The 243,793-nt window shown below is 39.1% G+C and overlaps 2 protein-coding genes across 4 annotated transcripts in view; both read right to left on the bottom strand.

The window, feature by feature from the left end:
* Positions 1 to 529: 529 nt before the first annotated feature.
* On the bottom strand, positions 530 to 133,341 carry RNF217 (ring finger protein 217). The gene is made up of 7 exons (XM_049097122.1): positions 133,199 to 133,341; positions 132,466 to 133,126; positions 52,568 to 52,801; positions 38,754 to 38,918; positions 17,956 to 18,157; positions 11,627 to 11,698; positions 530 to 10,235 (listed from the first exon to the last, which is right to left on the bottom strand). The coding sequence occupies exons 1-7, from the start codon at positions 133,339 to 133,341 to the stop codon at positions 10,162 to 10,164; spliced, it is 1,551 nt and encodes a 516-aa protein (XP_048953079.1). The 3' UTR covers positions 530 to 10,161.
* Positions 133,342 to 236,678: 103,337 nt separating this feature from the next.
* Positions 236,679 to 243,793, bottom strand: part of NKAIN2 (sodium/potassium transporting ATPase interacting 2) — a 957,142-nt gene continuing 950,027 nt past the window's right edge. For 2 of the 3 annotated variants that reach the window (XM_025422928.3, XM_049115184.1), the window contains exons 6-8: positions 243,442 to 243,523; positions 242,655 to 242,743; positions 236,679 to 239,148 (exon numbers count right to left, since the gene is read on the bottom strand). In XM_025422928.3, coding sequence (XP_025278713.1) covers positions 242,719 to 242,743; positions 243,442 to 243,523 — 107 coding nt within the window. In that variant the 3' untranslated portion in view covers positions 236,679 to 239,148; positions 242,655 to 242,718. The remainder of the gene's footprint in view (positions 239,149 to 242,654; positions 242,744 to 243,441; positions 243,524 to 243,793) is intronic. The other variant, XM_025422929.3, reaches the window with a different exon arrangement.

The following is a 243,793-nucleotide window of genomic DNA, read 5'->3' as shown; positions in this document are numbered from 1 at the left end:
GGGAGAGGATGCTGGGCCTGAGGAGCATGGAGGAGAAGATGTTCAGTGGAGCAGGAGAAGATAGGGAACCAGCCTGTAGAAAGACACAGGCACTTGACATGGTCTTTCCGGGTTGGAGAAAGGCTAGAATTGGATCATTTGAACTAACTTTAAAAATCAGTTACACAGATCCAAATTGAACTGCTGAAAGAGACCTTAGAGATCGCCATTGCACTCCTTATTTTAGGTATGTGGCTAACCTAGTATCACCAACCAAATTAGTCAAAGAATTCAAGATAGAAATCCATTGTCGAAACCCTTGCCTGGCACCAGTGTTGGAACCTGGCCTTCTCCTAAATGCATGTGCGGTGATTTTTATAGCACAGCAGGAGCTCAGTACATGTTTACTGAAAAAAAAATTAACTGAATAAATAATATTGAATGGATTTTCAATGAATGAATAAGTCAGAGAGAAAATAATCTTGCCGCTGTCAAATTTTACCTTTTCATTTCTTTAAATTCCAAATGTACTGAAAAAAGGACAAGAGTCTTCTCTTTTAAAAACGTTTATTAAGCATTGCTAGATGACGTTGCATGATGTATCACACACATCATGCGAGTAAACAGCACTCCACAGGAATCCATACAACAGCTCATACAGTGACAATAAAAATAGTTGATTCCCATTACAGTTTTCATCCAAGTAGAGTGTCATTATATCCTTCCATGAGATCTGATCTCATAATTAAGATTACCCTTCCATTCTAAACCAACCAACCAAAAACAATAAAAAAAAAAAAAAAAAAAGCCCAACCACAACAAAAGGCCATAGGGACATGACCAAAAGTCCAAAATTTGACTCCAGAATATTACAAAGTATCCACCTTTTGAAAGATTTGCCCCTAAAATTTGTGTGATCTGACACTTGGGTTGTTTTTACTGCCAGCAGCAAGTGAGACTGTATTTGCTAACAAGGAGCAGTACACTGACACGTATCCACTGAAAATTCTTGAGGTAATAGATTTTTAAATTTTACTGCTTAAAAAAAAAATCTGTTAATTTCCAAGTCCTGTCCAGCAGGACATATCTGTTGGCAGGAAGATTCTTTTCCTCTTTTTATCTTTGTCAAATATGTACACATATTTTCATATACAACCTGTGTCTTTGTCTTTTCTAAGCACATGATTTATTTTAATTATTCACCATACATTCATCAGGAAAAGTTCAATTATATACTATGATACATGAAGAATACAACAAAACCGGCTTTTTATATAAAGCTAACATAAAAGCAAAGACCAAGAAGAGCAAAATAACATTATACAAAATATCTTGGTATTGATAAAGCCCACTGTGAATGATTACATGTATATAGCCAAACACCATGTGGTTCCACATCTGTGTAGACGTAGATTACAAATAACATATTGCCAAAGACAAGCTGTAGGAAACAGATCAAATTCCTGAAGCTCCATATATTTACTTTTATTTTTAATGCTTTTCTGTAAAGTAGTTTTGTCCTAATTGGAGCTATAAAGGCTGACAGCCATTCCAACCTACGTTTCAAATTTTAATAATCAGCATTCCTTTTTTTTTTTTTTGCAGTTTAAAAGTACATTTCAATAATAATGTCTTCAAATTATGATGTTTAATACCCTTTTAAAAAATTCTTTAGCTTAAAAATAAACACTGAATTTAAGAAAAATATATTGGCTAACCTGCTGTTCCAGAGATAATACAGTGGGTTAAGGTAGCAAATGCAGCCTATATACAAGACTAAAGATACACTGTCTCATCAGCACTTTAAATACAGGGGCCAAGGAACACTCACAAAAAATATATGGCTCTTTAGGTAAGAAATAAAGTCAAGTGAAAAAAATAAGGCACTAATAACATATATAAATGTTATATACTCTCATCACACAAAGCACCATATGGAAGGTTAAGGAAGTATACATTAGTGCTATTGGAAAAGGGAATTTATTCCCCATTCCTTACTTTCTTTTCAGTAATTAATGCATAAACATTGAAACGGTAGGGGGGGGAATTATATATTATACAAAAATCACAACTCATGGAGCCAACAGCAGGAAATATTCATTTGGAAATAAGCTGATTACTCTAACAATGTAAGAAGTTAAAGTCTTCGAATACTCCCTATTTTCCAACATTTTCACCTCAATGGGATCTGTTACTTCCTATTCCAATTCTCTTTCAGGGATCTCTACATAATATTACCATCTAGTTTCTCATTTTATTTCTCCTGCCTCTTTTAAAAAATATACTCAAAATAGTTTCCTCCACATAGTTTTATGAATACCAAAGTTAATAGTATGACAAATGAAATGTAGAAAAAGTTAAAAAATAAAACCACATACACATTTTCCAATATCATTGAAAGAGAAAATCTCTTTTCAGCTAGGCTCATTTTAAACATGAGAAATATTGTAATTTATATTACCTGGAAATTGGTTACAAATTTTACAGAAAACAAAAAATACACAATTTAATGAAATGATGGACAAGATCGTTAGAAACCACTAGTGAGAGTCGTTCATTTTAAAATTCAGAAATTTCTTCTCCTTTGCTATTGTTCATGAGAATATAATTAAAATGGGACATATTATGATAATTCAAATGGGAAATGGCTATATCTAGAGCTGTAATTTCTGAATATATAGCAATAACAGATTAAACACTGAAATTTATTTTTTAGCATTTTACACTCTTTTGAAAAAAGAGAATATGAATAATTTAATTGCCCCATAGTTTTGCAATAGATATACACATATAAATATATTTGTTTCATGAATATATCTCATGCCCAATTTTATTTAAAATAAAAACAAAACCAACTTGTAGTTTCTTAATAATGTATTAACATTTTAATGCCACTGTTGTGTTCCTTCTACACATTATTTCTGTGATCTTTCAGAATTTACTACTTATTAATAATTGATTTCAAATAAGCAACAAGTTTGCCAATTAATTTTTACATTAAAAATCTATAAGACGTTGTTCTTGTCAAGGTACATGGTAATGTGCATATATAAACCAATTACTGTTCTGGGTCATAAGAAATATGATTGGTCTATTCTTTTCAATGCCATATACAGAATTTTAATTATGATGAAAATGTTCTAATAACAAAATTAAAGCATTGCCATATGAAACTTAAAAAAGGGGCCTGAGGGAAAATGTTTGTAGTCAGCTGATAAAAACTCATGATACTTTGTCTAGAATTTTCTTTATAAAGCACACCTATTTTTTAAAAACTAAAAAATTCAAATATATAAAACATTTAGATAGTTTTTACTTGAAAGAAGCAGTTAAAGTATATTTGGACATAGAGGAAGTAATATGTTAATGAAAAAATATTATTTTTAAGAATTTGACTGGACTATTGAGACGATTTCATTAGGTGAATACCTAACAACTTCCCAGGGAACTGATGATCAACAGCACAGGATCTCAGCTAGAAGGAGAAATCGGAAATAACATTATTTCAACAATTACGGGGGCCCTTAACACCCAAGTTTGACTTTCCCTTGGACTCTTCCATAACATATACCCAAACTATGCTAAATATACCTGAATGTTACTTATACCTAAATCGTATCACTGAAGATGTTGAACATTTGCAAATGACAAATGGTTTCTCTAGAATAAGGCTAATGTCACGTACATTCAATGTTACTACTTTATATTATCAAAATGTCTAATAATGTTCACGGAGTATGAACCCGTGCTCAAATCTTATATACAAATGCTATACTACTTAAAGCCAGTCCCAAGTCCAAGCTGTAGGACTTTTTGCTGACACAAAGACCCAAAACCAGACACGTGGCCATTTTGGATGAATCATAAAGGACTTGGGATCAGGTCTGATGAATATCCACATGCGCTCTCTGTCCAATTAATAAGCAAACACAACACTGACTTTACAACATTCATGAAGCAATTTCTGAAGCTTGGTCTTAGAGTATTATAGGCTCTCAGATCCAACTGACATCTGTTCATTTTATTTCTTGTCAGAGGGGCTAGGCAGGGGTCTCCAAATCCCATCAAGAAGAGGGGTGCTCCTCACATATTTCAATTTACAAAGTACGCCAAGGTGAATTTACTACCAGAGCCAAACTATGGAGTCCTTTCAGAATTTGAATTTCATTTCACTAGTCAACAGAGTTAGTGAGATGGAATTTAATCCACAGTTGGCCAAGACGGGAAGGGGACAGAAGAGGGAAAAACCTAGATTACTAGGAAATCTAAAGAAAACGGGAACTTCATGTTGAAGTATATGAGCATTACTTCAAAAACAGGGAAGAAAGTCACTTAATAATGACAGTGACAAAAATAAAACAGTGACAAAAATGTGGGATAAACTTGAAAAACAAAAATATTTTCTATGCCAGTAAGTCTGTATGACTTAAGTGCTGCAGAGTTAAATATACCTAATTAAATTTCTTTTATAAGCTGAAAGGAAGTGACAAAGAGGCAGTGGTAATATTTTGTGTATTTAAAAAATAATTTTTTTGCCTTTAAAGTAATATTATTCTCAAAAAAGTCACTTTTTTAGCCAAAACATAAATAAAAATTAAAAAGAATATAGATCGTGATACACATAATTACATCCTTCTATAATTGGCAATCAGTACCAGGATCTAAGAGCTGTGTGATTTATGACGGCTTCAGCTAATGCTCCAAACAGACAATTACAAGTCTCACACTATGTGACTCTCTACTTCTTGGATTTTGATAAAGTCGGCTAAAGTACTACTCTCGTAACAGGGATCTACAGTAGCAGTCCCACATTCACAATTGGCTATAAAATGTGTATTAGCCCCATCCTCAAACCCAGAGTTATAAAGGAGCTCTACTGCATTTCTCCTTTGAGGATTTGCATCATCGGGTTGCATTTGAAAAGGTCACATTTCACAATCCTGAATAAATCCCAAAGTTTAGAACTCTGGTTCAGACCACGTGTTAATGCTTCTCTAAAGTTATTTCAGTTTTATTATATAATTTAGATGTATGTATTAAAAATGGGATTTTGCAACTTATTTTCCAGAAGAAGGAGATCATAATTAAATTACAGAAATTTTAAAAAATAATGCTCAAGGTGGCTGTTGGTGATAGTTTTGATTTACTACTAGTTTCTAGCCAGTGGAATTTTTATAGTTTTCATGAAAAATGAAAATGAAGTTAAAATGCCGTAGAAGTGAACTTAAGATTTTAACAAACATTACAGCTAGGTTATTAGGTAACATTTATTAATTACCTGTTATGTTTGAGCTCCTGATATCAATTTTTAGAATTAGTGTAATTTCAGGAACTTAGCTATGTTTTTTTTTCTGAGGATATCTTACTTGTTTTAAATTTTTGGCTCTGATTTCTACCCTCCTCCTCACCCCAAATTTAAAGAGGTGACTTATATTTACTAATACTGTCATTCTACTGTCTCCATCAAAATATATGTAACCCCTTCTTTAATTCTGTCAAATTACTTAAATGGCACAAGTATTTTAAAGTGCATTATTGAATTTTAAGGCTATATTTATAATAGACATTAACACAAAACAATAAAGCTGACAACAAGAAAAATTACTTTCAATAACTCGGATAGATTTCAGCAGCAGGTAAAAAAAGATATGCATGTAATCCATTGTAAAGACTCACATTAAGGCATATGGGCAGTTTGCTATAAAATTAAAAAATAAAATGGCTTTTGGCATGATTTAAAAAAACGTACTTAATGAAGGATGTCAATCTCATTTAGGCCACTAGCTTTTTCTATAATTATAAATTTAACAGGCAGCATAAAGTCAAATGTTAAACACAACTGCGATGTTTGACAAGGGAGAAGCTGGATCAATGTCTTGGCAGATGGACTTAATTTGACGAAGCTCAAGAAGGTATATTGATGGTTTGCACGTGCCAGAGCGAGCTTCTCACCTGTCTCATTTTTCCTCCTCTTTTGCAGTGAAGAGGAGCTAATTAGAGTCAGCAGAGGAATGGAGAAAAGCCAGACTGACTGGACAAGATTACAGTGGTTTGATGATATTTTAGGGGAGCCAAGGGCCATATATTTGGGTGGTAGGACTGAATGATAAAGGCTCAGCTAGGGGCTTGGGGCTCAAGAGATGGTGGGTGGCAGAGGACAGGCCATTTCCAGATAGGCACCGCTGAATCCTGATACCACAGTCCAGAAAGCACAGTGAGAGATAACAAGGTTGTGATCTTGTTGTGTTTAATTATCTTTGATTGCTTTCCTGTCTGTTCTATCTTTAGGATCAATAGCACCTATCAGAAAATCAAAGTGGTGGCAACAAGCGGTTGCTTGTACCAAAAGGTTTGACCCTTCTTCTCTTCTTAACTCCACATGCAGAACGTCTTAGGAAGCTTCTGGGATTCTTCAAAAAATGAGTGTTTCATGTTCTTCCAGACTTATAAGCATCCCAACAAACTACCAAACCTTACAAATAATCAGATTTATTTTTTGTAGATAACTGCGATCATTCATGATTTCCAATATATTGCTTCCTATTTCTCACAATGGCATAATTAAGTTCCTTTGTGGTGCAACATGCATGAACATGGATAGTATTTTATTTTAAAAATGTGCCAAACATTATCAGTTTAGGTATTTCCTTTAAATCCCTCAAATTTTAAAAAGGGGCAATCCAAATATCAATGGATCTTATAGGCATCCCACATTATCTTATAGACATCTCATTGCATTTTCTTTATTGGAATAAGATGGACTTTCCTTTATGAGTTTTGGCCACATATTTATTTGGCTAATCAAGCAGGAGGGAAATTATCCTGCAAAAGATGCTTTTCTTTAAAAACTCCTACATAATCTTTCTTTTTCTCCAAGAAAAGGGTCTCAAATATATGGTTTCATTCACTGAAAACACAGTAAAATTTTATTACAAATATCTTATAAAAAACAAATTTCAAAAGTTATGGAAATGTGTACATAAAGTGATAAAAATATATGTAAAAGTTCTTCGCTGATGCTTTGTACTAGAGAAGTAAAAACAATCTCGATGTCCATTCAATAGGGACTAATTAAGTAAAGGATAGCCCCACAATGGAATATGTAGTAATTTACAAAAGAATGAGGTAACTCTATTTAAACACTTATGGAAAGGTGTCTACTAATGTATAATAAATGAAAAATAGTCATAGAACATTAAGACTATTATTCTATTTGTATAAAACTAATACACATGGACATATACAAACACACACATATTTGCAGAAAGTTTCTGGAAGGATGCATATCAAAACATTAACAGTGGTTACCCCTAGAAAATAAGGGGTGGGGCAGAGAAGATGAATTTGTATTTTATAATTTTATAGGGTTTGATTTTTTTAAAGGAGTATATATTACATTTACAATAAAAAGTGACAAGCTTTGGATAGAATGCTATTTATTTTATGTGTACGCTTCTTCTTCTAAAGTAGCTTTTAGAATTTATCCCAAAAGTTACTACTGTTTTACGTTCAATGTTGGCACCAACATATAAATAATCCTTCTTATTTTCTTCTTTCTTTTTAAAGATCTTGACAATACTTAGTAAAAACGTTTACAAATTACTATTTTAAGTCACTATCAGGGAAAAGCCCAATATATACCAACTTTGAAAGAGAAAAATGCATACATTAATTTTAAAAAAATCTATGAAATAGAAAAATGAAAACCCTGTGCAACACTGTGTACAGTATCTCAAGCATTGGTGAAAGAGCCTTCATTGATAACAGACACCAGTTTGTAGCTGGGAAATTGGAACGTTTCTAAATAATATAAAAGTATCTCCAAAAGATAAGTTATTCAAAGGAAGGAATAAAAATCCCTGAGTAGGTCAAAGACAAGAGATACAGTAACCTAAGAAAATAGATTATCTAAGACCAGAGAGTATATTATTTAGCCAGTTGGTATATATGTATGTGGCATTTGTATTTATATGCAGCTAAGGAAATATTATATATGTGTGTATGTAGGATTACATATATATACACACACACACATGATACATACACATATCCACTAGATTTAGAATTCATAACATTCACATATTGTCAAGCTAACACGTAAGTCCAGAAAAAATGAATTTACAAAAATTAAGCACTTTTATGACAGAATGACAAGGATTTAGGATAGGAATTTTCATTCTCTTGTTTTAATACTGGAGCAGATACAATAGGCACTCAAAATTATTTCTTTGATGGATGGATGGATGGATGGATGGATGGATGAATGGTAAGATGAATTCGTGAAATTAGAGCATCACTTTTTCTTGCAGTGTGTCATGCTTTAGAAATATGCCATTGTAGAGTCATAAATGGCACCCTCTCCTCTACCTGAACATAGACTAGTCCAGAAATCGCAGGATAGCTATTCTGAGTGTTACTCAGAAGGAGTGGAATTGTGCTAGCTCATTATCCATGCAAGCAAACTTCACTATCATGGACTTTTTAGGCCTAATAAAAATGATAAGTACTTTTCTATTTCAGAGCCCAAGACAAACTATCCATGTTAATGCATGTTTTATCACAGAATTTATTATGATTCAGATAAGGCTGCTGACAAATAATGCTACATTGATGCAGACGGGTAATTCTAAGGATTTGGAGATAAGCACAAACTTCAGACTTCTTAGGGGTCTTTACCCATTATTCTGATGAACTTTCATGATGAAAACAAAGGAATAACATAGTTCAGTTGCTCATCCTTGTCTACTTTTTAAAGACATCTCAGTTTGGTAAAACTTCCTGAAGATATTTCCTTCATTTTTCCAAAACTGTTTCTATTTCAGAAAAACCCATGAACACAAAAAGTTGTGTTTTCAAATGACTCCATCCATAAAGATATCAACACATTTGATAGTATTTGAGCAGTAAGCATAAGAAAAACTCTTCAAAACTGTATTTTTTTAAATGAAAATCTTGGAGACTGTTAAAAAGATAAAAAAGAGAAAGAGAGAGAGAGAAAGAGAGCTGAGGGTAGTAAGTGGGTTTACCAATACTATCACAACTTGACCTAAAGCAGAATTATCTGTAATTACAAGCTGATTAAAAAATTAGAACAGTGATTTGTTTAAAGGCTTAAGCAGTTTTTGCTACAGCGAATTTGTTTTTTAAACTAAATAATCCCATCTGAAGGATTTGTTCATTTAGTAAAACATGTATGCCAAAATATAAGATCTGAAAAGACTGAACATTCTGGCCTTGAGAATTTCCTAAAAGCAGCCTATCAGTTTCATCAGTTAATAAAGTTTGATGATCTTTGAGGTGACCTTGCACAAATTTCTGGTGTATGTGTGTGTGTGTGTGTGTGTATGTGAGAGAGAGAGAGAGAGAGCAAGGAATAGAAAGGGTCAACATCAAAATAGACTGTTGTCTACATTGACTTTAATTCAGCATATTACCAAAATATGCCCAGAAAGGAACTGTCCTCTTTAAATACGTCTATGAAAAAATGGAAAAATAGTGTAGAGGCATAGAAGTTGACAAATACAAGGTTATTGGACCTAGTTTTAATACATATACTTATATTCACACACATTCACACCCCTGCACATATATACTCCAGTAACTCATGATTCTTCTCAGTAATTTTGTTTCATTAGTTCCCTTTTGGGCATTGAGATTTCTAACAATTACAGCATCCAAAGGATGGAGGAATTATACTGCTTGGGCCCCAGGTAAAGACAGGTGCATATGGTGAGCCTTCATCTTCTGAAAAGTGGCCTCGCTTGTTTGTACAGGTGGGATGATTTCAGCTATTCACACCAAGTCTCAGAAGAGGGCCTGCAAGGAGGTTTAGGTACAAAGAGGGTCCAAACAACGCTTAAGAGAGGCATGCTCAGACAATTCTGAGGATAACTGGTTCTTAATTAAAATATTTTCTTCCAAGAACCAGTAAGAAGGTCAGAGCTATGATACAGATATTTATAGTCTATGAAAGTGACCATTTTTCAAAAGCAGCAAACTGTATAAGGAAAGGACAGGATACCATGTAGGGAGTGCACCGGCACGAGAGGCATTGTGGCTTGCAGAGAACCACAGGGAGATGGGACAGGACGCAGTGTTTCTCAAGATGTGACTCTCAGATGAGTGTGCCATTCTGTGTGGCTCCTACCCGGCCTGGCCTAGTTACATGAAATCATCCGCATTTTACCAGTGCATTCCTGTCCGTGATCTCTTTCTCTGTTTTTTACAAAGGCAATAGATAGGAAATACAAATAAACCTGAGGGGGGAAAAGACAAAAACAAATTAGGAGGAGAGGCATTTAGGTTTACATAGTTGAACAGTTCCCACTTTCCATTTTTTGTCTTGCAGTCTTTTACAAATAATCGCCATTTAGCAATGCATACAGATGAACAGGGGGGAGATACCTATGTCATGAAGTGTTCTTTACTTCTGTAACATTTCATTCCGTGTTAGCTCTCTGTGGTTCTCTCCTCCTTCTAAGAGCCTCTATGACACCAGTTTGAACACGGAATTGTGTTTTTTGTCAAAATATCTAATCCTAGGTTTGACTTCTTTACTATCTCTAGTTGCATCATTTTCAGCCTGATAGGACACTTTGGTTTCAGGCAGGATAGCATATGGGCCATAGAGCCAAATGCCAGGTTCAATTCCTGGTTCTTCTTCAATTCCACATATGAAGTCCTAGTAAGCCTGGTTTCCTCAACCATTAAATGTAAATAGTAAGATTATCCACCTCCTAAAGTCCTTCCTAGATTGTAAGGACGTGAATACCAGTTACTGTATAATTCTATGTGTCCTGTACATGTAAATTGCTTGCTAAATAGAACTTCACATATGAATATTTGTTTTATTTAGAATAGAAAAAAGAAATCCCGACTACTATGTGGGGAACAGTCATAAAAACAATCTCTATCTATAGCGCTGAATTTAAAATTCTCTAAAGCAATGGTTCTCAAAGTGTGGTCCCTGGACTGGCAGCATCAGCGTCACCCGTTATCTTCTCAGAACTAGAAATCCATGGGCCCTGCCCTGGTACGGAATCAGAAACTGAGGGTAGAAACCAGCAACCTGTGTTTTAACCAGTCCTCAAGGTTATTCTACAGCATGCACTGCTCTAAAACACGTATGTCAATATACTTGTATGAATAAAATTATACAAATCACTCATCCATTTTCCATTTGCCAGTGCTGTGGTCTATGTTGGGTATCAGTTCCCATCCACATTGAAGGTATCTTTTTTGGCCAAGGGACCCTTTTACTAGAACAGCCCAATTACCCAAGGGTATACCAGAGTCCTTTTCCTTCATGCTCCAACCTAAACTCAGAATCGGAAAATCTAGGTTCTAGTCCACTACACTCTTTTATTAAAATACTAGTTGTATTAACTTTGGTATTGAAAGGGGATCAACAATGCTTTATAAAATACACGAATCAAGGTCTTTATAGACCACAGAAGTGTCACGCAAATACACCCTACATGAAACACACTCTTCTGAATCTATAAACCTTACAATGATTGTTTATCTAAGGCAGGCATGGGACAGTTACATCCACTTAGTAACTGACTCATATTATTACATTTACACTCATATTCTCTCTATGCCACTTAGGAAATTATAATTTCAGGATATGTTAAGTGTTTCTTACCGATTACAACTGCTATGGCCCCTAGTGCTAATCCCAAGACCAGGATTAGAGGTGCAACGAATAATTTTCCAGCTGGAAAACAAAAGACAAAACCATTTAGAGTCTCAAAACTAATTTATCCAACAATTTCAGCAATGCTTTTCAATACCATGGAGTATATTGTTTTTTTGAGAAGTCTGATTATAATTAAGGCAAATATTTCTCTTAGGAAATGTATCGGGTGTAGAACAAACATACTTATGTAAATTCAGTAACTCCACAGAAGTCCTGGGCACATTAGTCAAACATTTCATAAAGCACTGAAACTTTATAACCAAAAAAAAAAAAAAAAAATCCAAAGTTCTGGCTCACTTTCTCCTACCAGGACCAGTCATCTTTGTGCTTTTCCTTTAGATCTCTTTCATTTTCATTTTTCAAGATTCTGAAAGATCAACAAAGGAATGACACATTCTGGGTTGGCAGGAGAAAATCTAATTAGTTCACAAAATGGAAAGCTAACAGGTGCTACAGAGGGCCTACCTCCAAGCCCATATCTGAAAAAGTGACTGACTTACTTCCTGGGTCCAAAGAAAAGTAATAATACAAATACCTAGCCAACTGAACTATAACTGGGATGCTTGAATATTGTTAGAGGGGCACCTGGATGACTCGGGTGGTTAAGTGTCTGACTCTTGGTTTCAGCTCAGGTCATGATCTCAGGGTCCTGGGATGGAGCCCCGTATTCCCTTCTGCACTCAGTGGAGAATCTGCATGAGGATTCTCTCTCTCCCCCCAACCCCCTGCTCTCTCTCTCTCAAATACATAAATATCTCTAAAAATATAAATAAATAAATGAATATCGTTAGAGAAAATTACTAATAAACATACAGTACCTTGAAGGTTATTCAAGTGAATCATTTTAATAAGTTCAGAGAGCAAACTGATGTGCCAGAGGGGATGGGGGAGGTGGGGGGTGGGATGGGCAAAATGGGTGAACGGGAGAGGGTTATATAGGCTTCCAGTTATGGGATGAATTAAGCCATAGGAATAAAAGGCATAGCAACGGGGCATAAGTCAGTGATACCTGTCAGAGCGTTGTATGGTGGCAGGTGGCAGCTACGCATGTGGTGAGCACAGCATAAGGTACAGAGAGACTGAATCACTATGTCATACACATGAAACTGATGTGACGTTGTGTGTCAACTGTAGCCAAAAGGCATTTAAAAAATAAATTGGAAGGTCTGCATTGGTCCCAGGGAAAAAGTAAAATAAAATGTGAGGGAGAGGAAAAAAAGGAAGCAGTGATAAGAAAGCTAAACGCTTCACGATGCCAAAGGATGGCATCAACCGGCACTTTCTTCCTAAATAAATACCTGAGCAGTGATCAAGTACTAGTTCCGCATAAACGGGGCGCAGAGCTCACGGTCAGCATTACACTAACTTTGAAAGGCGCTAGCACAGAAAAAGAGAGGATCGTAGTTAACATCTTGTGTAGTGATCTTGATCCGAAGGCACGTGACCCGGTGGTACGGGGGCACAGGCCAAAACAGCAGGAGACGACAAGGAACAGAGGGGCTTGGCCTTGTGGGGATGAACCAGCAACACTACTCGACAAAGTAAGGGCAGTAATTTGGAATAAGCAATTCCATAAAAGAGAAAACACAAGGCTGCCATTTGTTGGAAGTTCGTCAAAATATCAACTTTTAAAATTTTTTTATGCTGAAGGAATGGTCTTTGGAACCATGACCAGACAGAGAGAAAATTCCATCTTTGATATCTAATTTTAAAAAATCACTTTTTAATTGACACAATGTCGAATCATGGGTTTTATTTATTTATTTATTTATTTATTTATTTATTTATTTATTTATTTTTTGCCAATGACAGGATCCAATGAAGTAATACGAAATCCTATCGAACAATGACATTTTCTACATTCTGAAAGCTATGCTTAAGAGTTTAGAATGCACTGGCTTGCATATTTTATTTTTTTAAAGATTAATTTATTTGCAAGGAAAAGAGAAAGAGAAAGAGAGCAGGGGGAGGGGCAGAGGGAAAGGGAGAAGCAGACTCCTCCCCGAGCAGGACACACTGCAGGGCTTCAGCCCAGGACCCTGAGGTCATGACCTGAGCTGAAACCAAGAGTCGGACATGTAACCAACTGAACCCCTCAGACACCTCCAGCCTGCATATTTTATTTTTTTTTAAATTTTATTTATTTATTTATTTATTTATTTATTTATTTATTTTTAAAGATTTTATTTATTTATTCATGAGAGACACAGGGAGAGAGAGAGGCAGAGGGAGAAGCAGGCTCCATACAGGGATCCCGACGTGGGACTCGGTCCCGGGTCCCCAGGATCACACCCTGGGCTGAAGGCAGGCACCAAACCGCTGAGCCACCCAGGGATCCCAAGTCTGCATATTTTAAAGGAATCTGTTTTTTCCTATATTCATCACTCAGTGCATTCATTCATGTTTCCTTTTTAAAATAATATATTTTCATAATAACAATGAAGCATGATTGCGAAGTAACAGCACTGATTTTTTTCCCCCCAAACATCACAGAACTCAAAGAACCAATGTGCTCTTTCTTTGGGAAGTAATGAATTTATTTCAACCATGTAATCAATGTTTAATACATGTTTAATTTTACTTTTGAATCTTTTTTGAGGAATTAAGCACATACTCTCTTATTCTTAGATTATTAACAATTCATTGAAATACTATTCTCAAGAACTGAAACAAGTCTATTATATCCATATATATCTTGTTTAAATAGTCATGTAATTTTCTGTTCCTTTTTCTGTCATTTTAGAATATACCTGTGAATAAACCATTGTCAGTCTAGATTTCTCATATTTTAAAATGTCTTTCACATTACCATCCAATTTCTTTGCAAAAGAATTGTATGAAATTTCTAATTCACTCAGTAGGATTAAAGTCCAGTGTTGAGTATTCAAACTTTAATTTACATCTCTCTGACCACAAATAGCATTGACTATTTTAAAAAATGTTTATCGGGGGATCTCTGGGTGGCTCAGCAGTTTAGTGCCTGTCTTTGGCCCAGAGCGTGATCCTGGAGACCCGGGATCGAGTCCCACGTCAGGCTCCCTGCATGGAGCCTGCTTCTCCCTCTGCCTGTGTCTCTGCCTCTCTCTCTGAATCTCTCATGAATAAATAAATAAAATGTTTAAAAAAATGTTTATCGGCTACTTGTATTTCTTCAATTCTGGTTCCAGACTTCATGTTGTTGTTTTTTTCTTTTAAACTGGATACTTACTTTTGGAGAAGGGTCTATTGCTTTTGTTCATATAAATTACTTGCCATCTAGAAATCAGTTAAAGACCTACATTTTCTTTACAACTTTATGTTTTAATTTAATGCCTTGAACATTTGTATGTAATGTTATGAGAATTAAGTATTTTTTCTCAGTCACTTTTATTCCCAGCACCATTTTTTGAAGAATCTGCAAACTCCCACCTGGGCTAAACTCATCCTCAAATCTCTGTTCTCCCTCATTCTTCAGGAGCAGAACCTCTGATCCATAGCTGGGCACATGGTCACATGGAATGCAAACCATGTTTCCCATCCTCCAGATTAGGAGAGAAGATCAGGCCCTTTCTCTGCCTCTGCCCCTGCCCAAGGACATCTGGAGGCTGAGGGAGCAGACTGGATTACATCACACAGGCAGGGCTTTGCTATGATCCCTCTTCCCTCTTATGTGGGAGGGAGAAGCTAGGGTTGTGACTCATAGAGTAATTCCTTTTCTACCCTTTTGTGTGGATGTGAGAGGTGTGGACCACCCCATTTGGAGTTCTGGTCCAAGAGCAGTTAGAGGCAGCTGTCCTGGAGGTGGGAAAACATGCGGGAGGAAGAGCTTATCTGAAAGCCAGCTGCTGCCCACGTTGTCAGGTTCGTCTTGCACACACGGAGTAGGAAATAGGCCCCAAAGAAAACCATTTACAGAAAGCGCCCTGTAAAATTTTTAAATAAAAACAGAAGAGACTGCGCAGAGAAGTTGTTTCTCTGCTGACAATGTTCATTGGCTGTGCATTTTACAGGCTGTTAAATAACTCAACTCTATTTTATGACCCGAGAAGAGGATTCTAGTGGCATCCCGAGGATCCAAGGAGACTGTGTTCCAATTATCACTGGACAAATAGGGCAGGAAATAACTTCCCTTACTTAAGAATGATTAAACCAAATAACAAAAAGGAAAAAAAAATTATGGCCAAATAAAAGATTATCTAAAATAAAACATGGAAGGAAAAAGCTTGCCACAAAATGTCACTGAAGTAGGGAAAAAAAGGAAGTAGTAGTGCAAAAAAATTAGGATTTTGTGCTTTTTGGTTGCTCTCTGTATATACAGACTTACAAATGGGTTACAGCTCAAAACTTAATTTACAGCTTATTTTTTTATTTTTTAATTTTTATTTATTTATGATAGTCACAGAGAGAGAGAGAGAGAGAGGCAGAGATACAGGCGGAGGGAGAAGCAGGCTCCATGCACCGGGAGCCCTATGTGGGATTTGATCCCGGGTCTCCAGGATGGCGCCCTGGGCCAAAGGCAGGCGCCAAACCGCTGCGCCACCCAGGGATCCCAATTTACAGCTTAATATCTTCATGGTAGTAATGTTATAAATAGGGGTTAGATTCCCTAGTTATCCCTCCAAAGTCTACTTAACTAAGAAGTAAATACTGGGTATACAATTACAATATATACAAGCAAATATATATTACATATATTACATATATTACGTCCCATATATATATAGCCTTAAAAACGAATCCTGACTATATTGCATGCTATTGGTTGTGAAGAATTACATTTAATTAAAAGCTGAAAAATATTAAGGACATTTTTATAGCGGTCATACAAGATTTTAGAAAATGATGGTTTCCATAAGTTAAAATGAACTTTAAAACATATGTCCCTCTCCCTAATAGAAACGCCCCATTGGCGCCAGCTTTGTTCTGATTAGCCATCATATGAGTCTAGTAAGATGAGTGGTTTACAATAGTAATAAAGTAAATGAAGGTTAAAGAGAGATAAAAAAGATTTTCATGAAGTAACTAGGCAAAGGTAGGTAGAAAAGGGGAAATGTGGACGATGTTAGAAAGTACTGCACATACGTGAGGAAGACTCTCAAAGGGGGGAAATAGTGGAGTTGTAATGAAAAGGAGAGCAAGAGACCCCACAGCGGATCTCTTCCAAGGAAGTGAGGAGCTACTGGAAGAAGCAGGATGAGGTCGGAAGAACATCACATCACACAAAGGGGGCAGCATGAGGCCAGAGCAGGAGCCTGTGTTCATGTTGGTGTGTTTGTGTCTAAGACCCTGTACTGCTGAGGAGAGGGAAGGGCGTAAAAACTCAATTCAAAAAGGCATTGCATTTGGATATTTGAACTTGGGTTTGTATACAACGAGAGCATCTGGTACTCATTTCATTAACTGTTCGTTATTAATATTAACTAAGGATACAATAAAAAATACATACAATGGCAGCAACTATATAGATACAGTAAGACTCAGTACAGGGCTCTGAAACAGGGATATTTATTTATTTATCTATTTGAGAGAGAGAGAGAGAGAGAGAAAGAGAGAAAGAATCCTAAGCAGCTTCACGCACAGCAAGAGCTGGAGGTGGAGCTCGAACTCACCACCCCGAGATCACGACCTGAGCCAAAATCAAGAGTTCGAGGCTTAACTGACTGAGACACCCAGGTGTCTCATAGGGATTTTCAAAAACTGTTACTACATGGCCTCCATGGATGAAGAGAGGCTATGTGTAAGACCTGCTGTTAGGTATTGTCAATAGAAAAATGGAACCTTGTCCCTCTCTCATCAAGTGGCTTTTACAGTGAGGCTTCAAAAATTTAAAAGACTAATTTACATTTCTGCAGTATAAGGAATTTGTTTTTCCAACAAAATCTGCTTGCTCATAGAAGTTGTGTCTTGCTAACAAATTTATTTATTTATTTTAAAGATTTTATGTATTCATTCACGAGAGACACAGAGAGAGAGAGGCAGAGACACAGAGGGAGAAGCAGGCTCCCTGCAGGGAGCCCAGTGAGGGACTCGGTCCCAGGATCCTGGGATCATGACCTGAGCCAAAGGCAGACACTCAACTACTGAGCCCCCCCATGTGCCCCTTGCTTACAAACTTAAATTTCCATTTTAAACTCAGAAGTAGAGAAAATATCTTCCTCCTGTTTTTGGGTAAAGCTCCCCCCCCCCCCCCAGGATACCTGACAGGTGCTCGAAATTACCAGGGCTATTATATTTGAGTTCTCTTATCACTGCTTCCCTCCCAGAAAGCACTCCTATGGATCAGGTCAGATACTCACCGCAGACCGACCCTCGCACTAATCTCCTTAGATGAGGTCTCTCTGGGAGGTAGCGATATTTGCAGCCAAATATACTGAGGTTTGATGTGTGGTCTCCAAAGAAACGAAGCTGGCGGTATCTTTCCCCACATCGATAACAAAAATTAGTGTTACACTGTGAGCAGGTCATATGGTCACATCCTTCGGTTCTCTGGATGTGGATCTGGATCAGCGACAGAGGGAAGGACAAGGAAAAGTTATTACAATTCTTTTTAAAAGTGAAATCCAGCAAATGGCATTGAACAAACCAGTTTCACCAGCACAAAAGCCTCCTAGGGCGCTCCTGAGGTTATCGGTTCACTTACGATCACACTGCTGCCAAGGCAGTGTTTGAATCAAACACTGTAACCCCTGTGTCAATCTCAGTGACTTTTTTTTTTTTTTTTTAACCTCAGTGATATTTCATGTACTAAAGCTTATTGGCTCATTTGGACCAACATATAAGCAGACACGTCCCAAAGGAAACCCACTTCTCTCGCTAGACCTATGCCTAACTCAATGGTTAGCAGGCAATTTAAAACGCTGCAAAAGTATATTTTGCTTACACTTTGATTGGCAAGAATGAGGTAACTGAGGAATGAGAAGAGATGATGAAGAACATTCCTTAAAAGAAAGGATTATGTAAAGCTTTGTGTGCATAGAAACAGGAAAGCACAGAAATCTTTTTTTTTTTAAGATTTTATTTTTAAGTAACCTGTACACCCGGCACGGGGCTCAAGCTCACAACCTGAGATCAAGAGTCACAGCTCCACGAACTTGACCCAGCCAGGCACCGGGAGCAGAAGTCTTTCTTTGAGGAAGGAAATGATAGCAGCTGTAAGTGTATTCACAATACCATTTCAGTTGCCAACTCTAATATCATTTGCAAGCTCGTTTCCAGGACTGTTTATACAATGCCATCTGTTAAACTCAGCATCTCCCTCTATTGTTGCCGTCAAGTTACACGTAAATACAGCTTCACCCACAATGTCACACGGATTGTACTCAGATAGTCTACTAGGTACCCAGCGTGGGGGCCAGCCTCAAGCACTGAGGCCGCGTTATAATAAAGACATTATTCCTTGAGATATAATTGGATATATGGCTCAGAATCCTTATGGACCCCGATATAAATTGGAGCCACCTTTCATCCAAGTATGTGCACCCTTTGTTGGGTGGATAACCATGAAAGAGACCCTAACGTCGCTTCATAAAGAAGAAGAATATTCAGTTACATTGTCCAACCTCTATGTGATTAAAACATGATCACCAGACACAGTCTTCCCATTTCTCTATAGAGAAATGTCCCATTTGAGACATTGAAGTCCCATCCCGTTCTTGTTTATTTATATATTTATTTTTATATATAAGTTCCTTGCTTAGAAAATGTATTTAAAGTGTCCCCAATACCATTCTGACTATTATTAAGTTTCTATCCATGACTTGGCTTTGGGATGGGTGGGTCAGGGAGCGTTTTAATGTAATTGGGAGCTTCACAATTAACATGTGAGCCAAACTCACACCACTGGTTGCTTCTTTTCAGTGAATATGTGGCTGCAGTCCACAACTTTACACATTTTTTTTTTTGAAGTAAATTCTACACTCAACATGGGGCTTAAGCTCACAACTCCAAGATCAAGAGTCGCATGCTCTACTGCCTGAGGCGGCCAGGTGTGCCAACTTTACACATTTCATTTGGAATCTGACTCTCCTTCCCCTGATCCACAAGGTAGAACTTCCCCTGAACTTCTGCAGTAGTACAGTTATATATTTATATTTCTCAAAAACCCCCTCAATGATTATGGAAATGAGATAAAAATCATCCAAGAAAAAGAGAAGTTGTTTAATGTGAAAAAAGAAACTAAAAAGTTAAGAGATCAAGCTGTCCACAACAAAATATAACATTATTTCATAGTTTTTGAAAATAAAAATTTTGAAATTCCTAACTCCAAAGCATATGCAGTATTTCAGTTTTAGTGGTTAAATAGCCAAAAATTTGAACTTCAATTTAAAAGAACAATATGAATTTTTAGAAGGACTTCTGAGGGTGTTTTAAAATAACAATACATAGTAATCATAGTAATGGTGAAAGTCTCACTTGATAATACATATATTTGTGAATCCATCCTCTATCCATCTATTCATCTATCCATCCATCTACCTACCCACTCTCCATCTAACCATGTATCTACTTACCTACCATCCATCCATCCATCCATCCATCCATCCATCTACCTATCTACTGGAAAGTTTCTAGGCAATGATGACAGTTTTGAAGAAGTAATAACTAAATAAAGGGCAGCACATTACAGGCAGCACAATGACCGGCACACAGCAGGCACTTAATAAATGATAACTGAATGAACTGAGAAAGAAAAGTGTACTAAGTGGTTGGCAGGATATTCGGTATTGAAAATCATTAGGCTAATTATAGGTTAAATGTCCATTCCCTTCCAGTGGTTGATTCTTGGCAGGTAAGCCTCAGCTCATAGGGAGGTCGAAAAAAATCTGGGCTTTGACTTCACGGAGCCCTGTGTTTTAATTCTGTCTCCAAGCTGTAGAAAAAGAGGTTACTTCTTGCTTCAATTTAGATAATGTTACTTACATGAGAATAAAAATGTGATTATATATACGGTGCCTAACCCACTGTTGGGCACATACTGAGTCAGGTCAATAGTATATCGATTCCATATATCCCTTTTCCCACCTAAAAATGTGAAAATCAAATTATGTGATCAATGTAACTGCACAGCCCTTGATTGCCGGGTGGTCCCCTTTCTTATGTTTTCATATGGGTGATTCTTAGGTTGATGCTAAACTAGAGAGTATCTTCCTAGATAGGCAAGGACTAGTTTGTGGTCAGGTGCGTATGAGCATCTCTAGTCCAGGGTTACTAATAAGTCCTTTTATTAGTTGATAAAAGCAAAACTTGCTTTCCTGCTATTGGCCACTTCATCTTTTTAAATTAATTTTTAAATTTAATATTTAAATTTATCTTTAAATGAATCTTATTAAATTTAATTTTTTTTCTTTTACCTGACAATCCAGTCAGAACAAATCCAGATTTTGTGGGACCCGAAGATTACCTAATTGGAGGGGCCGTCCCGAAGGAGAAGAATGTAAATCACAAATACACTTGACCCTTGAACAACACCAGGGTCAGGGGCACTGATCCCCTCTCTGGTAAAAAAGCCTGCCTGTGACTTCGACTCCTCCCCCAAAATGTACCAATAGCCTACTGTTGACCTTTAAAACCTTACTGATAACATAAATCGTCAGTTAACACATATTTTGTTATTGTATGTATTACATACTGTTTTCTTCTGATAAAATAAGCTACAGAAAAGAAGATGCTATTAAGAAAATCATAAGGCAGAGAAAATGTATTTACAGTGAATCTTCACAGTTCAAATCTGTGTTTTTCAAGAGCCAACTGCACGAATTAGATACAAGGCCTAGGAAGGGACTTGTATGGGTGAGGTCTCTACAGCTTGAGCTCTCTCTAGCTTCTGGATCATTTCTCCCCCAGTCCAGCACTTCCTCTCTCTTGTGCCTGTTTCTGTGAATGATTCCTGGGACCACAGCCATTTAGTAGTAATGGCATTCCACAATACCAGAGGCCAAGGGGTCTCGTGGGCCCTTGAACCATTGCTCATCCTTCTTTAAACCCCCGAGCACTAGGAGCAACCATGTTCAAAGACAGCTGCTGGGCACCCAAAATAAAGCTTACTTCATTGTCAACTCAACTTCTTGACAGTATATTGTATTTGATCTTTAAGTGGAAATAAGAACCCTTATCAAATTTCCTGGTCACATAACAGAGTGTTGAATGTGAACCATAAAGGGGAAAGGACTAATATTTGTTTAGAGCCCATTACGTGCCAAGTATTGTACATAGATTAGCACCTTTAAGCCTCGTAACGGCACCATGAGACTGGTACCCTTATTCATAACCTGAGCTCGGAAAAGTAATCTGCTTGAGTGAACAGAGAAGGATTTTGCTTCACATCTGTTTCTTTATTACGCTCAGCAGCCTCTTAGTATAAACTTAAGGCTAAAACCAGAGGGCCAACAGTATCTTTTGCTAATTGACAGCATAATCTTTGTACTGGTCAAACGTACATGTCTGCTCTCACACACCAGGCCTATCTTGAGTCTTTCTGCTTGTTTTAGCTGCTCTCTGGACCAAATTACATTCTTCCTGTAACACAATATCACAACTTTTTCTGACAGGAAACATGTACTAATAAGCAAAGCTTGTCATTGACATTCACTTGCCTCAAAAGTTCACGTACAATTGTCACTGCCATCTTGTCTGCTTGTAACATGGCTTCATTGGGCTCTAAAATCTTTATGTGGCATGTTCATTATTTCAGTTAAATAGCAAAGACTGTAATTTCTAGTCGCTTGGAACAGTCTTTCTTTCTTGCTCCCTCTCTCTCTCTTTTTAAGATCTTATTTATTTATTTATTTATTTATTTATTTTTAAATTTTTTACTTATTTATTTATTCATAGAGACAGAGAGAGAGAGAGAGAGAGGCAGAGACACAGGCAGAGGGAGAAGCAGGCTCCATGCGGGGAGCCCGATGCGGGACTCGATCCCGGGTTCCCAGAATCACACTCCGGGCTGAAGGCGGCGCTAAACCACTGGGCCACCGGGGCTGCCCTAAGATTTTATTTTTTAAGTAATCTCTACACCCTACATCACGCTTGAACTCTACAACCCCAAGATCAAGACTTGCATGTTCTGCTGACTGAGCCAGTTCAGGCACCACTTTCCTTATTGTTAAAATAATATTCTGAACACAGCAGGCAACTAAAATATCGTTAGCCCGATAATCTTTCTGCACAGGAAGTTGATAAAATTCTAAACCTTGTACGTTGGAGGATTATATGGTTCTAGAGATTAACACAAATATCTTACACAAGACAGGCAAATATTTATTTATGAAAAAGTGGTTTCATAATTTATCAGCCTTTAAGTATGCAACACTTCTTTTCATAGTATTATAACTATCTCTTGATTATATATATTTTACAATTTGATAATTACAGAGAAATGAACTGACACAATGTGAATGAATGTGCAACAGGAGACATTACTTTTCACATGTGCTAAGCAAGTCAAAACACCCAGGGGATAATAAATTTCATGTGCTAAATGAGTGCCCTAAGTATATCGTTAAAGGTCATACTTTGACAATGCCATCTTTGTTTTTATAATTTTTTGAAGATTTAAAAAAAAAATTATTCATGAGAGACAAAGAGAGAGAGAGGCAGAGACACAGGCAGAGGGAGAAGCAGGCTCCATGCCAGGAGCCTGATGTGGGACTTGATCCCAGGATCCCGGGGTCATGACCTGAGCCGAAGGCAGACACTCAACTACTGAGCCATCCAGGCGTCCCGCCCTCTTTAGTTTTAGAACCTAAAGCCTGAAAATATAGCTTTAAATTATATTAACATATAGTGCATTTTATTTCTCAGTGAAGCTACTTTTACTTGGTATTATGGCTTTAAAACATTCATCATTTTATCTGTTAACAAAACATTAATTTGGCATCAAAATTCTGGTTTTACTTAAGAGATAGAGTATGACAGACAAGAAACTCCTAATCCATTGGATCAAACTGATGACTCATAAACCAAAACTGTCATTTGATTTGTTATTACTCACAGGATTTCTTCTCTGCATCTATAATAAATAAGAGCGGCTGATACTTAGAAAGCTGAATATTTAAACACTACACTTATAAATCATATATTGAAATGTTCAGAATATACCAGATAATTCTTTAAAAAGAGCTTGAGGGGCACCTGGGTGGCTCACTTGGTTAAGCGTCTGCCTTTGGCTTAGATCATGATCTCAGGGTCCTGGGATGGAGCCCTGCATAGAAGCAGAGTGAGTTTGCTTCTCCCTTTTCCTCTGCCCCTCCCTCCACCACCCCAACACCCGCTCATGCTCTCTCTCTCTCAAATAAATAAATAAATAATCTTAAAAAAATAAAAGGAGTTTGATATTAAGTCCACTTATCGTTGGTTAGATACGACAACATGGACCCTTTTTGAGTCTATGGCCTTCCTCATAAGGCATATTAGCACCTGTAATAAGATATTCATTAAAAAAATCGTATGTATATATTCAAGCATCTGCCATCCTCGGGTTGTTTACATTTTGTTTAGTAAAATGCCCACAAAGTATCTAAAAAACAGAAGAAGAATTCAGCCATTAATTTTCACACAGATTCCACTTATCATCAGGTGGGAGATTAACAATAAACGAACTGCTGGATATCTAACCTGTTTTATAATTAAATCAGTACAGATCCCTGGGGTGCCTGGGTGCCTCAATCTGTTGAGTGTCTGACTCTTGGTTTCTGCTCAGGTTGTGATCTCATGGGTCCTGGGATGGAGCCCGGAGTTGGGCTCCGTGCTCAGTGGGGAGTCTGCTTGGGGTTTTCTCCCTCGCCTCTCCCCTACCACTCATGTGTATGCTCTCGGTCTCTCTCTAAAATCAAATAATAAAATAAAATTAAATGAATAAAAATCAGTATACATCTGCCCATAAGTATTTTTCTCTATCTTCACTAAGAAATGAAGGCTTATTTTATTCCTTAAGCAGGAAATAATAACTAAATTAACTTACATATTATTGTCACCAAAACATAATTCATTGATGTTTAAAAGTAGTTTTATATATGTATTTGCCTTAATGTTTTTTTTTTTTTAATCTGGAAGAATTCATTAGAAGCAACAAATATGAGAAGTTTTTTTTTAAAAATCCCATAAATAATGCTCAGTTCTTTACTTAGCTGACTGCACCAGTTCTCCATAAAATAGGAAATTTTAAAAAAGCAAACATAAACACAAAGTCTTCCAATATTTGATAAAAATCTTATGAACCTAGAATTCTTGTCCAACTACAAAATAAATAATATATGAGGGCAGAAATAAAACATTTCCAGAGATGCTAAGACTCCTCTGAGGCCACCACTTAGAAGCACTTTAGTAAATGAATGCATGTGAAATTCAAGAAAAGGCCATTGAGGAACATACAAAAAAATGTAAGAAATCTCAGAGAAAAAGCTGGAAAGCAATTAGTCCAATTTAGAATAGGAAGTCAGTTGATTTCAAGAACATCTCTGAAAAATAACAATGGAATACACACCAAGCACTGAAATTCCTGAGGAGCTAAATATTAAATAACATGATAAATAAAGTGGGCATTTCTACTCTCAGTAGAGGAAAAAGAAAAGCAATGAGGACTTTCAGGAAAAACAGAACAAAAGACAAAATAAGTGCCACATATGAGGTGTAAAAAAATATGGCCCAAGTGAGTAATTGATAGTGAGCAAGGATGCTAGAGGCATTTTTCCTAGAAGCTCTGCACTCACAGAAAAGACAAATGTAATCCTAATTCCATAATTACATGTTCTTGATTGCGGAAACATGCCATTGGTTTTTAAATGTTAGAATCATCCTTTAGAAAAAAACCCAAAGTATTAAATACTATGTTAGACTAGAATGTGAATGCTATTACATTTAAAAATATAAAAACAAAGTAACAGCTTATAGAGAATGGGAAATAAAGAAGAAGCAGAAAGAACTACAGGAAAAAAAAAAGAACTACAGGAGAGCTAGGTCCTCATATATCATCTAAAGTTGTCAGAATATCAAACACATGTTTGAATACATTATTTAAAGGTAAAAGGTCACCAAAAGAAAAATTAAAGTGGTAACTTATCAAAAATTGGAAGAAGAGAGAAAGGGGATCCGTAAGTGAAATAAATCCTCATTTCTGGTATTAAACCAAGAGTGGTCACCTCAGTGATGGTGGACTACGGTGAAAAAACAAACAAGAAGCTGACTGCAGAATTACTTGGCGTCTCCTGCTCTGTTAGCTTCTTAAAGCCAATACTCTGACAACTTTAGTTGCCTTCCGATGCACTGATGTTCTTGGTATAGAGAATGTCACACATATTTCAAGTTGAATCTTAGGACTGATTCATGATGACAAAGCTGTTTTTTTTTTTTTTTTAAGATTTTATTTATTTATTGGAGACAGAGAAAGAGAGAGAGAGCACGAGTGTGGAGGCCAGAGGGAGAGAGAGAAGCAGACTCTCCGCTGAGCAAGGAGCCAAAAAGGGCTTGATCCAAGGCCTCAGGAATCATGACCTGAGCTGAAGGCGGACACTTAACCAACTGAGTCACCCAGGTGTGTGACCACGTCTTTGAGGAATGCAGAGTACCGGCCACTGCTGATTCCCAGGGGGAGACCTGTACTATAAATTAGCCTCTAATTTTCTTCCTTCTTCTTCCCCATACTTCCCTTGATCCCATGCCCCATGTGCTCAAAAATCTTCAGATGCCAGTTCTTCCCCTTTTCTCCTTCGCATTCCTCTTCAACCCTTCCTCTTTAAGGCAGTATTCCCCTTAGCCTGCTGATAGCTCTGGTGTCTTCCCATCCTGAAAAATCCTTCCTGTAATTCTACACAACCTTCTGACCGGTGATTATTGCCCCCATCCTTCCAAGGATTCTTAAAAGAATATACTCCCTCTTTTTTTTATTCACCTCTTAATCCTTCTTCGGTTGACTGCAAACCCCATGTTACTGAAACATCCAGGTCAGTTGTCTTTCTCCAGAAAATATTCATTCATTCATTTGCTCAATAAGTATTTCTTTGCTCATTGATAAAATCTGACATGGCTCTTGTGCTTAAGGACTTTGTTGTCTGAGGTGTAGACAGATATTAATCAATAATACAGATAAACAGTCACTCATAAGCTATGACAAATGCTACGAAGGAAAAGGGTAAGGTGTGAAGAGAATACTTAATAGGAGGAGCTTGGTCTGGTTTAAGGGTCAGGAGAGGCTTCTCCAAGAAAGTGACATGGAGCTGAAAGATTAAGGACAAGTAGGAGTTCAGCAGTTAAGAGGCTTCAGAGGTAGGAAATACATCCCCAGCACAGCATCTTCATGGCATCATATCCATGAAACGAGAAACAACCTGTCCAGAGTCTTCACAGCATTTCTCATTCTGTATTTTAAAACTCTCATTTATCTGTATTCCTCTGGTCAAATGCTCTACTCTCCCAGTTAATAAGATCTAAAAGGGCCCAAGATCATGTATCTCTTGTTTGTTCTTCTATTAATGGATCCTGTACCATAGCATGTTCACAATGAATATTTACTAAAAAAATAAATATTGCCCATGACCTTTTAACTGACAAATCCATTTGTTTGTTTAAGATTTATATATTTATTTGAGAGCGAGGGAACGTGTGTTGGTGGGGGAGGCAGAAGGAGAGAGAATCCTCAAGCAGACTCCCCACTGGGTGTGGAGCCCAACTTCGTGGGGGCTCCATCCCAGGACCCCCAGATCATGACCTGAGCCAAAATCAAGAGTCTGCCGCCTAATGGACTGAGCCACCCAGGGGCCCCAATCAACATTTTAAATTCTTTTATTTTTTTAACGTTTTAAATTCTTATCTCATGGTACCGCTTATGGCATTTACCTGGTTGATCACTACTTCCTTCTGACCTTTGATATGCTCTTCCTCCAATGCCACCTTTCTTCCAGGTTCTCTTTTCTCCCTCAAGTTCCCATTTCTTCACTCATCCCTTACTTCTATCCATGACCCACCATGTTGCACATACCATTTGGGGGATCTCTCCCCTATTCAAATGGTTCCAATTCCCTCCGCCGGATCTCATTTCTTCACTTACACTGTGGACCTGGCTCCTGGGCTATAGACTCATGTAACACCTGTCTGTGGTCACCCGTACCTCTGTGACTTCCAGCCATTTCAAAGTCAAATGAGCCAAACCAAACTCATCATCACTTCATGGCCCCCTGTCTCAACAACAACAAAATAAAACCAGGCTGAGCTTCATTATTTTACCTCAGTTTATGGTATCACCATCCATTTAGACACCCAAACTCAGTATTTGGTGGTTATTCTCTTGTTACACTGCACAGCCGCATATAATCACTGCGGTCAGCTTTAGCTGTTTATTTAATCTTTTTCTTCTCCAGCCTCTTGACCACTAGCTCAGCTCTTACTGTCAACATTCTAGACTTCTACAACTACCTTCATAGAATCAATAGCAATCAACCTAAAATGTAAATCTGATACTATTATCCCTTGCCTACAGCTTTTCTGCCTGGAGGCTAAAATCCAGGTTTCTTTACTTTGCATACAAAGCTCAGACTTCTGCTTGCTTCTACAGCTTCACCTTTCACCACTTCCTTCTGTGAACTTTACTGTCAGGGAACCACAAAGTGCTTGTGGCTCCTGCACACAGCACACATTTCCTGGCTCTGTGCCCTTGTACTTTTATTTATTTATTTATTTTAAGATTTTATTTATTTATTTGAGAGAGAGCAAGCAAGCAGCAGAGAGGGAGAAAATGAGCGGGATGAGGGGAAGAGGCTGAGGGAGAAGCAGACTCCTCACTGAGCAGGGAGCCCTACATGGGGCTTGATCCCAGGACCCTCAGATCCTGACTTGAGTCGAAAGCAGATGCTTAACCAACTGAGCTACCCAGGTGCCTCGCCTCTGTACTTTCATAATCTCACTTTTTTTTTTTTTAAGATTTTATTCATGAGAGACACAGGCAGAGGGAGAAGCAGGCTCCATGCAGGGAGCCCGATGTGGGACTCGATCCTGGGTCTCCAGGATCAGGCCCTGGGCTGAAGGCAGGCGCTAAACCGCTGAGCCACCCGGGCTGCCCAATATAATCTCACTCTTGGATACCTTTATCACGCCACAATCCATCCAACAATCCTCAACAACCTAGCTCCCCCTGGATTCTTCAAGAGGAATGAGCTATCCCTTTAACCACGAGCCTTCTTATAATACTCTCTACAAAGCCCCACTGGTTGATCATTGTCAGTGTAACAGCTGCGTCTCCCTTCTGTGAGTTTCATCAGAAAAAGGCCCACGTTTTGCAGAGCATGTCATGGACTTTCACTAAAAGTCTCTATGAGGAGGAAAGAAAAATGACATTTATTCATTTGACAATTTTCTATTTCAGCTGCAAAATATATACCCAGTTTTATTTCTTAAAATTTTTATTTAAATTCAATTTTATTTTATTTTATTTTATTTTTTTTATTGGTGTTCAATTTACTAACATACAGAATAACCCCCAGTGCCCGTCACCCATTCACTCCCACCCTAAATTCAATTTTATTAACATATAGTGTGTTATTAGTTTCAAAGGTAGAATTAGTGATTCATCAGTTGCGTACAACACCCAGTGCTCATCACATCATGTGCCCTCCTTACTGCCCATCACCCAGTTACCCCATCTCTCCACCCACCTCCCCTCCAGCAACCCTTAGTTTGTTTCCTAGAGTTGAGAGTCTTTTATGATTTGCCTCCGTTTTCATCTTTTTAAACATTTTTCCTTCTTTTCTCATATGTTCATCTGTTTTGTTTCTTAAATTCCAGAATCCTCAGATATGATACTAAGCTGATACATTTTGGTGTGCCCATCCAGATATTACTTATTCAATGCTTTTTGATAAAACTTTAAGGTATTACACAATAAAAATAACATGATAGGCTCAGTAGTACGTAAGTTACATCTGTTGTCTCATTTAAATCTCCAAAGAAAGTAGTGAGGAGGAGGTAATTACCACACTCCAAAACGTAAAAACTGTTTCAGCAAGGTGAAGCGACTGGGCCAAAAAAAAGAGGCAGGGGAAAGTGAATTATGCTCATTCATAATTTATTGTGAATTTGGAATTAAGGGAATTTACCTGTCATGATATTTCCCTTCAAATATTTTATTCTCTTAAATCCTCTAATAGGATGCTACAGGCAAGAATGTATTGATTCAGAGAAAATGACTAATTTGTTCCTGTTCACATAAAATTAACTCAAAAGCTATGTCTGCGGGCTCTAATATCCAAACCGTAGCTATGTGGTCCTGTGGTTGCTGAAGAAAGAATTTGGAGTATTGATAATGACTTTCATAGATAATCCTGCAGTTCTCCAAGCATTTCTCACATCCCCCGCCCCCCCCACACACACACGTGGGGGCTTTCAAATTGTGCTCCCTTCCAAAAATAAAGTATCTTCTCCATGGCTCCCACCTCACACAGAGTAAAAGCTTACAGTGACCATATGACTTGTCACATTCTGAACACACTTCCACCCCATGATTCCTCTGACCTCACCTCGACTTCATTCATGCCCCTCTAGCCACAGTGCCCTCCTTGCTCTCCTTCAGAAGCATCAAGCATGTTCCTCTTTCCAGGTCCCCATATTTATTTTTCCCTTTGTCTGGAATATTCTTGCCCAGCTATCTGCACGACCTCTTCTCTCCCTTCATGTCTTCCAGCAAAATTCAGCTTCTTGGTAATTAATTACGTTCTCCTATCTCAACAGGTAATATGCCCCTTAAGTGCTTTATCTCCATAGCACCACAGTACTTGTCACTGTGTAAAATAGGGGATACAGATCCTTTTACCATTTTTTTTCTTTTACCATTTTAGTTAGGATAATTCCTAAGCAACTTATGGTTTTTGGTTTTTGTAAATGGGATCGATTCTTTTTTTTTCTTCTGCCTCATTGTTAGTGTATAAAAATGCAACTGACTTCTGTGCATTGATTTCATACCCTGCAAGTTAGCTGAATTCCTGTATCAGTTCTAGCAATTTTTTGGTGGAGTCTTTTGGAAACCCGAAAGACTGTCTGTGAAGAGTGAAAGTCTGATTTTTCCTTTGCGGATGTGGATGCCTTTTATTTCTTTTTGTTCTTTGATAAGATAATGTATGTATAAAACTACAATGGAGACTGAGATATAGTAAGTATCAGGATGATGATGATGATTATTATTATGGTTATTATTATAGTTATTATATAAAATAGTTATTATATATTATATATAACAGTTATTATAACTATTATTATTATTATAACTGGTATACTGCTGATACCAAGGCATTTTTATGAATAAAATACAGATGGCATATCAGAATTCAGCATACCCTATTAATAGTTTGACATTTCTTTTTAAAAAGAAAAGTGACTGGGGACCCTGGGTGGCTCAGTCCATGAAATGTCTGTCTTGGGCTCCAGTCATGATCCTGCCAGGGTCCTGGGATCGAGCCCTGTGTCGGGCTCAGCAGGGCATCTGCTTCTCCCTCTCCCTCTGCCCTTTCCCTCTCTCACTTCACTGGTGCTCTCTCTCAAGTAAGTAAAAAAGAAAAGAAAAGTGACTATCCTATCACCCAGAAATAGGGAATAATTTGACCCTGGAATAAAATAAATGATTTATTTACCCATTAATCATAAATCATAATATATATTACTTTATGAAAGTATGTAATTTCCCAGTTAATTATCTTTATTCAATGTCTTGCAAAGTGTCCTAAACAGAGATGTGAGAGTATTGACACAAGAGGAAAATTAAGGGGTCAGCTGCATGTAATCTAGTCACCTGTGACTAGATTTGTACCATATCATACAAATGTTTATTTAAATATTTCTCTTATCGGACACTAAGTGAGATGGTAATTTGGGGGAGAGATATTTGAGTAATTCCCCTTCAATTTTCCTAATAAAAAAACCCAAAAAACCTGATCCATGCACCTGGGTTGCTCAGCGGGTTAAGTGATCTTGGAGACCCGGAATCGAGTCCCACGTCGGGCTCCCTGCAGGGAGCCTGCTTCTCCCTCTGCCTGTGTCTCTGCCTCTCTCTGTCTCTCATGAATAAATAAAATCTTAAAAAAAAAAATCCTTAGAGGTTGTGTAGGCAAACAGCGATGGTTGAATGTCTCCAAAACGCTACGATGTTATTATCCTTCAGGTCCCTTGTTAGATTTTACTTATTTTTCATCACGAACTATTTCAAATATTTAAAAAATTAAAGTTAATAATGTAACAGGCATACATGGATTCACCATCCACATGTAATAATGTTAACATATTATAACATTTGCTTCAGAAATATTTTTGAAGAGATAACACTTCCTTTATATATGTTGCTTTCTTTATACAATTGTTTGACTTCCTGCTTGCTTTAAACTGGCCTGCTACAAATTATCGGGTAAAAGGGTCTGAAGGTGTGTCTACCTCTCTTCTGAAAGTACCTTTGTTAAAAAATATATATACTCAGAAGATGGAAACCTGGCCTTTGGATAAATGGAGTTTTAACAAGTCAAAACTTTACAAAGGAAAAACATGATATGGCTAACAGTCAAAATTTGGTTAAGACAAGTAATACTAACTGACAAATATTAAACCTTTTGGGAACAACCAGGAAACTGGATCATTAATCATTTTTGCAAAGTGTTTACCCACATTCTTGATAAGATTTATTTATTTATGATAGACAGAGAGAGAGAGAGGAGGAGGAGGGAGAAGCAGGCTCCATGCAGGGAGCCCGACGTGGGAATCGATCCCGGGACTCCAGGATCACATTCTGGGCCAAAGGGCTAAACCGCTGAGCCATCCAGGGATCCCCTATAACTGTTTTTATCTATAATGAAGCTTATTAAAATATTAATGTTAGAGAGTTCCAATTCCTTTAAAACCTACCAATTATTCATGCCTTTAGAAATATCCAGCTGAGGTTTTGCTATCACCTGACAACACATTTACGAATAAATTAAATATTTATTTTGAAATTTCCTAAAATAAACAGACTTTTCAAAAAGTATGTGTTCATCAATAAAATTGTATGGCATAGCCACTTTCTGGGAAAAAAGTAAACAATAAAACAGATTGCTTTGGTTTCCGCTTTTTTATTTATTTGTTTATTTATTTATTTATGATAGTCACACACACACACACACAGAGAGAGAGAGAGAGAGAGAGAGGCAGAGACATAGGCAGAGGGAGAAGCAGGCTCCATGCATCAGGAGCCCGATGTGGGACTCTACCCCGGGTCTCCAGGATCGCGCCCTGGGCCAAAGGCAGGCGCCAAACTGCTGCGCCACCCAGGGATCCCTGGTTTTTGCTTTTAATGTAGTTAGTGATATATTACTCTACCATTAAAGAACCATAATGACATACACTTTAGAATAGTTTAAATATTTGAACTTTTATTTTTTAATTTTTTATTTTATTATTATTTTTTATTTTGAACTTTTAAATGAAAACATAAATACCATTTGCACTTGAAAATGGCTGAGATGGCAAATTTTGGGTTTCACCACAGTATAAAACAGCACCATTTGACTCAATATAGTTTCCAAAAAAACTTCATTACAATGTAAATCTAAAGTATGTATGTGAAATTGTCTACAAAATGTGTTTACTCATTTGTTCTGTATTGTATAATCTTATGTTTGTTAATTTTTAGGTGTGCATCTCACTTTTCATTTTCTTTGGATTTGAAATTCTTTTCCTCATTAACTCAGAGTTTAATATCTAATCTGTGCTGTAAGATACAGCCTCAAAATGAATTTTTACATGAAATTGAACAAATATTCTAATACTTCCATCAAAACTGAAATCCCCTACTTGCTTTAAGTTTAAACTAAAAATGATCATAAACCAGACTTAGTTATGTCATAACTATGCTCAAGAAAGACATTTTAAAATTAGTTTATATTTTCTGTAGGCTAAGAATTTATATTAGACAGAAAACACCTTTTTAAGATAAAAAATAGTGTTTACTTCAGCAGCACATTTACTAAAATTTAAGATAAAAAATAATGTTGGGGTGCCTGGGTGGCTAAGTCAGTTAAGCAACTGACTCTTGATTTTGTCTCAGGTCATGGTCTCAGGGTTTTGAGATCCAGCCCTGCATTGGGCTCCCCACTCTGTGGAGAATCTGCTTGAACTTCCCTCTCCCTCTACCCCTCTCCCACTCTGGGGCACACAGGCTATGAACTAAGAAGTAGTAGATTGAAATAAAGATGGCTAAGTAAAGTTAATCTTACTATGCTGCTATTAATTTTTTATAAGAATGTCTTACACATAAACAACTTCCAGAAATGTTTATATACTTTTACCTTGCTATAAAAAAAAATCCCACTAAGAATAAATATCTTAATCACATATGGAAGAAAAATATTTCAATAATAATTCTGGTCATCTGCCAAAATTCAATTATAAGTAATAATTTTGACTTCTCAGCATAGGTCAAATCTCTTCATGATATCATTCCATATATTAAACTGGTCTTTCCACTTGAGCAAATGGCAAAATCTCATTCGGGAAGACATTACAAGCATAGTCGTTTTATTTGGAATGCTACTAAAATAATGAATTAATAGATTATCAAACCATGTTGGGACGGGTGCCTTTTACAAAAGCATAATCATTTAATACCAATATGAGCACAGAGTTTTCTTGAAAAATTAGCAGCAGCAAGATTAAGAAGTTCTTTTCCTCTGTTTCATTTTTTTTTTTTTTTAAGATTCTATTTATTCATGAGAGACACAGAGACACAGGCTTCAGGAGAGACACAGGCAGAAGGAGAAGCAGGCTCCATGCAGGGAGCCCGACGTGGAACTCGATCCCGGGACTCCAGGATCACGACCTGGGCCAAAGGCAGGTGCTAAACTGCTAAGCCACCCAGGGATCCCCTGTTTCAAGTTTTTATTTAAATTCTAGTTAGCTAACATATACTGTAATATTAGTTTCAGGAGTAGGATTTAGTGATTCATCACTTACGTGTAACATCAGTGCTCATCACAACAAGGGCCCTCCTTAATACCCATTCCCCATTTAGCCCATCCCCCCACCTGTCCTCCATCACCCCTCAGTTTGTTCTCTATAGTGAAGAGTCTGTTTTATGGTTTGCCTTCTTCTCTTTTTCTCTCCCCTCTGTTCATCTGTTTTGTTTCCTAAATTCCACTTACAAGTGAAATCATGTGGTATTTGTCTCAGAAGAGAGACTTTTATATATATTAATTTAACATGTGGCTAGAGAAAAATTGCAAATCAATGTGTGGGGGCAGAATTATTTAATAAACAAGTAGGTTGGATGGTCTTAATTTGGAAAACATTAGTATAGGTATCTAACACATAGTAAACATCAAAATTAGTTATGATTAGGTTAAAGAGTTAAAATATTTAGAGATTAAATAGTTAAAAGAAAAGGAAGAAAATAAACTGTTTATTAGATTTCTGGCTGATATATAATTTTCTAAGCTTAGGAGCAAAATATTTACAAAAGGTATGTAAATATATAAAATATGTGTATAAATATGGTGTGTTTGTGTATCCACCCAAAAAGAATGATATATTTGGTCAAACTAAAATTTTTAAAAATACACGCACATAAAAAAATTAAATTAAATTAAATTTAAAAATAAACCTCACCCAAACTATCATTGATATAAGAAGATAGGAGAGAAAAATGTCAGAACGGAAGTTAATACTTTCAAACAAAGACCTCATATAATCTGATACAAAAAATATGACCTGACCTGATCCATACAAATGAGCAAAGAATATGCAGAGGAAACTCAAAAGACACATTACAAACTAAAAAGTACATGCATTTATTTTATATTCAGTCTAAAAGCAAACAAGGAGATTCAAAATGTAAGAACAAAATATTTTTAAACTCCTAAAATAGCATTTTAAAAATACTTGAAATGGTAATAAGAAATGCCTATATAGAAACAGGTCTTCAAATGTTTCTGGTGGAATTACAAATGGTTTTATCTTTTTAGGAAGCAAATTGGCAATATGTACCAAATGTTAAAAATACTGATATCCTTTAACCCGGTAATTGACTCTATCTTTAGAAATATAAGTTTTAAATACCTAAAATAGGGGGAAAAAGGTATATTCAAGCTGAACATCAACTCATTCTTTAGAAAATAAAAAAATATATGTATATAAGTAAACAAAGTCAGCACTGGTATCTAGTAGTAGAAGGATATTTATGCCAATATTACATAGTTAATAAAATAACTGTTATGGAAACTAGTAACATGAGAAAGGTTTGGCATAATAAGTGACAAAACAAAGAATATCAAATTATCCGACTAGTACAATTAAAACTTCAAAAAGTTTCTAGATGGAGGAGATACCAGTATGTTAATAGTGAGTGTACTGGTGTGGCAAGATTTTCAATAAATCTTTTCTCTTTCTTTTCCCAATTTCTATTATGTTATATGACCTTTATAAACAAAACATTTAATAATCAAAATAATAATTAAAATTATGCATCAATCTAAGCAAATATACCTATGCAGGGTACAAAAAAATTTAAACACATTTAAGTATCATTATTGAAAACATATTCATATGAAAATATATTTAGTTCACTTGCAAGCATTATATGAAAATTTTCTTTTTCACAAACTCCTAGCATCTTCCTTTTTTATATTTATAAATTTTATTTTAATTTTTTGAAGTTAAAAGAAATGGTTTTAATATACCTGTTTTCACTTGTTAATTCAACAGTGATTTCTATTATGCATGCTTCATATATATTTATTTTCCAACATGCTGTATTTATAAATTTTAAAGGATTATTTATGAAAGCAAAGCCTTGGAGTATAAGATAAACATTAAGTCATTAAGGAATATCTCCTCATGGATTTCTGCTATAGGAGTAGAAATGTTTCATGGGGGAAAAATAATTTTAAGGTCCAACAACAACAACAAAATCACAGTTAAGAAAATGCAAAGATACAAAGTTTTATGCCTAAAAGAAATGAAAAACTGAACCATCTATATTCAAAACAAGCCCTAAAATGTGACTTAAATTGATATAAATTGTATGGAACCTGAATCCCACCAGAAAGTAGATTCTCTGCTATACACCAGTCATGTCAACTAATTCCATGGTTCCTTGGCTCCTTTCTTTTCAGCTATTTAAAAGCAAATTCCTTCTCAAGCCTCAACATTTCAGCAATTGCTTCAAAGAGCAACCAGCACGTATGCTTTCTCTCAACTGTTTATCTATATTTTTTAAAACTGTGGGAAGTTGTTAGTGCAGTCAGAAAACTTCCCGTGGGCTGCTTTTTTCTTTCTATATATCAGAGCTCATTTAATGTTAGACTGAAGGATTACAGTAACCACTGTATGTTTTTATGTATTACCTCCATTCATTCAGATTTTCCCCAACGTATAACGCTGCATTGCTCATTCAGCATATAGTCTTGGAGCCAGGCTAACTGGTAATTGTTTTCACAGCTTTCCAGAGAAATATAAAGTATACTTTTGGATAGAGTGTTAAATAGAGTGACTTAACAGCACTCCTAAATTCCTACTGGTCTTTATTTAGTTGAAACTGAGTAGTAGCAGCTTTGAATAAACTGGAAAGGCAAGAGCTAGGGGGAAGGCCTCATTTTTTTCATCATTCTTCAATAGATGAAAAATAAAAGTGTACTGAGCAATTGATGCAGTGATCTGGAACAACCCTAAAATCAAAAGGATAATTGTGGATGAATTTGCCTTCCACAGGGAAAACAAAGAAAGCTTTAGCTCAAAGTGCCTTAGACAACGCTTCTAAGAAAGCCAGGTCATCAAAACTATTTCAAAAATTTTTTCAGTTGCCAAGAATGCAACATGTTATTTCAGGCAATACTTCTACTTACTATACGGACAAACTTGAACATGAAACTAATATAGTGAATCTGTGCATAATATTTATGTTCATTAACAGGCTTCAGAATATACTTCACTACTTCAAGTTTGATTTTAATTAATTTTTAACTATTTTCTGAGAACTCAAATTTTATGTATCTGGTGCTAAGTCTTCCGGAAGGAACTGCAGAATTGTTCTTAGGCCCAATCTAGACTGATCTCTAAAGATTAATTTGGCAAAAAGTGGAAAACATTTATGGTAGAGTGTATATATATACATATATATACACACACACACACGTAATTTTCTAAAATGAGCTTTGAGGACCAAAAACTCCAAACTTCAACAGATTCCCTATCCTGTTAAGTATCAAATCCACAGTTTTCTGGCTGGCTTTACTTGCTGATTTCTCTATAGGTGAGATTTCCCTGGCGGTTTGCATGGTTGGCTTTCAACATCTAAATCTCAGCTTAAATACCTGTTAACTCTTGATTATTTATCTGCATGATAATCAGGAGAAAAATGAAAAATGAGATTCATAAAATCCCCAAGTCCTGACTTCCATTATTAGCTTCTATGATTTACAAAAAGCAGGTGATGAGCTTAATGTAATCCTAACATGATAAGCAATGCAAGAGGGAAAGAAAAGCAAAGGATTGTAAGGATTCAGCGCCTAATTGCGAAGTGATTATAATGCATGTGACAAACTAGAAATAATACTTTTAAATCAGTTCCATACTGACTTTTCCCTGTACACACTTCTCCATTTTTAAATGGAAAATAAAAACTGAAGTTTAAAGTCAGTAATTATATGGAGCCTCCTTAAATTTTGAAGTATAATGCAACTAAGAAGAATGTACATTATTTATATATAAAATCTTCCATTTAGTCATATAATTACTCTTCTAAAATGAATCAGCCTATATTCTTTTTCTCCACATCTGCATTAAGAAAGTTATGCACGTTGGGGCTCCTGGCTGGCTCAATTGGTTAAGCAACCGACTCTTAATTTCGGCTCAGGTCATGATCTCAGGGTCATGAGACTGAGCCCCAAGACCGGCTCCAAGCCCAGCAGGAAGTCTGCTTGAGATTCTTTCTCCCTCTCCCTTTGCCCCTCCCCCTGTTCACACACACATGCCGTCTCTCAAACAAATAAATTAATTAAAAAGAAAGTTATGCATGTGATTCACTTCAGTATTGTAAATAATACTGCTCAGCGATATCCAGATGCACACGTTTCTTTTCTTTTGTAGAGGTTTGTTATCTCACCTTGCACTTTGGACACTTCTGAGCGTTCCTCTGTCCATGCTCAATTTCGCTGGCCCAGTGACGCAACAATTTGTCCCCTTTTTTGTACTCCTTGCAGTTAACACCTTCATGCCAAGGAGAGTGGCACTTAAAACACCAGACGAATTGGCAAGTGGGGCACTGGATCTGTATGAGAAAAAGAAATATCAAGCACTGGTAGACCTACTGAAAGTGTTTAAAGGAATAAGAATGGTGGTGCTTGAGGAAATTAGCTAAAAAGGTTACCATTTGTCTAGATTTAAAATACTGCTCCGTCTACCAGATTGAACTATAATAAGATGTGAAGATTATATTATTAAAAGAGGAAATAATTGCTTTGGTATGGATGATAAGGCTGTTTGTACACTCTACTGGAATTAAACACTGGGCCATTCTGGAAATAATTTTGGCCTTATGAAAATCTTATATCAAAGCACAAAGTAAAACCTGAAGGCTCACAATGCCCCTAATCTACACACTCAGGCTGCTGCCTGTGATTCACCTTTCCCTTGAAACAATTTCCCAGGCATTTCCAATGCTCTTCTTACCAATGGCTTCATTCACTTTTATAAAACCAAAGCCTCATAGATACTCCATCAAATGAAAACCACACTGGGAAATAAACTACTCTTCTGGCATTTGCTAGTAAGTACCATTTCAAGTCAAGGGTATGCTTCATTTGCTATTAGTCTAAGGGAAGTCAATTATAAAATTAATACAAAGAATCCTATTAGAAGTATATCCGTATGGTGATATGGCCTGTACTTAGGAAACCATCAAAAAGACGTCTTTGTACTTTCACCACGTGAGAGCGTGTGTTTATGTTCACTGAAAATATTTGTCTTCCACTTGACATGGAAGACATGTTATCTGGCTTCCTTTATTCCGAATGATAGTGAAGTATCCCATTCTCATCTAATGTTTCTGGTCTTCGTTCTCTAAGAGCATAGGGGCATAGTTTGACTTTCTCAGCCCTGTTTGACTAATGTGAATGAATATAATGTCTCACTATGACCAAGACTGATTACAATTCTTCTCTGTGATCCTATTATTTGATGCAGCGTTGCTGAGTTCACCGACTACACTTTGAAGATTAGTTAGAATCTCTTTTGGTAGACTGTTGACAACATCACTACTTGCTTTTTGGGAAACCACTTTTTTGGACAATAATGGTTCCAAATATAGATTAACCAAGGAGCAACTATAATCCCAGCTCTTATGGTTATAACTCAAAGCACTGCAGTTTTCACTAACATCAAGAATACCCAATGTTCTTCCTATGTAAATATGAACTAACAAAAGTACTTTTGCTTTTAATTTCTATCAAAACAAAACAGAATTTTGTCATAACATTTTAAACATTCTATTTATTTATTGAAATTCTGTTATGTGTAATGTTTATACTGCTGCATGACATCAGTATTTATTTTTACCCACAAAATAATGCTAAAAAGTAGGTGCAGTCACAAGTTTACAGATAAGAAAACTGACTCACACAGATTAAATAACATGCCCAAATTAACATAGCAAGCTTGTGTTAAGAAGAAACTTAAACATAAGTTTGTCTGGCTCCGAAGCCAGCATTCTCTTCACTGTGCCAAACACTCCTTCACACTAAACAGTATTCTTTCTTTGGCAGTTGAAAATCAAAATGTAGAAGTCAAAGGTCATATGGTTAAGCTATTCAGTAAGTCAGAATTCTATACGACTACCAACATATGGTGAATTTTGAAAATCCTTTTCAAAATTTTACTTACATACATCAGAAGACCCCCCTTGGTTAAAAAAAAGAGGCATGTTACTACGTGGTCATTTAAAATAAACATTTTTGCCTTCTCTCATCATTAAAGTTAAAAATAAGTCATCCTAAAGTAAGAACAATGAGAAGAAGTGGGTAAACTCCAGATAAAACGATATAAATTGATCATTCCCCCATGTCCTTGAACAATGAGGAATAAATGCAAATTTCCCACAGGGCCTCTGTGAATACAATTTTCAGATGTCATGAATGAAATGGGGAAGAAGTCAGAGAGACTTGCTTTTCCTCACGTACCTGCCATTATCTCAGAAGGGCCTGAGTATTTAACTAAGTTGTCTTCTGTTCAACATTATTAGTAATTCTAAGTCACTGACCTCTAGCCCTGTCGGAAAAAAACAAAAACAAAACAACAACAAAAAAAACACCTCTTTGGTTTTTAATCAGTCAGACTGCATTTATGAAAAGAACAGAAGAGTGAATGAAACAGCACTTTGACACTGGGATTACCTCTGTGGATGTCAGACATCACAATGGCTCGAGGATCTCTGTGACCAAATGCTGAACTATCACCCCTGTGGTTCCCAAAGAAGACAGAAATGTGTGATTCTCCTAAGGCACCAGAATGATAAGGGGTCTTGATACTGGGGTGTCTATACCAGGGACTCTGGCTCTCAGCTTTGTGCAATAAACATCTAAGTCCCACAGCAGATCCTACTGCCAATCCTCACCAACAACACGGACTCCGCGGCAAACTGTGAACAAAGTTTTGCAGCAAGCTCTCAAGTGAAGATGAATAATTTAAATACAGACCCAACTGCTTACTGTCTCTCACTGAAAACATTAAAATAACTATTGCTTGGCTCTGGATTAAGACCATAAAAGGACTAAGAGGCAAGCCCAACCATCTTGTTCTGCATTGTCTAAATTCGAACTTTCTGATCTGAAGATGCCTTATTCCATGGTGGCCTTAACCATACTCAAAAGTGGCCTTATATAAAACACGTATCGGCATCAATGCTGCATCTTCCTCCACTCCTTTTTTCACACGTACTCCTCCCCATGAGATGCCATCTCACAACCACAGACCTCCCACACAGATTGCCTGCCTTCTGAGTAATTCTATTCACACAGAGGTCGCTATGTTCTATCCTTGCTACTCAAGGTGTGGTTGGAGGAACAGCAACATCGGCATGACCCAGGAGTTAGCTGGAAACAAAAAATTCGTGTCACAGCCCACACCTACTGAATCAGTCTGCGTTTTCCCAAGGTCTCCTGGTGATTCACATGCATGCTAAAGTCAGAGGAGCTCTGCTCTGTACCATCTGATTCCATCAGGGATGAGTCCCTAAGCAAAAGCATGTGTCTTCTGGCGGGTAGGCAGCCACCCATGAGGTGGCTGGCCTGAGCTTTATGCAGGAGGGTGCTCATTGCTGAACAGAGATGAGGCAAGGCGGATTTTTTTCTCCTGAGTGAAATGGGGAAACACATCCACTTTACCTTTGTTGTGGAGATAAAGCTAAGAAAAGCTGAGTGTCTACAGCACTGATCACAGGAGAAGGGGACAACAGAGAGTCACATTTAATGACACAACAGAGGGGCTCTCGTGCTACTAGAGTGTCCAAGTCTCTGTGAGGCCTGCCTCAGTGGCTGCTGAGGCTGCTTTCCTGCCCTTCCTCTGGAGCCTTGCAGTAAAACCTCATGAACTCAGGTAGCTTAAAAGAAAGCACATCTCTGCCTCTTGTAATTGGAGAAAGTCTAATTACCAAAATCTGTCTATTGAAATCTTATCCAGATCAAATGCTATTTGCTTTGAGATGTCTTCCTTATTCCTCCCAAACAGATTCAGCATCTTCTCGGACTCATATTAGACGTGTAGATGTCTCTAACAGACTACAAATTCACTGAGGACAAAGGCTGTCTCGGGCAACCTGTATTTCCTGAGATAAGTAACATAGAACTTTGCAATTTGTAAAATTACTTATTTTGCACACAGCACGTACTACATATTGGCTAACATGAAGTGAATTCACAGAAAAACCAACATATCCAATTTATGACGAACGGCTGAGATGGTATCCTTACTTCTTAGATTACCAGATGATGTTTACTAAATATTTTATACATGTGACATTTTACTGGGCATTAGGATCATGATCAAACTCTTCTGCAAGACATAGGGCTACAAGTGTTTCAAAAATAAAGTTATCAGAGTTAAGAATCTTGATTAACTTGTCCCCAAATCCATGAAAGATAAAAAAAAAAAAACAAAAAAAATCTTTATATTTTAAACTTCTGAATTCCTTTAGTTTTTCCAGAAATCTGGGCTACTATGACACTCAGATGACAAGTTAAACCCACCAACTTTCCCTAAGCAAATGGTATTTTCTCTTGAGAATTCATACCAAATTAAAAAAAAAAAATCACCCACAAAGTAAAAACAGAGTTCAAAACCAAAGAGCACCCCAGAAATGTCTATTTGGGGGGGCCTAAATTCTATACACTCCTATATACATAATAATTTCAAACAAATCACAGAATACTTACTTAATATTAAAATATTAGACAGTATCTATTTATAAATGGAACATTGCAAATATGAACTAAGAAAAGAATTTGCTTTATTAGAATTACAGATGCTCAATAATGAAACATATTCATCAATTCTTTTGCCTGTTTGGCAAATATTTATTGAGCACCTTTGAGTAGCACATACTGAATGTACTGATTTTAGCCACATAAAGAATAAAATACTTATCCTCAAGGAATTTACTGAAGACCAACAGATACAAACTCACAGAACTATCAAACCATGTGATAACCACTAAAATAGAAGCTCAGACAAGTGAGTTCCTGGGAAAGGTGCTACAGGAAGACTGGAAGGCTAATGTTTAGACAGAATGTGGCCTTGAAGTTCAAGGGGGACTGTCACTGGGGCCAGTGATGGGGTCGTACTTCTGGCCCAGCCTCGGCTGCCACGGAGAGCCTGAAAGCATCCTAGTGCAGCAGGGATGGAACAAGTGTTCTAGTGGGGCCCAAACAGAGATGTCACTTCAGCTGGTTCAGTCCTGAGCCTTGATGAGGTGTCCAATATACAGGGTTTAATTAGTCTTATGTTGATGTTCCAATACTCTTTTAAAAAATTTTTTTAAATAATAAATTTATTTTTTAATGGTGTTCAATTTGCCAACATACAGAATAACACCCAGTGCTCATCCCATCAAGTGCCCCCCTCAGTGCCTGTCACCCATTCACCTCCACCTCCTGCCCTCCTCCCCTTCCACCACCCCTAGTTCGTTTCCCAGAGTTAGGAGTCTTTATGTTCTGTCTCCCTTTCTGACATTTCCTACCCATTTCTTCTCCCTTCCCTTCTATTCCCTTTCACTATTATTTATATTCCCCAAATGAATGAGAACATATAATGTTTGTCCTTCTCCAATTGACTTATTTCACTCAGCATAATACCCTCCAGTTCCATCCATGTTGAAGGATGTTCCTATACTCTTGATGTGGCTTTCAAAATACAGTGGTCCAGAAACTTCTTTCATTTAACACAGAAACTATGGCTGTCAGACTACACTGTGTCCTAAAGAAACTGATCGATATATAAATAACAGGGAAATCTTGTGGTTATAAAAAGCTTTGTGATAACTTAAGATGACTTTCTTGAAGACAAGATGATTGTGAAGAAGTACAGGGCATCATCAAGAGGAGAGAAGTAGTCTTTGATGCATGGCCTCAAAGCAGCACTATCTGCTCCCTTAATAAGATCAAATCCTAAAGCAAGAGTGGCGTGGAGGGAGGTTCTCCACATGGAAAAACATGGGCTTGACTTCTTGTCTCGAATCTTAATCCCTAAGATTAGTCTCTGAGTCCCCTCCTACTTGGGGATATCTCCCCAAACACCATGCCAGTAACACGCAGGCCTCATAAGGCACCGTTCCCTGAACACAGTCCAAATGTGGCCTAGTGACCCTTGCCTTAATTTCTCACAGCATAGCTGAAACCAAGCCGGAAAATGAAAGGGAAACTTTCCTAAAGGTCAGGGATCAAATGAGGACAACAAACAAACAAACCCCCCCGCCCCAAACAGTTAACACATGACAAGATAACCTACATGGAGTTAGACAGTGGTTATTCATAAAAATGGCCTTACCAACATCCCTCATATTGGTTTCTAGGCTCCGTTGACATATGTAGCACACTATTTATTGCACAATACATCCACTTTAGTACTGGCTTTCATTTTAAAGTGGGAGGCATGTTATTCTAGGGGTTTTGTCCTTTGAAAAGAGTCCTCTCTCCCTAATTTGAGGATCATTGTTTCATACCAATCTATTTTGTCTCTGCCGCCTGGAAACACCGTTAAGCATTTACAGACTCTTCCTTTAAACCTAGAAAACAGGGTTCAGAGAGTTATCTGTCTGAATTTATGTCTTGTCTGAGGACCTACCGCTTCATAGATGAATATAAATGGTACTGGAAGAGTCTGCCCTCATCTGTGTAGTCCCAACTCACTAGCCAGAGCAGTATGGCATCATCCCATTCTCAACAAGATGTCGGTTCTGAACACGACACAGTAAGGCTAACATCGTGTGGAGACAACCCACCAAAAGTAGCAGGAGGGCCATCTAATTATATAGCGTACCTGAGGAAATTGGAGTATTGTCTGTGACCAAGAGGTGAAAGCAAGAGATAGATCTCAGCCTGAAGGTAACAATGAATTCTTTGGAATGATTTTAGAAGTAGAAAGTTCCTTAAAAATGGAAGTGTTTAACCAGCATCTGAATGGCCACCTGTAGGTATTTTGTAGAGAGGACTTATGCTCATGTAGACTGTTGCATTAGGTTCCCATACAGATCCAAGAGGGTAAATACGGCAAGGGAGGAATGCACAGTATTTAAGTGAGAAATGCAGGCCCTTCACGTCTTCCAGACCATTTTATAATGAGCACCAGATCTGGCTTACTTTTACTCACTCTTTAGCATGTCATCAGAGAGAAATGATTCTTCAACTTGTCTCTTGGGTTGAAGACCCAAGAGATGATGTGATGAAGCAAAAAACCTCAAAAGCTTTCAATCTCATTGTGGGTCAATTTGTGGTAGCTATGAGCCTTGATTATTACAATTATTGTATTTTTTTTAAATGTCAGATGTAGGTTAAGACAGTAAATGAATTCTAATATTTGGCCTTTGTTGTTAGAAGTTCAAGTAAAGATTCCATAAAATATTATGGCTAATTTATGCATCAATGAAGGAAACAAAGAACAACTTTAGCAAAGCACCTCATTAGTAACTAGAGGGGAAAAAATGCATCCTAATAAAACGTAGTAGCTCTGCATCATAGCTGAGTATTACACATTTTTTCAAAGTTAGCATATATAACACACCCTTTGTTTAAGCTGGCTTCTTTAAACCAGACTAGACACCTTTGTCATTATCTCCCTCACAAATCTATGCTAGCAATGATCATTTAGGAAGCTACACTTGTTTTCTACAACCCTGAACATCAATGATGCATTAATGCCAGGAGAAACTGGCTCATGCACCACCTGATTCTCAATTTGTAACACTGTCAACTTAAAGTGATGGTGAGGGGGCGGGGAGGGGATGAGAGCAAAGTAGCATGCTAGCCACACTGTCACAGGGAAACTTCAAACATTTTTATACATGGGAAACAATTCTCAAATTATCTTTATCAAATGAAACTTTAAATTTATTTATTTATTTATTTATTTATTTATTTATTTATTTATTTAAATGACAATTGTTCATTGGAGGCACAACTGAAGATGTGAAGCTGGGATCTGAACAAAGGATTGGCAAGGCCCCAGAAGCCTAAATAGTGGGAAGCCGCTGTGCCTCTTAGGGCCATAGAGACAAAGGAGGAAAAAGGTTTCTGCAGCCCAGTGAGAATTAGCAATATGGGGGAGGGACCATCTAGGGGGGGAGGTACAGTCCTAGAGGGACACAGCTACTGCCAGACCTTTGTACTGAATCAGGAAGGGAGTGAGGAAGTAATGCATCTACTGTTCTCTCCTTCCACCCTCTTGTCTCCTGCCAATGCCAACACTTGGCTGAATCCAAATAGGAATTGAGATGTAAGGGAGTCTGGAAAAGCAGTTCAAAAAGGCAGTTTTCTGGAGTACAGGACAGGTCAGAGAGGGCTGAGTAATAGACACAGGAAGAGGGTAAATGGAGTATTACCAGAATTCCAGCCTTCCACTTAAGCACATTTTAAAGTACATTAATTAGGAACAATAAACCCATTGACTTGATTATAAAGACCTTAGAAAGGTTCTTTTACTACACAAGGAAATAATGTATTTGCACAGTTTTATAAAACGCGATTTCTACCCAGAGGGTTTAATAATTACAAGAGAGGGGGAAAAGACTGTTAACTATATAAGGTAAGAACACAGAGGGAGTTTCCCCCATGACATTTTACTGGCTTTTTCTTCCACCTTACAATGAATCAAAGTACCATTCTGTGAATTTTCAAGGTTCTGTTTATTATTTGTGGGAAAAAGAGTGGAGTTATTGCCTCAAGGAAACCATAAAGAAAACGACCTTTCACACATTCCCTGCATTGATTTATGCATGCCCTTCAACTTAGTCCAAATCAGTATGAAAAGAGGGACCATTTCTTGGTCTACACTTGGAAATGGGAGAGAAACCTAGAACTACCCCTACCTCAGTAAAACTCCCAGGCATAAAATGACTACATTTAATCATTTGTAATTTTCTCCTCTTTTTCATAAAAAAAATGATAACTTTCTTTACCTCTGAACATGTTTTATCCATTTATGTGAATGTAGTCACCTGCCCCTGCTTCAACCTCGTCAAATATTAATGCTTGCCAATCAGATCCCTCCTCAGAAGGTCCATGTTTCTTGGATATCTCCCTGAAGCCCCAAAGGATCTTCAAACTTAACATCATCAATACATTTCAAACCGAATTTGCTTTTCACTCCCCAAACCTGCTCTTTTCCAAGATATGGTCAATATCATCCCTCCTTAAAATATATATATATATTTACTCCTTTACTACCACCTCCTCCTTTACTACCACCATCCATCAGGCATCCAATCTTTTATTCCACCTATCTTATTCTTGAATCTTCTATCTCCTTCCTAGAAGCCCAGGGTTGCTCATTCTGTGGCCCCTGCCTAATAATGATAGCAAACATAAGAATTTCCAGCAAGTGTTAAGCACTCAGGATATATCAAACATGGTGCTAAGCACTTTACATGTGTGACCCAGTTTAATTCTTACTCTGCCCTCCTGACAGGTACTGTTACTAACCCCAGTAAGATGTGAAAACTGTACTCACGGGTGCAGAGCTCATATGGGGCAGACTGAATTTAAATACAGTTGGAAGCCAGTGCTCTGACCCACCTTTTCCAGCTTGGCAAATTCAACATTTCAAAGCTCAGTTTACTCTAACTGAAGCCTTTTCAATCCCTCCTGTCCTTTCTTCTCCAAGTGTTCTCAGCATTTTCTACCCATGTTTACTATAGACACATTATTATGTATGCATTGGCCCATTTCTTAGTTCCTCCAACAAATCTATTTTGAGAGCACAGTTTTTCAGATGCAGGGCTTGACACAACTTATCAGCAGTCAGCAAGCCTGGACCTGGCCTCTTAGAGACCAGTGGGAGAAACTCTAAGCAAATAATCACACACATAACACTATAAAAGCCCAGATGATAGTTGCTATGGATAAAAACTTCTGGTGCTGGGGATATGTCTGTCACCAGGCATCACATGAGCACCATTAAAGCCATAACTTCAGCATTTTTATTTTCCCCTCGCTAATGTGTTCACTGTATTGATAATGCAGTTACATTAATAAATTCTAAGAATGGCTTAGCTTAGAAATTAGATATTTTTATTGGATTTGAAATTAACTTTGAAGAAATGGAATGGTATAATATTTTGGCCTCATGACAAGAGTTGCAGGAACAAGAAGACAAATGTTATGAAGGAGAAAGACTGGATTTGCACAAAGGCAAGGTCATCTCAATGTCAATCTCTCCATTCAGGAACATACTTCTCTTTGATACAACAGTAGTTTAATGGAGTTCAGAACATAATGCAAAGCTCCATGTACTCAAACTTCAGTCAGAGGGGATATGCTGAGAGAGGGCTTGGAAGGATGTACTCTTCTTACTGCTTGGTGATATATTCTGCTTACCCCTTTCTCATTTGCAAAATACAAAGAAATTTAACAAGTAGTATTTATAAGTCTATTCAAATGAAATCCCCACATGTGACATTTTAGATTTCAAATATCACACGAGATGTACCCAAAGGTATTTCCTGCTATAAAATAGCCATGATATTTCCAAGCAATTTTAACCTTTTTATTTAAGCGCTTCTAAATTGACAGAAATCATAATAAATGTTCAAGGTGTGACATCCTGGATCACAGTATTATAATTCAATAACACAAAAAAATAATATTGAAATATATATTACAAAGAGTTTCATCAAAAGATACAAAACCCACTTTAGGGGGCATCTGGGGGGCTTAGTGGTTGAGTGTCTGCCTTTGGCTCAGGTTGTGGACCGGAGTCCTGGGATCAAGTCCTGCTCCAGGCTCCCTGCTTCTCCCTCTGCCTATGTCTCTGCCTCTCTTTCTGTGTCTCTCATAAATAAATAAATAAATAATCTTTAAAAAACACTTTAGCTTTACATATTTAAAATATAATGTTTATTATATATAATATTTTTATAATATATTATAAAAAGAGATTTTCAATTGCTCAGACATGTTAGACATTAGCAATAATCTTTTTGTTTATTTCTGTTGTGTTATGATCCAATTCATTACATTCAAGTACATTCAAGTACTTGAATTCAATACTCTGAAAGTTATAATGAACTACATGGATTTGGAAGTGGGTTCTGTTATTGGGGAAACAGAATTTTTAAAAATAGACAAACCTAAAAATATAGTCACTGATTTGCCGCAAAGAACAAAGATCGTAGTCTCAGCATAGGGTGCTATACTATAATCATGAACGTCACAGTTGGTTTGTTGAAGAAGCATCCATGTCTGACCTCTCCTTACTCATAATATCCAGACAGGCATGGGCACATAAGCCAAGAATTTATGTTAACATATAGAGTTTAATGATGAAAAATGCTATGTAAATGTTAGATTAAATAGTAAAAATCATTGCTTCAGGAACTATGTGAATTATCCCTAGAACTTTGTACAGTGTAGAATGAGGGGATTATTTACCTTTTCTGTTAGGGATCTTCTCTCCAACCAGAGTAAAGTGAGTAATAACAGTAATCATCCCCAAATTCTGCGGTAGCTTTATTTTTCTTGAAAGTTGTTTAATAGTTTTACTTTATATTGGGATTTTCATCCCTCACAGAAGCAAATTTCCTCTCTCCTTTGCTCATCAGAAGTAAAAAACTGAGCTTACTAGGTCTGAGGTCTTGATCCATTGGCCCCCTACATCTCTTCTTACCTACAACCCAATTGATGGACATTGGAGGAAGCCTGTTATTGGGAAATATTATCAGTGTGCCCTCAGTTCACTCAAAATTATACAAATATAGGATCTTATATTTTTAAATTTTTACATATTTCCCTCTCAATACAAGTGCATTCTGATAAATAATGCTCACCACCAAATGATTTGGTGACTTGGGATAAAATGAGATCTATAAAATTTTACCATAGCTATACTTGCAACTTAAGCCTTTCATCCATTTCATAAGAACAATATATTTTTAAATGATTTCTATTTTGACTCAATTATGCATATATGTTTTTAATTATTCTAAATTCCAAAATACTGCAGTCTGAGTGTGTGTGTGTGTGTATATATATATATATATATATATATATATATATTTAAATATTTTATTTATCTATTCTTGAGAGAGAGAGAGACACAGAGAGAGGCAGAGACACAGGCAGAGGGAGAAGCAGGCTCCATGCAGGGAGCCCAACGTGGGACTCGATCCCGGGACTCCAGGATCACACCCCGGGCCGAAGGCAGGTACTAAACTGCTGAGCCACCCGGGCTGCCCCTATATACATATCTTTATAAATATGTATTAATTGTATCAATATATGTACTTTATAAACAAATAAATTATATAAAAATGTATATTACATATGATTCCAAATATAAGTGAGAAAAAAATATGCTAAGTTATGGCATAAGAAGTCCTCCTAAAACTGGTAATTTCTGATCACATCAGTAACATAAAATTGAAATAAAAATAACTACCTAAGAATATACAGAGTCAAATAAAAGTATATTATTGCTATTAAGTCAGTATTCAAAATCACTGTACATGTATTATTTTAGTTATACAGTTTTGCAACCTCAAAAATGTACTTTTTAGGGGCACCTGGGAGGCTCAGTGGTTGAGTGTCTGCCTTTGGCTCGGGTCGTGATCCCTGGGTCCTGGGATCGAGTCCCGCATCGGGCTCCCCGCAGGGAGCCTGCTTCTCCTTCTGCCTCTGTTTGTGTGTCTCTCATGAATAAATAAAATCTTTTTAAAAATGTACTTTTTAGACAAGAAAACAAAAGGAGTTTCCTGCTAGCTATCAGTCTAGACTGCACAAAGATAGTAAATAAAAGAACTAACTATGAGAGCTAAGCAGTTTCAAAGCCCAGTTACTCCTGAAGAGGCTAGACTAGCCCACTGTAGCTCATCATCGTAACCAGTGGGGGAAGGACTTGCTAAACCACACTCCCTCAAAGTTACAGAATGAATACCATAGTGACCACTGCTTCCAAGGCCGGAACATGGGCAAAGACTTACCTCAAATGGAGAGGACATCAAACAGCCCTTGAAACCACTTCAATCCTGCCATTCTGCTGTAATGACAAGGATGGAAAAACTACTGCCATGGGCCTCATCATCTTCTCGTTTCATTTACTGCAAGGGTTCCCAGTTGTGCTGCACACTAGCATCACTCGGTGAGCTAAAAAATGTGCCAGGCAGTCACTGAGGGGTGGGCCCGGGGCCCTGGTTGTCTAAGAGACCCCCCAGGGGGTGGTAATGGACAGTCGGTGCTGTGAACCAGGGATTAGCTCCCACACTTTCTGCTCTCAGTGCCCGGCCTCCATTCTTGTCCTCTTGTGACATGCCCTACTAATGCTGCAAGAATGATCTTTCTGTAATGCCTACAGAATTAAACTCCAACTTCTGAGCACAGTGTGAGACTCAACACCATCTGCTTTTAAATACCTGGCCAGCTGCTCTCCCTGGCTCTCTCCCCACTCACCCTACCGAGCATTGGTTTCCAGGGTGCCTGCCTCAGCCTCGGGGCCAGACTTACTCATTCCTTGCTCCGACATGTTCTCCAATGTTTGTCTGTTTACCTGCCTGGAGAACTGCATCTTCTCCAAGAACTTTTTCCTCATATCCTAGCCTCCACTCCTCCATCAGTGTTCTCAAACTATGAGTGTATTGGGGTTCTTGTTTTTGTTTGTTTTGTTCCCTTGGCTAGTCATATTGAACGACCGTTCAATTTTAGACCTGTGTTTTAAACACAGGTCTCTCTTACCTTCATGAGACAATTTTAGAGCAAGGACTATGCCACATTTACCTCTGCAGCCCCTAAACTTAGCATACTGTCTAGCCTATACTGGCAGTTTGTACCTGCTGAATGCATGAATGCATTTTATACCATTCTCACTTATTACAGACAGAGCCAGAGGAGATCCACCTTGGGTTCACCAAAAAAGTTAAACTCACACACACAAAAAAGGTTAGTATTTACTTAATATTTAGTGACAATTATTTTAAAAGATTAGTCATTTAATTAGGCTACTAAGTGAATTTTAAGCATGGTTAAAGTCAAAGAAAAACTTTCATTAAATCCTCAAGAGTGCACGTTTATCATCAGCCTCCCCAAACTACATATTTTCAGAATCACAGTCAATAAATACTCACCTTAGACTTCGGTAAGGGAAGGAAGCCCACTTAATGCCCACCACAAGTTGGCCTAATTTGGCATCATGTGACATCTAACCCACAACTCTGGTGAACATGCTTACTTTGTATTTGCTTTCTGATCTGGAAGGGGTGGGGATATGTCCTTTTTTCTTGAAGGTTGTAAAGTGCTTGCACTGAGGACACGGCTTGGTGCTGGAATCGATACGGCCAAGTTCCAAGAAGTACTTATATTTGATGGAATCTTCATGTGTTAAGTTAAAGACAATCGTTCTTTCTTCCAGGAATTCAAAACATTCTGTGATAGGGCATTTGATTTCTACTTGGCCAAGTTGTACCTGCGTAAAAGAGCACATGGGAGACAAAAAAAAAAAAAAAAAAAAAAAAAAAAAGGCACGGTTAACTTTCTTTTCTCTTTTTGCCCAAATATTATTGCTTATTTCATGATTACAGTAAAGGATTTTCCATCACTTTTCATGATTTCTAACATAATAAATGGTAATCACGTTGGTACCTACATTAGGCAGTACCAAAAGAATCACTATTTAAGGTTTTCAGAATGATTTACAGCATATTTAAGCATTCTCTATCATCATATTTGTAACCTTGCATGGATCTAAGCCACTGGCTCACCAAAGAAGCAAATTATCATCTCATCCTTCGGAAAATCTCAGGGTAAAACAGCATTCAGACAACGTGCCAGCTAAAGGAACAGCTAGGATGAAAAGGTGATTCAGATTTTTCAACCTTACGACAGAGTACCTCAGCACTAAATTTAGGGAAGCTGAAACCACTTTAAAGAAAAAAAAGGATTTGAAAGTATACGGATACACATCACCTTGTAGTTTAAAAATATTCTAATAATAACTTCATTTTCCCCGACTCTTCCATGTAACGAACATATAATAGTTTCTATGTCATCAGAATCACAGGAACAAGTAAGAAAATGACATCAATCACATTTTTTTAAAATTTGTATGAGATTTGGCAACAACTGAGGTCGTTTATAAAATGAATTTCTTCCCAGGAGCACGGCATTAGTTTAGGGGAGGGGAAGAGGATGTACTATACTAGTATATGCTAGCTACACTTAGCATTTGGTATGGGATTCTAAGTAAGGTTAGCATTAAGGATGATAGCATAAGATTAAAGCGTGGTTAAAGTCAAAGAAAAACTTTAATTAAATCCTCAAAAAGTCCACAAAAGCATGGACACAACTAAATTTTGGAAGATGAAGAAAATAAACCAATTTGAACCGAGTTCCACGAATGTTTTCTGTAAGTAGTGAACCAGAGGTGTTTATTATATTTATATATTATGGCATCGTGAGCTCCTTTTGCATGGCCTACATGGCAAAGGGAGGCAGTGAACATTCCCAGTGGCAAAGCATCTCGTTCTTTTTCACCAAGGTGAACCTGACGTTCCGAGAAGGCAAAATACGTTGACCGTAATGAGAAAAAGCCCTCTGTGAAAACTGAGGGAGGAACGGGGGAAAAAAACATCCTCACAAGGAGCAATTTGAAAACACACAACTAACATCACAGTAACTTTTCTCTTAACTTTGCTGTTTATCTGGCACAGACTTGAAGATGGGTAGTTGAGAAGCCACAGGCTGAAGGATACATGGGATGACACATTTAATACAAGTAAAGGACATGAACCAGACTGAAATGAAATTCAGGACATGAAATCTGACTTTAGATCAATATCCTTAGGATCCACCTGCTGAAAGTGTCCATTGCTACATAATTTTATACTACTCTTACACAAAACACAGTCTAGAGAGGTTTTTCAAACATCAGCCCAAAACTATTTTTCTACTTATGATGTCTGCTTATAACTCCAATCGGATTTTATTATTAGACTTGTTACAGTTACGAAATGTCATTATAAACCCAATTAAGTCTTATAATACATTGTTCTCAGATATAGCTCAAGACATAAATCCTCCAAAGATTTTAAACAGACAAAAAAAAACATGCATGACATTATTAGAAGCTGAATTAAAGAAGTGTATAAGAACTTTTTAAAAAATTAATAAAAGTTTCCTCTTTCAATAGTCTATCAACATTCATGAAGCCTGCTTCCGAGCCAGTACTGGGCGAGGCACTGGAGCTTTGCAGGTGCCCATCAGTAGAGGAGTCATGACACAGAGCGGGGAGTCGGTCTGAAAGGCGACAACAGGGTGCCAGGAGAGGATACAGGGGAGGCGCAGTAACCTCACCCAGAGATTATGGGTGAGATTATAATTAAGATTATGAAACCTTAAGTACCCTCGGGAGGTTCAGGGGAGGCTTTTTGGGAGAAGTGAGGGTTTCAAGTGAGATCTTACAATGAGTAGGACTGAGTCAAACAGGGTGAAGGTGTTTCAAGCAGATAGAAGATAAGGACATGGCCAAAGGCCTGGAAGTCAGAGGACATGGCACGCTACAGCAGGGGTACTCCGTATTTTCCCCACATTGACTGGATCAAGTGGATATTGCCCTAAGGGGCCTGTATCCTAACTTAAAGAGGACACCCTTAGAGGGACTGAATGATGACCAGTAAGACTGGACCACAAAGTGAGAGCATAGAAAGAGAAGGGCGTACAGACGAACTGGGATCAGAGCACGAGGGCAGAGCATGGAGCCATCCTAAAAGTCTGCATGTTTTCATATGAAAATTAAAGAACTCCACAGTTTTCAGTAAGTGAAAAACAATTTCTTTTCAATCCACATTGAAAGAGCTCCCTTGGGCCATTTCAAGTGACTCTTGCTTATTGGGGAGCAGGGTAGGAGCCAGTTATTTTGCTCCCAGGTCAATGTTTTAGCCTGGCCTCCCTCCCCTACCGATTTATTTTAACTACGCAAATGATAACAACGGAAGTAGTAGGTTCAGAACCACCCAGGAAGAGTCAGGTCTTATACAAATGGGATGTAGTTTGGGGAACAAAACAAGGCAGCTCAAGGGAGCAGGTTATCTTGTTACCCCTACAGCTACCCTGCAGGAGTGTGTGTTCATTACCACACCACACTGGGCATTACCCTCCCATCCAACATCCAACCAGAGGACCTTATCTTCACTTTTTCAAATCTGCCTGCATATCAATCCCTTTCCATAGAACACACAGTTTCTTCATGCTCTCAAGCTCTCTGCATTTTGCCTTTTCTATGACTCTCTTCTTTCTGGAAGCTCCCAAATCCCTACCCCACTGCGCTGAACCAAATGCTCCCTATTTTATTAAGCAGATAGAAGCAATATTTCCTCGTCTTCCCACTACCAACTCTCTCAGAATCTATGTCTGCTCCCCATCTTTTCTGTCCTCCTTCCTTTTAAAGTATAGGGCCTATCTCTACTTCTAGGACAGCTGCTTGAGTTTCTTAAAGTGTTTGCTGAGAACTCAAGTTTTATGGCCCACCCAGGACCTACAAAATTTGAATCATCGCTGGTAATCAAGCTAGTAATGGGAAGTTTGGAAAAATTACTCATGCAGTTCTTTGAATTACTCATAGTTCTTCATGCTAACAATATCACCCTTTTCATAATAAAATGCTATTCATGACCAATGCAATCTCTTGGCCTCTACATAACTATCTTTTTCAGAATAATTTCCTCAAAAAATCACTACCGAAAAAGTAATCATGATTAAGCAAAGTACATCCACTTATTTATTCAACAAGGTATATATTTTATCAGTTTGAGGACACATTTTTTTCAGCATTTTAGTATCTCGAAAGTCAGGACTGTCTTATCATCAATAGGCTTTAGCATTGTCCCATAGTTTAATTTGCAGTTTTTATTTTCTTGGTGGCACATAACATAATACTGCATCCTAGAATTTGATCATGTCTTAGATTTCAGTGAAATGTGGTTTTTACAGGTTGGGCATCATGGACTCTGGAGAAATGAGAAGAGAGACACACAGAGCTTCTTTGCAGGAAATCTGTGATAATTAAATAAGCCACGCAGATTATGGTCAGTGCTAGAGGGAACTGACTGACCACCAGGGAAGGGATCTCTGAGGAGGTGAGAACCTGAATGGGGAACTAAAGTGCCCATAATGCAGAAAAACTGGGGAAGAGACTACGACGGGCAATAGAAGCAAGGACATGGACCAGGGCACAAGGTGCCTAATGAGCTTGTGTTCACAGAACATTAATGAGTGACCGAGACACATACCAAATGAGCCAGAACACACAGGTCTTGTTGGCTGTGATAGGAAATCATGGATTGTATTCTAAACAACAAGAATCATCGACTAGCTTTATGAGGAGGAGTGATACACCTTGATTTACATTAAAAACATCACCCAGGCTCTTCCTGGAGAATGCGCTGGAGAAAGATGAAAGTGAAGAATGGGAAAATAATAGGCCTCAGGATTGTAGCTTTCTTCTTACCAGTGGTCTCTGACTGTTTCAGCCCCCTAGCCAGTCGATGATGGATGACTGAACTAGGTTGACGGGAGCAGTGAGTTATGGGGCACACTGTGGAAGTGGAATCAATGGGGTTTGGTGATGGACCAGATATTGAAAATGGAGTAAAGGAAGGAAGCAAAGACAACTCTAGGATTTTGGCTTGAATAATCTGATAATGGGCCGATGATACTAAGGAGTGTCTAGTAAAATATGGTCTACATGGATATGTGATATTTGCTGGAAAGGAGTCACTGCAAATTTAGTGTGGTAACAAGAATAAAGATCATTAATTCAGGGCAGCCTGGGTGGCTCAGCGGTTTAGCGCCTCCTTCAGCCCAAGGCCTGATCCTGGAGACCCGGGATCAAGTCCCGGGTCTCCCCACATCAACCTGCTTCTTCCTCTGCCTGTGTCTCTGCCTCTCTCTGTGTGTGTGTCTCTCATGAATAAATAAATAAAATCTTTTTAAAAAATCATTCATTCATCCAAAAAACCTATCTTTAGCTCCTATGATATTACAAATAAAAGATATAGGTCCAAGATATAAAGTAGCTTAAGCTGTGAATCTTGCCCTTGTGGAACTCGAGAATACAGCAATCAAATTTGTGTTGATACTGATGATTTGATGATGCTGATTCACTTAATATTTTACCCTCTGTTTAAAACATTTTTTAATTAGGGTAATCATAAACATATGCAAAAGTAAACAGATTGAGATTATGAAACCTTAAGTACCCATTCTCCAGCATCAACAGTTATCAACTCTTGGCCAATCTTGTTTCTTTTGTTCACTGACCCAGAAGGTCTTCCCATATTATTTTGAAGCAAATAGCAAACATCATGTCATTTCATTCATGAAAATTTCAGTATGGAGCTAAAGAAAATTAGTCCTTTAAAATGCATAACCACAGGGCGCTTGGGTGGCTCAGGCAGTTAAGCATCTGCCTTTGGCTCAGGTCATGATCTTGGGGTCCTGGGATCAAGCCCTGCAGCAGGCTCCCTGCTGAGCTGGAGGTCTGCCTCTCTCTCTCCATCTGCCTCTCCTCCAGCTCATGCTCTCCCTCTCTCTCTCTCAAATAATTAAAATCTTTAAATAAATAAATAAAATATATAACCATAATACCAAATATCTCCTCAAATGATAATAATTATTTAATATCAATTTAACAGTCAAATAACATGTCATCTAACTATTTCAAGGATTCAATGTATTTGATATATTTAAAACAAAGATATTTTACTTTTTAAAGACTGTATTTATTTACTTGAGAGAGAGAGAAAGAGAGAGTAGGGGAGGACAAGAAGGGGAGGGCAAGAAAGCAGAAAGAATCTCAAGCAGATCTTCACTGAGTGCAGGAGCCCAACTTGAGGCTCAATCTCATGACCCTGTGATCATGACCTGAGCTGAAGTCAAGAGTCAAATGCTTCACTGACTGTGCCATCCAGGTGCCCCCAAACAAAGATATTTTAAATTTACATTGTGTTCAATCTAATTCCAGTATTCTTATCACTGAAAAATACACTTCCCAATTCTTCTGGACAAAAACATGTCCATTCTCGTGAGACAAAATTACTTAATGTTAAAACAATCTCCAAGTGTATACAAGAGATACTATTATCCACTTGACATTCAAGCTAAAAGGCTAATTTGCCACTTGGGACAACTCAAAAGTTTTTTAATGGCGCAGGTGAGGGGGAGCCTCTGGAAAAGTGTCAGATTAAATCATCCAAAGAAAAGGACAGAGAAAGTTTAAAACTTGGACTTCAAAGCTCGATTTATCAAAGGTATGGTTGACGATTATGATCTTGGTTTTAAGTGTTGGTCATAATAGTTTGCAGGGTGCCTAGGACTTTTGTTCACTTTATATCAATTTCCTCTTTCCTTAAAAATGGAATGTGTTAATATGACAGAGGAGAAGAGACTACCACAACCAAAGCAACAACAATGATGAAATGTACACAGCTCCTCCTACATGCCAAACACTGTTCTTTTTTCTTTCTCTATTTTTTTTTAAAGATTTTACTTTCTTAAGTAATCTCTACATCCAGCATGAAACTCGAACTTACAACCCTGAGATCAAGAGTCACATGCTCTACTTACTGAGCCAGCCAGGCACCCCTGCCAAGCACTGTTCTAAACTTTGTCTGTGTATTAATTACTTTGGGGAGCATCATAGGAGCAGATTCATTTTCAGATTAATTTTCAGATTAATGGATGACTTTTAGATTCCCCATGACTTTATCATCAGTGGTTATAGGAAAGTGGTTGCTTTACTGACAAATATGCTTTTCTGTTTACTTAATAGCTATATCAGAGCATTGTGGCTATTGAGTTAAAAACAAAAAAAAAAACAAAACTAATGAAAAACATCAAGCCAAATATCCCAGAAGTTCTCTCAACCCCAAGCAAGATAAATCCAAAGAAAATCACATTTAAACCCACCAAGTAAAAGTACCAGGTACCAAACACAAAAAAGTATCTTAAAAGCAAGAGGAGATGGGCGCCCAGGTGGCTCACTCTGTTAATGTCTGCCTTCAGCTCAGGTTATGATCCCAGAGTCCTGGGATGGAGCCCACATCAGGCTCCCTCCTCAGTGGGGAGTCTGCTTCTCTCTACCCTTCTTCCCTTCTCCTTCTGTCCCTCTCCCTGCTCATACTTGCTCTCTCTCACTCTCTCATAAATAAATAAAATCTTTTAAAAAAGAAAGTAACAGAGGAGAGAGATACTCCCACGTAGAAAACTTCAGCCCCCAAGTGCCTTGCTGGTAAATTCTGCTGAGAATTTAAGGATGAAATAATACCAATATTGCACAACTACTCTTAGACAATAGGGAAATGGGTGTGTGGGGGGAAGGGTTACTGCTCAAGTTGTTTTATTAAGTCAGCATAATCCTGATACCAAAATCTGATAAAGACATTGCAAGAAAGGAAAATTACTGACCAACCTCTTCATAAACAAAGATGCAAAAATCCTAAAACAAAATATGAGTAAGCCAAACTGAACAATACAAGAAAAAGGTAATATATCCTGATCAGCCATCTGAGTGGCTCATTGGCTGAGCTTCTACCTTTGGCTCAGGTTGTGATCCTGGGGTCCTGGGATCGAGTCCCACATCAGGCTTCCTGCAGGGAGCCTGCTTCTCCCTCTACCTATGTCTCTGACCCTCTCTGTGTCTCTCATGAATAAATATAAATAAATAAATTTAATAAATAAATAAATAAATATAAATAAATAAATAAATAAATAAATAAATAAATAAAATCATTAAAAAAATATCCTGGTCAAAGAAGGCTTATTGTAAGAATACAAGTTTGGTTTAACATTCAAAGATCAAATTAGTGTAACTCACATTAGTAAGGGAGAAAATAATATGATTATCTCCACAGAAAGAGGAAAAGTATTTGACAAATTCAGCATTCATTCATGTTAAAATCTTAGCAAACTAAAAAGAGATGAAAACTCTTCATTAATCTGATAAAGAGTATTTATTTAAAAACCTGCAATAAACATCACACTCAGTGAAATACTGAAAGCTTTCTTCTTGAGATTCGAAATGGATCAAGTATGCACTGCCACCATTATTCAGCATTGACTAGTGCTCATAGCCAATGTGAGAAGAGAAATGATAATAAAACAATCAGAAATGAAGATAAAAAAGAAATGAAGATATAAAATCTTCCATTTCTTACAGATTGCATAATTACATATGCAGAAAACTCAAAACAATCTACAAACTATTAGGATTTATAATAGTTTGTGAATTTAGTAAGTTTACTGAATAGGTCAACTACACAAAAAACAAATGTTCTTCTATAACTGGTAACCAGGGATGTGAAAATAGTATTTAAGAAATCTTATTTATAGCAATATAAAAAACATGAAGTAATAATAAATCCAACAAAAGATGAATAATACTACCCCACAGAAATATGTGAACTATTTTTGAGAAAATAAAAAGAAGCAAATGAATGGAGGGATATATCAGGTTCTTGAATTGAAAGTTTCAACATGATAGAAATGCAAATGCAGTCATGTTTATCGATAAAATTTCCTGCAGTTTTCTATCTCCTTTCGTTGAGGAGAAAGTGAGTTCAGAATGACAAGCTGAACATAAAATACTTATGGATGGTCAGGATACTCCTTTTTTTTCTTAAGATTTTATTTATCTATTTAAGAGAGAAAAAGACAAAGAGAATGTGAGCAGGGGAGGGACAGAGGGAGAAGCAGACTCCCCCCTGAGCAGGGAGTCCAACTTGGGGCTTAATCCCAGAGTCTTGGGATCATGACCTGAGCCAAAGGCAGGCGTTTAACCGACTGAGCCACCTAGGCGCCAGGTCATGATATTCCTGATCAAGAAAAACAAAGTAGTAGAAACTTGTTTTACCCGCTATACGATGAATCATAAAGCTACAGTAATTGCATCAGTATGACACTAACACAAGAGACAGAGAAGATGGACAATGACAGCTGATAGCACAGAAAAGAGTACTGAACAGAACCACTTGCATATGGACACTAGAGACCTAGAGACACTGACACTACAGAGCAGCATGGAGGATAATTATTTTCAAGAAATTGTTCTGGGTCACTTAAATATCCTTTAAAAAATATGTCTTGACTTCTACCTCAAACTAAGTGGACTTGCAGCTATAATTATAAAGGAGTAAACAATAAAACTTTTAAAGATGATCTAGAAAAATATCTTCATGATCTCAGGGAAGGGAGATATTTCTTACACATGACACTAAACATACTCCCTACAAAAAAATGGATAAATTGGATGAAGTAAACTGTAAACCTCTGTTCACCAACAGGATACTGTGCAGAGAGTGAGACTGTAAATTAGAATGGGAGAAGATACTTGCAATGTGCAAAGACAAAGTTCTGTTCATCCAGAATATATAAAGAACCTCTCCAAGTCAATACGAAAAAGGAAGACAACCAACTGAACAGAAAAATAGTCAATGCACTTCACAAAAGAGAATCACCAACAAACATGAAAGTGTGTTCAACTTCATGAGTTATTAGGGAAATGTATCAGGGAAATGAACATTAACACCACAATGTAATTTTAAAGAATTGAGAACTGAGTTTTCATAGCACTTAGAGAGTCAGCAAAATAATATTTAAATAGCTAAAATAATAACTATATAATTAATGCAGTATTTATTTTCTATTCAATCATGCAGCTTTTTTTCTATACACAATCATTTGCTTATGTAAAAATTCTTTCTTCTTTCTTCTCACCCAAATTTCCATGCTCCCTTATTCATTTAAGAAAAAAAATTAAATTTTAATTCAGCTCTTTGATCAAGGTCAGAAATTCTCATAATTCAAAAATCAAAAAGTATGAGGTAGATAAAAATTAGCAAGTCTCTCTCTTAAAATCATCTTCATTTTCTATCCATCCTACCAAATGGTTGCTGTTTCCTTCAAGAAATGTTTTAGCACATATAAGAAATGCAAGTATATGTATTTTGTCCCTTTTCTACCCAAATGTTAGCAAATGATAATCACTGTTTTCTTCACTTGACAATTAAATTGTGGAGATGTTTTCATATCACATAGGAAGGACTTCCTTTGTTTTTTTTTTTTAATTTATTTTTTATTGGTGTTCAATTTACTAACATACAGAATAACCCCCAGTGCCCGTCACCCATTCACTCCCACCCCCCGCCCTCCTCCCCTTCTACCACCCCTAGTTCGTTTCCCAGAGTTAGCAGTCTTTACGTTCTGTCTCCCTTTCTGATATTGCCCACACATTTCTTCTCCCTTCCCTTATATTCCCTTTCACTATTATTTATATTCCCCAAATGAATGTAAACATATAATGTTTGTCCTTCTCCGACTGACTTACTTCACTCAGCATAATACCCTCCAGTTCCATCCACGTTGAAGCAAATGGTGGGTATTTGTCACTGTTTCTTTTTTTAATAACTGAGTAGATTTCCACTGTAGTATGCAGCCTTATTTCTAATACTGTAGAACATTTAGATTATTTCTAGGATATATTTTGTTATGGCAAATAATGCCATAATGAATGCCCTTATATGTAAATTATTCACATGTGGGCAAGTATATCAGTAAGATAAAAATGCTAGATTCTTTAAGAGGGTAACTTTCAAATTTTAATCAGTCTTTAAGAATACTGGTATAAAGGGATTTTTCAAAATGAAGCACTGATTACTATCTAGACTGAAAGAAAAATGTATATGTAATACGTGCTCAGATAGACAGAATGAGTACATATTCATTTAACTGTTAAAATTTACTTTTTGAAAGGCAGAAGTTTTAGAACAGACTAGATATTTGGTCACACATTAGAGAGGGAAATACTTCTAAAAGAAAAATTTTGAGCTTTTTTGTTTACATCTTACCCACTCTTATTTCCCCATCATTATGTTAATCTAAATAAGATATTCCAATTTCTTACAATCAGAATATAAAGACACTACACACACAATATACTGAAGGAAACTCAAAATAGAAATCATATGTAAGACTCTGCTGCTATTTATGTGAGTGTCCTTGAGTTTCAGGGGTACGCACAATCAACTGTCTTAGAAACGACGAATTCACCTTTAGGATTCACTGCTGTCTCCAAAACTGTGTAATTATAAAGTGTGCTCTCACTTACAAAAAGATCGACAGTGCACTTAAGCTTTCCAGCTTAAGCTTCTTTAGCTCGAGCTAAAAAAAACATCAGTAGAGTGTAGTAGTTAGAAGAGCAGAGTCCAGACTCAGATTGGCTCTGCCTCTCACTATTAGCTCCTTACTCTCTTCCTCAGCTGGCATCTGCATCTGTAAAACCAGGATGGCAATATACCAACCGAACTGGGTGGTGTAGAGGACTGGATGGGCTAATTTGTTTAAAATTCCTACAGTACCTGACAGGGAAAACTCAATAAAATATTTGCTGATATCTCTCTTCCTTGATATTTAGAAAACAATATTTCACAAAATTAATTTTAGAAATAAAAAACTCTTATGATGCTTATGTCTTATTTGAGAACATTTTAAATCCTCAATCATTCCTAATTCATAATTCAGTATTCTCTTTTTTTTAAATAGATATTGAGTACATTTTTTAAAATTTTTATTTATTTATGATAGTCACAGAGAGAGAGAGAGAGAGAGAGAGAGAGAGAGGCAGAGACATAGGCAGAGGGAGAAGCAGGCTCCATGCACCGGGAGCCCGACGTGGGATTCGATCTTGGGTCTCCAGGATCGCGCCCTGGGCCAAAGGCAGGCGCTAAACCACTGCGTCACCCAGGGATCCCATATAATTCAGCATTTTCATTCATAATTCAGCGTTCTTCCTCCAGAAGCATACATTTAAAGGAGGATAAATGAAGCACAAATCACATGAATATATTGTATTCCAATAAGGAGGATTAAAATGCTGAGGTACATAAGGAAAACAGATATTATATATTTACACCAAAAGTACCCAAAAATTTTCTTAAAAATTTAACCAAGAATGGAAATACAGACACATAGATATGGAAATATAGATAGTTCATAGTAATAAATAGGAAATGGTATTTTTAGTTGATCTAGTACCAGAGTAATAATTAGCACTTAGGAGGGAAGGCTTAGTTATTTATTTTCTACCCCGAGGTTTAATTTCAGTAAAAAGAAACAAGTGAAAATTGTTCGAGACGAGAAATGAGAGAAAGAGACGAGAAACAACTTTAAGCTTTAAAACACTTACAAAACCCAGAAGAAACCTTTTATAACTTCATTCTCTCTCTCTTCATTGGTTTCTTTCTCTTGGCCTTCAAAATATGCTTCAATATCCTAAAATGCCAAGAGCAAGTGGTGGTCTAGTTATGGAAAACTATTTTGCCCTTCCACAAATCATGGTATAGTCTCTTAACAACTCTGAAAAGTGAAACAAGAAAGCAAAACTGCAAATGCAGGTGATTTTGAGGATCTAGGAGTAGGGAGATTAATACCATGGACTCAAATCTTGGGCATATTTAAGCTAATAGATTCAGGGACAATTACTGCAAAACAGACCTGTTGGCCTAGAAGAGCAACGGAGCAGTTCTCCAATTTGTTCCCTGAACACAAGATATTTTTAATTTTCTCCTAGGTCTTAAAGAAAGCATTTGCTCATTCTTCTTAGTGAGGGATCTTCAAACACTTGAAGATAGTTGTCAACGTCCCCTCAGTTGTTTCTCCCAGGGAATTATCCCCACTTCTCTAACTGTTCCTCATATATTGTTTGGAATTTTTTCTTCTTCCTAGCTTTCCTGGTAAAAGTGTACCACCCAGAAACCAAATCCATCATTCAGGCCAGGTGGTCTGGCCGCTGGGGAAACAGGATTATCCTCAACCACAGTAAAAACTGAAAGAAAGGAATCGGAAAAAAACCCTCCCAGGAATGATAAGTTACTAAAACTAAGCCAAGAAGAAGTGTAAGATTTGAATGGGCCAATTACAGGAGAGGACCTAATTTAGGGTATCTTCTAGGAAAGCGTCTCTTCCCCAGGTTTCTCCTCTGCTGCCATAGAATATTCTCTTCTCCCTCTTCCTCTCTGTGGTTTTCTCTCTTTTCTCATCTCATCTGTTCTTCTCATCTTGTCTCTTTCTCACTTTGTCTACATTTACTCTCTTTGATCCTTAAATTGGGCTCCTACAAAAATTAATCTTACATTTCTTAAAATAACCAGCTCTTGGGCTTATGCTTTATATATTTTTTTATTATTTTCCTTCCTTTGGGTTTTTATGTTTAGGATTATCCTCTCTATGCTTTTTGTTTCAATTATTATTTTCCTAATTTCTTAAGAAAACTCCTTAATCCCTTGTTTTCTACTTTTATTCCTTAGTAACGAATACAGTTTTTTCTACGTTCTAAAAATTTTGGAATGAAATATTCCGCCTTCATTTTTTTCTAGGCACTGTATAAACTTTTCATTTCCTCTTTAAGTGTTAATTTCAATTTCTTTTTTCGTAACTTTTTTCTACTATTTAATTTCACCTTTGCTTAATTATGAATATAGTAAGTGATCTGTAAAATCTTAATTTTAAAAATATTAAGGTTTTGTTTCTAGCCAATTACATAATTTAGAAAAGATGTTTCTGGGATATTAACATCTTCTACTCTAATCAAGAGATGTAAGATTCTATATGGATTTCTATTAAATCCCAGTTTCAATGGTTTAAGTTAATTCTTCTAGGGGCTCATTAATGTATTCATGTACTCAGTCTGATTCTGAAAGAGGAATAATTAAAGTTGCTTACTATGTATCTTTTCTAATTTTTTTGTACTTCTCATTTATGTATTTTTGGTTTACATATTTAACTGCAGCGTTTCTTGGCGCACACAAGCTTATGACATTATCTTCGTCAACAGTCTTCTCCCTAGTTGGCATTTTTATATTCAAATTCTACCTTTACTTCATCAGAAATTCGTACTGCCACTTCCTTCTTTCTATAGGCATAAAACATCTACAGTTTGGCTCATTTCTTTTCATCTCAATTTCTTTGCAAAACACTTTGCTGTAAACGATTCTGTGGGTGAATTTCGACTCAATACTCCATTTTTCTTCAGTGCCTACCATGGGCAAGAATTTATAGATGAATAAAATGTCATCCTCAAGTAGGTTTTGGCTTATCAGGGGAGAGAAACATGGGCATAAATGATCACATTTCAGGCAGAGAAGCATAAAGGACAACCAGTTTTGACTGTTCATGGAGAAGGAGGTATTTTAGTTAAACTATGGATAAAAAGGACCACAGGAGTAGATCTGGCTGTCTTATTTCTTAAATAGGAAAATATATGAAAAATATTTTAAAAGATATCTGATCATGTTAGTTAAGGAAATATTAAAAATTGTTTTATGTAAGTAATGGTATATGTGAAAAAACATTAAGTGAGGGAGAAGAAGGAATGATTAAAAATTGATTTTTTGGGATAGCTGGTTGGCTCAGCAGTTTAGTGCCTCCCTTAAGCCCAGGGCGTGATCCTGGAGTTCCGGGATCAAGTCCCACATCGGGCTCCCTGCATGGAGCCTGCTTCTCCCTCTGCCTGTGTCTCTGCCTCTCTCTGTGTCTCTCATGAATAAATAAATATAATCTTAAAAAATAAAAATAAAAATTGATTTTTCATTCTGTTGTATTATTTTTTTTTACTTAATGCTCTAGTATTTTTGTTAAAATTTTGATTTTACAGAATTTTTGTTTATGCATAAGTATTTTCTGAACTATAGTAAATGGTAGATGCAGAATTGACAGAACCAAACTTTGGGTTGGTCTTGAAAACAAGACAGGATACTGAGAATTATGAGGAAATTCAAAACTGAATTAATGAATATTACTTGTTTGTCTCTGACTACACTTGGTAGTCTTAGTTTATATCCTGTACCAGGGCAGTAATGAATTCTGGGCTTTACCCCTAACCCTCTGTAGGATGCAGTGGAGAAAGTAGCCATTTCCTAAGTAAACTAAACCCTTGGGGTATCCCGCCCACACAGTGCTGCTGTCATTGAAGCTAATTCACAGAAAGCAATGTTCCTTTCCTGGAGCTGGAGCTGATGTCAAAATAGTTATGTGCAGGTTTTTTAAATCCAAAACTCTTTCTTCTTAAGAATTGTTTAACAAATAGAACAACAAAATCACTTCTTACAATACTACTTATAAACTTGAAGATACTCCAAGTTTGACACTTAAAAAAAAAATGCATGTTCTATATTTTTACTCACAACCATTTAATTGTTTTTCCTACAGGTTTTGGTCTTTCAGTATTGGCAAGCATCACTGCTTTCCTAGACATTAAACCGAGTTCACATAGTTCTTTAACTTAAAAAGAGCAATTTCAACAGAGCCTTTTCATGCCAAAACAAAGTATCTTTGTGCACCATCCACCCAGTTCTAGGAATAGCATGTTCATTACCTGGAGTTTTTAGATTCAATAAAGAAAAATATAATTCCTTCTTCCTGGCTTCTATTCATTATTTCCAAATATAAAATACTGTTTAGTGTAGAGTGATCAAATTTTCCTTTATATTTCCCAGAAACAAAGTTAAAGTGTATTTGAGTATGAAAAGAGAAAAGAATATGTATGTTTTCAAAAAACTGTCCTCTTTTGATGTTTGAATTTTAATACTTCCAAAGTAGGGAGGAATCTTATTCCAGGAGTAAAGCAATCTCTTTTAAAAATTTTAGTAGGATACTAGAGCTCCTGGCTGGCTCAGTAGGTTGAGCATGTGACTCTTGATCTTGGGTTGTAAGTTTGAGTTGGATACAGAGACTGGATACAGAGATTACTTAAAATAAAATCTTTTAGAGGCGCCTGAGTGGTTCAGTCGATTAAGCATCTGACTCTTACTTTTGGGTCAGGTTATGATCTCAGGGGTTTGTGAGACTGAGCCCCTCAACAGGCAGTACACTCAAAGAGGAGTCTGCTTGAGATTCTCTCCCTCTCCTTCTGCCCCTCTCCTCACACTAGCTCTTTCTCTCTAAAATAAATAAATAAATAAATAAATAAATAAATAAATAAATAAATATTTTTAAAAAAATAAATCAGTAAACAAAATATTTTTTAAAATACGAGTAGGACAGAGGGGTGTCCAAAAATGACTTGCCTGGTGAATGGACATACTGTAAACTCTCAGTGAAAAGTTTTGTGATTAGACTGAAAAAAGGACAAGAAGACTCATGATATCTTGATTTACTTCAGATACATTTTAGAAAATCCTACCCAGCTTCAACTGAGTTTTTTCATTCTTTAGGTGACTGCAATACAACAATAAAAATCTCTTGACTGTGCTATTGGCCAACAAGGTAAATATAGCTCATGTTTTAGAACTGAGATAGTTCAAGTGTGAGGTTTTTAATTGAAATATTCATTTCAGAAAACTAGCTAAGATAAAGTATAGGAAGACAGTATGATAGAGACTAATTAGAAAACTGTGAACTATATGGAAAAAGTAGAACACATCACAATATTTTAACAGAGTAAGAAGTAAAACTAGAAATCGAGTTGCTTCTCAGAACTCTTCCACCTTTCTCTTATAAGCCAAATATGAGTATAATAACATAATTTAAAGGTTTTTATATAGTATTTATGCCAGTACAGTATTTTTATAGTATTACATATACCTGAGGCCTACTGTGGGTTCAGTTCCAGACCATCATAATAAAGTGAATATTGCAGAAAAGTGGGTTGAATGAATTTTTTGATTTCTGAGTGTATTTAAAAGTTATGTTCACACTATACTGTATATAAGCATACATTATATTAATACAATAATAGATGGATCATACATTTATTAAGTATATAATAACATTTCTTTTTAAAAGACCCAATGTATATACCTTAATTTTCAAACATTATTGCTAAAATTTACTATCAGGGTGCCTGGGTGGCTCAGTTGGTTAAGCATCCAGCTCTTGGTTTCAGCTCAGGTCATGATCTCATGGGTCCTGGGATTAAGCCCTAAGTCAGGCTCCATGCTCAGCAGGGAGTTTGCTTGAAGATTCTCTCCCTCTCCCTCTCTCTCTCTGTCTCTCTCTCTCTCAAATAAATCTTTAAAAATAAATAAATAAAAAATGCTAGCTATCACCTAAGCTTTCAGCAAGCCATAATCTTTTTGCTGGGGGAAGGGTGGGCAGTCTTGCTTCGATGTTGGTGGCGGCTGACTGTGTGATGGTGGTTGTGGCCGGGGTGGCTGTGACAATTCCTTAAGATGAGACAATAATGAAGTTTGCCTCATTGATAGGCTCTTTCTTTCACAAATGGTTTCTCTAGAGTATACAATGCTGTTTGATCTCAGTAGAACTTCTTTTTAAAATTAGAGTCAATCCTCTCAAACTCTGCTGCTGCTTTATCAACCAAGTTGGTGTAATATTCTAAATCCTTTGTTGTCATTCCAATCGTCTGCACAGCATCTTCCCCAGGAGTAGATTCCATCTCAAGAATCCACTTTTTTTTTTTTTTTTTTTTTTTTTTTTTTTGCAATTCAATAAGAAGCAGCTCCTTATCCATTCAAGCCAGTCCCATCTTCAGGCTCCACTTCTAATTCTAGTTCTCTTGCTGTTTCTACTACGTATGCAGTTACTTCCTTTGCTAAAGTCTTGAACCCCTCAAAGTCATCCATGAGGTTTGGGATCAACTACTTCCAAACTCCTATTGATGTTGATACTTTGATCTCTTCTCATGAATCACAGATGTTCTTATTGGCATCTAAAATAGTGACTCCTTTCCAGAAGGTTTTCAATGTACTTTTCCCAGATTCATCAGAGGAATCACTACCTATGGCAGCTATATCGTTATGAAATGCATTTCTTCAATATAAGACTCAAAATGATTCCTTGATCCATGGGCTAAAGGATGGATGTTGTGTTAGCAGGCATGTAAACAGCATGAATCCTTCGGTATCTCCATCAGAGCTCTTGTGTGACCAGGTGCATTCTCAATGAGCAGTAATATTTTGAAAGGAATCCTTTTTTTTTTTTTTTTTTTTTTTTGTCTTAGCAATAACTCCCAGCAGAAGGCTCAAAATATTCAGTACACCATGTAAACAGATGTGCTGTCATCCAGGCTTTGTTGTTATATGTATAGAACACAAGTGAAACAGATTTAGCATCATTCTTAAGGGTCATCCCATTCTTAAGGGATTTCTGGAATGGTAGATGAGAATTGGCCTCAACAAAAAGTCACCAGCTGTATATACTCCTAACAAGAGTCCACCTGTCCTTTGAAGCTAGGCACTGACGTCTCTTCTGGAGCTATGAAAGTCTTAGATGGCACGATCTTCCAATATAAATCTGTTCCATCCACACTGGAAATCTGTTGTTTAGTGTAGCCATCTTCATTCATTAGCTGAGCTAGATCTTCTGGATAATGTGCTGCAGCTTCTACATCAGCATTTGCTACCTTGTCTTACACTCTTATATCATGGAGATGGCTTCTTTCCTTAAACCTCTGCTAGCTTCAAACTTTTCTTCTGTAGCTTCACTTCTCTCAGCCCTCACAGAATTGAAGAGAGTTTGAGCCTTGCTCTGGACTAGGCTTTGGCTTAAACAAATGCTGTGGCTAGTTTGATCTATCCAGACTACTTCTTGCTCTATAGTAAAGGTTAAATTGTAAGCTTTCCAGAAACTTCTGGTATTGTCACAGTGAACTTGATGATGATGATGATGATGATGATGATGAAAGCAGCAGGGTAACATTTATTGGATATATAACAGTCACATACTGTACTAAGCACTTCCTATCAGTCACCTCATTTTTTCCTGATAAAGATCCTACCAGGATCCCAAAGCACAGAAGAGTAAGTCATTTGACCAAGGCCACACAGAAAGAAAATACTAAAGCTTCAGTTCAAACACCATGACTACCAGAGTCTGGACAGTGTCACTCTGCCCCTGCAGATCTTACCCTAACTTGGCAAAATTAGCTATTTTGACTAATAACATGATATTTTTAAAAAATATTTTATTTATTTATTCATGAGACACACACACACACAGAGGCAGAGACACAGGCAGAGGGAGAAGCAGGATCCATGCAGGGAGCCCAATGTGGGACTCGATCCCAGGTCACCAGGATCAGGCCCTGGGCTGAAGGCGGCGCTAAACCACTGAGCCACCCGGGCTCAGTATTAACATGGTATTAATAGTGGCCACTGAGGGTTCTTAAATGCTTCATCAAAAGCAGCAGATGCTTTTCTCAACATGATACTTGCATGAGCAAAAACCGTCTAACCTTTACCTGAGTCCACCGGCTGCAGTGTGTAAACAGGCAGGTGGTCTCCAAGCTTGTCTGTGCTGTCATCATTGAGTGGCAGCCCTTCTCTGGGTGGCGGGGAGTCACCCCTTCCTCACCTATGAACCATTTCTAATTTTCACTCCTCAGGGCCTCACCCTCAACCTTCCCTTTCAGCTGGCTGATACACATGCAATCAGTAACCTCACCTCCCACTTGCAGGGTAAAAGCTAATGTGGTCAGATGAGAACCCTTCAACTTTTTGTTACCCACACATAGGGGGTGCATTCTCTTCCATCCGCCCTTCCTCTTTGGTAGAAAGCAGAACCTCTCAAGCTTCTCAAGAATATATTACAAAACTGCTTTGTCAGGGATCTCAACTCTCTCTGGTAACTTCAGACAATGAAACATATAAACATGCTGAAGCTTCTCTTATCATAAAAGCAAAACAAAATAAAAAGTCATTGGGACACCAAGTCCCTTAGTCTCCATGTCTTATTCTCCTTCTATTTCCAGCCAAGCTAATTGATAGAATATTTAATGTTCTTTTCTCTGTGTCCACATTTAAAAACCCACGACTATCTGTCTCACAGCTCTCACTTGAAGTCTCTCTTCTCTACAAAATTACCAATGACCTTCTTGTTACTAAATGCCCTTGTGAATCCTGGCCTTCGTCTCCTCTGCATCCCTGACACTGTTGACCTCTGCTTCCTTCCTGACCTAGTGCATCACACTCTCCTGTTTCCTGATACCACCTTCTTTCCTCTTTGTGGGTTCCTCCTATGTCTATCCGTTAAAGCTTCCCAAGCCTCCAAGGTTTTGTTTATAACAGATTGTGCTCGTTGACCTGAGTGCTATTCCTCCACTGCCACGGTTTCAACTCTACACATTCGTGGAGGCTCCCCCATGTAGGCCCCCAGCCCAGATCTCTCTACTGAGCTTCTGATACTTCTAGGTTATTCCCATGTCTCCAAATACCTCAAACTCCGTCTAAAACAAATCATCATCTCCCTATCTTTTCCTGACAGCCCACTTCATGGTCCTTGTCACAGTGAACGGCACAGTAACCAGAAAGCAAAGTACTTCCTCCTGACTTCTCTTCTGCATCATCTCTCCCTCAGCAAATCAATCAACGAAATCCTACTGTTGTCACACTTCAGAGAACCATTTACCTCTCTTGATTTCCACTGCCTCTAAATCCAGGCTTGGGCTGTTACTCTTTCTAAAACATAAATCTGATCATGATAATCCACTAGGTAAAGTACTTCAATAATACTCTGTGTGCTCAGGATAAAGTAAAAATTCCCTACTTTGTGAAATAAAGCCCCACGTCATGATTTGACTACTTTTCTGGACTGCTGATTGCCATTTCCTGCCATTGCAGACTACATGCTGGTCACACTCTATTTGCCCCTGGAACATGCTGTTCCTTCTGGGACATTCTCCACACACACTTTTCCTGCTGAAACACTGCAGGTCTTAGCTTTGATGTCAAACCCCTTTGGGGAAACTTTCCTAATCCTTCAAAACTACATCATGTGATTCTTACTCACCTGTAGCTAGCCTGTGCTAGCAATCATCTTATTTATCCCATTCCAGAGTAATGGCTTGCTTTCCCCATTATCCCATAAACTCTTTGGGGGCAGGAACTGCACCTTATTTATTCTTACATCTCAAATACCTCTCCCACCACCTTGCACCGAGTAGGTGGCTCAATAAGCATTTGTTGAAATTCAAGAAGAGGTGAAAATAGCTAGTGTTGGTTTTCTAGGTAATGATCAAGTGATCAGTCTCCAGCCTCAGAAAGCTACAGGTCAGGCAGGAAGCAGAAATACTGATGAATAAGGAGGGCCTGGAGCCGTTGGTCCAAGGATAGCATCTATTACAGGGGAGGAAATGTGATTTTGTTTTGTCTAGTGTATGAAGTGGCATTGTAGGTAGAATAATTGATGTCCTGTTCTGGACTATTTTAAGGGGTCCTGGGAGTGGGAGAAGGAGTGACAGCCTAATTGGCCTTTATCAGTAGTTCTAAGAAGATAGAAATGATCAATCATAGCTACCCAGGCAGAGACCTCACACAGGCCAGAAGCCCAGCCTCCCTTGAGGGGTATGGCCACGTCCTTTGCTGGCCACAGCTCAGCTGCTGTATCCAATGTGCTAACTGAAAGAAAAAGGCTGGGATGTGGGGAAAGAAGTGCTTCTGGCCCTTAGGATTTGTCATCCCATTATTCCTTGTCCAAGTCCTTCAAAGTGTTCTTCAGTTGCTCTCACTTGAGCACAGATGTTTAAATTTTTAAAAATAATTATTTATTTTTAATGCACCAGTTGTGAGAACTGCTACTGGTTGGCCAGAATTTCGTTGGATCCCTACTATATATAGTGGAACTATATAAATATTATCTGTTGAATAATCTTTATTGTTTTTTGAGAGTAGAAATATGTTTTTCCCCCTCTATGCCAAGTAGATCTGGTTTGGGCCTCACTTGCTAAAACGAGAAGAGTGGTCAGTCATTCTGCGGGCCTGGCATGTGGGGGGGTGTTTGATGGCAGTCTCAGAGGGCAACTGAGCGTGGGCAACTAGAAATGATTCTGTGAAGGAAATTTGGAAAACAGAAAAAGGGAAAAATCTGGCTTTGTCTTATTCAAATATGACCAATATTATCTACTCACATATTTCCTTCTAGAATGGACTATATTCTACATCACTCTACATTCAATTTGGTATCTTGCCTTTCCACATAATACAACACAAGCATTTTCCATGGTATTGCCATCTAATCATTGTTTCTCAATGTTGTGTAGTATTTCAGAAAATGGAGGAGCCACAGCTAACCTGTGGAGGCTGTTTCTAATTTTATGTTATTATGAATAATGTGGTGATGAATGAGTTTATGCATAAAGCTTTTTTCTGTATCTCAGGTTATTTCCTTAGGCTAGAGTCCCAGAATTGGAATTATTGGATCAAAGTATGTGATTATTATAAGACTCGTGACACATACGCCAAACTGCTTTCCGAAAGCTACATTTATTTACGGTCCATGATAGTAGCCATTTTACCAGACCTTGCTCTGAGGAGTAGCCTCCTTAAAAAAACAAACGTACAAACTCAAACAACACCAGAGACCTCCAAATCTTTTGCCTTTAATGTGATAAGCAAAAATGACTTTTTTTAATGCATGTGGTTTAAAATTTATTTTTCCTAACTGTAGACTTTAATATAGATCGGTTCACTTACTTGTTTTCTCCTTGTATGTAAATCTTCTGGTCATGTACTGACCTGTGATAGTCTGATGCTCTATACACACTATACAATATTTATAGAGATTATACAATATTCCATGTGAAGGAAGAATAGTTTCCAGCAAGCTGAGCCAAAGCAACAAGCCTGGATCCAGAATCCAACCTTGAACAGATGTTTGCTTGGCAGCCTCGTTGCAATAATTAACATCAGAAAGCAGGGCAATTAAAAAAAAAAAATACAACCAGATCTCACATCTATGAATCATGGTTCTGTAAATGTCCCAAACCATCTGGATGACTGGGCTTCAATCCTCCATTTCAAGAAAGACTTGCATGATAGCACTGGAAGCCAAGGGATCTCTGAATAACCAAAAGCTCATAGGATATTGTTTGTCTGCCTCTTAAATCACTTCTCATTCTCTACCTTTTAATAATAGTATTGATGTAGCTGTCTCAAGCCCTCTTTCCCTGGGATATATACTTCGCATAGGCACATGCCACATTTTATTTACCCTGGTATCCTAGGGAGTACCGGGACCCTGCCCTGCATACCGTAAGCACTTAGTATTTGTTTGTAGAAATAAATTGCAATCGAATAATCAGAGCCTAGGCAGACTTTGCCCCCAAGCCAAAGGGTGTCTCTTAATTGCTCTGGTAGCTGTTTCTCCTTATGATAAACAGCTCTGTCTAAAGGACTGCTGATGGTGCGAAGTCTGGCACGGGACAACGCACTGCTTGGGAAGAGCAACCCGAAGAGGACAGGACTTGGCTTTTCTGAGGCAGGTGGAGTGCCTTCACAGCACCATGGTCCCGGTCCAGTTTGACTCTGAGGTTCTCCATAAAGCTCACTGAGCCTGGAAGCAATCTGGGAGTTTAATCTGATAGGCAACACGGCAATGTATTCTTATTTTAATGTGCATTATTTAATCAGAGGACTTTCTTTTTCCTATTCCCAATAAAGAGATAGTAACAGGTAATTCTCAAAGGAAAAGAAAGGGGCATCCACCGTTATTAGCAACCTCAAGAGATTTTCAGTTTGTTGTCTCAGGACTATGGATGGATGGGATGGCTATTTCTACATTTAACTAAGACCCATGCCACACTGTAGGAAACATGCTTATTGCCTTCCATTCTACATTGTTTCTTTGGCAAAATCAAAACCTTCACTGAGTTCTTGTATTGGCAAAGTATTTATTAAAGCACTTTTTAAAGCTCATTTCAATATTTTATTCATTTATTTATGATAGACACAGAGAGAGAGAGAGAGAGAGAGAGAGGCAGAGACACAGGCAGAGGGAGAATCCATGCAGGGATCCCGAATTGGGATTCGATCCTGGGTCCCCAGGATCAGGCCCTGAGCTGAAGGTGGCGCTAAACCGCTGAGCCACCCGGGCTGCCCTTAAAGCTCATTTCTTAAAAAATAATGCATGGCATAGTTTTTTCCTCAAGTTATTTCTTTCCAGCTTTCAATTTTGAAGCATCTCAAGTTTTTCTACACCCCTCTTTTCACTCCTCCCTCTCTCACACACACACACCCACACACCCCATTATCATTATTATTGTTGTTGTTTTCCCTAACCATTTAAGAGAAAAGGGACTTTCTTTCACTTAATGACAATCCAATCACTGTATCAGGAAACAGCACACATAAAATATTTCTACCTAATACATATCCTATATTTACTTTTCCCCCAAGTGTTCCCAAAATATTCTTCTCAGCTGATCCTTACAAATTACTTGGGTCCAACCAAGGCTCATACAATTCACTGGGCTGCCATTTCTCTTTCATCTCTTTTAATCCTTCAGCTTTTAGAAAAACAGTTTGTCACTAACATTTTGAGAAATTCAGGCCAGTGGTTTTGTAGGATGTCCCACCATCTAAAATTGTTCATTATTTCCCTTGAATCAAATCTGAGTTAAACATTTTTGATGATGTTTACTTCCCATGGTGTCAAATCAAGAAGCACATACTTCTAGTTTACACATTATTGGTGATGACAAGTGTCATCATTCAGTTATGGTGATGTCTCCCAGGCCTTTCTCTTGCAAAAGTACATTTTCCTTTTGTAAATAATATGTAATCTTACTGATGGCAAATGATACTTGCCATATGACTGTATTTTGTTCCCCAACAATACTTTACCCAATGGTTGCATAATCCACTGACAATCCTTCCATCAATCAGACATTGTGCTGGAGTTGCAAAATGGCCATATTTCTAGTTCTATTATTCCTCCTACATCTATTAGCTGGCATTCTTCTTTTTATAAAGAGAAAGGAATTTTTTTAATTTACTGATTTTTTAAAAGTTGAGGTACAATTGAAACATTATATTAGTTTCAGGTGTAAAACATAATGATTCAATATTTGTATATGCTGTGAAAGGATCACCACAGTGAATCTAGTTACCGTCCTACAAAGTGGTGCTTTTTTTGTCTTGTGTTGAGAACTTTCAGGATTTACTCTCTTGGCAACTTTCAAGTATGCGCTGCAATATTACTGATTATGCTATACATTACATCCCCATACGTATTTTGTAAGTGAAAGTTTTTTTTGTAAGTGAAAGTTTGTACCTCTTAACCCCCTTCACCTATTTTGCCCATTCCCCAACCTCCCTGCCCTCTAGCAACCACTGTTCTGTTCTCTACACCTATCAGTTGTGTTTTGTTTGTCTTTTAGATTCCACATATAAGTGAAATGATATGGTTATTTCTCTTTTTCTGTCTGATTTATTTCACTTAGCATATCTCCTTTAAGGTTCATCCTTCTTGTCCTAAATGGCAAGATTTCATTCCTTTTTATGGCTGAGCAATATTCCCAGTGTATGTGTGCATCACATTTTCTTTGTCCATTCATCCATCAGTGGACACTTACATTGCCTCCATATCTTGGTTATTAAAAATAATGCTGCAGTGAATAAGGGGTGCATATACATTTGAGTTAGGGCTTTCGTTTTCTTCAGCTAAATAAATACCAAGTAGTGGAATGACTGGATCATGTGGTAGTTCTATTTTTAACTTTGTGCGGAGCCTCCATATTGTTTTCCAAGGTGGCTGCAGAAATTTACATTCCCACCAAAATTGCACGAGAGTTCCCTTTCTCCACATCCTCCCCAATACTTGTTATTTCTTGTCTTTTTGATAACAGCCATTCTAACAGATGTGAGCTCATGCCTCATTGTGGTTTTGATTTGCATTTACTTGATGATTAATGATATTGAGCATCTGTTCAAGCACCTATTGGCCATCGGCATGACTTCTTTGGAAAAAATGTCTATTCAGATCCTATGCCCACTTTTTAAAAATTTGAAATACAACTTGGGGCACCTGGCTGGCTCAGTTGGTAGACTGTTGATCTTGGGGTTGTGGGTTCGAGCCCCATTTTCAAATCTTTAAAAAAGGGATAAAAAAAGAATTATGACCTTTCTGCTTCTAAATGAAAAAACCAGGAATGACAGTGACAAATGAGATTTCAACATTGGATATTGTGATGTTACTCAGTCTCATATCTGAACTCAGGAAGGAAACAACTGAGTTCCCAAACAGCTAAATACGCAGGTCCAAAAAATGAAGGTACTTTTTAAACTGCCACTTTCACTCCAAAGCCCATTCATCTCTTTCAGCATCCCAAAGATTAAGCACATGTTCTGCTCAGCTATGTAATAAAGACTTTACCCACTTTTTAATTAAATTGTGTTGTTTTTTGCTACTGAGTTGCATGAGTTCTTTATATATTTTGGATAATAACCCCTCCTCCGATACATGATTTGGAGATATTTTCTTCCATTCTATAAGTCGAGTTTGAGGAAGATAGGTATTAAATCTTCTTTGAATGGTTGATAGAATTCATCAGCAAAGCCTTCTGGTCCTGGGCTTGGTTGTTCAGAGGCTTTTCATTATTGGTTAGATCTGCTTACCAGTAACCAGTCTATCCAGTTTTACTATTTCCTCATAATTCAGTTTTGGAAGACTACATTTTCTAGGAATTTACCCAATTTCTTCTCATTGATGTATAAATGTTCATAGTAGTCTCTGTGATCCTTTGTATTTCTGTGGTATCTGTTGTAACTACTCCTCTTTCATTTCCAATTTTATTTTCTTGAGTCCTCTCTTTTGTTCTTTGGGAGTCTAGTCGTCAATTTTATTTATCTTTTCAAAAAACCAGTTCTTAGTCTCCATTTTGTCTTGTTAGTCTCTATTTCATTTATTTCTGCTCTGATCTTTACTATTTCCTTCCTTCTAATAACTCTAGGCTTTGCTTATTCTTTTTCTAGTTCTTTTAAGCATAAAAAAATATTTACTTGAGATTTCTTTTGTTTCTTGAGGTAGGCCTATACTGTTATGACTCTTAGAACCACTTCTACTGAATTCCATTGATTTTGGTATTTCATATTTCTGCTTTCATTTGTCCCTAGGTATTTTGGATTTCTCCTTTGATTTCTTCTATAACCCAGTAGTTGTTCAGTAACATGTTATACACAGAGATGTGATCCCCTGACCTATGTTACCCAAGAGTGTCTCTGTATCCTTTAGATGTGGAGCAAACCTGAAGCTTGCCTCTCAGGCTGAAGCTCTAGGACAAGTAAATAGGTCTTTTTCAGAGGAAGGTGTGGAGTGTGTTTCAGTCTGCTATCTGTGAGATGTCCTGCGGGTGGGAGCCTGCCAAGAACTGTCTCTCCAATTGTGACAGTCCTTTGGGACTCAGGAAGACAAGCCTCCCTGGCTACCAGAGCCAAGTGATCAAGGGAAGTCTCTGGTGTGGTCTGCATCTGCCCATCTGCACATGCCCACTTCTGGATAGTGCAGGGGCAGGGCACATCTCCCAGCTTTAACAGGGCGGCAGGAGAGGGCAAGCATACGGGGGAAAGGAAATGCTTTGCACTGTGGGTGGGAATGTAAACTGGCACAGCTACTATGGGAAACAGTACAGAGGTGCCTCAAAATATTACATATGTAATATTTAATTAATAATAATATTTAATAAATAATAATATGGTCTAGCAATTCTATTCTCAGTATTTATCCAAAGGAAACAAAAAGACAACTAGAAAAGATGTATGTATTCCTATGTTTGTTTCATCATTATTTACAACAGCCAAGACATGGAAGCAACCTAAATATCTCCTGATGGATGAAAGGACAAAGAAAACATGGTGTGTATGCACACACACACACACACACACACACACACACACACACGGGAATATTACTCAGCTGTAAAAAATGATGAAATCTTGCCATTTGGGACAAGGAAGGGTCTTGATGAAAATATGCTCAGTGAAATAAGCCAGACAGAGAAAGATAAACACTGATTTCCCTTATACTGGAATCCTAAAACAAACAAGCAAAACACTCATACAGAGAACAGATTGGTGGTTGTCAGAGGCAGGGGGTGGGTGGTAGGCAAAATGCAAACTTCTAATTATAAAATAAATAAGTCCTGGGATATAATGTACAGTATGGTGACTAGAGTTAACAGTACTGTATATTTGAAAGTTGCTAAGAGACCAAATCTTAAAAGTACTCATCACAAGAAAAAATTTATAACTATATGTGGTGACAGATGTTCACTAGACTAACCGTGGTCGTCATTTCACAATGTATACAAATATCAAATCATTATGTTGTACACCTGAAACTAATATAATATCATATAACAATTAGGTCTAAAAAAATAGAAGGAAAGATATTGGTGACAAAAGTAGTCCAAAAATTGGATATGTTAGTACTAAATCTTTTGGTGACCTTCAATACATCTGTAAGACATATTCAGAGACAGATGCTGACAGATTAATCGTGCACAGAATTTAAAAAGCCATACATATGCAATGTTTTGCATTACCAAATAACACAATTTAGAACAGGGTTTTCAAAATTAGGTAAAGTAAGTTATAGATATTATGAGCATGTATTCTTAACCATCAAATGAGTGCTAACAACGTGCTGTGTACTTGACAAGAAGGAAGAGTCATCATTATACATTAGGGACACTGGAAATCACAAACATCCTCCTTAGAATTAATTTTTTTTAATGTTTAGCAATGGAAGTAGATATAAACTAAAAACTCAGTTTATGATAGAGCGTTCAAGCTAATACTTCACTTTAGAATAGAAAACTTGAGGCACCAGGATGGCTCAGTAGGTTAAGGGCCTGCCTTCGGCTCAGGTCCTGATCTCAGGGTCCTGGGATCGAGCCTCGCATCCGGCTCCCTGCTCAGCAGGGAGTCTGCTTCTCCCTCTCCTTCTTCCTCTCCTCCCCCCAGCTCATGTGTGCTCTCTCTCTCTCAAGTAAATAAATAAAATCTTTATAGATTACATCGATTAATCTTTATAGATAATAAATCTATAGATTAATCTTTATAGATAATAAAATGGAAAACTTAAAAAGCTCTAATAAATAACTCTCCTGGCCTTCGAAGTAAAAATGCTGTTAGTGATATGACCTTTAGCTGGAAATTGATTAAATATCCAGACATGATCACTTCTGGCTTTAAGGGTAATAAAGCCAAACTGCTTATCCAAATGTTACCTGATTTCCCATCGCCTATCAAAACCTTAATAAGTTAGAGAGCCAAATACATTTGTAGTAACACATTAAAATAGTATTAATAATACCCAACACTGAAAATATGTACAAGCACTACATCAAGTGCTTTGTATGCATCATTTTCTCTTTATAACATTCATATGAGGTTATTTTTATTGTTATAATTATTGTCATTATCCCCACTTTGAAAGTGATGAAACAAAGGCTTTTCAAAAGCAAAGTAATTTTCCCAGGGTCACAGAACTAGACACAGTTGTCTAGACAACTTAAAAAGTAGTTGGGTCAGTCACTATGTGATTGTCCACTCTATTTTTCTCAATATTATACATGTATGCTATTTTTATACATATATTTTTAAGATTGATTTGAGAGAGACCACACACATGTGAGCTTAGGGGAAGGGGCAGAGGGGGAGTGAGAGAGAGAGAGAGAGAAAGAGAAAGAGAGAGAAACTCATGCAGACTCTGCACGGAGCAAAAAGCCCAATGCAGGGCTCGGCCATGACCCTGAGATCATGACCTGAGCCAAAATCAAGAATCAGCAGCTTAACCAACTGTGTACCCCCAACCAAAATACACCCCCATGTTATGTTATTTTTAAAAGTCAAATGATTCTTACAAGGTAGATAATAAAAACAGACATCTAATACTAACCCCTATTCCTGAAAGGCAAGCTGTTTTCAACTTTTAGCTGCTTCTTTTGTTGCTGCCTTTATGAGTGTAAAGAATATGCTTATGCTCTTACATCAGAGATTATCTGTTGATTTCTTCCATAGCAGATTAGAATGGAGAACAGTCATACTTTCTCACCATTTTACTTATTTCCATCCTCCCAATAGAGTTATAGCACAAGTTTTTGTTCATTAATAATCCACATTTAGAATATTTTGACTACCTAAGGAATATTTACACATTATGAAGACATTTCTTACATAACTATTGCATTCTGAGAACTTTAATTTTTCCTTGTTTTTTTTTAAATTGAAGTGTAGTTGACATATAATGTTTTATTAGTTTCAGTTGTCCAGTGATTGGACAACTGTATACATTACCTAATGCTCACCACAGTAAGTGTGCTTATCATCAGTCACCATTCAAAGTTACTATAATATTATTGACTATATTCCACATTCTGTACTTTTTACCACCCAGACATACTTATTCTATAGCTGGAGCTTTAAACCTCTTAATCCCTTTCACCTATTTCGTCCCTCCCTCTACCCACTTTGAAAATTTTTAAATTAAAATCCCTAGTACTAATATTTGCTACAACTCTCCAACTGAATTGTAAACTTCCCCTGTAGACTATTTCCCACCTAAGCAGATGAACCAGTTTATCAAGTTCCATTTCTTCTTCCTTAGAGCACACTTTCTGGAGCCCTGTGTTCTAACATGAACCAGAGCCAGGCCTGCTGCTTCTCTCCTGTGTTGGAGTCCACAGTCTCCTGGATTCCATGTTACTCATTATCTTGCTTCATTTATTTCCCCCGTTTAGACAGAGAACATCCTTGTGGAGATGTCATGCAATCCCTATTTCAAAGTGAAGCAGCAGGAAGCTGACTGGAGGTCTGTGATCCAGCCTCATTGGCTGCCTGAATCACTGTTATCGGGTGGCGACTGGCCTTTTTTCTGGGAAATCACCAAGTGTCAGTAACCAGTAACCTTAGGTATTTCCCCTGGTGCTATTCACTTTCTCCAGAGGAGAATCCCCCAATGTTATGCCTGGGGATGTAGGCCCTGCTGCCAGTGCCGGGGCATGTGGCCAAGCCGGGTGTGGGGCATTCATTACTCCTTATGTGGATTTAGCTTCAGGTTCCCAAGGACAGATCCCAGGCCCACCACTGATCACCATCTTCTAAATATTTTGGTGCCTCATATTCTAAAAACTGAGATTCACTGTTGTGGACTAACCTCTAACCCTTCTGTAATCACCTAACTTCCAAATCGCTCTACTAAGTCACTTATCCCTCCATGTATGCTCTCATTCTAAAAATGGGTCTGGATGCTTGACCTACTATTTTCTTTTCTCTTGTTCTCATTGTCCTTGTGACTCAAAACCCAAGTTCTGTGAATGCTAATGTGTTTGACAAACCTTCAACTAAAGCAAAAATATTATGTTTTCAATGAAATTTTTTGCACTCAAAAAGATATGTCCTTGAAATAATACAATGAGCTCATTCTGTTGTATCAAAATGAAGTATGGATTAAGCTCAGTTCTGAAAAAAGTTGCAAATAATTCTCATTTTTTTACTTAACACCAGGTCCCCCCATGGAGTTCCAGCAAGTTACTTAATTTTATGAAAAGAATGATAATCACAACTTTCCTTAAATGTGAGGTGGAAGGCCTAAGAAATTAATGAAAGTACTATAACAAAATATGGATATAAAGCAGCTGCACTTCTTGGTTCTGTACTTCACTATTGATGCAAATATCAGAGAAAGGAGGCCCCTTATCATGCCTCTATGAAGAATACAAAGCTATTCTTAAATACTTACATCTTAGTCTATTACAATTCTCAAACAGCCAGTAGAACTGGCTAGTGGTTATATTTATAAAAACTCTAATTCTATTGGTTGTGTATTATTACAAGTTTGGGTATAACCAAAAATAGTATAAATGCATCAGAAAATCTTATTAACGGAAATATGTGGTAACTTCTTTTGTAAAGTGAATAAATGCTTCTCTGTATCACTGGCTTTGAAAATCTGTATGTTTTATTTTAACCTTTCACCACAAAATATGTTACTTCATTATAATGCTATGCTTGTGCCAAGATAACTACTGAACACAATTTAAATAGAAGATTAAAGTGACTGGGGCCCACACTGCAAAAATATATGCTCAGTTAAAATTAATAATAACTTCCAAAAAAGTTGATGACATTTAAATATACATAATTAGGGAAGGAATTTATTCCCTACTTTAATCACAGAATTACATACACTTGAGCTTAAAGACCTTTGAAATACATGATCTTAGTACTAAGTGGCAAGAAATGGGTATATTCCCAAAATTACATTACCTATCCAGAAACGTTTTTACTCCATGATAGATTATTTTTGTTATCGTATGCATTCATATATCTTTTTCTACACCTAACTTCTAATTCCACATAACTCTAAAGTAGCTTGTGATAAGATAAATACAATAAAACTGCAAAATAGGGGCAATAGAACACTTGCCAGTTTATTGAAGAGCTAATGTTGTTGATTTAAAACCCTTGATAAAAAATAAAAAAAATAAAAAAATAATCAAAAAAAAAAAAAACCCTTGATAAGGAGAACTACAGTGAATCTCCAAATTTAGCTCTGTGTTTACCAGTGTACACACAAGTTGGAAAAACAATGGGGTAAACAGCTGTTATTGTCCAATAAAGGAATCCATGCCGACTCGCTGGGAGAGAGAAAAAGATTTTTTCCAACATGAAATTCTAAGAGAATTTGTATGACTCTTCATATAAAACATATTGAATACCATGAAAGGCAGCGCAAAAGTAGCTTTCAAAAGATGTTTTCATATGGATATATATTTTATATGTATAAAATATATTTTCTTTATACAATATATATATACATATATATATATTTTTAGTGTACTCACAGCGAAGATTTATTACAGCAAAAGGGAAAATAAGCATAGGGAAAAGATATATGCAGCAAAGTCCAGAGCAAACCAGGTGCTAGTTTCCAAGGGTCCTCTCCGAGTAAAATCCCACAGAATGTAAATAACCCCTCTAGCATCAGACAATGCGTGTGAAGTGCTGTAGTTCATTAGAGACGCACGGCCCAAGGTTTCTACGGAGAAATGTTCATGCAAGCTCTCTCTGCCTAGCATGTACCAAAATTCCAGAGGAGTTTTTTCCAAGGAGAAAAGAAGTTTTTTCAGAATAAACCATACTGTGTATACAAACAATTTAGGCACACTGATCCATTCTTATCGTACTGGGGAAGTTTCCCACCAAAGTCAGAAAATGCCTACCACTTACATTCCCCTATAGCAGTCAAGGGTCCAACTTGCAAGAAGGGTTTTCTAAATAGAGCAGCCTCAATTTAACTCTGAGCAATGTCAATTTAACTCTTTTCCAGACAGATTCCATGAAAATAATGCACCAAAGACCCACTAAATTGATTTCACAACCCATGAAAGGGTCATGACTCAGTTTGAAAACACAGCTTTAATGTATCCTATCTTAAACAAACAAACAAAAATCCCTCTACTGACACCATACTTCCTCCTAAAGCTTGTGATTGTTTTCTCTGGTCTTTTTCACTTAAAATTTGTCAGAATGCTCTATGTTTTACCTTTACTTTTGCACTTCCAATTCAGTGTTTATTTTTTTTGAGATTTTTAAATCTAAGAAAGTATAAAGAATTATCAGATAAACATATCCCTTTTACCTAGTAATAATACCCATTAAGTTGTTATATTTGTTTAAACTTCCATTTATGTATGAATTTATGCTTTTATTTAAGAAATAAAATAGCACAAATACCAAAGTTCCCTTTAATCAGCCCACTACTTTGATTTTCTTATTTCTTCTTCTAGTGGCATTCATTGTCATTAGGTGGGCAGGCCTCCTTCAAATACTCTTTACATTTATGTATAGGTACAGTCACTCAAATATATAGATGACACATTGTTCTGTATTACGCCTTTTTTCATTTAGCCTTTTTTAAGACCTACTTATGTTGGCAGATAATGATTTAATTTTTTTGGGTTGAAATGCTATATAATATTTCATCATATGAATATGTCATATTTTTATTAATCCAATCTGGCTTTGGTGAACTTTTGAAGTTGTTTCTAAATCTTAGTTCTTATAGGTAGTATAGCAATGCATATCTTTACACAGGTTATATCGTGTGAATGAGTATCTCTGGAAGTAAAATTCTTTTTTTTAAAGATTTTATTTATTTATTCATGAGAGGCAGAGAACAAAGGCAGAGGGAGAAGCAGGTTCCCTTTGGGGGCCTAATGAGGGACTTGATCCCGGGACCCCAGGATCATGCCCTGAGCCAAAGGCAGCCGCTCAACCACTTAGCCATCTAGGCGGCCCTCAGAAGTAAAATTCTTGAGTCTTCGGGGAACCATGTCTCTTTTTACATTGTTATTTTAAGATGATGTGAAAAACTTGACGGGATGAGCATTGGGTGATATGCTATATGTTGGTAAACTGAACTCCAATAAAAAAATAAAATGAAAAATAAAAAGATGATGTGAAAATATAAAAAATAAAGAAAATATAATTATATAAAGGTTCAGCATATATGGATGTGCCATTATTCATTTAACCAACATCTACCATTCACTAAACTTTTCCATGTTTTGTCTATTATTTAATAAAGTGATGATCATTTTAGTAATAAGTATGTATATGCATATCTGATTATTTTTTTTTAGGAAAACCCATAAAATTGCTGTTTGAAAATATGAACATTTTAAAAGACATGTGATACATCTAATAGATGGCTACTTTAAAAACTGACTCTGCAATTCTATGAAGAGATTTTTTTACAAGCATGAAAATAATGAAGTTCAGGTTTGTAGCTTTCTGAATACATGACCTCATACAGGACGCTTCATGTGCCCCTTTTTGGTGACCTAGTAAAAACCAAATAGTATACCCATCTATATCAAGGAAACTGCTAAGTGGAAGCTAAGTTTAGGTGAAGTCTGTGTGTTTTAGGCACTAGGTATTTGAATCTCAATGTTCAATGTTGAATCTCAATGTTCTCAATGTTGGTGGCTTTCCACGAAAATAAAAACACAGGACTCATAAATGAGTCTAGTTACAGGACTGGTTCATCTCAGGGTATAAGTGGCCTACATAATATCGTGAGCAGGGTCAACATGGTTCGTCAGTAATCCACCAGCTATGGGTATGATCAAAAGTTAAAGCAAGCAAATGACTGAGTCCCCCCATCAGTACTATACTATGAAATAAGAAAGAGATGACCTTGATCTGGAGTAGTATTAGTTTTTAATTAAAAAAGTAATTTCCCTTCATTAAAAAAAAAATAGATCCCTTACAAAATTGTACCCCAGGTAAATGAATGAGTCACTGGAGAAATAGAAGTCTTTATTACTATCCATCAGAATGTCAAGCATCTAACCAACATGACAAGTTTGGTTTTGAACCCTTTCTCACAATAATTGGCTGAAAGATTCAGTTATCTATGGAAGCTGATTATTCTTTATCCAGTTGGATGATCTAATTGTATAGAGAGGAATTCAGATCCTATTATCTGAAAGTATACTGCTCAATTAATAGCTGTACCACATAATTTAGTTATAATATTAAATAGAAGAAAACAGCTTTGGGGCCCTTGAGTGGCTCAGTCACTCAAGCATCTGACTCTTGATTTTGGCCCAGGTCACAATCTCAGGGTTAGGAGATCCCCACATTATTGGGCTAAGGTCTGGCTCTGCATTCAGCATTGCATCCGCTTGAGATTCTGTCTCTCCCTCTGCCCCTTTCAACCTGTGTACACATGCTCTCTCTCGCTCCAATAAATAAATGCATCTTTAAAAAAAAAAAAAAAGGAAAAGAGTGGAATTTAGGATCTGAAGAAAAAAAAGACAAGAGCCTTATACCATTTATAATTTGATTTTTTTTATCTCATAGTTTCATCATTTATACGTACCTCATCAAGTTTTTCCAAGGATTTAGTGAGCTAATCCACGCAAGGCACTTAAAGTAGAGCCCGGAATACAGTACAAACTCAATTAAGTGTTAATTATTACTATCATTATTATTCAAAATCTTTCCTACCCACTCTACAGTGGTGTTTTGGTGGAAACACAGAAGAGATTCCAGAGTATCCCAGGATCACTTGGTTTAGTGAGGGCCATCTACTCTGCCAAGGGCAGGGAGCACAACACGACTACCTGAGGCTACCTCTGCATATATTAGCCCCAAATCTGATACAGTGACAATTCCCACTTAAAGACTTAACAAGCTGATGAGTACAAATCATAAATATAATTCTTTTTGTAAATAGAAATTGCCAGACTTAGTATAACTTACGTATATAGACTGGAGGGCATTATATTTCTAGGATTTATACTAACTCATTTCACAAATTAATTTTCTATCACATAGCAATAAATAATAACTGCCTTTACCTATTGGTGCTTTTATGTTATTTACCTTATAAACATTATCCAGTGAGTAAATAATGGTCAAGTAGGGATTTGAACTTTGATCTCTCAGACAAAAAATCTTGTGCTCTTTCCAGTTGCCCATTGAGATGGCACATTGATTGATTGAAGTACAATGAATATACATGGAATATTCTTGTTATATCCCTTCTCTCAAAATTCATATGCTAACTTTTAGGAAACAAACATTTAATATTTTATATCTGAAAAACCCCTATGACAAATGGATGTGTGGTTCAAAGATATTTTGCTCATAGCTCTGAAAGGATACCTTCAATTTAAGGCGTTACGAAGTAGGCATTTAAAAAGGAAATTGAATGTAATCATCAAAATATAATGCACGTGAATGAGAAATTTAAAGATGATCAGAGATTTGCCAATGAAGCCAAAAATAAATTAAACCAAATTATTACTTCTAATTTATTCAAAAACTGTATTAATGACACATGCATATTATAAGATTAAATATAACTTTAATTCCTACATGCTGTCTGCTGCTATACTATGCTAAGGAGACACCAAGGAAAAACACAGGAACAAATTCTTGGAAATTTCTGAATAGAATACATTTCAGTAAAACAGAAAATTAATGTTTTCTAGGAATATGTAAAATATTCTTATAATAAATCCACCTTTATCAATGAAGCTCAGGTTAAATTATAGTCATTATCAAAGATTTTTATTTTTCTAAGATTTATGTATTTATCCTAGAGAGAGAGAGAGAGTACAAGCAGGAGGGGCAGAGGGAGAGGGGGAGAGATTGTCAAGCAGATGCTGTGCTGAGCGCACAGAGCCCATCATGGGGCTCGATCCCAGAACCTCAAGATCATGATCCAGGCTGAAACCAAGAGTTGGATGCCCAACCAACTGCACCATGTTTTGTCTGTCATTTTAAAAAGTGATGATCACTTTAGTAATGAGAATTTTAGGTAGCCTGGCGGACAAGGGAGGGCCAAGCATGGTACTTGGCAGATCCTAAATCATTTCTCATATCTCTAGTCTACGGCACCCAAGCATAACAGCATCAGGGAAACTACTAAAGCCCTCTGAACCCCGGAGTTCCTGGTTTAACCTGTGATGTAATGGGGTGGCTAGGAACAAAAAGCACCTCTTGCTGTAAATTTTGCATAAGACATTAAGAAGCTTGGTCTAGGAGGCAATATATATTTCAACAGAAGCAGTTGCTTTTTCCTTTAAAGTCTAAGAGCTAGTGAACTATCTACACAATGAACTATTTTTACTGAATAGTCTAAAAAAAAATCCAAAGAAGCATTTTTGAACAAAATTTCCTATAGATTCAATATGATACGGTTTTCATCAGAAGAACAGAAATGGGTAGAGGCATTCAAATGTGCAAAACACAATGCTCCCTTGAGCTACTTTATGAACTGCTTATTTAGAAGACAATTACAGCGATGCAGATATTTAATGTTGTATAACAATTTTTTACACCAAATCAGTTCATACATTATATTTAATGAACACATGACAACAAGAAGTCTCAATCGCAACTAAAGTTGAACGTATTTGATCACTAGTAAACCAAGAATAAAACAAGTACATGATAAAACATTATGTTCTGGAAATTCCTATCTTAAGAGGAAATAGTTTCTAGTCACACTGGCAGCCTTCTATCTGCTACTTAATAATACTCAAAGAGAATAATTCAATTATGTGGAATGGGTGAGATGCAGGGAAGACAAACAGTACCCCCTGAGGATGGCCAGCCAACTCTTCTCTGTGAAAGCTACACCTGCCAATCTGAAAACCCATCTGACCCTTGGATTTTGTCAAAAAAGAATGCTGGGTTGTGTTTGCATCAGCAAAAGAAGGTGGAGGCAGACAAGCAGGAGCCAAAAACACTATTTACAGAAATAAGCAAAATTATCTGAAACAATATAGAAATCTGAATATTTTAAAAGATTCTATACTATGGCATAGATAAGAGATCACCTGGAAATAAAATTGCAAGGACATCAATAGTTATTGTAGAAATTCCTTCTAATGAATGTGCGCAGAGAAAGAATGCAGCTTGTCAGCAGGTTATCTCTGCTACTCGTCAGGACAGTAAAGGCTTTGATACTTGTCTATGTTTTCAGAAGAATAACACAATAGAAGTGATAGTAAAGGAGGGAGGAGGGAAGGAAGGAAGGAAGGAAGGAAGGAAGGAAGGAAGGAAGGAAGGAAGGAAGGAAGGAAGGAAGGAAGGAAGGAAAGAAGGGAGGAAGAAAGGAAGGACAGACAGAAGGAAAAAAAGGAGGATGGAAAGCAGGAAGAAAAGAGATAAAAGAAACAAAAGACAAAAAGTACATCTAATCATGATGTCAGGAGAAGAGACAGTGGTTACGAACCAGTCTTGTGGCATCACGATGCATTATGACACACAGATATAGCTCTGCAGGGTATATCCTTCCCCTTCCCCTTTCTCCTCTTCCCCTTCCTCCCTTCCTTCCTCCCTCCCTCCCTTCCTTCCCTCTCTCCTTCCCTTTCTCTGGCTCTCCCATCTCCTTATTCTTCCTAGACAGTGACAGCATCAGCTGAAAGATATTCACTTTTGCTTCTAAGAAAGTGAAAAAAAAAAGTCTGTTCAGGTGCCAGGTCTGTGAGAGGGCTTGACAGAAGTGTTTTGAAGCACTTACAAGGACACCCGAAGCATAAATAAATCTACTCTCTTAATCTACATAAGATTATTGCTTTCTTGAAGTAGCTTGTGAGTGCTGGATGAGAAGAGAACTAGTTCCACAACAGCTCTGGTTTTCCTATCCTATGCCTTTACGCAAGTTCCAGCAACAGACCCATAAACACGAATGGTGAAAAATAATGGGGCAAGGTCAAAAAACAAATATTTTTCTAATGCCTCTGCTCAGGGAAGCACACTCGACTTACTTTCTTGTTCTTTGTGAACTAAGTGATATAAAATAACACGTAATGTGGATTAAAAACACATTTAAGAAGGTATCATATTCAACCATTAAGTCAGGAAAAAAATATATATATATTGTAAATATTTTAAATGACAACCCTGAATGCTAACGTAAGTATGAAGAAACTAAAACAACTGATCCTTGAACAAGGTGGGGAATTGGGGTACCAAACCCCTGGACAGTAGAAAATCTGCATATAACTTTGACTCCCCTCAAATTTAACTATTATTAGTCAACTGTTGCCTGGAAGCCTTCCTGATAATATAAACAGCCGATTTACACATATTTTGTGTGTTATATGTATTATGTGTTGTAGTCTAACAGTAAGGTAAGATAAAGAAAGAAAATATTATTAGGACAGTCAAAAGGAAGAAAAAATACACTTACAGTACTGTACCGTATCTATTGGAAAAAATCTGCGTGTAGCTGGACCTGCACAGTCCAAACCCTTATTGTTCAACTGTACTCTCTAGTACTGCTAGTGACATAGGAAACTATCAATCTTTCTTGGAAAGTAATTTGGAGACTTTAGTTCAATAGGATGAACTGAGCTGAATGAAAAAAATCTCTCCACCAGACACAAACGCATAAAAACAACGAATAAGATAAAGCATTTTTACCACCTAATGAAGTTTGAAACCAAGAGATGAAAATCTAGGATCCAAAAGAAAGAGGATCTCCAGGGCAGGGGCCAGATACAGCCAAGAGCTGAAGGTAATCAAAGGAAGGGAAAGGAGCCAGTCACAAGAGCTTGAGCCAAACTAAATACACAGAGCCAGAGAGGCCTGCTCCGTTTGTTGCACAAACCAATACCTGACCGAAGGCAAGAAACGTCCCTTCAGCCTTGACTGAGGGTAGAGAGTCATTCCAAGAAACTGGAAACTGAGGCCTACGCTGTGCTCAGGGCTGGGATGTCCAGACTCCCACTGATTCCTGGACCCCAGGCAGAAACTGAATATAGTGACTGGTCTGAAACTGATTAACGCTTAACTTCTCTGTAAGTATGGTTCTCCAACATGGAGCACAAGGGATGTCTGTGGAAAATGATCCCAGAAAAGATGCCTGTAACAGTAAGGAAGGGTAAGGTTAAAGCAAGAGGTGCTCGTCACCTCAACAAGAGATTTCTGTACCCCAACCACTGGAGACAGCTGAACAAATGAGAAAGGGCTTTATAATAAGGAGGTTTAAAATGTTCAAACCAAAAAATAATAATAAAAAATAAAAATTAAAAAATAAAATGTTCAAACCGATAAAGGGAAGAACAGAAGCTATTAGGAAAGAATGGGGCATGAAAAAAGAGAAAAAGAGCTAAAACCAAAGATACAAGTGCTAGATGAAAAATAGTCATTGAAGTAATTTAACCCACACGTTGATTTATGGGCTTGACAGAGTTGAAGATGAAATTAGAGAAACAGACACTAGATCTCAGAAAATTATCTATAATTTAATTTTATATAAATGTTGGATCTATATATTGAATATACATACACATTCAAATAATTATATTTATTCAAACAGAACAAATCCAAAATAGTGAGAAGATATATATACAAAGTTGTTCATCATCAACTTCAATTTTAATAATAAAAGTCAAAGCCCAGAAATAATTTTAGCATACACTGGTAGACTATGATAAAATTGTTATATATTCACATATATATGCTACGTATATGCCATTCACAGGAAGAATGGCATGCTTCTTTTTTAAAAAAAAGATTTTATTTATTTATTTATGAGAGACACACAGAGAGAGAGGCAGACATAGACAGATGGAGAAGCAGGCTCCATGCAGGGAGCCCGACGTGGGACTCGATCCCAGGACCCCGGGATCACACCCTTAGTCAAAGGCAGATGCTCAACTGCTGAGCCACCCAGGCGTCCCGGAATGGCATGCTTCTATTAAAATTAATTATAAAGTCTGTGGAACAAATTGAGAAATGCATATGAAATAAATCTAAGTGAAAAAAGGGACAGAAATTTCTCTGCAATGATATCCATATAAAATATCTACAGAAAATATACAGAAAAATAACAAATTCAGTAAGACGACATCATACTAGTGACTGCACTATGGAAGTCAAGTTGTATTCCTTTAGTCTTTCTGTGGCTCCATAATTAGAAGTTGAGAACTACCAGTTGCCTGCATTGCATAACACCTATCCCTGAAACTTCTCAACTCCCATATCGCAGTTATAATGTAAATGTTGGAATCTCAAGAAAAACATTCAGGCCTCTCTTCTCTTCATTAAATAAAATTAAGCATGTCCACCATAAAGGAAGGGATACTCTTCTATGCTCCATCTTCATCTGTACTTCAAATGACACAACTGTAGGCAAAAACACTCTCAAATAAGCAGGAGTTCCTTAGGAAGAGTTCTCAGGCCTCTGGTCTTTTGCAGGAGCTATAAGAGACGATACAGACTTTGACAGCACTTTCCTGGACCTGGCTGTGTGCCTCAAAAAATATCTATTGAATTACTATTCCATCATGAGGTCCTTATAATGGACACCTTCTCTCACCCATTCCTCAAGACTCTAGCACACACAGTATACATCAACTTCACTTGCATTTTGAAGACTATCCTTAGAAAGTGTCCACAAACCTAAATTTATGCATAATAATAATTTCCTATAATTCCTGATTATGCTTGATGTCTTATGTTCTCTAGAAAACCATATTTAATTTTTTTTTCTTTGAAAACCACATTTAATTAATAGGCAATCTATACTTGAAAGTTTTCTACTGCATATGATTCAGTCACAGAGAAGAACCGCTCAATCATATTTGGGATGTAACACTGTGAATATTTAGCATTACATCTTAAAAATTCTTAAAGATGAAGGGTTTCTTGAAGATTTCAAAGATTTGGATTTAAGAAAAGAATTATAGATTTGGATTTAAGATAAGAATTATTTGAAAAGATTTTTTTAAATATTTTATTCATTTATTTGACAGAGAGAGAGAGAACAAGCAGGGGAAGTGGGAGAAAAAGAAGCAGGCTCCCCACTGAGCAGGGTGCCCCCCGATATGGAGCTCTATCCCAGGACCCAGGAATCATGACCTGAGCCCAAGGCAGACACTTAACCGACTGAGCCACCCAGGCGCCCTGAAATATTTTTAAAGGAGACTTTGAAGGTCTGTTATAAGCGGCTTAGGTAACAACCACCTGACAACTGAAAACCCAATTCCGATGTTGGCTTTATGATGAAATATTTTCCTGCAGAGATCGAGTTTCTCATTCTGTTCCCTGCAAAAAAAAAGAAAAAAGTCTTTCTGCTTTCTCATCATCATTAGGGAGTTTCACCTTGTACCCTTATGTTATGCAAGATGTATCTGTCTTTAAGTTGCAGAGTCAACATTTTTGCACAGATATTTTTTATCCTTTTGCCGTCTCAAGATGCTGATATTTCAATATCAAGAAACTTCAGACACTTCCCTGAGTGACCTGGGGCCCAAGGTAGAGATGTTTACAAAATCAGTCCTTTCCATTGTAGCTGCAAATCCTATATACAGGCTTTCAGAAGACACCTTTTGGTTTCCCCTTTGGTCAACTATTAAACAAAACAAAACAAAACCCTGAATGTTTGTGCAACTATAAAGTCATGAGACTAACTTTCTAAGAAACAAATCCAAATGGACATTTCAACATGAGTTGCGGCCCTTGCCCCTTGTGTATATATTTATGCATTTGTATTTTTACCACTCTCTTTCCACAAAAAGCTTGAATGAACACAATAGAGAATCATTAAAAAACATTCAGAACCTCAAAGGACCTCACTTGAAGATTCTTGTTCATCTTCCAACGAGCGACACTATCATGGCTCAGAACGTTTCTGTATCTGCCTTTGGGGACAGTTTCCTCACCAGGCAAGAAAATCATTCTCGTTATCTTGGATTTGCCAGACATGTATTCTCCCTCAGGGCTAGGGCCTTCTCTGCTCTGCTTATCACCCCTCAACTTCCACCTCCATCCCTCTTTACCAGATGATTCCCCATCCACAGGAAAACTATCCTGGCTGGAAGCTGGCGGGCATGGTTGGAGGGTAAGGGTAGAGGAAAAAGCACTTAGCCAGAGCGGGGAAAGCTAGGATGCAGGAGGGAGGGACCTCAGCGTGATGGCAGTCCTGCCTGCACCAGCCCCCTGCCCATGCCTAGGTCCACACCTGCACTGGGCCTCAGTGACAGGGTGACAATCAGATGTGGGCCCTGAGTCGAAAGAGATATAATGTCATCAGTATGCCTTGTTTCTTTTAATAAGTGGTTTTGGATCTGTTATTTATACATATATCTAAAGCTTTCCTACTTAATATTTTTTTCCAAAACCATCTCTGAGAAAGGTAACCTTGGTTACTGAATTTTAAAGAAAACAAAACAAAACAAAACAAAACTTTAACCCATCAATTAGGAAAGATCAGAAGCCAAAATCTAATTTAAAAACACGCACTTCAAGTGCAGAGTTTTGCAGACCTTGACATTATTTGGCTGCTCGGTAATGAGACTAAACACAGATGTTGGGATCGATTCCTGTGAGTTCCCATCACAGGCCTTCCTTAACTTCTCTGATCCTCAATTTCCTCTCCAAAAACTATTTACCAAGGAGATTCTGAGAGCTAAAGCACAGCATCAATGAAAGGACACCATACAAGATCTGACTGTAGCCACCGAGAGACAGTAAATACTCAGCTTTTCCTTTGCTGATGTGGCTACCCACCAACTGGTGAGTGTTTATTATGCACTAGTTCCTGTATCTCCATTAAAACATGGGGACTCCGAGGCTTGGGGAAGGGACATAACGTTGCCAAGGTCACAAGCCAACAAGCGGCAGTGTTGGGAGTTTAATCCTTATCTGTTTGACCAGGACCAGTGCCGTTTTCCACTACGATAGGCCGACTCTTATCGGTGGAAGCTTGTAGCCTCTCCATTCTGCTTCTTACTGACCTGAACTGGGATAAACCCAGCGTATGTAACAATGTATTTCAGATTGATTAAAAAAATAAATAAGTCCTGGATTGCCAATCACAGCTATGTATGTCACACTTGGGTGACAAATACAAACATATATTCAAGTGAAGGGAAAAGCTGAAAAATGAGAATTCTGTTTCATTCCAATCAAGGCACTCTAGACTAAATAACAATGCGAATCATTAAACAATATGATTGCAGCACTGAAAGTAAGACTCATTACATCAAACCTCATAGGTGGGTCTCTACTATACCCACATATCTGATTTTCAGCTGCCTTTACGTGTCTGAACATGAATGTGTATATGCATGTGTTTTTATATATAAAAGTGGGCCACTCAATCTTGGCTCCTGCCATTACTAAATCAATATTTCCAACATACAACCAATTCTTTCACTTTCTCCTTATCCTACAATAGGGTTTCCAGACTCCATAGCATCGTGTTTGCCCTTATTTACCTGCTATTTCTGCCTTCCACTGTGGATTCAGAACTACTATAACATACCAAGTCACCTCCTCTGACTAAGAGAGCGGGCAAGATGCGGCCTTTCATCTGCATATAACAGAACCACACAGATTCCACAATATACAAGTCCTGGTTATAAAAATAACACAATCGGGAAGATTCCACTTGGACAAGGGCTATAAAGTTTCCTAGGCCAGCACCAAAGTCATGGGGACACTGGCAGAAAGCAGAGCAGAGGGCAAGGAGGCAGAGAGGCTTCCCGGAGGAAAGCCCAGGCCCAGAGCTAGGCTGACCTTGAAAAGCAACAGAGGAAACTAGGGGGCAGCAGTAGGGAGTAAATAATAGAGTCAAGAGAAATAATAAGAATTGGGATGTCCACAGTGGAAATAAATGAGGAAATGAAACCCAAGCAGAGCCCAGGCAAGCCAGCAATGCTTCTAAATCCCTTGGGGACATGAGGTGCGGCCAAGAGGGCCTTTCAGGTATTGAGATGGAAGCTAAAGTGGGACAGTAATTCAAAGCGCCCTGGGCCAGTTAGAGACCATGAAGCTTGTGAGGGGCAGGATTAGAAGACTTGAGGTCATGGTTTACTTTATCCACAAATGAGCACATTGTTCCAGTGCCTGGAAAGTGGCAACTGAATTCCTCAGCAGCCAAACGAGCTTCCCTCACACTCAGTATCAACACACCAGACAGAAAGACGCTTCACTTAGAAGCTCACAACTACACAAAGGTGTCCCGAGTGCCATCATCAAAGTAGGCCACTCCGGGGATTGTTATTCTTTCCAGTACTTTACTCTCTAACGACACTGAAATAATTCAGGGTGTGCCATCCGTGAGGCAGTTGGAGTTGGAGTTTGTAAAGGTCTCTGTAACGAAACATCTTATTTCACGTTTAGAATACAAAAAACACTGAAGATCTATACCTGCAAAACCCATCTGAGTACGCCCTGCCTAGATGGAAGCACCGTAATTCTAGAGGCCTGCCTCAGAGTACTCCCTCATCTGTCAGGGATAATTGATGGGAGTAACATTTGTTCTTCAGCTGCTGTGCATTTTTTGTTCACTTATCGTTGCTTTGAATCACACCACTCAGCATTAAAAGATAATCATTTTGTTTCCCTCTCTCAGCACAAATATACAAAATCCATGCAGTGATGCGTGGAGGATTCCATTACAACGTATTCGTATCCCACAAGGGAGAAATCCTATACTTTGTTCAAAATCGTAAAATTAAGGGAGAAAACCAAGACCAGAGTGTGAATTCTGGACTAGCAAGCAATAATCCCTGATTTTAACCACGGCGATTGAAATGTGAACTTCCTATTTCCACACTGAGGGAGTACACACATAATTAGGTAGAAGCTAATTTATTTCAGTTTACTTCTATTACCATTTTAAAAAATTACTACTCAACAGAACACATTATTACACCTCCATCTACCACAGTTTAGGATACAAAGGGCGGTAACGTTCATGTGGGATTCCATGTGCCTCAGCCCGCACTAGATGCTTCCATCTTGAGTTCTCAAATTAAGTCCAACAAACCAAAAAGCACAACTCCATTTGTCACTGACCCCAGAGGCGTAGCCTCTCAAAATAAATATGGTAATAGTACTGGAGGACAGAATGAACACACAGACTGAGAACAAGAGACAAACACATTAAGGATACAAGAAAGGGTATTAAAAGGTTCACATAAATACTGAATTCAGCATTCCCTAACAACTCTGATCGCTAGAGTATTTTCCCCTTCTTTTATTTCCCACATGAGGAAAATCTCATAAAACAGCAGTAGGTGAAAACTAATCAATAGCGAAATCAAAGGACAATTCAAAGGCTAATATTTTGCAAGAAACACCAAAATGCCAAAGGACCACTTAAATATCAATATTCTGCAAAACGCCAAATCAGTAAAAGGTAACCTTTGAGTTGATGATTGAAAATCTAACACTCTATATTCCCCAAGTCGTCTTGGAATTTTTAAATTATACGCTAATTAAAAGATTCATTAGCTCTCTATATTTTAGAAACACCTTAGAGCATTAAAAATAAAAGGAAGAATGGGATGCCTGGGTGGTTCGTTGGTTGGGCGTCCAAGTCTGGTTTCGGCTTGGGTCATGGTCCAGGGTCCTGGGTTCAAGCCCGTGCGGGGCTCTGTGTGGGCCATGGAACTTGCCTGGGATTCTGTATCTCCCTCTGCACCCCACCCCCTATCCCACCGCTTGTTCTCTCTCTTTCTCAAAAAAAAAAGGGGGGGGGGACAAAAAAATGCTTAGAATAAGTATGTTACTCTTTAAATCTAAGATTTAAGCTGACTGTATTTTATAAAAATCTTTGTTTACTGTATCAGGACTCTCTCTTCCCATTGATGAAGCACGGTCCTGGACTATAAAGCATGATTCAAACAGGAACACGGAAGACTTCCTCAAACTGTACTGGGTCACAAAATCATTTCTATTCCCTTTAAAACATGCAGATACTCCTATATTTCAGCTAACATGTACATGGATAAAATATATTCTGGAGGACCTATGCCTTTAATTTGCATACAAATAAAAAAAATGTGCCATGTTTTCCTTAAAGATTTGATTAATGTAGGGATCAAAATTTCCTCAGGAAATCATGAAAGAAAAATATTTAGAAATGAAAGAATCAACAGCTGTATTTTTCAAAACTGATAAAAAGTTCTCTTTAGAGCATTTGCATTCGTATAAAAATGACAGTGAACAAATTATAACCACTGCCTGACACTGCTAATACCTCCCCTTGCATTTACACATTATGTGTCACACATAACACATCGTATTTTAACACATTACGTGTTAGTGTTTCTCAAACTGGAATCCAGTATACAGTGACCACCACTATACTCATAATTTAAAAAAAAAAAAAAAAACAGCTTTAAAGAAAAAACTCCTTTACAAGTGATTATTTGTGATTTACATGATTTAAATAAAATGTCTTAAGCATCTAGATTTTTAAATAAAATAAATTAAATTAAATTTATTTTTTACAAAATAAACAAAATACTGTAAGATCAACATAATGACACAACGGGGCAAAGTTTTGTACTATTGATTGCCAAGGGCGAAAGGGAAAGGAACAGGGATGGAAATGCAGAAAGTAAAATATTATCTGATGAGACCCCAGTATTGAAGGCAGGGTTTGGCAGCAGTCCAGATGGAGAAAGGCTTGAAAGAACTGAGTCATCACATAACTGATTCATCCGCACTTAGTTTCAGGGGGAAAAAAAAATGTTCATCACACTACACTGATCTTGTAGCTGAGTTATTGGTTATGTAACGTGTTGGGATCTAGGTTAGAATTTGTTTCAGTCTGATAGCTGAAGAGCAGTGTGAGAAGTGTGAAGTATGGGAAAAGCATGAAGGATGTGTGTGTGCGGTAGGGTGTCAAGTCAACACCAGGAAGTCTAGGACAATTTTTTTTCCTTTAAAGGTGGTTTGAGTATTGCTCAACTTCAAGAAACACTGCTCCATACTTTCCAAAGCCAGATCCTCAGAGCAGCCCGACAGGGCTCACCCCACTTCTCAAGAGTAGGCACAGGTGGCACTTGCTGTAGTTACACTTCAGACTCCAGCAAAGCACGGTGCTTTTTGTACACCACCACGCTAAACATATCAGGGAGCTTGGCCTACGATTTTAAACCTTAGGAGAAGACCAAGAAAGGTCATCTGTATTTGCTGTTTTTTTCTAAAAGATGGGGGACAGGTGAGAGAAGAGCTACACTTGTAGGTGTTCCTGAGACAGAAGGCATCCAGCGAGCCTGGGGAAGAGACATGCTGGGCACATCCACAAAGGAGGCGATGAATCCCTGCCAGCCAGCGCCCGTGCCAAGCTCCCTGTGCCCCTGCGGTTAGCCACTGATGTCGTGAGAGGGCGAGAACTGGAATGGCACTCCTCCAAGAGGAAATCTGAAATGAAATATCCCAGGCCTACCAGTCTGAGGACTAGACTAGCAGACCCGGAACCAGAGCCAGCAAGAGCCAGCAGGCCCTGTTTGTCTTCATCATAGCATACAGTGTTTTTCCTTGCACGCTCACTAGAGCATCTAAGTCACCTTGAGCCATGACGTTGTGTTTGATGTCAAATACTTCTAGAAACCAACTGCTGGTTCTAGACTATCTGTAAAGGTGCAAGCTGATATATTTAAGCTTGAAGACAAAAAGTGGAAAAAAAAAAAAAGAAAAAGTGGCAGCAAAAAGCACTTTTGAGGAACTCAGTTCGGCATGTAATTTATTCAGTGTCTTTTATATGTAAGGTATCGCTCTCGACCAAAATGAGAATATAGATTCCTTGCCAACTACAGGCTTCTAGTCTTTAGGTACTTACAGCCTTAGGTTGACAGATAATACTTGGATGTTTGATAAAGGCTATGACTAATATACAAATAATATGTAGGGGAAATGGTATGCTGAGAATCCTGAATTTGGGCATGTTGGACAAAGAAAGCTTCTGAGATTACATCAGCATTTAAGAAAACTGCAGTTGAATTTGCCTTCATTCCCTTGTCCTCAAACTATGACAATTTGTACCTGTTAGAAAGTCTGAAACAGGGCAAAGGAACTGAGAGGAAAAGGCAGATGGAAGTGACACATTAGGTCTCATCCAAGGGCTGGGATAATGATGGGAGAGCAAAAGGGGGAGGGGAGGGGAAGTATGGAAAAACGAGTTTCAAGTCAGAGATGACCCAGATTTGAGGCAAAGCAACTGGGAGGACGGAGATGACAGTGAGCAAGGGACTCAGGAGGATGAAGTGGTGAATGTTCTGGAGAAAATAGAGGAAATCTCCTGTTGGACATATTTTATTTGAGGTACATGAGGAGGACTGTCTCCCAGGAGATGCTCCCAGTCCACTACCAGAAAAGGGACCCCGGAGCTAGCAACACAGATCAGGGCTAAACACAGAAATTCTGGAGTCATGCCTGCATAAGGGCAGCTCAAGTGATGGGATCAATGAAGTCATAGGGATACTTTCAGGGTGGAAAAATAATAGTCTGAAAGCATTCGTGGATACCTTGGATACCTACGTTAACTAAGAAGATGGGGTCCAGAGAAGCCATCAAGGGCAAGGCAGGGATAAAGCTAAAGGTGACGAGAACTAAAGAAAGCAAGCCAGGACAGGAGTGCTGAGGGTGGGGTGGGGGTGAGCAGATGGAAGATGGGCCAGGACCCTCAAATCAATGTCAGGGGCCCATCCTGGGCCAGGCTCCCTTCAAGGTCCTAGGGGTATATTCATATGGTCCTATGCTTTTGCAGAAATAAGATATTTTAACTGCAATTGGTCAAGAGCACTGTCACTTTCCACTTTGGCTCCTCCTCCACCTCTGTGTCTGCGGCCATTACTACAAGTGAGCACTTTCCAGGTTCTCCTTAAGGAGAATCTGAGTTGGGAATTTAAGAAGTCTGAGTTTTGGGGATATGTCTACGTGATTTCCAGGCATTTCTGAACACAGTTCACTAATTGGTAAGGCCGCAGGATAGAAATGACTTCTGGGTCTTGCTTCCTTCTGTACTGACCCACTTGGAGTCATGACACTAAAGTACAAGGATTATATCACAACATGGATCATGCTCCTACAAGGCAAGAAATACGTGCACAGGGGAGGAGAAACAAGGGTCGAAGCATATGTGAACCCATAGATTTATCTGTACAAAACTCCTCATCATCATCATACACAAAACATTTCAGAGGTTTTGTTCTCTAGGTCACAACAGAACTTCAGTTTAACAGAAACATATCCTGCTTTTTCCTCTCTTTTGATAGAAATGACATGAAATAGAATTTATCAGCATGGCTGTGTTTGTAGGAAACCTATCTATAGCACTAGAGGCAACTAGTCTGTATGAGAGGGTACATATTTTACACAACCCAGCTATCAATAGTATAAATATATTACAATTAACTACTTGAGAAAAATATTGATCTTTATAGTCTATCTTCTAAACTTACAAATTTCTTGTCCTACAGAGGCAATCAAAGTGAATGCAGTAGAAAAAGAGAAAGGCATATGAAGATGTATGTATGAGGCAGTTAATAGGAATGCTATGTCTTAAAAGTATGTGGCTTTGTAGTATTTGTCAGCTTTAATTATAATTTGATTTATTTTTCAGTCAAACCATTTTCTTTGGCATCTAATTTTATATTCACAACTTAGGATTCTTTGTCTTGAAGAGTAGAGCCACACTGTAAAAGCTTCGGACTCTGCAAAACCTGGCTCTACCTCTGATTATAGATGTTACCTTCGAGAAAGCAGTTTTCAGTCGGAAGTTGGGGGCAGAACTGAGGTTGCAATCGATCAAAGAGAATTAAAACTCTTCCTAAAAAGAACATCATGAAAAGTATAGAAAAAGAAAACCACAAACTGAGGAAAGATACTTGCAACACCCGATACTAACAAAGGCCCGGTATTCGGAGTGTAAAAATAGAAATCCTATGAATCAATAAGGAAGAGACAATCCAAGGGACAAACAGAAAAATGTGCTAAAGACACAAAAAAGAAAACATGAATGAACTCTCATCATCCAAACAAACAAACAAAAAAGCTCAAACTCATCCTAAATGTGTGATACACATACACTGAACCATGAATCTTTTTTTCATACTCATCAGATTTGCAAAACACCGAAAGTACGATACTCCAGAGTATTGTTGAGGTTCTGGAGCAACAGAAACGGATATTAGCTGCCAGAGCATGTATAAACTGGCACCACCCCTCTGGAAAACAATGTGGCAACACCACGCCAAGCTGAGGATGCAAATGCTCGTGAAGCACCAGTAGCTCTCCCAGATATAAACCCCAGAGAAACTCCTGTACATGTGCATTGTCTGTCACAGAAATAGCAAGCAACAACCACAGAAACAATTCAAATGTTTGTCAACAGTATATTCTAAGTAAATTGGAGCAATGAACTTCCAAATAGCCATGGGAATGACCCAATGGCTGTCCTAGGCCTCTGCGTGAATGAATCTCAGAAATTTAACTTGGGAGTTAAAAATGCCTGCCATAAAAGAACACTTAGGTTTTTATTTATATGAAGATGAAATCAAGCAAAGAGAAACGATGCTGTTTAGGGATGCACCCATTTGTGACGAGACTATATTGATAAATGACTCAATACAATCCAGGACATTGATTGCCTCTGAAGCAGAGAGTGAGGAGCGTGTTCTGGATGAATTGAACAGGACAGAGGCACTGTTGGCCTGTGTCGTATGCATAGTGGTGAGTAGATAAAGCATTCGTATTAGTATCGTTTATTAAACTCTAACCATGTATTATACATGCGCCATCATATGTAAGATATCTTGCAAAATTTGCAAGAGATTAGAGAAAGGCAATAAAAGTATACTACCTTTTAAAAAATTGTGACTGGAGAAGTAAAATTACATCACAAGCCACAAACATCTCCCTACTCAGGATTACACGTACAACCAAGATACAGCAATAATCTTGTTTCATTTCCTTCTTAATGGAAATTTATGTTTTCCTTAGTAATATTTGAGTACTTAACATCCCCTTTATTGCATAATACTAGCAGCCCAGATTTACAAATGATATTGTATGCCGCTGGCTCATCAAAAATTCCTGCTTATAACTACATCCTTGACTATCTCCATGCTATCTCTCAGAGAGCGAGCTCCAGATCCCTGAAGCCACCAACAGTCAACCACAAAGCTGCAAAATTCAAGTACCAGGTGCAAATTGTAAATTCAAGTATAATTTTTACTTCTTAGAAAATGAAGGCATAATTGGAAATATAATGTCATACAGGTGTCTATTGTAGCTTAGTGGCCTTGAAGAAAAGCAGTGGGCAGTTTGGGATACAGCATTTCAGGATACATGTAAAAAAAGTAGATTGTAAAAACTTTTGTTTCTTACCTATATCATGCTAGTAACTAACTTTTCAAATTGGAAGCAACAACAACAACAACAACAAAAATTGGAAGCAACAGGTGCAACTGAATGAGAGAGAAGACTCACAGATTTGGCATCAGAAATTGGGACAGTCTCAGTTACTTCACTTACACGACTGTGTGTGGCGTTTATGAGGCAACTGGAAATTTGAACACTGCTTAGATGTATGATAGTAAGAAATTATTATTAATTGTTTAAGTGTAATAATACGTTATAACTATGTCAAGAAGAAAGAGTCCTTACTTTATAGAGATCCATACTGAAATATTTGCATGTAATTATGTCTGGAGTTTGCTTCAAAATAATAAAGGGAGAGGAAGTGAATGGGAGTAGAGACGAAACAAAATTGGTCATGAGTTACTGTAGTCGAGGAGCACGAGGATTATACTAATCTGTCCTTTTTTTATGTTTGAAATTTTCCATAATAAAAAGATGCATATACTCATTCAACGCACACACACACAGACACACACACACACAGACACACACACACATCTTTGTATCTTTTCTTTAGGCTTTCATTTTACACTGAACGTTTCTTCCAGCTTGCTTTTTTCCTCCTCCTCCCATCATGACTTCCTCCCTTTCTCCAATCCCTATTCCCTAGTCCAGGGACAATTATTTGTTTTCCAAAATGCAAAACATTTATTGTTTCAGTGACTTTCAAGGACTCCTCACTCCTGCAGGAAAAAGGCCCAAATTTCTTGCCCTAAATTACAGGGATCTTTGTGCCTGACACCTGTTGATACCTCCAGAGCCCCAGCGGGTGGCAAACATCTACCTATACCTCCTAGGTGCTCTCCCAGCATCTGCACCGCCCCCCCAAAGGTAGCACCTACCACACTGCAAGCAAATGCTTTTACTTATATGCCTATCTGTATAGCTCACAATTCCTTGACTTAAAAATATGTCATGTCCACCTTTGCATCTCCAAGACCTTGAATAGTTAGTTAGTATATGTAACATCTAGAAAGCACTCAGTGAATATTTGTGTAGCTAGAGAATAATCTAATATGAAATATGAGAGAATATTTCCTCAGCCTTTCCATTTAAAAAAAACAAGAACTAAATACGTGGTCAATAGATGAGCTAATAATTTTAATATTGCTATTACTACCAATAGGAAGTAGAGAAAGGGAGAAAGGGGAGGAAACGAGCTAATATTTATTACTGCTTTGTGGGATTTTTAAAAAATTTTTTAAATTTTTATTTATTTATGATATTCACAGAGAGAGAAAGAGAGAGAGGCAGAGACATAGGCAGAGGGAGAAGCAGGCTCCATGCACTGGAGCCCGATGTGGGATTCGATCCCGGGTCTCCAGGATCGCGCCCTGGGCCAAAGGCAGGCGCCAAACCGCTGCGCCACCAGGGATCCCATGGGATTTTTTTTTAAGATTTTATTTATTTGTTTGTTTAGAGAGAGAGAGAGTGAACAGGGGGCGAGGCACAGGGAGAGGGAGAAAGCAAATCCCAAGCGGACTCAGTGCTCAGTGCAGAGCCTGATGTGAGGATCCATCCCACAACCCTGAGATCATGACCTGAGCCAAAATCAAGAGAGTCAGATGCTTAACCAACTGAGCTACCTAGGTGCCCCATTAGTGCTTTATAACTTTATTCTAAGTATTCTATAATTTATTCGCCAGAAAACCAAAGACACTTGTTAAAAATACAGATTCCTGGGCCCCATCCCAGAATTATTGTACCAGAATTTCGTTGGGCACGGCCCCAGAATCTATTTTTAATAGGTGCCTCACAAATTTCTTATGTTAAGTCAGCTTTAGGAATAACTGGCCCAATGGTACAAAGGAAAAGAAAGTTTATATGATATCACATATATTTTTCATTTTGAAGTTCATTGTTATATCTATTATTCCATGATATCCCATAAATTTGCAAATAATCTTAGTGTAGTGCAGGGTCAGCGATACTGGTTTCTCAGCCTATAGAATGCACAAATATTCCATTAAATTGGAGAATTTAGAAGGCTGTGAAGCAGTGTCTTTTATTTATACCTAACCATGACTTCATCATCAAAGAAACAAACTGGTTTAGGCAAAAGAAGCCGATCAGCTTTATTAGCAAGTAAGGATAAATTTATTAAACTTCCAAGTACTTTAAAGTCAGAATTTAACCACAAATTATATTACAACAAAGCATAATATCCTGCTGAACAATTATTCTTCACAAAGATTTGGAATAAAAATCCCCAATGTAATTTTATCATTAAGAAGTTAATTTTATATTTTCCAAAACCAAATCCCAATTCTGAATAACAATAAAAACCCAGTTTCAACTAGAGAAACCTCTTCCACCCTGACATTATTCTAAACTTTAATTATACAAACCCAAATGAACTAATATAATCCATTATTTTGCTCTAGGATCAGCAGAGTAGTTATTACATAGCATCACATCTACACACCATTGGAAATATAAAGCATCACAAAGCATCCTATGTCAGGTACATTCTTAAAATGAATGTTCTACAACGTCTCAGTTTCTTGCTTTCTCTTGCTTGACTATGTATTATTTATGAAGCTTTCATCTGAGAATAGGGAACATGTTTTACTACATGTAGCTGTGTGTGAGGCCAGTATTAAAGCTACCAGCTAGTTTTATTTAGGAAACATGATCCTAATTACAAAAGTGTATCTTTGTGATAAAAATTAATAAATTTCCTACTAAAAAAGTATCAGAAGGTTATTTCTTAACCTTTGCAATGTGGTCTCCAGCCTCACAACTGCACGTGTGATGTCCTAGACCAGCAGTACCAGCATCACCTTGGAGCTTGCAAGAAATGCAGAACTTGGGTTCCATCCCAGACCTACTGAATCAGAATCAGCAATGTTAACAAGATCCCCAGGGATATCATGTGACAAGCACTGCTTTGTAATTTTCATAAATCATTTGGGTCCTCTACATTCAGTCCTAATTCTGGACGAACGACCTATAGGACCTTGGGAAACCTACCTGGCTCCAAGGGCCCAGAGCAACACCGTCCAATAGAACTTTTTGTGACAACAGTAAAGTTCCATACTTATGCTGTCAAACGTAATAACCACTGGTCACATAAGCACTTGAAATGTTGCTATGGAGACTAGAAGAATTGAATTTTTTATTTAATTTTAATAAATTTAAATTTATAGTTAAATAGCATCATGCCATTATCGGCACAGATCTAGAGATCACTGGATAAAATCCCTTCCAGGTTACAATCTCTTCTAAAATCTTAACATTCTAGAGCCAGAAAAATAATTTAAAAAATCATATTAGGGACTGTACTTAAAACAAACATCTTTTGAGTACGTACTACATGGCAAGTAGTCAAGCCTCATCAAACAAAATGAACACAACAAAATCCTTGTCCTCATGGCTTACCATCTTGCAAGGAGAGAAAGACAATAAAGACAATAAGTAAGCAATATGTGCATTATTAGAAAGTAATAAGGCTACGGAAAAATAGAGCAGATTAAGAAAGGATTTAAAGTGCTCATGTGGGCATGAGGGTGAGAGTTTATACATGGGGAGCTGTTAAGAGGCCACCAGGAGAAGCTGACATTTGAGCAAGGACAGGAAGCAGAAGTTAGCCACGTAAGTGTCAGGGAAAGAACGCATCTAGAGAGAGTCAACAGCTACTGCAAGGTCCTAATGTGAGCAAAAGTTTGAATGTGAATGAGGAACAGCAAAGTGTCCCTGGAAACGGGATCTTGAGTGAGCAGGAGTAAGGGGAGAAGGAGTCAGAGAAGTCAAAAGGGGAACTGCAGAGATCAGAGGGTCACAAATCATGTCAGGCCTTCAGAACCTTTACTCTGAGGAACCATAGTAAAGGAGTCACATGTCAGATCTTACATTTTAAATGATCCCTGTGGCTTCATTCTTGAGATCACTTTACAGAGGTGTAAGAGTAGAAGCAGGGGGAATAGTTAAGATATTATTGCTGGATACCTGGCCAGAAATTATGGTGTTTTGGTCCACAGTGACAGTGCCGAAAATGGTGAGAAGCCTGGATTTTCAGATCTATTTTAAAGGCAGACTGATAATAATACTGAGTGAAATAGAAGAATGTAATGTGAGAAAAAGAGAAGGGTCTAAATTGATCCCAGTTTTTGTCTCAGCAACTGGAAAAGTGGAATGGCCATCAAGGGAGACGGAGAGCACTATGGGTGGAACAGGCTTAGAAGGAAATCTACAGAGCTGAGTTTTTGACATGCTAAACTTGAGGTGCCTATTGCGCAGTCAAGGGGGAATGTATCGCACAGATGGACAAAGCAGTTTGGAGTTCAGTGCAACAGCCCAAGCTGGAGACACAGAGCGGAGAATCAACGGCGTATTTGCCAGAAACTGGGTAAGATGACAAGACCAGTGAGCATACACGGAGAGAAGAGGACCAAGACTGTTGAGAGTTAAAAGTTAAGAAGTAACTCAGAAAGGAAGGAACTAACAAAGAATCATAAAAACAGTATCTGGTGTGGAAAGAGAAAAATCAAGAGACTAGGGTGCCCCTGAAGCAACATGAAGAAAGTGTTTCAAAGGGAAGGAGTGATCGATTATGTCAAATACCATTGAGAAATCAAGTACACAATGTAAGAGTGAAAAAAAAATAGCCATTAGATTAAGCAATATAAAGGTCAATGGTGACCTTTACAAGAGCAGTTTACAGGGGAGAGGTAGAAGCGAAGCTTGATTAAAGTGTGTCCAAGAGACAATGGAAAGAAGAGAAATAAGGAATGGGAGGAGTAAAAGTTTTTGCAAAGAATTGGTGAGCAGAGAAAAGGAATACTAGCTCCTAGGGAAAATGGGGCCATACAAAGATTTTTATTTCTTTATTTTGTTACCTTAAAAAAAAAAAAAAGAAAAAGAAAATAGTAATGGGGCATCTGGCTGGCTCAGTCAGTAGAGTATGTGACTCCTGACCTAGGGATTGTAAATTCCAGCCCCATATTGGGTATAGAGATCACTTACAAATGAAACCTTTAAAAAATTAAAAATAAATAAGAAAACAGCAATTAACAGCTGGTTTGTAGGCTGATGAAAAAGATTCAATAAAGGGGGAAAAAAATCAATGATATAGGACAGAGTTCAGGAAATTACTTGGCCCCTGGGCCAAATCTGGAGCGGTAACTGCTTTATACAGCCCATGAACTATAAGTGATTTCTACATTTCTACATGATAGAAAAGAAATATCAAAAGAAGAATAATATATCACAACATGGGGAAATTATATAAATTCATATTTCAGTGTCCACAAATAAAGCTTTATTGGAACACAGCCATGCTCATCATTTATGCATTGCCTGCAGCCACTTCTGTTCCAACAATGGCAGAGCTGAGTTGTGATAAGAGATCGTATGTGACACTTTAATTGATTCCCACTGCTGCCCAGGGCACCATGAATCACAATGATAGTCATAACTTGAGAGTATTTCAAGTGCCCCAGGTGTTGCTGTAATGTGACATCTTATTTTTTATTACCAATGTATATGCCAAAAGACGAGAAAATAGACTTCAAATGTCATGCTTGGAAAGCACCATAGAGCGTGGATTATTTTGTTACTGAATTAGGCGACGAGGCATTTTGTTTGTCATGTGCTAACACCACAGCTACTCTAAAAGAATACGCTCTATGTCAACGTTACCAGCCTAAGGACTCATCGGAGGAGAACAATGGTTAGACATTTGGGAAAATTTAAAGCAGAATTATCACATCACAGCAGATTGTCTTCACAAAATGTAAAGACCAAACTCGCTGTAGCCAAAGTTGTTTTCAAATGGCATCTTTGTTAGACAACAAAAGAAAGCTGTTTACCAACTGTAACTTAATTAAATCATGTTCTATTGTGGCTGCCAAAAATAGGTTTCTAGACAGCCTTTTGGTGAGAACACTGCTCACAAAGAATTAAAGAAATTGGAGGCAAAATCAATAGTCAATTTAAAAACAAAGCCAATGATTTCAAGTCATTTGCCTCGGCTCTTTATAAGTCAAAAAGTGCTTATTGTCACTTGAGGAGTCAATGCTGAGTTTGAAGTGATAGGAAAATTGGACTTTATGAATAGTCAGGTTGAGACTTCACTGAATGAAAAGAATCATCTTTAACCATCTTTGGAAATCAGCTTTTGCTGGAAACTTTACAATAATTATTAATGAATTCAACCTAGACCTGCAGGAACTACAGCACTTATATGCAGAAGACATACTGCAACAAAATCATCTTGACAACTAACATGTGAGTCACAAGTAATGTCAAATGGCTTTATAAACTTCTTGCATTGCCAAAAATTAAAACAAGAAGGTCTCCATTCCCACACAAATTCACAGCAGATATGTTTTCTGAACTCAAATTATAATTCCAACAACCATTTATTTTGGATCGTGATGCAGTGCAGTGCAATGGAAATCTCCATATTTCAAAATCCATTTGTCGGTCACAAAAAAACCACCTATTGTTTGATACTATTTATATGAAATAAGCAATCTATACAAGTAGAAAGTAAATTCGTGGTTTCTTAGGACAGGGGGCATGGAGTGGAGGGGGCAGGGAGTGACTATTAACAGGTATGGGGGTCCTCTAAGAAGGAACTAAAATATATTAAAATTAGCGGTAATGGTCTCACAACCCTGTAATACTAAATGACATTTAATCATACACTTTAAATGGGGGTACTGTATGACATATTAAATGTATTTCCATAAAGATGTTTTTAAAAATGCACTGAACTATGCAATCTGAGAAGCTTCCCCCCACCCTCAAGTTGGAAGTAATTAGTGTGTAATGTGACATTCTAAAGGGTAAATATCAAGAGAAAAATCTAATAGAATCCCATCAAGGACTTCCAAATAATGAATATGCATACATGCTGGAGGGACGGTATCAGTGTCTGTCAATACTTATCTGTGTGAAAAGATATTTTAAAGATGAAACATGTACAATGTCAGTACAGATTAGCTGTAACAGATGAATACTGGCAATTAGTATTGATGACAGGGGATATTATGAACCCCAGTGAAGCAAAATCTTACCCCAAAAGAAAGAATTTTATTCTTCTTCATAGATCTGTATTACAAATATAAAAAACTATTTTGTTTTCAATTTTGTCAATAAAAATATATGTGGAAATCTGGTGGGGTTTTTTTTTCTGCTTATAAATTCTAACATAATATGTTTGATTTTGCTCTTGGCCTGCAAAACCTAAAATATTTACTATCTGGCTCTTTACTGAAAATATTTGCCAACCCATGATATAGAAGAAAGAAGCAATTGATGCTGGAAAATTGTTTTCAGTAAGCAAGGCAAAGAAGCTCTTGAATGAGTCCAGAGATTGGTTTAATTCAGACTTAAAAAAAAAAAAATCTATTTGAAACGATTAGGTCCAATACAACAAGGAGACACAATAATCAAATAGATTTAAGTAAAGGCTAAGGACAACTGGAGGAAAGACATCGATGATGGAAGGCATACATATAATATCTTTGTAAAAATATCTCAGAAGGTACCTGAGATCCTTTTATGAAAACATCAAAGGGATAGTTGTCCTCCCCTTCCTCTGACCACAAAACGGCATCTTTCCCAATGTGAAAAAAAAAAAAATGCCAACATGGCAACAAGCAAAACCAACATCATAAAGGAAAGGAAGATATCTGGGGCGCGTGGGGGGCTCAGTCAGTTAAGCATCTGACTCTTGGTTTTGGCTCAGGTCGTGATCTCAGGGTCGGGAGATGGAGCTGTGTGCTGGGCACTGTGCTGGGCATAGAACCTGCTTAAGATTCTCTCTCTCTCCCCCCACCCCTCTCCCCTTCCCCTGCCCGCCCCCCACTCTGAAAAAAAAAAAAAGAGGACAGTCCTCAAGAATGCAGTGTTCATTATCTCTGATCCTATAAGGGTACCTCAAAGTGTATAAAATGAACTTTAAAAAAATTAAAATATTTACTTTCCAAAAATCAAGCATATACTAAAAAGTAGATTTGTGTAACATACACATGTTCACAACACACATTATTAGTAAATGTTATTAACATTTTATCCTTCTGCTTCCTACTTTATGAAAAAAAATAAAACATTACAGATAAAAATAAAACTCCTTACCATCCTTCTCTTCTTTAGACACTCTAGTAAGTCGGCTTTGTTTTTATTTTTATACTACACAAAAAACGTATCTCTGAACAATGGGTCATGACTTTCGGTGCGCTTTAAAATGTCACTGCCTGGGATCCCTGGGTGGCGCAGCGGTTTGGCGCCTGCCTTTGGCCTAGGGCACGATCCTGGAGACCCAGGATCGATTCCCACATCGGGCTCCCGGTACATGGAGCCTGCTTCTCTCTGCCTGTGTCTCTGCCTCTCTTTCTCTCTCTGTGACTATCATAAATAAATAAAAAAAATTTAAAAAAAAAAATAAATAAAATGTCACTGCCTTGCAACAGTTTAAATTCTGAAACAGGGCAGCCCAGGTGGCTCAGTGGTTTAGCGCCGTCTTTGGCCCAGGGTGTGATCCTGGAGAACTGGGATCGAGTCCCACATCAGGCTCCCTACATGGAGCCTGCTTCTCCCTCTGCCTGTGTCTCTGCCTCTCTCTCTCTCTCTCTCTCTCATCAATAAATAAATAAAATCTTTTTAAAAAAATTCTGAAACATGGTTGTTTTGTAAAGTTGTATTATATATATATACACACACACACACACATATATATATATACACTTATGTTAATATATACAGATTTAGTTAATTAGGTTTAAGTGCAGTTGGGTATTTTACTTTATGAATATATGAGAGTTCACTCATCCATTTCCTAATGATGGAAATTCACTTCCAATTTTCCACTATTACAAATAATGTTGCAAAACATAGCCTTGTACATCCCTCTCACACATGTGCAGGAGTTTTTCTAGAAACCAGTATTGCCTGAACATTCTGTTTTCCCCATATTCTAACCAGCACTTGGTTTGCATCAGACTTTTTGATCTTGGCACTTGTAAGTGTGAAATATCTCATTTTGTTGTTATTAACTTGTTTCCCTCACTGGTATGAATCATATAAAGTCCTAATAATGAGTATGAACCTTTTTGGTATATGTTATTGGCCATGTGTTAAACGTTGCATTTTTCTATTGAATGATCTTTTTCTCATTGACCTGAAGAAGTTTTTATACAGGAGGGAAAATAATCCTTTATGAGATATATTCCAAAACCATTTTCCCAAGCTGTGAATTGTCCTTTACCTTACTTTAAAGTATTATTTTCTCCCCTCAGAGATTTCTCACTGAGATGAAATAAGTCATTTTCTTTTAGAGTTGTATTTCTCAGAGCTACCTAAGAAATCTTTTCTTATACCAAGGTTACACAGACTCTGAAAATCTATCCTACTAACAGATTTAAAAATTGATTTATACATAGAGGTCTTTAATATATCTGGGCTTCATTTCTCTACATGATGAGATATTACTTAACTTTCATATGGAAAGCCAATCATCCTTATACATTTATTGAAATGTCTACTCTATCCTCATTGATTTATGTGTCAATCTCCATTATGTCCCCATATACAAGTTACTGGCTCTCATTCTTAGCTCTTTTTTTTCTATTCCATTGATTTAATTGTGTATATCTATGAAAAAAAGTATAGTATTAATTAGCTTATTTTTAAAATGTCTTGATATTTAGGAGGGCAAATTTTCCTTCCCTATTTATTAAAAATTTCTTTGTTAATCTCAAACCTTTATTTTCAACACATAAATCTGCTGATATGCATTAGATTTATAGGCTAATCAGGAAAACTGACATCTTTAGACATTGCACCTTCCCACCCACACCCAATGGGACATATCTCTCCATTAGTTCAGATCTTCTTGTATTTCCCTCAATGATTAATATTTTCTGTGTAAAGATCATGCATGTCTTTAGATTTACTTCTAGGAACCTGTTTGAACATAATTTCTCTTTCTCCTTGGTTCTGGCTGGTGAATAGTATACCCAAGATTTCTGTGGGTTGCTGCTATAGCTAGTAAATCTACTAAACTCTTTTATTAGTTCTAATAGTTTATCTCTGAATTCTCTTGCATATTCTCTTTAGGTAATCTTATCCTCTAAAAAATGGAGATTATTCTCTTCCTCTCCAAACTATATATCTTTCTTTTTTCTATTTCAATGGTTGGGGTATCCACACCACAATAAAGCTAAACAGTGACAGGAGAAGCAAGATTCATTGTCTTTTTTCTGCTTCTAAGGTTTCACCACTAAATTTGATATTTAGTATAAGTTTTTTATATATCTCTAAAATCCTAAGAAACATGTTACTTTTTATTTGAATGAATGTTATTTCTTCATCTATTAAAATTATCATATGGTTTCTACTTCTTCGATCTATTAATATGATAAATAATATGAAATAGATTTGTTGATGTTAAATCAAGCAGAGCAGAGGCACCCAGGTGGCTCAGTCCTGAGCCTTCAGCTCAGGTTGTGGTCTTGGGGTCCTGGGATGGAGCCCCACATAGGGCCCCCTGCTCAGAGGGGAGCCCGCTTCTCCCTCTGCCCCTCCCCCTGCTCATGCTCTCTTTCTGGCTCTCAAGTAAATAAAATCTTTAAAAAAAAAGAATAAAATCAAACTATTATAAACAAATAAAGCATATCAGCATTCCTAAGATAAGTTCTCCTTGATTATGAGGTAAGAGTGGCTTTTTGAAATGCATCTGCTGAATTTTATTTGCTGGCATTTTATTTAGGATTTTAAAAGTTAGTATTAATGAGGGAAGTGGAGCTACAATATCCTATTTCTTGTTTTTGTATTATGCAAGTCTCCCTTTATGAAACTCATATGAGCTTCATGATATAAACACCTTGTGCAATGTGCAAGCTTTCCTATACACCGACCCGTTAAATGTCTTTTCCAAGAGTTATATATGGTTATTATATGGCAAAGACTGAACTTAAATCTCCTAACTCCAAGCTCTTTTTACTGGTCCCATAAGTAAGCACTACACTGAAACAGATCCACAAGACACTGGAAGAAACTAATTAAGTAATTTTATTAGGGATAAAAGATCACTATTATGCACCTCTCCCTTTACAAAAGTGTTGGTGATCATGGAAGATGGACTAGAATGGCCAGTATGGGTATTAATATTTCTTACTGGTCATCTCTGTTCATGTAAATGTGTGATTGGAAAAAAAGGTAGCTTGGATACATTGATGTCTACCTCAAATGAGATGACCTCCAAGGTCCTTTCCAGGACTGAGAGTGTAGGATGTAAATCCACTAGGCCACTACTCAGGCTCTAAATTTACATTTGTCCAGGCCATAGTTCATGTGCTACTTCAGTCCTCTAGTCTTTGTGCCTTCCTCTCTATACTAAACAGACATGACTATTCAGATCTCTAGCCCAATACCTTGATTATCATGAAAAGCAAATCATCACAAGAATTGGACTGACTCTAGCTCCCAAGACATAAGAAACCTTTCAAAGTTTGTGGCTCTAAATCATTTTTGGAAAATGGCATGAAAACTCAATAAATGTTATGGAGCTACTCACCAAGGAAAGGATTTTGCATAAGATTTAGGGCATTTATAACTATTCTGAAGATGGTCTATAAACTGATAAGACTAACAAGTAAAGAACTATTTGGGAGGAGCAAGGAGGCTGAAGCAGCAAACAGGAGACAAACAGAAAGCATTCTTTTTTTTTTTCCTTTAAAACAAAGTACTCTAAAAAGTGGACCTTCTACTATGACAGTTACACATCTACTTCTTCCCTTTTCTCACAGAAAGCAACCTGCTAGCCAAGGAAAGATGAATGACTTCCCTTCGCAGTTCCTCAATCTTACTCAAAGATAACATCCAAGTACTCCAAATCCATTTCCACTGTTCTCATCAGAAACAAGGAAATTACTTTCACATACCATAATGGCATCAACTCATGACACTTTTTTTCTGATAAATCAATGATGTATCCAAGCTAACTTGGGAAACAAATGTTTTCATATCATACAGAAAATTTTTAAAGGTTTTAGACTGTAGGCACATAAGTAAAACAACTGTTTTCAGGACCTACCGTAGCATCATATGTAAATCTATTATTAGCAATAAATAGTCTACAAGATGGTAATGGCTATGAATTATTGCATACATGTGCTATTTATACAAAATGCAATGCAGGAATACTTTTTTGGGTGGCTGAGGATGGGGTTTGGACTATGGGACTTTTCCATAAAATGAGTATCAACCACACTTTTACTATAGAAAATATTAAAGTATCTATAAAGTAAAATAAACATTGAAAAAAACGTAGTTAAAAAAAGGAAAAATATTTTGTATTACCATATGAACTAGCTTCTATTTTTCAATAAAATAAGTACTTCTGAGGAAAAAAAAAATGCTAAAGTACTGAGATCCCAAAGTCAAATCCCATTCATACTTATAGAAGAAAAATACTGAACTCACTTGGAAGTGATCTGATTCTTGAAAGGAAGATGAATACGGGGGGTGATAAAGTGAAATTGTTTGCAAAGAATTGAAATAAGGCATTACAAACTGAATATTCTAACCATAAAATATAAAGTCCAGTTGTTAAATTACTTTACTTTTTCTCAGGTTGTTTTATAACCATGGCGTACTCCTGTACGCCACCCAGTAGGACTAGTCACTCTATCTAATTTGAAAATATTTCAAATTTAGTAAAGACTACTGTTCTGTAAACTACTCTTATCCAGTGGTAACAGTTAATGGAGAGACAACTGAAAAGCTTGTCGCAATACAAATGTATAGGGTTTATATTCTTCTAAAATCTAGGCAACCCCTATACGAAACAAATCAAATCTATTTTAAAGATAAAGACTTAGAGTTTTCTCGTAATTTTTAAAATAAAATCACATCGACATTTTATTACTTCAACTGAAATATTTCTGGTTTTACGATCAACAACAGAGTGTCACTAGAGGAAACACTTCGGGATGCTCTAAAATAAACAAATGAAAGTATAGGCTGAGGGGGAACTCAGTTACTCTGCATAAAATCAACAAAGCAAATCTCTTTTCTAAGTAGCTGCTTTCTCAGGTACTCATACTAAAAACAAGGAAAAGGACAGCCACAGCCAAAATAAAACAGCCACTGCAACGGTAAGCCCGGACCCCAGAGCCCTTCCCAGGAAAGGTAGAGGAACTAGACCTGACACCCAAAGAGAATACTGTGAGGAAAATAAGAATTAGAAGAGACAGGCATGTGTAATAAGGTAGGAATTGACTGAGGAAGCACATGACAGTCGTTCAAAACCATTTTTAAAAGTAAGAACAAGAACAAAGTAGAATTACCAAAGAATTCTAATAACTTCCTCTTACAGCTGAAGGTTGACCAGTAAGACCTCTCTGATCTGTGGGAAACTGAGGTCTCAGTTCCTGTTTGTTTTAAATAATGACAAAAGTGAACTGGTGAGAATAAATTGAGGAAAGATTAAAAACAGGAAAGTGCAAAAAAGTAGCAGAGGACAACTCAATTTCTTTGATAAATTGATTCTTACCATCAGTAAAGTAATAATTATGTACACCTGTTTGAGAGATATTTTCATATTTTTTGATTGGTGACTTTTTACATGGTGTCTTTGGAATCAAACAATTAAGACCAACCAACCAACCAACCAAACCAATCCATCCCAGACAGGTAAAATGTGAAAAGAGACCAAATGGAATGGAGGTTCGAAAAGTGATAGGACAGGAGACAGAACCATCTCCAATGTTGTCACACTTGTTCAAACCACCGCCATGTCTGCTGTGAACTACTGCAGTTGCCTCCCCACCTACCTCCCCGCTGCTCTTCTTGCCACCCCACTCCCCTAACTAAATTCCTTCGCCAGAAAGAAGCCAGAATTTTTTACAGCATTAATCGTCATTTTACAGTTCTACCAAATGGCCTGATGACTTCCCATCACATTTGGATTAACGTATCAATTCTGCAGCAGGGCAACACAACTCTACGGGATCTGGCCTGCATGGACCTCTGTGAGCCATCTCCAACCACACTCCCCCGGGGCTCTCTGTCCTTGACACACAGTAGGCCTGTGGTCCTGGCTTTGCAGAAGGACACTGGGACCCTCTGCCTATGGTGCTCAGCTCTGTGCTGAGGTCTGTGTTCTGCTAGCCCTTGCTCACCATTCAGCTCTCACCTTTCCACCTTATTTGCCATACTATCCATCTGAGCTTCTCTCTCTAGTCATGGTGGCCTGCACACCCTATTTCCACAAGTGTGTTCCTGAGTGTACACACATGCCTGCTCGCTCCACCTCACTTGGAGAGATGCCCTACCCCTAACCCCTTCTCTTCTCCCTATGTATTAAAAACCATTTTTATTTTTTTTTTAATTTTTATTTATTTATGATAGTCACAGAGAGAGAGAGAGAGAGAGAGGCAGAGACACAGGCAGAGGGAGAAGCAGGCTCCATGCACCGGGAGCCCGACGTGGGATTTGATCCCGGGTCTCCAGGATCGCGCCCTGGGCCAAAGGCAGGCGCCAAACCGCTGCGCCACCCAGGGATCCCTAAAAACCATTTTTAAAACAATAGCCAAGGTCAAACATTTTCCTATTCCCATAAACACAGTTTTCTCTTCCTAGAACCACTTAAGTCAGCAGTCTGCATCACACAATTTAGTCATAAACATCCCTTAATCTTTGCCTGGAGAGTTTATTTTTCATCTACTGAATTCCTAAATTTGCCACAAGGACAGATCACAGACTACTTAAGGGGAATACACTGTCACCTCCCATAGAGAACAGCAGAGTGCTAAGCAAATATTCTGTGTTCTGCAAATATTTTTAATAGAATAAGGGAACTCTAGCTCCCCCTTTCTCCTTTGATTCCTTTAAACCCAACTGCCTACTAGAGCGCAGATCTTTATAGCTCAGACCACAGTGAAAGAAAGTCTCGGCCAGTGGAAAAGATTGCTCTACGTAAACATCTCTGTAACTCACTGATTATCTATTGGAACACGCGCTTCAATTTGTTTTTCCAGAACTAATGATGAGATAAACAGTAATTCTTTGATCTTGTCTCAGCCACAGTCTTATGTTCAGAAGCAGTCACTTTGTGATATGACTGTGCAGAGTTAAGGGCAGTTTATGGCCACAGATCAGCGTGACATTAACCCGCCTGGGAGGAGACTGCCTGCTTGGTCCTGGCCTCATTAGCACCCTGAGCAAACTAACAGGGATCTTTCCAATCCATCTAGATTACAATAAGCCAAAAGGATATTTGAACACAATAATCCAAAAGTTCCAATAAATTATTCAGTATCCTGATTTTATTTTTTCTAGTTAATGATACAAAACATCTATTACTAATAAAAGTATTAATAATTATGAAAGGAATAGGTTAGAACTAGCTTCCTTATTTTTAATGCTCTTCACTCAGTATTTGGTGATACTGATGCTCTAAGGTCTGTGTTCCTTTTGATACATTGTTTTAATGACTGTCAGGGCTGGAAAAAAAAAAAAAACACCTCCATGTGGGCACAGAGTGCAAAAAGCGCAGTTACCTGTACTTACTAAATCATTATCCTTATTTTTGGGTCTCATCTACCAATTATACAAAGAATGGTACAGAAATTCAGCCAACAGATTTACATTTTCCCTTGTATCAATGAACTATTCTTACAATTCATCAGAAAACGATAAATTTTTAAACAAATGGGTTAAAACCTGGGAAGCAATTCATTTGGATGATTTTTAAGCAGGACAGAAAATTGTTTCCAAGTTTTTAAAGTTTACTGATCTACTTTTTAAAGAAAAAGACATAACTGAACAAAGTATTTTTCAAAAATCCTGAAATCTAAAAAAAAAAAAAAAAAAAAAAAAAGTATTGGGAAAAATTACTGTTCTTTCAAGTGTTTTCTTTCCAAGCTCCTAAGCTCTCCCTTTACCTTGAAGCCTCAATGACTCACAAGGTGGCACTAAAAACGAATAACTAAAAAGGTAAACCCAAGGGATAACTATTTTGGTTGATTCAAACTAGACCTGAAATACATGAATTTACCCATAAATGACTATACTCAGATTTTCACAAATCAAGATCAGCAAATAATCCTCCTATGATATATCATTAAACAATCTTGAGACCTTCACACACACATATGCAATTTTAGCATAAAACACCAACACACGGGACACAGAATATTTTTCTTTATTTTTAGAAGCCTATTCTTTGCAAAGTGTAGCTTTCACAACCATGAGGAGGAAAAATGATAACATAAGAAATTTTAAGAAACACTGAAGTTAAGGGTGTAACTCATTAAACATAGGATAAAATAAGAGCTCTTGGGATTGCACCTGTCATTTCCCACCACGGGCATCTCTGGCTGGAGAATTAAAACACCACAAAACATAACAAAACCTACTCTGAAAAAAAAAAAAAAGAAAAACAAAACAAACAAAAAAAACAAAACAAAACCTACTCTGTACAGAACTATGTGAAGAAGTTCACTTTCCCCACCAAGGTCAGATGTTTACCTAAAAGGGGTGCACTGAGAGTAGGCCATATCAAGGTCATGTCTCAATTGATCCTACCACTCTATAGAGACGTAAACTAATTAACCAAACAGGGAACATCAGAAAAAAAATAGTATCATCAAAAGAAACAAAATGCTGGTGAAATATTATGAGCAATTGTTTTATTTTACCTTCTGTTTCAAATTGTTCAGCAACCAGAGGAAAAGACTGCAGTGGTTTGACTTGCCACATACAACTCAGAGCTAATGAGCTTCAGGAACACTGAGTATGGCCAGTGTGAGGAATATAATCATGTGAGGAAATAAAGCAAGAATCGACACCAGGAAAAGGGAAGTAATTTGCTAGGTAGCCTATAATTAGCCTCTGAATCTTACAGTAGAGAATATTATTGAGGCAAATAGCTTAGGAAGATTTAAAAAGGGATTAGTCATTCACATGAATGAATAAGCCCAGAATTTAGTTACCTGAGCCAGAGGGGGGAAAAAAGGCACCTCATAAAAGCCATATAACCCGTCTGTTTCAGGGTATGCAGGTCCTCAGTCTGGAAGAGGTTTCTAAGAAAAATATATATGCTACTGGAAATTTAGAAATCATTGATCAAATGATAGAATAACCCAATCAAACTAGAATATCACAAACAATAAATATCCAACAGTCGGCCAAACTAACAAAGATTAACGAGGGTGGTCAATTCCAAGGCATCATTAGAAATAGTATTATTTCTGTACAGGACGGGCCCAATCTACAGAAAAATATGTTACCTTGACTGTTTTTACTCAGAAAAAGATACGTAACTTTTCCAAATAATAATTTAACTATTACTGAAGCTAAAATTTTGATACAACGGAAAGGAAATTATATTCTATAGAATAATTATAACTGGGGTTAATATTCAGACTAACTAGAAGTTGATCCCAACCTTGAGATATTTCCATTACAGTGGAATTAATTTAATTCTACAGTATTTAATTTTAATAAAGAGAATGGCTTCTACCAAAGCTTTGCTTAAAACTAGATAAAACTTTATTAAATTACTCAGGAATAAAGCACAAAAACACAACACCAAAGCATATGAGTTGGAACTATTTAATGAAATGATCGCTAAGACAGTAAATAAAAAGAATTAAAATTAAGGTGTAAAAGGTTTCTTACCTGAATTAACAACATTTTTTTTATCTGTCTGAAGCAATGTGATGCTTTAAAAATGCAGTCCCCAATTTTTTGACACTTGCACACACACAAAAAAAAAGCTGGGGTCTCAGTTCTTTCCTCTTGAATCTGGGCGGGCTTGGGACTGCCTTGTCAAGTGACACAGAGTGGCTTCCAGGGTTTGTGCGGAAAGGATCACGCAGCTCCCACCTGGCTCCCTGGAGACTCTGGCTCCAGTGGGTGCCACCCCCCATGTAAGAAGCCTGTCGCCCCGAGATTACCATGCTGGCAGGGCCAGGGGCAGGGACTCCTGCAGATAGTCCCAGCTGAGCCCCCTGCCCACAGCCAGCTCCAGCTGCCACCACGTGAGTGAGCTGGCATCTGACCACAATTGCGTGAGAAGTCAAAGGTGTGAACTCTCCAGCTGAGCCCTCCCCAAGTCTCTGGCTGGTACACCACCATCAAAATAAAATGGTAGTCTGAACTCCCTCGGTCCTGGAGGAATTTGTTACACAGGGGACACAATAACTGGAAGAGGTTTTATAATTAAAGAGGTACCTCTGGGGATAAATGGGATGTCAGGATAGAGACACAGGCTGCAGCCTTCCATCATACTCAAAATTTAAATATACCGTGGAATAAGATACCAGAAATTCAGGCTCAAATATTCACCTTATTGTTCCACCAAGCTACACTTATTATAATTTACTTTCAACCATCCACCCAGCCTTTCCACAAATATTTATTGTGCACCTACTTCATCCTGGGCTCTGAGCTGACTGCTTGCTGTCAACACAGCTGAAAGAACAGTGGCGTTGGGGGCAGAAAAATGAATCAAACATCAAGTCATCACTTACACATATAATTACAAAAGGGGATAGAAATACAATGACTGCAGAGGGGAAAGGCCTCTGAAAGCCTTCACGGCAGATTGATTTGAGTCTGGAGACTTAAGGAAGGCTGAGCTCTGAAGAATGAGGAGAAATTCACCCAGCCAGGGAAGGAGAGAGCAGGCCGGGAAGCGAGAAGGCACGAATGAGCAGAACAGAGGCCAAACCCCAGCAGCAGTGTTATGAACTGAGATCTTTACAGAGAGCAACGGGAAGGTCTTAGAGGTTTCTGAACAAGATAATGAAATGTTGAGATTTTCATTTTAAAATATCGCTTTAGCTATCTACTGCAATACTTCCAATGTTGACAACACCAGCCTCCAGCATATTAATTCTCTATGGAGTAAATAATAAGTCCACTCCACAGATATCCCTTTCATGCCTCCAACATGTCAAGAGGTAAGAAACAAATTAGCAAAAGAGATGAGCTCTACATACTTCAAGCTCTACGGTCTAATGGAACATAGAGCAGGAAATGGGAAATTTAAAGACAGTGCAAGAGGGCACCTGGGTGGCTCAGCGGTTGACAGTCTGCCTTTAGCTCAGGTTGTGATCCTGGGGTCCTGGGATCGAGTCCCAGGGAGCCTGCTTCTCTCCCTCTGCAGGTGTCTCTGCCTCTCTCTCTGTATCTCTCAAGAATACATGAATAAAATCCTTTAAAAAAAAAAGTGAAAGGAAAATCTTACCAGAGGTACAAAGGGTTGTCAAATTTTGGAAGGATGCTTAATCCAGATATAGGGAACCTAGAAGAATTCCCAAAGGAAGAGATGCCTGAGCTGAGACTAGAAAAAATCAGTTAAGCATGAAAGGCAAACAGAATTGAGGGAATGAGGAAAAAAAGTGGATCCTCCTAAGACAGAACCTCATGTCACTGAAGGCAGAGGCTCATAATGAAGAGAGTCACTGAGTGTTCAGGGAACAAAAAGAAGTTTTATATGGGTGTAGGCTGAGAGGGTACCAGCAAATGGGAGTTCGCGCACTCAGGCACGCGTAAACTCTGTTTAGACTCTATTCTAAGAGTAAGAGGCAGACACAGAAAGGCTAAGATGGGGAGTGCCAAGACCAGTCGAGCATCTTATTAAAAAAACCCTCTGGCTGTCGTGTGGAGAACAGACTGGAAAACAGTCAAGATTGGAACACTGGGACCAAGTGGTGAGCTGCTGTTGGAATCCAGGACAGAAGTGGTGGAGGCCTCAGCAGGCAGATGTCCGGAGAAATAGAGAAAAGTAGAGAACAGGATAGAACTATGTTTAGGAGGTAGAACTGAGAAGACCTGGAGATTAATTATGAGAGGTGAGGGAGAAGAAGAACTCAATGATGACTCCCAAGTTTCTGACCTGGGTACAGCTGATGGAAAAGGGGAACCCTGAAGGAGGAGCAGAGCTTCAGGGGAGCGGGAAGGACAATGAGAAAAGGGAGATTTAGTTTTGAGACGTTGAAGGTGGCTGTGGGTGGGACAAAGGGAAATGTGCAGGAGACAGATGGCTACAGGTGCTGAAGGTAAGGAGTGATGCAGGCTAGAGGAAAAGATTTGGAAGTCAAGAGCACATAGGTGTTACCTGAAATGCTGGGAGTGGATAAGCTGGTCCCACTAAGAGTAGAAAGTGTGAACCAAGAGGGGTAGGGACATGGCCAACAGTTAAGAGATGGAAATATAAGAGAAAGCTCAAATGGAAACAAAAGGAATGGCCAGGGAGTCAGAAAGAAATAGGAGACTATGTTGCCATTAAAACTTGACAGTAAGCCCAACTATAGTTTTTCTTGACTCAATTTCTCCTGATTTTCTTACGTGAAGATGAGGCCGGGTTTGGTAGCCATCCCATCCCTGGACCTGGGCAAGCATCCTCCACTTCCTCAAAATACGTAATTAAGTTTCTTCTCCTTCTTGGACTAGAAGGCTTGTGATTTTTGTATGATACAAATATAAATTTAAAGGAAAAATAGAACTATATTTAGCTTACAAATAAGATGATAAATGTAAACAATGTAAAAAGTCCATGGGTTTTAGAGGCAAATGGACCTAAATCCCACTTCCACCATTTCTCAGCCACGCGCTTTAAGGCAAGGCGTTCAATCTCCCTGACCTAGAGCTTCACCATGTAGCCTTCTATTACCTAAGGCCCAGAAATGGAGCTGTTCCTATTTTCTCAAACCCGTTATAATCAGAAAGTCAACCCCACCAGTGCCAATGGAAACAATACTGTTCACGGTTGCAAATAACCTCCTTGTTGGGAAATCGATGGTCAGGTTCAACCCTCATCCTGCAGAAATTATCAGAAGCATTAGACAAAGATAATCACCCCTCCCTCCTCAAAGCACCATATGGGTTTGCTTCTGGGTAACCACTCTACCTTGGTTTCTCTCTTGCCTAACTGGCCCACTCCCTTTTAGACTCCTTCCTGGTTCCTTCACATGTCCCAGGTTCCATATTGGTAAACGTTGCTGTGGCCCCAGACTCAGCCCTCCTCTAACTGCTATCACTCCCCAGGTGATCTCATCTAGTCTCATGGCTTTAAATACCATCTACAGGCCCAGAACTTTCAGATGTCTATTTTTTTGTTCCCATCCCTCTTCTCAACGCCAGACGCCAACTGCCTCCTCGGTACCCCTTTGTGAATGTCTAAACAGCCTTTGAAACTTAGCACGAACTCCCAATTCTCCAGAAACCTAGTCCTCCTACGATTCCTCATCGCATTAAATGGCAGCCCCATTCTTCTCATGGCTTTGGGTCAAAACCTGAGTCATCCGTAGCTCTTTCTCTCTCATCCCACACTCAGTCATCAGCAGTATTTGTCAGCTCCATTGTCACGATACATTCAAAATTCAACCAGCTCAAGCCCTCCTCACCTCTAGCACCCTACTCTGAACTACACCATCTCTCTGGATCCTTGCCATAGTCTCCTGACGTCTTAACTTCCCTTCTTGACCCCTATGGTATATTCCGCACAAGAGCCACAGTAAATCTCTTTTGAAGGTTGTTATTTCTGGTTAGCTCAAAGTCGTCTTGTAGCATCCCATCCCACTCAAAGGAAACGCACATTGTCTAGGGTCCTAAAGTCTTCTCTGACCAACTTTCCCACTCCTACTGTTTGCTTCTTATCACTCCCCATCTGATTCCCTATGCTTCGGCCACATGGATCCCCTTCCCGTTCCTGGACCACCCCCAAGCACGTGCGGATCTCTGGAACTCTATACTTACTCCTTCCTTAAATAGCCTCGTGGTTTCTCCCCTGACTGCCCCGACGAAGATCTCTACCCAAAGGTCACCTTGTAAGACTCTCCCTGACAGCCACCCCCCCAATTGTAAATATACCCAGAACAACCTCTTCTCCACCATTCCTTATCATCCTTCTATTGTCTCTTTCTCCAAAGCCTTTATTATCCTCTAATACACTAATTTTTTTCCTTATTTTATTATCTATCTTCCCCCAGCCTTGTATATAAAGTCCATGAAGCCAGAGACTTTATCTATTAGTTATTTATCTGTTTATCTGTTAGTTCTCTGAATCCCCAACAGCTACAGCAGTGACTGATATATAATAGGTATTTAATATATAAGTGAATTAAAAGTAAATTATTTGTGGAAACTTAAAAACTCAAGGGTAATAATCCCAAAGTTGATGAGGCAAATAATACTGATACCGTGGAAAGAGAATGACATACTTCGGGAATAATTTTCCTGTAGACACTTTTGATTTTAAGACGTAATTTGATTTGGGAAGGTTCATTTAGTTTATCACATGAAGCTCTTCTGACAAAGTGAATTTGAACAACATACACAAATGTTTCAAATATTATAAATTTAAAGATTTGCCTTAATGTCATGAATGATCCAAAACAAACTTAGCAAAATGATGTTTTAAGTAAAGGTAGTAAATATTTTGAGAGGAGCAAGCTATTTGATAATATTTTATTTCCAACAATTAAAGCTCTGAGAAATATGTATATTAAGAAATAAATAACAGATGAATTTATTACCTTGGCTTAAACATAATAGGAGGAATTGTAATACGTTTACTGAACGGTAAGCTGGTGTTCAAGAATAGGTTTAATAAAATCCTCCCAAAAAGTAAGGAGAGAAAAAGGACCCACAATTGTCTGGCAACTTAAAAGCTTATTTATACCACCAGATAAAGCTGAGAAAAAACACCATGCATAATGTAGAAGGCCCTAAGATGGCTCCTTGAGGGAACGTAATGCATTTATAGAGTATCTCATGGTACTTGGCCTACTGGTACCCGAGAGATGTTTGTTTTATGCATAAATGGCACACTAATAAATGAATACATTAATTATAAGAAATTACCAATCAGGTGTCTGTCAACAGTGCCCATGACAAACTCAATATAAAGCTGGGAGCTTAAGTCCTAATTCTCTTCTTTTTCTCTCTCTCACATCAGGAATAAGGAAGAGGCTTCCAGTATAAAAGCTGAGCTCTACTGCAGAAGGAAAAAAAAAAAAAATCACCACTCTAAAGGTTTCCATTGACGCCCTGGGTAAGTAGTAATACTCCTACTCGCCGTGTTATTTGAGATCTCCTAGGCAGGGGAGCACAGCGCGGGTTTTGCTTCCCAGCCTCATCTCCAGACAGAAGAGACGGGAAGGGAAACACCCAGGCGGCCCACAGACTAGGCCCTGCTGGCCCAGAACACAGCCCTCACCAGGAGACTCCTCTGCAGAAGTCAAATGTCAGCTAAAACCAGATTTTGAAAGGTAAAAGAAAAAAGATTATTAAAGAGGAATGAAGAAGTTATCAGAGACTTATTATTAGAAACAGAAGAGAGAAATAAGGGCATGAGTCAGTGAGGTGTGAACGCAAATGTTATCGCACCCTTCAAACACACACGTGAGCACAAGCAGGCAAAAATCCGTGCATGGAAGCCTAAGTTGACATATGCCTTAACTCTCACTTTCCAAATGTGGAGAGTAGCTTAACAGATTTCGATCTCATTCTTCTTCACATTTTCAGGGCTATCGAAATCACACCTGGCATGACGGAATGTGAAAATTCACCTGCGTGAAGACGGCTGCATTCAAACTCCACGTTGAACACGTTAGTGTCTAAAAATATACAGGTTGGTTTAAGATTCAACGGGGGGGGGGGGGAAAGTAGGTTATACTTGTACCCATAAAGGTCTGCATGACTCAGAGTTTAATAATAGGATACATAAGATGTCACCCTTAGGTCACTGATTCTAGGGTGACTATAGTAGACTGCCATTTTAAGACATCACCATCTCGCAGCTGTTTTGTTCACAATCTGTAGAAGAAATGTGTTGCTTGTCTCTATTAATACTCCCCTGACAGGTGTATACATTCCAACTCACATGCATCTGCCAATTGGGAGCGCTCTGAAGCCGAGCGATGAAAGCCACAACAGCTGTTACCTTTAGACAGGCCTTGGTGTGCTCAATTCTCTCCTCTACCCAGAGAGCTAAATATTAATACTTTGTGTTGTAACAGATTTTCCTGTCTAAAACTAAAATCACAAAGGAAAGACAGCAGAGGGGGATTTCTGAAACAAGCACAGTATCTCTCTATGAAATAAAGTAGGCAACCATCTTTCCTGCCAGGGACATGTGGTAGAGGCCAAACCAGCTGAGAAGGTCAAAGCTGACAATGGCTCACTGACCTGCAGGGGGCTGCAGACATCCCCGGGACTGTGTGCTTTAGCCACAGTTCACGGGGAAATACTTCCACAATGAAAGTATCGATGATTTATGTACGCAGACAATATAAACTAATATTATATATAGATATATAAAATAGCTTCCCCTGGGTCATGGCACTCTAGAGCCTCCGAGTCGACAATACCCATGTAGTTAGTGCCAAGGATTATGATTTATCAGTTCACCCCTCCACCATGTCACGTGAAAGGTGGATGACACACACCGTGCTGTAAAGCCATCCCACAAAGAGGGGTTCCCTGCAGCCCCAGTCACCGTGATGATTGGAGAATTATGTTTTGAGAAATAAAACGATTATTTCTAATGCTCAGTCTGTAGGTACTTAAAGTCATGGCCCAATCTGCTTCCTCTGTGCTGAAATAATGCCCAAATCTCCTCTCCGGCCTTCGTTGCACATCCAGCCCGTGGTGGCACTCGTGGAAATAAGACATCTTCTAAAAATCTGTGTCCTTACCTTCCAAGCTCATACCTTCCTTCAAAGAACTCGGCATCCCCTTATAGAAGAACGGGAATGTAACCAGGCAATAGTCCAACTCACATTTAGTAGGCATTTTTAGATATTTGTATAAAATGCTGAAGAGAGGCGGCTCCCCTCTATTTTCTTAAATGATGCTAAACAATGCACTATTTGACACAAATTCAAAAAATGGCGAAAAATGTCACTGATTACTTTTTCTTTCAAATATATCATTTTCTTTTAAAAGAGCGTAAGGGCCCCGCAAGTTCTGGCTTAACAGATTTTAGTCGGTCAAACCCAAGAAAGCTTATAAAATGAGAAAGAAAGCACTCACTGTGCCCTTTTGATCTGGCTCAGAAAGGCAACAAAACAACTCTGTAGTCTGATTTTGTTTTGCTTTAGGACGGGTATGTCAGTACAGATCGTGGTCTGCAATTCTATTTCACCGATGAGGAAATTAAGGCCTAGAGAGGTGAAGTGACATGGAAACACAGACCCTTTGAGTAGAAGGGACCTTAGCATTAACACAGACCAGAAATGTTACAACCACAGGCCTGCATTTTTGTCCAACTGGGAAAAATGCCACTTTCATATAAACCAAAAATCTGTCTAAACAAAAAAACTTAGAATATTTCTAAGTTTAATAGCAAACTTAGCAAACCTATTCTTTTTGTCTGCTTTAAGACTTTGTCCTCTGTCTTAAACATTAAGAAGCTCAGAGTAGAATTTGGTGCCTAAGCAGAATAGTACTTTCTGGCCATGGTGACCCTCATCCTCTCTGTCACTCAGTTCTTCCTAAATTCGATTAACTATTAGTTGAGGGTCGGTCCAACAGCAGGGATAAGGATACAGCAGGGAACAAACATGTATCAATTTGTCTTTGTGGAAAGAAACTTTTTTCGGTATAACACAGTATGTGAATACCATGAAGAAAATTAAAAAAAAAAAAAAAAAAGGGAGATCTGAGCGTGGAGTGAGGCTAAACTTTAAACAGTGTGGCCAGGGAAGACCATTTGGATGACACTTGCATGCACCACTGAAAGAGAGAAGGGGGAGGAGTAAGCAAGCAAAGGGAATGGTATCTAGGGGGATATTCCAGGCACAAGGAACAACAAATACTAAAGCCCTGAGGTAGAGGCGTGCCTGGCCTGCATGACTCATATTTTTCTTGTTTATTATTTTAAATAAAACATGTTCTTCTTTATTGAAAGTTCTGTCCCATACTTTGGAAGAAAATCAGGGACGTTCGTACAATCCTAATGACGACAGGCAAGCTTCAGATTCGCCTCCGAGAAGTTTTTAGTGGTTGTGCAGGATGCCGCACGCACCCTGCCACCCCTCCACTCCCCATTCCTTCTCTTCTCCACTACAGATCAAAATACTGACTTCCTCAAACTAACTTATGGAGATTTAAAAAAAAAAAAAAAAACATCTGCTTTGGGGAAAGGGAATCAAACTGCAATGCAGAACCCCACCCCCCCACCCCCAATTCCGACTACCTCCCTTGAACTTCTAAACCCCTGCATTTGTATCCAGCCTTTAAGTATTGTTACCCTGTCGACATCTCATCACGAGCTACCTTGTATTGTTCTTGCTCACACATCTGCTCTCCTGGTGACTTCCTTGGAGCAGGGCCCCTATCTTGGGAACGTCTGAATCCCACCCCAGGGATCTGCACGGGGATGGCACCGATATCTGCTTGCCGATGATGTCAGAGCAGCTACCACAATGAGAGCAGACATTCCTGCCGGTTTAAGTATCTGTTTGGGGCTAAAGCATGAAAGAGACACCGGCCTCTTCCAGGCGTTTGGATAATCTCCACCGTCTTGGCCACCTTACTGTTTGTGTAACATTCCATTCCCTCTAAGTTTCCCTTCGGGTTTTTGGTCGGGCACAGGACACACTTTGAGTCCACACAGCAGCGTGGATTACCCACCAAACACAGAGGAACCTCCCCGTGTGGGATCCCGGTCCGAACGCTGCGGCCAGTGTCATGAAACCCTATGACGGGAAGGGCACTGGACATAAAACTGTCACACACGAGACAGTGACCTCACAGTCCGGCCAAGCAAACAGATACAGAAGGAACAACTGCAGTGCGTGCAACACACGCGGAAGTGTTTTGCAAGTATGTAAGCAGGGGCCTAAGACTTTGCCAAAAAAGTTGGCACCTGAACCACCAGGGTTTTGGCAAAGACCAAGTAGGCCAACCGGACAGGGGATCAAAGGGCATTCCAGATGGTGCTCAACACCGACAGAGGCCGCCAGACTGGAAACTGCTGTAAGAAGTCCTTCCCCACCGGTGAGGGGAAGCTGGTCTCATGCACTCTGCAGCTTTCCAAGAAAAAAAACAAGCTTTCAAATAAGGAGCTGAGGAGGAGAGTGTCAGCACTGCTTGTTTTTTTGTTAAACCTCTTGGCCTCGCTGCGCTTTGTTTTGCTCGGTTCTGTTCCCTCTTAAAGTACCGCCTGGGCCCAGCTTCGGGGAGGAGAAGTACCTCACTTTGCTGGGGAGGAAGGAAGCCGCTAGTGGGCAAGGGCCCAGGCCTGAGTAAATGAATGAATGAATGAATGAATGAATGAATGAATGAATGAATGAAAAAAGTAAGTAACACTTCTCGGCCACATACAAGTGGAGCAGCATCAAATACTCCCTCATGGGGGGGGGGGGGGGAGGCGGGGGTGCAGGGAGCAGGGCCTGAAATATTAATTCCAGTCCTTCGCTTGGCCAACTCCATGCAACCTGACAGTACTTTGGGGCCACTCTTTGTCGGTCTCTGGGACACCCAGCCTAGGAGGCACCCTCGTCGCCCAAGCTCCTGCTTGGCAGTTTAGTTTTTAAAAAGGGGGAAAAAAAGACATGCAGCAGGCGACAGTCCCCTGAAGCCGGCTGCAGCTGAAGCCGGAGGCTCCCGCGGAGGGAGGTCGCGGTCGGGTCAGGGGCGCCGTCGGGGGGCGCGGGGAGGCGCGGAGGGGGCGGCGGCGGGCGCTCACCTGGGAGCTCAGGTAGACCCTGAGGCAGTCCTCGCACACGGCCTTCTTGCAGCAGGGCAGCGGCTGGATGGGCTTGTCCTCCAGGCACACCCGGCACATCAGCACCATGAGGGGCCCGTAGGGGTCCCCGAGCCCCGCCAGCTGCGGGTAGGGGGGCGCCCCCGGCAGGCCGGGCGCCGCGGGGAAGGGCTCGGGCGCCAGGTAGAAGTCCAGCTCGATGCTGCCGCCGTCGGGGGCGGGCGCCGGGGGCGCCGGGGGCGCGGGGGGCGCGCTGGTCACCGGGGGCGCCCGCGGCGTGGGCGTGGGCGTGGGCGCGGGCGCGGGGGGCGGGCGCTGCGGCTCCGCGGCGGGGGCCTCGGGCAGGTCGTTCTCCACGCAGAACACGGAGCAAAGCACTTGCCTCCGCGCGGAGAGCGGGCGCCGCGGGCCCAGCACGTCCAGGACCAGCTCGTCGGCGGCGCGGGCGCGGGGCCCGGGCTCCGGCTGCGGCTCGGGCTGCGGCTCGGGCTGCGGCTGCGGCTCCGGCTCCGGCTCCGGCTCGGCGGGCGCGTGCAGCGGGGCATCTCCGTCCCCGCCGCGGCCCCGGGCCCCCCGCTCCGGCTCCGGCTGCGGCTCCGGCTCCGGCTGCGGCTCCGGCTCCCGCTCCCGCTCCCGCCCCGGCTCCCGCTCCCGCCCCGGCTCCCGCTCCCGCCCCTCCCGCAGCCGCGCCCGCAGCGCCCGGGGGTCCAGGGGCCCGGGGAGCGCCAGCCCCGCTCGCCGCCCGCCCCGCTCCGGGCCCCGCCCGCCGCCCTGGGGCTCCGGGCCGCCGTCCGCGCGCGGGCTCGGGGGCTCGGGGGGGCCCGCGGCGCCGCTCAGCGCGCCCTGCTCCTCGCCCATCGCCCGGCCCCGCGGCCCGCGCCGCCGCCGCCCATCCAGCCCCCGGGACCCCCGCCCGGCGCCGGCGGGCAGCGGGGGCAGCGGCGCGGCTCGCGGATCCGCTTCTGCTTCCGGGTCCCTCCGCCGCCGCCCGCAGTCCCCGCGCTCCGGCCCGGGAGCCGCGCACCGGGGAGCCCCGCCGGCCCGCCCCCCGCCGGCCCCGCGCTCCGCCCCCTCCGCCCCCGCCCCCGCCCCCTCCCCCTCCCCCTCCCGCGACGCCCGGCGGCGCTCATGCGGGTCGGGGCGGCGCCGGGGGGCGGGCGCGGTGCAGGGGAGCTGGGAGGCGGGGTGCAGGGGCGGGTCGGAGGGGCCCGGGCCTGTGGCGCCGCCGCGCCCGGGGAGGTGCAGCCGAGCGCCGAGCGCCGACCCGCGGCCGTGGCCTCCCCGCCGCCCCTGCCCGCGGCGCCCCCTCCCGCCGCTGCCCCGCACGCGCACCCTCCGCACCCCGCCCCGCACCCCTACCCCCCCCCGCACCCTTACCTACTCCCCTCCCCCCGCACCCCTACCCCTACCCCCTCGCATTCCTACCCCTACCCACGCACCTCTACCCCCGCACCCCTCCTACCCCCCGCCCCGCACTCCGCAACCCCGCACCCCTTCCCCCTTCCCGCCCCCTCACCCCTACCCCGGCACCTCTACCCCCCGCACCCCTACCCCGCACCGTTACCTACCCCCTCCCCCCGCACCCCTCCCCCCCCGCACCCCACATCCCCTCCTTACCCCTAACCCCCCGCACTCCTGCATTCCTCCCCCTACCCACGCACCTCTACCCCCCCCACCCTCCGCACCCCTCCGCACTCCGCAACCTCACACCCCTTCCCCCTTCCCGCCCCCCGCACCCCTCCCCCCCCCCGCACCCCACATCCCCTCCTTACCCCTAACCCCCCGCACTCCTGCATTCCTCCCCTACCCACGCACCTCTACCCCCCGCACCCTCCGCACCCCTCCGCACTCCGCAACCTCACACCCCTTCCCCCTTCCCGCCCCCCGCACCCCTACCCCGCCGCCTCTACCCCCCCACACCCCTCCCCGCACCCCCCGCACCCCTACTCCCCTACCCCCGCATCCCTCCCCGCACCCTCCCGCCCCCGTCCGCACCCCTCCCCCTCGCCCTTCCTCACCCCCCCTCACCACCCCCTTCGGGGCTGCCCTGGGCCGCGCACCAGCCCCGGACCGCACCCCCGGACCTGGGTTTCTCTGGGATCCGCCGAATCCGAAACCCTCCAACGAGGCGGTTCGGAGAAACGACGCGCAATGTGCTGGCGCTGCGGCCCCTGCCTCTGCCGGGTCGGGCCGGGTCGGGTCGGGCCGCGGGTCGGCCTCGGGGACCGCAGATGCCCCCGGAGCGCTCTGTGCCCCCTGCGCCCGCCGGGACCCCGGAGCTGATACCTAAGAGGTGGCCCTTTCTCCTCCGTGTCACTGTCCCTTTAGGACATTTTTTTTTCTTTAACCCTTTAAAGATCACAGAACAGGTAACACGAGGTCGTGAGATGACTTGGCCTAATTACTAAACTGGATCATGGGGGGGAATCCGGGGGAGTTGGTCCCATTAGCATAACCGTATTTATCTCCCAGCGGGTTTCCAAGACAACAATTACATTTCAGCCAGAATTTGATTATGTGTTGATCTATCTTTATTTTACAGGAAGTGTTAGTCACCCAGACTGGTGTGTTTTAGTTCCCTAAAGCCAATGAAAACATTGTGGGGAAGCCAACCCTTGTTTTTTCATCTTGAAACGGAATTCAATTTACACGTTCATCTAATAGGACGAAGTTGTGAAGTGTGTAGCTTTTTTTTTTTTTTTAATCTCGAAGTCGTTATTGGTTTGTTTGAAAATATTTTCCGAATCAGTTACAAATGCTAGAAAGGCAACTAGCTCTGCACCGCAAAGAGAGCAGAGCAACGTCCAAGAGCTTTTCTGTCCTTTGTGTCTGATGCTCAGCTGCACCCTGGAGGGATGAATCCAATCAATCAGTGGAAATGCCACCTCATTTATCAGTCTGACCCAAGAAAGAAGAATTCTCATTTGGAAGAACAAATGCTATTCAAGGATTTTATTTTATTTTATTTTTCCCATTTTGGCTGATCCATTTCCTGTTAACTGCTATTTTCTCCAAATGATAACCTCTAGTGTTTAATGTTCGAAGGACAGGGACAAGAAGCCTACATGGAAGTGCCCTCTGTATATGCCATCTGACAACTAGTCCTCTTTTCTTTCAAAAGAGACACGAAAGTAATCTGTGTTTTCCAGGTGACAGCAGGCTAAAAGTAAGACCAGGGTAACAATGACGAATACAAAGGAAGCATGACCCCCCAGTGTCCGTAGGAATCAAACACCTTGAGGTCCTGGCACAGTGTGGGGACTGCCACCCCCACCCATGTTTGCCATAGGTGTTCCAAGGACTCGTTCTTGCAGGGCCCACCACCTTGCTCCTTATCCCGCAGGCTTCAGTTCACTGGTGGCGGCTTCCCTCGCCACTGAACCGACTAGAAAGTCGCTGCTAGAAATCCTGAAGGCTCCCCCAAACTCTCAGCCCTTTTCCTTGCCGTGACTGCCCTTCTGCGGGCCTCATCTATCTCTGCGAAAAAGAGAACTGTGGCATGTGGTATCTTCTCCCTCCAGACAGACTCAGACTTGCCTAAATCCTGGGCTCAGCCTCCCCGGTGTTCAATCTGGGACACTGGCAGCATGAAAACGAGTTAAAATGCAAAGTTAAAATTCCGGTCAGACCCATCAATTTCCCCTGAAATGAAATGCATGAAGCACCTATAATGATTGTGATGACAGGATGCACTTTTTAAGGACTGGCTGAAAACATACTTACCATAGCATAAATCTCAGTTATCTACCACAAGCTTCATATTCTCAAAACTGAGACTATCTGCTCCACATCACGCTGTGTACAGCTGTTAGTACAGCATGAGCACTATCTGTCGCTACCAGTTTGAACTCTCAATATTTTTTAATCTGCAAGAGCTCTGCACCTAAAATAAATAAATAAATAAATAAATAAATAAATAAATAAATAAATAAATAAATAAAAAGTAAAATAAAAAATAAAAAGAGCTCTGCACCTTCCCCGAAACCACGACTGCCATTGGGAGACAGTGTCAAGTTTGAGAATTGACATAGTCAGCTGCTGTAGATGGATTAAACATTTTTTTCTATTACCGCTTCTCTTATCTTGGCCTTTAAACATGACTTATTTTTGGTGCCCTTGAAAATTTTTCTTCAGACATTAATTTGAACATTAAAAAGCTGAGATTTATTAACTTATTAGAAAAATGTTATGAGATGTCAGAAGAGCTATGATTCATTTTAATTTTACGAGGTAAAGGTGAAACTAATTTCTTGCCTGCTGTGGAGAAGAAATGCATAACATTTAAATATTATAAAATAATTATATAGCAAACACCTGACTTGTTTCTCTACCAGTCTTTCAGATATCCAAACAAGCAAGAAGAAATAGAAATCATTTAATTTTTAAAACAAATTCATTTCCTGTGGCACCTGGGTGGTGCAGTGTTTTAAGCATCCAACTCTTGGTTTTGGCTCAGATCCCGATCTCGGTGTGAGATAGAGCACCCCCACCCCACCCTCCGCCACCCATCAGGCTCCTCGCTCAGCACAGTATCTGCATAAGATTCTCTCTCTCTAATACATAATAAATAAATAAATAAATAAATAAATAAATAAATAAATAAATAAATATTTTAAAAATCCACACATACAAATTCACTCCTGAAGAGGAATGAACAGGATGGAATGGTCTTCTAGGTCTGCTCCTGAAAGACACAGTGGAATGTTGATCCTCACTTTCCTGTTCTCTCTTCTTCACCCGTGGAGGAAGAGAGCCTGGAACATTAAGGGAAAGAGCACCAAGAAGAAAAGAAAGGGACACAATGGTTTCCCTTTCTTTTTCTACCTTAAGTTTCCTAAATCCAAGTAAGAGGCTTTTATAAAATAAAGCTAAAAAAAAAAAAAAAAACCCACAGTTTATTCCTTCAACTTCTAGGATAAAAGCCTAAATGCTTGGAATGTAGATGAAACCAAGAATAAAAAGGAGGACAAGGAACATAAGGAAAGGAGGAAGGGGAAGAAAGCGAGAAGGAAGAAAGAAAGGAAAGAGGGAAGAAGAGAAGGAGGGCAGCAAGAAACGAGGGGACGAAGTTTATCTATTACTACCCAAAATAACCACTTACACATCTTTACTGTATTGAGATATTTCATTCAAGTGTTTGCATCTATGTGTATAAGAATATATTAAATGGGGATCCCTGGGTGGCGCAGCGGTTTGGCGCCTGCCTTTGGCCCAGGGCGCGATCCTGGAGACCCGGGATCGAATCCCACGTCGGGCTCCCGGTGCATGGAGCCTGCTTCTCTCTCTGCCTGTGTCTCTGCCTCTCTCTCTCTCTCTATGTGTGACTATCATAAATAAATAAAAAAAAAATTAAAAAAAAAAAAAGAATATATTAAATGGTATATTCCCTTTTTCTGCCTTTTTCCCTTAGTAATATATCCTGAATATTTTCCATATAGTTAAAATATCTGTACATCAGCATGATTCATGACCTTATAGAATTTTACAACATACATGCATCATAATGTATTTAATCAATTCTATTTTATTTTTCAAATTAGATTACTTATGAGTTTATGATATGTAACACTTAGGGGTGCTCGGGTGGCTCCGTTAGTTAAGTGACCAACTCTTGATTTCAGCTCAGGTCTTGATCTCTGGGTCCTGGAATCAAGTCCTGCATCAGGCTCACCATTGGGTAGGGAGTCTGCCTCTCTCCCTCTCCCTCGTTCCCCCTCCCCCCACTCACAGGCGCTCTCTCTCTCTCTCTCTCCTTAAAATAAATCTTAAAAAAATAAAAATAAATAAAATAAAATAAATCTTAATACATTTTCTAAAAAGATATGTAACATTTAGCATATGTTAATATTTACTTATATTAGCATATAACCTTTGTTACCTTCCTAATATACCATAGCATAAAGTCCTAAAAATTAAATTGCTTCAAAAAAGGGGTAGATGTACTTTTGGGGCTCTTGGCACGTATTATCACAGAATCTTAGCACCGATTTATAGTCCCATCAATAATGAGGCTACAAGAGAGTCTACTCTTCTAACCATTCTAAGGAGATTTTTTTTTTAAATTCAAAATGCTGTAAATAACATCTCACTTTTTAATTAATGAGTACATTCTCTTAAAAAAGGGCAAGATCAAATATTAACTGTCAATTACCCTTTGGGTATTTACAATGTAGCATTACGTCATTACGATTCTCTATTCCTGAAATTATGGTTCTGACAGCTTCCTTTCCTCATGTTACTCTTCTTGAGTTACCTCTTTGCCTCTTCCAAAGTGACAATAGTGGTCTAAAAGTGTTCGGAGATAAACTCAGTCATAATTAATACCTCTACATCCATAATACCGATCCTTGATTTCTAAAACACAGATTCATTCATCTATTTGAGTGCACAAACTCATTCCCAGATGAGTACTCTGCCAAGGAAATCCCATCTCTCAACCCACACTGTGGAAGCTCCTTAAGACAAAAAGAGGTCCACTAACTGCAAAATTGACCCTTCCTGGACAGAGAACTGGTTCGGTTCCCTCCCCACTGAAGAAGTCACCAAGACCTTGCAGTTTAAAGGTAACTCAAACTTTCTATGATCGTGGCTATGGTTTTCCAGAAAGATGTCAGCCCTGGCTCTGCATATGGAATCCCCAACCTCCTCTTCCCAAGGCATATAGCGACATGAATAGAGAGGTATGTTCTCTTCGTTCCTTAGCTTCTCTTTCTAAAAAGGATGTCAAGTCACAGCCTTCCCCTGACAGGCTTTGTTTATAGCATAAGTCAGGAGAATTTACAGCCTGGCTCCTCCCTGGACCTGAGACTGGAATGCTTCATTGGTTAGGTAAGCAAGAGCAAGATAAATCTTTCTGTACAGCCCCCAGTACCACCGTTGCTAGGTGATTCACAGTGAAGGAAATAATTTTGTTCAAACTAAAGGATAATCAAGCATCAAAGTAACAGAGCCAAAGATGCACTTGTACAAAACAATACTTTTAACTCTGAAGCATAGAGATTTTTCTTAGCAAGAGGAAATCACTTCCAAATTAGGGAAGAAGTAAAAGGTTATTCAGACCAGATTTGTTTAGAACAATGGGAAATGTTTATAAAACTATGTTAAGTTAAAAAAGGCAAAAGAAAAAAAACCAACAACCATGTAGTGTGTGATATGCTTACAACTATGTAGGCATATATATTACAAAATAAGGACAAAATTAATAGAAGTTATTGTATAAGGTTGATGTTGTTATGATTCTCTTCTTCCTAAAATTTCCAAAATATTATTGCTTTTAGATTGGACAAGAGAGAATAAGATTTTTTTAAAAGAATAAAATAGTTTCATCCTAATGAACAGAGAAATAGGCTTAGTGTTAATAGATGTTATTTGCATGTGTCCTTGTGACAGTTAAGCTAAGCAAGTTTTCCTATTTGTGTTACAATTCAATTTAAGAAACATTTTCTGAATGTCTATTATATCCTATGTCAAGCTCTGGAAAATTTAGCTTACTAATTTGTTCAATGGAGAAAAAAATTCCTTTCCCCCAATTTTCCTTTATTATTAAATTTAAAACATCTGAGAAACACTTTAAACTCTCCAGAGCATATGTTACCTGTATGGGGAAGCTCAGTTCCTGGCATTCGGCACATATATTACTTTTCAAAAAGCGTCTCTAAAGGACATAAACAATGACAAAATAGTCTCCTTAGTGACGTAAGCATTATATGGAACTATGGTTCTCAAATTATGTCCCAACTTGCCCTGAGGCACAAGAGCAAACTCCTAGGGGCACAGTGGGATATTCAAAATTCTTGGGTTACCTAGCTGGCTCAGTTGGTGGAGCAAGTGACTCTTGATCCCAGGGTCATGAGTTTGAGCCCCATATTGAGGGTAGAGATTATTTTTTATTTTTATTTTTTAAAACATTATATTTATTTATTCATGAGATACACAGAGAGAGAGGCACAGACACAGGCAGAGGAAGAAGCAGGCTCCTCATAGGGAGCCCGATGCGGGACTCGACCCCAGGACCCCAGGATCATGACCTGAAGCAAAGGCAGAGGCTCAAACACTGAGCCACCCAGGTGCTCCAGAGATTACTTTAAAAATAATAAAGTAAAATAAAATTCTTCAAGGAATCACAGAATCACCTCTTGGACACCATGAAAACAACTATTGGTAAGTTGTTTGGACCTAATTACTAGTAGGGATTTCTTTTCGCCCATAGAGCACCATGAAAAATAACAGACGCAGCCTGCTGCCATGGACTGAGAAGGCTTGGAAGTTCAATTGAAGACCTTAGGCTCAGGGCAGAAACAACAAGATAAGCACCTTATGCTCTTAGAAATCTATACTCTAAGTTTACAAGAGACATTTATGTAGTCAAGGTTAACTTTGCCTACAGAAAGATTTGATCCTTGCCCCCAGCCCCTAGGAGTCCCCCCTAGGCTCCGCCTGCAGGAAATGAGTCTCTTTGTTGACCTGGAGTCCTTAGGCCGTGCCACATAGTCTATGTGAACAGTGTTATTTATGGTGGGGGAGGTCTTAGGTCACGTGATATCAGTTTGACCTCTGGAGGTGCTGGGAACTAAGAGTAATCACATGGGTGGTTGGGTGGTTAGCCATGTGTACATCACTGACTTCCAATAAAAACCCTGGACACCAAGGCTTGGTGAGCTTTTGGGCCGGCAGTATGCCATTTATGTTGTCACACGTGGTTGCTGGGAGAAATAAGCACTATTCAGGCGATTCCCCCGGGAGAGGACAGCTGGTGGCTTCATGCCTGGTCTCTCTGGAAGTGTACCTTGTATATGTTTGCCTGTTGCCGATGGTAATCTGTGTGTCCTCGTGCTGTAATAAACCTTTCCCATGAGTAGGCATGCTTGCCGAGTTCTAAAGGTCCTAGAGAATCAGTGAAACTGAAGGTGGCCTTGGAAACTTCCTGAACTACATCACTACAGATATGAAAGTTCATTAGCTTTTACAGGTTTTTCGTTTTCTTTGTTTTCCCAAGCAGAAATACCTGTCATTGAGCAGGTATGGTATCAATTACTGCAAGAATAAGCCAAGTTTAATATAAAAAACAACAACAACAGAGGAATAGGGTCCCCTGGGTGGCTCAGTCAGTTAAGCATCTGGCTTCAGGTCAGATCATGATCTTGGGGTCCTGGGATGGAGCCCCACAGTTGAGCTCCATGGGGAGTCTGCTTCTCCCTCTCCCTCTGCCTCTCTTCCTCTTCCCCTCTCCCCACTCATGCTTGCTCTCTCTCTCTCTAATAAGTAAATAAAATCTTTAATAAAAAAAGAAAAAGAAATGCATTATTTTGTTCTTGTCACACAAGAAAGTTGATTGCCTTATATAACAGAGATAAGGAATGGGCCCTTCTGTTTTGCAGGCTGCTTGAAGTTGGCTTCGCCATTTTGCTTGCAACATCTAGCAAAGGATTAAATGATTCTGAAACTTTTTAAGCTGACAGTTTAAGCCATTCGGTTATATTTATTCTTAAGTTATGGAAGATAATTATCTATTTATTTCTTAACACACTTGCTACCAGGTTGGAATGGGAGAACCCAGCTGCCTTTGGGGGCTGTTAAATACCACAAGCTGTTTCTCAAACATTGTGGAATCAATAAAGCTCAAAATATTTTCTCAAATACCTAAAAAAAAAAAAAAAACTCAATATGCAAGTGTCTTAAAAAGCTCTTTATTCACATTTTGCTAACTCATTTGCATTTTATTTTTTCTTATCTTGATAAGACTTTGAAGTTCGTATTATGAGCTTTATGAGGATGGTGGCTTTAATCCCATAATTATATAATGGAAAAGCTCCAGACTAAGTAAATTTATATTTGTATCCTAGTCCCATTTTGCCATTAATTGTCTAATGCTAGGCCTCAGTTTTACTTCTGTGAAATGGGCAGATTGAACTGGATGGCACTAAATTTCACTCCAATATTAAAATTATCATCTTCTATTTAACCAGTAGATAATAATCCCTACTTTGTGCATATCGTCATGAAATATATAGGTGAACGGTTATAAACGATGTATATATCATGATCCATGCCCTGAGGAATATCTCAATTAAAGAGAGAAGACAGATGTCTAACTACAATACTAAATGATTTTGGTGGATGTGATTGTAGAACTATAAATTCAGAAGTACTGGAGCTACAATGCAGGGGGTTTCTGCTTTGGTGGATCTCAGGACATTTCATAGAGGGCCTGGAAGACAAGTTATATTTTTAGAGATGGAGAAGATTTGTAAGGATAGTAAATATTCCAGTAGAAGAAACCATGTGAGCAAACACGTGATAGCAGAACGCATGATGGTGCCTTGGGTGGCAGCTAGTAGTCCTGGTGTCCGATCTTACTGGCATGTAGGAAAAGGACAAGAGATGAGGCAAGAAAGATAAGGTGTCGCAAAATTGTTCAGCAACTTTGTGTTGGATATCGTATTTGTCCTGAGTCCCCTTCTGCTTTTGTGTTCTCTCTGCCCCTGGAGGCTGACGCCTAGGGATTCACACCAGGGGCTCCAGTTGCCCTCCGCCACCCAGTGAAGTTCAACCAAGGGAAGGTGCTAGCAGGTGATCAGAGAATTGGAGTGTTTATTTTTCTGACTCTCAATCTGCCAAGTCCCTGGAGGCTGTCTGTACCCTCCCTCAAAGGCCATAGGTGCTATCATCTCTGGATTCTGAGCATTTCTTCCTTTGGGCCAGAGGGAGAAGTATTAGTTTCATGGGGCTGCTGTAACAAAAGACTGCAAGCTAGATGGCTTACAACCACAAACACTTAACTGTCTTATATCTTTCTGGGAGCTAGAAGTCTGAAATCAAGGCAACCGCAGGGCCATGCTCACCCTGAAATCTGCAAGAGAGAATCCCTCCAGGGCTTGTAGAAGCATCACTTCAATTGTTGTCTCTGTTGTCACATGGCCACCTTCTCCCCACATGTTTCTGTGTTTCTTCTCTTCCTCGAGGCACCTCAGTCTTAATGGATATGGGCCCATCCCACTCCAGTGTGACCTTAGATTAACTGCAAATCTTCCTGTTTTAGAAAGACATAAGATTACTGATAGGAAATCAGGAAAAACAAAAACAAAAACAAAAAAATACCTGGAGCCATATTTCTTTTTTTGTCCCCCTTCACCACTTTGCGTCTATTGCCATATCCCACAGATTCTATCTCTAATGGTGACTACTATTTAATAAATGTCGAGCATCTACTATGCGCCAAGCCCAGTTCTATCCACTGGGGGCAGAATAGCGGACAAATGGAAAAAAAAAAAAACAAACAAAAACCATACTCTGTTGTTGTGGAACTTAAGAAAAAAAAAAGAAAGGGGGAGAAAGTTAAGAAACAAAGAAATAAACATAGCTTATGTCACTTGAGTAGTATGAGGAAAACAAAACAGAGCAAAGGGCTAGAAATGACTGGGGATGAAGTATATGAGGGTGGTGATATATTTTTGTTTTTATACATATATTGATTATATATATATTTTTAAACACATTTTGATATATTTTGGTTAAGGAAGGCCTCAATGACAAAGGAACATTTTGAGCAGCAACCAGAAGAAAGAGAGAGGGGGCCACACGTATGACAAGCAGCATCCCCGGCAGAGAGAATGTGGTCAAGGCCACGGAGTAAGCATTAATAAACAGGAAGATTTGCTGGCCTAATTTAGTTATTTTTGCATTTTACATTTCGGAGAAAAAGTCAATCTTTCATTTTCAACGTCATTTTAAAAGTCCTAATGTTAGTCATACAAGTCAGTAAATCCTATGAGAAATGTGAATAGGTTGTGACTCATAAATACATTTTTAAGATGGTGCTTCTGACTTGTATTAGGTTCTTCTACCATCAGATTCTATTGATATTATTCTGTCTGGGGTTGTGGCTGGGAATTCTAGCACATTTTCCCCCTTTCCCTCAACTTCGTGTAACTTATGATGCCTATGCCTCATCATTTTATGCAGTGCTTCCTCTTTTACATCAAATAGTTAAGTTAGAGAATTAGTCAATGTGTTTAACATGATTATCCAGCCTGTTCTGTGATGCATGATATTTGTTATTTAATTACTTGCTTCCAATTTTAGACATGACTAAGAGATAATGTGAATTACAACTCAACAATGGTGGATGGCACAGGCTTTCCAATACCTAAGAAACCGTTCAGCATCATGCCAGCACTGCTCAAAATGACGTCTGTGTATGAAATTCTACGGGCACACGGGGACATAATCTGCTGACCTCCATTTGTCAGAGTGAGTCATGGATTTGCAAATCCTCTCAGACCCTATGCTTCAGAGAGGATGTTATTATTTTAAGAATAAAATATACCATTTTAGTTCCTGGGGAAAATAAAGTAATAAAATTAATATAATTTTTAATGTTACCAGTGATAAATAACTGTCCATCAACTTGAATCAAACAAGACTTGATTCTTGGGAAACCGTTTTCTTTGTTTCCCCCAGAAAAATTTTATGATTAATAAGGCATTTAAAGTCTAGATATAATTCTTTCTATTTATGCTCATTAAAATGCAGCAGTGAAAACTGAGAGTGTATGATCATTCATTCGTTTTATTTGCAATGATCACTTGAAAGACTATTAAGTGAATTGTTAAAAATAGGAACTTAGACATTTAACTTTTATTTAAGAATTATTTTCAATTAAGTTATAATAAACACCAAATCATGGCATGTTCCTTGCTAGGGAGGACTATGACTGTTGGTTACATGAATTTTCCTCTAATTCCAAAGCAGCCAGATTAGCTATGCAAAGGTTAGCTGTGGAAAAACATTGTGAAGTGTGTGTGTGTGTGTTGGTGTTTCCTCTATCTTGCCTTGCAGCATGGTATTCTGGTTGGGATCTTATGCTGGTCCTTGGAAAACAGTGTCACCCATATACTAATCTGGCTCAGAAATGTTCTCCATTATTCCTTCTATCAAAGCTTACCTTACCTATGTCCAATTCCCTCAGGCCTTTGGCTACCCCCCTGCCCCCCCCCCGCAAAGACAAGGGGCAATTATTGTCATTAATAATAATACCACACATATCTCCTATCTATACTACGAATTACAATGTGTTTTCATGTGTATCATGTCATCTGGTTCTTCAACATTAGACAATAGAATGTCTAACATACGGAAGTCTGCATACTACAACCTGCCACCTGTTTTTGTACAGCTCCCAAGCTAAGAATAGTTTTTACATTTTTAAATAAGCTGTTTAAAAAAGAAAAATATGAAACAGTGCACAATGTCTAAAATGTTTACTATCTGTCCCTTTATAGGTGAAGTTTTCCTATCCCTGGATTAGTATTATAATCTTTATTAAAAGGTGATTAAAACAGAGGCAAAGCTACATACAGGGGATGAGCTAGAAGCCCTTTGACTTTAAATCTATTTTTAACCAGTGCTATTGCTTGCACTCTCTCTATTTCTCTTTCTTTCTCAATTTCTTTTGCTTAGAAAGGAGTGAGAACAGTTAGTCCTTTCTCACTAACCATAGCCTGAGATTCTGCTGACCTCACCCTGCTTACTTACCTGTCTCTTTGAAGCTAGTTGTTGTGAGAAGGCAGTGAAATAGTAAGTAAACAAGACAAGGGGAGAAGAAAGGATGGGAAAATGGGAGAGTTGCACTAATTTTTGAAAATCAAAGTTTCCAAAAAAGAATAGGAGTGATACTTACCCTTGGTTTCCCTGAATTCAAATCTCTCATATGAGCAATTAATAATAAGAAAGATGAGAAGTAGGAAGAAAATGAAGAATAAGTATATATTGGACATTAACTTTGTACCGAGATCTCTTAAGATGTGCTTTTATAAATTTATCTAACTTAATTTTCAACTTATACCAGTATTGCCCTATGCATATCAACTACTCAGAAACCTCTGTGATTCTTAGTAGCTCATGAAGTAATACGGTCCTAAAGATATCCAACAGAAAGAGTAGATAGAGTTAGTAATATGTAGTGATATACTACAGAAGTAAAATCCCTAGAATATACTACGGAAGTAAAATCCCTAAGGATATGGTTCAAATAAACCTTTTTAAATTTATATTTATGTAAGTAATCTCTATACCCCATGTAGAGTTTGAAATCATGACCCAGAGATCAAGAGTCACATGCTTTTCCAAATGAGCCAGCCAGGTGCCCCTAATCCAAATAGCTTTCATTGGACATGCAACATCAGGAATCTTTAATTCCCATCTGTGTTAATGTTTAAATCACATAATCATTTGGTCTTTAATTTCTCATTTGCATAATTAGAGGGTTTACCTGGATCACTTCAATTTATTCCATCTCTAAGGGCTATAAGTTTGAAATACTACCACTAGCTAAACTAGATAATTACATCCTTCCAGGCTTAAAACATGCCAGCAGTTAAAACAATAAAATGCAGCAGTGGAATTATATTAGGATGTTGACTCTCTTGAAGGCAATGAAAATAAAGTAGGATTGAATTCAATAGAAAATACAACTGTTTGAAATAATTATCTACTTTCCTTGACATGATAGCCACTATAATTGAACTTCTTTTCTTAGAGACTTAAAAGTTCTATGTGTTTTTAAAATTTCAAAAAATTAGAACCACAAGTGTTGCTTCTATAGCCATGTCAGTTCCCAGTGGACTGAGCCTCTCTTATATAACAGCTATAAACTCTACATCAAAAACAAAAGTGAAACAACACAAAGACAAACAAAACAAAAAAACTACCTGAAATCTCTGGACTATGAGCCCAAGCAGGAGATTCTGGAAGAGAGTTGACTTTGAAAGAAGGAACTGGCTCATGATGCGTCTCCTGTTTCTATGCCGTAAGCCTAAGGACAGACCATTGTCCATGATGAACAGAGTGGCAGAAAATCTGTTAGAAAACTCAGAGGTTTGAATGGCCAGAGGACTGTTTAGTGCAACATCAACTGCCAAAAAGTAAAAGGGAAATCCCATAAGGAGAGAGCCAGAAGGGTAAGCCACAAATTCTGTGAATTCATTCTGTCAAAATCTCTGGAAGACCCTGAAACACAGATGCTCGGGGCAGCCACCAAACAGCCAAGCTAAGGATAAAATAATTAAACTGAGATGGAAGCTGCTACAAAGTGCAGCATTTATAGTTTTAATCTAGCCAAGTTAATTACTTGTTAAAACAAAACCAACACGTAATTAATAAATATCCAAATCCAAATATCTCTAAAAATCAACAATTTGGAGTAATAAAAAGACTTGAGAATTTCTGCATCATTCCCAATATTCAGGATGCAACACAAAATTAGTTGACATGAACAACAAGGAAAATATGACCCATTTTCAGAAGATAAAACCATCAACAGAGACCGCACACAAGATAACCCAGATGTTAGAAGTAGAAGACCAGGACTTTAGAACAGATAGCATTTATGCTCAATAAGATAAAGAAAATCTCTTCATAATAAATTTAGAAAACTAAGTAAGAGTACAGAAACCACAAAACAGTACCAAATGAAAATTCTAGCTGAAAGAATACAATATCTGAAATTTTGAAATTCACTGTATTGGTATAACATCAGAATGGAAATGACAGAGAAAAGAGTCAGTTAAACTTGAAGATACATAAATAAAATTTATTTAATCTGTAAAGAGGAAACATTTTTTTCTTGTTTTTCTTTTTTTTTTTTTTTTTAAGATTTTATCCATTTATTCATGAGAGACACAGAGAGAGAGAGAAGCAGAGACATAGGCAAAGGAAGAAGCAGGCTCCATGCAAGGAGCCTGATGTGGGACTCCAGAATTGCACCCTGGGCCGAAGGCAGGCACTAAACTGCTGAGCCATCCAGAGATCCCCAGAAACGCTTTTTTTTTTTTTTTTTTGAACAGCAAAAGCCTCAGGTACTTGTGAGACAATAGCAAAATATCTAATTCACAAGTACCTGAAGTCTCAGAAGAGGAGAGAGGCTTGGAGATGAAAAATACTTACAGAAATAATGTCCCCAAATTCCCCCCAATTTAACAATCAAATATTTCAGCCAACTTTCAGCAAGATAAATAAGAAACTATGCTCATCATATTTGTTGGAAACTAAATAAAAGAGAAAAATTTTAAAGCAATCAGAAAAATGATGTGTTACACACAGGGGAACACTGTTTCAAATAATCACTGACTTATCTGAAACTGTAGAGACCAAAAGATATTGGAACAGCATCCTTATAGTGTTAAAACAACAATACAAAAATGTCAATCCAGAATTGTGTAGCCTGTGAAAATATCCTTCAAGAATAAAGCTTAGGGGTGCCTGACTGGATTGGTTGGTAGAGCATGTGACTCTTGATCTTGGGATTGTGAGTTCAAACCCTACATTAGATGGAGGGATTATTTGAAAATCAAAGAATATCTTTTTTAAAAAAGAGAGAGATATTAAGTAAGGACACTTCAGATAAAAGAAAAAACAGAAATTACTACCAGAAAACCTACCATACTATAATTGGTCATAAAATTCTTCAGGCTGAGGAGAAATGATACTAGATATCAATCTCTGTACTGATGATGACATTAAGAGCTTCAGAAGGGGGATCCCTGGGTGGCTAAGTGGTTTAGTATCTGCCTTTGGCCCAGGGCGTGATCCTGGAGTCCTGGGATCAAGTCCCACATCGGGCTCCTGGCATGGAACCTGCTTATTCCTCTGCCTGTGTCACTGCCTCTCTCTCTATGTCTATCATAAATAAATAAATCTTTAAAAAAAAAAGAGCTTCAGAAATGTAAAGTGTTGTATTGTTATAAGTATAAAATATTTTTTGTTTTTATTTCTTTAAACTCATATTAGTGTTTAAAGCAAAAATGACATATTACTTTCTGGGAAATATCTTTATTCTGAGTTTATTCTTTTCTTTCATTTTTAGTTTTAAAGTGTCCTATCTTATAAGACAAGAGTTCATCTTCACCATTTCTATTCATTAATATAAGAAGCTAGCTAATTCAATAAGAAAAGGAAGGAATATTAGGGGAAAAGAAGTTAGTTTGTCTTTATCCACAAATAACACAATAGTTTACAAAGAAAATTCTATAAAACCTGCAAAGAAGCTTTTAGAAGTAATGAGCATATATAATAATATCATAGGAATCAAAATTAATATGTAAAAATCTATTGTGTTTTATGTATTAGCAGCAATTAGGAAATGAAATTTAAAAATGATTTTAAATAGTGTCAAAAACATAAAATACTTGGCAGTAAATTTAACAAAAGTTATGAAAGACCACTACATTGAAAATTACAAAATATTGCTGAGGCAAATTAAAGAAAAACTAAGTAAATGGAAAAATATACTATGTTCATGGATTCCAAGATGCTATATTATGGAGAACTTAATTCTCCTCGATAGATCTATAGATTTAATACAATTTTAATCATAACTCAATGGCTTTTTTGGGTAAAAATTAACAAATAGTTTTAAAAATTTATATAGAAATGCAAAGGATCTGAATATGCAAAGTAATCTTGGAAAGGAAAAACAAAGCTGAAGGATACATGTTATCTGATTTCATGATTCACATGACTACATAATTCTTTTTTCTTTCTTTCTTTTTTTTTTTTTTTTGACTACATAATTCTTAATAAATCAAGACTATATGGGTATTCCCCTAAGGATTAACCAACAGAATAATGGAACAGATATATACCTCAGAAATAAACCCATGATTTATAGAGTCATTTGGTTTTTTTTTTTTAAGATTTTACTTATTTATTCATGACAGGCACAGAGAGAGAGAGAGAGAGAGGCAGAGACACAGGCAGAGGGAGAAGCAGGCTCCATGCAGGGAGCCCGACGTGGGACTCTACCCCATGTCTCCGCGGGCTGAAGGCGGCGCTAAACCACTGGGCCACCCGGGCTGCCCATCATTTGATTTTTTAATAAATGATCCAAAACAATATAACAAAGAAAAGAACTATTTTCAATAAGGGATGCTAGAATAAAGAATTATTCATTTGGGAGAAAATAAACCCTGACCTCTACTCTCATACCACACATAATAATTTATTGGAGATTGCTCTTAAGCCTAACTCTAAAAGCCTTAATCATTGGGTTTTTAAGGAAATCATGGTAGAATGTTTTTGTGACTTGAACATAGGCAAAGATTTCTTAGATTATGGAAAATAATGACTATAAAAAGCAAATTGTGAAATATCAATTTATCAAATTTAAAATTTGTTCATCAAAGACTCATGTAAAACATCACTGAAGCCTGGGAGGAAATATTTTAAAAACATGTATGTAATAATAAAAGACTGGTATCCAACTTGTATTAATAACTCCTATGGCTTGACAATAAAAAAGTAAAAAACCAAAAACAAAAACAAAAACAAAACACACACACACACACACACACAAAAAAAACGAGCAAAGAGTTTGAAGAGAAAATTTCACAAGTGAGGGTATATGAATGACTAGTAAGCACAAGAAAAAATGTGTACATCATTAGTTGCCAGGAAAATTAATTCAATTAAAACCTTAAAGGGCTACCTCTACATAGCCATTGGAATGGCTAGAATTATGTTAATGAGAAAGTTGAGCAAGTGGAATTCTCATACATACTTGCTGATATGTGAAAGGGTATAACAACTTCCTAAAAAGTTATAACAATTTACTGTAAACATGTGTTTATCCTATGACCTAGTAATTCCAACCCTAGGTATTTACCCAAGAGAAAACAAAAAATATCTGTCTACAAAAAGACTAATAGAAGTGTGATGATAAGAGTTTTATTTATAATAACCCAAATTAGAAGTAAAGGGAATTTATTTAAATGTATGTATTTAATATACGGTATAATTATATAATATAAATACTAAAAACTAAAAAAGTAAAAAGCATGGTCTATTGATACACACATTAACAGATAAATTTTTAAGATATTATGCTAAGTGAGAGATAACTGATACAAGAGTACCTGGTATGTTATTTCATTTATTTGAAGTTCTAAAACAGGCCAATCTAATACATAGTAGGAAAATTATGAAAAACAAAAAACAAAAAACAGAAAAATAGTTGGCTTTGAGAATAGAAGGAGGAATTGCTTAAAAAGGAGCATGAGGAAATTTTCTAAGGTAATATCTTGGTAAAAGTTTAGATTACATTAATATATTCATTTATCAAAGCTCAGAAACTAAGAGAAAATGTAAACATATTTGAATATGAATGTTCATATAGTTGAGGGAAATGTACAGATGTCATAATGGATGGAATGGAAAGGTGAGCAGATGAATAGATATGTGATAAAATAAGCATAGTCAAATGTTAATGGTAAAATCTAGGTGCTGGGTTCATGGTGCTCACTATAATATTCTTTCAGATTTTCTGTACACCAGAAAACTTTTATAATAAAATGTGAGAAAAAAAATTGAAACCAGGAATTACATTGTGTAAATAAACAAAAGTTCATCTTACTTAGAAGTCTTGAGTTTACTTAAAGGCATTTTGGAAAGTCTCTTTATACCCCATGCATCTACATAAGCATTTGGGAAAAAGATCAATTTCCTATTAATCTATAGAGTCTTAAAGTTGATTCTTAGGATATTATTTTAACATCAGCAACCTCTTTAGTAATTTACAGATAAAGACAAAATAAATTCTTTATGAAAGGGAGAAAGCTTGAATAAGGTGCTGTAGATTGAATGTTTGTGTGTCCCCAAAATTTATATGTTGACATCTAATCCCTTGATTTGATGGCATTTGGAGATCGGAGCTTTGGGAGCACTCATGAATGGGATTTGTAGTCTCATAAAAGAAACCCCAGAGAGCTGCCTTGCCCTTCTACCATGTGAGGTTACACTGAGAAGGCTATGAACTGAGAAGCAGACTCTCACCAGACACAGAATCTGCCAGTGTCTGGATCTCCGGTTTCTCAGCCTCCAGAAATGTGAGAAATAAATTTCTTCTGTTTATAAGCCACCCAGTTTATGGAATTCTGTTATGGCAGCCTAGACTAAGGCAGGCAGACTAAGACACTAGGCCTAAGAGCTTTATATAGAAGTTCAGAGTTAATCCAGAGTGGAAATTTGAGAAGATGGCTCCAGGAGAAATGTGACCAGATTCTTACATGAAGAGAAAGCTCCAGGGACACCTGGGTGGCTCAGTGTTTGAGTATCTGTCTTTGGCTTGGGTCGTGATCCCGGGGTCCTGGGATCGAGTCCCACATCAGGCTCCCAATAGGGAGCCTGCTTCTCCCTCTGCCTGTGTCTCAGCCTCTCTCTCTGTCTCTCATGAATTAATAAATAAAATCAAAAAGAGAGAGAGAAGAGAAAGCTCCAAGCCCCTGAAACACATTGTCCAGTAATAAATGTCTTCTTACTGTATCTGGCTCTCTTCAGGAATTTAGACGTGAAAGAATGGAATATATTCTGTTTTTAAAAACATGAATGTTGTAATAATTACATCCATGTGGCTCTATTAACCACTTTGAAAAGGAACTTTTCAGCTATTGCTAAACCATCTTACAATTAGTTTTAAAGACAATGAAAGATTTGCTAAACAGATGACTCCTATTCCTGAGCACTCATAGGATATATATATAGCCTTCCTCAGAGAGCATTTTCAGTAAAATATTTTAAGTAACACTAATATTCACTATGATGCTACTGTTTTTAGAGACATTATTAACCTCCAAATATGTGTTTCCTGACAAAGATTTTAATTATAATTTCACCCTATTTTTTTATTTATCAGTAGCACTGTATTCTTAGTTTCAGGGAAAGAAAAGTTTAATGAGTTGGGATAATTGGGTCTTTAACTAAGCAAGAACTCCCTAGTTTATCCTGTTCTGTCTGGCTTGATTTGAAAGTATTTTTGTTTTTGTTTGTTTGTTTCAAGTTTTGATTTACATTCTAGTTAGTTAACATATGGTGTAATATTGGTTTCAGAAGTAAAATTTAGTGATTCACCACATATATAAAATACTCAGTGCTCATCACACCAGTGTCCTTCTTCATACACACACACACACACACACACACACACACACACAAAAGGGATTCTTGGGTTGTATCAATATTCACTTTCACTGGCCATTGCCAACACCTAACATAGCAGTTATTTCACTGTCTTGTAATTGTTTTTGTTTGTTCATCTTTTTTTCCCATCGTACCACACACTCCTTGGAGGTAGGGCCTTCACTTACACATTTTATATCCCCAGTTCACAGCGTGGCATCAACTGAATAGTAAAAACTCAATAAATGTTGATTGATGAATAAATGAATACACTTTGTTAATTCACATAGATTTAACTAGCCTCTTCCATGATGAAATAAAGCCAAGTAGAGTCAGAGTGGAGTTAACCAAAAACAGGGACAAAGTAAATATTAATTTATAATTGGATTCAAAGACCAAATTCCAGGAATCTCTATCTAATGTATGAGGGCCTTCTCTGGGGGCACCTTCCTTCCTTGTATTTAGGTACCTGGAAAGCCGAAGCTTCAATCAAAAGATATTGAACATAGCCTCTGTGAAAATATCCTTAGTCGGCAGAGAGCACATTTCTCTAGCGAACATATTCATGTCCCCGGAGTCATTGTCTCTGAGTCTTAAATAACACTAGTTAAATATTGACAGCTATTGTGGTTTTTGCCAGTTGTTCAGTTTTCAATGACAAGTTCAATAAATGTGTTTATGTTGTGTAATAAAGTGCTATCAATTTATTGTTGTGACTAATTACGGTCAATATTCAACTCTCTTATGTTGATAGACTAAGACTCACATATCTGGTTCTTGTCCACTTCCTCAACTTAATTTCATAATGTCTCCTTCCCACACTAATTAGCCACATCAGTAAGCCTTCTATTGTCCCCACAAATACACCAAGCTTATTCTGACCTCAGGGCTTTTGCACTTGCTATTCTTCTACTTGGATTATACTCCCCCAAACCCTTTCTGTGCCTATCTCTTCTCCCTGTTGGAATATCAGCCCAGATGTAACCATCTCAGTCACATCACCCGAAATCATTTTCTTCATAGCACTTACTGCCACATGAAATTATCTTTTTCTTTTTTTTTAAGAATTTATTTATTTATTTATGAGAGAGAGAGAGAGAGGCAGAGACACAGGCAGAGAGAGAAGCAGGCTCCATGCAGGGAGCCCGACCTAGGACTGGATTCCCGGACCCCAGGATCACAGCCCCGGGGGCTGAAGGCACTGCTAAACCGCTGAGCCACCCAGGCTGCCCTGAGTTTTCTTTTTCATTTATCTCACTTGTTTGTTCATTGACTTTTTCATGTGAATACCAAATTCTATAAGAATTGGCATTTTGTGTATTTTCTTCATTGCTGTAAAACCAGCTCCAGTGCTTGGAAGAGTATCTAACACATAGTAGACCACAAAAAATGTGTAAGGAATGACTAAAGATAAAAGAGTCTGCTTCCTTCCAGTAGCTGTTGATATTTAGATTGATTTTTGGAGTCCTACGAACATTTGCAGCCTACAACCTCCTTACCTTTCAAGTTTTAACACCCACTAATCTCTTCAATGAATTCTTAGCTCCTCTGCAAGTCTATTCATTGTGATCACTGGGTAATTGTAAATACTTTGAGGTTAGGATTCTTTTCTTTATTCTTCTTTGTAACTCTACACTTTTGTCTTCTCAATAGTGAATGTGTGTTGAGCAAGGGGAGATGCCCTCTAGATAGCTGGAAATATGGAGCTAGTCTGCAATAAGGAAGAAGGCATTCAATTTGGAATTTTCAACAAAGCTACGGGGCAAAATTCTCAAGGACAGTTAAGTTCAGAAGGAAAAGAGCAGAGAATTCTAGGCAGGAGCTCAGTGGAGGTGGAATTTATTAAAAATAAAAGCATACCCACTTCTAAGAGCAGAGAGGGTGAGAGTGAGGAAGTAGGATATAACAGAAGATAGAATTTTAAGGAGTAATTAATAACAGTGGATTTGGCTAGAAGAAATAGTTTCACTAACCCTGTGGGATCACAACATGATTACAAAGTGTTCTGGAAGAAGGTATTTAGCCATATTATTTAGCATTTAAAAATCCTTCTTTAGGGGCAGACCCGGTGGCTCAGCGGTTTGGAGCCGCCTATGGCCGGGGACGTGATCCTGGAGACCCGGGATCGAGTCCCATAACGGGCTCCCTGCATGGAGCCTGCTTCTCCCTCTCCCTGTGTCTCTACCTCTCTCTCCTCTCTGTGTATTCTCATGAATAAATAAATAAAATCTTTAAAAAAATAAATAAAAATAAAAATCCTTCTTTGCTTTCTTAGCAAGCAAAATATTGAATAAATTATTACAATTAAATGGACTAAGTTGTCTGACCTGTTTTTTCCAGAAGGAACATCCATACAAATCTATTTCCATTACCTTAAATTTACTGGTTTCAAATGTAATTATATCTGGATGTTCTCCATTAATATGCACTTTATTCATTTCCTTTCTTGATAACTTCATACTTTTAAAAAGTCTTTCCTGGGATCCCTGGGTGGCGCAGCGGTTTGGCGCCTGCCTTTGGCCCGGGGCGTGATCCTGGAGACCCGGGATTGAATCCCACGTCAGGCTCCCTGCATGGAGCCTGCTTCTCCCTCTACCTGTGTCTCTGCCTCTCTGTCTCTCTCTGTGTGACTATCATGAATAAATAAATAAAATCTTTAAAAAAATAAAAAAAAATAAAAAAAATAAAAAAAAAAAGTCTTTCCTTTTGTCATAGTCCTGACTCTACACACAGCTCCTAAAGTAATTTTAAAATGGCCAGTGGGGTTGATAGTTCTCTGAGAAATGCAGAGCAGATGGTAGAGAAGGCATTTAAAAACCATAGAAAAAGAGGTCAGATGCAGTAGATAACATAGCTCCACTCTCACCTTAAGAAAAGAAAGGGGGCACCTGGGTGGCTCAGTCAGTCCAGCATCCACTCTCGGTTTTGGCTCAAGTCATGATCTCAGGGTCCCTGGATCGAGCCCTGCTTTGGGCTCCACCCTCAGTGTGGAGTCTGCTGGAGATTCTTTCCCTCTTCCTTTCCCTCTCCCTCTTCCTTTCCCTCTCCCTCTTCCTTCCCCTCTGCTCCTTCCCCCAGATCACTCACTCTTTCTCAAATAGACAAATAACATCATTTTTTTGTTGTTTTTAAAAGATTCTTCTTATTTATGAGAGAGAGCGAGAGACAGCATGGTGGGTGAGGGGCAGAGGGAGAAGAGGGAGAAGCAGGCTCCCTGCCCAGCAAGGAACTTGACGTGTGGCCCGACCCCAGGACTCTGGGATCATTCATGACCAGAGTCAAAAACAGCCCCTTAGCCAACTGAGCCACCCAGGCGCCCTGATAAATAACATCGTTAAAGAAAAGAGAAAGAAGGATATGTCTGCTGAAGAGCTACCCGATGTTGAACTGCCCTTGGAAAAGTGATATGAGACCCTTTTCAGGAACATTAGACCCTTGATATGAGTGTGAAAAAATACATAGAAGCAATTAATTTGTCAATCCAATCAACTTGAGGTTTAGTGAAAAGATCATGATTTCTAGTGCCAAAGCTGGCATGCATTGGTTAAATGATTTGGACAAGTCATTTAGTTTTTGTGTCTTCTGTTCCCATGTTGAGTGAAGAGGGGTTGGATATGGTAACCTATAAGGTCTCACTGACGTCTAATATTCTGTGATTCCTAAGAAGAAGTGTGAATATGGCAAAATAAATAATAAAATAAATGGAAAAATCAGCCTGTTAGCTTTTGCATCTAGATAGAGTGAACGATCTTTTTTTTAAGGTCTCCACATTTCTAGATCCCTTAACCATTTCTTAATTTCTCAGTTATTTTCATTGAGAAATTCTTTTAAAGGTTTTATTTATTTACTAGAGAGAGAGAGAGCACTAGCAGGGGGAAGGGCAAAGGGAGAAGCAGACTCCCTGCTGAGGAGGGATCCCGAAGCAGGACTTTATCCCAGGACCCTGGGATCATGACCTGAGCTGAAGGCAGACACTTAATTCTATATTTCTTCTCTTTACTGCCAAATAAAGTAAACACATAATACATTTTTTAAAAAATCCCCCAAACTAAAAAAGAAGAAAATGCCTAAAGAAAAAGTTTCCAACTCAGTTCATTTTTGTTATATTAGTTGTTAAAGACCAAAACTCCAGAGTCAAAGCAAAAGGAAGAGTTGAGATGATAATTTTGGTTCCTGTAAGGATAATAGGAAAAAAGATTTCCATAAATGATGTGACATTGTATAGAGAGACACACATATTCCTTCCATGTAGGCCCCCAGACCATGAGAGAATGGCCTGTCTTTTCAATTTACTAAGCTCCTCCTCCCTTTACCAAGCAGCTGGTAGTTCTATTGCTGATAATACTGACTGTTTTTTATATATCTTTATTCACTATTTGTAGTTCTCCTATCATAATATTTAGCCATCTTTCTATGTATTGATTGGTGTATATTAAAGATATTAAGTTGTCTATGATAGATATATGAATTTGCTTTATAGATCAGCCAGGTAATGACAGTCAAATACATTTTATTTTAATTGTACGTAGTTGTTGTTTTAAGAGGTCTCTACCCCAGGGGTACCTGGGCGACTCAGTCAGCTAAGCAACCGACTCTTGATTTCAGCTCAGGTCATGATCTAAGGCTGTGAGATCAAGCCCCGTGTTGGGTTCCACAAGAGATGTGGAGCCTGGTGAAGATTCTCTCTCTCTCCTTCTGCCCTCCCCTCTTAAAATTTTTTAAAAAGTAGGCCCCACACTCAAGGTGTGGCTTGAACTCTGACCCTGAGATCAAGAGTTGCATTCTTCTATGGACTGAACCAGTCAGGCACTCCCATTTCATTTTATTCAACAATGATTTCTTATAGGCACCCATGATTTTCCTGGGGAAACAAATCAGATATCAGCCTATAGGTCAGTAGACATAGGAAATGTCTTTAAAGGTCTCACATCTTGGTCTTTCCAACAAGCTATAGTTTTTAGAGTCTCCCGCTACTAACTTACTCTGTAGGATTATAACATAGTACTTCCACCACAAATCCTGTTAGGCTGGCTTCTACTGCTTCTGTATACCTCATGACCCCTTCCCAAATAGTCATTTTTATGTGTTATACTTACTCTATGAATGCTTTCCAGCAAGCAGGACTTTATCTTTCAAAAATTTATAAGGATTAAAAGTGCCAGAATTTTAGCAGGCACATCAAAAAAAATAAAGGATATAAGGGAATGGGTGTTGGCAATGAGGGCAAAGCAATGGAAGAGAATTTTATAGATGGGTTATCTTGACTTTACGGGACCACTAAAACTAAAATAGTATCCTATAAAATAAAAGCATAGTTCTAGAACCAGAATTGTAGAATCAGAATGAACAGATTGCCCAATTTTATGTTCTTTGCAAAAGCTTTTAGAGATGTATGAAATGATAACCTAATTTACCGACAGCTACTGAGAACCCCCAATTTACAGGAGAAAGATCCACATAATAAGAATAATTTTTTGTTTTATAAAGAGGAAAACACTGGGCAAATGTTTTTATGCCATATTGAAATTAACAATTTAATATTTCCATAGTATTACATAACAATAGGTAAACTAAAACTATACCCAAGAAACAAATGAATTATAACAAATTATTAAATTAACCAGTTGTTCATTCTAATATACAAGTGAATGTTGAGATAAATTAAGACTAAGTCACTGTATTATCCAAATTAGATTATATATAATACTCAGCAGAAAAGCTTATCATCTCTCTTTTCTATCTTTTTTTTTTCTTACTTGAAGGCTTATTAAGCACTGAACATTTATAAAAAATTCATTTAGAGAAGTAATATTACAAAATCCCATTTAATCATTCAGGATATGAGTTTTACATTATTAATAATTTTAAAATATTCTGGAAGATGATCAAATTAAGCAATTAAATATGATCAATGGGTATGGATTCATGGGATGGGATCAAGTTTGCCATTTAATTACATTTTTCTTCTCCTTTGGGCAAAAATTTCAGAATTAGATTAAAAAAAAACAACAACAACACTTATGTGAATAGGTGAAAAAAAACTTTCTTCACCTGACTTCATGTAATCCATTGTTACCTAAGGAAATTCACGTTATTCTGCAGAGCTTCTCTGTTAATGAATCTTCAAATAATGGATTAGTAGCTAAATTTTGAAAGTTAGTTCTTCGTATGTTATAAATCCAAAACTTAAATCATCAATGAATAATAAGGAAAAAATTGTACTTTACGAACTATTTTTTATAAATAGCTTAATCCCCGGAGTGTATAATGTATGATATCTTTTACATTATATTTTCAATGTCTTTCTTTTTAAAGATTCTTTAAATCTTTTTAAAGATTTTATTTATTTATTTGAGAGAGAGAGAGACATAGCAACAGACTCTCCCCCCTTTTAAGGGGGGAGGAGAGAAGAAGCAGACTTCCTGCTGAGCAGGGAGCCCAACTTGGGGCTCATCCCAGGACCCCCAGATCATGACCCGAGCCCAAAGCAGACACTTAACCTCTTAACTGACTGAGCCACCTAGGTGCCCCAATTCAATTTATTTATTTATTTATTTATTTATTTATTTATTTATTTATAAAATATTTTATTTGTTTATTCATGAGAGACACAGAGAGAGAGAGGCAGAGACATAAGCAGAGGGAGAAGCGGGCTCCCTGTAGAGGGCCTGGTGCTTGACTCCATCCTAGGACCCTGGGATCCAGAACCTGAGCCAAAGGCAGATGCTCAACCACTGAGCCACCCAGGTACCCCAATTTAATGTCTTTAAAAGCATCATTTTGTGGCCAGGTAATGACTGTAATGACTGTAAGATTAATCACAATATTAGAGATAACTTTTAGATTAAATTTTTCTCAAAAAAATTTTTTTTCAGCACATGTAAACAGTTCTGGGGAAGGTCTTGGTGATGTGGTCCATGGGGGTATATACCCAGAAACTGAAGCTAGGGTGATTTTCCCCACCTCATACTAAAATCATTTTTGTAAGTAAGTCATTGCTTCATAAACTTTTTGTGTTTGAGACACCCTTTTGTTTTAAAGATTTTATTTATTTATTCATAAGACCACACAGAGAGAGAGAGAGAGAGAGAGAGAGAGAGAGGCAGAGACACAGGCAGAGGGAGAAGCAGGCTCCCCGCAGAGACTCCAATGTGGGACTCAATCCCAAGACCTGGGGATCACGACTTGAGACTCTCAACCACTGAACCACCTATGTACCCCTGAGACATCCTTTTGAATACAAAAATGTTGTTGGAAATTTGGAACAATGAAAAGGTTCAAAACAAATTAGCAAAATTTACAGTAGAAACATCTTGCATATAACAAGATCCCACAGAATTTAGAAAAGTATCTATGAAAACCACATTATATATTTGATGGCTTTTGAAAATATGCCTTTGAAAAAAATTCGTTACTGCTCTACACTCTGTCATATACTCACAGAGCAAATTTCATGACTATCCTTGTCAACACATGATTTTCTTTTTTTGTTTTATGACCGATTGTCCTTTTATTCGGAATCACCTGTTTTTACCCTTTGCCTATTTTTCTACTGGTACCTGCATCTTTTTTTTATTTTTTTCTTTTTTTCTAGGGAAGATTTAGTCTTCTGTATGAGACTGAACTCCAGGGCGGCGAGGCTATGTTTATTTAATTCACTTCACAGAGGGCTCATCATTTACATCTTGCATACTAACTTACAAAACTTATATATTTTGAAAGAATAAACGGTAAATGTTTGAAAATTTTACCCTCCATTGGTAAGATTAGCTCAAAACTCCACATTAGAAGCCGATTGGACAGAAGTAGGGGAATTGCACGATATTTAAATGTCCTCTTCTTAGCCAGCCTTCAGATATAATGTGAGTAAAATAATCCATCCAGGAGACTCCACAACTACTGCCAGGTACCTGTGTTTCAGAAGCATTTAAATAGCTCCTTGGTTACACCAGAGGGGAGAACTCTTTGACCCCTTGGTGTGTCTCAACACATGATTTTTCTTTTAACACCAATTGGCCATAACAATAAGCCTCTTATCTTCTCCTTAGTGCCAGCATATCTCATTTTGTCAACCTAGTCATCTAGCTGTTCATGCTGTAATACTATGTAGCTTAATTTTTAACAGAAATTTTTCCACACTAGAAAAAATTTCACAGTACCATACAAAACACTGAAGTTTCCAATAACACCGGTGAACACAGCATGTATGGCTGGGAAAAGTTCTTCCAAAATCTAGTCTGCTTATATGTCGATTTCCTTTTCTTATGCTTTTATATTCTATCTGAATTTCCTATTGTTCTGCATCATTTAATATTTTCCAGACATGTAGTGAACTTTGCTTCATTTCCTCTTTTTTGTTGCTGTTGAGCAGTTGGCCTTCTTAATTCTCCTTTTTCTAAATCCACTACCAATGACTGCTTTTCTTTGGAATAACTCCAACTTTTGTAGCTGGTTTATAATAGAGGTAGAAAGGAAATTAAGAAATCCTTGGATCTCGGCTTCTCGGGTAGCAGCAGAGAGGCACAGCAGTCTTTGGAGTATGTACTTCTCTGCCATACTTGACATGCTCTAAAATCTAGATCATCCAAGTGGTTCTGGAGGGAATGCCATTTTGGGACGGGGAGACTTGGCCAAGGTCCAAAACCACAGTTATTTAGGAGCCTCCCGAGTCATGAGCATGACTCATCATGACAATGAAACTGCTTCACTGTACAAATACCAGTTTGCACCAGTATCGGAGCTCTAATCCTTTTGCTCTAGCAAGGGCAATGTTGTACCTTGCTTGCACTGCCTGTCTGGAAATAACAGTGTGAACTGCTTGTGGTCGGGATGATGGCCAGCGTTCAACCTTTCTAAAACTGCCAAAGAACTCACTGTTTTTGCACAATTGTGTCTGTGGACCCTCATTTCCATTAGACTGGAGGAACTCCAGGTGTTTGCTTAAGGAAGTCATTGAAATTCAATGCAAATTAAGGCCAGATTTCCAGGAGAAGCAATTCAGCAGTAAGAATTTTCCAGGCACAAGATTTCAAGACACATTTTTTTAGATGTTCAATATGTGCCTATGGTATGATGAGTTAAAATAAGCTTTAACTTTTAAAAATACAACCCCTTTTGCCATTTGAAATAAGAAACACTTTGGTAGGGGTATATAAAACAGCATAGAAAGAAATTTTTAAGTTCAGGCAAAACTTGTTTATTCAATAGTGATACAATACCGTTACATCATTTCCCAGGGACTTAAGAAGTAAATTTCCATTGAGAATTTAAAACGAATATACTGACATATAGAAAAACCCAAAGTTCATTGCAGTGGAAAGAAATGAAGATTTATAAACAAATACTATTAATTTTCAAAATCCATTTGTAGTCTACATGGAGCTAGTCAGGTATTGCCTATGAAGGAAGATCCTATATAAAAAGTTTAAAAAAACAGTAAGTTAAGGGACACACACTGGAAACTCAGACTAAATGAAAAGACCGAGTGACACACTATATAAATGCTAAGTTGAAATGTTTACAACTTACCTAGATATACCATTCATAGAAAGAAACCTATCATTTTCTACCCAGGATCCTCATATTGTAGACAAGGAACCCAGATCGTAAATGGGTAAGAGATTCACTTGCTGTCACATAGCTGGCATGGTTGGACGGACTTCTTGGCTTTTGCTCTACTGATAAGTAGATCACATAGTAAAAAATTATACTTTAAACACCTTTTAAATCAATAAACATTAAAAATCTTAACATTAAGAATAGTTATAAATTTGCAGCATTCTGATTAGAGAACATATTTTTTACATATATGATTGTAGAGTAATTAGCTTCTGGTAACATCTTAAGTCTATACATTGATATGAGTATTTGAGTGGACTTGTGATTGTAATAATATGAAGAAAACCCAAAGAACTTTATTGGCATAATAAAAACGATCAGTTTCATTTTAAAATGTTAATGAGTCCCATTGAATAGCAAAAAATGCCATTTTGCCCCAAGACAAACAGAAGCCAAGCCTATTTCCCTGTCAAAAATAATGAGTTTGTTTTCCCTTGAAAGTGTTTCAAGATAGAAACAGGAGTCCTTTTGGAAAGAAAATAGGAGTTTGGTTAAAGGCACAGGAAAGAGAAAGAAAGAAAACAACAGACACATAGCTATCCTTTGTCATTGAGTAGGAAGGAAGCCCCCCTGAGTGATTTTTTTAAAAAACAAATCGCATTATGTCTTGCTCTGCTCAAAGGTGTTCATTGGTTTTTCAGCTGAGTGAAACAAAAAGTCTTTACCGTGGCTGTAAGATCAGGAGACTTTCTCTAGGATGACCCTTCTCTCCTCCAACTCTGCTGTGGACACCTTGGCTCTTTTTCCCCAAAACCATGCCTATGCACTTCTCCTGGGCTGCCTTTCATACTTTACCCCCAGATATCAGTCTGACTGATGCTTATGCTCTCCTAGGGTCTCTCTAGGGTATTGCCCTGGCGGAGCAGATTTCCTTATCTAGAACGTCCTTCCCACACAACTCTTGCCCTATTGTCTGTTTTTTTCCATGAGAGGATAACCTCTATTAGAGCAGAAACAAATCCTTTATAAGAATATACATGCTTTTGTTTTTTTTTTTGGAGAGTAGTAAGATTTCTTTTGCACTTACCGTAATGACTGCATTATAAGTGCTTTACATTCGTGTCCTCATTTTATTTTCATAATAGCCTTACTAGAAAAATGCCATTATCATCATCATTGGCAGGCAGGAGAACTGAAATTTGCAGACGTTACAATATGTGCCTTGAGTTACACAGGAATTAAATATTTGGGACAGGATTCAAACATTAGACCTTTTGGCTCTATACTGAGTGGAAGCAGTAAGAGAAATGGAGTCTCAAAGGAGGTGGGTGGCATTAGCATTCTTATATATCCAAAGTGATACAGTTGAAGCAGAATGCAGGTATAGTGACCCTCGGAGAATAGAATCACAAAGAGAATTTTTACAGAGACCACTAAAAATATATATATGGCATTGCCTAAGATAAACAGAGCTAAACGCATAGTAAGTGCTTAAAAAATATGTGCTTACTTGATGCAAAAAAAATTATTCATGGCTATTATCAAGTCAATTACGGCATCATGTTTGAAGATAGAATTATGAATACCTTAGGTGGACACTGTTTTAAGACCTCATACCCTGGCTTCCTGCCTCACTGAAGCTAATACCGAAAAAATCAGAGAGTCCCTTCATATATAAATATTCCTGGAGTAGACTTTTCTTTTGTTCCTATTCATCAAATGAATTCTTTCTTCTTTTAACTGTACTTAATTTTTCTGAATAAAGTTTCTTTCTTCTGGTGAGTTCTTTTGTGGACTTGGGAGAGCAATAGATGTGTGTTTCATCATCAGAACTCATCTTGGTTATAGATGTCCTCCTATCCAGTAGAACAGATCTAGTTCTACTGAGTGTAAGGACACCCTTTGATTGCTCAGTAACCAATATCTCCCTTTACCTGAACCATGGAGCTGAAGAGCTGGATGCAAGATGTGAGAGAATTTCTCTCATCTCTGAAGCAGCTGGGAAATTGCTAACCAGTTTCTGGAGTAAGTATGTTTCCTCGGTTATCCTTTTGGGATCTTCAGGTATCCTGGAGCACACTTCACAAGACTAAGTCCTGGAAACACGAAGACTGTGGTAGTAACTACCAAAGTCAGCAAATTACGGGACTGGAATGGAGGATTGCATAGGTTTTAGTTGAGTAAATCTATAATCTAGTCAAAGATAGTCCCTCCAATTCAGCCTTCTGTTTAAATGCACAGATTATAAACTAATTATTCTACATGAAACGCAACTGGCTCGTTTGCCTTTTGATGCTTAAATAGAAAATCAATAGTGTAGACTGGCTCAAATTAACACCAGTGAATCAGGCTTCCTATGGAATTAACCAATTATATCTAGTACTGGCCCAAACGTGCTTTCAGAGATTTTTGAGTAGATGATGTAATGATTAGGAGTGGGAGCATTGGAGCTAGACCATGCAGGAACATCTCTACTAACCACAAATATTTCCTTTTGTAGGGCATGGGATAATTCCTGTCTTTAAAATCTCTAGTGAAATCCCTAAAAGCATGGAATATAATTAAATTCAGAGTTTTTCAGGTGATCGGGGTTGTCTGTGTGAATAAATATGTGGTTCAATTGGACTGGCTGAAAAATTCCTTGGTTGGCTTGTCTGTATTTGCTCTTGCAGCTCATAGTGCTTTAAAATGGTCCAGTTAAATCAGACCGTCAAAATGGTGAGGTTCCCTGTTTGATTTACTCATGCCACATACACCCACGCAGACTGTTATGAATGCCACATTTGAGAAAAATCTCCCATTTGTGAAAACATATTGGGTCACATTAAAAAGGAGATTAAATGAATCCCTTTTTCAAAAAGTTTTGGTAGGTAGAAAGGAATGCTGAGGTGACGCCTGTGTAAAGCCAGAACTACAGATGTCTCTTTCTCATGGAAATATGCTCCATGGGCTAAATTTCATCATATTGGGGGAGGGGTGAACTATAAGAAGCATGCTTCAAATTACCCTGAAATGGAAGGCTGGCAAATTAAATCCTGACCTTCTGCAGGGTATTTGGAGTGCAGAGCAAAAAAGCAACCCACACATTTTCGAAAGAAACCCTATTGTGAGCTTTGCTATACCTCAGCGCTGCCAGGAGTGCTCCCTTCCACTCTTCTACATTATGGACTGCAGGCAATTAAGTGTGGGATCCATTTATTTTACTTCTACAGCTTTGACTGCAGGCACACTTTGTTTAATGGGTCTGGATTCTGTTGCTTTTCAATGGAATTACAAAGCCAACGGATTTAAATGCAGATGTAGGTGTATTACCTAGATATATTCTGAGTTCTGAGTTCAGTGAGATGGGTGTTTATAGAAACTAGAGTATCTTCCAGAAGGGAGTGTGTTCCAATGTTCAGCAAGGTGCATGTGAGGATAGGATGACTGATGACTACTGGGACATCTTAATTCCTAGGGAACAATGGGGGTGAGCTGGATTGAGCCATGCCCTTCAATTCAGTGGCCCTGCATGTATGAACAGGGTCAGGAGTGTAGGAAATGATTCTCAACACTACTACCTCTGGTGTTAGTACAAGGGTGGTGACTGAAAAATACCTTCAGCTCTTTTGGAATAATTGCTTGTAATCCTAAAACTGAAGGATTCTAGGTCAAAAGATGGCAAACAGAAGCCGGTGTTGTGTGAGGTAGGTATGATTCAACTATCTTATTTTTTTGAAAGCAGAAGGGTGAGTAAAAGTACCGTGTATTTTTCGTTGTCATTTTACTGCTTCAGGACTTAAATTCTACAGTTAAAAGATTTAAAGATTACACTATTTATTTTTATTTTTACTTTTAAAAAATGTTTTATTTATTTATGAAAGACACACAGAGAGAGAGAGGGAGGGGCAGAGACATAGGCAGAGGGAGAAGCAGGCTCCATGCAGGGAGTCTGATATGGGACTCGGGTCCTGGGACTCTGGGATAGGATCACCCCCTGGGCCGAAGGCAGCACTAAACTGCTGAGCCACCCGGCTGCCCTAAACCATTTATTAAAGTCACTTATTGGTGTCCTTGAATGTGATTTGCTTACCTAGAAAGTCCTCTTAGAGTCCACTCTAAGAGTCCACTGCAGTTCCAAACCATTACCACAATGATTGCATTGTTGGAGTTTGATGGGAATAAGCTATACTCATGTTGCTCTTCAGAAGTTCTGTGTTAAGTAGGCCCCTTGCATTTCATTTTGCTTCTATGCCTTTAATATTACAAATTAAGCTATCTTTCATCTGATCTAATGTGTTGTTTAAGACTGATGTTACAGATTTTCTGTCTGGATGACCTCTTCATTGATGTAAGGTGGGTATTAAATTCCCTACAATTACTATATTGCTGTCTATCTCTTTCTTTAGGTCTGTTAACATTTGCTTTATATATTTAGGTGATCCTATATTGGGTACATAAAAATGTAAATATTCTTCTTGTTAGATTGACCCATTTATAATTATGTAAGACCTTTCTTTGTCTCTTATTACAGTCTTTATTTGAAGCCTATTTTGTCTGATGTAAGTACTGCTACTACACCTTTTTTTTTTCATTTCCACCTGCACAGATTATCATTTTCCATTGTTTTGCTTTTCATTTGTGTGTATCCTTACATAGGAGGTGAGTCTCTTGTAGACGTCATATGGATGGATCTTAATTTTTATCTATTCAGCTACTCTAGTCTTTTATTTGGATAATTTAGTCCATTTATATTTAAAGTAATTATTGATAGACGTGTACTTATTATAATTTTGTTGATTGTTTTCTGGCTGTCTTGTAGTTCCTCTGTTCCTTTCCTCTTTGCTCTCTTCCTTTGTGGTTTGATGACTGTTTTGTGTTTGCTTAGATTTCTTTCTCAAATCTTTGTGTATCCACTATGGGGTTTTGCTTTGTGATTACCATGAGCTTCCATATGACAACTTATATTTTTAACAGTCCATTTTAAGTTGATAACAACTTAAGTTTGAACACATCTGAAAGCACTACATTTTTAAATCCTTCCCCCCATTTTATGTTTTTGATGTCACATTTCATATCTTGTTATATCTCTTAACTAATATTGTAGTTATTTTTACTATTTTTGTCTTTTAACCTTCCTACTAGATTTATAAGTGATTAATCCACTGTCTTTACAATATATTTACCTTAACCAATGAGATTTAGACTTTTGGATGTTCTATTGCTACAAATTAGTGCCTCTTCTTCATTTAAAGAAGTCTTTTCTTTTTAAGATTTATTTATTTATTTATTCATGACACACACACACACACACACACACACACACACACACAAAGAGGCAGAGACACAAGCAGAGGAAGAAGCAGGCTCCATGCAGGGAGCCCGAGGTGGGACTCGATCCCGGGTCTCCAGGATCACACCCGGGCTGAAGGCGGCACTAAATCGCTGGGCCACTGGGGCTGCCCTAAAGAAGTCTTTTTAACATTTCTTATAGGTTTAGTTTAGCAGTGGTGATCTCCTTTAGCTTTGGATGACAGCTTTTCAGGGTAAGATACTATTGGTTGGGATACTATTTCTTTCAGCACCTTGAGTATATTGTGCCATCCCCTTTGGGCCTGCAATGTTCTGGCTGAAAAATCTGTTTGTCTTCTTATGGAGGTTACTTTGTATGTAAAAAGTTGTTTTTCTCTTGCTGATTTGAAGATTTTCCCCTTGTCTTTAACTTTTGACATGTGTCTTGGTGTGGGTCTCCTTGAATTTATTTTATTTGCAACTTTCTGGGCTTCCTGGATATATATGTCTATTTCTTTCCCCAGGTTAGGAAAGTTTTCAGGGATTATTTCTTCAAATAAATTTTTTGCCCCTTTCTCACTCTCTTCTCCTTCTACGGCCTCTATAATGCTAGTACTGGTCTGTTTGATGCTGTTCCATAAGTCCCTTAAGTTATTTTCACCTTTCTTCCTTCTCTTTTTGCTTCTCTGATTGGGTGAGCTCCTCTACCTAATATTCAAGTTCTCTCATACTCTCTTCTGTTCCTTCTAGTCTACTACTGTATTTTCCAGTTCAGTTATATTTTTCAGCTCTTTTTTTTAAAGACTTTATTTTTATTTATTCATGAGAGACTCAAAGAGAGAGAGGCAGAGGCATCAGTAGAGGGAGAAGCAGGCTTCCTGTGGAGAGCCTGAGGCGGACTTGATCCCAGAACCTTGGGCTCAGGACCTGAGCCAAAAGCAGATGCTCAACCACTGAGCCACCCAGGTGCCCCTATTTTTCAGCTCTTGTGACTTCTTCAATATTCTGTCTTTGTTGAAACTCTGTGTTCATCCATTCTTCTCCCAAGTTCAGTGGGCATCTTTATGACCACTACTTTGAAATATTCTCAGGTAAATTACTTATCTCCATTTCCTGATTTTTTTTTTCTGAGAGTTTTATCTTGCTCTTTCATTTGGAACATATTCCTCTGTGTCTATATACTGGTTTATAGTCTGTATTGGTTTCTCTACATTAAATGAAATAGCCATCTTTCCTAGTCTTGAAGGCTTGGCCTTGTGTAGGAAGTAAACCTTATTGTTCACCTGTGCTCTAGTTCTTGGTTGTTTTTCAAATCTTTGTGATTGTCCAAGCAGACTACTTCGTTTTTAATATCTTCCAGTTGTTGAGATTGTGCCAAGACTAATCAGTGTCTTAAAGGGAAGGACCACAGTCATCACTTTGCTTCAGCTGATTGGAAGCCAGACCCTCAGGGAGCAGCTTTTACAAGACCCAAATATATACACTCCTATAGGACCACAAACATAAGTCCTGTTGGCCACCAGAGCCAGGCTATCTGGAAGTGTCCCCTAAGTGTCACAAAAATCAAGACTCCAAATGAGCATATAACCTCCTTTCTGGAAGAACCTAGTGAGCTGTAATGAGGTAGAGAGAAAACACAAAGACAGCATGCCCTGACCTATGTTCCCTGAGAGCAGCTCTGTAGCATTTAGATGGGTGCCAAACCTGAAGCCTACCTCTAAGGCTAATGCTATGGAAGAAACAAGTAAGCTTCTTTCACAGAAAGGTTGGGGATGCTATCTGTACAGCACCCTAGGGGGTGGTCATCTGCCAAGAATTGTATCTCCAATTGTTATAGTCCAGTGGGACCTAGGAATGTAAGCCCCACTGCCTACCAGAGCCAAGTGACCAAGGTGGCAGTTACAAAAACCAGGGTAGCAGAAGTAAGAACTGGAGCACAAGACATGTATAAGAGTTCCCCTCTGAGAGATGCTCATGCTTTGGAGTATGGCAGAGGCAGAGCACAAAGACCATGTGCACCCTGTGAGGTCTTTGGAAAGGTTTATAGTCTGCCCGTCAGGTTGCAGCTATGATAATAAGCTAATAACCCCTTTTTGTGGAAAGACTGAGCTTCTGGGTGTTGCTTCTTTCTGTGCCCTGGTGGTAGCATCTGTTCAAGAACTCTTTCCCTGTTGGTTATAGTCATGTAGGACCTACGGGCATGTGCCCTCTGGCCATCAGAGCCAGGCGAAGTAGAGGTGTCCTGTGGCAGCAGCTGCTTTGATGTGGTTTCTCTCTCACTTGCTCAACGTGAAGGGGTCTTTGCTCATTGTTAGGGTTTCTTTCAGAGGAAATTGTTCCACATATACCTGTAGATTCAGTGTGCCTGTAGGGGAAGGTGAGTTCAGGATCTTCCTATGTTGCCATCTTGAACCAGAGCCATCAAGTTATTTTTATTATTTATCTATTTATTTACTTTTTAAAATTTTTTGGTGGGGGGCAAGAAGAGAGGAAGAGAGAGAGACTCTTAAGCAAGTAACACTTGACAAAGGATCTGGTCGTAGTTAGAAGAACTTCTAAAAGATATTAGGGTTCCAGTTGGATCTCAACGTAATTGAGGGGCCCTCCTAGTGAAGGAATTTAAGTGAGACCTGCTGATAGGAACTGCAGAAAGAAATAAAAGGTATAGAGGTGATGGTTTTGGCTCTCATAACATTTCTATATAAATGAAGGACTACGGAAAAAAATACCATGAAATATTTTTTAAGATCATATTTTATGGGCAATGCAAGTTAATATTGCGGGCTATCTCTATACAAAACTAAGGAAGCATTAGACTGCAGTGCTATTTTGGGATAAATTATGGGAGAATTGTGGAGGAAATGGGCTCAGAGTTACAATGGAAAGAGAGCCTTTGGCATAAATTGCTTAGACTTAATTCGACATTCTCACAAAAGAATTTGATTGCCCAGTAAATATATCTTGACTGCCCATTTTGTAGCAGGTTTGCAAAGCTTAATAAACTGAATTTGAAAGGTTTTTCCCTTTATTGTTCATTATAAATGTAACTTGTAATTGCTACAATGAACCATAATTACCTAAAGCCAGATTAGATGAAATCTAAGTGCCATTACTATCTCTCTTAATTAGGAGAGGCAAGCTCAAGGGAAAAGGAAAATGTATCCGGTGATGCTGGCTTTTACTTAAGCAGAGCAAGGACACTCAAGGGAAGTGAGCCTACGGTATTCTAATTCTAAGCTTATTAATGAATTAAAAAGTTTACCATTTAAGAACTAGTATTACTGTCCTTTAAAGGGGGTCACATCCCAATTTTCTGAAAGCTGTAGTTTGGCTTTTTCTGTTAAAAATCTTTTTTTTTTTAGGGGTATCTGGGTGGCTCAGGGGTTGAGCGTCTGCCTTTGGCTCAGGGCGTGACTCCGAGTCCTGCGATCGAGTCCCACATTGGGCTCCCCTGCTTCTCCCTCTGCCTGTATCTCTGCTTCTCTCTCTGTGTCTCTCATGAATAAATAAATAAATAAAATATTTAAAAATCCTTTCTTATGTGTGTGTGTCCAATGAAAATCCCTCTTCTAACAACAAAATATAGAAAAAGAATGACTTGATGGTTGGAACCAGTGAATGGGTTTCCAAAATTTAATATTCTTATATTTATTTTTCTTTTCAATGACATGCCAGTTGTTTTAATTTTTTCCAGTATTTTGATTTATAAGGGAGGATAACTCTAACCTAACTTAGATGAGGAAACAAAAGAAATAGCCTTCTCTTTTTTGTGCAGAGAAAATACTTCTGCAAATGTAAAGACTTGCCATATTTGCTTTCTTCTTTTGTAGGCCTTGTAGTGAAGTTGTAAATAATTTAGAGAATTATATAGATGAATTGCTTCAACTGTCAAGACAATACAACCAAAACCAACCAAACAAGGAAAGAATGATGCAGACCTTCTGCTTGTGCGCTCCCAGAGCATAATTTCTGCACTGTGTCTGTCACGAGGCAAGATCTTCCCGTGCGACTCGGTGCTCCTACAGAACTGTCAGCTCCAGTCTCAGGAGCTTCACTAGGAGAATCTGAACATATTTTAATGCTGCTAGGACATTTTATTTTTCTTTCATTATGGTCATACAGGGGCTCAAGAACTTTTTCTGATGAATTCATCAAAAGGGAATAGAGGAGTGAAGACTTTTACATATTTTATACTGGAGTTGGGATACAAAACAATATGATGCCTCCGGTTATCACATTTATAGGAAAAAACTCGAGGGTTGAATTACTTTTGCTATGTGACCTTAGAGAACTCCTTTTAAAAGGGATTTTTAAAGGGATTTGTTTTCTATTAACAAAAAAAGGGATTTCATTTATTTGACAGAGATACTTCTACTGAAATTATGCAATTATGTGGATTAATAGTGTTCTCAACTTTAAAATGGGGTTGTTAATTTTTTTCAAATTTTATTTAAATTCAGTTAATTAACATACAGTGTATCATTAGTTTCAGAGGTAAAGTTTAGTGATTGATTAATTGCATATAACACCCAGTGCTCATTACATCACATGCTCTCCTTAAGCCCCATCACCCAGTTATCCCATCCCCCCACCTCCTCTCCAGCACCCCTCAGTTTGTTTCCTTGAGTTAAAAGTGTCTTAGATGGTTGGTCTCCCTCTCTGATTTCATCTTGTTTTATTTTTCCCTCCCTTCCTCTATGATCCTCTTTTCTGTTTCTTAAATTCCACATACGAATGAAATCATATGATAATTGTCTTTCTCTGATTGAGTTATTTCACTCAGCATAATACCCTCTAGTTTCATCTGGGGTCGTTAATTCTTATTTCAAAGAAGTTTGATGAGGATTTGATGAGTTAATGAAAGCCGAGTGCTTGGCAGAGAAACTGAAACATGGAAAAGGTGCAGTAATGCTGGATGTTACCTAGAGATCTGACTCGCATTCTCTTCTTCCGTGCGTGGCCTTTCACTTTCCGGGCTCCATGACCACACAAACCCATGTCACTCATCTGTATTGTCCCAAATCCTAATCCTAGAAATAGCCATAGCTCATAGAAAGTGCTTGATCAGTGATCATGGATCATGAATACACCATAAGTCTAACACATAGCACATGTAGATCTTCTCTACAAAGATAAAGTATATCAAGTTCCTTTTATGTTGAAAGCTCCTCAAAGATAGGGCCTCTTGTTCTATTCATTTTCTTCCCTTCATGACACAAAGTGGTTCTTAAATACTTGCTGAACATAATGGCGAGCTCCTAATTTAGTGAAAGCCAGACAGAGCTAATCTTTACTTCAGTGGGAAGGTCTCTATGGGAGCAAATTCTTTTAAAAAATTTTAATTTATTTGGACACCTGGCTGGCTTAGTGGATAGAACATGCAACTCTTGATCAGGGTTGTGAGTTTGAGTCCCATGTTGCATGTGGAGATTACTTAAAAATACAATCTTAAAAACACTTTAAAAATTTATTTTATTTAGATGTATTTATTTTATTTTAGTTTTATTTTCAGAGGCTTATTGGAGATAATTGACATATAATAAGCTATTTATACTTAAGTTGAACAATTTGATGACTACTGACATGTGTATGAATCACAGAAACCATCACTTCAGTCAGGATAGTGAATATAACCATCATGCTCCACATCTTATTTTGTGACCCTTTGTAGTATTTTCTTCTTTTACTTACTGCCTGGGTCCTGAAGGAACAACTTCTGAAGGTCTATTGTAGGGTGGAATGAGAGCCTCACAGCCTCATTTCTCTGTCATTATTTTAAAACACCAAGTAATTCTTTTTAACTGTTTGTGAAATTTTAGATTAAGGATGTTTGGTGACTACTAAGGAAGGGAGAGCTGATGCCCAGATGCATGACTCATCTTTGAGAAAAACCACAAGGGAAAGAGGATTCACTGATGGTTGAGAAAAAGCCAAAGGTCTCCAGGGTCCTTTTTGGGCTTGGGCCTGGATTGACTTCTCTCCTCTATTCCTCTGGATTCTTGGAGGGGAAAAAAAATCTTTACTGGGCACAAGGCACTATCCCTTTATTTTCACTTCAAAAATTGCTCTGTTAATTTGATTTTCCAGCCTCATGTATTCTCTGGGATTTATCCTGAAGAGTTAGAGAATTATCTCCCTGTTTAATTGCTTTTAAACATATCATTTAAATTAAAATCTGCTAGTTGACTTTCCAGAATTTTCTGGAAGCTCTTTTGTTTCTTCTAATGCCACATCATCAGTTTATCTACCCTGGAGCATAAAAAGCACTTATAAAACATCAATTACCAATATTTCTTGGTTCTCTATCATGGCCTCCATATTTCCTATAAGCCCTAGATTACAGTAATTTTTAAATTTCTGTACAACATCTGTAAAAGTTCCTATTTAGAAAAATATTATACCAGACTATAAACAGACCTTTTAAAAAGTAGAGATAAAATACACATAATGTAAATTTTAACATTTTAACTATTTTTAAGTGTACAGTTGAGTGGCATTAAATACCATTCATAATGTCACATAACCATCACCACTACCTATTTCCAAAACTTTTTCAACATCCCAAAGAGAAACTCAAAAAAGACCATTTTAAAAAAAACAGACTTTAGTTTTTTAAAGCATTTTTAGGTTCACAGCAAAATTGAGTGGATAGTACAGAGATTTCCTATATATGTATTGCTCCCTTGACCCCTATGCACAACTACCCTCGTTATCGGCATCTCCCGCCAGGGTGATACAGTTGTTACTCTTAATGAACCTAGGTTGATACATCCTTATCATCCAGAGTCAAGAGCTTACATTAGGTTTTATTCTTGGTGTACATTCTGTGGGTTTGGACAAAAGTATAAATAACATGGGGTGCCTGGCTGGTTCAGTCGGTAGAGCATATGACTCTTGATCTCCAGTCATGAGTTTAAACTTCCTGTTGGGTGTAGAGCTTTCTTAAAAAAAAAAAAAGTATAAATGACATGTATCCATCATGATGGTACTGTGCAGAGTATTTTCACTGCCCTAAAAATCCCCTGTGCTCTATCTATTTATTCCTCCCTGACCCCAACCCCTGGCAACCTGTGATCTTTTCACTACCTCCATTGGTTTGCCTTTTCCAGAGTGTGTCATATAGTTGGAGTCATACAGTATGTAGCCTTTTCAGATTGGCTTCATTTTTAGTCATATACATTTAAAATCTTCCATGTCTTCTCCTGGCTGGATAGCTTATTTCTTTTAATACCAAATAATATTCCAGCATCTGGATATACCCACATTTTTTTTATCCATTCACCTACTGAAGGACATCTTGATTGCTTCCAAGAAGCTCACTCTGGTAATTATTAATAAAGTTTCCAGGGGCAGCTGGCTGGTTCAATTGGTAGAGAATGCAACCCTTGATCTCAGGGTCATGAGATCAAGCCCCACATTAGGCCAAGAGTTTACTTAAAGATCAATCAATCAATCAATCAATTTCCATAAATATTCAAGTGCAGGTTTTTGTGTGGACATAAGTTTTCGGCTCCTTTGGGTAAATACCAAGTTGCTGATTGTTGAATCATATAGTGAAAGTATGTTTGGTTTTTTCAAACTATTTTCCAAAGTGGCTGTGCTATTTTACATTCCTATTGGAAATGAATGAACCTTTCTGTGGCACCATATTCTTCCCAGCATTTGGTGCTATCAGTGTTTGGGATTTGGGCCATTGTAATAAGTACCGTAGTTGTATCTCATTGTTCAAATTTGCATTTACCTGATGACCTATGACCTGGAGCATCTTTTCGTATGCTTATTTGCTATTTCTATAACTTCCCTGATAAAATGTTAAAACAGATATTTTAACAAGATTTTTTAAAACATCATTAATTCAGAAAGTCTGTTGAAAAGATTTGTGCAGTTCCTCCTCAAAGTTGGGAAAGTACACAATGAGACAAAGTATAGAATACTATCTAAGCAGGTATTTATATTTTCTTTTTAAACCACAGCTTTTAAAAGAGTGTAAAAACAGGCTGGAAATATTCTACATTGCACATAGAACAAGGTAGAAATAGAAGATAGAAGAACTAATTAATCAATAAATATACCTTTCCTCAACTTGTTCTCCCATTTTTTTAGACCTAGTTTAAATTGTACTTCCTCAAAGAAGTCTTCCTTGTTAACCTTCATCAGAAACAGTATCTCATTTTCTTGAAATCTGCGTAGCGTTTAGTTTCCTTCATTATGGTTTTAAGAACACATCTCCCTGACCAGAGAACTAGCTCCTTAAAAACAAGTTCTCATTTACTCATGAATAGAATATCTTATTGTATGTCTATCATAAAATGCATATCTTAAACTTTTAAGTCCATTTACTTCTGCATTAAAAATTACTGTTTTCTGGGGCACCTGGGTGACTCAGTCAGTTAAGCATCTGTATCTTGATTTCAGCTCAGGTCATAATCTCAGAGTTGTGGGATTGTGCACCACGTAGGACTCTGTGCTGGGCGTGGCATCTGCTTAAGATTCTCTCTCCCTCTGCCTTCCCTCTGTCCCTGCTCTCCTCTCTCTCTCTCTCTCTCTCTCAAAGAGATTACTTTTTCTTGAATAGCCAAAATAATCTTTAAAAAAAGAATAAAGTTAGAAGGCTCACACTCCCTGATTTCAAGTTTTGTACTACAAAGCCAAGGTAATCAAAGCAGTATGGTACTGGCATAAAGATGGACATATAGGGCAGCCCGGGTGGTTCAGTGGTTTAGCGCCGCCTTCAGCTCAGGGTGTGATCCTGGAGACCCGGGATGGAGTCCTGCATCGGGCTCCCTGCATGGAGCCTGCTTCTCCCTCTGCCTGTGTCTCTGCCCCCTTCCCCCCGCTCTGTGTGTCTCTCATGAACAAATAAGTAAAATATTTTTCAAAAACCTAATAAAAAAGATGGACATATAGACCAATGGAATAGAATATCCCAGACATAAACCCTCATGTACATGATCAAATGTTTTAGATAAGTGGTGCCAAGACCACTCAATGAGAAAGGAGCAGTCTTTTTAACAAATGATGTGAGGAAAACTGGACATATAGATGCAAAAAAATAATGTTCAACCTCATCAAATTAAACACATTTTAATTTTTAAAGGGCACTAGCAATAGAGTAAAAACAACCCACAGCATGGTAGAAAAAATTGCATATCCCACATTTGATAAGGGATTGATATCAGGATATATAAAGAACTCCTCTAACTTAATAAAAAAACCTGAAACAATCTGATTAAAAATGAGCAAAAAACATGAAGATATTCCTCCAAAGAAGATCTAAAAATAGCCAATAAGTCCATGAAAAGATGCTTAACCTCACTGGTCATTAGGGGTATGCAAGTCAAAACCACAATGAGGTACCACCTCACACCCATTAGAATAGCTATTATGAAAATCACATGTGGGGCCCCTGGGTGGCTCAGTGGTTGACCATCAGCCTTGAGCTCAGGTCATGCTCCCAGGGTCCTGGGATCGAGTCCCACATCAGGCTTCCCTCGAGGAGCCTGCATCTCCCTCTGCTTGTGTCTCTGCCTCTCTCTCTCTCTCTCTCTCTCTCTCTGTGTGTGTGTGTGTGTGTGTGTGTCTCTCATGAATAAATAAATTAAATCTTAAAAAAAGAAGAAAATCACATGTGTTGGGGAGGGTGTGGAGAAATTAGAACCCTTGAATATTGTTGGTGGGAACATAAAATAGTGTAGTTGCTATGGAAAACAGTATGGTAGTTCCTCAATAAATAAAACACATAATTAGATATGATCCAGGCATTTCCACTTCTGGGTATGTACTCCCCAAAAAAGTCAAGGTAGGAACTCGAAGTGGGATTTGTACACTCATATTCATGGCAGCATTATATATAATATCCCAAATGTGGAACCAACACAAGTGTTTACATACAGATGGATGGATAAAGATGAAACATGGTGTATACATACAGTGGAATATTATTCAATCTTCACATGGAAGGAAATTCTGACACATCGTATGGTATGGATGAGGCTTGAAAACATTATAAGTAATAAGGCCATGGCAAAAATACTTAAACTACATGATTTCACCTCTATGAGGTCCCTAGAGTAGTCAAGATCATAGGGACAGAAAGAATGATGGTTGCAACAGGGCCTGGGAGAGGGAGAAATGAGAAGTTCATGCGTGATGTGATGGTAAGGAGTTTAAGGTGGAGAAGAAGATGGAACAAGGTGGATGGTGGTGGCAATTACACAACTGTGTGAATGGACCTAATGCGCTTAAAAGTGGTCAAAATGTAAATTTTGTTATGTACATTTTACTATAAAAATCTGAATTAGGGCGTTTGGTCTTATATTCTCTATTTCTTAGATGTCTAAAAATAGGTCTGATGAGAAATAATGAGACATTTTCCCTCCTTATTTCCATGTTTACTAGCATCTTTCTGGACCTTGTTTATGAACAAAAATGATCTAATGAGACTTAATCAGTTATACTCTGGAAACATCTGTGACATCTATAATTTTTCCCAGAATGGAAAATCAACAACAGAATCCTTGAGCTCAAAGATAATCAAATCTAACTCCTTAGCTTTACAGACAAAGATGCGGAGACCCAGGGGGATTTCGTGACTCGAGGAGATAACGCAGCTGCTCTCTGATGCTGTGGGTCCACCGGCATCACTGCTCTAACAGGAGCCAGAAGGTTTACAGGCTGGGTACTACTCGTGCAAATCATATTAGCTAGGAAAACAAAGTTCTGATAAATTCAGTAAACAAGACAGCCATTAGAAAAACAAGATTAGGAAGGGGCTCAAAGAGGCCTCAAGGCTTTGAAGATTTCTGAGCCTCTGACCGCCAGTCACCGCCCTGGAGTTGCAGTGGCATGACCAAGGGCACTCAACTGCTCCCTTCTCTCTGATGCAAATCAAATTTAATTGCAGGGCATCCGTTCTAGAGCTCCTATGAAATTCAGTGAGTTAGCACACACAGTGTTAAACTTTGCCCTACATGATCCGAAGTTATCTATCCCATAAGGGAAGAATGATCTTGCTTTTTTGTTTGTTTGGCTGCTTGCTTTTCATAAATTGATCAGAACATGATGAAAGTGTTTAATTGGAACACATTCTTGAAGAGGAATAGTGGTGTCCCCTGAGAGCCCGGGCAGAGATGCATTTAAAGGGAAGGGGCGGGGTGGGGGAGGGTGGGGTGGGGGTGTGGGGGGGGAGCGCAAGAACTCCCAAGATTGAGTCAAGGTCTAAAGGTCACTTGGAAACTGATTCCACACCTTTCTTTTCCTCTGGCAGACCTCAGGGCCTTGTGGCTTCCTTCCCTCATCGCTGTCTAAGCGTCCTGAGTCTCCTTTCTCGAGGGCCTGCCAGGCAAGAGGGCATCCTCTCTCGGATGCCCCGTTTTTGGTGGTCACTCAACAAGCGTACAGGGCCTATTCATTTTAAGGGTTTCGTTATATTCACTACTGAAAAGCAAAATAAAATGAGGAGGAGCAAAGGAAATGTCAAAATGTTCTCAGTGGTCATGGCGTTGGTTAGGCTAAATGTTTTACAAATGGGATTAAATGTGCCTTTTCATAGTCAGTTTCCACTTTTAGATGTCCCTCTGGAACGATCTATTATTGTTGCTTCTGATTCTTTTATTCTAAAAATGGAGCATCCCAAATTCATAGAGCAGCTATGCTATCACAACTCTAAAATTATAAAATTATTGTGCTATAATCTCTGATTTTTAAAATTTCTTCTTAATGGATTTGTTGACCAAACTGCTGTCTTAAATGTCTAGGAAATTGCGCTAAGAGACACTATTGTAATATATTCTTTACAGAATTTGAAAGAATGAGAAACCATTAAATAATAAACCTATTTATAATTATTCATGCCGTCTAGAAACTCATTAGCTATGGTAGCTTGAGGTTTGCAGATACAGCCAGATAGTAGAGTGTAAGAAGAACTTTAAGAAAAACAACATTATCTCATCCACACCTTTCTAACAGTATTTGTAGGCACACAATAGATGGTTGTTAAATGGTCAAATAAATAAAAGAATAGAGAAGTAAGGAACTGCTCGTTAATTGCTCATTAATATTGCTAAGCCCTTGATTACTTTCTCCATTGTATATTTCCTATTCATCTTTCATGTACTATCATTTGATTGAGTTCTTTCATTCAAAAAAAATTAGTTAAGGTAGTAAAGCCGCAGTACTGGACATTGAAAATAGATTAATCCTAGCCACAATCATGTATCACTGATTAAGAACTTTCTGGGTGGCTCAGTGGTTGAGCATCTGCCTTGGGCTCAGGGCATGATCCTGGGGTCCTGGGATCTAGTCCCACATCGGGCTCCCCTGCAGGGAGCCTGCTTCTCCCTCTGCCTCTGTCTCTGCCTCTCTCTGTGTCTCTCATGAATAAATAAATAAAATCTTAAAAAAAAAAACTTTCTGGATGATGTCAGAGATTGAAGTTGGGTGAGGAAGGAGCAGCTTGGGGACATCCCCGAGTGAGTTGTAACAGTGAATTCACTAAGTAGGCAGGATTAGGTCTCAGGCTTAAGGGAACATCAGTGAGCCTCAAACTCCTGTGGGGACTGGTTTGACAAAGATGCCAATTTTCTTTGAATCATAAACTCCCTTTCTTTTTATCTTTAGCTGTCTTAGTGATGCATTTTTTATGTTAATTTATATTTGATTGTGATTTTTTTCTTTTGCTTGTCAGTTTTGGCTTTGATCATTTCCTTTATCATAAATAAAAGCTTATTCTAGCATTATTACCTGTCCCTCAGAGCCTATAAGAATATTCCCAAAGTACAATTACTTTGTGAAGAAATGTCGCAGAAATCTGACATGAGTTACAATCATTTTGTGGCTGGAGCAGGACAAGTAGTCAGTCATGGACAGAAAAGAAATGTTTTCTGTTTGTTGCTATCTGGGAAGTAACTGCTAAGTCTACCGTGCCCTATGATTTTCTTACCTTTTTTTTTTTTTTCCAAGAAAGGAATTCCAATTACCACAGAAGTTAAATTTATGGTCATATGTCACTTCTAGGTACAATAAATGTTATCTCCCATTAACAAAAGTATATATGAAAATTCAGAAAATACAGAAACATAATTAAATAAAAAAACTTTTAAAAGCCTAGTTGGTCAAACAATTTAGCATCGAAATTCCAAGTTCCTTTTCAAATAAGAGGAAATTCAAGAATTCTGTTCATGCGAAGGAAAGAGTCAGCATGTCTGTGACTTTAGTCTTAAGTCTTTCTCCAGGACCACTTTATCAATAAGCTCATAGCCCTCTTTTACTTCAGACATGGATTAATTTACTGAAATTATTTCCTTAAAATATCAGTTCACATTTCTGTTTTCTTTTTTTTTTTAATGATTGATTTGGTTATTTTAGAAAGAGAAAAAGCATGAGCAGGAGGAGTAGAGGCAGAGGGAGAGAACCCTCAAGCAGACTTGCCCGCTGAGCGCAGAGCTCACCCAACCTGGGGCTCCATCCGAGGACCCTGAGATCATGACTTGAGCCAAAATTAAGAGTCGGATGCTTAACTGACGGAGCTACCTGGGTGCCCTCAGATTTCTGTTCCCTAACTTTCCTGTGGCTAGTTTAGAACAGGTCCATCTGAAGAATTTTATTTTTTTATTCCAGGAAATGTTGAGTTATTATTATACTTTTACATTACTTCAGCTAAGCTTCCCTGTTAGTATAGGTTGGTATCTGATTTGCAGGCAATATGCAGATGTAAGGGCTGCTAATTTCTCAACTGCTTTCTGCCACGCTTTTATTAACATTTGGTTAAGGTGATTCAGTGACAAATGGTCATTCCCATTTACTCGATGCGAAAAAAGATGAGTATCAGAAAGGGAGACAGAACATGAGAGACTCCTAACTCTGGGAAACGAACTAGGGGTGGTAGAAAGGGAGATGGGTGCGATGAGGGTGACTGGGTGATGGGCACTGAGGGGGGCACTTGATGGGACGAGCACTGGGTATTATTCTACATGTTGGAAAATTGAACACCAATAAAAAATAAATTTATAAAATAAATAAGTAAGTAAGTAAGTAAGTAAGTAAATAAATAAATAAATAAATAAATAAATAAATAAAAAATACACACACGCACACACACACAAAAATTACTGTGGAAAAATTCATCCAAGGATATGGAAAATGTGATGCAGGAAAGCAGGTGGCAAAAGGCAACAGTGGAAGAAGGTGTTAATATATTGTCCTTAGTATAAATAGAGTATTTATAATGCTGAAATCTAAGTCCCCGTAATAAGCTCTGAATGTTCAGGGGACAAGGAAGAGGATAAAGTAGTTGAAGGGAATAAGCAAAGGGGGAGAATAATAGGAGTTGACATCAGAGAGACGTGACAGTCTTGTCCTGGCATCTGTGTTAAGAACAGAGTTTAGGCAAAAAAATTGAATAAAGGGTGAACATTACCATACAAACATTACAATAATCCAAAGTAGAAATGAGAGCGGCATGGATTTCATGGCAAGTAGTCAGATCCTGGGCAGGTTTTGACGACAGACCCAACAGGATTTGCTGACACATAGGATGTGCAAATTGAGAGACAGTATTAGTTCTATATTTATTGTGTCATCATATATGTCAGGCATTGTGCTAAGTATCTTGGTCTAGAAAGATAAAAAAGGACAGTCCTTGATTTTAAGGAGCAGTTGAGGTAGTACATTACTTTTTCAAACTTTTTGACTACATAGTAAAAAAATAAATTTTATCTGTGACCCAGTATGCACTTATATATATCTGCACAACTGTAACAAAGGTTTCAATAAATGATATTTTCCCATAAATCTAAAACATAAAAAATTAATGTAAAATATGATTTTGGTAATACAAAAATACAATGCTGTTTTATATTTTATTGCATTTAGAAAATACTGGTCAAGATCCATTAAATCAATGGCTTTCAAACATTTTGGCCTCAGGAGCTCTTTATTACTCTTAACAAGTATTACGGACCCTCAAAGCCTTTTTATTTATGCAAGTTATACAAATTGATGTTTATCATATTATAAAGTAAAATGGAAAACTGAAAAATATTTATCTAAAAATTATAATAAGCCCATTACATGTTAACTTATTTTTATTTTTATTTTATTTTATTTATTTATTTTTAAAGATTTTTATTCATTTATTTATTCATGAGAGGCACAGAGAGAAAGAGAGGAAGAGACACAGGCAGAGGGAGAAGCAGGCTCCATGCAGGGAGCCTGACGTAGGACTCGATCCCAGGACTCCAGGATCATGCCCTGGACTGAAGGCGGCACTAAACTGCAGAGCCACCCGGGCTGCCCTGTTAACTCATTTTTTTTTTAAATTTTTATTTATTTTATGATAGTCACACACAGAGAGAGAGAGGCAGAGACATAGGCAGAAGGAGAAGCAGGCTCCATGCACCAGGAGCCCGATGTGGGATTCGATCCCGGGTCTCCAGGATCGCGCCCTGAGCCAAAGGCAGGCGCCAAACCGCTGCGCCACCCAGGGATCCCTGTTAACTCATTTTTAATGAAAAATATCCCTAACCCACAGAAAAATTAGTGGAAAATGACATTGTTTTACATCTTTGCAAATCCCTTTAAGGTATAAGACAACTAGATTCTTATTTCTGCTTCTGTATTCACTCGAATGCTATTTAAATTGAAGTAGATGAAGTAAATTGGCTTTACACAGACATGTAGTTAGAAAAGGGAATAGCATTTTAATAGCCTTTTGAAGGTAATTGTGGATTTTCTTTATTACTACACCAAATTCAATGAGTGGTAGTTTCTTAAAGGTTATTGCATCATGAAATCTGAAACTCTGTCAGTGAATTTTTAGCATTTTTTTTTTTTTTTTTTTTTAGAATCCGTTAGCCTGGCTTGCACTTTGAATGGATCTTTTACCCATTCATGAGTTTTCATAACATACAGGGATCACTTGGAAAACATTGGTCTACTGAATTATGAAGATTTTCTAAATGTTTATAAATTGTGTTATATAATATCAAAAATTGCATTTGTTAATATCACCATTCATCTTATTAGAAAAGTCATTAAAAATTAGGACGTATCAAGCTCTCAATGGTAGATACAAGTTTTTTTCAAAAATTCCAATTTTTGAAAGCTAGAAACAATAGTGGTAACAGTGATACCCACTCATTTTGTTCACATTCACGATAGTGGTGACCAAATACCTGGGACCAAATAACAGTACTTCCTCAGTTGTTCTTTCAAGTTGAAATGGTAAGTCATTTAAAAAGTATGTCGTTCCTCTGGTAGCTTAATTGCACAAGAATTTTCCTTGAGACAGCATTTTACTTCACTATTCCCCTATCGTCACAGAGAAGATTGAAAAGGTATATCCTTAAGCTGAGATTTAATAAAATTTATTTTCACTGTTTCGTCAAGGACATTCCTAAATGAAATCGATAATTTTTTTTAAACTGTGGGTGCATTGCAATGAAGAATACAGTGTCTGCTTATTAGTATAGTTTGGTGCTACTGCTTTGATTTTTGCTAAAGGCACGCAGTTTTACCCACTCTTCCATTTGCACCTATGTTGCAAATGTCAACACAGTGGGAAAGCAAGTAACATTTAGTATTATTATGAAAATAGTTTTGACCTAATGGATCTCCTGAAAAAATCTTGTGATCCTCTTCCCTACCCCTACCACCGGCTCCCCCTGGGTCTCATAGACCACACTTTGGGAACTACAGAGCTAAATTAGCCTGGGGGTAGCCACTAACAGGTGGCCAACCACAGTTAACAGAGTACACATTAAGACAGAGAAACAAAAAACCAGAAAAATTTGGAAGAAATGAAAAAAATGCTTAGAGTTTTGTTTTATCCTTACCGACTGAGGTCATGGCTAATAACTGAATGAAAGAGAATGCAATTTAAATTTATCCAATTTCAAAAACCATATTCTTTCTATATAAATGCCATCCTTTTGTAAGAAAATTTTTGAAAAACCATCACTTATATTTGAACAAATATTTACTTATTATCTGCTATAGGCCACATGCTATTCTATCATTAAGATTCCTATTATTTTAGTATCATAACAGGCAAAGTCTGCTTTTAGTCCAGTGGCAGCAATATTTTCTTTTCTGTTTTTTTTTTTTTTGCAATTTATTTATTTGCTCATTTATTTATTTGTTTTTACAGAGGGAGGAAGGGAAAGGGAGAAAGAGAGAGAGAGAAAATCTTTTTTTTTTTTTTAAGATTTATTTATTACAGAGAGATAGAGAGAGTACAAGCAAGAGAGGCATAGAGAGAGAGGGAGAAAATCTCAGGCAGACTCTCCACTATGTGCAGTGCTGACCTAGGGTGCAATCCTATCGCCCAAAGAGACCATAACTTGAGAGGAAATCAAGAGTCTGGCACTCAGCTGACTGAGCCACCCAGGCACCCCTTCACTTTCAGGTCCTTCTAATGGTGTTTTTAGTCTAAAGGGAAAAATGAGCCACAGACGTGCACATTCCTAGGATGACTTCTGAAAGCAAAGAGGCTGGACCAAGTCCATAAGCATGAAGATGTCTTTCCTGGTACAGGATGAAGTGAAATGGGAAGGATAGTGAGCATGGGCAAGAGCTCCCATTTATACTCTGCTCTGTCTTGGAAATGTTAAAGATGGGTCTGAGTAAATGAACAGGGAGATTGGGTGCATAGTTTGAAATTTTCTGTTAGATCAGGAGATTATGCTTCTCTGCCCTCTTGCAGAGTTCCCACATGGTATCATATCAAACACAGCTAAACCGTACACATTGAATATTATTTTTGCTATACAAATTTTAGGAGTTTTTATGGTGGTGTTTTTGATAGAATTTGGCCAAAAGAAACTCATTTAATTTACAATTGGCTGTGAATTGATTTCTTGGCAATTATTAGTATACTTGGAATTCTTGTAAAAAAAAAAGAAGAAAAATAAAAACAAATTATTTGGAAACAACGCAAATTTCTTGAGTTCTTAAATAATTTTTCTTAAAACTGACAAAATACATTTTGCGATATTTAATCATTTATTCTTTGATTTTGAAATTTGTTGTTTTGTAATAATATTTTTCATTTCTCATATAATTTCCCTATATCCTTGTAAAGCTTATTGTGTTTAATGAGTTCAGATCTCACAGTATCATTTGATAGTTTAAGGCCTAGGCTTAGACTGTGCTGTCAAATATACTAGCCACTAGCCACGTGTGGCTATTTAAATTAAAATTAAGGAAAATTATAAGTCAATCGGAGAAGGACAAATATTATGAGGTCTCATTCATTTGGGGAATATAAATAATGGTGTAGGGAATGGAAGGGAAGGGAGAAGAAATGGATGGGAAATATCAGAAAGAGAGACAGAGCATGAAGACTCCTAACTCTTGGAAACTAACTAGGGGTGGTGGAAGGCGAGGAGGGCAGGGGGTGGGGGTGAATGGGTGACGGGCACTGAGGGGGGCACTTGACAGGATGAGCACTGGGTGTTATTCAATGTTGGAAATTGAACACCAATAAAAAATAAATTTATCATTAAAAAAATAATAATAAAATAAAATAAAATTAAGGAAAATTAAAAATTCAGTTCCTCAGATGCCCCAGGCACATTTCAGGTGTCCAATAGTCACATGTGTTTAATGGGTGCCGGGTAGAAGAATGCAGGTAAGGAACACTTCTATCATCGTAGAAAGTTTTATTGGACTGAGCTGATCTGTGCCCATCCTCGCCTGGAAGTATAGACGTTGACTATACCTGCAGACTACACATCAAGTCAATGATGAAGTATTGGGAGAAAGTTCTCTCAACTGGATTGTGGAGGAAAGGAGTATGAAGATGGCAAATTATATGTTTGCAGGATGCTTTGGAGTCAGGTTTCCAAACCAGGTACAAATGACACAGGACAGAGGACAGAGTGAAGAGGCCGGAGGAAAATGTGAATGAGTAAGTGGTGGGTGGAAACAGCGATAACAACGGGTAACAACAAATTCAAGATTTTGAAAATGGGAACATGTGGCACGGAAGGAACACAAGCACCAGTTTAGTCAAAGACAAGAAGATCTAATTCAGGTGTCTGCCTGCTACCCCGAGAGGAAGAAGCAGATGCCTGAGGTCCTGCAGAGGAAGTAGCAGCACAGCCTGGCCACTGATGAGGTGTGATGGCCAAACAAGCTGCCAGGAGACAGGAGAGGCTGGAGAGATGGTACTTCAGAGTCCGGGCAACTGGCAAGTGTCCTGTTTGTGAGTCTGGACTCACTTTGGGAGGAAATGGAGGCTTCGGTGGAGAGGATGGTCGGAGGGTGTCACCATCAGAAAACAGGAAGAGATGTGGGGTCAGGGGTCAGTGGGTAAATGATTCACACACACACACCAAAAAAAAAAAAACAAAAAACAAAAAAAAAACCCACCCAAAACCCCAAAACAAAAAACATGGCTCAAGCCTGAAACAGATGGGCTTTCTCAAGGAAGAAAGAAAATAACCAGCCATTCCTTGTTTGGAGGGCGCTTTGCTCCTGGAGAGGAAGGAAGAGCAATGCCAAAAGAAATGCGGACGAAGGGGTCGGTAAGGGTGAAGAGTCCAGAAGAGGAACAATTCTGAAAGCCAGCCTGGAGAGCTTAGGGGGAAAACAATGGCCCAGAGACCTGCAGGTAGAAAAAACTTTGAGGTTAGAAAACGCATAGACCTACCCCTATTATGAATGACATCACCAAAAATCTTTCTCATGCTACTTCATTATAAGAGGGCAAGAAAATGCCTTGGCGCCGGGGCCTGGTGGGCCACATAGAAAATTCTGGAATCAGGACTTTTTAATTGCAAGGAGGGCATGCACCCTGGTTCATGGGGTGACAGCCAAGGAGATGTGGTTCTATAGGCCAGTGTTCCCAAGAGCTGAGTCACATGTTTAGAGTTACTCAGTGAAAATGACTAAAACGTGTGGAAGACAAGGGTGCTTTTCTTGCACATACCCTCTCGCTTAAGCGCCAACGTGCATCCTGTCAAGAAGGCACTACGCTCTCATTTCACGCGTGGATAATGAAGTAACTGAGACAAGAAGGGGCTTACTTGTCTGGTACTATCAGTTCCGTCTCACATGGCCATTTGAATTCTGCCTTCCACATTCCTACGGGCGCACCGGAGGGTTTGGTAACATGTTTCCTTCGCAATAACAACCAGATTCCACCCATCTGGTTTTTGAACCGGCCATCAAATTTTGCTGACTTGAATCTAGTTGCTTTAGGACTTTGTAATGCCTTAAAAGTTCACCCTTATCCAGGAAGAGGAAAGAAATAAGAGAGTTTTCAAAGGTGCTTTCATGACTATGTGCCTGTGTCAAAAATTAGCTTTATGTTTTGGCTCAGACCTACTGGAAATATCATATGCTTAGTATAAATTTTGTCTTTCTTTCTTTTATTTATTTTCAGATTTAAAAAAAAATTTTTTTATGTTTAAGCAGTCTCTACACCCAACATGGGTGAACTTGAACTCACAACCCAAGATCAAGGGTCACATGCTCCACCGACTGAGCCAGCCAGACACCCCATGTCTTTCTGACCAAAATGAGGCCATTTTGTCACAGGAGGAGAGGCAGAGTTTGAGCTCCTGTTGCTAGAAACAGACTTAGGAATGACAGAGGAAGGTTACATGTAGATGAAGCTACACCTTACTAGCCGTTCCCACATATAAACTATTGAGAAAAGTATATTTCTTCAAGAACAAACTAGGGCAAAGGTTTTTAGTTGAGAGCTTTAATTAAAAGCAGTTCGCTCCCGTTGGAGACCGGGATTAGATACTTGTTTTCATTTCTATTTTTTCCGTGTGTGTAACATAATGTAAAAAGAGAGTCAGAGACAATAAGTCTGATTTAAGCATTTTAAGACTGGGGGCAAACCTTGCATTATCCCCAGCAAACAGTTTAAAGAGGATGAACAGGACCTCATTATGTCTCTTCTCCGGGTAAAAGGTTAAAACTTTCCCAAGGCCCTTATCTCCTTGAGGGAAGAGTCTAGATCTCTCACTGAGGTGGAAAGGTGTTTTCATCTGCTGTCCTCGCCCTACTCGTCCACTTCCAGGGTCATCTCCTGTCAACCCTAACCTGTACTCTCCATCTCAGCCTCACAGAAACCTGTCTTCAAGCCCCACCTCACACTTCGTCCCCTGTGGGAATCTTCCAGAACTCCTTGAGACTGAGTCACTCTCCTCAGTGCTCAGCGAAGCTTCCTGGTGACCCTCCTAAGATATTCGGTACTCGGTTCGGTCGTTATTTCTTCCCACATTTTCTCCATTCCCAGTTTTTGAGCTCATTGAGGTGAAGGATCCTGCCTTAAGTAACCTTCGTGGCTAGGTGACCTCCAAATATATCAATACCAAGCATGGTTTATTTTATAGACGAGGTGCCCACCAACGAGAGCTACTGCTGTATGACAGGAGTTGAGTGAATCGGAGGGGGCTGAGGTAGGAGGCCACTGGCTTAAGGAGTGGTAGGGGAACCAGAGGTGCTGACGTCTGAAAACTGGGCTCTCATATTGCCATGTTTAAACACAGCTGAGTTGATGAACAGCTGAATACGAGTGGGATATCAACTGGTGTCTCAGGCTCTGAGAAGGAGAAAAAGCACCTTGTGTTCTGGAGGACTTGAAGGACCCATGTGTGGTTGCAGCATCATTGAATCACTTCGGTGGAAGGACTTGTATGGAAGAGCAGTGATGTCTTTTGGGTTGAACTTGAAAACGTAATTCAAAGTGGTGGCAAGTGCCACGGCCACAGAAGCATAGCGGCCCAAGGCGGTGGGCTGATTACAGAGAATCTACATAATCTCTGACCTTGGAAAATGAATGTCAAATGTTTTTCAAAACCTGCAAAACTTTTCGTGCAGTTTAGCTGTGTTCTAAATCTGTGATTTCTTTCTTTTTTTTTTTTTAAGATTTTGTTTATTTATCCATGACAGACACAGAGGGAGAGGCAGAGACACAGGCAGAGGGAGAAGCAGGCTCCATGCAGGGAGCCCGATGTGGGACTCGATCCCAGGACCCCAGGGTCATGCCCTGAGCTGAAGGCAGACACTCAACTGCTGAGCCACCCAGGTGCCCCTAAATCTGTGATTTCTAAAGGGTGTTTCAGAGAACACAGGCTGATGTTACATGATGCTATGAGACTTTCAAGAAACATCCTTGGGGAAAAGAAAAAAAAAAAAGAGACATCCTTGGAATTATCTAGTCCGTCCTGGCCTGCCTAGGAGAAGTGAGAAGCTAGGAGACTGGATGCTTAGTGCTTATTCACACGTCGGTTCCACAAAGTGTCGCAACTGGTGTAGTACGTGGTATAGTCCTAGGGAACTCAATTCTTATAAAGCTCTTTTTTCACAACAGCATTTTCCAAAGAATGTTCCACTAAACAGTAGTACCTCCTACTTATAACAACTCATAACTACTCCTGTTATGAAAGAGAGAAAGGGAGAGAGAGAGAAAGCAAGAGAGAGGGAAGGAGAGACCATTTGCCCAAGAAGCGGTGAACAACTGAATAATTGTAAGGCATCTTTGAGCTCAGCAGATGCCAAGGACACTTCAAGTAGGCAGAAATAGCTGAGACATTCAGGCTACTGCTCAAGGATTTGAATCGCACTGATGTGGAAGTATTAAATGTTCTGAGTTAGAGAGAGACAGGATCAGAAAGAGAATCATCTACATAAAAATGTAAATGACCCATTTAGCTCCATGGATTTATTTATTTTTTCCGTTCTAGTGTGGAAAAAACATCGTAGAACATTTTCCTTTCTTGAATTAAGCACTCACGTCTGCATCAGCTGAGCATCCCTTACTCTCATGACACATAAAACAAGGTGGGAACGAGGATGGAGAGCAAGAGGACATGCTCTTAACGGCGAATCACCCCGGGCTTCACACAAGGCCGAAACCTTTCAAGAAATGGAATTTACCTTGAACAACGATTACAAGATGCCAAGTCCAGGGTGTCTCACAGTGTAAATGGTAGGTTTGACCCAAAGAGCAACACAAAACAAAACTCAGACAACCCAGAATGGATTATAGAATGATGTTTTTGAGTGTCTTTAAAATTTTTTTCCCATCAAATTTTATATGACAATTCATAGCTTTTTGGTTTGGGCTGTTTGGGGGGCGGGGGGCGGGGTCCTTTCTCCTCCTTGAAGTTGCCTGAGAGGAAATGGATTTCTGCCACTAAGTCAAAGGGGGCATATTTACATAGTTCCCCATGATGTGACCAGGAAATCCTGTGTAGAAAAAACAGCTGCGGGAAAGGAGGGAAAAACATGTTGCCTGCTTATGTTTTCTTAAACTGCCCTTGTCCCACCCCCAGAGCCATTTAAAATAAGGCCTCAGTCTTCTCACTCTATTTTTTTTTTTTTTTTTTTTTTAGCTATGGATGTCAGCACCAAGGCTCATATTTCAGGGTTTGCTTGTCTTCACTGATGAGAACCAAGAGAGGCGGAGATTCAGATGGATTTTTCTCTCCCTCCTGGGGCTGTCTGGTCTCACGAGGGACAGGTGACTCTCCATGTGACGAAGGCATTCCTGCTTCGGAGGCTTCTGATCTCCTGCCCGACACGCTGTCGGGTCTCCCGTTGACGTCTGTGGGCTGCATGGCCAAAACAGAAAGGAGATTGGCCCTGTGATCTCTCTCCTGAGGGACAGTGACCCTGGCAACCGGGGCTGTCACTCCAGAGCCCACAGCAAGGGGAGCAGCTGCAGCTGCTGCCTTAGGGAAAACCAGATGCACCAATATTTTGAATGTGCTCTCAGCTTTGCCAGGAATGCACAGACTTGTTGCAGTTGCTTTGCAGGATCCTGGTATTTGAAATCTGTCACAGAGCCAGTTCCAATTGGGGGAATAATATGACACTGAGCACAAGGCCCATGTACTAAACTTTCCTTGAGGGTTCACACACGTTCCTACCGACAAGTGCTACGGACCCCATGGTTTAAATAAGGAAACTACCCAGAATGTCTAAGAATACACGGTGAGTCAGTGCTATAAAGGGGAATCCAGTGGCCCATCTCTTCTCCAGTAACTTGGAGCCATTTGTGTTCCAGCCGTAATAATGTATTCAATCCTCGAGAAGGATGGAGCCCTTCTTGACCACCTGGGAATGAAAAATCAGCAAGCTAAATCAATTGCTCTGGAAAAAGTTAATTTTATTTGGAAGGAAGCACTGTTACTGTAACTCAGAGACACGAACTCATGCCCTTTGTATTATCTATATTTGTCTCTGGTGGCTCTTGGGTATCCACATGGGACTCGCTCTCCTATTCCTTTTCTTTGCAGATATTGCCTTGCCTTGATCAGATTCTCTTTCTATAGCCATTTCCCCAGATTGGTTGTTCCTGTCACTTTAGGAAGCGTGAGCATGACAGCTTAAGCTTATGTCACAGAGCTCACCATACGTCTTCCTTGGTCTATTGACAGAGTATCTCGGCCCTCGACTCGAAGGGCATTTGGCACTTTGGAAACTCAGCTGTATTCTTTGATCAGCTAATCAGGATTTTCGCTAAGCCAAAGCAAAATGTAGGAGAAATGAGAAGTCACCAGGTGATGAACTCCCACTGCGGGAGGTTTCACTCCCACGGAGGAGGACACGGGCCTGCTGCGTAAGCGAGGATGTTGTTGGACTTGTTCTCCCTGTGTCTTTGGCCCACAGAACAGTGCCTGGCGTGGAGTAGGGACTGCATGATAGTTATTGAAGGAAAGCATGAGGGAGTGAATAAGCAAATTATTAAGTGGCCAGAGTTTCAGAAGGAGCTCTCCATGTTCTACTGGGACGAGAAAGGAAGAAGACTGCTTTTAACCCTCTTGGCCATTTCTTTTTTCCTTACCTTTAATAACATAAATTTATGTTGTTTGTATGCTATTGAGGGACCAAGATAAGGTCTCTGCTTACCAGTCTTTTTTTTTTTTTTTTTTTTTTTGGTGACAGCTATTGATTCTGACGGCTGTCTTCAAGTCCTGGGACCTTCCAGCGTCAGAGCTCTACCAGTTATTCCTTGGAGAGAGCTCTCTTAGGTTGTTGCTCAGATGCAGGGAACGTGAACTTGGTGGTTTGCATCATTGTTTCTCATTTCTAATTCTCTGTGCATCCTTGGTATTCTACTAGTATCATTGCGGAAGTGAATTATTACATTTCAAAAGCATATTTTCAAATCCAATTACAATAATATTTTCAGTTGTGTAAGTAGTTCTTCAATTGCTTTCTGCTAAATAAGGATGCCTAGAGCTCTGCAGAAAGTTCCTTATGCCTGAACTTCTTTTATGGGGACAAATGTCTCTCTAGTTTACATGTCATGTATCTTTTTCTGACCCTTAATTTTCTCATATATAAAATGGAGTTATATTCACCTTTCGAAGATTTAGTTATATTCAAGAGAGCTCATATAAAAACACTGAAATTTCAGCACAGGATAAGTATCTTGGTTCAAGCTGCCCGCTGTTAGTATTGTACGGGATCAACATGCGGGCTGGGTGGTGAAGACACGGAAATAAAAAGTACTCTGACTCTACTCTCAAGCAGCAAGGCTTTCAGCAATTGAATAAATGAATCATAATGCAACTGTGCAGTAGTAATAAATGAATAATGTGATTAGGACCCCAGTGATGAACTTTAGCAAGGGTACTCCAGGAAAACTTCCTGGAAAACAGGAACTTTGACTTTAGACTGGAAGAAGGAGTATAAACGTGCCAGACAGAGACAATAAAAAGGGTCATTGTAGGTAGCAGAACCGAAATTGCAAAGAGTTGATACATGGGATATTCATGAAATAGAAGTCCAGAATGACCAGAGCCTTCCAAGAGGGTTTAGACAAAGTGCAGGTGGCAAAGCACCAGTCGAGGCAGTCGGGGGGAAGCCTATTGGAGGAACTCGTGTGGTAAGGCAAGGAATTCTGTTCTCTGTCATTCACTCTGCGTTTTAGGAAACTAGTTTGGGAGGTCATGTGGAGGAGAGCAGAGTGGTTAAAAGCATGGAGTCTAGAGCTAGACTGCTTGGATTAAAATCTCACCTCTGCTATTGACTGGTTTATGACTTCAGGGAAAGTTACTGCGACTTCCCGCGTGTCCTCAACTTTCCCAGCTGTAAAATGGGGATGGTAAAGACACACGCCTTGCAAAGTTGTTGTGAGGTTTCCATGAGTCAACTTACACTTAGAAGAGTACCTGGCACATAGCTCGTGTTGGCTAAATAACAATAGTGAATTAATAATAATAATGAAAAATAAGTCTTGGTTTACATGATAATATAGAATAGATTGTGGATGACATGGAGACAAAACCCAGGTGGGAGGTTTTCTTGTGGACCAGAGAGGAGCATCAGGTCTAAGCCTTCTAGTCAGTTGAGTGGTCTATAATAACACAGAAGGAAAATCCTCAGGTCCAAAGCACAGAGGACTCCGAATAAAACAACGAGGTTTCTTAAAACACAGGTGTGCTTGAAATAATCAGTGAGTGGGGCAGGTACACAAAACACATAGTAGTGCTCAAACCAGGGGCTTGCAACCACCAAGACATGGAGAAGCCAAGCTTTAAGACACGTGCATATTGGAGTGCCTGGCTGGCTCTGTCAGTAGCGCATGTGACTCTTTTTTTTTTTTTTTTTTTTAAGATTTTATTTATTTATTCATGAGAGACACACAGAGAGAGAGAGAGAAAGAGGCAGAGACACAGGCAGAGGGAGAAGCAGGCTCCACGCAGGGAGCCCAACATAGGACTTGATCCTAGGTCTTCAGGATCACGCCGGGGAGCTGAAGGCGGCGCTAAACCACTGAGCGACCCAGGCTGTCCCGCATGTGACTCTTGATGTTAGGGTCATGTGTTCAAGCCCCACGTTGGGTGTAGAGCTTACTTAATAATAATAATAATAATAATAATAATAATAATAATAATAAAAAAGACAGGTGCATATGAAGACCTGAAATTAAGCTCTCTGTATAAAGCTAGAAGCATCAAAGAGCTGTACAAACTATGAAATTGGGACCAGAGAAATCTTTATCTGTCAGCCTGGGGCACATGACAGGAACATTCTATTCCCTACAGTTCCATAATTGGAAAAAGTGTCACCTGCAAAAATATAAGTAGGCAAAGCAGCCTTCTAATGAATATTAGTCACATTGTGTGTAGATTTTAAGCCAATGAAATGAATGTAAAAACTATTCCTGAATAACCCAACTACGTGCTATATAAGAAGCAGTTCAGATTCAATGACATGGGTGGGTAGAAAAAAGATGGAAAAGGATATACATGCCAATATTAATTTTTTCTTTAATGGTGAAGGATCGCCTGGGTGGCTCAGTTGGTTAAGGGTCTGCCTTTGGCTCAGGCTATGATCCGAGGGTCCTGAGATCCAGCTCCGTGTTGGGGGGAGGTGTCTCTGATCAACAGGGAGTCTGCTTCTCCCTCTCCCTCTGCCCCTCTTGCTGCCACTGCTCTCTCTCATATTCTCTCTCATACTCTTTCTCTGTCCTAAATAAATACATAAAATATTTTTAAAAATAAAAAGAATGAATGATGAAGCAGACTTCCGAGCAATGAAAATTGCTAGGGAAAAGGAAGGACATTACATAATGATCAAATTTTTAAAAATATTTTTATTTATTTATTTTTAAGTAAGCTCTGCACTTGAGCCTTGAACTCACAACTCCAAGATCAAGAGTTTCATGCTCAATTGATGGATCCAGTTAGGTGCCCCTGTAGTGCTAGATTTTAGACTAAAACCAAGAGGACATAACAAACCTAATGCTGCACACACCAAACATATGTGAAGGAAAAAACGACCTGAGGCAAAAATTGATAGAACTGAAAAAGGAAGTTGAGAAACCCAAAATTATAGTTACTTAGATTGTAAAAGATCTGCGCAATATGATCAACCAACAGACCTACTGGCAGATAAGAGCACTTTGGTCAAGAGCAGCTGAACGCACTTGTTAATAGGTCTCCATGGAAGAGTAATCAAGGAAGCCAGAGCCCTAATGCAAGGAATTGAAGTCAAATACGTATTGAGTATATTCTCTAGTCATAATGAAATCATACCAGAAACCAATAATAGAAAGAAAATAGGGGTGTCTTCAAACACACGTAAATTAAACAACACATTCTTAAAAATGCCTGGGCCAAAAATGAGTCTAAAAGGAAACAACAAAAAAGAACAGAATGGAAATGAAAATGCAGCACATCAAAATACGTGGGATGTAGTTAAAGCAGTTCCGAGAGACAGAGAGAAGTATAGCATTAAACGCTGACCTGAAAAATGAGGAAAGTTTTCAAAGCAGTAATTTAGGTTTCTATCTCAAGATACTATAAAAGGAAGAGCAAAATAAATCCAAAGCAGCATAAGAAAGAAAATAATGAGGAGCAGAAATTGGTGAAATTGAAGTAGGAGAATGACAGAGAAAATTAATGAAACAAAAGGTTATTTTTTTCAAAACAAAAACAATAAAAATGATAAACCACTAAGCAAGAATGACTAAGACCAAAAGTGAAAAACAGAAATCCACAATATCAAGAATGAAATAGGTGACATCGCTCCTCACACTACAGCTATTCAAAGGATAATAAAACAACATTATAAACGATATTATCCTCACAGATTTGACAGTTTGGAAGGAATTGACCGATTCTTTGTAAAACTCAAGCTAGTGCAGCTCATCCAAATCCGCAGAATTGGTTACACACGCATATATAATCAATTTGTTTACCCATCTGTTAAAATATACTGGTTCAAACCCCGCTGCAAATAACTTTTAGGCCAACTTTCTGTTTCAGAATATACTTGAGCAAAAAAGGGCAATGGTTAAGAATTCTGGCTTTTGTGGTCAAACACCTCTGCTCTGTTGATCACTAGTTGTGTGGCTTGACTCAATTAAGTAGCCTCTTTCGTGCCTACTAAGGTAAAAGGATGAGAGCAAGGACCTGTCTCAAAAGATTTTGACGACTGAATGAACTCCAGCTTGTGCCATACAGTGCTTGATAAACTGCTCAAAAAAAAAATGATAACTTTTATTAGAATTTGCTGTTGCATCGGTGCAGTCATCATATAATCCACTATCAGTTCCATGTATGAGATAGCTTTGTAGGGAAATCGGATTAGTAGAGTCTTCTGTGAGTGATTGGTATGAAAATGCAGACTTTGATGACAGAGGTCTTGCAAAATGAGAAAAGAAAGCTGTTTATATTGAACTTCTATGTTACAGGTGCTCTGTGAGGAATTTCACATGTCGTATCTCATTTTGTCTGCACAACTAGCCTTGTAGAAGAGTGACTGTTCTTTTCGTTCACAATTGGGATATGAGAAACCTTGTTTCAAATGCCATGTGGATAATTAGTGGCCGATCTCTATTCAAATTCTCCAAGCTCTTATTTTTACTTTTTTTAAAAAATACTTTATTTATTTATTTGAGAGAGTGAACATGAGAGAGAATACAAGCAGGGGGAGGAGCAGAAGATGAGGGAGAAGCAGACTCCCCATGAGCAGGGAGCCCGACGCAGGACTCCATCCCAGGACCCCATAACCATGACCCGAGCCGAAGGTAGATGTTTAACCAGCTGAGCCACCCTGGTGCCCCTACTTTGACTATCTTGTAGCAAATACGATTAAGTCATACTTGATTGAATGGAGATGAACTTTTCTTCCTTTTGATGCTTCATCTCGTTTAACTAATTGAAGCAGTTCACGGCTTGATCTTGTATGCCTGCTGTTGTATCACTTTGCTGGAAATAAGTCATGAAATAATTATGATTTTCATAGTTTCTGGTTGATCTCCCATCAGTTGTCAATATATAGGTTATAAGTTCTGACTGATAAAATTATAGTTAGGTAGATAGTTGGGTAGATAGATGGATGGATGGATAGATAGATAGAGCTGGCGACCAAGAAAGTAAGAACCAGTCAGGCTTGAGCATACATGAACAAAAGACTAATTTGTTTTGCCAAGTATCACAGAACTTGGGCATTTTTAAACCCTTAAGAATATACCCCTAAACTTTAGCAACCAGAAGAAAGAAAACTAGAAGGAGGGTAACAGAGGGAGCAATGACCCCACCTTCCACCACCACCCTCCAATATTTTTAAACATCAAATAATGGAATGTTGAATCATTATGTTATACACCTGAAACTAATATCACACTGTATGCTAACGAACTGGTACTTAAATAAAAACTTAAAAAAACAAACAAAACATCCTTGAAATACATGAAAGAAAATATAATAAATGGAGAGAAGAGGTAATGTACTATACCCAAGGTTTGAAAGAGTCAATACATAAAGACCAAATTTATGTATAGATCCATAGCAATCTGAATTAAAATCTCAATAGTTTAAAAAAATGACAGATCATAGTATACTTGGGAAATCTTTTAAATATTTGTATAAATTCAGATATGAGTGAACGTGCTGTTTTATAAACATGCATTAGTAAAAGTATTTCATGGTAAAAAAATTAGAGTTTGTATTTCATTTGGAAAAAAATAATAAATTAGTCCATATTTAAGTGTTTGAATAAAGGAGTGCCTGGCTGGCCGAGTCTGTAGAACGTGAGACTCTTGATCCTGGGATTGTGAGTTCAAGCCCCACTTTGGGGGTTAGATTGTATTTAAAATTCTTTAAAAAATTAAAAATCTTCGAATAAAGACTCAAATATATTTTTGCTGTCTTTCTGTTTTTTTTTTTTTTTTGTATCACTCAGGTATTTTTGGTTCAGAGTTCGCTTATATTGAAAATTTGAGTTATTAACTTTACGAAGCTGCAGTTTCTACTTCAATCTTAGCGCGCCCTCTTCTGGTTATTGGGTGGCATGAGAAATTCTGATTTTTAACAAGGGATGCCAAAATTTGCATCAACATTTGTATTTCCGTTTAAGTACCGTGATGGGATGAGCACTGGGTGTTATGCTATATATTGGCAAATTGAAGTCCAATAAAAAAAGTTTGTATTTCCATATTTTTGTAATGAAATTTCTGAAATGTGACTGAAAATCACCACTGCTGGTAGTCAGGGATTGACCAGTCTACCTGAACTGCGGTGTGTGATGACCAGGAACTGTTTTTACGCACCAGAAATCTCAAAGAAGCTTATATCTGAGGGCCAGGTATAAGCTTAGGGCCCAAATGGCAACACCACAAGGGGGGAGAAAGGATGAAGGAAGAAAACTGATATAATTTGTTGGTTATTGCATGTCAAGGGAGGTACTAGGTATTTCCCAGCTGTCATCTTAAAGGGGTCAATGGTTGCGAGTTTGACAAAGAAGATTGAGTGCAAGAGTTTAAGTGACTCTCCTAAGATCCCATAACTGCTAGAGCCAGGCGTCAAGGGCTCCTTGACTGCAGATCTTGTCCTCTCCATTCATACGTGATAGAAGGTAGAGAGAGAAGCAGAGCGACGTATGACAGAGACGAGTTTGTGACTTACTCATTCAATTACTCATTTAACAAGCATGGTTATAGTTGTGGACTGTAGAGTATATATGGTGAAAATATGTTAAATATATTTTCATTTAGACTATTTTTAATAGGCAAATAGATTTTAGCCATGAAGATTATTGGATGTCAGTTTACCTCTTCATTACACAATTACTAACAGATTGTGTTCTTCTTAACCTTTTTTTTAACACACAAAAAAAAGGGTATTTAAAAAAAGATTTATTTATTTATTTATTTATTTATGAGAGAGGAAGAGAGAATACACGTGTGGGAGCAGGGGGAGGGACACAGGAGAGGAAGCGAGAGAGATTGAGAATCGTAAGCAGACTCTCTGCTGAGCTCAGGGCCCGACTTGGGCTCAATCTCATGACCCTGAGGTCATGACTTGAGCCGAAACCAAGAGTCAGAGGCTTAACCAAATGAGCCTCCCAGGTGCTCCAAAATTATATTTCTATTCCCCATAGAAGAGGGGGAAAGGTATAAAAATGGAATGTTTTGCCCCCAGTGCTGACTACATAGTAAATGTTTAGTTCATTTTTATTTATGGTTACGACAACTCCGGGGTGTAAGGCATTGAATTTCAATTACCCTGAACAGGTAACCAGACATCCTGACTTCGTAGGACAGTCCTGGTTTACTGCCGCTGTCCTGGGGTAATTGCTCACAGGACACCCCCCCACCCCCATCACTGTTCAAAATATCCTACTTTGGACAATGCATTTAATGATGCCTTTCGTACTTGCAGAAACCAAGGCCCAGAGAACTGAAGCAACCAGTCCAAGGTGACCAGTTTGTAAGTTGCCAGTTGAGAGCTGAGAGCACATTTGACCTCTGCTCTTTTCACTGCACCAATGTTGTGTCTGTCACATTTTTGGAATTTCTCCAGGGCCTCTTTGACCCTCTCTTGGCCTATCGAGGCGTATAATTTATTGCTAGTCTTCAGAGGCTAAGTCATAACTGTGATTGAGCTTCCCACACAAGATGGAATTCCATTTGCAAGAGGAAGCTCAGATCCCGCTGAGCTGACCACTCATGGATGCTAGACGCTGCATGTGGGTGCTCTGCAGATGATCACCAGGCCCTTCTTCGCTAGGTCACACCCAAAGTTTCTGAGGATATTGAAAGGCAGGGTTGAATATTTTGCCCTTTATTGACTATTTTGCCCTTCCTGGGGGGCTCAATCCGATCAAAGTGGCAACCTTGCTGAGTAATAACTTCACTAATTAGTTCCTGGTAAAAGTGTGTCATTGTCAGAGAGGAGAGAGTCCTTTGTGCTAAAACTTCCAGGACTGGGGTTATCAAATGTGTAGACCCTTGCGATGTAGCCTCAGGACCGTTGTCCACAGGTAAACCAGCAGACCAACGAGAGCCAGCATGCGGAATGAATGTAGGGTCAGAGGTGGAAGGTGGGGGGTAGGTTGAAGCCAAAATGTGAGTCGCGCAGCGAAGAGCACCATAGAGGGAAGAAGATGCAAAAGGACAGCCTTGGGAGCTGATCGGGAGGGTGTACCTAAAGGGAAACTGAGTCACCCTTTTTTTTTTTCCTTTAAAGCTAGTGGAAGCGGGGGGCACTGAGAAGCCAGATAATAAGATACTATATTTAACAAAAACTCATTAACTTTAATGTGACTCGACCCATTTCTTTTCCCAGGAGAGTTTGAATTTCCAGAAGCGATAAGGTAGACCGAAGTCTCATCAGGGGCTGACAGCCTGGACGTACTTCAGTGAGGTCTCTGCTTGGAGAAATCTCAATTCAGAGGTGGAGGCGGCCTGCTGTGGCAATTGGTAGGGTGCCTGTCGGGGCAGCGCCACGCATTTCAGCGGACTTAGAGAAGCATCGAGAATGATGATTTTTTTTGAGAAGCTGTTCTCTTTCCGGGCTTCGGTCCTGATGTAAAATTCCAAATTAGATATTCTTTTTCTTCTCTGTCTTGGCTTCAAATAACATACTCATAATAAGAGTATACCATAACCCCACTTTTGTGTGAGAAACACTTTTGCGTTTTATGTGGCGAGAAAGGAATACTTTTTTGGCAGATAATGAGGGAGAAGGAGAGAGAGAGAGAGATTTCATACTCTGCACTTTGTGCAGAGAGAAACCGTCCTGAATCTTGCAAAGGCACACTACAAAGTCAGCTAGCTGAGAAGCTGCCCAATTTCTGCAAAATCCAATTGGAAGAATCCTTTACCATCTTATCAGCATCCTCCTTACTATCTTGGCTTATTAGGGATTGCCCAAATTGGTCCCAGTGTATGTTTAAAGAGCACCCCCGCCCCCTTTCTTCGTCCACTCACAAGGCCTCATGTCTGGCTCCTTAATAGCCCGTAATCAGGTGAATTGTTTATGCTGTTAAGTGAACGCAGCCTTGTGCTCGAGGTTCCCTGGTGTGTTGCCATGGAAATGCCACGATCACGGATTCAGCATCAGGATTTTTGGCCACACTGTGGAAATGAGCATATAGAGAAAAGGCAAGTTGAGATTAAAAAAAACCCCAAAGAAACCTAAGTCATACCTCGTCCCTTGCTTATACAGCAAACGTATCCTTTAAAGAGTTTAATTTTTTTTTAAAGATCTTGCTCATTTGAGAGAGAGAGAGAGAGAGCGAGAGCATAGGCATGGGGGAGAGGGAGAAGCAGGCTGCCACTGAGCAGGACCCTGGGGTCACGACCTGAGTTGAAGGCAGATCCTTCACGGGCTGAGCCACCCGGGCGCCCCAAGTGTTTAATTTTTGCATTTAACTTTGAAAAATAGAATCCAGGGTAATAGATACGTGAAAGCAGCCTGCTAACTAGAGGTGGGTAGTCTGGAAACAAAGAATAGAGAGATTGCTGGTTTTGCTATTTTGGTTGCCGGTGACAGTAATCGTCCCCTGGTTATATATATGGTTAAACAGCCACAGTGCACGGAAGGCGTTGGGCCTGGCCTTTCACAATGTAGAGGCCGCTGTCCCTACCAGGTCCACCCCGGTGATGCGGCCGACACCCAGGTGGTACCTGGGGAGGAGGCTCTGTGTGGTAGTTAGGGACTCCGGGCAGGCCTGTCAGCGTGGTTAGGGACCTCGGGCAGCCCCATGCATGTGGTTAAGGATGCCAGGCAGCTGGCCCCGAATACCTGGACTTGGGTCACTGGACGGCCCCCCTGGGATCATAGGGGCCCTTAGACGCCGAGGAGGAAAGCAGAAGCCAGTCAGAGGCCTGCAGCCCTTAGAGACATCGGAGGCTTGGGAAGGACTCCACGCGGTGTGGCTGCAAGCCGGGGAGCCTGGGGAGGCCCTGCCCGCCGAGGAGGCCACCCCGGGCCCAGCAGGTGCCCCAGCAGGTGCGCAGCGGGTGCCGCAGTGGGTGCCACAGCGGGTGCCCCATCAGGTGCCGCTTAGAAACAGGCTTGTTTTTAATAGAGGTAAAACAGTGTGGAGGTGATGGAGAAGGTGGGATCACCAGCTGGTGGGAAGGATGGGAATCCATGAACGTCTGCATCCAGGTTAGCCCGTTAGCACCCAGAGTCCCCAGAGTCTGCACTTCCCTGGGCCTTCCTCCTCTTCGCCAGCTGGTATCCCCCAGGTAAAGTGTCCAGAGCCACTAGACCGTACGATGGATGACACCACACAATGGAGGAGCCCCTCCCCAGCCACGTTTCCCTTCCTAGAGACAGCTGGCGGGAGAAGGATGCCTGTGTTGAAGCAGGCCATGAAATGGGCCTGGACTGTTAGGCCCACAACTCCTAAGACCCTAGTGGAGGTTTCCCCCTTGGGGTTTCCCTAGAAACTACCCCGCCTCCTGGTGTGTTCTCTTCAGAATATTCAGCCCCTCAGGTGTAGGGAGAAGGGAGTTTTTCCAGACAAGCATGAGAAGAGATTGGGGACGACAGGGCATTTGCATGACAGGGGGTAGAATTTTACCCCATGACGACTAAGCTGGTCATGCAGCGGGGGTGGGGGGGTGGGGGTGGGAGTGGGGTGAGGGGGTGGAGTAGACTCCCACACCAGAAATGGTCAAATGGTCATTTTGGGGTAACAGAGGTTCACACCTGGTGTGTGAAAGGCGACTCAAGGATACCAACGTGTGATGGGAGGATGCGCAGCTTAGAAGAAAGTCAGTCGCTTCCCGTAGCTGGATTTCTTGTCAACCTTGTGGAGGGTACTAAAAAGCCTTTGTGAAGGTAGACAGTTCCAGAATTTATTTTTAATATCCTCACAAAACCTTATTTCTCACAAGAGCACCGTGAGGTAGATATCATTATTTCTGTGTAGAAGAAATAGTAGAAGAAAAGTAGAAGACGCCGAGACTCAAATAATTACATCATTGCCAGGTGAGGGTGCAGGTGAGGCTCACCCTTGGTGCTTCCTAGCACCAAGGTGGCTTCTGTTTTCTTTCAAGCTTCCCACTGCCTCCGCTAGGATACAGTTCTTTCCCCTCCCCTAGGTGCTTTTTTTTAAAGATTTTATTTATTCATGAGAGACACACACACAGAGAGAGAGAGAGAGAGAGGCAGAGACACAGGCAGAGGGAGAAGCAGGGTTCCCATGGGGACCTCGATATGGGATTAGATCCCAGGACCGCAGGATGATGCCCTGAGCCAAAGGCAGATCTCAACCGCTGAGCCACCCAGGCATCCCTGTGTGGTCCTTTTTAATTAAAAATGAGAATTCTAGGGCTCTGGTAGGTCTAGATAAACCAAGAAATGTTTTCTCTGGACTCCCGGCTTACCAGGTGCTGGCGTCCTCATCACTACCGTGACTGGCTTGCAGACTTCTCGCCTCTCACCCCTGGAGGCTCTGCTAGGTTGGAGGTCCTGGCCACCGGGGATGGAGAGTGGGGAGGAGCGTCTCCTACAACGGAGACGGTCGGTGGCCAAGTGGATGGGAAGCTATACACTGCCACCTGTTCACTTAGGGGTCCTCAGGCCAAGGGCCCCGCGGACACAGCAAGGAAAGGGTAAATGGTCTGTTTTGTTTATTTTTTTAGCATTCTATTACGTATGGGAACGGGGAAGCTTTCTGTCTAGAACTGAAAGGATTCCCTGGAGTGCCTCTTGGTACTGGGGGTACTATCGGCAGGGTCACCCCTGCCTCCGCTAGGATACAGTGATGATGTTGATGGACGATTGCAACCACCCAGGCCTGACCAGGACCAAAGCCTGAACGGCAGAGACTCCTGGGGGCGGGAGGCCCCGAGCACCCCTCCAGGTGAGCGCTCTGCGCCAGCTGAAGATGAAGCAGCGAGAGGGAAGTCTAGACGGAGTGAGTGAGTGATGCTGACTGCTAATTACAGCCCGACTATGGTCGACAACCTCTCAGCACACCTACGACAGAGTGGACGCCACGTGCACAGGGGCAGATCTGCGTGTCGCAAGCAGTGCACGCCAGCAGGTGTCCTGGCTGCCCCCCCCACGTCTCCTGGCCTCTGATTTTACCCGGTGCCGAGGTGGGCAGCTCTTCGTGGGCTTCAGCTCAGCTTCTGCAGCCAGCTGCTCCGTCCTAGGGGTGTAACATGAATCTTTGCACTTTCAGAGTGTGCGTGTGTGCGTGTGTGTGGCTGTAGGGGTGTAGGGGTGTGTGTGTTGTGGATTCTAAAGCCCAGAGCTGGAATCCTTTAGGGCCACCCAGCTGGCTGCAGGCTGGCACTTCGGCGGGGACCCTTGACCAGGGCGCCCCCACGCAGGCCCTCCCGCAAAGCCCGGGTTCCTCACGGCCCAACAGCAGGGTCCTAGGCACCAGCCTCCCGAGAGAGACAGAGCCGGACCGAAGCTGTGCCGTGGTGTCGCTCCCACTACAGTCTGTCTTCAAGGCAGTCACGAGGCAGCCCAGGTTCCAGGGGAGGGGAAAGGTTCTGCTTCTTTACGCAGCGAAGACGAAGCTCCTGGGGAAGCTCGCATGGACGGGAGGTGTGGCTCTGGCCACTTCTGTAGCAGCCAGCCAGCCCACATCCCAAGGATGAGCGGGAATTAACCGAGCTGAGAAGAAGGGGCTGGGATGGGACATGGGGGAGGAGTGTTCTAGAAAAAGAGAGGAGGGTTGCAGGCTCTGTGGGAGGTGAGTGAGGGGGGCTGTTCGGCCTCAAGGCGGACGGCCAGTCGGGGACACTAGACAGGGGTTGCTGGGCAGCCAGGGCCAGGCCCGGTAGGGCCCCGTGGCCCATATTCCCCATTCTCCCTTCACTGTAAAGGAATCGAGAAGACTGGACGCATTTTAAGTGGACATGAGTGCAGGTATGTGTGGACGCTGCGCTGGAGAAGGGGACGCCGTGGCCGGTCTGATTTGCAGGCTTAAGATACCATTTTGGTTACAGTGGGGGGCGGGTCGGGGCAGGTGAGGACAGGTGGCGTGCTAATAGGGACGTGTGTGGGCCTGCTGGTTACAGGGACCTGAGAGGCAACAAGAGAAAGGGACATAAAACAGGGTAACTTGAGTATGGTCAGACCATCGATAGGTTTGTTGGAAACAGATTTAGCTGTTTTATGGGGGTAGGGGTAGCAAGAACATTCAGGAATGACTCAGGTTTTTGACCGACACGCCCAGAGAAAGAAGTGACACTGGTTAGCAAGGGCCCCTCCTCGAGGGGGGGGACTGGGTGTACACTGTGGGTTTGAGGTGCCTTTCACATGGCCAAATGCCAATGCCAGTTGGCAGCGCCAGGTACTCAACATTTCAGAGTATATCAAATGGATCGTCCTATGGCTCAGTGGCCACTTAGAAACCCGGAAGGCATCTTCTCCCAAGTGGTCTCTGTCACATCAAGAATCATGTGTTTAGCCCCTAAGTATACACTGAGCACCGTTAAGTACCCGTCACTGTCCTAAACGCGAAAGACACTGGGGGGAAGAAATCAGAATTCCTGTCCACGAGGAACTCCTGTTCCAGTGATGGAGACAGTCCATCCACGGAAAAATGAACAGGAATTATCGTTGGAAGTGCTACGAAGAGTAAAGTTAAGGCAGGCAGGGCCCTGGAGAGTGACAGGTGGTGGTCATTTTAGATTTGAAAGGGAAGATGTGTTTTATGAGATCATCTTGAACGGCAGCCCGCCGGTGAGGATGGTGGGGGGCCAGCTCTCCAGGGCCAACCCAGTGCCCCCTGTCCCGCTGTGACCTCCTGACTGGGCAAGACTCTGACTTAGGGGCCTTCAGTCACCATCCCAGGCCTTCAGTCACCATCCCACAGACAACAGCCTTGTCCCATGGGTCAACCATATATACGCCAACAGGTCTGACGACCTGATTTTTATTTTTTTAAAATTTTTTATTTATTTATTTATGATAGTTACAGAGAGAGAGAGAGAGGCAGAGACACAGGCAGAGAGAGAGAGAAGCAGGCTCCATGCACCGGGAGCCCGACGTGGGATTCGATCCCGGGTCTCCAGGATCACGCCCTGGGCCAAAGGCAGGCGCCAAACCGCTGCGCCACCCAGGGATCCCTGATTTTTATTTTTTTTTAAAGATTTTATCCATTTATTCATGAGAGAGAGAGAGAGAGAGAGGCAGAGAGAGAAGCAGGTTCCACGCAGGGAGTCCGATGTGGGACTCGATCCCAGGACTCCAGGATCATGCCCTGGGCCCAAGGCAGGTGGTAAACCACTGAGCCACCCAGGGATCCCTGATGACCTGATTAGAGTGAGAGTGCCCACATGCACGTGATCTGATTTTAACTATAGTAGAAAGATACCAAAAAGCCTGAGGTAGAGGAGTGACCTGATCCGAATTATATTTTCAGTGGCTGGGTTGGGGTGCTGTGTGAGCACAGTGTAGAAGGGACTAGGAGGGTAGGAGCGGGGAAGTACTGTGGTGATCCAGAAGAAGGGAATCGTGGCCTGGGTTGGGGTGACAGAGGCAGAGATGCTGGGAGTGGGCACCTCTGGGACTCTGCTACCAATGAGGCTGGGTCGCTTAGGCGATAAGGCCCTGTTAGGCCCGCGCCTCTGCTCTCCGGGCCCTCCTGGCTGAGTCAGGGTGCAGGGCTGCTCCCCAGGGCCTGGCTGGTTGAGAAGGTTGAGAAGCTTGTGTGGTAAGGTCATCTCCAAGTTCAAGCACATCCGTTAGTGATTTTCACCCTTTGAGGCATCTTAGAACCTAAAAAACGAAAACTGGCTAATCATGATGATAAAAGATTTGCTGTCTCCCATCTGAAGGCATTTGCTCCTCCTCTTGTAACCACACTCCTATTACCTTAGCATTTAAATATTTTACTTGCCCTTGACTTCCTTTGTGCCTTAATTCTAAAAATTGTCCTTCAAATCTGTAAAATTGGCTTGGGCTTTTTTGGGGGGGAATCAAGAAAGGATTTCAATACCAAATGAATTGCAAGGAAGGATTTCAATATTAAATGAGAGAGCAAACAAGTGAGCAGTTGAGTAAATAAACTACTTTGCTTCAGAGGGTTTGTAGCAAAGAGCAGAAAGAAAAACATTTATTTTATAGAGGAAAGCTTCAGGAGACACTGTGAAACTTGTTTTATGAAAGGGGGTGACACACTAATATTGATTTCCTTTGAATACGATACCTCAAAAAGTGAACTTGGGTATTTTTTTTAATTGAAATATATTTAACACATAACATAGTGTAAATTTTAGGTTTACAACATATTAGTTTGATATATTTATAGATTTAATATTATTGTCGCAGTAGTGATAATTAGCTCCTCTGTTGATCACAGATGCCTAAGTATTTACTAGGAAAAATTTCTTTTCAGAGAAAAACGTGAACTGTTGGAAAGGATTAATAAAAGTAGCTGTGATTGGGATTTTTTGGATGACTCTTTAGAATACCTTGTTTTCTTTTGCCTGAGGCTACTTCGTTGCAGTCCTACATGGAACAGTAGAACAGATGGGTTAAATAAACATAATTTTTATAAATGGAAGGTATAATTAATATATCACTTTCCAACAAATTTCTTTTTGGGAAACAGCATGAAGTTTTAAAATGTTCTACTGATTAAAATATTGGTAATGTAACAACATTACATTGCATTTGAAAGCAATTTTTAGTGGGATGCTTAAAAGAAATATGTTATAAATTATGAGCAAAACACGGTAGCAAGTCACGTTTATGATTTTTTTTCTTGTTGGTTGTTCTATGTTCAGCTTGAGGACTGTGTCCTAATTAATGATAAGAATTGCCAGCCTAGGGCAGCCTGGGTGGCTCAGTGGTTAGGCGTCTGCCTTCAGCCCAGGGCCTGATCCTGGAGACCTGGGAACGAATCCCGCATCGGGCTACCTGCATGGAGCCTGCTTCTCCCTCTGCCTGTGTCTCTGCCTCTCTCTCTGTGTCTCTCATGAATTAATAAATTCTTAAAAAAAAGAAATTGCCAGCCCAGATTCCACCAGCCACTAAAACCACAATGCATTTTAGGATTAAAGATGAATAATTCAGGAAATATTTTGGGGAGGCTTTTCTTTCAACATTGCAACTCTAACAGCAGGTGGAATTTAGCAGCACCTGGAATAAGCAGGAACCAATGAGCTAAAAATTGCTTCCTTTCACATCCAAAATATTTCTTATTTTTGCTAGCTCTGTCTAAGGGGAAAATCGAAAAATCGTTCAGAGTGTATGTATCAACGACCTGGACGGTAGAGCAAAGTAGTAGTGGAGAGCATCTCACATGAGAGAAAAGGCAAGTGCTTATGAATCAGGAGGTGAATTGGCAGCAAAATGCACTCTATTGTGACTAGTCAGAGGCACTTGGGTGTGTTGCTTGTCACTTAATATACAGATTCTCACGCGCGCCCCGTACACCCTATTGCTACTACTACTACCCAACATGGGATTTCAATGGAGGGAATTCCTGCCAGGCATACTCATTTGCCTCGCACCCCCTTGCGGCCTCCCCGGGGCTTGGCTGTTGTCGCTACCCTCATTGTTGATGGTTAACATCTTGAAATAATTTATCCAATATTCTGATGACTCCCTGGGAGGACCATACACATCTGATCCTGTGATGCTGCGCAGTGGCTCCCGGCTTGCGCAGGCCTGGGTTAGACTGCACGCTCTCGGTGGGGGTTGTGGCCTCTGCAGGGCCAGACCTGCTGAGGGGTGGCTGACAGGGTGGCTGAGCCTCCGAGGGTCTGAAGCCTGAACATCCAACCACGTCTACCAGGAACCATCACTGGGGGGGCTTTGCTGCATCCTTACAAACGCCTTTGTGAGCCCAGGGGAGTGCAGTTTGCTTCTCATAGTTTTAAAGCATTGGCCAAGGGTAAAATCATTTCAGTATTTCTTGGATCTTGTGGCATTTGTGGAATGTACGGCTTTTAAAACCTGTGTAATTTCCTTGGACTTTGTTTTTTTTCACCTAAATTATCAGAATATAAGGGCAGGATCAATTTACTGGCCTGTGAGTTGAGCAGTTTCATGGCCAATGAATGAGTAGTAATGGCAGGAGAAAGAACCTGTACTTGTTCTTTCTCATGTTAAATTTGCAAACATTTTTCAGTCTTTAGTTATATGTTTCATACGTAACAATAATCATCTGAGTAAACTTTTGTTAACCTAGTATTGTTTGCCATAGGAGAAAAATTGTAAAACCAAGCAAGCTCTGTTATGTTGATAAAATTAAAGAGCTTAAACATCTATTTTTGGTGACGGTGATAATAATAAATGTACTGATTTGCTAAATCAAATGTTTTGCTTTTGATCCAGCCTTAAGGTTAGTTGCAAAAAATTCTTATTTAGAAAGAGTCACATGCAGTTTGAATTTTTTTTTTTTTTTTCAGTTTGAATTCGAAGCAGGAGAGCTGGGTTCTTGTCTCACCGAGTGGAAGCATGGATCTCGAGGACACAGGACAGTGAGCAAAGCCGTAGAAGTTTATTAAGCTGAGGTACAGAGAAAGAAAGCTCTGAGGAGTGACAGGGGTCCCCACAGGGCTGCCCCCGAAGGTTTTTAGGGACAGCTTTGTATTGAGAGCTGACGGGGAAGCCTGTGGCCTGGAGAGTCTTGTGCAGTCTTGGTTTGAGCAGGGGCTATGGTAACACCCTTAATGACTTAATTTTTTGTGGTCTGGTGATTTTCTGTGATTACATTGCAGTCTCCAAAGAAAGACCCTCCCTAACATCCAGGACCAGGGGGATCCCTGAGTGGCTCAGCGTTTTGGCACCTGCCTTTGGCCCAGGGCACGATCCTGGAGTCCCAGGATCGAGTCCCACGTCGAGCTCCCAGCATGGAGCCTGCTTCTCCCTCTGCCTGTGTCTCTGCCTCTCTCTCTCTCTGTGTCTATCATAAATAAATAAATAAATAAATAAATAAATAAATAAATCTTAAAACAAAAAACAAAAAACAAAAAAACCATCCAGGACCAGGCAGTCTGGCTTATTCCCTTATCTCTGGTTTCCTTACATCTCAGCACCGTTGGGATTTCTGTAAGCCTGATTCTGTGGCCCCCCACCCAGCTCTCCCTGCCTGCCCTGCCTGTCCTGCCTGGCCCTGCCTGGCCCTCACTCAAATTCAACTTGATTTGAATCAAATATATCCTCCTAGGGCCGCCTGGGTGGCTCAGTCGGTTCAGCGCCTGCCTTTGGCTGAGGTCATGATCTCAGGGTCCTGGGATCGAGTCCTGCATGGGGCCCTCTGCTCAGCGGGGAGCCTGCTTCTCCCTTTCCCTCTGCCTGCAGCTCTGCCTGCTTGTGTTTTCTGTCAAATAAATGGATAAGAACCTAAAAAAGAAAACAATAAAAAAATGAAACCAAACAAACAAAAACAACAACAACAAAAAACCCCTTCTAGACCTAAGAGTCCATGACAAAAAGAGTATCTGATTGGACATTTCAATGAGAAACAGTCTCTCTGTCTTCTGGTAGCTGAGGTCCTAACTGATACCTTTTATCAGAACAATGAAGGAACGATTTAATTCTTGTCCTTCTATAATAATTAGTTTAATTTCTAGATGTCCCTATGGCCTCATAATCAATTATTTTATTGTCAATACTTAGTATAAAATCTTGGATGGGATCCCTGGGACGTAGAACCAAAGAATATGTGTTGACAAAAATTAAAACTAAATTGTTTGCTCATTTATTTTGTCGATGAAATCTTTTAAACACTAGATGGCACTGAAAATATAGCATGATAAATTCTGTTTTCATCAGGAGGAAACATTAGCAATCTGATGACCTCATAAGGTGGTGCATTGTTTATATATTTTTTAAACATTTAAAACAAGTAATTGCTATTAGAACTCTCGATTACTGAAATAGGTAATACAATTACCAAACTATGGAAATACATAATCTGTAACGAAAATTATTCAAAATGCTCTTTCAGTGGCCCACGGATTTTGCCTTACTGCAGGCTTTTTCATCAAATGAGTTTTCTTCAAGTTCACTAAGAGGAAGAAACACATTGCAAATGAAAATAATGAATAGGCTCTTGAGCAGTTTGATAAACTGATTAATAATTAAGTGTGATCACATTGATTAAAGATTTAAATTCTTGACACAGAATACTTCCTCCAACAAAGATACCATAAACCTCATGGTATGCCACTACCTAAGGGCATCAGGGACTCCCGATGGACTTGCTATCAAACCAAGGAATATTTACAGTTTCTCATTGCATGACTACTTTGAAATAACTCGAAATCTCATGACTTAAATTTGACAACAGTCCAAAACATTTACTCATTATCAGTAACATTTTGTGAGGCCAAAGGAAACTCGTATGCTATTGATAATAAGAGAATTTTGATCAGTTGTGCTAGAGGAAAGCCTGAGTTATCCTCCTTAGCAGACAGAGACATGAGTCAAGAGTGTAGCCAGTCAACGGGAAAGAGTAGAGTAGCTTGAGTGTTCCATAGTTTCTGGATCTTGTGATATTTGTAGTATTTGCCTGATTTTATTTTATTTTTTAAGATTTTAATTAATTAATTAATTCATGAGAGACACACAGAGAGAGAGGCAGAGACACAGGCAGAGGGAGAAACAGGCTCCCTGCAGGAGGCCCAATGAGGGACTTGATCCTGGGACCCTGGGATCATGACCTGAGCCGAAGGCAGATGCTCAACCACTGAGCCACCCAAGTGTACCCAGTATTTGCCTGACTTTAAAAGTTTGTAATTTGGTATGACTTTCCTCATTTCAAGTATGTACTCATTTCTATATGTAATTTTGTGTTCTTGTTCTTAAACGCAGCTCGAAACACTGTGAGCTTCAGAATCTGCAGGCCTGGATCTCCTCTGCTCCAGTCCCTTTCAAGTCCCACTAAATGTCTGGCTCTTACTTAACTGTCTGGCCTTATGTAAAGTCAGCCCTTTACCTTGTGTTCCTATAAAAAGTAATTATTCATTGTTACTACATACAGTCCTCTCTGTCTTTCTTTCACTACTGGACTTTATTTCTGCTGTTCTATTTGTTTTTTTAATGCCCTTTCTCTCAGCGTTGCCTTTGGAATTTCTACTTGCCTAGGTCTGTAAGACCCGGTTTGTATATTATTTTCTTCACGAAAAAGGCTCGGATCTCTCTCCCAAGCCTCCACGTATCCTCAAGCTGGTCAAGAGTAATTTCTCCCTCATCTAGAAAAATGTATTTTTATTTCTTTTGTGATATACTTCCTTGTATACTTTGCACTATATGTATTTATGAATATGTGTTATTTTCCCTATTGGGCTATTAACTTCCCGATGAAAGAGTCTAAATCTCATCCATATTTACATCCGTTATGGTACCTAGCACAGTAATATATATCTTAGGCAACTTACAAATATATATAAAATAAACTAATGAACCCATGAATGTTGTTTGATTGGAGGGTCACAGAATATGTTTTTCTCTGCCTTTTTATTTTAACTCAATATTTTGGCCTTATATGTATGCTTATATTTAAAATAAAATATGCAACAACCAGAGGCTATTGGAGAAAATAAAAGAGGGTGTTTTCTTCTATTTCCTTAAAGAATCATGGTTCTGTCATGATATAGACAATCTTACAAGACTATCGTTTCCTCTTCCAGTGTATTTTAAATCTATATCAGAAGCCATCAAACTACAGCCCTTGGGCCAGATTCAGTAAATTAGGTTCTTGGACATAATTCTTGAGCATACGTGTGGAGGTTTCCCCACACTGACAAGCAATTCTCAGACATCAATACAGTGTTGAAAATTCAAAGTAATTCTGACACTAGTTACCCGGAGATAGAATCAGATTCCACAGGTAAATGGCTCAGTCCCACAAGATACCAATTCACTTTAGATGTCAATCAAAAGCCCAGGTTGTCACCTGTACTTCTGGTCAACTGGCTATAAATCAGAGGTTCCCATGACTCCTTCCTTGGGTTTGATTAATTTGCTGGCACGGCTCACAGAACTCAGGAAACCCATTTACTCACAAGATTAGCAATTTATTACAAAGGATATTAGAAGATATGAATCAATAGCCAGATGAAGAGATACATAAAGTGAGATCTTGAACCAAAGAATTTCTACCCTCATAATGCTTGAGGCCCAGCATGGTGTCACCTGCAAGAGTTCTGATTCCCCACCCTCTAAGCTCTCTGAACCCCTTCCTTTTGGGTTTTTACGGAATCTTCGTTACATAGGTTTATTAGATTAAATCATTGACCATTAGTGACTGTTTTGACTTCCAGCCCCTCCTGCCTCCTGAGAAATCAGGGCCTGGGACTAAAAGTTCCAACTCCCTGTTCATGATTGGTTTCCCTGACAACCTACCCCTCCCCACCTGTCCACAGGTGCTTTCAAGAAGTTACTTCATTAACACAAATCCACTTCTTGTTTAAAGAGCATATATAAATACACGTGAATGACCAAATATAAATAATTCTTAAAAGCTGCCTGTTTTTCTAAATAGTTGTATTGAAACATAGCTACTCCCTTTCATTTTTTATCATGTCTATGATTGCTTTCAAGTCATAGTAGCAGAGTTGAGTCGTTGCAAGAGAGGCTGTATAATGAGCAAAACCTAAAATCTTTACTATGTGGCCTTTGAAAACAAAGGTTTTGCTGGACCCTGGTCTAAATCTTGTTGGTACCAAGATAGTCAGATGGCTGGAAAGGAGAGTCCAAAAACTTTTCTTTTAAAGAGTTAGTAGGAATCAGAGAACCACTAAAATTTAAGCTTTAGAATTCTCACTTTTTCAGAATGTTTGAAAGGTTAGGGTTGTGTTGGTACGTAGAAACCTTACCAGATAGCAGAAATTATTCAATAGAAAAGAAGGTCATGTACGTTAGCATTTTTGTTTCTCTTTGCTTAAACTTGATTTGGAATCAGGGTTAGATTCTTTTAATGAAATCAAGATGTAAACCCTAAAATGATTCAATGGTTTTTAGTCAGGCCTGTTGCAAAAGAATAAAGTTGGATTATCTCCTTTGAAACAGGTGATGCATAAATGGCCAAACCATTATACATTTCCTATAGTGTTAAGAACTAGTGTGTTATAAAGTTAAGTGTTTTTATAAATTGTCAACCTTAAAGGCAAAACAAGCTGTAGCAAAAGCTATAGGCAAGTCTGGAGAACAAAGAGGGGAAAAGTCTCCTATAGAAGAAAGGTGAAGGGACTTGTGGAGAGGGGCTGTTTTTTTTTTTTTTTAATTTTTTTTTTTTTATTTATTTATGATAGTCACAGAGACAGAGAGAGAGAGAGAGAGGCAGAGACACAGGCAGAGGGAGAAGCAGGCTCCATGCACCGGGAGCCCGACGTGGGATTCGATCCGGGGTCTCCAGGATCGCGCCCTGGGCCAAAGGCAGGCGCCAAACCGCTGCGCCACCCAGGGATCCCGAGAGGGGCTGTTTTAAGCAAAAATCCATCAGCATGAACTGGGAGTTCCAAGTGTAGTGGCTTTCCATTGGCTTAGTTGTGGCAAGCTCTCGTTGGGTACGCTGCTGCTGGGCAAGGAGAAAATCTTCCTTTCTCTGGCTAGAGGGCTTCTTCCCAATGGAAATGCAACAGGTGGTACATTTCCTCCTTTTGGCTTGGTCAAGGGTTGCAAGTAGTGGTACAATGTGAGAGCTTCTTCTTCTGGCCTCTGGACTCCATTTTATTTATTTACTTTTATTTTCTTAAATATTTTATTTATTATTAATGAGAGACACACAGAGAGAGAGGCAGAGACACAGGCAGAGGGAGAAGCAGGTTCCCTGTGGGGAGCCTGACCCTGATGCAGGACTCAATCCCAGGACCTCAAGCTCATGACCTGAGCAAAAGGCAGATCTCAACCACTGAGCCACTCAGGCAGCCCTCTCTGGACTCCATTTTAAATGAGATTTCCTTTATTCTGTTTCACAAAATGCAATACAGAGAAAACTGACATCAGGTTAAAATATGTACACTGAACGAATTTCCACAGTGAGCAGTCATTTACTGTGGGCTTCGGTGATGGGAAGGTGGTGTCATTTGGGTTGGTCAAGCCAAGGAGAGGTCTCAGAAGAGATCTTGGTAGAAAGCTGCCAGCCATCAATGTTTCCAGAGGATGGAGAAGGGAGTATTTCTGTTCTGAAGGAGGTTTCTGGATAGTGCACCACAGAATATATACTGCAGGTATATTCTAGGGTTGACCATGGGCCAGATAACTAAAGAGAATTATGGGAAAGATTTCAAAAGATGAGGCAGCCAGGGAACTGGAGGAAAGCAGAATTATACCATCCCCAAATATGCCATTTTGGCATATTAATTATTTTGAATTAAAGTTACTTAAGAAATAGCCAGTGCAAGAGGGACACTCTGACTCTCCTCTGTCCCTCTGAAAGCAGAAAATAAATCTCTCATGTGAAAGGTGCCCTCCCTGTACCAGGAAGGTAGAAGGCATGTTTATCGCCAGAGATAGGGAATTTAGGGCTGAGAAAGCTGTATAAACAAACCTTGTTACTTCTTCGCTAATTTACTACCCCATGCCCAAACCCCTTTGTCTTGTCATTTCTTCACAAATTTATTATTTCCTTGCCTAAAGGGTATAAAAGCTCCTGCTGTAGCTGCTTCTTGGAGTCCCTTACTTTTTATGGGCCTCCAGTATGTATGAAATTAAATGTATTTTTCTCATGGCCATCTGTCTTATGTCAATTTAATTATTTTTTAAAGATTTTATTTTTAAGTAATCTCTGCACCCAACATGACGTTCAAATCCACAACCCTGAGATCAAGAGTCACACACTCCGTTGGCTGAGCCAGGCAGGTGCCCTGTCAATTTAATTATGGAGCCAGCCAAAGAATCTAGAAGAGAAGCTGGGAAAAGTTTTGCACCCCTACAAAACCAAGAGGCCAGTGGATTGGATTGATTATTCACTGATGTTTAAGTCATTAAAGATGACGTGTTTTTTTTTTTTTTTTAAAGATGACGTTTAAGTCATTAAAGATGATGTCAGGAAGAAGGAATTATAATGAGGAAGACTATGAGCGTGGTGCCAGTGTTCACAGTGACATAGTCTTCACAGTCTTCCTCATTGGTTTCCTGACTTTTAAGAGGATAATAATTATTCTTCTACATCACAGTTACCTCAGGACTGGGATATGGTTACATGGATCCCTATTTCCCAGGAAATGTTGCTTCACAAACCTTGATTTCTCCAACTCCAGCCTCAGGCTTATGCTAACCTGATAGGCTCACATCAGCTCCTCATCACTGATGCCCTCAGCTCAGCTACGAGCCTCTGGATCATGATCTTCTTTAACACACAGAGTCCTCAGTAACTTAAACTTCCATGTGAGCATCACATCAAATAACCTAGTACTTGGTTCTTTGATCACCTCATCTCCAATTCCCTATCCATCCTACTATACTTCAGCCACCTATGCTACACAGCCATACAGATCCAAGAATGACATAAGTATTTGAGCAAAACAATTTGATGGGCAGTGATACGGAGTTGTCTGAGATTAAACTGTGAGTTTTTAGTGGCCAGATCCTGTATTTTTTTCTTTTTTCTTTTTAAAATATGTTCAGCAGTATTTAACAAAATGTAGTAGAGGAAAGGTTTTGCTCTATAGGAGTGGAAGCTAGGCACGCTAATTAATTCCAGGTACAAGTGATGATCTGGAAGCCCATGAGGAGGGAATTAAGAGAGCTCAAAAAGTAATTAATAGACTAGGAGAAAGAAAATTGAAGGGTCAGTGGGCTAGAGATCTTTCTGAGGTCAAAGGCTGTATAATAATCTTAGGTATGAGAGGTCAGTAAGGACCAGAGTGTGGTCAGAATGGACAACTGAAATTTAATGTTTCTGAGAGGGAGCACCCCCTCGTTATGACCAAGCCTAGGGAGTAGCTGGAGTAGAAATAGGGGTGAGCTCTACTCAGAGGGGGGCCATCTCTTCCAGTGTTGGATGTATAAAAAGAGTTTTGATTGCTTGCTTACTGCCGGGACTTCCTTGAGTCTTGTAGAGAAGAAGGTGTGCAGTTTGGTGGCGAAAGGTCTCTCCCAAGAAAACTGGTAATTAATCTGGAAACTAATCCCTCTTAATATTTTAGGAAATGAATTCTTTTAAAAAGTTGTTGAATTGGTTGCTCTGTTCCTCTATAACTCTTGAAAATTGTAACTTCAATTTAGCATTTAATTATATAAATTTCAGAGCCACTTAAAAATTATTTCTCATAATTTAATTTTTGTCTCCTTTGAGATATATATACTCTTGGATGGCAGGAAATTTTATTTTTATCCTCAGAGATGATCTTTTTGTTTCTCTGATATCTTCCATACTGATAAGCCTGAAGAAGGATATGGAACATGGTGCTTTCTGGTGATTCCAATTTTATGTTTTTAGGATTTCTGTCCCTATTTTTTTTTTTTTAATAATTGTTGTTGGAGTTGAATTTAACCTCTAGGTGAGTATTGGCCTAATTGGGTTTTCTGAGTAAGCTTCACTTTGTCATGAAGTTTAGGAAAGTGGTTGGGTTATAACTTGGAGAACTTTGCTCTCATTGTACCTTTGCCAATCCATGGACAACACTTTATTCAGGTTTTCCTTTTCCAAGTAGGTATTACTGACAACATTCACCTAATGTTGATTGTTCCTTCACCTTGCCACATTTGTCCTCGTGTAGTCACCTCCTATAATCATCACATATTTTAATTTTCTATTTGAAAATGTATTTTTGATTCTTTTTTTCCTTTGGACTATAGGTTGGGGGTTATAGCTTGACTAAACTCTTAAACTTTAGAATTGATATCAAATAATTTAGGTTGGAATTTGGAATGACATGAAAAGTAAGGTAATTCACATTATCTACTCTTTCATTTTATAAAAGTGGAAATTGATACAAAGAATAGGTAAATGATTCAAAGGCTTATCTGTGATCATGCAGCTTGTTAGTATGTAATCTCATTTGTATAGTGTATATTCTAGGACACCTCTATAGTCATTCTGTACATTAAACCCTGTCAGAGCTAGCCCTCAGCGAAAGGTGAAGGGGTCTAGGGTACATTGCAGGAAGTAACTGAATGGAAGCAAAAGGAAGATCAATTCAGGGAAGCTGAATAAGTAGGGACCCAGATGGGATACAGGAAATGAAGGTGGGGCTGTAGTGCAGTTGACCAGACTCTATACCCTGACAGCTAATCTTGACAAGAATAACACAACTAGTATGTTATCAGACTGTGAATCAGAGATAAAGATTGGATTCTAAGAAAACCAGTAGGAGCATGACCTTCCTAGTGCAGAACAGAGAAACGGAGGGCCTCGAAGTTAGTGAAGGAAGAAACTACGGTGATGGATGGATCATCTATATGGATGTTGAAATTTTCAAGAATAAAGGTGGAGTGGGGCTAGAAAAAGATGCTGAGGACAACACTAAAAGAGGGAGAGAGACAGAGATGTGAGATGATAAGCAATGAAGGGTGGTGTATGGTAAAGTCTATCTGATGTGCACTTCAGGCAATCTGGGGTTTTTGAAATAAGAATGATGAAGGAAGAAATGGAAGTATTATTAATGAGAAAGAAGGGCACACCCAGCCAGAATGCCCTATAAATTCGAGTATGGGAGAGAAAACACTTTCACATGTGAAAGGAAAGAGAGTCTTCAGAGATGTTTATAAAGAAGTGGTTCTTAAAATGTGGTCCTTGGATAAGTGGCTTTGGCATCATCTGTGAAAACACATGGATTCCATCCTCACCTATTGAACAGAATCTCTGGGGTTGGAGCCTAGGACACTCTTTTAACAAGTAATCTGGGTGATTTTTTTTTTTTAGCACCAATAAATCTTTATTCATTGTATTTTGCCAGGAATAAAAAAAGAAAAAAAATCATTTGTGTTATAAAATGATAGCAAACAGGAAAGGAAGTACTTGGAACAGCAAAATCAACCATCAAATAAACTCTCCCCAGTGATGGCATCACCAAAGCCCAAAGGGGCTCAGTTTCCTGTAGTTCAGGAATGAGAGAAAGGGATCAAGGAAAGAAAAGACAGGCACACTCTCTCCTTCCTTCCCTCCCTCCCCATAAATTCAAGATTTCACACAAAGCTTTGGTTTCCAGCAGTAAAGATGGAGTTACATTTGTGTCTCCTATTAAACAATCTTACAGCCACTTTGACATGTTTCTTGCACCTGCAAAAAGTTCCTGAGCAACTTGGATATACAACTATCTTCTCTTCCTTGGTCTTCTGACTTCTGACTCTGCTTTCTACATGGAAGGGCTTCTCATTGCTTCTCTTTACCCAAGGATTAGAGATTAATGGAGGATCAATCAATCCAAGTACAGCAGGGAAAATGTTTGGCATGAATCACATCAAGGAATGGTCTTGACTTGGTGGTTAGGAATAAGGGGTAGTGTATTTCTAGCTTCTTCCGGATTTTTACACAAATCACTTAAGAGTTGTGAAGACGTCCCACAAAGTAAATGGGTATGGCAATAGGTGTGTGGGCTTTGGGGGTGATGGGAGAGAAGGGAGTAGGGTTGGAGTCAAGTTTTTAGGCCTAGGGGTCTGGTTAAGAAAAGGAAATGGGGAAGGGGAACACAAAGAAAGGATGGTTCAAGACGCCCACTTTAAGAAGAAAGGTCTCCAAGCTTATGTTTTAGATCTTTTTGCCTGGTGCAGAAACTCTTGCCAAGGATGTTTTGACTATTTTTCTCTCAACACAAAAAGCAGCTTTTCAACAGTAGAGTTCCAAAGGACTATGGAGAAAGACCAACACATATTTATACAAAGCAGGCCAACTAGCAATTACAAAGCAGTAACTTGTGAAGTCCTGCAAAGCCTAGACAAATAAAACAGCTACAGGGGAGCAACAGTTGGGAGAAACAAGAACCCAGGATCAGACACACATCACCCAATGTGTTTTATTGCCTTTTCCCCGTTTCAACACAGCGAAGCAGGTTTGGAGTGATCTCACAGCAAGCAAATAAAACCCTTTTCCCCTTTAGCTACCACAACACTATTAATCACTACTGCAGGGTGGGACACTGGGTCTGGGCACCAAAAGAATACACTGCTTGTGTTTTTTCTGGAAGCCAAGGAAGGAGAGCCCAGAAGTTTTGAAGGTTAAGGATTTTAGTCCTTACTTGATATACACATCCCTGGGCAGTGCAAGATGGCTACCGAGGTATTGTTGTTAAAACCCAACTTTAGCAACTCACAAATACCTAGACCCTGTTGTGCAAGGTAGGCCTGGCCCAATGCAGTGAAGGATGTATCTGCTATGTAATGCCAGGGCTATGTCCTGGGATCAAAGGTCTGTGACAGGAAACATCTATCACATATTACGTAACCCTCACTTCATCTTGGCTTCCTCCAGATGCCTTTCAGCTGGCCCAGCCTCTCCTAACCTCTTTGTACCACCTTTTCCTGTTCAGACCAATTTCTAGTCTTGCAGTAGAAGGAAATCAAGTCATAAGTCAAGCCAGTTAAAACCCAGTCTCCTATGAAACGTTTAAGGTGGAAGGGTTTCAAGAGGGCACTATGGCAGAAAAGCCAGCCCTAATTGGAAAAAGTGAGGTAGCTCAATAGGCTCTGCACTCCAAATAGTTCTCCGTGGTGATAAAACAGTAAAATGTATTCCTGTTGTGCAGCCCCAGAGCTGTTGCCCACTTACCCCTGGGCTTGCTCATGTACCTGGGAACACAGTGTGGGAATGGGGGCCTTAGATTAAAATGCACAAAGATATGAACCCAGAATAATTATATTAAGAAAAGAAGTTAAAATGCACAAGGTATGCCATTTGCACACAGCTAGTATAGTTGGTTTCCTGAGAAAGGGGGACCCAAGGTACTGCTGTCCAAGGGAGCAAATAAATAAAATTGTGTTGGCCCAGAAATGGGCAATATGGGTAACAGACAGCTTAGGGCAGCAGGTCTGCAGCTGGTCCCTCAACTGCTCCCTTCACCTATCATCACCATCCCTATGTCTTGGGACAGTTCCCGACACCCTTTCCCAGGAATGGGTGATGGGGAGATAAGACGTGGAAAAACCCTGCTTCATACCTGAGAGTTTCCCTCCAACAGAATGTAGTGGCTTGTGGGTGGACCCATGAATCTAGGCTCATATTTAATCTTTTCTATCTAGCATGAGAAATAGTATTATATATTCTTCTTTAGAAGGAAAGCAACTTCCTGATCCAGGCCATTTTTAAAAAGCTGGAGATTCTGGGGATGTTGACTCTATTAAAGCCTGCAGGCTCCAGAGGAGTTTCCCTAAAACCCTCCCTTGCATCTGAACAGAGCATGATTGGAGTTCCTTTGCCTCAACCTCTTCCCCCCAAAAGGAAGAAGGGGTGACTGATGTGGACTTGGCCAGAAAAGCTGGGCAATGCCAGCTACCCACCCTATCCCTACCTTCTCCAGTCTGCTGATTGAGGCCTGCTTCTAGAAATTTCCTGAAGGCAAAAGGACAGGCCCCACCCGCTGTGGTTCAATTCTTGTCTTGTAGGAGCAAGGCCCAACTGTGGATCTCTTTTTCCTCCTACAAGTAGACTGGCTTTGCCTATGAGTAGGGGTCCTATGAACAGCAGGCCAAGCCTGGGCTGGGATGCCTTGAGAGAAGGGGTACTTTGGGGCGGGATGGAAGCTTATGTTCCTTGGCCTGATGGTCTAGACCCCCATAATCATAGCACTGACTTCCTTTGATAATCCTGCATGTTCCTCCTTTTGGTGCTCTCTCACTCTCCATACAGAATACCCCACCAGGGCCGAGATACGGAGAGATGCCAGGTCCACATCCTCTAGCACTTTCATTGGTGTCTTGGGGCTGCCACCTGCACACTGCTGGCTGGGCACTGAGCTCCCTATAGGCCCCTGAGCCCATGGCCCCAGACCCTTGAATGGGCAGCCACTGGCCCTTGAGAAAGAGGTGGCAGGAAAAGTGGCTGCTGCAGTTTCTCCAGCACCCCACGTGGTGTTTATGACCCCAACACTGGAAAACCATGAGTAGAGAAGGAGGATGAGGAGCATGTTAAGAGACATGGGCAAGGCTGTGAGAGAGTTTGCATGTGATAGGCCTGCAGATTCCAAAGAGCAAAGCAGACTCAGTTAGGAGGGTGGCAGCGGTGGTGGTGGGGGCAGGTGACATCAGATACTCAGCATCTGCATTTCGATGTGGCTCCGTCGAGGGTCGGGGGGAGACTTGGGCCTGAGGTGCTTGGGAAGAATCTCAGTAACAACCGTTAGAGGCAACATGTCCGAAATAATTCAAAGGACAATAAAATGGCACTTAAATGTGAAAAACATTTTGTTCAAGATCCAGTCATAACTGTACATCTACTCGCTGCCACTCGGGTTTAATTGTAGTAGCACCAAATTGAAGTCATTGCTTTTACTACCTGAAGGAAAACAAGCAATTTAGCTTCTCAGAGTTTTATTTGTCAGATGTGTCTAACATGAAAACTAATGAATGCTTCTTCATACTTGAAAGAGGAAATATTTCTTTTCATTTTTAATTTTGAGCCCCTTTGGTCTAAATCCTGGAGGGCTGGTGAGTTCGCACGTGTCTGGGTCAAGCCTTCTGGTACGATACAACTAGAACCAAGACAGGGGTTTCTCATTCTTCAGTTATTTTGAAACTGAGACAATGCAATACAAAAAGAAAATTTTTGCATAATTGCAAGTTATTTTGGTCTGTGCCTCTCTTCATAGTTGGCTTAGAGGAGAAAGACAAGATGGGATAGAAGAAAACAATGAGAGCAAAATGAGTTTTACGTTTTCTGCAGTTGACTGCTTTGTTCTTCCACTACTTGACAATGCCAGACTATAAACAATTTGTAAGTTTTTTTCATAAGTACTTATCATTAGGGGTATTTTGTTTTTCTTCACTAAGACAATTCACTCTCATTTGTTTAGTGAAATCTCACTAACATGCCCAAGAAATAAATCATTGAAATTTAGACTATTTGTTTTTAGCCACAAGTGGTTCCCATCAGCACTCATACCTACAGCACTCATTGTATATTTAACCATGCATTGTTAATTCTTTATGTTCAATAAGGCAGATATCTGTCTTAAAACTCCTTTGTGTTCCATCAGAGTTTATAGTACATAGTAGAACCTCATTACATATGAGTTGATTTATATAGCCATGGAAGATGAGGTAGGTTCAAGTTCATTGAAAATCCTGGTTGGAAAATTTGAGATCTGTTCCCTGCTGATGGATGGGTTAATGAACGTTGTATCAATGACCGCATCTGGTGGGCAATGGGAGAAAAGTTCTAGCAAAAAGTCATTTCTGAGAAGTGGGCGGTTATTTGTGCAATGAGAAATTTACAAAAGAAGAGTGAGAGAATTCAAAACTTACCTTTATAAGACTTGTGCTTGTAAACATTTTCCCAGAGTTAGGGAAAAAAATATGTTATAAATCATTTTTTGGAACCATTGTGTCTACTACAATCATTTATTGCAAGTTGCATATGTATATATGCTCTGGAGACCTTTGCTTATCAATTTCCTCTTAGTGAGGAAGATAAGTAGTTGCCTCCCTTGTTGACCACAGCATATACGTACCTTGCATCCGTCAGTAGCACAGTGTTCATCTAAGGCCTTGTCCTAGAAAGTGCTCATGATTTTCTTTGCTTTGTTTCTGGATGTCAATATTTCTCTTTCTGATCTGTTCTATCAAAGATTGGGGTTATCTTGATGCATTAAGAAACAAGTGAATGCTCATATGGCAGAGATTTTTTTTAAGAGATACTTATCACTGCTTTTTGAGTGATAACCCGCTATTCTGTCTTCAATGAGGACAAAGCAATTGTCAATATGCTTAAATTGCTGGAAAGTACACTTGGAATAAACACAAGGAAGTGTCCCTGCAGTGAGTGCTGTTGAGCTCTTAACTAAGGGACATAGGTGATAGGTTGGCCTCAGAATACATTTTTTAAAAATTTTAATACCGTGATAGCTACCATACAGTGTTATATGAGTTTTGGGTGTACAATATGGTGATCCAATGGGTCCGTACATGACTCAGTGCTCATCACGGTAAGTGTACTCTCCATCCCCTTCACCTGTTTTACTCACCCTCCCCCCACCCACCTCTCCTTTGGTAACCAGCTGTTCTCTATAGTTAAAAATCTATTTTTTGTTTTTTTTTTTTTAACTTTGTCTCTCTCTCTTTTTCCTTTGTTCATGATTTTGTTTCTTAAGTTCTACATATGAGTGAAATCATATGGTATTTGTCTTTCTCTGACTGGCTGATTTCACTTACCATAAAACTTTCTAGATCTGTCCACGTTGTTGCAAATGGCAAGATTTCATTCTTTTTTATGTCCAAATAATATTCCATTGTGTGTGTGTGTGTGTGTGTGTGTGTGTGTGTGTGCAGTTATAATCACGTCTTCAGGCTCCACTTCTAACTCTAGTTCTCTTACTGTTTCTACCACAACTGCAATTACTTCCCCCACTGAAGTCCTGAAGCCCTCGAAGGCATCCATGAGGTCTAGATTCGACATCTTCCAAACTCTGGTTAATGTTGATGTTGTGATCTCTTCCCATGAATAACAAATGTCCTTAATGGCATGGTGAATTCTTTCTAGAACAGTGGATTCTTTTCAGAAGGCTTTCAATGTACTCTACCCAGATTCACCAAGGGAATCACTATCTATTGCAACTAGACACAAAATTTACTTCTTAAAATATTAAGTCTTGAAAACTGAACCTGCTCCTGTGGGCTGTGGAATGGACATTATGTCAACAGTCATGAAAACAATATGAATTTGGTCTTACATCTCTATCAGAACTCTTGGGTGAGCAAGTGCTTTGAGAGCAGTAATACTTTGAAAGGAACCCCCCCCCCATTTTTTCTCCAAGCAATAGCTCCTGGCAGAGGGTTCAAAATATTCAGTAAACCATGTGGTTAATAGATGTGCTGTCATTCAGGCTTTATTGCTCCATTTATAAAGTGCAGACAGAGTAGATTTATTCTTATGGGCCTTAGGATTTGGGGAGAGTAAATGAGCATTGGCTTCAACTTAGGGTTATCAGCTGCGGTAGTCCCTGATAAGACAGTCAGCCTGTCTTCAGAAGGTTTTTTTTTTTTTTTTTTTTTAGATTTTATTTATTTATTCATGAGAGACACAGAGAGAGAGAGAGAGAGAGGCAGAGACACAGCAGAGGGAGAAGCAGGCTCCATGGAGGGAGCCCGACATGGGACTTGATCCCAGAACCCCAGGATCACGCCCTGGGCCAAAGGCGACACTAAATAGCTGAGCCACCCGGCTGCCCTCTTTGGAGGCTTTGAAGCCAGCCACTGACTACTCCTTTCGAGCTGTGGAAGTCCTACATGGCATCTTCTTCCAGCATAAGGCTGTTTCATCCACATCGGAAGTCCGTCGTTTAGTGTAGCCATCTACATTAATTGTCTCCACTTGATCTTGTGGACGACTTGCTGTTGCTTCTATATCAGCATTTGCTGTTTCACTTTGCACTTTTATGTTATGGAGATGGCTTCATTCCTTATATCTCAGCCTCTGCTAGCTTCAGACTTCTCCTCTGCAGCTTCCTCACCTCTCTCGGCCTTCAGAGAATTGAATACAGTTAAGGCCTAGTTGTAGGTGAGGCCTTGGCTTAAGGGAACGTTGCTTCTGGTTTGTTCTATCCAGACCACTCAAACTTTCTCCATCTCAGCAGTAGGGCTTTCAGTTTCTTGTCATTGGTGTAGTCATCGGAGGTGCTCTGTAATTTCCTTCAAGAACTTTTCCTTTGTGTTCACAACTTGGGTCCCTGCAAGAGACCTAGCATTCAGCCCATCTCATCTTTCCATATAGCTTCCTCACTAAGCTTCATCATTTCTAGCTTCTGATTTAAATTGAGAGGCTAGTGACTCTTCCTTTCACTTGAACACTTAGAAGCCATTGCAGTGTTATTAATTGGCCTAACTTTAATAATGTGTCTCAGAGAACAGGGACACTTGAGGAGCAGGTGAGAGAGAGACAGGGAGCAGCTGGTTGGTGAAGCAGTCATAACACACCCAACATTTATTAAGTCCGCCGTCTTATCTGGGTGCAGCTTGTGGCACCCCAAAACAAGCACAACAGTAACAGTGAAGGACGCTGATCACACGTGACCATAGCAAATATAGTAATAGTGAAAGAGTTTGAAACGTTGCAGGAATTACCAAACTATGACAGACACATGAAGTGAGTAGACGCTGTTGGAAAAATAGTGCTGATAGACTTGTCTGGTGCAGGGTTGTCACAAACCTTCCATTTGTAAAAAATACAGTATCTGTAAATTGCAAAAAAGGAAGTGCAATAAAACAAGGTATATGTGCACTTTTTTTAAGTGAAAGAAAATAGCAAGACGCCCACACAGAATGTATATCTGTGGCTGCCTTCAGAAAGAGAAGTCAGGTTTAAAGAAAGAGGAGTTCACATCCCTATTAGACCTTTTTAATTTTGAACCAAGTGCATATATTGCCTTTTCTGAAATAAATAAAAATAATGCATTTTCAAAAGCCATGTGTTACTAAAACAAAACAAAACCTTCAACTCCTTCCTCTGTTGATCAATATGGGATTAAGTTAGATAAATTATGGTGCTCCATATACTAGAATATACTCTGCATCTATTAAAGATCATGAAGTAGATTGGCATGGATAAATTTGCAAGTGAACATGAGTAAAGTGCAGAATGTGCAAAGTTTTAATCTGTACATTTTTATTTTTATTATTTTTTTTTCTTTTTTCTTTTTTTTTTTTAATCTGTACATTTTTAAAGAGCACACAGAGAACATTATGCACATATGCCATCCTATAAACCAGTGTCTTTTCTGGAAGGACCCATATAAAAAGATGAATAAGGATTACCTTTACAGAGAGGAAATAGGGTAAGTGTATGGGGGAGAATGACTTTTATTTGTCATTTCATACATTTCGGTAGTATTTATGTCTTTAACATGTTCACTTATTATTTTTATTTAATGAGTACTTTACTTAAAAGTTAATTTCTATTATGTTTCTGTGAAAAAAAAGTTCAGTGTTGTTAGGAATACTTTCTTAGGGACACCTGGGTTGCTCAGTGGTTGAGAGTCTGCCTTTGGCCCAGGGCATGACCCAGGAGTCCCGGGATCGAGTCCCATGTCAGGCTCCCTGCATGGAGCCTGCTTCTCCCTCTGCCTAGGTCTCTGCCTCTCTCTCTATGTGTCTCTCATGAATAAATAAATAAAATCCTTTTTTTTTTTTTAAAGGCATACTTTCTTAAGTTGATGTGAATCCAAATGAATGAGCTCTACAATATTATAGGACCCTCCTGCAAAAATTTCACAAGTAGGTAGATAGCAGCTAAGCTCCTCTAGCGAGTTTCTTTTTATTTTTCAGTCACAGTTGGTCTTTAGCAGTGATTTATTAAAACTGAGTTGAATTTTACAAATTATTAGCAACAACACCAATGGTGGAAATAGCTGTGTCATGTGCTCTGAAAGTTTCACTGAGCTCTTCCACTGTGGTGTCACCAACCTGAAACGCAACGATCTCGTGTGTTACAAAAGGAGATGATGAGTTCATCTTCTGTCCCACCTTACAATTCCAGGATTCTAACTCTTATTGCCAGGAAGCAGAGGATTTGAGCTTATTTATGTAGTTCTCTGAATTCTTTCAAGATTTTAAAAATATCCTACATAGTCTATATCGGCCATTAGAAATGCTGACCCTCAGCAAGAACATCTTCCACCTGGGTGTGTAGGGACTACCTAGGTAGAGACTTAGGTGATTATGGTTGGTGGAGCAATGGCCCTCCAAAGACTTCCATCCCTTCATACCTACAAATATGTTACCTCATATAACAAAGGGACTTTTGTTGTCCCTTTCACAGATGTGATAAGGGGTTTAGAGATGGGAAGATTATCCTGGGTTATCCAATATAATCAAAAAGGTCATTATAAAAAAATAATTTAAAAAAGGGTCATTATAAGGGGGAGGCAGGTGGGTCAGTGTCAGAGAGAGGTGTGATGATGAAATCAGAGGTCAGAGAGTTAGGGGAGAGATGAAGATGCTGCACTACTGACTTTGAAGATGGACAAAAGGATGTTACCCAAAGAATGCAGGCAGATCTTAGAATTTGAAAAAGGGAAAGAAATGGCTTCTTTTCTTGAGCCTCCACGAGGAACAAAATCCTGCTGACACCTTGATTTTGGCACCATGAAACCCATTTAGGACTTCTGATCTCCAGAGGGGTATCTTAATATCTTAATAAATTTGTGTTGTTTTAAATTACCGAGCTGTCCTAACTTGCTACCACAGCAACAGGAAACTAATGCAATGATTTATAGCTAGAATTAAAATTTGAGGGTCATAACAATTGCATGTATTTCCATCTCCTTTAATACAAACAGAAATTGTCCCCCGAAACAAGACTGAAGAAAATTTGTGATCACCCACTAACAATCAATGATAATATAAAATGTTGTTGACTTTTATGGACAAAAATGTAAGAAACGATGAATCAGTAAGTAAGGTGTTTTTTTTTTTGGAAATACTTTTTTTTCCCCTTTTTATTCACATACCTGGCTTTTAGCTGTAAATGTACACTATTTAAGAAGGAGAAGTTGCCAATAGACATTCGATGAGACTAGGGATGAGGGAAGACCATTATGCTTGGCGTGAATGGTGGAACTCGCTTCAGTTTTTGTTTAGCCTTTTAATATAAATCGTCCTTTAGGAAGATGTGACTTTTTGTAGTGATATTAAATTCTGTCTGTAAAAATGAATGACACTGGCAACAAATACTTAGCAAGTGCTGGTTTACTGCCCATCCATATCTCTTTTCACTCTAGCTCAGCACTTCTCTGTGAGTTTCAATTTTAAATGTCAAGCACAACCAAAGTGGGACTTATGGAGAAGGGAATTTATAAACACAATATATTACAAGTGTCTTGTTTTCCTTCAGAGTTGACCATGTTTACCAAGATTTACTGTGCTTTTATTTCTCTCTGTACAGACAGGGATGAAAGTTGGTGAGAGAGGGCCTGTGGTCATAAGGGCTCACATGGGCCATATTTAAGCCACGGTGCCCCTGAGAGAGGAATAATTCCAGAATTTTCCTCTGATGTCCACCCTCTGCCAAACAGCCTTAATTGTTAAGAAACCTCATGTCCTATCTCAAATGGAAAGTGTCTGGAGAGGTGTGGTGGATGGAAGGAAGGAAGTCGTTCGAATAAAGTCAGGACTACATATCTTGTGGGTGAGTGGGTAAGAATGACTATAATTTGAGACAGATCTTCTTTGATATTAAAGGGAACATAGCTATTCACATCTGTGTCCTGTTCTCCGGAGATTTTTAGTAGATGTTAGAACCGTGGGCTCTGCAGACAGATTGTGTTTGAGATTTGGATCTGTCACTTAGATGCTCTGACCATGTAGAGTGCTGCGTGGCCCTTATAGCTCTAATATCACCTTATATGAATGTTGAAAAATAGAAAAAGGAGTAAGGGAGCGGATTCTGCTACTGTAGTGCTTCCAAGATAGGCCTTCATAGAGAAACACGAAGGAATAAAAATCTCTCAATTACATAAAATAGTCTTTCAATGTACTCTTTTGGCACATGCTGCCTTGATTCACAATGCGTTATAATTAGTTATCTTTTCAGTTTTTTTAAAAAAGGTTTATTTATTTGAGAGAGAGAAAGAGAGCATGCAAGCATGTGAGTGAGTGAGTGGCGGGAGGGGCAGAGGGGGAGAATCTCAAGCTGACTCCCCACTAAGCCAGAGTCCCAGGCAGGACGCATGAGATCATGACCTGAGCTGAAACTGAGGGTGTTTATCTGAGCCTCCCAGGTGCCCCTATTTTTGGTTTCTACATGCATTCCAACAATTTATCTATCTTATTTTAAATGTATTGGAGCTATACTAACCTCAACAATTCCTACTTCTGAATTTTGGTGGGAAGGATTTAACAGCAACTTTTGTTGTTATTCTTGAAATTTATTCTTAAACTTGCAGAATCAGATTGAATTACAGCCATGAAGCGTTAGTGCCCATGCACCATAATGGATTTCAATGATCACAATAAAACTTCTGTAATGAGATGAGTAATAAAAACCTGACCAATTATGCGATATAACTAGATGTTTGATTCAATTCATTGGAAAGTGTGAAAATACTCAACAGCCTTGGTGTCTAAGGCATCTGATCTCTCCTTTTTGGTTTCTTCTTCTTCTTCTTCTTCTTCTTCTTCTTCTTCTTCTTCTTCTTCTTCTTCTTCTTCTTGAAATCTTATCTTTTCATTCTCAGTAAAAACATTTCAGGACTATTTTTAATAATAAATGAAATATCCTAGCTTCATTTGTTCCAGTAACAAAACGGGCGTAAGTTTGAAGTGGGGATGGATGTAGACGTTTTTCCTCTTGGCTTCTGTAGCAAGCAGGGCCACCTAGCATTATGACTGGGTGGGCATGTGACATGTTTCATTGCACAGGGTCCCCACGCTCAGAGGAGTCTGGTACTTAGTTTAACGTTCCACTCTCCTCTTCATGAAATTCTTAATATATTTTTCTTGAGCATGTGGTGAGCAGACAAGATGGCCTGGGGTGACAGCTTGCATGAATGCTTGTGATCTAGCAGCAGGACTGGAGGGCACTGGCTCAGGCCCTTGGGCACAGTGTGCAGCTTGCAGAGCAATTGGCCTGGCCTGCCTCAGGGCAGTCGAAGATGCCGCTGGACTGGGGAGTGACCTGGGACAGGACTGGCAGTGGTGACAGTGGCAGCTCTACCCCTGGGGGAAAGCAGGGGCCCTGGGCAGCCCTCGGAATTGGGGGAGGCCAACTTACCTATTAATTCCCCAAGAGCGCTTGCCTCTGCAGCTTCTGCACAAATGTTAACTGTGGCTCTGCGCTGGACCACGACTGCTGGTCGTCAGGCAGCAAACGCTGTCAGTAAATTATTAGAAGACGAAAGTATGCACATCGACATTAAATAAAGCATATCTATTACAGAGTTATTGGAATTACTGTAAGAGTTTGGAGTCCCTGGTTTTGAGAACTGCTGTAACACTGTACAATAAATCCACAGGCTTACACATAAAAAGTAAAGATTGTAGCCTTAGTAGTGGACACAAAATAACTCAATTTTCATATGATGCTTCAGATGAACAAATTATTAATGAGAAATAATTTTAAAATTATTTTCCTTGTAATTGAATATATAGCAATAGATTCCTTAAGTGGGTGTTTTCAAGTACATGGAAACCATGAAGCCATTTTCAGCTTCTTGAACAAGTTACAGGAAATGTTGGAGAAAACGCTAAGATGTTACTGTATATTTTTTCTTTGAAATTAGATTCAGACTTACATTAGAGTGACTTTTTGTGAGGTTAAATCTTTTTTGAAAAATTGTTCTGTGAACCGTTAACTCAAATGACTGAAATTTCTATTTAAGAGTAACCTATTAGAAATTTATCTCAATGCTGTCACTGTTTGTAAAATAGTCTTCATGGTTCTAGTAAAGTGGAAACAGCAGGAAGATTCTTCTCAAAACTAAAAATTATAAAAAATTACAACTTTATAAAAATCATCAAAAGTTGTGATGCATCTGCCAAGAGTGACTGGTTATCACATTCATTTATATTGATTGAAAATTAATCAGTTGAAAGTATACATTTTGATGACTTAATATTAAATTGTAGAAAGATGGGTCACACATCCTATGATCAATCAAGATGTCCCATTAATTTTCTATTCATTGTATTATTTAAAATGATGACGCCAAAATATTTTTTATTATGTGTATTTTGTTTTGTTATTTATGTGTTATTATTCACCCTTATTATGTTTTATAAGTAATAAAATACGTTTATAGGAGAAAATCTTTGGGCACCTGGCTGGCTCAGTTGGGAGAACATGTGGCTCTTGATCTCGGGGTTATGAGTTCGAGCACCACGTAGTGTGTAGAGATTAAAAAAATAAAAACTAAAATAAAAAATAAAATCTTAAAAAATAAATACATACATAAATAAATGAAAAAAATCTTTATTTTAGGGGGCTTGAACTCACAACCCTGAGATCAAGACCTGAGGTGAGATCAAGAGTTCAATGCTTAACTGACTGAGCCACCCAGGCTCCCCAAGGAAAATTCATTATATTTTAGTACCTTTACTTTTTTTCTTTTTTAAGATTTTATTTATTTATTTTAGAGAGAGAAAGCACGAGTTGGTGGGGGAGAGCAGAGGCAGAAGGAGAAGCAACTCCCCACTGAGCAGGGAGCCCGATGTGGGGTTGGGCTTATGGCGCAAGTCAAGGGCAGATGCTTAACCTACTGAGCCACCCAGGCGACCCTATTTTAGTACTTTTAGTAGCACCTTTTTTCCTACTCTTTGAACAAGGGCTTCACATTTTCGTTTTATTTTTTTTCACTGGTTCTCACAAAACTGTGTATCCGCCCCTGATGGCAAGATGTAGACAGATATTTGGCTCATCAGAAATAGAAATGTTTCATGTCTGAGGATATTTGCCTTTCAGCACTCAAAACAACACAAACCCTGAATACAGTTTGCTTTTCCATGAGTTATTAGCACAGACCCCAGCCTCTCAACGCTCAGCCTCTGTCTTATCTTTTACAGATGGGAAGACTAGGTCCATGGGTGCCTGCCACACAGAGTTGTTACATCTTTGCCAACACAGGATTTTTCATAGTCTTTACTCGATTTAATAAGTTGTCGGTGACCTATCATTTGTAACTCAGTGTCCGTTTGCTTGACTCGGTCCTGAGAGCCTTGGTCAGCCTGAGATAACAGTGACAAGAGGCTCAGGTGTTCTGGTGGCTTCTAGTTTAAGGCTCAGAAGATTTATGTCTAGACAGCAGTGTGCAAAACCTCTCTGCACGTGGGGATCCACATATCCCCAAAGGATATAATGAGTAAAACTAGAAGAATAATGAAGAAAAATGACAGGCACATGGGAGGGGAATAAACAGGGTATGCCTCTGGTAAATAACTCCCTGAAGGACTCTTAGAAAAGACTTACTGATTAATTGAATCAATCCATCATCCTTGGGGTGACAGCATCAATTTGCAATCTTTTTTGGGGGAGTTGTTTTATTCTATTGCTGTTATGGCTTAAATTCGTACGAGGGTAGAATGAGAGGTTAAAAAATAGAACTGTTTTATTATTAAGGTGCCACAATGCTGTGCTCTCATTATATAGGAGCCTTACATTCATTTTAATTAAAGTTTGGACTGTGTCAGAGCATCAACATGTGGCTTATAAAAGGATTTTTTTTCCTTCCTTGAATTTATCTTATAGAAATAAACCTTCAATACCTATTAAAATTTTATGCTCGTTTGCTTCTCAACTCCGTGTGTGAGGATTTTAAAAAATAATCTTCGTTATAATTCCAAAGCATATAAAAAGATGTGTCTTGATCCCTTTTTCAGACAAATTCCCCTTCATTTTCTTTGTTGTCACTGGAAGGTGTAACTCATGATACCCGTGAAGGTTTCAGTGGTAAATGAGACCCTTGGAATGAATGATCCTGTCCAAGTTTTTGTTGAATTAAAAAGGAGAGAGTACGTAAATGTCTTTGAGATTTTGCTCTGTTACCCAAAGTGATTGTTTCAAGATACTAGCATGTTTTAAATTGGACATAATATATCAATCACAGATTTTGTTCTTTCCTGTCTCAGGAGTGGGTGGAAGGAAGATGTAATAAAATGAAAAGAGGATTGAATATGCATCCTAAGCAAAGATTCACCTGTGATGAGGATAACTGGGCCTTCATTTTTTACAATGTAAGGATCTTGATACCAAAGCTTTCTGAGTATGAGTGTTGAGTGCTGAAATTTTACCAAAGACAGATAAAATGCCTGAGGGAAGATTATCCTGACAATCACAGTAAGTATTTTTGTGACGGAACTGTTTAAGTAATCCCAATCTCTCTAATACCAACTCTTCATAAATGTATTACGAAAGAAGTAACAGGAAAACTTCTAACCCTGAAATCAAATGTTAACTGGTTAACTAGGTTTACATATGGGTACGAGTTATTGGTCTTTAAAAGAGTTGCAAGATAATAAAACATATTTAAACATATTTCAGGGATGTCTGGGTGGCTTGGTGGTTGAGCATCTGCCTTTGGCTCAGGGCGTGATCCCGGGATCCTGGGATCGAGTTCCGCATTGGGCTCCCCATAGGGAGCCTGCTTCTCCCTCTGCCTGTGTCTCTGCCTCTCTCTGTGTCTCTCATGAATAAATAAATAAAATCTTAAAAAAATAAACATTTCACGTTGAGGCTATATTGAACCTAATACATAATAATCCAGACACATTTCATGACCTTATACTGTCTTGGGGTCTTCCTTATCAGGGTTCATGCTGATTTAGCAGTCCAGGGTCAGTTGACAAATCCTCATCATCTGGGATTTGATTTATTCTATTCTGACCAGAGTACACATACCAGAATTTGGTGTAGGATGGTGAGTTATTTGCATTTTCAAGATAAATGGTAATCTCGAGTAATTTCTTGGTCTCTGTAGGCCTTAGTATACTGTCTCTGTAATAAATGGGTTTGGATCTCAAAAGTTTGTTCTGCGATGTGACCTACTTAAAATGAGTTTGTATGTATGAGTTGATGGCCCACTCGTTATAGTACAACGGAATGCTGGCTGTTTCCTTCACTGTATTAGAGATTATGATATTAATAGTTACCAAAGGAGAATCTTGGTACCAACAACAAAAAAACATTTATTATTTAACCAAATGCACACCCGATTTGAGAGCTCCAGAGGCCAGAATCTTTTCTCTAGGGGACCTAAATAGTTGCCTTAGTAACTTTTATCTCTTTCGCTGCAACCGAGGTATTGTGTGCCTTGGATCTCACAGTGTGAAGCCACATTCTGATAGTCATCCACGATGAACCAGTCAACGTACCTTTTGCACGGGGAACAAACGTAGAAACAGGCCTGATCATTTCCAAGACTCACCGTGTGGCCAAGAAGGCAAATACTACAAGTTGATCTTCACCTTCTTCGAATGCCGCCTCCAGGCCTTATTTTGTTTTTAATCGATTTCTGCATTTGGGGTTCGAGGGGATGCTGTGTGTCTGTGTGCAGGGAGAGGAACCCCGACAGCAGCTCAAGCCTGAGACAGCCCAAGCCAGGGGAAGTTTAAGCTACTTTCTATCTCTTTCATCCATACAGTGAAGCTCAGCTGAAATTACAGTCGTGCAATCACAAATGCGGGGGGTTAATCTTCCCTACTCACCCTCTACCCCCAACATGCTTCACTTAGAGTGTTGTCAAAGATTGTGTCGTCAAAGGAATAATGAATAAATGAGTCTTTTAAATTATTTTATTTTAAATAATTTGGCCTTTAAAAAATGAAAAACCTTACCTATGTTAAGCAAAGGTTTTTAATATAGTGCCCTCACACCTCTAGCTATTGGCTGGATGCTTAACTCTAAATTCTAGGTTGAAGGGGGGAGGGGGGTGAGGGAAGTCATCTAAATGACATCACGTCTATTCCAGGCAGTCTCGTAAAAGAACCCTTAGTGTTAAGAGATAATGAAAGTACGTGCTACCTATGACTGAGCTAAAATGGTGCCGTGACCTGGCAATTTCTTTTTACTGCTGACACATCCATCCCTACGTGGCACAGAACACCAGCGTTGCCTTCATGTAAATTTAATAGGGTTTCCCTGTCAGTGACACAATCAAATACCGTGTGAGAAGGAGCAGGGGCTTTCAGGGATGGCTCAGAAACTTAATTGTTTTTCCATTTATTTTTAAAATGCAAATTACACTAGTAAGTCAAAAAAATCACTCTGTTAAAAATACATTCAGAATTAACAAACTCAAAAAAAAAAAAAAAAAGGACACATCAGGATTGTAACTCTTGCCTTCCGAATATTAGGTTTATAACAAAAGCTCAGCCTAGAAAAATAGCATTCTTCACCGGATTTTGAGGAGGATTCAGCTGTACAACTTAGATGTTTTTCCAGATATAATCACACTACTGTGCTCACTGCTCCCAAAAAAAGACCTGTCCACTGATTACTTTTTAGTAGTCAACAACTGTTTTTGAAAAATTTGGTGGCGATGATATAGTAGTGATTAGGTGGTAGCTTGGCTGCAACTTAAAGCAGGAATATGAGGGCTTGTTCTCTGTGCGTTTAAATCTCTATCCATATACATGTCCTAGAAGGTGGAACTTCTAGGTGCATGAATGTACAGTGAAACCTCATTTTAATAGTCACATTAATAGTCACATTAGAGCAGTTTCTGGCATGTATAGTATTTATATTTTAAGAGTTAGAGGACAATACATTAGTAAGTATTTTTCTCATACATTAAACATGCATGTCACTATAAAATCATCGTATGAGGTTTCACTGACATGTTTGCAATTATAGATTTTATACATGTATGTGTATGGACAAACATATACAAGCCACTGAGAAAATTCAAGCACAAGTGCTGGAACCATTTTTTTTTTGTAGTTTATGTTCCAATATCACCTTTGTTCCTTTATCGTTTTCAGATGTAGATGCATGTATTTCACAGACATCCATGCAAACACAGTAATGGGACTGGTTTATGTAGATCTGGGTGGGCTAAGGTCCAAAGTAGGTTAACCCAATACTTGAAACTACATAGAAACCAAGAGAAAACATTGCTCCATGCCAATTGATAACTTTTCAAGTCTCAATTTCACTGCATTTAAGGATGTTGTATCAGTTTAAAAAAAAAATTGATTTAGCATCTCGGGTGGATCCAAGAAAAAACATGACTCTTCTGAGTTCCTGACAAGCCTGAGCTAATTATGTTTTCCACTAATGAAAACCAAATAATGTTTGAATATATAGAACAAAATTTCCTAGGATTCCAGAATATTCCATAAACACATTGACCTACTATAAGTTTCCAAAGGCATCTTGTTGCCAACTACGTTAACAGCACAGTTTTTCTGCCACAATAATACAGGAGGATTAAAATACACTCTAACACACAACAGATCCCCCAAATACCACAAAGAGATCTCAAATATTTCACCAAGGTAACTATTGCTCCCCGCCCCCCCCGCCCACCCAAAAAATAATCTCGTACGCTGAAGTTAGGAAAAAAGGTTCACCTACGTAGGGTCTTCAATTTGAATTAGATATAAAAGAGTAAACATAGCTAATACATATTCAGTTGGCCTCTGTTGATAGAAATCCACAGCTGTTTCTGTGTTAGTAAAAGACATCTGTAGATACTTATAAAAGCACCTAGAGTGCGACAAATAAAATCAGTGAGTTAAGCCAGTACTGCTCTCTGCTTCCAGTAGGTTAATGAGCTTAGTAGATTAATAAGTTTTACTTTGTCCCACCCAACCCCTTCCGAAGACCACATTTAAGAATTATAAAGATGACGATTATTGTTGTTGTTGTTATTACTGTCACTTGTTTGTCTGTTTTTGGCCACCATGGAGGTTCAATGGTAAAGCACTTTGCTGACAGCTGGCAGTTTTTGTACACAGACACACTGGAGCTGCTGAGCTACGCAGTCTTGTTTCTTGACATGAAACACACGGACTCGAACTCATTCGGAATTAATAGCAGTGTGTTAGCCTAAAGGAAGTGACTTGGGGAGGTCTGCACTGAGACTCGGGCGCACAACTTAGGTGGGTTAAGGCAAGTATGTACGGTATAGCCTTTAGGGCAAACAACCTGCCATTTCGGACTTCGGTTACTAGGTCATCATGGCATGTTTCGTTTGTTTTTGCAATCACATTGCCTACATAGCCGTGGTGCTACCAAGACGTATGGAGTGCAGAAGACAGGGCTCTCAAACTAATGCGCCCTGGGTGACTTCGCAGCTCGCAGAGGCCGACTGGCTGGGCTGCAGAGGAGTTAGTGACGGCCAGCAGTGGGCACCAACACGTCTCCTTAGGAACTTTCCAAAGGCCTGGGAGAAAGAAGCCTACTTTCAGGAAATCCGAGATGGGCATGTCCTGCATGTTTGTTTCAGTTAGAAAGAGGAGGCCAAGTGGAATTAGTATGTGCCTCTGGGTGTGTGTGCGTGTGCGTGTGTGTCCCAGTGTATGTGGAGGCTTTATATTTGTTTTGTTAATATGTATATATACTTAAACTCAGTTGCTTCTTGCTCTTCATAAAATGCAGGAGGCCACTGTGAAACAAGTTCTTTGAAAGGTCCAGGAGCTGACATACTGAAGCCATCTGTATTATTTTGACCTGGGAGAGAGAAAGAGAGAGAGGAAAGATGTTCTTAATCAGGGGGGCGAGGGGGGGAGAGCTCAGCACTTTTTCTCACCTCTCCAAGCACAAAAGCAAGCAAAAATTAAAAAAAAAAAAAAAAAAAAAGACCAAGCCCAAGTTTTGTTTGAAAAGAGACAACTTTCCTTTCCTTTCCATTTCTTTTTCTTTTTCTTTCTTTTTCTTTCTTTTTCTTTCTTTCTTTCTTTCTTTCTTTCTTTCTTTCTTTCTTTCTTTCTTTCTTTTCTTTCTTTCTTTCCTTTCTTTCTCTTTCTTTTGTCTGTAATCTCCTGGATAAAGAGGCCACTTATGATCATTTAAAATCCATTTCTGGGGGCAAATGAAATGAGTAGGTATTGCCGTACAATTAGGCTGACAAATAGAACACAAGGCTTTCAGATGTTACTAATAAGATACCATGGATATTCTCACAGCTTATACTTCAGGGGCCCTGAGTAGAGCTCCACTGGCTACGGCATGTAGGTAAGTGGGAGTCAAAGCACCTGCTTTGTTCAACAACCTGTGGACACAGGAATGTTTGTGTGCAGCAACGTTAAAGCTGTTGTTTGTTTCAAAGAGGTTGACCAAAGTATAAGAAATAAATTAATGAACATTTTTTCTTTAGGGATGGATGATTGATAATCTCAAGAATTACAGGCCAAGAGCATTTGCCTAACTTAAGTGAAGAAGAGAGGACTAATTCAGTGATGGTAGGAGCTGAAACAGGGAGGTGAATGGAAGTCAGGGCAGAGTTTTTGAAGCTCTCAGTCCACAAATTTACTGGGGATGATGGAAGCCCCCCACCTAACACTGCACATTACTTTTAAGCATTTGCTTTCCTTCTAAGGAACAGCTTTTATTTCTAGTTGCTATAGAATATCGTGAAAGTGCTTGAACTGGCCCATGATGTTAGATTACTCTTATTTTATGAGACTTCTTTATGGCAGGTTGACAGGAAAGGCTACACCCCAAAGGACAAAGACATAGGAGATGTTGGGACCCCTGCCTCTCAGTGGGGATGAGGTTTATATGTGAGTCGCTTTGGGGTGTTCTACAGAATTTGAATAGGCAATGGCTCTCAAATGAGTGGTTTTGAGGGCTGCCAAGGTGGAAAGCCCTTCATTCAGCGCTGTGTAATGTCAAATCAGAGGCGATGAGCGGAGCACAGAGAACGGGAGGGATGCAGGCCTGTTTGGGAGTCCGGCGGCTAAATAAAAAATCAGGAAATCCAGGGAATGCCAGAGCAAACTCACAGGTCTGTCTAAGAATTTGGAAAGAACAGGGAAATAAGGGCTCAGCAGGCTGATCCCTGAGGGTTGCAAAGCTAACAAGTCCTGTGACCCTCGTTTTCCTTTCTCTTCTTCCTGTTTCCTCATCTGTAAAATAAAAATCTTAGTGTTGTAGTATTTGAAGTCCCACAGGGGACGTTTTGTAGAAGGGACAGGAGTAGTATTTTGACTAGTGATTCGTTATAGGCAAGTATTTCTAATTTCTCAATTGAATTTCATTAAACGTCACTTATTTCATGAGCCGTGAGACTTGAAACTTCTTGCATACTTCTAGCATTCGCAGGCAGGAAGGAAGAAAACAGTATTTTTATTACTTTTGGTTTGGCATTTAAAATCTTCTGTTTAATAAGACCATGGGAAGTTTTGTCCTCAAGGAATTTAATGCTGGATATTAAATCTGCAGAGTCGCCTCCTTAAAGACAACATTAGAATTACTAATGCCTGATCTGAAACAATATACTTGATGATGCTCAATTAGCATTCTCATGTTATTATCATAGCTAATCCTGCGTATGTGGTTCCACGTAATTTATTATAACTCGATCACATTTATTGATCATCCCTATTGACCAACACAATGAAGTGCTACACGGTAAAGAAATGTTATGCGAGCAATCGCAAGCTTTGTTGATGTTCTGGTCTAATCTTAAGCACAAACATATTGTCACATGTTGCTTGGGTGGCTATTATATATATGACACGTTGCTTACAGAGGAAATCTTTTGGGAATGAAAAATGGTATATTTATTTCTGATCTGACACAATCTTTTAGTAAGTAGTATTGGTTAACACAGCATCATCACTACTAATGATAAGTTATGTTTATTAAGCTCTTACTATGTGGCATGTTTTATGTCATATGTGCTTATAGATTCAGAATAATTATATGAAATGTGTATGCTATATTATTTCTATTTTGCAGATAAGGAAACTTAGGTTTGATGAGAATAGTTAAAGTTGTTAATATAATGCTAATATAAAATTGTATGTCCAAGGTCACAAGGAATTTTATCTCCAGTACTCTGCCTTCAGTAGGTCATCCTAACCACTACTCTTTACTGCTTTGCCATTATTTTTTAATAGAATACTTTACATAAGTCTATAATATAATATTGAGAAGAGTGGTAAAGAATTTAAAAGATCATTTTACTTTTTATGTAAGCTAATGAATCTTCCTGGGAGGCTAGGAGAGGCATGTTCTAAATAGAAAACAACTGTAGTATGAGGCAAAAGGAAAAAAAAAAGCATCAGAGGAAAAAGAGATTTAAAAATCTTCCAAAAGATGTATTTGAGATACAATCTGAAGGATAGTGGGATTTCATCTTGGGGAAAAAATATGTTTGGTGTCGGGTACTGCACGGACAATTGGAAAAAAATGTCATATTTGCAGAAAGCAAGAGATCTAGTTTGGTTGGCAAACAAAAAGAGATAAAGTGAAATATCAGACTAATACTGCCTTCAATAGACTATAAGCTTTGGGAGGACAGTAGCCAGTTCTTATTATTACATTTGCTCATTGTCTCCTAGCGTCATCTGCATATGATTGGGAGTCAAAAGTTGTTAAGGGTCCAAGAGAGGAGATAATATTTCAGCAGAATGCTGGGGCCAGATCAGAATAAGCTTGCAGAATAAGCTTGCATGGTGAGGAGTGCAGGCTTTGTTCAGCAGGTAATAAGGATTCATTCACAGTTTGGGGGCAGGGGAGGGCAATGGCCAAAATGGTACCTTGAGAGGATTAATTTGGCAGCCACATGGAGGATGGGATAGAGGTACTAAAATCAGAAAGCAACAGGAGATTTAAGGTAACGAATGCCTGAATCAGGGCAGTGGTTGCAGGGAGACTGAAAAGAAAATGTGTAATGCACTGTTTGCAGAGGGGATGCCTTGAATGACATACAATATTGGCTGAGTTCTGACCTGATAAAGTCCTTTTTTACTAGTGGAGTTACCAAATACTTCCAAAGAAAAATGCAGGCACGATGCATAGATCCTTTCCCATTGAAGGAGAAGCTTACGGGGGCAAGGTGTATAAGGATTACTTTAATCTCTCGGAGGGGAAATAGTCCAAAAATCCATTTATTATCCTACACATTAACGATACTAAAAGGTAAGATGACTCAATGGTGGAGGACAACGACGACAAACACATATCTTCAAAGAGAGAAGCTCACATTTCAAAATGAATTGGAATCTTACTTTCTATTTTGATCTTCGCTTGCAATTCAGCATATCACTTGATGCTGATATATAGAATTTGTTATCAGTTGTTATCCAAGGGAATTTGCCTAAACACAGATATAAAAATCAGGCTCTGATTGTATGTCTGCTCTCTTGAGTGCTAGAGCTAAGGGTCTGATAAATTTCAGTGTTACTATTCTGGCTTAATTTTCACTTTTCACATCAGAAAAATGATAACAGAGTATAATTGCTCAGTTTAAAAAAATTTTAACACTACATATAACTAAGGTTATACTATATATACTAGGGTTATGCTATATATAACTATGTATAACCTGTCATTTATCATCCAAATGAGAATACTTTTGAGAGGAAGAGGAGGCACCAGTAATAACTATACCAGGACAACCCGTGTAAACTGAGACTCTTCTGGAAAAGCCAGAACACGCAGCTTATATATAGTTGCATATAACTACCTCCTATGTTATATCATATTTTCAAATTATACAAGTTTGGGGTCATTCAAATAAGTAGTATATTAATAAAGGCTTTCGAGCTATGTAGTTGATACTTATATATATAAGACTAAAGGTCACTTTAGAGATGGCATTTCGAATAAATTAAATTTAAAAAAGAATTATGAAGAAAATGTCATTAGAATTATCCCAAAGACAATATTAATAGAAGAGAAAATACTGGAAGTATGTAATTGGAGGAAAGCTGCATGCCATCTACTGTGTGCCAGGTAATGTTTACTTAATCATCTTTTAGTATCACAGAAGAATACTCCAAGTAGGATACTTACATGTACATAGGCTGTAGTTGTAAATGAGATGTCTTCTGAGGGCCTTGATAGCCATAAGAATCAAACCCACCTATGAAATCAACTGAAAAGGGACAATTGCTTTCATTAGTTAACTTTTCAAAAGAACTCAACGTTCGCGATCAAGATCTCACACAGATTACTAATATAAACCATTTAATACTCTATTAAAACCAAGGTGACTAATTGTGGAGGAAAACCGATCGTCGTTCCTTCAGGGTAGTGATTTTTTCACCCTCTCAATTGTGAGATTCAATTATTGCTTTACAAGAATCTATTCACTTGGAGAAGAAATTACGTACTCCTCTCAAGCAACCAAGACCTAATTGGAGTA

The sequence above is a fragment of the Canis lupus genome, chromosome 1 (genome assembly GCF_003254725.2).
Source record: "Canis lupus dingo isolate Sandy chromosome 1, ASM325472v2, whole genome shotgun sequence".
Taxonomy (NCBI): Eukaryota; Metazoa; Chordata; class Mammalia; order Carnivora; family Canidae; genus Canis; species Canis lupus.
This window is presented reverse-complemented; position numbering and strand designations above follow the sequence as displayed.

Coding starts and splice junctions, on each gene's coding strand:
- RNF217 (XM_049097122.1), bottom strand. CDS start 133,341: ATGGGCGAGGAGCAGGGCGCGCTGAGCGGCGCCGCGGGCCCCCCCGAG. Junction 18,158..38,753: donor AGAAGTGTCCAAAGTGCAAG/GTGAGATAACAA, acceptor TCGCTGATCCAG/ATCCACATCCAGAGAACCGA. Junction 11,699..17,955: donor AGTGCGAGGGTCGGTCTGCG/GTGAGTATCTGA, acceptor TTTGTTTTCCAG/CTGGAAAATTATTCGTTGCA.